The 277,977-nt window shown below is 40.9% G+C and overlaps 6 protein-coding genes and 1 long non-coding RNA gene across 14 annotated transcripts; 3 read left to right on the top strand and 4 right to left on the bottom strand.

The window, feature by feature from the left end:
- Positions 1-4,250: 4,250 nt before the first annotated feature.
- Positions 4,251-84,841, top strand: CRYBG3 (crystallin beta-gamma domain containing 3). The gene is made up of 22 exons (XM_053969838.1): positions 4,251-4,351; positions 18,064-18,142; positions 29,897-30,324; positions 41,421-45,882; positions 46,886-46,933; positions 47,282-47,397; positions 48,362-48,509; positions 54,847-54,986; positions 56,199-56,313; positions 57,113-57,148; positions 57,860-57,993; positions 59,709-59,835; positions 63,621-63,763; positions 65,316-65,442; positions 66,433-66,465; positions 70,099-70,208; positions 70,741-70,867; positions 77,349-77,488; positions 80,698-80,821; positions 82,078-82,236; positions 82,514-82,673; positions 83,187-84,841. The coding sequence occupies exons 1-22, from the start codon at positions 4,251-4,253 to the stop codon at positions 83,273-83,275; spliced, it is 7,146 nt and encodes a 2,381-aa protein (XP_053825813.1). The 3' UTR covers positions 83,276-84,841.
- Positions 84,842-85,508: 667 nt separating this feature from the next.
- On the bottom strand, positions 85,509-96,583 carry RIOX2 (ribosomal oxygenase 2). 3 transcript variants are annotated; one of them, XM_053969931.1, is made up of 10 exons: positions 96,501-96,583; positions 93,735-94,170; positions 92,532-92,651; positions 91,816-91,944; positions 91,002-91,105; positions 89,126-89,228; positions 88,653-88,818; positions 88,178-88,266; positions 86,774-86,884; positions 85,509-85,750 (listed from the first exon to the last, which is right to left on the bottom strand). In XM_053969931.1, exons 2-10 carry the CDS (start codon positions 94,164-94,166, stop codon positions 85,589-85,591), a joined length of 1,416 nt encoding a protein of 471 aa, XP_053825906.1. In that variant the 5' UTR covers positions 94,167-94,170; positions 96,501-96,583; the 3' UTR covers positions 85,509-85,588. The 3 variants fall into 3 exon arrangements, with proteins under 3 accessions (XP_053825906.1, XP_053825908.1, XP_053825907.1); XM_053969933.1 differs by having other exon boundaries at positions 85,509-85,747; XM_053969932.1 differs by lacking the exon at positions 96,501-96,583 and adding an exon at positions 96,239-96,316.
- A 188-nt stretch (positions 96,584-96,771) lies between these two features.
- Positions 96,772-127,948, bottom strand: GABRR3 (gamma-aminobutyric acid type A receptor subunit rho3). Its single transcript, XM_053970273.1, has 9 exons — positions 127,821-127,948; positions 119,229-119,341; positions 110,948-111,015; positions 109,361-109,584; positions 107,154-107,236; positions 106,410-106,550; positions 103,676-103,828; positions 101,391-101,587; positions 96,772-100,471 (listed from the first exon to the last, which is right to left on the bottom strand). The coding sequence occupies exons 1-9, from the start codon at positions 127,946-127,948 to the stop codon at positions 100,169-100,171; spliced, it is 1,410 nt and encodes a 469-aa protein (XP_053826248.1). The 3' UTR covers positions 96,772-100,168.
- Positions 127,949-135,745: 7,797 nt separating this feature from the next.
- LOC128803798 (uncharacterized) lies at positions 135,746-138,635 on the top strand. Of its 2 annotated transcripts, none has more exons than XR_008435840.1 (3): positions 135,746-136,177; positions 137,596-137,731; positions 138,120-138,635. It is a non-coding gene; the product is annotated as an uncharacterized LOC128803798 (long non-coding RNA). The 2 variants fall into 2 exon arrangements; XR_008435839.1 differs by lacking the exon at positions 135,746-136,177 and adding an exon at positions 136,975-137,028.
- A 16,267-nt stretch (positions 138,636-154,902) lies between these two features.
- Positions 154,903-230,952, bottom strand: DCAF6 (DDB1 and CUL4 associated factor 6). 4 transcript variants are annotated; one of them, XM_053970747.1, is made up of 21 exons: positions 230,821-230,952; positions 214,651-214,712; positions 208,260-208,352; positions 205,507-205,692; positions 202,030-202,143; positions 200,836-200,971; positions 198,668-198,882; positions 196,737-196,830; positions 195,319-195,438; positions 194,857-195,102; positions 190,961-191,128; positions 183,961-184,020; positions 178,344-178,449; positions 175,874-175,989; positions 175,033-175,116; positions 174,561-174,882; positions 164,166-164,304; positions 161,039-161,195; positions 159,417-159,505; positions 156,830-156,935; positions 154,903-155,347 (listed from the first exon to the last, which is right to left on the bottom strand). In XM_053970747.1, exons 1-21 carry the CDS (start codon positions 230,912-230,914, stop codon positions 155,283-155,285), a joined length of 2,772 nt encoding a protein of 923 aa, XP_053826722.1. In that variant the 5' UTR covers positions 230,915-230,952; the 3' UTR covers positions 154,903-155,282. The 4 variants fall into 4 exon arrangements, with proteins under 4 accessions (XP_053826722.1, XP_053826719.1, XP_053826720.1 ...); XM_053970744.1 differs by lacking the exon at positions 190,961-191,128 and having other exon boundaries at positions 230,821-230,951; XM_053970745.1 differs by lacking the exon at positions 190,961-191,128 and having other exon boundaries at positions 174,561-174,879; positions 230,821-230,951.
- A 605-nt stretch (positions 230,953-231,557) lies between these two features.
- On the top strand, positions 231,558-238,688 carry MPC2 (mitochondrial pyruvate carrier 2). The gene is made up of 5 exons (XM_053970756.1): positions 231,558-231,778; positions 235,162-235,202; positions 236,680-236,764; positions 237,849-237,960; positions 238,457-238,688. The coding sequence occupies exons 1-5, from the start codon at positions 231,673-231,675 to the stop codon at positions 238,494-238,496; spliced, it is 384 nt and encodes a 127-aa protein (XP_053826731.1). The 5' UTR covers positions 231,558-231,672; the 3' UTR covers positions 238,497-238,688.
- A 4,773-nt stretch (positions 238,689-243,461) lies between these two features.
- On the bottom strand, positions 243,462-276,997 carry MPZL1 (myelin protein zero like 1). 2 transcript variants are annotated; one of them, XM_053970752.1, is made up of 6 exons: positions 276,473-276,809; positions 262,892-263,052; positions 259,549-259,762; positions 253,939-254,071; positions 250,526-250,631; positions 243,462-245,207 (listed from the first exon to the last, which is right to left on the bottom strand). In XM_053970752.1, the coding sequence occupies exons 1-6, from the start codon at positions 276,648-276,650 to the stop codon at positions 245,106-245,108; spliced, it is 894 nt and encodes a 297-aa protein (XP_053826727.1). In that variant the 5' UTR covers positions 276,651-276,809; the 3' UTR covers positions 243,462-245,105. The 2 variants fall into 2 exon arrangements, with proteins under 2 accessions (XP_053826727.1, XP_053826728.1); XM_053970753.1 differs by lacking the exons at positions 250,526-250,631; positions 276,473-276,809 and adding exons at positions 252,297-252,370; positions 276,889-276,997 and having other exon boundaries at positions 245,123-245,207.
- Positions 276,998-277,977: the final 980 nt, after the last annotated feature.

Genomic DNA, 277,977 nt, shown 5'->3' with positions numbered 1-277,977 from the left:
TTAACCCCATGAGTCATTTCCAGCTGTCTTCTGCAGACATGAAGGCATTTGAACAATAGCAGCTGACCATGTGGCTGTCTTTTAAACCATTTTCAGTAAATCAAATGGAGGGACCGTGTGTTTACAGTTAAAGGATGAGGATTGCTGGAAGTTACACAGCACATACTTTACAGCAGGAGGTCATGGCTAGATAGAAAATAATCCTAGAAATCCTTGCTAACATCCTTCATCTGTATAATAACATAGCCAAGACCAAACTCTTCCATGCTGTTGGTTGCCTTCATTTTAAAGTATAGATTAGAGACTTGAAAGTCATCTGTATTTGTTTCAACATCTGGACAACTAGCATTGTGAAAAATGGCTAGGAAATATTACACACCATGACTCCTTTATGTGTATTTATTAATTCATGGTCTCATGGCACCATTAAAAACCTTGCCATAATAGATTATAGACTGGAAAGGAAAAAGATAGGTAAGGGCCTGTTCATTTTAAAAATACTGTTGCTATTTATGCCACATCTACCTGCAGACATGTTCTGTAAGAGCCTGGAAAATGGGAGTGCTTATTAACAAGAAAAAGTAGCAGAGCTCTATAAAATATTTTGATAGATAAATGCATTAACATGTATGAAATGGAAAACTGAACTTTGCTTTTGCATAGCAGAGTTGCATCTCAAAACTTATTATTGTTACGGTCCACTTATTATTGTTGTGCTCCAACAATGGAAACAGTTTGAGGATATTGTTTTCATTTAATAGTTGTGTGAACTGTGCTTGCAGGCAAAATGTTCCATTTGGAGGTTTTAAGACTACATTTCTCTCCTAGTTATTACTTTAATGTATCAGGAAAGTTTTAAAAGAAGGGTGTGAAAGGAGGGCTCCTCCTAAACCAGCATGATGGAAATTTGCTTTCCTTTTTGGTACCCAAACAAAACAAAAGATTCGACTCAAGTTTTTAAGAACCCATAAAAAGGAGGAAATACAAAAAGGACAATTAAAATTTCACCATCTGCTCACTCTAAATCAGCAAGGAGAAGAGGGAGGTTTCCCTTCTGCACAACCATTATAATCAGAATTGGAGTAGAAGAATTAAGTGGATGTGGAATAGGCACAGCACCCTCCCCTCTCTTACTTGACATTCAAGTGACACTCTGGGCAGGATGAATTATGAAAAAAATTATTGAGAGCCCCTGCTTGACATTTTCCTCTTCTGTGCAATTCTGTCCCTCTGCAACTGTGTTTTAATGGTTTCTCCCTTCCTTTGGTGTTGCTGTATTACCTCATGTGGGCCACATGTGAGCACTTTAATCTGAGGCAGAAAGGAACCTGTTTGCCCCATCTGTTTTGGCTTGCACGTGTTGGTGCTGTTGTTAATGCTGGCAGCTGTGCTCATGTGTGAGGCCACCTGCCACATGGCAGATACTGCAGCTTTGGGTAAAAGCTTCCCTTTCCCCCCTTTGCTGGAAGTGTAGGTGGCTAAATTTGCCCTTTTATTATTTCAAATGTGTCAAAAGTATTTACTCTTAGGTCATGTGATACTCAATTACTCCAGAGGGAAAAAAAAAAAAAACAGAAAGGGATTCTCTAACTTGTGCCATGTTCATCTTTTATTTTGATATAGTTTTAGTATGTTGATTAATTTTTAATATTTTTGATATTTGCCTGCAATTGAACTGTCCTTTGGTCCATTCCTGTATTACCTGCTTTTAGATGCAGTGAAGAAAGGAGGAACAGATTTGAGCACAAAATGTTACTGCTTGGGATTAGCATTTCTGATTAGGTTGACTCTTTGTTCTTGGACAAGCAGAGCCCTGGTAATGCTTCATGCTGCCCTGTGGTGCCCCTCTGGGCACGTGTGGACAGCCTTTGGATGCAGCAAGGTGTTCTGATTGCCTCTGTGTCTGTGTGCAAAGCACTCACCATATTATACTTAACTACATCCTGAGGTGATTATGAGGATTAATTAATGCTTAAATCCTTTGAAGACACCGGATGCTTTATAAATGCTAATTATTATATTCAGGTTTGCTACCTTGCTATTCAGGGATTAAATCTTAGGCAATAGGTAGGGAAGCTGTGAGATGTATGTGGCAAAGAAGAATTAAAAGTAATAAACAGTCACCGAGAGCCTAAGCTTCCCTGCAGCCTGTTAGTGCAGTCCTAATAAATTGCCACTTTTCTAATTTGGTTTTGGAGCCTAATTACTTCTATTTTGAATGTCAGCAGGAGTGTCTCCTCTATAATGTCCCATTGGGAGCTGCTGTTAGATTTTGCAGTTTTAACCCCCACTGCCATTTCTGTGAGAATTGGCAACTATGTGTAGGTACTCCCAAAATGTGGATTCTTGTTTTCCTCTATACTGTTCTGGAATGAAACATTCCATGGCTTTGTGCAAAGCCTGGGGCATCTGTATCACTGAGAGAATTGTCTGCTTCTTGTCTGGACACTGAAAACTGGACAGAACCTTGTGTACTAAGTGCTGGTCTCCTGAATAAGGTTTGTGACTGGTTTCTATTCCATGAGAAAGCTGTTTTTTGTAACCTGTGATCCAACCAGCTAGCCCCAATTCTGACTGGTTAAAATTTTAAGTGCACGTCCAATATCCAGCTGTGTCTGTGTTTTTAAATTCCACATCAAAGCTGTATGAGACTTGGACTACACAAAGCAGAACTATTTGCACATTTCTTAAAGATTTGTTCATAGCTGAGGACAGAAAAGCAGACAGTAAGTTTTTTTTAGGCTGTTTTATTGCTGCTGCTCTGCAGATGGGCTTAGAATACCAGCTTCATATCTGCCTGTCACAATGACACAGTGGTTAAGAAAGAGGTTTGGATATGGATCAAGGTAAACAAATGGAAAACACTTTACAGAAGAAAGATCACTGGCACAGGTTACCAGAAGAAAGATCACTGGCACAGAGACTTTGGAGCTGGAGCTACTCAAAAGCCATCAGGCCAGAGTCCTGGGCAATCTGCTCCAGGTGGTCCTGGTTGAGTAGGGGCTGGACCAGGTGACTTCCTAAGGTCCCTTCCAACCTCAACCATTCCACAGTTCTGTGAGATGGCACAAAACAAAAAGGAGCTGATAGAAAGGTGTAAAGTGGAGGCAGTCATAAAGAACAGCAGAGATGCTCACAAAGATGATAAAGTGCGGTTCTGAATTTAAAATCCTTGCATCAAGGCTGGTCTATTTTACCAGTAGCTCACACTCAGTGAATCATTAAGGTTTTGTGCATCACCTCGATCTATAAAATGAGGATAGTATTTGTCACTGTGCTGTTGCAATGGCAAGGTCATCTGTAGGTATAGTTTGATGTCAAGTCAAGAATGGCCACAACTCTCGGAGAAAAATGGAGGGTTTGGTATTGAAAACCGCAAAACCAAACAAAAAAACTACCAAACTCCTTTCTAAGAAGTAAACTTTTTAAAAGACAGGAGAACCCCTTTCTTCCAAGCCACTTTTCGTCAGCAAGCATGGTCTGAACTTACCCTCAAGTGGCAGAGAGAGGGGAGAGCTGAAGCCGCAGCCGCTGCTGCCTGTACCTTTGTTCGATGCCAATGTTTACAGCGCTGGGCAGCGGGCACAGATGCTGCGGCAGCCACGCTGTGCCCAGGACAGCACGAAGCCAGCTCCTGACTTTGCATGGACAAACGAGTGCAGGATCTCCAAGCTGGCCCGACTTACAAAGCAGTAGGCTGGCGCTGGCATTTGCAGTCAGTCAGGACCGTAGAGTCTCAAGGCTGCCTAACCTTTTTCTTCAGAGGTTTGTTGTTGGTTTGTTTGGTTTTTTGCTTTTTTTTTTTTTGTTTTTTTTTTTTACCTCTGATCTTTTCTCTTTGTTCGCACTAATTATGACCCATTAACTTAAAATAAAAAAAAAAAAAAAAAGGCAATAAACCCGAACCAAAGACAACGCGCCACCATCCCGGCGCGGGGCCGGCGGGCCCTCCCCCTCCGCGACCATCGCCTCCCTCCGCGGCCCCGGGCCCCCCCGCCTGCCGGGGCGCGGACGGAGCTCCCCGCTCTCCTCCTGCCGCCTCCACAGCCACCCCCCGCCTCCGAGCGCGGCTCTCCCGGCCCGCCCCGCCCCGCCGGCAGCAGGGCAGGGGCGGGGGCGCGGAGCGGCGGCTCCTCCCCGGGGCGGAGGGACGCGCTCGCCGCCTCCCGCCCGCCGCCGCCGCGGGGACTCGGTGCCGGGCGGCTGCTGGCAGCGTCTCCGGTCCGGTCCGGTCCGCTCCCGTCCCGGGGATGTCCGGCGGGGGTAGCCGGCGGCGGGCCGGCCCCTCCTGGCACAGCACTTTCTCTCGCTTTTTCTCCAGGAGCCCACCCGGCGACGGGGCGGCGAACAGGTAACGCGGGGCACGGGGGCGGCGCGGTGCCACCTGCGCGGCCGGGGGACACCGGGGGGACACCGGGGGGGGGGGCGCGGGGCTGAGCGGGGCCCCGGGCCGCGTTGCGACACGGCTGGCTGGCGGGGCAGCGGGAGGAAGCGAGCGTTCCCCGCGGGGAGCCCGCGCGTCCCGGGGGCGGCTCCCGGGACAGCGGCGGGGCGGCGGCGAGTCCGGGGGAGCCGCGGAGCGGGCTGGCTGCGCGGCTGACAGCTGCTGCCGCGGCCGGGAAGGGCGGGCTGTCCTGGGGCAGCGCTGCCGTGCGGGAACGGCTGCTGCTGGGCGCTGGGGCGGGGGGACTCGGGGGCTCCCCGGGAGATGCATCGAGCACCCCCCGCCCCGCCAGGCTCGGCGGAGCCCCTGTGGAACCTGCTGGGAATAGCGCGCCCCGCGGCTGCTCCGCTCCGCCGCCGCGGTCAGCGTCCTGTGGCCCGGGTGGCAGCCCCTTCCTCGGAGACTGAAAGCAGGGCAGGGCGCTGAGGGCTTTGTTTGTTTGTTTTTCCTTTTCAGTTTTCACGCTGGAAGTTTTCTTTTGGACTGGTGTAAATCAGGCGTTAATGCAACATAAATATTACTGATGTGTTTTAAGTCTCAATGCAAAATTTGTGGTTTATGGAAACTTCGTTATTAATAATTTTTTTAGCGCAGGGAGACTTTACAAGATGAAAAGGTTTGGAAACTTCTTGTGTATTTGTTCCTCTTCCTTTTTTTTTTTTTTTTTTTTCATTCTGGTGGCTGATTTCTGTCTGTAACTAGGAAAGAAGCACAGATAAGTTTCCTTCAGTTTCTCAGGCAGCCTCATTGTCGGCCCAAGTTAATGAGCATATTTTTGTGTTGAAAAGGTGTTAACTGCCTAGTAACTTCCTCAGGTGTAGTATTTATCTTTTGCTTTTAACATGTTGGTTTTAATCTGAGTCATTCTCGATATAGGGCATAGGTTTGTGTTTAAACTGCTAGTAAATGCTGTTTAATCAGATAGACAGTGGCTATCGCAGTAGTTCTTTCAGTGAAAAGCTGTAGGATCTTGCGGTGATTATTCTCCGCAGTCATGGAAAATAGAAGAGCCTATTGCTCTTTTACACTGACCATCTTCAACAGTCTTGTAAATGCACCGTGAGGATTTTTAACTTTGCGGGGTTTGTTTCACTGTAAGCATTTGACATGCCAGTACACCACCAATGATCCACTGGTCTTTTATGAGCAGAAAACGTTGCTTTTTTTTATTTCGTGGAAAAAAAGAAATTAGGAGTAGGGCTGCTGAATCAAGGACATCATTACCATTGCTGGAATAGCCTGGCTGTTTTGTCTGGTGGGGGTGGTTAAGATATGGGATAAGGCGAAGGTTTGGATCTGGCCGAGAACCTGGAGAGGCAATGGGACGGGTTTCATTGGAGGACACCCTGCCAGTTCCCTACAGCTGTGGTTTGGGATAAACAAAAAAGCCTAGCGGTCAGCTTGGTAAGGAGGCGAGTGATGCCCCTTCAGTGGTTTGTGCACTGTATGGCCGATCTGTAGGTAGCACTCACGGCAGACCTTCTCCACTTAACTTGGGGCTGCAGTCTCATCTCTATCCCAACCTCAGTTTCATTTCCTGCAGCCAAGAGCCTTTTCTTTCTTCGGAAGCTGGGATATTCCGCGCAGATAGGAGAAGGCTCCGGCCCCTTGGCCTCGTTGTTGAGCTCCTCACGAGGCTGGCTGCAGGGTGGTGGCCGTGACTCCTTCCTGGAGCGGAGGCAAGCGAAAGCCCTCGCCATCCCAAGTCCCATTTGGTATGTTAAGGAGCTTTTCCTTGTTGTGCCGGGCTGCAGCGTGGCACGTTCGTCAGGAATGCTGACGTTCTCGTATTTGGTTTCCACTGGCAGCCTTGTTCGCAGATTAGCGTAATTGCATACATTACCCAGCGCCGGGCTGGGATGGGTGCCGCAGGTTCGCTCCTCGGGTTTATTGCAGCTGAATGGATCGCTGGACAAAGCCGGAGTGCGGGGAGGGGGGACCAGGGCTGCCCTGGGTGTTTGTTGTGAAGGTGTGGAGTGCGTGGGTGAGTTGGGGAATGCAGCTTTTGTGCAGGGCTAGGAGAATTGTATGCACCGGCACGGAATCCCCTTCAGGTTATTGGTAGGATATACGCTGGAACCAGACCAAGTTTGAGATATATATATGTGTGTATGTATGTAAACTTTTCTATGGAGGTATTTTACTTACTGATGGATTTCAGAAAAGTAGAAGTATTAAGCAGAGGGGGAGCAGTGTATCACATACACCCTGTGTGCCTGCACTGACCTCTGGAGACATGCATCACTCTTGATGCCTCTGCAGAGTATGATGGTTTCCTATGTTTTAAAAGCATGCAGAAATGAGCCTCTGTCCGTCCAAAAGTCGTTCTCCATCTGCTCCTGCAAATTAGGCAGTGGTGGGTGGCTGGAAGCTGCCAGCTTTCCTTCCCCCATGAGCAGAGCTCCCCTCTTGCTTCAGACCCTGTTCAGATTTACCTGTAAAAGCCACAAGAACCAAAACCCAAACCTACTGTGACCCTGGTTTAAAATGGGAGGAAGGGGATGGGGGAAGTTACATAGTTTGTTAATCAGTGTCTTAGACTCTTCTGAGAACCTCATTTGACAAAAAGCTTAGGTTAATAACTTGCCCTTACAGCAATTTGTAGCTCTGATGAACATGAGACTCGCTGGAGGCTGGCTTGCTTGCTTGTGGAAAAAATAAGCTGTGCAGGTTAGTTGCAAGTTTTGTGGCACAGCACATGCCTTCAGGGCTCACTTGGCTTTTACATAAAATGTAGCCAAATGGAAAGCATCTCCCACCCAGTGCTTGCCTGCTGCTTAGGTGTCTCTTCAGAGTTGGGGCTGCTTTGAATGGCTTCAGCACTCTTCATCTCAGGTCTTTATCATTGACTTCCTTCAAAGGCAGTCATTATGCTGTACTGGACTATTTGCTACTTTCAATAACACACAATTGGGTATTGGTTACCACAGTGTTTGTCCTGGAGCAATCTAAATCTCCAGGGTGACAAAACCCAATTGCATTTTCACTATTCTAATAGGAGTCTTACAATTTTAATTTTTTTTTTATTAATACATGTATCTTTAGTCCATCTGGAAGAAGACACAGCTTTTACACTGTAAGTCTACACTGTGGATTCTTTCAGAAATACGTGGCTTCTATGGCCGAGCAATTGTTCTTTTGTGAATAAATGTGACCTTTCAGGGAGGTGTGACACTTTTTACTGAGGTACCATCAAAATGTCCTTTAAACTATGGGTGCATTTTATTAGTTATTCTGTGCAGTGTTTTGCAGGCTCATTTCAGATTTCTCTTTTTCTCTCCATGCACTTTTGGCTGGTCACTACCAGTGCAAGTTTGGTTTGTCGGGATATTTTGTCTGCATTGCTGAAGTATACCAGAGATACCAAACAGGGAAGAGCAACCTTTTATCTGGTTTAGAAGGATTTCGTGGGGCTGATTTGTTTGTTGGGCTGAGATTGTTCCATTCATCCATTAGTATCTTACTGAGAGCTTTAAGAGATGAAGAACTTTGTTTATTCTGCCTGGGGAGAGATTAGAAAGTCTTTTTCTTCCTTTGGGACTGCCAGCCATTGTTCCTGTTTACAAAGAACATGTATTTTTGTATTTTTAAAAACTGTGCATTTAGGGGTCTGCTGGAAATTGATGGAAAAGGGAGTAATAAATTTCAAACCTAGCTCTTCTGAAATTGCTGCCTCCTGGCTGGGTTTGATTCAGATGCCATTGGCATCTTTGAAGAAATCCATTGTCTGCTGGAAAAATCAGTCTCTGCTTTCTAATAAAGAACCTTTTACTTTTGAAAGCCAGAGCAGGATTCTTTGTGTTGTTGTTAAAATTTAGCTTATTTATGAGTCTACATGAGGGATGGTGGTTTGTGGAACCAGCAAGGGCAATACTCCAATCATATAGAAGAATTCAAATTAGACTTGCCTAAGTAAGGTGCATTCTGAAAAATTTTTGTACATTTGTTAATTTGGGATTTCTTTCTTCCTTTTTGCTTCCTAGATTTTTCTATTATGGTTTCCATTGCAGGATAATTCCAAATAGTATGAAAGGCCCTGATTCAGCAGGGTACCAAAGTGGTTGCCTATAATTAAGCAGGTAAATAGTTCTGTGCACTCTAGTGCGACTCCCTGCTTGATCAGAACACGTACTTGGATGTCTCGTGGGACTGAGACCAGGAGGAGCAGGGCCAGCAGCTGGCCATGTGTGTGAGAGACATTTCCTGAAGGAAATGTTACTAGAGCCTTAATTATAATAGAAGTGCTCCTTGGAAGAAACAAAGCAACGTTTTTTCCACTATTTTAAATGTCAACAGCGTTCTCTCCTTTTCCAGTTATTGGTGTAAGTGCCAGAGTTAATGCAAAAGTATTTCCAAAACAGCTACTATCTGTGGTTTTAAGGAACAGTTTCGCAAAGATCAAAACTCCTTGGTCTTCTCCTCTGCTGAACAAAAGGCTCCCATGTGGAAAAAAATTAAGATTCCAAAGCATGTTGCTGTGGGGATTGTATTTCTAATTATTGCAACTTCTTGAAAGGGTGGAAACCCAGCTACTGCTTTTAATTTCTGAGGGGCTTTTGGATTTTACACAGTTCAGTTAGTATATGCTATTATACTTGCAGACAGTAGCGCAGCACTGGCTTGCTCAGGCTTTAACTCAATTCTTCTGGTATATTAATTTTCATTTCTAATATAATTTTTATCTGTTCTAACTGGCTTTGCAGTATTGCTTTTGAAGACTTAAGGTCAGAAATGTTGCCTTCCTTACTCATTTAACTTTCTCATGTCAGTTTCCAGATACAAGATATAGTCTCCAATAGTGTTGTTATTGTGATTTCATGACTTGCCTTATTTTGAAATAGAATGTTGTTTTTCTGACTGTTCCACTGCTTCTTAAGTTGATAAAATATTTTTCCAAAGGCACTAAATCTGTTTAAGGAGGTCTTGAGACCTAAGTGTATAAACACCTTGGGGATCTGCACTTCACCTATGGACTGTGTTGCATTGGGGAAAAAACGTAGCAAGAAGTTATTTCTTGTGAGCACACAATCAGGAAAGGCAGGAAGAATTGCAGTGATAATATACTTTTATTTTAATCATCAGTTACAGCCTTCAAATTTGGCCTTAGAACTTATTTTGGTACGAATGGAAAATGCATGCCTTCAGAAAAAAAAAGAGTGTCTTTCGTGTCTGTAGGATTCTTCTTGGTGTACATTTTGTGAGTAAAAGATGGGAGTTCTGGAGAGTAATTTCTTGGGTTGAAATAGTAGCCCTCTGTACCTCTACCAAAAGTTTTCTCCTCCAGCCTAACTAGGAGAGCTTGCTGCATTTTACTGGTGACACCAGTCTCTCTTGCTTGTTTTTTCTGGGGTACTTATCCTTAATGAATCTTTTTGAAATTCTGGCATGCTCTGTTTATCAGAGGAACAGTTGCTGCTCTTTAAAGCTGCCCTGGATTACTTTTTTTTAAAAAATATCTCCTATTTTTATGCCATTTTGTAATGGCATTACAAAATGTTGATCCCCCACCCTGCAGACATACCCCTTGCAAACAGTTCTATTCCCCATTAATTCGATAAATTTAACCTTAATAAATGGTTTTAAAATCTGTTTCTGATGTTCTACCAAGTGTTTGTGTTACCAGGAACACATCTATGTCGTAAGAATGCTGGACACTGTCTAACCAATCAGACTGGCAAATAGGGGGCAGATTCCACAGCGGTGTTGGTTACTATGCCTGACAGATGCCAGAAGGAAAACCTTGATGTAATCTGGTATAATCACACTGCCCAACACTGGAGTAAGCTCTGCTCAGAAACATTTATATTTCTTTCTCCAGCCTTTGTAGGGCTGTTCAGTTCCCTCACGTGTAAAATGGATTAAGTTATTTAGCAAGGGTTATCATAGTTAAAATTAAAGGTACATGTTCAGTGTAACAACATGGTTTGGTTCTTGAATTTTTTTTCTTGTGAACATTCACTGTAAAATGTTGCCCAACTGTGATTTTTCTGACGTATTTATTTTCCATTATCATTTTGGTTGCTTGTTTTAGTCTTCATTTAATACTAACACACTTTGTGTAGCTGACATAAACCATGCAACACAGCACTGCTATTGCAGAACATGATGCTGACCCAGCTTTGCTGCACAAGCAAAAAACAGTATGTAAATCAGCAGCAGAAACAGGTCTGAGAGGAAAAATTGTTTCAGTTAAAACAATCTAAATTGCTTATTGCTGTCTGTAATCAAACCAGTTTTGAAATGAGGGCATTTTAATTGAATATAATACATTTTGTGCTATTTCAACACTTAAATTAATCAGCAGTTGTAACACTTCTTCTGCCTAAGTCCCTGCTTTCTCCTCCTCCTGGCTCCATTTTCTCCTTCCTTATCTTTCTCTGCTTTCTCTTCCTTTTCCTCCATTTCCCTTCTGTATTTTTTTAAATAGCAGCTTTGCTTTCCTTTGACCCTCTAATTTCAAACTCAATAACTTGGTTTTATAATTTGTTTTCATGTCTTCAGTTCACCTCCTCTATGTGTGTGGCCTAAGCTGAAGCACAGAAGCAGCAGCCAGAAACTTCACATTGAAATTTCTGTGCAAAATTCTCCCTCTCTCTTTAAGACAAGCCCCAACAGCCTTGCCAGAGACTAGAGGCAGATTTTGTCACTGCTGCTGCTCTTTGGTTTCCCAAGAAGTGTGCTAGCCTGGGAATCTTGCTGAGAAGTTCACTGGAAATTTTTAATGTGTGAGCTTTTCAGAAAAGGGCTTCATTGTGGTTTTGGGGGAAAGGAAACAGAGGAAAGAGGTTTTAATGAATTTAATTCATTGGGGTGTTTTTCTTCTAAAATGTTAGCATTTTTAATTTCTGTTAAATACTAACATATTTTAGCTGTCACTTGATGCACAAGCCAATTTTTTGCATTCAGTTGATTTCCTCATATCTTGTTGCCAGCGAGCTTTACATTAATATTTTCCTTTCAGTTAATTTAACAAATATTACTGTACCCTTGCTCATATTCCTCAAGGAACATGCCAGAAGTTTGACTCTTAAAAAATTGATTTTTTGGATTAAGTTCTGATAGTTCTTCTGGCTACACAGCACAAAAATTGCTTCATAAGTGTGATGATGGTGCCTAGAGGAAAGTGTTTCCCTCTAAAGTCTATTTTATTTAGTTGGATTAAAGGGGAAGGATAGAAAAACTGATTTACTAAGTCTCCCAGGCAACCTGAGAAGTTAATAAACATGGGATTGATTGTAACATCACTTAAAGATGGGAATTGTCAAGCTCAGTTTTGTTTATGAGATTACAGCTTCACTTGACAAACTGCTGAAATTCCATTCTTAGATGCTTAAGACTTTGCACTGATGCCCCACTTAAAATATTACCAAGTGTAATAACAGCAGGCTAAAGCTCAACATACAGAGGAATATTTTTAAAAGACGTAATACATAATCTTCTACTTGGTCTGTTTGAAAAAAATGAAAAGGATGTATTTTTGAATCAATTTAATATCTTCACAGATAATTTAAAAGAGGACAAAAGTGTAGCATGTGAGGTTTGCAGATGATTTGAGTGAAAAGTATGGAAATCACCATGTAGATGACACTGGAAACAAACTTGAGTTGCCATGGTTGGCAGCCAGTTAAACATGAGCTGCCAAAGTGGTGGCTCAGAGAAGAAAATAGGATTGTTTGGTGTATAAACAACAAACCACGTGTATTCTGTGGATGCTTTGGTTACTGCAGTACCAAGTCCAGTTTTGGTGTCCATGATTTATCATGAAAAAGATGCTGGCACACTGAAAAGGGCTCTGAAGAGATCTCCAGAACAATTTGATGTCTGGAAAAACTCCCTCACAGACTGAAGTGAAGTAGCTCAGTGGCGTTTAGTTTAGAAATGACAATGTTCAAGTTTGAAGAATGGCTCTGCCTCAAGGAATATAACTGGAAGGGAAATCAGATTTAAGTGCTTTATGTTACAGACCTGTGGCTTCAAGAGGTTATTTGAATCCGAGACCTTTATAATCTGTCCCACATAGATGTAGATTGATTGAGATGAGACTTGAATAGTTAAGCCTAATAAGTAGTGAATTTAGTAGTAGTTTACATGGAAAGGTCTTATTTACAGATATGGTCGTTTTTCCATGGTTTGTTGTTTTTCAACCACAGCTCATAACTTCTTGTCACGTGTTAAAAGCTTGATGCAGGTCTCCCTTGGTGAAATTTCATAATCTAGATTATGCAGGAGGGCAGCTGCAGTAATCATAAGGGTCTGTATGGCAAGCAGGGTAACTGGTATATATATCTATATAAAAACTTTAATTAAAAGTCTGAATTTTTTTGCAGTCATCTTTTTAATTACCACTTGGAAACTGGGACAAAGAAGAAACCAATACTAAGCAACCTATGGCTCTTTGCAGTTTTATAATAAAAATTTCATTACTACTGCTGGTTTGTGGATATGGTGTGAGAATTCCTGAAATGTGCTGAAACTTCATTGAGGTCTTGTACATCTATATTTGATGGTATTATTAGACTTGTGGATTTCCACTCATTTACATTCTTCAGGGAGGCTCTTGCAGAAATGGATTTTAAAGTACTAGGTGATGAAATCCTTGTTTCAATGTTTCTCCATTGAAATATCTTTCTGGAAGGTCAGCACTGCACGTGTAACTGTTGGCACAAAGTAAAATTGGAAAGAAGTAATGACATCAGAACTACATGAGTGTATTTCTCAGAGAGGGCTGTTAGGTTTGTTCAGAGAGAAAGGAGAGGCAGGGGTCAGGAGCTGGCATTACACCCCAGAATGCTGAAATAAAGAAAGTAAACCTAAAATGCATCTTTGAGGTTGGGCATTGCTTATTCTCTTACCATTACGAGTCATCACATTAAATTCCTGAGTTAATCTGAGAACACCAGTAAAAAGCAAACAATGCCAACTTTATGTGGTAGCAGGGTGGGTTTGACTACTCAGGGAGTCACCTGGGAGTCATCGGGAGGAAGAAGTTTCGCTTTTGATGCTTCTGAAAAGATGAAGAAGAACTTGAAAACCCCTAAGAGAGAGAAGATGGCAAAATGCTGGAGCACTCACCTGGCTCGTTACATGTGGACTGCAGGAAAATTAAACGTTGGAGCTGCATTGGAAGAGATTTGATTCTGAGCCCTGGGAGAAGTATATCCACATGTCAGCATGCACAAGTGCTGTGGTGGTGCTGAACTGAAGTTCAGCTTTAGTCAGCTGTCCCTGTTTCCCTAAGGGAGTACCCATTAATTTCCCCCTTCCCAAACAGAACAGGCTGTCTGTGCCTTCTGCTCATAAAAGGAACCTAGAAGATCACAGCAATTGCTTTCAGTTTGAAGAACTCTACATGTGGTCAGTCTCATCCAAACTTGTGTGTTTGTGCTTGTATGTTTCCTGTAGCTTATTTTTTTTTTTTTATCTGTCACAACACATTCACAATCTGCTGCCTGCATAACATGGGTGGGGTGGATTAATAAAGGAAGAAGGGGATGGGCTTTTAATTTGCAAGTTCTGAGGGATTGTTATGAAGGACAAGGGTGGAGGAAGCAGGCTTCTCACACCATACAGAGATGCTGTGAGGGCCTTTTGAAGATGTGATTATTTGTAATTGTCTTGTTCTGTTTTTAGAGGCAGTTGCAAAAGACCTTGAAAGCCGTGTACTTAAATATGCTCAATTAAATTGCTTTTTGTTGTTGTTGTTGACTGTAATCCCTCATGTAATCTCTTTGTGTGAGCAGCAGTGCAGAATTTGAACATGTCTTGCTCATAAGAATCTCTAACCTCTCCAACCTCTCTTTCCAAAGTGTAATGATTAAAAACTTGGACCACAAACCTGCTTCTAGTTCAGACACCACCTGTCCAAGTAATACAGAAAGGTCAAAACAGAGGCAGCAGCAGAGGGACAAAAAGCAATAGAAAATGGCACAAAGAAAGGTTTGTTGAGAAGATACAAAAGATACCATTCTGTAACTTAAATTTAATCTTGATTAGTTAGAGAATAAGAGTGATGCTAATCAGGTTAGGCATGCTGGCAAGACAGTAGAAAGAGCAGCAAGACAGCTGAGGAGAAGAAATCCCTCTAACCTTCCTCTAAACCTTCGCTAAAGATTAATCCATCTCTGTTGGATGCACTAATATGTAAGAGAAAAAGGAATGTCGAGCAGAAATAGCAACAGAAGGGCCATAGATTACATGTCTGAGAGGCTTGGATTTCTAGAATTAATTGTGACAGTGTCTTTTTATTTAGTACTTCCATGCCTTTTTTTTTTTTTTTTCCTCCCTTTAAATCTATAAAATGAGAGTAGTATCTATCTAACTATGTAAACAAGTTGTGACAATTTGTAAGTTGTTGCCTGGATAGGTAAGAAGCCCATGGAAGCACGTTGGTAGAGATGTTTCCTTTCTTCAAAGTTCACACTTTGCTCTTCTACTTTGTAAAGGCAAAGATGAGTCAGTTCAAAACTTGGGTTAGTAGAGGGCTATTTCTGGGTGTATAATGTAACAACAGTAGTTTATGAAGCACAGAGTTGAAAATTAATTCATGTTCCTGACTGGACCAGTGTGAAATGCTCTCCTGAGAGGTGGCTGGCCTATCTGTGGGTGGTTAAGCACAAGCCAAAGTTTAGATGTGCTCAGCTGGAGATAACATTGGTGGTACCTGCTGTGGCAAAGTGCTCTGGAAAAGCTTAATACTCTGTGGAGCCAAACTTTATAAATACAGCTGTAGCCCTAGGTCACAGTGATGCCATGGATGCAATGATGAGAAGAGGAAAAGGCCTAAAATTTGTAGAGAGTCATTGTGGGGATTGCTAAGTTGCATTGTGTGAATGAAGTGAGCAGTAGCCAGCAGGTTCTCCAGTCCCAGGCACCCAGTGTGGCCCAGCCCCTGTGTCTGTGGTGTTTAGGCTGTAAAAGGTGACCTTGCCTCTTTGAGAGAAACAAAACCATTTTATCCTAAACAACCCACGAGGCCTTTGTGCAGCAAAGAAGCTTTTGTGCAGTAAAACTCAAACCATTTGCTTTCAAAGATCCATTTAGAACTGGGCCCTGGCCAAGGGGAGAAGAGGTTCACCCCCAAGCAGCCTCTGTGGTGATGTGAGGGGCAGTGGTTTGTCCTGCCTGGTCCTGCTGAGTGACATTTGTTGCCCCTTCATTGTGCTGTTGGAAATCATTGCACTTTAAACTGGATTACAGGCTGGATTTTTCCTCTAGCAAGCTTCTACCCACCTCTTGATTTTGTCGAAAAATGTCACCATACTGAGAGCCCTTCTTGGCTGAGTTAAGGATGTAGAGATAACTGAGGTTGAGGAGAAAGGAGTGGAGATTTCTAAAGCTGGTTCTGCTGACAAAGTCAGCATGTTTGAGGAACTACACCCTAAAGCAAAATGTCAAGGAATGTAGAAACGCTAGAATATAAACTGTGAAAGGGTGTGGGGAAATGCTTCCAGAGTTAGGGCTATTTTATGGTGGAAAGGAAAGTTTTGATACTTTTTTTTTACTTGTTGATTTTAAGATGCTTATCTGCTGAATTGCATTCTTTCAGTTTTGGTATGTATGCTATGGAATTTCTGTGGCTAGCTAGAAGAAAGTAATTCAGACATGTATTTCAAATATAAACAAGAAGTAGGAAATGAAATAAGTTTGGGGGGGAGGGAAACACATGATGTAAAGGGAAGAATATGAGCACAACAAAGTGATGCAATAATTCAACACTGGAGTATGCTGGCAGGACTTCATGAAAGCAAGGATCTCATTTGTGGTCTGCAGACCAGTTCCATAAAGAGTGATACATTGAACTTAGGAAGAATGTCTGGTAGATATCAATGTCATTATTCCACTCTTAAATTCAGGGAATTCTTGTTCATGTTAAATGTATCAACATCAGGAAAAGCCACGTAGATCTGAGAAGGGTGTTTTGATTTTTAGGGTTTTTTTTTTAAACCAACAGGAAAACAAAAACTAGGAGAGAGAAAATAAGTTGTGTACAGAAAAACACTTTGATTAGTGTGCCAGACTGCCCAGAGTGATTGTGACATCTCCTTCATGAAACACATTAGCAGCAGAAGAAATTAATAGGTCAGAATATTAATTCATCTGCTCTGTCTTCCAGGGAGGCAAAGAACAGCCAAGACTTTGTCTGATGCTCTCCCTGAAAAAGCATCTTTGTGTTTATGACTGCATTATGAGAGATTACCTAAGGTGATGTGGAAGTACACGGTTTTCGACTTGGAGATGATCTGTAAACGGGAGGAAGAAGTTTTGCTTTTGATGTTTCTGAAAAGTTGCAAAAAAACTTGAAAATCTTAATAGCAGGAGAGTTCTACTGTCATTTTTATTCAGGGAATAATATCTCTGAGCAGCTGAGAAGGAAACTTACATTTAGTCAGAGTGGCTTTTGTATTTTGTGTGTATATTACTGTATACTGAATGCAGATGTCTAATCTGCAACAGGAAGAAAACCTTTCATTTTGGGAGTCTTACTGAGATGTGCTTACCTGTGGTTTACAGTCAGAAGCAGTAGGAGTACAACAGCACCTTAATTCTTTCTTCAAATCCTGGCAGAATTTCACCAAACTACTAATAATTGTTTTTTTATTTAAAGAGCTTTCAGTTCATCTCTTCACATGAGTTCAGAAATAAGGGCTTATGCATTTTTCAATGGCAAAGTTAAATGTTTAAGACTGGTGAAGAAGGGTATTCAAAGTGATTATGAATAAATTGAAATACTTACTCATATGATGTATTAGCACAAAGTTATTTTTCTTCATGTAATGGTTCACAGTGCAGGAACTGATGTCTGTCATTAACATCACCTAATGTTTTCCTTGATAGTGTTTTAACTTTTAAATTGATTATAGCATAAAGGTTTTTATTAAACTGTTCTCTGCTGGACTGTGTGTAAGGATTGTTCTAAGAACTGGGGTTGAGGGCAGGGAGTTGGTTCCCTTCATTCCAAAGATGAACTCTCAAGAAAATTTGAATGAATTTGGTGAATTTCCCATAAAGACACACATGATTTTGGACTTTTGACTTTTAAAATGGAGCAGCAGGCATTGCCTTGGTAATAAACATGTGCCTCTTGTCCCCTTTCTAAAATTCCTTCTGCATTTGCATGGCCCATTGGGCATGTTCAGTGAAGAACTGTTCAATGTGGTGGCTGTGATTGGGGATGATTCCACCTGCCAGGAGTACATTCCTCTTGCTCACAGGCCTCAGAATGGGGTATGCCTTGTAGCTGCCAGCTGTGCCAGGTAGTCCTGTGGCAATGAATGCTGCTGTGGTACATCACTGTTCAGTTACAGTTGAAAAATAATACACAGGCATGGAAATCTTGTTATTTTTCAGCTGGAAGAGCTGAAATGCTGTGTGCAGTTTCTGAATGCTTGAGTTCCAAAACCTCTGTATAAGGTGAAACGGTCATTATGGTTCTGTCTTCAGCTTTTTGGGGCTTGTTTTTTTCAGTTACAATATCTGCAGAGTATGTAGTACAGTTTGGAAAATATGTTTTTCTGTCCTTCTAAGTTAAAGCTCTCTTGTGTTTAAATTGAATGTGTTGGCTCTTGAGAGGATTTGAATAATGCAAGTACTCAGCGTTACAAAATATTTTTGTTTTTCAGTTCTGAAAACAAAGGGAGCGAAGCCATAAATTCAAAGAGCAGCCAAAAGGAAAGTACAACTCTGCCTGCACTTTTGAAGGTAAGAATTTTATTGACTGATATTTATTTTAGGTAAAACCTGCCACCTCTGCTTGTGACTATTTGTTAGGGTTTTGATGTTGGATGCACTCCTCTACTGCAGCATGGCACCTGATTGCCACCTTCTGGGTTAGGGTCCACTATGCCAGGGTTCTAATGTACATGCTGAAGACACAAAAAACTATTTGTGCTTCACATTCTTTAAACAAAATCCACGTATTTACTTACAGGAAAGAACTGAGGCTTCAGTGTGTGTTTGCCAGTGAAGAAGAAAACTAATATTTTTATCAAACCATGTTTACAGGCATTGCTCTAAAGCACCATTTCTGTTTAATTTATGAATATCTAACCAGCAAGCCTGTGCTTGCCTGAAGGTCTGCTGGTTGCCAGCCAGAGCTCTGCAAGATCTTTGTGCTGAGATTTGTCTGTAAGTCGGGTGCTCCTCACCAGTTACCCGTGTTAATCATGCTTGTCTTGTCCTGTAAGTGTTGTGCTGCGAGAAAAGGACATGTTCCTCTGTGATCAGGGCTTTCTCCTGTGGCACTAGGCACACCTAAAATTGTGCTTAGATTCAGCCAAATATCATAAATAATTATGTACAAGACAGGTGATAACAGCTGTCACATCCTGCCCTGCACTGAGCTGTTCTAGTGATCCAGTCACTAAGCAGTTTTGCTTGAATTTTTGTTCCTTTTCTGAGTTGTCTCGATGCAGTGCAGATAATATGGTGGTGCTTCCCCAAAAGGGGCTTGGCTAGTCTGCCAGATTTATTTATAGGCTTCTTAACACACTTAATCTGAGATTTCTATCCCATGTTGCATTTATTGAGCATTCATGGTGTATGGAAAAGGAAGTGCTCGCCTTCTGTAGGGCCCACAGTCCCTGTGTAGTTGCATCCTCAGTATCTAGGGACCATTTATTTGGGCTTCACTAAAGTTGGAGACTTTTCAGTTGCCTCTACAAAGACCCCAGCAAGGTTATTTGCTCAATAAAAATCCATTTTGACTATGGTTTGTCTACAGCAAGGTGGGAAACAATGTTTGTTCAGAAGCCAGGTGGATTTAGGCCAACTCTGTCAGTTCAGAGCTCCTGGAAAATGCCACTGCATGGCTTCCTATTACCATAAATCATTGATGTTATGCCTTGGAATGCAGGCAGAAAGGTTTCTGATAAACCAGAGAAGACTCTTATCTATTATAATAGAAGATCATTTTCTCAGTTTTAAAAAAACCTCATTTTTCTGTGTCAGATCAGTGAAAAATTCCAAACCAGATTTTCCTTTGGAGGAGAGTCCAACTGAGGACAGGACTGAGGAAGGGGAAGCATTCAGGATTCAGCACTAGGAGTTGCCTAAAAGGAAGTATGGATAGGGCTAGGTCTCAGGGAAAAAGCAGGATGCGTAGGTGGAGCAAAGCAAGCATAGCAAGTTTAAGTTACCTAAGAGTATTTCTTTCTTGCCAAAAACTAAATCTGATTAATTTTTTTTTAATTTACAAAAGCCACGATTCAGAATCTTTTCCTGCTGAATCTGTTTCAGTAGTCTTTTACTCAAAACTTGTGTTTTTATAATACTGTACTAAAAGCTGCTGCCAAAATCAGTGCTGGTTTTTTCCAAGTATCTGATCTCCTCTTTGCCTTGCCATAACTTTTAACTTAATTGTATTGTTTTAGACCTATGTTAAAAAGCCTAAAACCATGACATTATCTTTGAAATAATACCTGGTGTTTGTATAGGCTTTAGGAAGAAGGTGTGGTTTTCATACTAGTAGAATGTGCTGGCTCTTGAGCTGTACTGAGAGCTTCCTGTCTAACTTTACTCTTTCTTAAGCTGATCAAAAACCTTGTGATACACTTGAACAGTTTCATATGCATAGCAGTGAGTACTTTGAGCAGTGTATCTTGTGGGCATTATCTACAACTAGATAGTAAAAACTTACTTAGAGGAAGTAGAGAAAGTATTGGTTTTCTGATGCTCCCCTTGCTACATTTTCTGTGGAAAATATTTTCTGTTTTTTCCTCTCACTGCTGTCTCCAGTACACACTTGAAATTTAGTAATTGGCCAAAATAAACTGTCTTCTGCAAAGATCACCAGATTGCACCTGAGCAGCTGGAGAGAAGTGACGCTGTCGTAATTGTGGTCTTGGGATAACTTAAGAGTCTTTTCCAGCCTAAATGATTTTATGAAAGGTATGATCTGTGTTATTTAAAGATGCTTCAGGTTTTTTCATCCATTCATCAAGGTTACTGTAGGCTGACAAAAAAAAATGTTATGGAAAGTGTGCTTTGTGAAGAATGTCTGAATCTATACATGGATCAGTTTTGAGCAGTTTTCCAAGCACGCCCATATCTCTGAGCTGTGCTTCTACCTCAGCGTTTCAGGTGGATGGTGACTTAAAGTGAAACCATGTTGTGTCTGTGTTAGCTGTCACCAAGTTAATGAGCCATCCTATTTTTGATAGACTTCCACACTGTGATTTTGTATATTCATTGGCCATCTTAGCAGGAGGCCAGGGGCGAAATAGCAGAGGAGCTGTAAGTCTCTGATTTAGCAGCAAAGGTCGAATGTCTAAATTATAACTGACTGGGTGAGTGGAGCTGGGAATTGTGCTGAGCTGTGGTAGTTCTTTGACTCTTCTGAGCATTTTAGACACAACTTCTGTACTTTGCCCCTGTTATTTTTTCCCTACAATGAAATATTTAGCTCATAAAGGGAGGAAAAGATATTTTAATGTGCACCTTTTGAAAATATTAAGCCTAATTTTTCTGTGCGCCCGGGGGGACTTTATCAGTCATCACTTGATCACTTTCAAGAAAATATTACTGAAATATATTTTCTGTATCTGTTAAGTGATTGCAGAAAGTACACCACCTCCTCCCAGTATTAATTTACAGATTTTGTTTTGCTTCTCTTTCTTTGAATTAGGGCTGTAAAGGGTGTCCTTTCTGAGTAAACGCTCCGTTTGAGCAGCGTGATTGTTGAGCAGATGGTTGTGTGGATGTAAACAGCTCTTGAACTTCATGTTTAGTGTGCTAAGTATCTGCACTACAGACTGTCCAGTACACATTAGTATATCATTAACCTCACTTTTAGTGCTGCAGGGATTTTGTTTTCTAAGGGAATAATGCAGCAGTGCTCCCTGAAAAAGGGTGTTTCATGGTCCCTGGATACCCTTCCTGTAGCAGTGTGTGGAGAAAATGGCCCATTCTTCCATAACCCATTAGGAAGGAATTCTTAAGCATCTCAGCACAGAAACTACCATGTGGGTTCTGTCAGGCAAACCCAAAAGTTCCAAAAAGTAAGTGCAAATTTGATACACCAAATGCATAATTTAGGTTACAGTATTTCAGTAGCATCAAGTATTCTATGATTTGGCCCATAGGCTCAAGTCTGAATTAACCTGAGACAGTCTCAACCTTCATAGAAAACTCAGGGGCAGAAAGTACAGCAGAGATTATCAAGTCTGCTCCTGTGCCTCAAGGTGAGATCTCTGTATCTCTGTCATACCTGATAAAAGTTTGTCTGACTTGTTCTCAAAGACCTCCAGGGATGGAGATCTCCTAAGATCTCTCCAACCTCATCAGACAACTGTTCTACCAATTTCATAGACCTTATAATTAAAAACCCTTTTTCTTAACATGACATCTAAAGCTTCTGTGCTACAAATTAAACCTGTAGCTAATTGTCCTCTGACAAGTACTCCTGTACACTGTGAACATGGAAAATAGAGATTATTCTGTAGCTCTGCTCTGTCACATGAATTTCATTTCAAGGTAACATAAAGATGGCTGTATTTAAGCAGGAGACATGGTATTAAATTTTGATTGCAAGGACTGCAATTATGTGATAAGATGGAGCCAGCTTCTTTTTGGAGTTGCAACGGGTACAAGTTGGAACATGGGAAATTCCAGTCACCTATGTGAATTTACCTTTTTTTTTTTTCTTTTGTCTTTAATATAAAAATGGTCTCATATTGGAACAGTTTGCCCAAGTGAGTTGGAGAATCTTTATGCTTGTAAATGCTCAAAGCTGGATTAACCAGAGCTGCTTTGTGCAGGAGCACAGACTGCATGACCTTCCCAGCCACATTCCTTTCAGCCTAATTTGTGCTGTAATTCTATGTCACAAAATTTTTCATCCAGTGTGCCAATTTACACAAGACTTTTTCAGAAGTCCCATGAACTTGCTGAATATAGATTGCTGTTCTTATGGAATGTGCCTTATTTTGACTATAGTTTTAAGTTTTACAAAAAACTTAGAAATCAAAATTAAACCTAGAGTCTTAGTTAACTACATACTGTTTTCCATATAGCATGGGGTGGGTATTTATATTGTCATGGTTTTATTTTATATTGATTTTATTTCAAAAAATCTCATCACTTAAAATTTCATCATTAATTATCTAAGTAGTGTCTGCTCAGGCTGTCTGTGAATTCTTGCTAAATTCCTGACTTAATGATTAGAAATCAGAGAGAGGGATGCTTTTCCTTTTGGGAGTCAAGGGAGATGGACTATTGCTGCCAACCATGAATTTTTGAAAAACCTAAGGGTTACTTGTAAAAACTGCTGCTGCCCACAGCAACAACTGAAAGATAAAACAAAAGTTGTTTTGGAGTTTGTACAATCAAGATTTCTCTTGTGAAAGCAGGTATTTTTCTCCTCAGCCATGATGTAGACTTTTGTTGAAATGGAATTTTATAGGCGGTACCTTTTGGCTTCCCAGGATACTTTGTTAAATTGATGGTTGATGTTAACAGCTATATGTGTTGAGGGAGATAATTCAAGATCATCCCATCTAAAGTTCTGGTAAATTCCCTTGCAATACTGAAGATTTTTAGAAAGAATGATCTTGAAATGTGCTTCCCTCTCTGCTACTTTTGTTCTTCAAAGAAGGGATCATGAGCAGGGAACTTTATTTCAGGATGGGTGGGGATAAAAAAAAAGGCTGAAACCTTGGTCTGTTTAGCTCAGAAAACCAGCAGACAGGTGAAGCAGAAGTGTGATGCCAGGTGCTATAATCTGCCCATAGAATGTAAGTGCAGGTGGAAATCACACTGTCTCATCCCATTCCCAGTGTGCTGTCACTTCTCAGTTGAAAAGGTAAATTTCACCTTTCTTTTTTTTTTTTTACCCAAGCTTCAAGAAATTGTCAAATAAAAGAGAACAGAAATTGTTTTATGTTTGTGGAAACATATTTATTAAAAGGCAATGAAAGTGTAATACTGGAAGACTTTGGGGGAAAGAACAGAAGTAAGGCAGACAATTTAATTCTGTTCTCTCTGGCTCCACAGTAGCCCACAGTAGTAATGAGGTGATGATTGCATACTCAGAAATGAGTACCAGTTTTTAATCTTCGATCAGAGCTTTAAAATAATTTAATGAGAAAATCCAGAAGGGAAAATTTTCAAGCAGCTTTGCAAATGGTGTGAAGAGAAACTTTTAAATTGAAAAGTTAATTTGGTTGTTCTAGAGCCTTTCACTGAGTTTAAAATTCTCTGTGAAAGTGACCCAGCAGAAATTTTATTTCAAATTGTACCTCCTTTTTTCTACCTTTCCATTTGAAATGTTCACCTCAACCACTTTATCTGTTGTTCTCGTCAGGGAATGTATTTCTGGATACTTCCTCACATTTTAGGAGAATACTATAAATTTCAGAGAATGCTTGTTTCATCTTTTCTTTCCTCATCTGACAGATTAAATATACATTAATGACTCTTTGCTGTTTCAAGAATTCAAATGGATAAACAAATTTTTAAAGTCCCAGTGCTGAACTTTGAGCAGATGCTGTTGTCTTTCCAAATGTTAAATAGTCATTGACTTTAAATAGGTTTAGTTTTTAAAATGCAAAGCTGATACAGTTTAACTAAAAGTCTCTTCCTGTTGTTTAACTTTTACCCCTGATTAAGAAGATGCCATGATTTCATTAGTTTTCTAGTTACTTTTGTCTTCCGGGGTTGCCATGACCTGATTTTTTTCATGTCAAACCAAGCAGAGAAATGAGGATGGGGAAGGAAAACTTCCCAGTATTAAAAAGTATTCAGGTTAACTGGGTATTTGTAGAGGTACTGAGTTCATCTTTATCTTAAATTCCCCTAAAACTCCAAGTCACTCTTTGTTTCTTTTGGGTTTTTTTTTGCTTTTTCTCATTAGTTAAAAGGTATGTTTTAGTAAAGACTAAATAGTTTTTTACAGTGATGGACCTCCCTTACATCTTCTACACCACCACTCTAATTACTGGCTTAAATAGGAAAAACCCACTTTAACCATGTATTTTTTCAATCCATTTGGTTCATGAACACTAGCAACAGTGGGCTTTTAGGGGCTCTTATTGTGTATTTCACAGTCTGATAGTACTTTTGCCTGATTTTTTCTCAATGCCATTCTAATTTCCTTAGACAAGCTTTGTTCTTAATCTTTGTCTCACTATGTCCAATAGTTTTTCATTAGGTTTCCATATGTATTGTCTCCTGTTGGTTGCAAAAGCCTAACAGATTTTCCTCACAGTACTTGAAAAAACAAAGGCGTATTTCACATTTGGATTTAAGGCACCTCAGTGTGTCTCACTCACTGAGAAAAGTGGGAGATTGCACCAAAGATGCTTTAACCTCCCAGAAAAAGAAAATCTGCTAAAAAACCTGCATTTATGACTCACTGTGGAGATGAACTAGCCTGTCACCAGCCCCAGCTATATCCCTGTGGATTTTGCTTAGCACACAGAATTTATATACTGTGTCAGTGTTCTAACTGAATGAGATGCTCATAATTGTTGAATGAAATGCAGCCATCTCAGTGGTGTTGGAAGGTCAAAGCTAAGGGCAGGAACAAGATTAATTTTCCTGTACTATATGTGGAAATGCCTACATGTGCTACTTTGTGCCCCCAGCACTTCAGCCTGAAGCTGTTAATTAATTTATAAATGCCAGCAAACAGAAACTCAGGAGTAGTGCCGTGACCCGTTCTCAGATCAGGATGTTGGGGTTAAATGACTTGTTGGAAGTCCCTGGGGTGAATCAGGATGATCCTAAATTTCAGATGGCAGGCCATCTCCTCCCACAGGTGCAGGAGGGATGAGGTGGGAGAAGGGTGTCTGTGCAGGAGGTGGGATGCTCTCCCAGTGCCATAGGACAGGCGGCCTGAGAGGTCCCTGTGCGGCTGTCTGGAGTTTCTGCTCCCTAATGAGCGTTCATTCCTGGGGAGGGAAATCCCAAATGTCTGGCAGCTGTGCTGGAAGCTGACGCTTTGTTCACGGAAATCTGTGTTTTAACGCTGGTAACGTTTTCATTTCCCTCGTTAGGGCAATAAAAGAGGTTGTATTTTTGGCAGATGGACGGAGCCCTTGCTGACTGAGAACCTCAATTCAAACTTCAGCCACCCAGCTGCTGAGAAGAGATGGCTTACAAGGGTGGTCACGAGGGTTCCCTGCTGGGCAGGAGGTGAGGAAAACTGAGGTGACCTGGCAGTTTACCCTCCTCAGGGTGCTGCTGTGCCCTGCAATCCCACCTCGGGGGATTGCTCACCTGGTGGCGAGCCCTGGGCCTGCCCACCGAGGCGCAGCGAGGCCGAGGGCGGCTGTCTGCGCTGCGGCCTGCAGTGGATGACAGCCTGGAGGGCACACTCGGCTGCCCCTGGATAAATCAGCTGGGATAACAATCCTGCCGCGGTGGGCTTGTCCCCTGAGCCCCAGCTGGCAGGCTTCAGTGCAGCAAAGTGGGAGCACAGGGCCCAGGCACAGCGTCACTTATCGCTGCGGTCTCCTGATTGAAGCCATAGTCTCGTTTCACACTCCGCCACACCAGGCTCCTTGCACGTGAGGGCACGGGCCCGTAGGATAATTCAGGTTGAAGGGAGCCCAGAGTGTCATCCAGTCCAGCCTCAGTTCAGCTACAAGGTCAGGCCAGGTTACCCAGGGCTTGCTCAGTGAAACTCGGAGCAGCGAGTTGCCAAAGGACTAAAAGCTAATTAAAGCTTCATGAAGCATGTCACAAGCAGGAAAGCTCACAGAGAGTGGGAAAGGGGAGGCCAGGAGAAGGCTGATGACAGTTCATTACAAGAGGAGCAGAAAGATAACGTTATAGCAGGAAAATTTTTTTCCTTGCATCAGCAAGGATCTCAAAGGGGATCTGGCAGGTAGGTTTCCATCCAGAGACCGCTGTTTTTGTGGTGAACCTGAGAAACTATTCAGACTGCTGTGATGCTGTAAGAGGACTTTTAAAATTTATTTTTCTTTGACTGATGACATGAAGTGTAAGTAAAACAAGAGTCACTGATGTTCCTATAGTGTTGTGAATATCAAACTGCTCAAGCTTAATTGTGACACAGAATCAAATGCTCTGTCAAGGTTGCTGGAGGCCCTGACTGTTGAAAACTGCTGGGATGTACCATGGAAAGGATTATTTTATATAAACCCTGTGCCCTTTTTTTTTTTTTTTTTTTCCTGAGTGCTCACTAGGGGCTTCTGTCAGAGACAGACTGGGAGAGAGGCACAGGGAATGATAAGTGAAAGTTTCTGTGATACTGGCTCGTGGAAGTGCCACGGTGCTGTGCGTTCATCAGGCATTCGTGCCTGAAGGCTCCTGCTGTGCTAGAGGCTTACTGGCTTTCGTATAGTAAAATCTTGTGCTTTCGTCTCAGTCATTTGAATATGGCACCATCTTAAAATACAAACTTCAAAATCTGCAGCAGGAACGGTGCTGTTTGCATAATGCTTCAGACTTTGAATTGAGATTTTGTGTGCAAATGATGAAATACCAATGGCTCAAGCTGTCTGTTATGGCAAAGTGGAGCAGGAGGGAGAATATATGGAGAATAGGATTGATTATATTGAAGGGAAGAAAGAAGGATTTGCATAGTTTCTGTGTTAAGACTTAATATCCACATATATCTTCAAATAAGCACAGTGTAAATGTTCTCTGTGGCTTTTTTTCATGCAAGACGCTATTTATGGTTAAAGGTATGGAAGGACCCTTTCATATTAGAGCTTCCTGTTCTTTTGATTTACCAAAAGTTAAGTAAAGAAAGGAAGATTAAAGAGGAAGGAAAGTCTAAATAGATTTCTGTTTCTGGAAGCAGAGACTACAAAACAGCTTTTCAAGCAGGGCATAAATTATGCTCACAAATAAGCAGCACAGTCTTTACAAGTGTTATGTCTCAGAGCTGCTCAGAGAAGACTTTCACATGTAAAGATTTAACTATATTTGATGTCTCAGCTCCTAATAGAAAAAAAAAAAAACAAACAAACTCTCCATTAGTTTCTGAATACAAATGGTTTTAAAAAATGGGCAAAACCACACCAAACAAAACAACAACAACAAACAAAAACACTTATAAGACTAAACTGTTGTCAAGTTTTTAATGTAACAATTTCTTTTATAGTTAATGCATCTAGCTGTTAATGTCATAGATATTTTAATAGTTAATATAAATGTTCGTGGCTTAAAAGGGTTGTGCAGAGAAAAGAATAAGATTTGTGTGCATTTCCTGCACTGAGGTACTCTTTTAGATTAGACAAATCTGTGTGAATGGTACAAATCACAAAACTATGGAAAAATGCCCTCCTTCACTTAAAGTTAATTAAAATCTGGCACTGAAGAATGCTGAGGTGTTAGTCAAAGTGAAGGAAGAAAATATGACAGTAGAACTTTGAAGCTGACATGGTGAATCATTCACTCATCAAATTTTGGAAATTATTTTGTTGTCTTGTTTCTGTTTTGTATTTCCTCATGCAAAGTACTCAGTTCCTCTGAGATAAAGACAATTATTCAAGAGGTTCATTCCAGGCTCGTGTGTTACTTGTCTAATACTGAAGATAGCAGCCAGAGCTGTGGCACCATCTCCAAGCTGCAATGTTGGCATCTTCATTTCCAGGGGTGGGTTTGGGTAGAGTTGACATGTGAAGTGGTAAATCTCTGATCCCACAGGGTTGACTGCACCCCTTTGTGATGCATCAGCTGTTGATCGGAGCAGTATGTAGGGGAGCAGGCGGGGTTTGTCACAGGTGGGATGAAAAAAGGCCAGAGTTTGACTTTGCCCACTTCTAAAAGTTTACTTAGAAGTTCAAGTTGTGGTTGTACAAGTGTCTTGCCTGTACAAAGAAAATGGATGTTGTGTGGATTTCTCAAGGACAAATTAGCTGTTCAATTTCTGTCCTCACAATTCCAATAAACAATTCAATTTTCAACACATGCATCTTTTAATATTAAAGCAGTTGCATCAGCTCTGTATTTAAAGGGCAAAAAAGAATTGCTTGAAGTTTAAAGACCACTGCTTCGGTATCACTAAATATATCTTGAAAGTTCTTAAGAAATTGCTGTTCCCCAAGGATGAAGCTGAGTTCATTAAAACACTTTTTTCACCATTAACATGATCCTAGGTGGCCTATAAACAAATAGGCCTGCTGGCTTATTTAAGATTACTTCAAGTAGAAATAGGATTGGTCACCTAGTGGAAATAGTAGCTTTCTGTGTAGGTGTTGCCCAATTTGAAACAATTACTCTTATCCAAATGTATTGTTGACACAACTAAAATTTGCATAGGACTTTTTGTTCATGTTCTTTCCCACTCCTGTTGAGCAGGATAGATTTCATCTGAGAAAAGCTTGGGGTAACTTTAATCTGTGTTAATGAACTGGGTTGAATCAGGAATTGAAATTACAGGGTTGTACTGTAAAGATAAAATAGGCAGCAATAGCCTATGGCACCCACTAGAAAGGGTGGGGATGGGGGAGGGAGGTGCTTCCCAGAAAACTTTAGTCCAGGGAAGGAAACACATTTGCAGATTGTGAAGCTGAAAATGTGGCTATGTGTGGTGTTTGTGAAGCCTTCCAGTGAAGTTGCATCACCTTTTTGGGCAGATGGTCTTGACAGAAGTAACATGAGCTTGGACAGCAGTCCCTGGATCTCTGAGAGGAGCTGACACGGAGGAAATTCAAGGGCATAAATTGGTGAGGAATAGAGCTTGCCTTGCCTCTGGGTGTAGATGCTCAGCTGAGTTGAGGGAAGAAATGAACATGTGGTTTGAATGAGGTGAAGCCCTGCCTCGGTGCCCATTCATTTCAGTTCTGATAGGGCCGATAGGCAGTTCAGAAGGTCAGAGGTGCAGGGCTGGTGCTCTGCAGGACTTTGGCTGTATGGAAAACCAGGCAAAGAGTGCTGGAGACTGTGGGAGACAGCAAATCCATTTGCAAACAGCTGTGCAGTTGAAGGAGAGCTGGCCAGAGGGTTGAACTAAGGTAGTTCAGCTCTGGGATGTGAGTGGAGTTTGTTTTATCCCAATTCTGTTCTTGACTCTCCTCAGTTTTTCAGAAGTGCAGAAGGCTGTGGGGTGTATGTATTTGGCTGTGGTGTTCTTGCCTAGATTTGCAAGCTGAAAACTGTTCTCACAAGCACATGGAGGTTTGTTTGTGAAGCTGTGCTTTCTGAGGGGATTAGTCTGAAGTGTGAAATAACTGTTCCTTGCTTCTTCCCCATGTTTTTGATGTCACTTGAAGCAATTGTTGCCATCTGTCCTGTATTTTTTTCCACTGCAGCTGCATTGGGAATATTCTAGCCTGCGTTAGTCCTTTTTACTTTTTGTGGAATAGGGACCTCTTTGGTACAAAAAGAGAAGACAACAAGCAGTGGGCTTTTAAATGACCTTTTTAAATGACAAATCTCTTGAAAAGAATACAATGTAAAGGTGCAAATTAAAATCAAGGAATTTGGGAATGTGTGAAAATTACAGGAACCATCATCTTTATGTGCTTTTTGTATTTATCTTAGGCTTGTCAAAATGAAGAGAAAAACCATTCCACAGAAGAACTTAGCAAGTCTGAAATCCAGGAGGAGCTGAAAAAGGCTAATAGCCTTCCTAGTTTGACTCCTGGAAGCAAAACATCCGATAAAGACAAGCAACCCCGAGAAGGCTTTTTTCATTTCCTTGGAAGCTTATTTAATATTGCAACAAAATCTTCTTTGGTAGAATCTAAACCCCCTACCTTTGAAGATGAACCCAACAGATGTGAAAAGGATTTAAAGAGCACAAATACCTTTCCAAAGGACATGCAACCAAAGCACCCGAAAATTGAAGAGCCTACAGCTAGAAAAAAAGAGGATTCTGTAAATAAAGGTGATGCCATCTTAAATAATATTGGGAAAGATATCACAGGGGATCTTCAAGGAGGCTGGAAACAATCCTCAGATACAGAAAAGTAAGTTTTGTAATTTATTATTAAATGTGTTGATGTTTGTGTGTGTGTGTTCAAAACTATGCTGACCAAGTTCTGATGACTGTGTGAGAAATGTCTGTCATTTCTAAGGATGGTTGGAGTGTCCTTGACTTGACTTTGTGCAAAACTCCAGTAGCAACTGCCTAAATAAATGAGAATAGGAGAAGTCAACTGCAACAAAATATAACTTTAAAGAAGTTGTTTAGAAGTCTCCTGACTAGATGTGGTATTTACACATATGGCATTACACATATTACATATGTTAAGGGGGGAAAGAAAGTGTGAAGAGCTTATTTCCATCCATATTATGGCCTATATAAATGTCTGGCTTGAATGGCTTGAATGTTTGTTCTTTTTGTATCTCAGCAGTTCAATAATTTTACCTGTGCAAGTAAGGTTTTCTCACTTTCAAATTATCATTCCTAGTTTGACTGGGTGATTTTTGCTTGTGTGATTTTTCCCCTAGTTCTTTGGGGTTTTCCTGTGATGTAAAGAAGGTTATGCAAAACACTCAATTTCAATTAGCCAAAACATGGAACAGTCTTTATACTTCTGTAACATTTTTAAAAGAAGATTAAAAAAAAAAAAAAAAAAAAGTGGTGGCAAAGGCACTGTTGTGTGTTTGAGAGTAGAAGAGTTAAAACACTGGCTGTGGTCAACACTGTGTGTTACAAAACCCTTTGTGACTGTCATAAACATAGATATTAGTTTTCCAAAATCATTTGTAGCTGTTACGTTGAAAATTTGGCTGCCTGTGGGTCAGCATAGCGTGGATTTGGAGTTAGGTGTGAATGTGTGCCTGTGGTACCTGTCCAGTTTCTGATGGGTGTGTAGAACATGGACTTGTTTGTGGACAGTGGATCTGCAAGTGATGATGACTCAGGCTTTCAGAATGGCCCAAAATATTTATTTCAAATTTAAGCAGAAAGTAGTGATTGGGAGTAGCCAATAAGTCTTATCACAGTGCTCCTGCTTGCATTGTGGAATGGGAGGATGGGCTCAGAAGAAACACCTTTTTTTTCTTTTAAATTTTTTTAATTAATTGAGCTGTGCTCAGTGTGTTTATTGGTGGCATGTGAAATGTTTCATCTCTGTGTAGGAGGTCAGAGACAGCCAAAACAGCTGCTTGTTGAATTCCATTTCCATACTGGGGATGTCTCCAGCACTCTGCCCTTACCTGTTATTTGGCAGAATAATTATTTGAAGCTTCATGTTATAAATGCAGTGCCTGATCAGGATATGAATAGGTGATGTGATACCTGTTTAAGTGAAGTTAAAACTGTATTTCCACCTTCAAAATACAGTAATTAATAGTAATACTGGTTGTGTTCTCATGAGTGCTCTGGTTTGGTCTGTGACGTCACCAACTGGTTTTTATCCCAAACTCTTATCATGGTATCACCCATCTGACTGTGCTTTTTCCAAACTGTAGCTCAGCACCACCTCTGCTTTGATCAATTCAGGAGAAAAGTTCTCCTCCCCTCAGTTGTTCCCAGGAGAGCCCAAGAGTGTGGTGTTATTTGGTCTGGTTCCTGAGCAAACTGTATTCCCTAAAACCTGTTGGACAGGCTGGGTTGCTGCATCAGTCTCTTGCTGCTATTTGCTGTTTCTGTAGTATATCCTTCACTGTCTATGCACAATTTACAGGGTAAGATGGATCTCATTCCCCTTTTTCTTCTTGTGAATTCTTCATAAAAATATCGATTAATAAAATAAGGCATTTATCAAAGTTTGCAGAGTTTGGAAAGTGTGGGTGTTAACTCACTGAAGTGACCTCTTTGCTCTCTGCAGAAATTTTTGAGTTATTTTTGTTTTCCTGAAGTCAAAGTTACAGTTGGATTTTTCAATTGACCATCCTTTGACATCCTGTATTGTTAGATAATCTTTGCAGACCAGTGTAGATTTTTTTCAGTATAGTTCACGTGTCTCATGGCTAAGCAAGCATGAAAGAATGTGTGTTGCTAGTTTGGAGGTAAGGGTGGGTTGGCCTATGTACAGAATGAAGCTTTTCCATGGAAAATACAATTTTTCTTCCATTTTAAAAAAGTTGGGTTTTTTATTCATTGTAGTTATTGTAAATTAGGGCAAACATTAAACCATTCTATGTCCTTTTAAGCTCATTCTCAAAAGTACAGTGTGCATTCTGCCCTTTTTGGCTTGGGATACTAACAAGTTAGACAATGTCTGTGTAACTTTAATTATGTTTTTCTCTGCCTGACCACACAATGTGAACTGCTTTTCTGGAGCAATTAGTAAAGAAAAATTGGAATGACTGAGGGAAGCAGAGGCTTGCATTGTTTACCTTTCTAAAAAGTTTGAATAACTGCTTTTTTAGCAAGGAAAATGTTTTTTTCTTTTATGGAAGTAGTTATGCTGGATTTGTTCTCTTTAAGTTTATAAAAGTTTAAAGGATGTACAGTAGCTTATTCTTTCCAGTACTAGCTGGGTTTTTTACTGAATATTAACTAGCTGGTATTCAATTAGCATAGCTAAACTGTAAAAATGCTCTTGCTTGCTGCCAGTTGGCTGAAGAGTCTTCTTGGGAGTGGGTGCTACGAGCACATGAGGAATGATGGGGAGAAGGGATAAAGACATAGCACAAAGCAGCAGGAAGGTGTGGAAACCATGAAGAGCAAAGGTGATGTGAACCTGTGAGTGACTGAGTCCTAAAAGTCATGTGAGGTGTGCTAGTGAGACATTTAAAGCCAAAGGGATTCGTTCCATTGATTGTTGCATTAAACTGCAATTCCAGCATTTCCTGTAGAGGCAGGATGTAGGAGAGATCTTTGCAAATCCTTGTGACCACCGCATTATTAATCTTGCAGCAGTTTCCTTTGTCATGAGGAAGATATAAATGAATTTGTTAATTCTAAACTGCAGTGAAGTACTGCGTTAGGGACTGTCTGTGGTTAGTGAGGAGGTTGCAATGATAAGTGGAAGAGGGATGGTTGTTAAATTGCATAATCCCCATTAGAGTTGCCTAAAAAAGAAAGCCTAAACCAAACAACCTTTCAGATTTCAAAAGCCTACCAGATGGTCTTGGATGCCTCTACTCAGACAACCTCATTCTCCTCTTATCCTTAAAGCAATATTTGGTGAAATACAAGGATATCAGAGCGCTGTGACCTGTAAACTGAGGTTAATTTTGCCCTTAGTGGGAGGTCTGGCACTTGGTAAAGACTTGAGTTTCCAGGCCTTGGGCCAAGGAAAGTGGAATTCATGAGCTCAGTCTGTGGAGTACATGTTTTTGAGGGACAAAATGTGTAAGTCACATTATTTATTCCTCCATCACCCTGGCTGGTTGGCTCAGAGGTAATTTGTACCTCAAAGGCTTTTGCTCCTTTAATCCCAACAGTGGCAAGTGGTAAAGGAGGAGCACAAAAGACAAAACCATGACACATCTGGCAAGGTCTCTAGACAGCAATTGTGGACAGTAATTGCAGCACAGAAGGTGGGTGACAAGAGTTGGGCTAAGTCTCCAGTTATTTCATCCCTTAGTCTTCCATTTCTCTGGGATGGTTGAAGGTTTCTTTGCCTTGAAGAAGTAAAAAGGAGCAAGCAATTGCAAAGTAGGGTATTTGCTACTTAAGAGTAGAAAAACCCTCTTACTTAGGTAGGATGGCAGCTTCTGGGTGGAATAGTCCCCTGTGGCAGACTGGTAGGTGTAAAAGTGAAAACTTTGTGTTTATTCTTGGCCTTTGCACACCTTAATGATGTTAAAAGCCAACCTTTAACTGATTAAATAAGCCCTAAAAATAAAACCATGGAACAGTGGGGGTGCACTTCCCCTCATTTCTCATTGCTGAAAGTCTACATGAGAGAGATGACAGTTTCATAAAGTACATGACAAATATAAAACACAGATTTGCCCCATTATCTTTCTTTCCTATAATGTAAAATTCTTTCACTTTTATATATATTGCCTGTCACTAAAAAGCAATGATTTGGCTTCAAAATTGAGAATGGACTTCCTGCCATCTTCTCAAGAATCCCAGTGGTGATAATGGGTGGTACCTTGTGCAGGTGACTGAGGACAAAACTTCAGTGTTTTCCTTTGCTCCTGCCCCAAAGACTGATGACCCAGATCTGTTCTATTGACTGCTTGCCATTTGTCTATTTTCCAGTAGATTTTTTTAATATCCAGTAACAATAAGTGGATGTTACAAACAGTGGTGTGCAGAACAATAGTGCTTGTGAAACTGCACAGCTTGTTCTGGAGTTCAGCAAGGAGGAGCATTATTGCATTGCTGAACATGGCTGAAGAGAAAAAAATCCAAATTTTACTGACTCTAAATGTTTTGATTAAATAGTCCTGCTTAAGATAGTAAGACCTCAATTCAACAAAGTATTTTAAGATCCCATCTTCTTCCTTCTGTTATGAACCTTGTAGATATGGATGTGAGAAAAAACCCTGAACTCCACAGCTGCAAGGATTTTCTTACTGTAGGTAGAAAAGGGGGTGAGGGTGATTTCCAAAGCAGATGCTCAAAACGTGCGTTTAAATTTCACACCCTACTAAGAGCCAGGTACCAGGAATCACTTAGTGAGAGCATTGCAAGCAATTTCATTCAGAAGGCAGGTAGCCCTAAGGAGAATGAAATTTTAGTTTGTTTACAGTTCTACTTGTTACACTTTGCTGGGTTCTGTGAGGGATTTTTTTAAATTATTATTTATTTTATCTTTAGTCTAGTAAACCTGTTGCTATACATCTAATTGATGTATTTTAGTATTACCAATTAGTATTTCCCACCTTCCTACTGTCAGCAAATCCTGCTCTTTTATTTTGATAGAAATACATCTGATAAAATCCTTCAGGTTTACATAATTCTGGTTAATAGGTTTGTTCCAGAGCTTGTAATTCTCCTTTGTGTTGCTTGTCAGAGGCAGGCTTGTGGTGATAACAAAACACAGCATTAATTTGTCTGATGGATTGTTGTGTATTGTGGTTTTCATTTCAGTCAGAAGCAGCAACATTCATCTTTCCCTATAGATGCCTTTGGCAGAAAATCAAGAGTGAATGAACGGAAATTCATATCTTAATTCCAAGCAGTGGTCTCATCAGCTAATTCCTGAGGAAAAGTGGGAAAGCTGCTGCTCCTGCATGTCTTGATTTGTTGATCTTTTCATGGCTTTCTGGCCATGGAAATGCAGTGGTGTTCAGTTGCTGGTGCTCAGGTGGACAGGGAGTCATTGCTGAGAGTGACCTGCTGCCACTTTAGGAGAAGCATAAACTACTGGGCAGCCAAATACCACCCAAAATTAGAAGGCTGTCCCAGGGAAGGAGCAGGATCATCCTGTCCCTGATTTTCTGGGTGAACTGTGGAGAGTGGTCACTCTCAGGGCTGTGCTGTGGGGAGAAATGCAGACCTCAAAGCATTTCTCTACCTGCCAGAGAGGGGTGCCTACCCAGAGATGGGATGTGGTCCAAAGGAAAGGTTCTTGTTGGTGCCAAAGCAAAGATTTTTGTGTTTCTGAAGAATGAAATTTTCTAGTTTAAGAGTAATTCTTAACAGATGTGTGATGCAAAATTGAGCTAAATAAATTAAGTCAAAAACTAATTCACTGGATTGTTTTCTCTGCTGAAGCTTTTTTTTTTTTTTTTTGGTAGGGTTGTTCAGCTGTGTGGTGTATTCAACTGAGTCAAACCCTTTGCTTTTCTGACCACACCTGAAGCTGCACTCTTGCTTAAAGAGTGTAAAAGAATGTCCTGGCTTTGATTCTTCATTACATCTCAGAAGAGGCCAAGAGCAGTGATTTTCTTCAGCCTTAAGATGAGAAACTAGGGGGGGAGACCTCACTGCTGTCCCCAGCTCTTGCACGTCAGTGAGAAGCAGCAGTGGCTCTGCTTGTCCCTGATCCCTGGGAGGGGCAGGTCCTGGGCACCTGAATCTCTGAGTGGGGGCAGCAGGTGAGGACAGTTCCCACAGGTATGGGGTAGGAAGGCTGGCTGCTGCCAGGTACTGTGGAAATAGGGCAAGGAAAGGCTGGGAGTGATCCCAGGCCCATTGTGCTGGTCTTGGTCTCGCAGCCTCTGGTGTGTTGGGTCAGCCTTGATGTGTGCTCTCTTCCTTCAGACTCAAAGAATAGGTTTTCCCAGATGTGGGAGATAATCAAGAAGTACTACCCTAAAGGGCAAGGGGAAGGAAAAACATTCCTTCCAAGTTCACAGAGACTGCGTTTACTTTTATTCAAATTGTTGTTTACCCTTAATTGCCCTTATGGAACATTAGCTTTGAAATTTCCTGCAGAGTCAACTGTGTGTAAATCACTTTGTTCAATCAAACTTTTGACCTTTTCAAACATAAATTGTGGCGTCCCAGGACACTAAGTATTTCAGACTGCAGATTTAAATCATGAAGCTATCCCCTCTGGCTAAAAGATTTTCTTTCATCTAAGTTGTGTATGGCAACTATTCAGTTAGCCCACAGAATCTTTTTTCCAGCAAGTCTTTCATTTTTCCCATTTATTAATACCTTACATGAGCATAGAAACCAGCTGGCTGAGTAAGCTGGATTCCACCAGAAGGTGTTTCAAAGTGACGTTAAGATAGTTGTTTGCAGATGAAGTACCTTAACATAATTTTTTTAAAAGCTGACAGTTAACTGTACAATGAAATAAAAGCTAAGTGAAAAAAAATTAAAATAAACAACAGTGTAATTTTAAGATGGTCATAGAGGCCAGGAGTCACAAGTACCAAATCTAGATCAGTGATTTTCAGCCTGTAGCCTACAGATCCCTCTGGTAGCTCCCTCTGTGGGGTCTATGAGAAGAGATTGGAGGAATTATGCATTGATATGCTTGTAAAAGCAGTAGACTGCTGCACTGGGGAGAAAATATCTGGAAGAGTGAGGTAAGAGGGGAAAATTTGCCATGGCATGTTTTGGGAGAAGCAGGCTAGGCAGCAGTGCCCTGCTGTACGGATGAACTGTGCTGCTGGGGGCCTGAGATGCTCTATCAGTCTGTGTGGTCTGCCTCCACCTTTTGGAAAATGTATAGGGCTCTCTGCTTTCTGCATCACTGTGTGGTACAAACAGGGTTGGAGGGATTGCCACCTCGATAGCAAACACATGAAAAAATGCAGACAATGTGTTCTTTACGGGTGCACTGGAATGAGGCATTTAAGGTAGCAGGTTTCCTCCTGCTTCTGGCCTTCCAAATCAACAGAACTGTTTTATAACCACTGCCACTTGGGCAAGTTACACAAGATGTCTGTCACAAAAGATGTCAGACCAGGTTCCCCTCTCCTCCTTGAGTTAGTCTCCCTTTAACTTTTTGTATCTTTTTCACAATAGAAGAAATATCTACAAGCACCTACTTTTTACAAATTTAACGTAACTCATGTTGACATCCTCTCTTGTTGCTGTCAAAGTCTTTTGTGAAACTGATTTAAGGCTTTATAGGGAATTGAATAACTTCCTGTGAGGACAGGAAAGAAGGAATCTCCTACTATTTGAAATATGTGACAGAATGCACACTGGGTTGTTTGTATAATCAGGCTTTCATCTGCATCCTCACATGAGCTGAAAAAAATTTTTGCGAGGAGTTTTTAAGGTAAATTCTGAACTGACATTCTTTTGGTGATCAGAAATGAAACGAGTCTCCAGTGACACTTTCAGAAGGCTTTTTTTTTTTTTTGTGGCACAGCCTGCTTCTAAATTTGTTTCATAAGACTTACAGCTGAGTTGCTGGTGCTGCACAGGAACATGGGTTTTCATTTTTTTAATGTCTTCTTGTTGCATGGGAGCATTCAGAGTGAATATGCTTCTGTGTGCTCTGAAAGGAAATGCATTAGGACTAAAAGGTCTGCTGATAAATTTTTTTATAATATGCTGAGGAGCAAATTATCAAAGGTCAGGCACCCTGAAGTTGCCTTGTCTGTGGAGGGTAGGTTGGTTCTGGTTGAAAATAGAGCTCACTGGCAAAAGTCTTGGTAGAGTGAAGCCTGCAGGAAAGCAGAGCTGCATGTTGGGAGACTGGCACAGGCTGGGGCTCTGTCACTGAAGAGGAGCTGGAGCCAGTGCTCCTCAGATTTGGGTTTGTGCACAATTGTCTAAGGGGCAAAAGGCTTGGAGTCTTCTGACTTCAAATTGGTCAATTGGAGCATAAAATTCCTTCAGAAGACAAACAGAGAGCAAAAAGAATTGGGAGAAATTATAAAGGTTGCCACATAGGCAAAAAAAGCTTCGGAGTACTTTTTTTTGTCTGACCATTTGTAATAAATATTGGTTTAGGGTGAAAGGTAGCTCCAGTCAGTGTGGATACAGAACCCAATCATGCTGGCTTCTCATTGGCATCCCTTCTATAAAATTTACCTATTCATCCCATATCTGGATGCTTTGGGTTTTGGAATTTCTGAGTTTACATGAAGAATTCAAAGGCAAAGTTTGACAACTGGAAAGGCATGTTCCAGGCTTCTTCTGGAGTACTGATTCTCCCCACTGCATATCATACAAAAATATCAACCATGAAATAAAAAACACTCAGTAAAAGCTAATTCTTGTCAAGCTAATTATTCATTGTCTTGCCTTGGTTTTGGTGGAAATGAGTATTTGGCATCTTGCAATACCATTTATATGCTGACTTCAAACATGTCATTACAGTTGATCTCTACAAGAATCCATAAAACTTCTTTTTCTTTTTGAGAAATGGTGCCAGTATGTGTTCTGCTTGTTCTCTTAAAAGAAATTTCATCTGGATTCAGGGCACTTGTAGGCCAACTTTTATTTTTGAGGTTGGCCAAAGTATAGAGGAGCTGCTGGAGTTTGTAAAAGCCTAATAGTGTTTATTTAAAGTAGGAAAGGTTACTCAGTGAGGTTAATTCTGAATAAGAGCATGATCAGGTCTTACATTCTTAAGATTTATTTTTAGTATGACTGTGACTGATGCTGAGTAAATATACTGCGCTGCAGAACTCAACAGATCCTTCCACTCACATTTTTAGGATCTCTGGAGTTCTAGAAAATATTAGAATAACATTTTCTGTGGAAAATAATGATGATGCAGGGTTTTTTACTACATTTTTTTCCACCGTGTTTTGTTTTTTTTCACTCAGAAATGTTTATGTTTCTTTGGAGAGCTGTGAATCCTCAAGGCAGCCATTTTAACAAATGGAGTGTGTGATGTTTAGCAGCTACCACTGCTGGTATCTCTGGAAACCAAACTGGTGCTATAGAAGACCAAATGTAGGCATCTAACTTGGCAAGCTGGGAGATGTGCTATTTATACAGGACTTCCCTGTTTCCTCTGTGACTTAATATACCTGGCCAACAAACTCTATATTGAGATTTTGCTCCATCAGAGATGACAGTGAATTTAATCCCAATACAAACTGAATTTTAAGTTCTCACAAAGTCTACATGCCCATATTAATGTATTTTGGCATTAGCCTAAAGGTACCTGACAATGTAAAACATGCATATAAATGGCTGTTTATATCTCTCTTTTAATGTTTATGGATTTGAATAATTCCACATTTAGTTCACTTGTACTCTGTGTGTATTCTTTCCTTGTGATTTGAAACAGCATTAAGTTCTCTCTTCAAAATAAAATTAATACTGAAGTAAGAATCTTGGCCTCTAAAATCTTGCCAGAAAATAGATTCTATTTTTAGATTGGTGAATCCATTCCATTTTTATATTCTTATGTATCTTTTGAGAGAATATATACTCAAAATCCATACAGATGAGAATTGAAGTTACAGTTACTCAATGATACTCAGATGTTTCACTTTCCTTAGTAAATTTATTTTTTATTTCTCACTTAAATTATTTCTTCTCAATAAATTCTCAAAGCTGCAACAACTTCTAAACAAATTGAACTAATGAGGGAAGGTGCAAAGAGCTTTTAGAAGCTATTAAGCTATTTTTGTATATTGCAATGCTTTTATATTAGAAATCAAAATCTTAGTCAACACCTTTTTATGTTGTTGTTATTTTTGCCCAAGAGAGTCTCCTGAAATGAGTAGGACAATTTTCCAGACAGCTGAATGGCTGATTCCAGCATTCACTGTGTTGGCAGATATAGGGCAGACTTTGAAAGGGTTTCTTCTTAGTTTAAGTGGAGGCTGAGGCAGAAGGGAGTTCAAGTCTAGTCTGAACATCTACTTTGTCTTAAAGTGAAGAATGGAAAAGCTGACAGTGACTGATTTTTGCAAGAATTCTTTAACGGGTGGAAAAATGGGGGGGAAAGAGAGAAGTATTTGAAAGAAAGGTGAGTATTTGTGATGTCTCAGTTTTAAGAAAGGAGAAAAACTGCTTGTTCAGAAAATTGAAAGTGACAGGCTCTGAACTTAGTATTATGAGACAGAGCAGTGAAGGAGCAGGATCACAGTTCTTCTGTGGTGACTCTTTAATTTCTTACTTTTTGCATTCACTGTTTTTTGCTGCTAAATTTTAGACTAATGAACTGCTAGATCTACCAACTCCTTGTAACATTTTTAGTTTTCTTATTTTGGTATTCTCTCCAGCATTCCAAGAGTCTTCTTTCTTATCCATTCTCCATTCAATCTGTTTCCTTACTCTACCCTGTGGTTCAAAAAAGCATCCTCTGTTATATACTTCCTTTTTTTCCCCCAGATGTTTTGTTTCTCCTCATCCTGTTTTTTGACAATATGTTGAGAGCTTGGGTAAAAGTTTAAATTTCAACTCAATATTTTAATGAACATTAGTACAGTAAATTTTCTTCAGTTTTAATGTGCAGGCCAGCTTTAGAAGGATCAAACATCTTCAAAACAGGATGATTATTTATGTCTCTGCAAATGTTGCCTTGCAGTGACACTTGTCAGTAGGAATTCCCTTGTCTGGTAGAAAATAAATGATAGAAGTTGGTTAAGCCAGCATCTACTTTTTAACTTATAGTTTAAGTTGGCTTTTTTGGTAAAAGGTGGTGTCCATATAATTTGTCACATAAACCTCTATATAGCAGAAGAAGGAGGAAAATAGTGTTGAGTGCAATCTACAGTTTGTGCTAACCTGTGGAGTAAAACAGAATTTTACATCATCTACAGCTAGTGCTAAACTTTATTATTGTGCCAGCAATTTATTGTCTGTCCCTGCTGATATTGATGATCCTTGTTCCAGGCAAACACGACGGAAGCCAGAAGCACCCACAGTCACGTACGCGACGTATCAGGGTTCTGCAAGGATCAGGCAGCTCCTGAGGAACCAATCAGAAACTGGAAAAGGAGAAAAAAGTCCTGAAAACAGAAATGCTTCAACAGTCAAAGAAAATGGAGGAGTCCAGACAACGCTGTCTGTGAAATCAGGATGCCTAATAGAAGAAAATGGAAGAGAGGGGGGTAAAGATCACCAAGATGATGCCATGTTAAATTCTTCTGCAGTTAGAGTGGGAAGCAAACAGTCTGGTAAAGCTCAGCATTGCTTGGGTAGAAGTAAACATGAAAGAACTGCAAAGGCCACCAGTTCATCCGCTGATTCATGTCACGAGTTACACTTAAGAACAACGGCTGCTTTAGCTGCAACAAAAGTTAAAAGGACGTGTTCACTAGATTCATTATTGCCATTTAGTAGTAGAAACAGTGGGATCCTAACCAATTCCACTTCCCAGAGTACTCATTCCCTTCAAGTCAGTTCTGCAAATGATTTGGTTGGAAAAGATGGACTGCCAGGAGAAGCAGAAACTCTCTTTCAGACAGACAAAAATGCCACTTCTAACTTTGATAAAGAAAAATATTGTAGTAAAGCAGGTAATAAAGAATCCCCAAAAGAAATACAGGATAATTGTTTACATTCACCCAAGTCAAAAAGCAAGACTGTTAATGAAGAACTGCAGGTGGGGAAGGGAGAATTTTGCTGCACTCATCAAGTGAATAATCACTCAGAGCGAACATTGGATGTCCAGAAGCTTCATTTCAGTACCACTACATTTCAGCAGAAAACAGATCAGCACCCCAGGAATGACAGTAAAGATGGTGATCCAAGAAATGGAGATGCACAGAAAGTTGTGACAGCTGTGGAAAGAGGGCAAAATCCAGAGAACTTTGCTGCTACTGTTCTTTTTCCTTTTAATGAACAAATACCTACTTCACTCAGCATGGAATCCAAAGGAGGAAAGTGCTTGGCCACAGGCAATCTAACTGCTTCAGTGCCATTTATTGGACATGATGACGATACAGTCATGGGCAGGGAGACTTGTAATGAAGAACTGAGTGGGTCAGGAAAAGCAGTGCATGTACAAAATGGTCACAGGTTAATAATCCATGTGGAGAATCCTAAGGATACTGCCATGCAGCAGACTGGTTTTCCTTGTCCAGGAATGGAGAGTGAGGAAGCAATGAAGGTTTTGTCTGAGACTGCAGTGGAAAACCTTACCAATGTGTCACCATGTGCCCATGGGTGTCAAAGTGTGAAAACAAATTTTGATGAGCTGGCAGTGCTTCCAACCCACGAGTCTACCTCTGTGATGGTTCCTCATTCTGCCTTGAGACCTGAAGGAAAGCCTTTGACAAACCATTCTGCTTTCACCCATGAAAAAGACTTAATTTCTGAATCTCCACCTGTTTCTGAAAGCAGGTGTATTCATTTTTCTTCCAAGAAGGAAAACAGCAATAAACTTAGGCTATCACCCACAGTAATTGAGTCTTCATCTGACAAACAAGGAAAAATGCTGCCTTCTGCCACTAACTCTGAAAATGGCCTGATCGCTGCTTCTGAAAAGGATGGCTTTATTTTTCCAGCTGCAGAGTCTGGGAGAATAATCCCTGTGAACAGGGTGACTGAGGGGCCACCTTGCTCAGGAGACCTGAGAACTTTGTGCCCATCAGATTCTCTGGAACCTGAGATTACTCCTGATAGCTGTGCTGATGAAGTAGATGCAGAGGTTATTAGCATCTCCAGGCCCACTTCTCCTCCTCTGGTATCCAGAGAAGCCTCCAACCTTCCTGTTTCTGGCTTGGAGATGTCCAGCACTGCTCAGGGGAGCAGTAATTCTTCCAGTCACAGAGCTAGTGATGGGGCAGATGAGGCCTTCTCCACACAACAGGCTGACAGCAGTGTCCTGGCAGAGGCAGTGCCATCACCCATCTGTCCCTTGATATCTTTGGAAACTGCATCCGAGTCGGCCTCTTCTAAGACCATGTGCAGGGATGCTGTGGGACAGGTGATTCTTGGTGCTTCTGCTCCTTTGGAAGCCCCTTCTGGCCAAAAAGCTGCTGCACTTGCCCAGGCAAATGATCTTTGTTCTGGGAAAGGACAAGAATGTTCTTCTTTCCCAGATGCTGCTGTTTTGCTGAAGAAAGCTGAAGAAATAGTGGACTTGGTTTTACACTTGGCTACAGAAGAAATAATAGCAAAAGAAGGCTTTGGTGGCTGCCAGCTTTGTGGGAGCAAGGATGGCTTAATAAATATGGATTTTGCAAATTATCAGAAGGCTGAAAGTGTACAGCTGGCAGCAGGAGGAATCCAGTCAGCTGTGCAGTCATTAAAAGCTTTTAATGAGACCGGCGGAGGAGGCTCATCTTCATTTACAGGAAATGAAAGAGTGGATACAAATAATCAACATGAAAAGATACTCTCTTGCCTCCCTGATAAAATTGACCTACATAGGGCACTAGAATTAAAAGCAAAAGAAACAGTTGATGGGGTCATTAACTCAGCCATACAAAAGCTGGCATCCAATCAGCAGCAAGGCACTGAGAGGAAAAGACTTTCTGGAAATGTTCCGCCTAAACCTGAGGCTGAAATGCCAAAGGCTTTAAGTTCGGATATGAGGTGTCCTGCCAACACTCAGGAACCAACAGAGATGGTTGAAACTCAGACTGTAGCTGTGAAGTGTGAAAAGGCAGATTGCTCAGGTCCTCCTTTGCTTCCAAATTGTATGGAAAATGGCATAGGTTGGCTCCAAAGAGATGAAAAGGTAGCACATAATGCAATTACTTGTCAAACAAATGGATTTCTTTCCTCTGGCAGTTTAGCAAGGCCAGAATCAGATCTTCTGACACTAGCAAAAGAGAGGCACAATGGAAAGGTGTGTGACCATCTGGCTGCAGCAGAAATGCTTGGCAAAGTATCAGCAATAAGTAGAAAATCTGATGGAACTTTACATTTTATAGATAGAGATGTTGCTGTGGCTGAAGAAACGCTTTTGCCATTGCAGTTAAAAGGTTCATGCAATAATACAAATATGCCAGAGTGCACACTGCTGCCAGCTGTAAATGTTAATTTGTTATCTTTTATGTGTGGTGAAGAATGTATTGGCCTGCAGAGTGACTGCAAAGATAAAAGCAGCCCTCAGATGTCTCTGGAAAGCAATGCAGAGGACAGTCTGTACGAACACTGTGGGAAAGAGGCTGCAGAGGAAGTACCTGTACAAGTAAAAGCAAACTTACAAAATTCAAAGGCAGTGGAGAGCAAAGAGGAACGAGCAGAAGGGGCAAATGAGGGAGCAGAGATTAATACTGGATTAGATACACAGTCCATGGTACCTGAACTGTCTGTTCCTGGAGAGGGCAGTGAAGGGAAACACAGCTTTGAGACAGTCTTTGCCCAAAATAATGAGAATCTAAAGCTGGCACAGATCAAGGGTCAAGACATGGAGAGAAATTATCAGCTTGAAGAAAATGGCCTGGAGTGCAGCAATAACATGAAGGAACCAGCAGAACTTTTGGCCTCTTCTCCACTAATTGAGCAGTGGGAAAACAGCTCTTTTACCATCATTTACGAAGGTGCTCTTCAAACTGAGAACAAATCTGTTTCAACTGATGAGATGCAACCTGGTTCTCTTTCTCCTTCTGATATGCCTTCAGATAATACAGATCATCTAAGGCATGCTAGAGCAAGGAATAAGCAGGAGTCAGTCTGTCTTTATGGGCAGGACAGCAAGGTGAGCGAAGCAGCAGAGAGCCGAGGCTCAGAGTCCTTCCTGAGTGTGGAGGCCAAGCGCTACAGAGTTTATCCTTTCTCTCTGTCTCCCATCTACGAGGACGACAGCTCCCAGGAAGATCTGCTGTCCACGGATGTGTCTCCAGAAAGCCGTCCTGGGGGAGTCTCCAAAGACAGCTCTGACCACACTTCTGTGCTCTCCCTCCTCCAGTCGGTGTCCGAGCGCTTGCAGTTCACTGCTCGCTTCAGCAAAGAGGAGGAGGACGAGGAGGACGTGGTGCAGGAAGAGGAGGAAGAACCTTCATATGAGGAAAATATTCTTGATGTTGAGAGAGAAGACAACTGCCTTTCCAGTCAGTGCAGAGGGAATTTTAAGGGAACCCCTCCATCAAATGACCAAAGTAGATCATTTCTTGAACAATCATTTGTTCTTTCAAAAGAGCAGCTTGATGCACAGGAGCAACCAGAGCAGTTTCCAGGTGTGTCTTCTCCCAGTCAGACACCTTGTAAACCAGTTCCAGAGAAAGCTGATGCTGCTGTAACACAGCCTCCTACAAGTGTGTACTACCAGTACTTGAAATCTGCCAGAAAAGGCTCTTCTGAAAAGGGGACCAGGTCTGGAAGCATTCTCCAGGATATGCTGCAGCCAAAGATTCATTGGTTTCAAGACAACACCGTGCCAAAACTGGGAGAACTGTCAGCGGTAAGATGTCATGTCACATGATATTTATAATCAAAGTGATTAGCCCAAATTCAAAGTTGCCTCTTTCCTATCCTCCTTTCTTCCTTTTAATTAAGTTTTTATCATAAAAGTACTCAGAAGTTTTTATCAGAAGTTATTAGGATTTTTTATTTCTTAGTTTTAAAAAAGAGTCTTCTGTTAAAATAAATTTTAAAAGATAAAAGTGTTCCTCAATTCAAGTCTTGGTTCAGCACACAGGTGAAAGTAATTTAACTGTAAAACAGGACATGTGAACAGAAGGTAAAATAGGGAAATATGCATAATAAAAAGTCTCTAATAGCACAAGAAAGACTTCTCCATGGTAAGGACATTTCAGCCTGAAGATGATGGAATTGCCTTTTATATGAAAATTATTCTTTTATTTCTTTCACTTCTGAGATTAACAGAGTTGTCTTGTCCAAAAAATATATAAATACCAGCTTACTGGGCTCTTTGATTGTTTCATCACAGTCTTCTACAAACTATAGCTCAGTCAGCAAATAGAAAACATAGCTGCTTCCATAGATTAGGATTTCTTTTTTTAGTTTGCTTAAAGCAATGGCAAATGAGGGTATGGAAAGAGTTCTTCCCATGTTTAGAATCTGAAAGTGCCACACAGACCAAGTGTGTAATTGAAGAAGTCTTTCCGCAATGTTTGGAATACTCCAGTCTGTGTTAGATGTATCTTTTGTTCTTTCTTTTGTTAAGAAATGCAGTTTATTGTTTGCTGGGAAGGGGTAGTACACATTTGTAAAGGTTATAACTTCCATAACAGTTCTTCCTTTCTAGCACATGCTGCTTTCTCCTGATTTACCCTGTTAAATGATTTACACCAGCTCTGAATGGCAGTGAAACAAATATTGGTTTTATCTACTAAAGACTGTTGTGTACATGTACAGGAATAGTGCACCCGGAATAATCTTGCTGTGCTTTGTGCCATTGTTGTAGTTCTTAATAGTTGTTTGCCATGTCCTTTTATTTTCAGAACCTCATTGATAGGGCAAGTCTCAAATACAACCCAAGACCAGGGAAGGTAAGCAGAGTTTGTGTCACATAAATCAATATGATACATGGAATAATTTGTCATACTGTAATTTTTGAATGGAAAGCATCTGAAGATGTTAGTCTAATTTTCTCTATTTTTATGTATTAATAGCATGTGCTTCCCCATGCTAATAGTGAGAATATGTTATTTAAAATTCTGCCACTAGTAATTTTGCTGTCTTTCTCAGCAGTTGTTTTCATTAAGTAGAGTGTTTCATAAAGGAAGAAACTGTGTAGCCTCTCAATTGAGTGGGCACAAATTGCAAGCAAAAAAAATAACTGTCTGTGCTCTGTGTTGAAAGGGGCCCTCATTTGCATGCATTGTGTATTGTTTCAGATTATTATTTATGATACTTGTGGCAACAAAAGTAAACAAGAAGTTCATTCTGATGTGCTAGATGCCTCATCGTGGATCTTTCCCATTGGAACAGTACTTAGGATAATTAGAGGATGGTAAGAAAGCCAGGTCATATTTAAATAGAGTCTTTCCAAAAGACTGCCTGTGTGTTCCTCTTGTGTTTTTATTTCTTTTATTTATGACACATGTCCCATCTGCGGTAGTGTCTTTTTCTTGCTTCATAATTAGACTGATACCAGTGAAAAAACATAAAACAAGGCTTTAAATACTGCACTAAAAAAATATATTGTTTCTCCTGGGAGCTAGCTTCAAGCAGAAAGTTTCTAATAGAGCCACAAGTGACTTTAGAGCTCTTGCCTGAAGTACTGAGCCAGTGCAGCCATAATCATGACTAGAAAAATGTGTATTAAAAAAATAAAAAGGTGGATTTTTACAGTTCAGTTTCATTATACAGTAGCTGTTGCAAAAGGACCATCAAATGAACATTCTCAGCTGCTGGTTTTCATGTGGCATTGAAAGGAATGTGGATACAGAAGGATATCTACAAGGACCTTTAAGTTTGCAAGTGTTCCTCAATTTGCTTTGGGAAGCTGGGGCCAGGTCTGTGGCAGTTGTTGCATTGGAATTTAATTGGTGAGGCTTACAGGGAGTGTTTCTGACTCTCAGCCATGCATGTCACAATTATGCAGTTTTGAGGCAGCCTTGTATGGTTTTGCATATATTTCTTTCACATCCTAAGAAATGCTGAATGCCATTATTAGTATGTTTTGTGCCTTTTATAGTGTCTGCCTGAACAGGACACATTTTGATGTGGCAGTTAATATATTTGTCCTGGTAAAATAAGGCTGTTCATTCACATTGTAGTTTAGCTGCATTTTTATTTTATATTTCGTCCTGGAGAAGAACTGTGTATTTTACTTTTTAATACCAAAGTGAATGTGACTACTGAGAGGGAGCATAAGAAAGATGTGATATTTGTATTGGTAAGAACTTTTTCCTGGGCTTTCCATCAGATGTGCTCTACCAGCAACGACTCAGTTCATTTTATCATTATTGCAGTTGGATTTTTTATGAGAAACCAAAGTTCCAGGGTCAAAAACATGTACTAGAAGAAGGAGAAACTGTGCTGGATCACCTTTGGGATCTCCCAGGCATAAAACATCATCGAAGAAACCTCACAGTTGGTTCCATCAGACACGTAACAAAGGTACAGACTTTCTCCACAATATTCTCAGATGCATAATTGATTTCTTGGTCACAGTGGTGTATTACCAGCAATGGACAATGTGTGTGTAGTGTTCCTAACTTTATTCAAATTTGCTGTGACTCAGTTTTTTCACTTTCTGGGTGATAAACTCCAGGACTTTCGTTGTGCTAAATTTCCCTCTCTTCCTGAGTTATTGAGCAGGTAGATTATCTTTCTTTGTCACCACCCTCACATGAGACAGGCTCCCCTGCTTTTAGATGTTTACCTGTCCAGTTATTTGAAATTAAATGGAATCAATTCATATTTTTGAAGCAGTTTTTATCTTAAGCTGTCTGCTGTGTCTGTATGGCTTCTGCTTCACTAGTGGCTGGGTTTCCAATCCTGTTTGTACAGTGTAGCCTCCAAAAACTGTTGCCATTTCCTCTACAGCTTTTGTGCCATCTGTAGGATCTCCACTTGGACCAGTGGTACACCTACAGCACATATCTCTGCCTATAGCTATCAGTTTAGAAGGCTTTTTGTTGAAAAGATAAGAATCAAATGCCTAAAATGAAATATAATGCATCCATTGTTATTCAGTGAATGAGGAATATATTTTCCAGATCTTGTGATTTAAGAAGACTTAGTGGCCTCATTGTTCAGTGTAACATTCCAGTTACTCACAGGGCAGTGGCCCTTGCTGTGAGTGAATTATCATTTGTATCACAACGTGAAAGATTTTCAGTAAAGTGGTTTTTCTGTTTTCTGCTGGTATAGAGGTCATTTTAGAATTGATAACCTTTTTGTCATCAGTACAGGGGCATAATGTCATAACAATTAGAAATACTTCTTCATTCTCTTAAAAAACTTAGAAATTCATTAATTCAAAAGAGGCTGACTGAAGGCAAGAATAATGAAGTTAACATTTATTTGAGCTAAACATATTAAAAGCCTTTGACCATTATGCAGTATGAATGTTGATCAGTAATGTGGAAGACAACTAAATAAATGAAGGTATTCCACAATAACAGCCAGGGGAAGCTGGATGTGTCTTGGCTATGAAAGAAGACTCTTGGACAGGAAAGATATTTGTTTAACTTCATCATGCTTGATAAAAACCTTTGCAGTACAGCTAAATAGGTTTGACTTTTGTTCTTCTTCCAGTCTGTGGTTCATTTATATAGAACACAGATGGAAAGCTTTGTTACTGTACACTAGTTCAGTAATCAACACTTTCCTCTTGTAAATTAAACCTCTAGCAGGTGTGGTTGGTGAGTTTAGTGCCCTCACCAGGCCAGGTTTTGTCCTCTACACCTTGATTCATGAAGGCATCCCTACTTTTTTTGGTTGTTTTTTTAGCTGTGTTGGAACTGCTTTTGGAAGGTAGTTTCCTAAAGTGCTGTTTTATTTATTTATTTTTGTGAAAAATACAGGCTTCGTTTTTATTTGACAAATAGTGGATTCTTTTTCAGGCAGCTTGTGTGTGTGTGTTTTACTGCCATTTTCTTTTTCACAGGCTGTCAGTGTCTTTTCTCCAGGGTAGTTTGTTCATACTGGCTCTGTGTCCAGGTTGTCTGGCTTGTCTTCCAGTTTTTCAAGTAGTTTTTTTAATGGTCTTTGTTTAATGGCTGCTTGAGTTAGCAGATTTGAACATTGGCTAAATATTTGAGAAGAAAACAGTTTGCCAAGAAGAGGAGAAACATTTTTTTACTAAGGAAACTGTAGGAGGTACATTTAATATTATTTTTTTTACTAGCATATTGACTGAAGAACAGTCTGCCAGTAGCTTTGTGTTCTTGATTTGGCTTCCAGCTTCCCCAAAAAGCAGAGATTTTGTTAACTTTTTGGTTAGCTTGTGGCCTGGCTAATCATGGATATGTATTAGGTGTATCCAAGTGTATTTAATTTCAAGAAAACTGTGGGGAGGAGATTCCAAAGAAACAGATTGTGTAATCAGTAAAATGAAGACCTGTCTGAAATGATGTGGAGACTGATTTCCTCTAAGACACAAGCCAAGACTTGCAAGGTCTGCCTGCACACCCAGGTTCAGTGCAGCTCAATCTGTTTAGCCAGGTCATTTCTCTGGCCTACTGTAAATACATATTTTGACCCACACATTGGGCTTTTTTCTATCTGTTTCTGGAAGCCCAAAGAGAGTGCTAAATGTTATATTCCCAAAAATAAGAGCCAAGAAGAGTTCCTGATGCCTCCATTTTGGAATAACCTTATGAACCACTGTTTTGCAAGGTGACAAGGGATCTAAAACAGCAGTTTATAATCTCTGTCTGCAAGATGGTTAGGCAGGGAATACCTGGACTCTTTGTGGAGTCTTCTTAAGCAAAGCTCTTTGTAATGGGATTGTTCAAAGCATTACATGAAGGGTGTATTTCTTTTGTTTGTGTGGTTTGCCAGGTGAAAAGAAGCTAAATAATTTAAGCATGGACTACTTTGTCAGATGCCATAGGAAGACACCCAGCAGCTTCAGATGGTCTCATTTGCTGGCTGGTTTTTACAGGACAGTAATCATTTATTTCCTTTATATTATTTTATTTACCAGCCCTGTTGAGTTCTGTAGCTGGGTTTGGTGGTGGTGGGTGGTAGCAAGAGTAGTACAGTGCTGGAGCACTGGGAGCAAGAATTATGAATGGGCGAAAAAGCCTGGAGGACCAACAGGTCCAATTAAAAAAAAAGCTCCAGAAGCAGATAGCATCCTAAAGACAAAATGTGTATCTAAAGTAAAATGGTGTCTAGACTGTATTACAAAGCAATCATGTTAATACCAGAACTAATTAGGCCTGGTTTTCAACAGACTCTTCTCTCATCCTTGTTTTGGCATTTCCCTTAAGAAGCCAGACTTTAGTCATTCTTTGTCCTGTTGTTGACACTAAACTACCCCAGTTAAACAAGCTAATTTGATCACTTCAGTCACCACAGCGGACAGGTCCAAGGAGAAGACCTAACAGTGCTGTGTTTATTTAGCCCTGCTGGAGCTGTTAGAGCTGTGATCCTAGATCCAGAAGAAGGATTAAACAACAAAGACCACTTGAGGGGGTCGAAAGCTTTAGGTCTGTCGCTTCTGCTGGACCTCTTGGTCAGGCTAGAAAAATGTCAGAGATGCCACTAAAGAGGAATATTTAGTGCTAAAGGCTTAAGGGTTGTGTAAATCCTCTTCAGAAGGAGCTTTCAGCTTTCTGCTGAGGGCCATGTCACTCTTTTGGAGGTGTCTGTAAGTGTTCCATGTGCTTTGTAAACATCCCAGCTCCCTAAAGACCATGAGGGAAGCACAGGCATTCCAGGATGACTGCGTGGATGTGGGAGGAGAATGCCACAGAGTAAGGGAGGCAGAGAGGGATGCCTGGAGGCTGTGATCTACCTAAGCATTTGGTGGTTGTGTATTATCACTGGAAATGAGCACAGCTGCCTAATCTGTTTGCCCTGCTTTTTATTTTGTTTTTGCCTGATGTGTCTGTAGGACAATGTATGCCATGAGTTTGGACTGCTTGTGATGGGGGGTGGCACAGTTTGAGGGGTGGGTTTAGGGAGGAAACCTTCCCATTTGGGATCTGGGCTGAACCACTGTGCTAGCAGTTCTGTATGATAAGAGTTGTGCATGTGTGTATCTTATTTCCAAATCTTGACGCCTTGCAGTTGGCAGGGCTTTGGACTGAAGGATCTCCACCTGACTGCTGTCATATTTGTGTGGTTTTCATTTTGTTTCTAAAGATGGTGGCTTCATTGGGAATATTAAAGGACCCTCTGAAAGTAATGGGGGCTGCTAAATATGCTCAGGCAAATATGAACATGCTGGGGCCAATATTTACCAGGCTATGTTTGCATGCTTGAATTGTATAAATTAATGGCATGGCACAGAGTGTACATCTGCAAATATATATATATATATATATATATATATATATATATATATATATATATATTCATCTCATACAGTAATAATAAACATTACCATTTTCTGCAGTCTGTGCATCAGTAGAGGTAAATTGAACTCCATATTTAAGTCAAAATGTGTATTTGTGACTTTAAAAGAATGTGCTTAGAAAATATGATGTACTTGTTGCTCGACCATGTTGCCACCTTTAAAAATAAATATTTGAATTGGTTTTGATGAAAACCTCAGTTTATTGTGTGGCACTTTATGAAAGAAATTTGTGGACTTAATCTAGAACACACACAAAAATACAATCACTAGGAGTAGAGGCTTTTTATTGCTTTCAAAATCTGGCTGGAGAGAGACAGTGATAAATAGGAGAGACTTTATTATGAGTGTTTGTGCTTTACCTACCCTGGTACATTTGTCATCTCTTGAGCTGGTGACTGCCTCATGAGCTTCAGAGGCAGGAGAGCAGACTTGAAAATAGCTTACAGACTGGTTTTTTTCCAATCTAAAATGAAAAACAAAAGCAAAAGCCTTGTACTGAATTAAAATTAGGCATACTCCATCTCATATTCTGTCTGAGCCCTCAGGCAGATACTTTTATTTTGTACTTGTCTAGTCTTGTAGATACTTAGTTTTAGAATTTATCTGAAGCCATTAAGAGTCTGGCATCATTGTTTGTGGAATTCCTCTAGGTGCAACTTCCAATTTTCTGGATCAAGTTTTATTGTTGTATTTATGAATTTCAGCCTTCTTACATATCAGATATTTTTAGGGAAAAAAACCACAGACTTCAAATATTTCTCAGCTTTGATTTAATAAGATACATATACATGTAAAAACTATGAGGAGATTTTATTTTTTTTTTTAATCTTGACTAGCAATATGCTTAGAATTGAGAAATGGAGTTCCTTAGCATTTTCCCATAAAGCAACATTGTACTAGGAAGTCTTTTTTCCTGGTTTTCTGGGTTTGTTAATCTGAAAATAAAAACTCTGGTATTGCAGTTTCTGTTCTAAAAACAAAGAGTGAGCATTGTTTGCAAGGTACAATACAGAGGAAACGTGATTGTGCAGGAGGGAGAGTTGCCAAAGCAGTATTGCTGTGTTACCTCAGGTCTCAGGAGGAAAGTGAAACAATATCCTGAAGTGCATCCATTCTAATTGCCACACTTAGTGCTGACAGTTCAGTAGCTAAAGAAAAAGTTGTGCTAACCTAGAAGTGAGATGTTACCCCATGAAAACCCCACTAAAAACCCACGTGCAAAACAAGAGCACTGCAGGTGCTGTCACGAGATGAGGTGCTGTAGCTTCCAGGGCTTTTGTGCCCTGTTGCTGGGCTTCTCTGCAAGCTCTTGTGTTCTTCCTTTCAGAAGCCACAGTCCATGCAGGATCTCTGTCATGGTGTGCCCCTCCTGGGTCCTCCCCAAATCCAGAAATCAGGTGCTTCCCTGGGGGCACCCTCAGAGACCGCTCCTCATCCCTCTTCTCTAGCACATATGCAGGGGGCACCTTGCTCCAGCCACCTTTAGGATTTTGGGAATCTCTGTATGCTGTCCAAGCCCTCTGTCCTAAAGCAAATGGGCCTGTGGGACAGGAGGAGAAGGGGAAGTGTTCTGGGAGGTTATGGCTGAGAAGTGAAGTTTTCCAGCTGCACGCGTGAGCTGCTTTCCGCTGGTCCGGAACACCCTGCTGAAGCAGGGACTTGCAGAAGATCCTCGTTGGTTCACGATGTGTTTGAGTGCTGGGGAAGAAAGTGTTGGCAATGCATGTTATATAAATACTGCAAAATGAGGGTGGCTCAATAAAATCCCTGCAAATGCCAGAGAGGAGCGTGTGGTCAACAAGTTTGTTCTCCAACGTGGTATCTCTCACTAGTAAACCTCCAGTAAAGAAACAGAGGTTGTTGCTTTTTGGTAAGAGGAAAATTGCTAAAGTGTCTACTTAACAGAGTAAATGTTTTCTAATACTGATCTTTTTTCCTTTCTTCATCTAAAATGCTGTAAATTTATTTAGCACAACAAAAATATTGAACTCATATGGCTCGTATGGATATTGTGATTGGATTCTGCATTACAGAACTTAATTGTCATGGAGGGGTGGAGGTGTGAATGTAATAGATATTTCTGGAAAGTTTTAGTTAATGGATGCATCATGTGTGTGATGGAAGCATTGCCTTTTAAAAAAGAAGAAGTCAGTCTTATAAATGCTGTTCAGTCCTTTGGTTGGACAATATTTAAACTGGCCTTTTTGCAAGTAGCCTTACAGGTGTAAATTTCTTCTTTGAAAATTGGTGGGAGCTGGAAATTTACCTCCCTTAGCTTTTCTAAAAATTCTTTTAAAAAGAATAAAACCCTTCCACCATATGAAGGCCGGAGAGGGGTGAGAAGATGGGGCAAAAAAGGAAATGTTTAGGGGCTGAGTGTGCAAGTGTGGATAAACATTACCCTTTGATTTGTTTCCACAGTTCTGTGGCATTCCAGAGGTGGAATTCGGCCTGGCAGCTGGTAATACAGAGGGACTTCCCATCTGCATACAAGGTGCAGTTGCCAATTTAGAAGAGCTGGATGTTGAGGAAAACCCTTATATAAGAGTCAGATCAGGAGTGTAAGTACTGAACCTTTTTAACAGCATTTTGCCAGCAAGTAGAAGAGTAATATCAGGTGATGAAATCCACTAAGCAACATGAACAATATTTGAGGGATTTTGCCAGAAATCAGTAAACATACATTTAATATGTCAGCATTGTGCTCTGTAAGCTCCTAGTGTGAAGGCATTTTTTCCTAGTTGCTGGCAGAAGTCTTCAGTAATTCCATATTTGAGTAGCTTTATAAATAGAGGAAGCAACTCAGCTATAATTAGCTTTTATTGCATTGGAGAATAGATACTGTCTCCCAAGTCACCCACCCTGTTATAACTATAATGCTGTGGCTGCACACCAGAAAATGAGTGTTGCATCACCCAAGCATTTCTCAAGCTACAGCCAGGTCCTGACATTCTAGAGGGAGGTGATGCTGTGTGACACAGATCCCTGGCTAACCCAGAACTTCCTGTATCGAGCAGAAAGGGCTGTTGTTCCCTGGGCCAAAGCCTCACGTTTCCTGAAGTTTAGGAGTTGTGTGGCTCTTCCTATAGATAATTGCAGAATGACAGTAGCTCTGCTATCACAAGAGTCTTGCCTTTCCATGTGAACCAAGTCTTCCTTCCCATTATCTCACTATATGTGAGAGGGAGTTAAAAATCATTTTCCATATGGCTCCATGTGTCTTCCTTCATTCATTTTGTGTTTTCCCAAACCTGTGTTCAGCTTCTACAATTCAGCTCTTTTTTTTTTTTTATTTAGAACAGTCTCCCAGCATTTTTAATCCTCATGTCAGAACTACGATAGCTTTCCAAAGGATTGTTGTAAATAATCATACTTTAATAACTTCCACTGAAAAAAAAAAAATATGGGACTGATGTAAGAAACCTTTTAATTCAAAGGTGATAATCTTAGATAAAATTCAATGCAAATGTCTCATCCTCAGTACTGGATTTTTTTTGTATACTCATAAAGTAGCAAGCTGGCTTTTTAAAGTGAGTGAACAAATTGGTGATTTTCTTCTCTTTCATTTATATTTAGCTTGGACTAAGAAGAAGTGTCTGAGATCTTCCTAGCAGTGATGTTGCCAGCATATTTAAATACAGCTTTGTTTTGATGTGCTGTCTCAAACATTATCTAGCTCTTATGAGTACAAAAAGGAAAATAATTTTAATAAGATCTTTGTATTTGGAATCTAGTTGATGAACTTATGGAGTCATTTATCCTTACTGTTCTAGATGGCTTGCCTATTCAGACTTGAATTACAAAGGAGAGATGACAGTTTTGGAAGAATGTGATTCACCACCTGAAATTCTTTCAGCAGATGTAAAATCTCTGCGTCCCCTAAGAATGGTGAGGACTTCACAATTCCCTAATAAGTTGTGTGCCTTCTTTTTTTTTCAGCTAGGGTCTACTGGGGATGGAAGGCCAGGTAAAGACTTTATTAGCCAGTAGTATTTCTCTGCAGACAAATCTGGGGAGGTGCAGCTGTTTTTTTGTGTTGACAGGCAGCACTTGGGTCTGCATGTGAGAGAGATGGGAAGGGGTACAACACAAATTTTGCTGTGTACACAGCAGGCCTACAGAAAGACAGTTGAAAAGCCATAAAGGAGTAAGACCTAATAGCTGTCTCTTTAGTCACTCAAGTGAGGTCAGTGTCTCTTATTCCCTCACAGAGCATCATTCACTCACATTTCCAGAGAAGATGCATTTGTTGTATTTGCTCTTTGACCATAAACATGAATATGTCAGACTCTATTTTCTGTCTCTCTCCTGCTGTTTTCTCTCTCTTCTAGAGTTGCACCATTTGTGCTTTAGAAATTTGAAATGCATACAATAAAGCTTTAAAAATTAATTTAAAATACTGTTCACTATCAATTAGTTTAAAAATATGCAGTAAGTATTTACTTTAGAATTCTAGACTATGAAGAAATACTTCTAAATTGCTTGCAGTCTTAAAGGTTTGTCAGTGCACTGATTTGTTTGTAGGTCAGGTTTATAGTGTGCCTGGCCTTTTGAAATCTATAGCCAGCACTGAAAGTGGTGAATAAAATTGCAAAGACTTCATGCTCTCATAGTACTGTAAAACACATGTCAGAGGGGGGCTTCAAGTTTAATATAAATAACTATTTTCCCCCTCATCTGTTTTTAGGGTGGACTAAAGGTGCAAATGCCAATGAATGTCAAGGTAAGCACAGAGGGCACTGAGAGTAAAATATAAGCACATTGAGAATATGAAATCTTTATGGAAGCTGCTTTCCTTTTTTTTGGTGTGTGATCTTTGATAACTGTTCAATGCTTGCTGCTGCAGAAAAATTCCTAATGCAGTCAAGATCACTTAGTGTTTGATGAGGTGTAAAAGTACCAGTAGTTTGTCTTTCACATATTAGGAAAGTGTGAATTTTCTATAAAATTAGTTTTTCTGACTTGACATATTAATCACTGTAATGATAAATGGATTGGGGGAGATTTTCCCATTTAACATACCAAATTTAAAAAGAAAAGGAGAGGGAAGGGAGGAAGAGGACAGGAATAGAACCCTTCCATCCTAGCCCCTGTTCCAGTACAAGAGCTGTGAGTGAGACCATGATCCTTCTGTGATCTGAGGAGCTGAAAGCTGATCCAGAGCTATTGCTCCTTTTTCCTCCTTTTTCCACAAAAACGCTAATGCTTTAGGTAGCTTTTAATTATACAAATACTTGCATGACTTAATAAATAATATAATAAATAATAAATGCTGCAACAGATACAAATATTGGTAATAGCTGATCTGTGTTATTCACCAGACAGGGAACTTGAAGGGGCTGTTAATTGCAGTCATAGAAATAACTTTAGCAAAGTACAGGGAGAGGCTTCTTGTCTACTTTTGAAGGATTAAGCTCAACATCATGTTTTCTAGATAATAATATATGAGAAAACCCACTTTAGAGGATGGTCCAAAGAGTTTTCAGAAAACATCACTTCTGTCCCAGCACTGTTTGGTAGTGAAGAGGAGTTTCAGGGAATTGGATCACTACGTGTAATTGGTGGAGTGTGAGTATATTTCACTTTTATATTTATTTATTTTAAAACAGGGAAGCATAACTAAATGCTTAGAAGTGCTAACTAAGGGATGATTGGAGTCTTCCACAGGTGAAATGTTTTGAGAAGAAGGGAGTGTATATTTCTTTTATTGTCAGCTCTTCAATTATCAGCCTACCAAGCTAAATGTGTGAAAGGTGTGAAGTCAGTATTTGCCATGTGGATGCCAATAAATTAGGCCACTTTGTTCACACAGAGTTTTAATTTGTATTGATTATACTTCTGATAGTCTCTACTTAATTTGCTGAAATGACCTCGGGTAGGTGTGGTCAGTCTTCAGTTTGACATTTTAATACCTCTGAAACCTACAAACTGTTTTATTATCTTGATGGTTTTCCTGTGCCAGTTGTTGCATTTTATCTGGCATTGGGAATGTGCTGCTATCTTCATTAATTGAGGCACTGGATAGATTCTGTGTTGCCCTGCCCCTCCCTGTGTCACACACACACACACAGGATTGTGTCACACCTGTGTGTGGATGCTCTGAGGTAAACTCAGCACCAGCCACCAACCCCTCACGTTGTTCTTTCACCCTCTCCCAACAGGACAGGATTGTCTGAGAGCACGCAGGGTGGTTGCTTCTGCCAAAGACTTCAGTAATAAAACAGTTTTCAGAAAATCTTGCTTTTGTTTCCTAAGGGATTTTCCACTTCAGCATAAAGATGGAATAACATACATCCTTTCAGGCTGTTGTCAGAATTTTATGAGCACTAAATTCAAAACAAACTTAATTGTTAATACTCAGATAATCTCTTCATAAGTGCATTGTGTGTTTGCTATCTGGGAAGCCTCAGATTATTAAAAATCATGGTTCTGTCTGTTGTGGCAGCTTTTATTTTTAGTGCTGTGGTAACCTAAACAGCTGAATTAATGTAAACCAAATGGTACTAAAAGTAAAGCTATCCCTGCCTGCCAAATTTCACTGCCAACAGAATTTGTACAGCAGTTCTAATATTTACAAGGGAGTTTTAATGAAAGAAACGCTTACAAGAAAAAAGGAGGGGGAAGAACTTTTTAAAATTGACATCCATTAGAGATTTGAAGTTGATATGGAAACACCTTCTTTTAACTGAGCCTTATCTATTTATTCAAAATACTTTGAAAATTGATATTTGTTTACTGCTAAAATATATTCCATATACAATATGGTTTATATCTTCAATTTGCTTGTCTGTTTGTATGTATACATTTTTATTTTAAAGCAAAAAGAAAAAAAAAAAGGCAGGGAAAATCTTGTTCTGCTGAAATCTGTTAATTTTGTCACCATCTCCAGCAAGGATATGGTCTCATCATTTATTAGCACACTGAAGAGATCCACTGCTTGTTTTTTTATAACTGAAAGTTTTGGCATCTAGCTGCATCCTGGGCTCTGTGGTACCAAATATTGCTGTTGGGAATGTGGCTGGCTGAGAGGAGGTACATGGAGAAGCATTCCATAAATCAACTGTTGTTGGACAAAGAATCACATGGCAGGATCTTGATCCACAAAGAACACTTCATGGGTGCCTGTTGTGATTCCAAACAAGCATTGCTTTGTTCATTGGCTGGGTTTGTGATACTCATTTTAGTGCTTTTGGGGGGTTCTCTTCTCCCTTTATTTGTTAGAGAAAATCATGCATGCAGTTGTTTTGCCTTTACTGACTTCTCTTTTTTTGTTGATGCCACAGATGGGTTGCCTATGATAAGGAACGTTACAAAGGCCATCAGTTCTTGCTGGAGGAGGGAGATTATGAGGACAGATGCTCCTGGGGGGGAAGTGACAGTGCCCTGCTCTCCTTCCGCTTCCTTCAGGCTGTAAGTACTCACATGGATTTCTCACAAATTATGCACAGCCCTGTCCATAAAGAGCAAGCTGATTCTTTGTAATGGTACAGCTGCCTTGGGTTGGGGCATTCCATCTTTTGCCTGTGCTCATCCTCATTATTTTCCTGAAATATAGACTGCACTAAGAAAGAAGCAGGTTCTACACAGTCTTTGTGAAGTTTATGCAAAAATTTTATCATGCAGAATTCCTTGTCTACCTGCCAGATTTTCCAAGTACCTCAGTCCTGCACCTCAAGCTATTTGAATCTCTCAAATGGAATTTTCTTAAAAGCATAACGTGCCTGAGTGTACAGAGTAGTTCTTGATTAAAACAAAAATAGCTTTTCAATGCAGCAGCTGTTGCAGGCCTTAAAACAGCATTACCCTCTCTCTGTGATTTTTCTGCCAGAAAATTTTGGCAGCAAAAATAATCATGGTAAAAAAAATCCCTGCTACTAAAATGTGTTTAGTGGAGTCAAGGGTGAAAGAATAACAAAAACTATTTGTAAGAGTCCACTATTGGAAGGAAAGTTAGACATTTTAGCAATGGAGAAACATGGGGTTAGAACTTCTTTATAATTTCCTGTTTTGGTTTGGGTTTTTTGTTTGTTTGTGTAAGTGTTTGAAGGATTTTTTTATTATAATGGCAACTCTGTGAGCATTAAATAGAGCTGCAAAGAGTAAATTCTTCTGAGACTAAGATTGTTCACTCATATTACCCAGTTTTGTAAACTCAGATTACTCATCTCCTCATCTGAGGAGATGTGATATTCCTGAGCGAGGAATTTTGTGGAAATTGAAGATGGGGATTTAAAGCAAACTCACTCTCTCAACAGTCTTTTCTTTTTTTTTAATAAAAAGTTAATGTGAGCCCCAGAAGGCTATACTTAAATTCACAATTTGCAGGTTTGTTTTTCATGATAGGCACCTAGCAAAAGCTGTATTTATAATCAGAATCTATCAAAATAAAGATAGGAGAATTAATTGAACTCAAGAAAAATATCCTGCACTAAATAACTTTTTAATCTGCTGAGAAAAAAATGGGTAGGAAATTTCTTCAGATTCTTCATATAAGAAGAATCTGTATATAAGATACTTGAGCAACTTAAATTGATCTTTTTAAATTGATCTTTTTAGATTTTTCTCTTGTCAAAGGACATAAATACAAGTTAAAATCATGCATGTGGGTAGCAAGAATGATCTTCCATGTCATGTATTTAATTTAACTTGCACCTAAAAGAGTCAGAAGGCTCAAGTCATTAATGTTTTAAAAACATGCATCATTCACAGTTAAATATCAACATATATAATTCCACTTGGCTTATCAATATGTATAAAGATTTACCTATTGATAATAGACGTGAAAAGGAATAATTCCCCTCAATTTGTTGCATAACCAGCTGCTTGCCAATGGAATGAGTAATGGCCCTGGCATTGTGTTGTTTGGCTTGACCAGCAGATTGCCTCCCTCTGGGCAATGTGCAGCGCACAGGGCAGTGCCCAGGCTGGCCATATGCTCCCTTTGTGACTTTGTATACCATACTTAAGGTCAGGATTTTAAAAATATTTCAGTACCAAACGTTCCGTTTCAAGGGGACCCGGGCAAAAATCCAAACTCTGTGTGCTTGAGGCCCCTCACTGCCCAGCAAATGTCCTGGTTCTTCTCCCTGAGCTCAGGAATTCTGTCAGGGGAAGGTAAAGGTTGCCATGGTCTCAGAATCCACAGGGATATTGTTGCACATCCCCTCTCCCCAGGCACTGGTGAAGAGGTGCACACATGTGGGCACGCTGCAAGGACTCTCAGCTTTTGGCTGGCTTGACTATTCCTGCAGGAAACAGTCACAAGGGCACATGGGGCGTTCAGGGGGTGTTTGGGAAGCAGAGATAAAAAGGTCTTGTGGGATTGTTTTTTCCAGCTGCTGCCAGCTCCCTGTCAGCATCTGTACTGAACACACCTGAGTCAAATGCAGAGCTCATTCCTGGGGGCAGGCAGCAGTCTGGACTCTGAGCTGCTCTGGGGGGCAGTGGCATTTGCTTCTGTTCTGCAGTGTCAAATGCATTTCAAGCTGGGTTTTGCCCATGGCTCAGTGAAAGAGCAAAGTTTCTGAGTATGTTTCCTTCAGAGCTTCCCCACTAATGTTTTCAAAGTCTAGAATGATCTGCCTTGGTCTGAAAGTCTTTTCTTAAAAGGTATTTTTCCTGTTGCTTGTTGTAAGAGAAGTTGTAGTACAAGTTCAGGCAGAAAAGAATGATGGCTGAATTTGAAAGATGTTTTTACAACTGTGGATATATTTCAGTATTTTATACTTAGTTAAGGAAATTATGTGTTGATTTGATCTAAATGACTTTCTGGGTACTCTCTTGCTTTAGAACTGTTAAGAGTAGCTGGTTTTCATTTGCACTAATACTGCACTGGTTTGGTTGTCCTTTTTTTTTTTTTTTTTTTTTTTTTTCACTAAAAAATAGTCTGAAGCTGCAGTTGTTCATGATGATTTCTCCAGACCTGGCACTTTAATTTCTAGTGGATACCTGAAATAGTTGCAGCAGTTTAACAGTTTAAATAAATGAAGGAAGGAAGTGGTCAACACAGTAAGAGAACCAGTTTTACTAGAGAATTTGTTCCATCACCTCTTACTGTCGTGTAAACAGTGCAGAGAAATTGAGCCACATCAAGTTCTAAAATTGGTTTTCATTATTCATTGTGATTGTGTCCTGTAGAAAGACATCGTGTCCTCCAGAGAGCTTGTTTGATCAGGTTCACCTGGCCAAATTAATCTGACTGCATGCTTGCTTTGGCCTTCATATCTAGGTGTTTTCTGATAGTTATAAATCTCTGTTTTCTCAGTGTTTAGTGTAATAATACCCATGATGGAGTCCTCATATGTTTGTGAGCCTCTGTCAACCACATTATTTGCTTGACAGCAATTGTTTCTTGTTTGCAAGACTTACTTAGTTTCAATTTATAACTTCAATTTATAACTGCTGAATGATTGAGAAATACTGAAATTGAGTTCCTGCTTTCTGTTAGAAGTTAAAGGAGTAAAGTAAACGCATAGTTGTTTTCTGTTTTCCCAAGCAGCAGCTGAACTGTGTGCCTTAAAATTGCTAAGTGGTTAAAAAGCTGAAGATTTGAAACCCAAATTCAAATAATCTGAAGCTGTGCAAGTAATCTGGCCAAGAAACTAAGCTGGCTGAAAGCACAAAGCAGTGTCACACAGCTATGTAAGAGAGAATGTGACAGTGTTGAGCAGGATTTATTTATAGCTATAGTGGATGTATCCAAAAAGTACAAACCCCTTGTGCTGGAAAGGTGATCTTGCCCAGGCTTTTCCTTTCCATAATTACTGCCATGTTGCTGGAAAGGGATGAAGAAGGAGAAGTTTAGTAAAAAATTATAGTCGTGGTCATGCTTGCAGTAGTATTTGTGAGGCTTTTGGAAGATCAGAGCTAAACTCTTTCCTTCTTAACCCTTCTCCTTCCCACACAGGCATCTTTGCACTCTGAGACATCCTCAAAGAGGAAAGGATGGTGCTCAGGGGCAACAGGCTATTCCTCTCTTCAGTGCAAACCCATGAAAGCCATATCAGATTGCCAGGCTTCCAGTTATTCCAGAACTTCAATGCCAAAATAGCCCATAAAGATCCACACCAGGGAGCCAAGCCCCTTCAAGCTCTATAAAATGCTGTCTTTCTGGCTACAACTCTTTCCCAAAATGTTTTATGTTGTGAAGAGTCATTGAGCTGTGACAGTCTTCTAACTCCTGTGCTACCTCTTAGGATTTCATAGAGTCTTCAGTGGCACTTTTCCAGTCTGATGATGAAGATGGGAAAGCATTTGACATCATCAATGAAGAAATCCCTGATTTGGAGCAGGCTGGATTTGGCCCTGAGACGAGCTCGATTCTTGTGAAAAGTGGAGTGTAAGTCCACTCAAATGCATGGAACTCTTCAACATTTCTGTGCACATTTGGGTGCATCACTTGACAGACTATATTCCACATGGTACACGTGGTAAATATTTGGAGGAAAAAAGCGTTTCTTTAAATTTCCTTGGGGAGTGGAAGGGAAATAGTCATTTTAGTTTTCTGTAGCTCTCACGCCTACACCTTGATTTCGATCTGAGCGTTCTTGTTCATAGAAAAAGTTTGTGATGTCACCTCAAAGGAGTCACATAGTTCCATGGCAGTAAGACTGAAAAGATATTTTAGATATATTAAGAACTGGTATAATTTCTGAGACAGGTAAAGCCTGTCCAGAAAGGATGAGATGTGCTGTGTAATAAATTTAGACTGATGACACTGAAAATTAAAAAACTTTTATAGAACTATAAAAATTAAAACATAAAAGACATTAAGGGCAAAGAGCACTGTGGAATCATGTGGGTTTCAGACATTTAGCAGTAATTTTTAAAATGCAGTATTAATATTGTCATAACTACCCTAATGATGATGGGGATCAGGAACTGTGAAGTGAGGGGCCTGAACTACTTATGTAGGGATTGGTGATTAGTGTCTCATGAGGATTAGGTGCAAGAATGAAAGGCTGAGACTCAGTTTGGAGAGGAGGGATACAAATGAGAGCTGCAAAATCCTGAAGGTGGTAAGACAAGATGAATGCAATTCACAGAATCTTGCATGACAGCAGTTGGGGAAATGCTTTACGGAACTGGAGATTGCTTTAAAGCAGATTTTGATGTGAGAAGGAAAAAAGATTTTCCTACACCAGAGTCAGTGAGTTTCTGGAACTTGCTGCTGAAGGGGCTGTGGTAGCAGAGAGCACCAGGAGGTTAAAAAAAAGCACTGGATAAATTAATAGCAGAGTCATCAATGGGTGACGGAAGTGAAATGGGTGAGGACATGCCCTGTTATATCCCTAATACAGCAGTCTCAGTGCTGGGTGAGTAAGAGAGGAATGCACCACCAAAAGTGGGTGATTTAGAGGTGTCTTTTGAACCAGCCCCCATCTGCTTCTGCTACTGTGCAGGGATAGAAGGACCCTCTAGTTGGAGGTTTCTTTCTTCTTAAATTGCAGGAGAGAAAGCAGGGTGGGAGAAGCTTGAACCACCAGCTAATCTCATCAAGCCTTCCTCAGTTACTTCTCTTTCTTCTTGCACCATTTTTCTTAAATCCAACTGGAAAAGCTGTAAGAAAGCCCTGTCTGGGGGATGCCAAATGGGCAAATATTCAGTTAAGAGAGATTCAAAAAGTTATCAGTTAAATGTCTTTTCTCTGAATTTCTGAGCAGGGCATCATCTCACAATGCATTTCCTGGGAAGGCAGACACCCAAAATCTCGTGTTTGTCGAAGTAGAGAAAAGCAGAAAATCAAGTGTGTGACAGTTTTGTGCCTCTCACGAGGTTTCATGTTGCACTGTCTGCCAGTGGACATTCTATTGTGCTTGACTTGCTGTTATTGTTATCAAACTACTCAGAAAAATGTGATTTTTCAGTTTAATTTTTGTGTCCTTCTCCAGGTGGGTGGCATACCAGCAGAAGTATTTCTGTGGAGAGCAATATGTATTGGAGAAAGGAAAATACAAATGCTTCTTGGACTGGGGAGGATCTAGTAAAACCATCATGTCAATTCGACCTGTTAAGCTGGTGAGTTACCAGAATTTAAGGGAAAACCTTAAAGGAAATGAGACCTTTGGAGTTCAGAGTTTACCATAATAATTAAACAGGAGAGCCCACATTATAACAACCTGTTTGTTTGCTTGGAAATAATTTAAAGACCCTTATGAAAGGCATAATGAGTCTGTTCGGGATGAACACCTAAATGGACAGATCTTTCTTGTCTTTTGAGAAAATTGTCAGGGAAACTTCATAAGAAGAATTTCTCTTTGGAAGACTGCATACATGGAGAAAATAGCCTGGCCTGGAAAGATTAATTTGCCTTAAAACATAGTAATTGATAATGTATTTTTAAATACCTGAGAATTTATCTGGACTGTGTTGTTACGTAATAGAATTCTGTTGGATTTTTTCCCTTACTTTTATGCTAAAATATTTGTACTAGATACAGTGAATAAAGAGAGGAAATATTTTTAATCCATTATTCAATCCAAGGTAGTGCCAACTCACCCAAGCAGATTAGTGCCAGCATTGTCAAAACCCTAATGCAAAACAAAGACAATCTACAGCTATAAGTATTAAATGATAATAAGTAATAAATTATTAATAAGTAATAAATTAGAAGCATGCAAAAGGAATACTTAACCTTATTTTGAAGAGCACATGTTGAGAGAGGTGTCTTCTGTTGGTTTCAGTTCTGTTTTTTTTCAAGAAGCAGCCTCAAAAGTAAATGCAGAGACATTTACATGGACTCTAACGCACATTATGGGAACTAATTAATGCTGATGCAAGTTCTCTGTGTGAAAGGCATTGAACAATCAGGCAGGTAATTGTGAGCTTACAGGCAGCTCATGGCAGAAATTGGGGAAGAGAATTGTGCCAAGAGCCTGGGAAGTTTTTTTTCCTCTGCTCCTGAGTTCATACTTTACAAATTTCAGGCAACTTGGCATGTCTCCTAGGGAGTTAATTGTAATTAATGTTGGGGTTTTCTAATGTGTGTATATGTATTTATTGTTGCAGGAGCCCCTTGGGACAAATGAGCCTCCACATTTGGTAAGTTGGCATTACATAACAGTCTCTAGTGCTAAACTGCACTTAACAATTAATGTTGAATGCCTTGCTTCAGATGATATCTCAGTAATTTCAGGTGATACTTCAATATTGTCACCTTGCTACAGCAGATCAGTGATGCAGGAAACTGGTATGTGGATAAAAGTAAAGTCTGCTAAGTGTTCTTCTCTTTGCTTTATTCTGTATCATACCCTTTAGATTTCTATCCCAAAAAATGCAAGCAGTCCCTGTAGGTTTTGAGTGACTTTGGATCTCTATAGCTATTGATTTTCCTGTTCTTTCCCTCTTGTTTCTGGAATCTCACCATCCCATCCATTCATCCTTCTCTGTATGGCAGATTCTCTTTCCATTTTTTTCCATGGCATCCAGTTTGTCACTCCTGTGTTTATTTGTGAGGTGAAGATGAAAATATAAACTGCAGAAAACAGAACTGCACATTCAAACCTGCAAATGCATCAACACCTGGAAGTTGGCTTTTTTAGTCTTGGATGCTGGTAGTTCTGCTTTCCAAAGTCTTCCATGCAGGTAGAGCAGCTCCTTAAGGTTCCCATTTGGTTACAGTAACATCAGAGCTTAACTGGACACATCCTGATCATGATAAATCTGTGATAAATCTATGATACAATCTTCTAGTTTCCCTAAAAGTTCTGTCTAACTTGGTGATAACTTATTAAGAGAAAGCAGTCCCTATAAGTCACTCTGAGTCTCAAAAATTAGTTAGTTTAGGGTCTTACACTCTGGTCCTTACCTTACAAGGTTATATTCCATTAATGGACCTTTGAGTTATCTTTCTGAAACACAAACCTGCTCTGTGTTCATCACCATGTGTGCTCTGTGTTCCCTGCAGTGTTCTGTCTCAGCAAGGCTCTTCCCTTGTCCAGCATGAGTTGTTAGATTGATCTTTTTCTGTCCTTCTGGCATGGGTGATGATCTGAGTGATTTTATTGCTCTCTCTGGCATGCTTTTAATTAAGCAAATTTGGGAAAGTTTATTTTGAGAAACGTGACTTATTTCCAGACAAAAGATATTTTAGAGCTCTGTGGGTCTATTTCAGCACACTTAAGTATTTTGTCATCTGGACACAATTTCTCTCTTTCTTGCTTGGATGGGAAATGTTGTGCATTGTGTTACTTAGCAGGTGGACCACACCCTCTTTTTTTCTCCAATTCTACCATTTTATGATTAACCCAGGACTACAGGAAATGTTTCCTGTCTGAAGACATAATTGGTGTATTATTTTAAACTTAAACACTGACTTCCTGCCCAGCCTGTTCACATGGCACTTTGCAGCCAAATCCAAAGACTTGCAAGTATGTTCACCAGCGTGCCTTGGTAAATGACACCAGATAAAATAACTGACTCAGATAAAACTGGTGGGGTCTAAACTGTTGAAGATAATTTTATTTTCATCTCAAATTCTTATATTCTTTTCAGGATCTCCCAAAATCTATTCTTTGAGTGTATTATTCCTGTGTTGCAGACCTTTAAGACCAGTTCAAACCTTTGAAGTTTCAATAAGTTGTGCTTTACAGGCTTTTTTATTTCCAGAAACATGAAAAAACCTATGTGTGTATATGCACAGACACCTTTAAATATTGACATGTACTGGATTGTATTTTGCCTCATGTGGTCTTTAATAGCAGTCTTAACACCATTTGTGAAAAAATTATTATCCTGACTTACCACAATCCTGGTTTTCATAGGATTATGCCGTGAGGCTAGGGAGGAAATAACATATTTCATATCGCTACAGCTCTTATAGGAGTGGAAATATTTTGAGTAATTTTTAATGGGAAAACATTTATTCACTTAGGGTAAGTAAAAGACAGGCCTTTAGATAAATATCAAGATTTTCACGTTCAGAATAAAAGTTTTCTACATGAAAACCAGTCTCCTAGTTTGGAACTTCTTAAGCATGGTGCACATGAGCTGACAAATCCTTAAACATCCTGACCCTTGAGTAAGTCATATACTGGTTATTTTAAATGATCATACATCCTCCCACCTTTAATAAGCATATGTCTGAACTAAGGGAGCTGTTTGCTCTGTCTATAAGAGTGTGTCTTTTTTTTATTTGTGTTCTTATCAGAAATTGAAAAACAGCAAAATTTTCTTAAATCTCTCAAAACTCCCCTGACCTTTTCTGACTGCCAAGCTTCCTAATAAACCAAGTACACAGTGTGTGAGAAATCTCTGCAAAGAGAAACCAACCCTGCAAAGCCATTCATTTCATTTATTAAAATAAAGCTTTGCCCAGCAAGAACAAAGCCTCTTTCAACAGCAGGTGACTTGTAGAGATGATGTAGAAAACAGAGATAATTGCTGTGCAACCCTGCGTTTGTACTTTAATATTCTGTCCTTTGGATTTTTGGGAAGCGAAACCTCACACATTAATGTCAGACCCTGACAAAGTGGAGGTGGCTGCAGTTGGAGACTAATTGCAGTGTTTGCACTGAGGAACCACTGCTCCACCCCAGATTCTGTCAAATTAAGACCCTCATTCATTACCAGATAAATTCTGTGTTAAAATGAGTTTGTGAATCTCTTTTGAAAGCCTTGCATAGCACGTGGCCTGTGAAAGAGAGGCAGTGTATATGTATATATATTCCCTTTTGTAAAGAGCTTGGAGATGAGTGGGTAGAAAATACAGTGTAATTACAGCTTAAATAGGTGCTTTGTGACATAGCAGTGCAGTTGTATTTACAAAAAAGTCAGTTACACTTTATTCTTTTTATTGTAGCTGATCCCTGCTCTCCAATTAGCGCCCATAGCCTGCAAGGCCAGCTTAAGCCTTTCTTGTTCTTTCTAACAGGAAACATTCATTTCTTTTAAAGACATAGACTGAACTTTTCCATAAAATCATTTACTGACACTTGTGTTTGGCCTTCTCACTCTGTGCTGGCAAAAACACTTGATTTCTTTTCTTTGGCAGGAAGCTTGGCCAATTTGGGGCATGAAGGGGGAAGTAGCTCTTGCAACAGCCATCGTGTTTTTCTTCCATTACAGAATCTGAGCTGTTCTTTTGATACATTTAGATTTTTTCATTCTTTTCCAGCCTGTCTTTCAGGCTTTCAGAGGTCCCCAGTGGTACATTTCTGATTTCCCTCAGAAATCCTGCTAGTTCTGAAATGAAAAGCCACCTGCAACCACTGTGATCACAGAAGATTTCAGGGCACTTTGTCAATAGCAGCTCTGTATCTTTTGACCAGCATTTCCCCATCCTGCTTTGAGCACTGGATTGCTGAGCTGCAGTGAGAGTTAAGCTGCAGTTCAGGGGGACTTTGGGTGGATGGTAACAACCTTGAGTCCTACTCTTCTCATTTTTGCCTGGACCCCCTCCTGCTGCAGTTGAACTTATACTTGATAAATCTGCCTGTCTTAGCATCACTGGGAAGCCTCCTGTGCCAGCTCAGAGATGACAAAATACTTGATACGTGTCTAAAAATAAAGCAACTGTAGAAAATGTAAAAGATTCTTTGAATGACAATTCATTCAATTAATTGTATCTTTGTGAATGGATACTTCTCTGAGAGTAACAGCTTTCTCTGTTTACATTAATGATAATGCATTCATTTTCCTTCTAGTCATTGTTTTTGTTTTGTTTTGTTCTTATAGCTCAAAGCTTTCAGTAATACACATTTCCAAGGAGCATGTGTAGATTTCACAGCAGAAGTTTCTGATTTTACATCATTCATACCATGTTCTTTTAAGGTTCTCCGGGGATGGTAAGTGTCTGTTGTTTTACATGCCATCATTTTCAGTGGTATGATTTTTTTTTTTTTTTTTTTGATGTTACAAAATTTCAGACAGCAGAAAGCACATAACACATGCCCATCAACTTCCATCATGTCTTAGACCCTTTGTCCTGCAAGGCATCTCAGTAGCTCTCATCATGTCCTTGGTTTGGGTACTGTGGATTTTGCTCTCCCTGGGGAAGGTTTGCACAGTTACCATGACTCTTTTTTTGAACTCCAGTTAGAATTTATTCCAGATTTTGAGAACTTTGGTACAGTGAAAGTGTCTGAATTCCACTTAACGTCATTTGACTCTGGAACTGAGGTTTCTGTACCACACAATTTGATTTTGCTGCTTTGGTTGCTTTGCTGCATAGCCTTTCAAGTCGCCTTACTTAAAGCGTGACAAGAACAAAGAGAATTTTTTATTCCTTTTGTCCTTAGCAAGTATTAATCTTGAAAAAAACACACTGTAAATAAGCAGCTAGAGCAGCTTATCTTTTTTGTTCCATTATTCTTGCAGTTGGCTGCTGTGTTACAAAGGGGAAACCACTGACAATCACTGTGTGCTGGAAGAAGGCCTCTATGTTGACCTCAGTTCCTGTGGCTGCCCAACTGCTACAATCAAATCCCTCAAGCCTATTCAATATGTAAGACCTTATTGGGGGAAAAAAAAAACATTTCGGATCTCTTTTCCCTGTCAGATGTCTGAAGTGAATACTTGCCCTAAACAAACTCCCAGTTAGGGAAAAGAGTGAGGTTTGTTTTCTTGGCTCACGGGATTTTTTGGGTTGGGAACAGGTCAGACTGCATGCACACTTGCACGAGGTCACTTCTAGCTGCTCTTGGGTGTTCTGGGTTTCAAGTTGTTCTCTTCTTTACAAGTGAGACACGAGATCCTCCATGGCCAGGGGGTTGGACAGGAATGCATTTTGCCCTCCAGAACAAGAGAGATACAACCTTTTATACATCCCATTGCAATCCTGCACAGAGGACATAAAAATATGCAGTCTTGGTGTGATGTTTCTGCCTGTCTTCCACATCTTGGTGTGCCTTTATGCAGGAGGATCAAAGATGAGCTGTAACACTGTTGGTAAAAGAGAAGCAAGTGGCTTCTCTGCCCCCTCCTCTCTAGCACTGGCCACCAGCTTCTCCAGAACTCTTGCTCCTTCCCAGATCACAGGACACAAACTCAGCCTATGTGGCATGTGTCCTTCAATGCAGCTCCTATGGAGCTAGACTTCTGGGATTACTCAGTTCAGCTTTTTCACATAATGAAGTCCTTTTTACTATTTGTGAACAGTTTTTAAAAAGAAAAGCAAAAAAACCCAACCAACCAAATTAAAAAAAGCCCAAAAAAAAGACCCCAAACCCCAAGCAAATGCAAACACCAAACCCAAGGGCGTGGTGGGAAGGATGTACAACTCAAATTTGAGAGCTGGACTTTTCACTAGACTATACAAATGCAGTGACTTCCCACCTGCTGAGAGCCTGGGTTTGAGATTAAAGTTCTCCTTTTCAAGTCAGGCTTTTGGAATCTGCTGTGCCAAATCCAAGGGAAGTTTTGACATCAAATAATAGTAGGCCTCATCCAAATCCCGCTGCCTGTAATCTCACAGGGAAGGAAATATGAAGTTTGGCATGGTAGGAGACTGCTGGCAGCCTTTGGTTCCCAAGGGCCAGGCCCTGGAAGAAGTGTTTTTGGCAGGCTGTGCGTGGGGAGCTCGCACACATCTTCCTCTGCTTTTGCACCTCTTAGTTTGGTTCTTCTCTTGCCAATAGTAGCCCTTGGATTTCACAAATTCAAAGCACTAAACAGCATAAAATACCACTGATCTCTACCTGTTTGCCCTCAGAGCCCCCAGGGCAGTGCTGGGGACCCTGGTGTGGCACAGATGTGACCCAGAGCACGCAGCAGGTCACAGCCAGGAGCAGCCACAGTTAATTCTGAGCATTGTCCACAGTTCTTGGAACAGAGCCCCTTCTATTACAGCATATTTCTGTTAGCTCATTCCAGAGAGGAGCAAGCCTGTTCCCAAGTGGAATTGTTGTGTAGCTGTATTGAATTCATTTGTGGTGTTGGGAACCCCTTCCATTATTCAGCTTTGAATACCAGCCTCATTTCAGAGCTAAGGTGTGTCCCCTAGTAGCTTACTTGTGAGAAGGAGAACTTTTAACCCTGACACCAAGCCCTGCCTGTGCATTGTCTCCTGCTCTCCTTTCAGTGAGATGTAATTGCTTCAAGTGGAACTGTGGAGTCCCACGTTGGGAACATTGCATTTGTTCTATAGAAAATGCAGCTTTGGTGAAAACAAACTCTTTCCAAACAGATATAACAACTGCACTAAATGAAAAAAAAAAAAAGATAGTTTTTTCTATTTAAAAAAGTAAACTTTTGATTTTTAGTTTGAAAACTCCCAGAAATGTAATTTGTTTGTCTGAGAGCTTAATTACATAACAAAATGAAAACTTTTGTTCTAAATCGCTGTCTTGATCCAACTAAAATATAAAAAAAAAGACCCAAAACTTTCAGAGCAACACAAAATTATTTGGATAAGAAAATAGGCTCACACTAGTGATAGTTAGATGATTTCACTGTAGCGACAGTATTTTAGGTTGGCTAATTTTTATTCTAGTTCTTAGCCCTTGAAGGGATGTTTTATGTGTTCTCTGGTGAAAGGTGAAGTTGTCAGCATTTAAGTATGGTTTTTAAGTATGGCATGCTGTTCCCACACCCTCTGCACACACACCCTCTTCCATTTCGCAAGAAAATTAAATTAATATGCTTCCACTTTCGTTATTTCCCCATATATTTTGCACTGGCATCATGGAGGAATTCAGCACATCTTTGCAACCAATTTCCTCTGTTCCTGATGAAGTTTCCTCTCTCCCATCACACCTTATTCTCCAAAGTGTGTAATACTCAAACTAAATCTTTAGGAGGCCCTAGCTCTGCTTTTTTTCCTGCTGTTCCATTTTGCTCAAATACAGGTTGGACTGTTCCATAATTCTCAGAACATTTAGGAAAAGCTGTGGAGTAACAGGAGGGTACAAAGCAGGAACAATTGACACTGATGCCATTTGCCTCTCATCGTCTCCTTTCATCTAAAAATCCCAAAGCACTCTTCCAGAAAGGCTGGTTGATGAAATGTGCTGTTGTATTGTTGTTAACAGCCCTCCTGCAGACAGGTGAAAGCCTAGCACAGGTTCAGAGTTGCTGCAGAGGTGCAGGTTTCTGTGCCTGCATCAGCGAGGATTTGCCTTTTGCTCTGCCGTGGATTCATGGAAAGGAAATGTGGGCCCTTGTTCAGCTGGGCCATTTATAGGGCCACGGTTTCTTACTGGGGCACTTGTCCAGTGTTTGCTGCTTGAGGAGGTTAATCTTTGTGACAGATAATCTTCCAGTGGGGAGTTCAACTCTGGTGCTGCCTTTTCTCAGGTGTGTTGTTTTGACAAACTCCCTGTCATATTTGGTGTGATTTACATGGACAAGAATACCCAGGATTCTTGGAAATGAGCAATTAGCTTTCCTTCTAAAGTGTTACCTTCAACCTGTAATTTAAACCAGTCTCCTAGTTTCAGTGAGATCCAGGTTGTAGGTTGTGCAATGCTTTTTTTTATTTGATTGGGTTTTTTTTCTCTTTTCTTCTGAGGCATTCTTTATTCTTGCTCTGATCAATCGTGATAATCCTTGTATTTCTATATTATCTTCTCTAGGTTAAATACAGGTGTTAACTAATCTCCCCAGCATTCCTGTGAGGCAAATAAGGAAATCAGATACAAAAACTACCTGCAGTTTCCCAGGGCCAGGCAGGAGCAGCTCCAGCAAAGGCAGTTGTAAGTGATGAGCTGGCCAAGCCTGGAGAGCAAAGATTTTGCCAAGGATGGTGTAACACAGCTGTGGAGGCTCCCCCACTTCAGACTCTGTTAAATGCTGCTTGCAAAGCAGCAGCTCAGCAGCAATGGCCACTGCACCATCCCTTGCCAGGGCTGGGTTACACTCAGCCTTTGGTCTGGCCCTTTGCATTCCTCCCTTTGCCTTTCTTAGGCTTTCCCATCAAAGTCTGCAAAACCTAAGTTGCCCAAAAAAAAAAAATGTTTTGGGATGGGCCCTTTTCAAAAAGGCTTTATTAGGAAAAATTCTCACAACTTTCATAATGAAAAATTATCCATAGCTAAAATTATGCTTTTTGCTCTAAGCATGTGTGCAAATTCACCTGTGCACTTGGCTTTCAGTTCTAGTGCCCTCTGGTCATCTTCTTTGTGTTTGAGGAAGCCCATCCTTGCACTGATCCTTGTTTCATCTCAAACACTTCATGCTTGCATTGTGGGTTTTTTTCCTGAACCAGTGAAGCATAAAAACCTGTTCTGAGTTGTGAAAAATTGTGTTGCACAGCTTCACTAAAAGCAAAGCAAAAATCATTGAGGGAGAAGTCTGAGCTGAGTTGAACTGTGCAAGTGATTTTTAGTGTGTTGATTTTTAGTGTTGATTTTCCATGGTTTACCTGTGTCATTTCATTGCCCCATGTGCTGTGTTAGCCACAGAACACCACACCTGTTAAGTAAAGTTTAGCAGTGTATTTAACAGTTCACAAGGCTGCTCATATCTTGAAATGCTATATAAATATAGCTTTCCTTAATCACTGGCCTCTTGAATATAATAAATCCCTTCAAGTTTCTCTCTGGATTGTTGCATGAAAAAAACAGGATTAGCAAAACCTCTTAAAATGTTATTGGTGCTGGTTTAAGCAAAGGCAATCAGTTCCTTCACACATAAAAACTGTTAAGAAATTTCATATTCAGAAATCCTGTAGTGCTTTGTTATTCTCAAAATTGGCCAGCTTTTCCCAAAGCATGGCATTTCAAGTATTTTCCTTGAAATAACTGTGAAAAGAAGCTAAAGTAATGCTGACCTAGACATGGGAATGGGTAAATATAGATGTCTTTGGCACACCTTTCAGGTGAAAATGCTCCTCAGCATTCTGCAAGAGAGGCTGGGAACAAGATGCCTCCCAGCCTAACTGCATAGCCCCAAACCTTGTTTTTCACTGTTCCTAGTTTCCATGGAGCTGTGAAAACAAAGTCAGAGAAAAAAGCCAGGCCACAGTCACTGCTGCCAGCTGTTGGCCTAGAAGAGAATACAGAAGGTGAGGAATCAGTGCATTGCTCTATATATGGCTGTGGAACAGGAGAGCTCAGGGCTTGGCACAGCAGCCTGGTTTCTTTCTGGACTGCATCTCTGCTGAAGTCTCCCTGGGACAGAGGGATCAGGGCCATCAGTGGTGTGTGTGTCAGGGACTCTGAGCAGCTGGACAGGGAGTTCTCAGAGCTCTCAGTCCAAACAGTCACAACCACAGCAGAGCTGGAATCATTTTAATTGACTCCAGCAGTTTGCTGCTCTGGTTCCTGGTGCATAAATGGATGTGCTGGGTCAGGTGACTTGTCCATCTGGTACAGCAGCCCTGTCTCTTAACAGCCTCAGTGTTGCAACAACAGGATCAATATTTAGGATTGGGTAGTAGTGTCCAGCACCACAGATGCCAAATGGTGTTTCTCATGGTTAGCAATGCACTTGGGAAAATTGTTGGGCCTGTTCTGGACATGACTTCTGGTGTCCACTCAGGTGAAAGGCAGTGCCAGGGCTCTTGCAGAGTGTGATGATTCTGCCTGGCTGAGCAAAGCAACCTCAGGAGTAGCTGCCTGCACTAGGCCTGCTGGTCTGGCTTTCAAAGTGAGCCTTTAGCCACCCACTGTAAATCTGATCCACCCCATCCAGCAGAAGCCACTTGGGAAGAGCTGACGTTCCAAAATAAAAATGTTACAGATTTTAATTCCTTTCTAGTGTGTAACATTAGATTCTGGGAGTACAGTAGGCTTTAAAAATCTCTCTGAGTGGATGATCCCTAGCATTTCTTCAAAATGTCTCAGTGAGCTCTCTGTCCCTGCAGTGTTGCATGACTTGGGCTGTCCCTGCATGGCTGGCAGAGGAAGGCAATCTCTGAGGCAGACTCTGACCAACCAGCTGCATACCAACTGCACTGAGTCAGTGTCAGGCAAATTCATATGTCCTGACACACCCCTGAGCTTTCCAGAGACACTTCCCTACACTATATGTGCCTCTTCAAACATGAAAATTAATTTCCCTTAATTACTCAGTGCCTGTGTCAACTTTAATTCAAGATTTTGTTTCATTTATTTCACCTGAGGCCATGTCTTTGCTGCAGGAGAAATCCCAGATTTTGCCTGAGCCAGCTATCTCAGGGTAACATCTCCTAAAAGAAGGTGCCTTTCCTGGAGAGGCAGCTCATTGAGTTAGTCAGAGCTGTTCCCTCTTCCTTTCCAGGTGTAAACTGCAAGTACTTTTGCTTCTGGTTTTAGGTTAAAAATGCTGGAGCATTGTACAAGTGTTCCTTGTACTAGGGCACAGAATTTGTGTATTTAAATCTGCTTCCTCTGTTTTTCTGCTGGCCTTATAGCTGCACCACATTTTCATGCAAACTGATCATTTTATTTGCTTTCACAGGCAGTCAGCTGTAGAAAAGGAAATTAAGTGAAAAATGTTTCAATTCTACATGAGATTATAGAATTTACTTATTATGCTCTTCCTTCAAGATTGACAGAAAAAAAAATAGGAATGTCTGTTAAAAACATTGAGAACTTTTTAATTGACCTTTCTGACCTTTTACAATTTGTAGCTCCTTAAAATGTTTGCAGTGAACTACAGCTAATTGAAGTCTGTGGACAATAGACTTTGATTTGGCTCACTATTTTAGGTGCATGTTCCATCAATAAGTAAGTAAATAAAGTGGATTTTTGAAAAGCAATCAAGGCCCTGATGATGCAAATCAGATCAAAATGAGTTTTTCCAAACAGAGGCCTCTGCATCACTTGGTGACTCTGTGCCTGGCCTGTGTCACTGGGGCACTACACTGATGACAAAGCCACTGATAAATGCACTTGTTTCAGCTCTGTGTGCTTTGGGGTTTTCCCTTGTTGTTACATTTGATGAGGGAGCATAAGTTAACCCAAAAGCATTGTAGTGGGCCAATGTGTGCATCATATCTAACAACTGAAGTTGGACTATTCCTACTAAAACTTTGTGCTTTTTTTTCTTCCTTCTTCCTCCCCCAGGTTTTTGCTGAGCCTTCCATCAGTCTGTTCAGCCTGGAATGCTGCAGGGGCAGAGAGCTGCACTTCAGTGAACCAGCCAATTCTGTTTTGAACGAGGACCTTCATTTTTACACCCAGTCTGTGTGGGTGAGAAGTGGATTGTAAGTATGGAAGAAATACCCCTGTCAGTTTTGCACTGCAGGAGCTAACATTGTCTCATGATTATTGCCTTGTTCATGGGATGGTTTACATTCCTCTGTTCTGAGGCACAGACTTTACAAGGCAGGTCGTGTAAACTCGGAGTGCCTTTATTAACAGGCTGTAAAATGCCAGCTGTAAACTGCAGTGATTTAAACTACTGCAGTGGCTCAGGGAAGCTTGATGTGCTGACTGGCTGCCAGAGAAGCAGCAGCTTCTGAGAGGAGCTCAGGGTGGATCTGTCAGCTGGAACAGTAATTTGCTTCTGTTATTAGTTTAACCTTCTCCAGGAGTGTGAGTGTACACCTAGATTCTTCTGTGAAAACCTTTTACATCTGCAGAAGTGACCTTCTAACCTCTTCCACATCTCTCCCTTTCACCTTTTGGAGGAGCTCCCAAGTGTTCTGTTTGCAGCCAGGTTTTCAGCCTCCACACCCACAGCAGCAACAAATAACTTGCAGAGTCTCATCCTGCAACTGAGAGTGGCTGGAAACTGCTGTTCTCCTAATGGGACACACATTTCCTATGTTTATGTTTGACCTTTCCCCAAATTTCCACATGGGCAAGCCTTTATTTTTCTTGAGAGAATAGAGAACATAAGCTTCCCCACAGAGCTTTCCCAGTTCACAACAATTCCCAACATTTGTGCCACTTCCATCCTGAACTTTTGCTGAAAATACAGAAGTGTGTGTTGTCTGGAAATTCAATTCCTTTGCCCCAGCAGTTGACTGAAGGAAGGTTGATGGCTTTGGGGCAAGAAAGCACAGGAGAGTGAGTGCAACAGGCCAGCCCCTCCTGCATCTTTCTGCTCCTTTTTGGGTGTCCAAGCCGGGATGGGTGCCTCCCTGTCCCTGGGATGTTCAGGGCAGAAAGGCTGGGTTTCCTCTGAGCTCTTTTCGATGCTTCCTAGGAAAGAGAGTAAAGATTTTGCCAAGGATGGTGTAACACAGCTGTGGAGGCTCCCCCACTTCAGACTCTGCTAAATGCTGCTTGCAAAGCAGCAGCTCAGCAGCAATGGCCACTGCACCATCCCTTGCCATGGCTGGGTTACACTCAGCCTTTGGTCTGGCCCTTTGCATTCCTCCCTTTGCCTTTCTTAGGCTTTCCCATCAAAGTCTGCAAAACCTAAGTTGCCCAAAAAAATAAATATGTCTTGGGATGGACCCTTTTCAAAAGGGCTTTATTAGGAAAAATTCTCACAACTTTCATAATGAAAAATTATCCATAGCTAAAATTATGCTTTTTGCTCTAAGCATGTGTGCAAATTCACTTGTGCATTTGGCTTTCAGTTCTAGTGCCCTCTGGTCATCTTTGTGTTTGAGGAAGCCCATCCTTGCACTGATCCTTGTTTCGTCTCAAACACTTCATGCTTGCAATTTGGGTTTTTTCCTGAACCAGTGAAGCATAAAAACCTGTTCTGAGTTGTGAAAAATTGTGTTGCACAGCTTCACTAAAAGCAAAGCAAAAATCATTGAGGGAGAAGTCTGAGCTGAGTTGAACGGTGCAAGTGATTTTTAGTGTGTGGATTTTTAGTGTTGATTTTCCATGGTTTACCTGTGTCATTTCATTGCCCCATGTGCTGTGTTAGCCACAGAACACCACACCTGTTAAGTAAAGTTTAGCAGTGTATTTAACAGTTCACAAGAGACTTCCACAGCCTGTCCCCCTCCCACACAGCAACAGGTAGCATAAAGGCTGAGGGTGTCAGGTGATTGTGGGATGTCTTGGAGGGTTTGTTTGCCTTATCTGGGATTCAGAGTTCAGGAAGGCAGATTTAGAGGGTTTTTTGGCTCCTGGTCCCAAAGCCTGCTGTCAGCTTTAGGCAAACAGCAAAGATTTATGTAAAAGGCTTCTTCCTGAGCCAACTGGCCAGCTCAGTAAGGCACAAACCTGGAATCTGCCTTGGCAAAGGTTGCTGGGGTTCTCAGAGGTGTGGGAGAGGTGGCACAGCCTGTGTGGGAGCAGAGATGGCTTTTGCCTGTGTCACTGAATGCCAGGAGCCCAACCTGGCTTCAGATGGTGCTCACTGTAAGTCGTTCCCTATAAATGTCTGCTTTGAAACTGCATTACATGTGAGACTTTTCGTGCTCCAAGAGCAGTGTTAACAGTGAATTCTCAGCGATTTGACAGGAACCATTGCAAGGGAAAAAAAGGCAGGAATGTGTTCAAAGTATTAGGAAGACACAGGGGCACTCAGGCTGCCCTGAACACCTGTTAGTCAGGAGGTGTGGACTTTGTTTGAAGAAACAGAGACCCAGCCTCATTGCCAGGCAGCTCACAGCTGGCACAGCTGAGCCTCCATGGAGCCCTGAGCAGGGCTGGCTCTCAGTTTCTCTGAGTTGTGGGCACTGGGCAAAAGCAATTCCAGGTGCTGTGGAGCTGTGGGTGTTTCCTCACTGACTCAGAGCACAGCCATCCCTCATGTTCTTGGCAACTGACCTCTACAACAGGTAACCTGGGAAACCAGCTCTTCCTCTGTGCTCACAGTTAATGAGTCAGGCATTTAGGAGTCACTGTCCACACAGCAATGTGCTATTGATACAAACAGAAGGGATCTGTGCTCCTGAGGCTGCCTTTGTGAGCAGCATTTACTGAGCAGATGCCCAGATAACAAGGGGTCTGTATGAGCCAGTGCTTTAACTGGGTGTTACAGGACTCAGCCACGTCCATGGTGTATTCATGACAGGAAAATCTGCTGCAGCAGGGTGTGGGGTTTGGAGAGAATGCCTGTAGTGTGTTTTCAGATAAGTGGAATTGTATAAAAAGCTTTAACTGTAACAAGAACATCAGAAGAGATCCTCTCATAATTAATGTGCACAACCAGGCAAAGCTGGAAGTGTGGCTCCCTAGTTTCCTAACACAGGCCTGGCTGAAACCAGCATTATTCCCATCTGGGCTCATGCAGAGGTTCTCCTTTTTGTGGGGAAAAAATGGAGGGGGAGAAGGGAGATGGGAAGTGTAGTCTGCAAATTTTAGGCAGACAGACAGAAAACGGGTCTGAATTTCAACAGAAGGCAGTCATCCCACTGAAATGGATGGCGTTTTGCAGCACAGAAAGAGAGAAACATCACTGTGGAGAGCTTTGGGGGCTTCCCAGAGCACAGCTCTGATCTGCAGTTCAGTTTTGCTGTGGATAACAAATGCCCTTTCACGTTCTGTTTTGTGTATCCAGGTGGATTGCCTACGAGGGATGCAATTTTTTAGGCAAGCAGATTCTGCTGGAGCCCAGGGAGATTTCAAACTGGAGTGAACACAGTGGCTGGAAAGTGATTGGCTCCCTTCGTCCTGTGAAGCAGGTACTGGAAAACTGAGTGAGGAAAAGGGGTTTTTATGGACAGGGGTTTGTGCACAGGTATCAGTTCTACCACCAAGCACATTGGGGTGTGTTGTACTCCTTAAATCAGGCCTAATGATGACAGCCAGAAGGACCCACTGGAAGATTGCTGAAGCAGAAAATGCCTCTTGTGGCAGTTATTGAGATCTGTGTTATGTTCCTAAAGGGAAATAATTCCCAGTTTCTTGGTGCCAAGTTTTGTTTTTCTGAATTGCTCATTAGCATGTTCTGTGGATGCTCTATTTTTACATTTTTGCCATATAACAATATAATGAGGAAATCAATTCCACACTGACTTGTTTCATAATTAACATAAATGGAAGCAAGAGCGAATTTTATTGTGCTGTAGCCTGGATTTCCAAAAGAGGCGAAGCTCATGCAGTTCCCATCAGGTTTTCCCTCTCTGTCTCACCCCAGGTAATTCCAATTTCAGTCTCATTCAAAGGTTCAGGTCTCTAAGCCACAAAGAGTAACTAAACACTGTACTGAAACAGGTTTTGTTTATGGATGCTTAGTGAGAGAGAGGCCTTATTGTCTGCAGCTCAGAGTTGGTTTTAATATGGAAAAAAAGGAGATTTAAAGCTCCCAGAAAAAAAAGCTGTGCTGGGGTTGGACTTCCAACAGAGCTGCCCTTTATAACTCCCTGCTCTTTATTTGCACTGAAATCAGTGAATAACAGAGCAAAAGCTCAAACCCTGCAGTAGCCCTGCAAAATCCTCTTTATTTTTTGAGTAAACCAATAAACAGGGATACCAGGTCAGTGCCCTGTTTTAACATGTATGTTCAAAAATAGTGGTGCATTTCTCTGCCATATTTTCCAGTTAGTGAGGGCTGAAGTTGCTGGATATGTAGCTCAGTAAGTTTTATGTCCCAGGAATTAAAAGCTTGTGGAGTACAGCCCCTTTGCTGCCCTTGGAACGAGCGAAATGTGCTGAACTAGGCATATTTGCAGATCACAGGAATTAGTTCTATAGCCATAATTACATTCTTTGAAAAAAGACCTATCTACCATTGCTGTTTATAGCTGCCCACCTGCATGTGAAAAACCACTCACTGTGCTTCACATGCACGTCGGTTTCCAGCCAAAAAATTACTGCACATCCTCAACTGAGAACAAAAATTGAGCATAGGTGGAGGGGAGGATGGTGGAGGGGAGGCCCTCTCACATCGATTGGCTTGATCTCTGTGTTGTAAATCTCTCCTCTCACCCCTTTGCAGCCAGCAGTGTACCTGAGGGTGAGGAACAGGGCCCAGGGCAAGTACCTGACCGTGGCTGGGAGCCTGGCAGACATCCGGGCGACCTCGGTGTGCGCGGCCCCGCGCAGCCGCAGCGACTCCCAGCTCTGGCACTACTGCCGGGGGCTCCTCAAGTCCAAGGTGAGTTTCAGAGTGGTTTTCTATTAATGCTGCCCTTGATGCTCTGTTATTAATATTTTTAAAAAAGCTCATGGTTTCACATTAAAAAAACGAAGTAGCATAGACCAGCACATTTGATCAAGCAGCTAGTTGGGTGTTGAACAGTCTGTTCCTCGCTTGCTTCCCAGGGTTTTACCAACTACAGCAGGATTTACTGCCATATGCTCAGTGCTTGAGACAAGTCAGGCACAAAACTGAGTTCTGTGGCCTGGATCTCACTGCTCTCCCTGTTTCTTAGGCCAACAATACCTGTCTGGATGTCATTGGGGGCAGAGACGTGCCTGGCGCCAAAGTCGCCCTCTGGACAGAACATGGGAGGGACAGGCAAAAGTGGAGACTCGACGAGGATGGAACCATCAGTTCATACCTCAGTGAGCAACTGGTGCTTGATATTAAAGGTATTTAAAAACAAAAACTCTCAAGCTCACAGGTTAAGTGTGTTTTTTGATTAAGGTTAACTTCCAAAGTGCAGCTTTTTTTTTTTTTTTTGCCTTTGTACTTAAGGTCAGAAACTGAATCCTGCCTTTCCTGTCCAGTTGCTTGACAGTGGGACAAGAAACAGCAGGGCAGGGAGGAACCTTTCCCTTTTGATTCCAGAGGTTTATTTTGATCAGATGAACTGTTGTGCTTTGGGGAGTTAAATAGTGCAGATGGCAAGGAGTGCAAGTTACAGAAGACAAAGTGGTGAAGGAAAATCAACCACAGATTAGCTCATAAAAAGAAAAGGAGTTTAAAAAAGAAGGCTGGTTAAAATTGTCACTGCTCAGTTGCAGACACCAGCCCCTTACCTCATGGAATTCCTCTTTTTCAGCTGATTTTCCTACTTAGTCACGCTTCTCAAAGACTGTGTATAATTTTTATGAGTATTTCTTTCAAAAGCTTTTCCTTCATTACTTCCTTTTGTTTTTAAGGAGGAAATTACTATGACAAGAATCACATCATTATGAATCAGCCAATAGAAAACAAACCTTCACAGAAATGGGATATTGAAATATTGTGAGTAAAATCCACCCCACTGATGGACTTCTTGTGGGCTACCAACATGTAGAGGGGAAAAAAGAACCCAACTACTGAAGTCACACACCACTGGAACCATAAGCAGCAACTCCTCTCTATTTTCCTTCATGCCAAGCGCCAGCTCCTGAAAGAACTGAGTTTTGCACAAATCTGGGAGATGGGAGGTTGATCCAATGTCTCTCTGTAGGGAAGCAGATTCTGCAGAGGCTGCTCCTGTGAAAGTCACCATTACTCTTCTTATGAAGTATGAAAGGTAACTGCAAAAGAGCAGGCAGAGGTTCTGCAGCACGGGAAATGCAAGAATTAAGAGTGGAAAGGCTCTTCAGAAAGCTGTCTTTACCTTCCTCTAACACTGCTGAAAGCTCATTGAGGAGTGAATGCACAGATGAGCTTCAAGGAACTTGAGCTGGGCTTTTACGTCCCAAGTGAAACTGTTTAGGTTCCAAGCGATCCTGAATCATGTCTCTCATTAAAATGAAATTTGTTTTGTTCATAAAGACACCTTTGAACTGAACCAAGGAACAGCTTGGAATTCCAGCTCAGTGTGTGAAAAGAGGCAATACAGGGGCCTTTCACCCCCTAAATGATACTGGTAAGCCTTTGTCTTCTTTGCTTTTAACAGCACCAAAACCAACTGACCTTGGCATGTATTTCCAAAGGTGCCAGCAGCCTGCATTCCAGGGCTGGCTTCATGTTCCCAGAGCAGCGTGGCTGCACAGCAGGGTCACCGTGGCACCAAGGACAACTGATGGTCCAGAGCTTGGAGCGCCAGGGCTCTCCTCAATTCCCACACGATGCAACCACAGCTATTGCTCCAACAGAGCCAAAGCTTTTTCCTGGCTCAGCCACAGCCCCTTGGAAGACTGTGAACACCTGATGTGGAAGAGAAGGCCCTCAGCTCCCTGGCTTCAGCAGCACTAAATTAATCTTCATTGAAAATATTTTTTTCCAGCATTTGTACAGTCAGGGTATGTATTTCTAGGACTATTTAAAGAGTTCAGGTTAGCTGAAGACAGATATTTGCAATTGCAAAAGCTATGCCAGCTGTGCACTCAAACAGGATCATCCCCAAACAAAGACATAACTCTAAGTTTGCCATAGAAATAAAATATATGGATGTCTATTTTTGTATGAAATGGAGTTCTATCTAGTACTATTTAAAAAAAATCTACTTGCACTTACTATTTTACATTCTAAAATTATCATAAATCTGCTGTTTGAGTAAGATCCTCAAAGGTATGTATATATTTTTTCAACTAAGGCACTTGTTAAGCTTTTTTCCATATAAGTCAGTACATCAAGTGTTCTGCATGTGACTTTCCATATGAAATTTTAAAAGTCTGTGTAAAAAATTGTAGTTTTTTAAATGAAGAATGACTAGATCATACTTGGTGTCTCAGTGTTACATAACAAAATAAAGGAGGCTTTTGTACTTAAGAGACCTTGAATGTAAAATGCTAAAGCATGTATATTTTAACTGTATAAAACTTTTTAGGAGAAACATTTTGCTGGTTGGTTTCTTTTTAAATAAACTAAATAATAGTTTTCAGCACATGTTGAACACATTCCTATAAAATATTTCTTTTCCAATGGCCAAAAAAGGGGGATAAGTATATTGAATGTGTTGTTACATGAGATTGCACATTAAAAATCAATGAAGTATAAAAGCAACTGCACCAGACTCATCAAAACCCACTCAAGTGAATATTGAAGATATAGATTCCAGCTACAGGCTTTTGGCTTACTTGAAATTGGTGCTAGGAGAGGTAGAGGATAAATATTATTGTTTGTTTATTCCAAGGATGGCAGCATCTGAGGGAAAAGGGGTTTTCTTGGGCAAAGTCTTCCCTGTGGGAACAGCACACACAGCTTTTACCAGGAAGCTTTTGTTCTGTCAGGGCAATCAAACAGCTTTTCCTGCTGATGAACTTCACAAATGAAAAAAAAAACCAAGTTAATATTTTATGCCCAAGGTTTTGGAGCCTGTTCCATGTATAACTTTAGATGTCCTCCACAGCCCAGCAGCTCTCCAGAGGGAAGGGGACACCACAGCACTGGGGGCACTTAGGAGTGACTTCATCCAGCCACAAACCTGGAGCTGTGGCTCACTTACGTGTTTTTCCCCGTGCCCAGTTTCCCAGAAGTGTGGAAGGACAGCAAAGCAGCAAAGTACAGATACTGCAATGCTTTGTTAGCACTACAAGCCAGAGGCTGGATGGATTTAAAAACACTTAATTTAATAAACCTTGGTCTCAAGAGATGCTTAGTAGCCAGGAGCAGCTCATTCACAAAAGCATCAAAGAACTTCAATCAGACATTCAGTCCAGAGTGACAAGGCAAGGTTTTCTTTCTCTGCATCTGAGGTAAGGTTAAGCTCTTTAACATTAACAGTGCTGCTACTCCAGATCTGCTTCAGTGCATCCAAGTATGACAAAGGGAAGCGCAGCCCGTGAGTCTGCTGGGAAAGAAGAGACAGAAAAAGCCCCTCAGCAAAGTGCAGTGACTTTATCACACACCAGTGTGTGAGGCTGTGGGGAGGGAGCAGCAGGAATGTGCTCCATTCCCACAGCACACTCCTGTTGGTGAGAGCATGCCTCAAAAGATAGTTTTATCTGGATCTATTTTACTTAGAAGTAACTCTTCCATGCTATAGCACACTTTACAAGGTAGGGATGTTATGGCACATGTGACATCTTCCTGTGGTTTCCAAACAGAAGAAAAAAAAATAATTTTAAATTTACCCTCTTACTAAACCTTGCCATTATTTTAGCAAGGTCACAGAGCTTTATTTCTAGCTGACACATGCTGTCTTTGGGCACAGAAGCACAGAGGTCCTTCATTCCCAAACTCTTTTTTCAGGGCAGGAAGGAAGATCCTGGGGAATATGTGTGTGCAGTTCAGGTACCAGTGTCCAGCCTCAGCTCTAGAGGAGCAGTGGGATTTACCTCAAAAGGAAAATAACAGCCTTGCAGCAATGGCCAAGCCATGCTCTGTTCTGCCACCGTGGTGGAGTTGTGCAGACCTGAATTACATTTTAGAAGAGTGAGGGCTTTAGTGCCAGTGCTGACCTGCCCCAGGCTGAAGTGAGCAGCCCTACACAGGCTGCTGCAGTGCATACAGGAGCTAACACAGGTTTAACATGACAGAAATGAGGCACAGTGATCCCCATGGAATGAATGTGTGCTACATCTCCAGCAGCCTCAGACAGGACCTGCTGAAGGATACACAAGTAAGAGAAGCTTTTAGTTGCTCCAGCAGCTTTGCTAACTGGGCCACGGGGCATGCACAGGACATCCCATTAGCATCTCAAATGGTTAATTAAGCATGAGATCACATCACTTAGTTCTACTGTTCACTGCCTGTGTTGCAGCTTCAGCTCATCCTGGTACTCTGGGAATGGGCTGAAAAACGCTGGGTGCTGAAGAACACAGCCAAACCCACAGTGGTAAGATAAATTTTAGGTGTGTTTGCAGGAACAAACCTGTGCCAGGCCATCCTCACTGGCAGTGTCATCCTCTGTCCCCATCATGTGAGTTTCTCTCCTGTTCTTTAAGGAATGATACACATAAACCATCTCCCTCCGAATTTCATCCTAAAAGACAGCAGGAAGAAAATGGTCACAGGTGATCCACACCCTCACACTCCCCTCACTCCAGTGCCAGCTCCTTAATTCCACAGGCCACTGTTAGAGCAAGGAAAGCGAGTCACCTCAATGGACTGACCCAAGAGCCACCTCCCACAGCAAGAAAGGACTCCCCAAAACACTTCTGAAAATCTATTTGCAACTTTCTGCCTTAAAACTGACCCTGCTGAAGTCACAGGACTGATGCTGTGTAGAAAACAGGCCATTTAAGGCACCTCTCCTGAAGAGTCTTAATGAACAGGTGTGCATCAATAAATCTCAGAGATTGATCTGTCTCTTAAAAATCACATGCCCATTATCAATCCTTGGTCAAGGCTGTGCAATAAAATTGGGAAAAAAAGTTTCCAAACCCTACACAGTCTCACATTAATATGGACACAAGTAAAATGGAGGAGAAAAATCAGAAAGTTCTGGTATGTTTTTCTTGGAGGGACACATTCCACTCATAAAGAAGAGAAAAAAAAAAAAAAAAACACCAAAAAAAAAAAACAAACCACACAAAAAAACTTTTACACAATAATCCATCCTGTTTATGTGTTTCCCCTTGATTGCTTAAAAAGCAATCAAGCTTGCTGCATCAAAACCTGGCAAAGAGGCTGCTTCAAACAACAAAGGTCTCCCTCCCCTCCTTCCCCCAAACCCCAAAACTTCAATTACTGCTACCTCAACACTTAGATTCTGTCCCTAACAGCATTTTTTTTTAAAGTAAGATAACAAAAAAGTACTTCTGTAATTTCATACTAATAAACCCTCACAGCTAAGCAGCAGAGTAAACACAGAATGATGCAAGGTGCCAGTATCTATCTATGTTGTGGAACCATTAGTAAGTTCCACTGTCACCCACTAGGTATAGAGATAACTGAGTAGTGAAGACTAAATGCAACCAAGAGAATTCCCTCTCTTCAGGAACCCTAATTTTATCATTTCTTCATGTTCTTAAATACAAAGAATTTAAAGAAAAATGTATTATCAAGAGCTAGAGAGGCCATTTTAGCTGCTGTAATGACTTACCCCATGTGATTCAGATAAAAGCCATGCAGAATCACAGACAATATAATTCTGTACCTCCCTCCAGAAGGCTGGAATGTGCTCAGCAAACAGCCCCAGGATCTCTTAACAGCAATAATGGGATGCAGGACCCAACCAAGCAGAACTGCACGACCCTTTTAGCACAACAGAGCAACAATTCACATGCCTCCCACTCCGCACCCCAGGCATACAAGGGGGGCTTCTTATACTTACAGCATTCTCTTGATCTGGTTCCACAGTGATGATAGCATGGTCTCTAAACTGCAGTCTGATTTTGCTATCTATTTTTGGCAATTTCCCACCTAGGAAGAATAAATTCTCCCTTAGGAAAGGAAGAAAACCAGACATGATACAAGTTGAGCCCCCTGTGCACTGCCCATTCTCTCGTAGCCAGATTTTTTGTTAACCTGTGTTTCCACAGCCACAAGTTCTCAAACTTTGGGTGGAAGGAGCAATGAGAAAGACTTTTTAATTCTAGGATAACCTTTATTTCAGTCTAAGGGAAACGGGTCATCTCTCCTACCAGACACAGGGAATTGACCAAGAGAGGTGTGCAAACACAAGTCAGGCACCACACAGAGCTGGGCCTAGACTGTGATCTTGGCCTGCCATGAAATGCTACAAGGTTTAAGAGGCAGACTTGGCCATTACCATCACATCAGCCAGTTTTGGGAAGTTCAAACTCTACCTGGAGTCAAAGGATCAGAGTCACATCCCAAGCACGGCGGCAATCGGTGCATGATGAAATCCTTCTTCATGTCGGATGATCTCAGCTCCCTGGAGTTCTCCAGACTGTCTGCAAGCCTTCTCAGAAGGCTGCTCAGCTTTTTGGAGCAGTCAGCTGTGTTCACCTGCTAAACATCCACAGAGAATTCAAGCTGAACAGACCAGGCCTAAAGCAGTGCAGCAAAGCAGTGAAAAATCTGGACACTCCTCTTTTATCTCGGCTAAGTCCCAAACCAAGCTTTGTTTCCTTCACACGTTCCCCATGAGCTGTTCACATATCAAAGCTAAAGCAGCAGGACAGGACCACCATAAGGAGGTCCCACAACAATTCACAGCTTCACTGACTTAAAGATTCAGAAGCTTGGCCTGACAGAACTTTTTCTGTCTGACAGATCACCTGGATGCACCATTATTCCCTGAGTCCCACCTACTAACCATGAGCAGTTGCCTGGGAATGCTTGTCCTCAGTGCCATGTCCTCTTTTGCTGTATCAAACACCAGGCCAGGAATTGCATCCAGTAAAAAATCTCCCCAAGAGCTGAAGGACAGGAAGAAGAAAAAATATTACTGAAATAGTTCCACTGAAATAAAATACACATCCTACTTTTTTTTTTCTTCTAACTAGTGTTAAGATATAAAACAATTATTATAGTCCCTTTTTTTTCTTTCCACGTCTACCCAAATGTTTCACTGTCTGCTACCCAGTGGGAAGAAAACTCTGGCCAGTAAAAGGAATTGGACATTTACTTCTTAGTGCTCCTCTTGCCCCCAGTTTCCATCTGCCAGCAAATGCCTTCAGCTACTCACTGCTTTTCCAAACTCTCCTGCTCATCCCACACGTGCACGCCTCTCTGCCTGCTGTGATCTGGTCCAGACAAACTCTGCTTCAACAGAGATGTCCCTTTTGTCTTGGTGCCTAAAAATACCTGCAAGTGCCACCTCCACAGCTATTTTCAAATTCTCTTCAATTTTCCAGGGAAATGTTTCCACATCATACTTCCATCTACAAGCCCAATCAAAACACCAGGACTGCTGCTTACTTTACCTACACTTGCTGACAGCAGGGGCAGGGGAAGGTTCTTACACTTCATTGCCAATAACCTTAATGGATGAAGATTCCACTTTTTCACCTTGGAAGAAGAGCAGCCTTGAAGATTTTCCTGCTCCTCTGCTCAGCCATGACAGACATCCCCGAGGAATGTGCTCCTGACGAGTCACGCACTGGACTGGCCCTGGGCTGGTGCAGCCATGGAGAAACTGCACTGACTCCCCACAAGGCTGCAAATCTCCAGCAATCCCATTAGAAGGAGCTGAACCCTTGGCTTCCCAGCACTGCCTGGCCAATAAATCCATACAGATCCAGCTGGACAAACCCTGCTGTGCACACTGGCCACAGGAAGAGCGACCAGCAGCACTGCCTGGGCTTCCACAGTGGCACAGCTGGTGGTTAGAGATTTATCTCAGTTATCTAAAATATGCCCAGACTTGTTCTGCCCTGTTTTGCAGCTAACAGAAATCCTTCCCAATTCCTAAGTCAGGCCCATAACTCCAAGCCCAGCACCTGAGAGCTGGCTGGCAGCAGCAGCATTTTTCCCTGTGTGACAACAATGGACAAGGACCCGACTTGTGTCAAAAGAAATCTGACTCTCGTGCATAGGGTAGAAAATGAAGAACACAGATTAGCAGAGAATATTTTGCATGGAAGAATTTGTCTGAAGAGGTGTGGGTGACCATCAAATACAGGAGGAAACCTGATGAAAGGAATAACTCATGGCTCTTTATCTGGATTATGAAATGAACAGCAACTCCAGCCAGTGGTGAGGGGTTTTTTTTTAAAGACAGCAATGAGTTTGCAGTAGTAACATTATCTTCCACATTGAAGTCTCCAGCTGGTAAATAATATATAAAGCAATTAAAAAGCAATCAAGCTTGCTGCATGAAAACCTGGCAAAGAGGCTGCTTCAAACAACAAAGGTCTCCCTCCCCTCCTTCCCCCAAAACTTCAATTACTGCTACCTCAACACTTAGATTCTGTCCCTAACAGCAGGGCACCTATGTAATAGGGGGGTATCTACCTATATTCCATGTCACCACATCTCTGCCCTATCCCTGTGATACCCACAGGAAAACAAACCAGACAAGGGCTGAACAGGATGAACACAGGAAAGACCCAAGCAGAGCTCATTACAAGGTTATTTTTTTTAAGAAATAGGACATCACTTCTTTGAAGCACCAGCTTCAGGTCTGTACAACTCACAAACATCATCTGGCAAAGGAAAGCCATCCAAAACAAGAAATAAAGAGGAATTACTTGTTTTGGTAGGTGCTGATGGTCACGTGTGTTGAATAGGAGGTCCCATGAGGAGTGTCAGCCTGGTGAATAGTCCCTCTTGGGAAGTACAATAAGTCACCTGGCTGCAGGAAAATGAAAGAGAATTGATACATTTAGGCCTCTTGGTCAAACCTCACTGTAGTCCAGAGAAAATAACTCTGAGCAGACAGACTGACAATAAATATTCTTTAAAAATCACAAAACTGAGCAATTCTCCAGTGTACACTTTAACAACATAAAGCAACCTACTGTCAATATTTGCTCTGCACCTGTCTGCAAACACGAGCTTTTAACATGCTAGAACATGCACAGTCCTGCTGAGCTGCAGGAAGGGGACAAAGCAGCTGAGATGAATCTGCTGGTAATTCAGTGCCCTGGGAATTTCCTCAGATCATATCGAAAGAAAAGGCCAGTGTTTCACAAGAAAAGTCAAATAGTCTGAAAATTTTAGTTAAAACACTTAAAAAAACAAGTAAAACCTTCCTCCTCCCCTATCTTCTCACCTATGTAAATTAAGTATCTCCACAGAAAATAATATAGATCTGGGAAGTTGAAACAAGAAAGAAATGCAAATCACATGAAACTACCTCCACAAAGGGAAAAAAAATCAGTTTACTCATGCCTTTTCCTATAAACACCAGCACAAAGAGAAAGTTCATAGAGCAATACTGATCTAATTCCATTTTAACCTTATGGTCCTTAAACTTGGTCACATCAGCTAGTTTTAAGAGCCTACCAAGCATGATTCTTGCTACCACAGCCCAGACCACCCAAAGCAATTAAATTACAATACCTTTAATATGAATTCATGTGTGGGACTCCCAATCCTATCTTCTGGCTCAACGTTGTACTCCCGAGCCAAAGGCACCGTTGGTTTGTAGAGCCGCCAGTGCTTCTCTCCTTCCAGCTGGAGGATGAACACCTGCAAAAAAACATGAATCCTAATTTTCTGGGGGGCCTAAGGAAGCCCTGCTGCCCCTCACACATCCAGCTCATCAGGTATTTTAATTTATCTTCTGACTCACAAAGTCTGTGGAACCAAGCCAGAACCAGGGACAGAAATACTGGCAGAGGTTGCTTTTCTGACAAATACAGGTTTTCCCCTTCTCTGCTCCCAGCTACTCCCCAGCACAGCAAATACAATTCCTTTCACATTACCTTTTAGATATCTAAATGCAGAAATTAACATTCTAAATTCTTGTACTTGAACTAAAGTCTTGTACTCTAAATAGAGACAACAGAGAGAAGAGTTGTGAAGTATGATCTGTTTTATCCTGAATTTGGAAATCCCTGTTCCTCTCCAGTCACTTAAACTTAGCCATTACTATTAGTACAATTTCAGCAAAAATACATAAGGAAACACTTGCAAATAATTACCCTAAGTTTTCAGTGGAAAAACAGAACTCTTTCTAGAATGTTTATTGTGGGGAAGAGGTGGAAGCACACACAGAGGCAATCCACTGCCAGGAGCCCACAAAGGGTCCCACAGCCAAGGTGGTGTTGTCCTACCTCGACATCATCGTAGTGAGGGGGAAGGCCCTGAGACCCCTGGGGAGTGATGTAAACATTGGAGCCCACCAGAGACCCAAAGTAACACTCCAGCTTCTCCTGAATCTTCCACAGCTCCTCCTATTAAAAAAAAAAAAAAAAAAAAGAAAAAAAGAGATGCTGTTACTACTGAAGAGCTCAGCCAAGCCTGGCTGCCACCAGCCCATCACTGAGGAAGAACGGTGACATCCCCACAGGAATACACAACCTGGGAAGCAGCTTCTCCTCAAGGCAAGCATTGCACTAGCAAAGAAGATCTGCCATGAAAGTAATGGGTAAGCCAAAAACTCTGGTGCCCCAAGAGAACACTGATGTTTGCTCTCTACCCTGTACTTCAGTATACAAAACCAGGCAAAAATGAGGCTAAATAGAGCAGAACAAACCACCCATCATCCCATCTGCATCAAAGAGAGAATAACACAAAGGTTAGACACCTTTTATAAGTGACTCAAATTGCTTGGGAATATTCGAGTACAAGACACGTGACAGGGAAACATCAGGAGATGCCAACAACTGAGATCAGTCAGTGACATTACATGTGGGACTCAGCTGTGTATTTGGGTCCTTATTTGGGCCCCCCTGACAATTAGACTGCCTAAAAAGGGACAAAAAAGGACTGCTTAAATCAAAGTACCTACAAGTATCCAAGTCCTTTACAACAGTGCAGCACCACTGTCTCCTTCCCATACACAATGACTGAGGACACTCAGCTAAAATGGGGTGGTCACTTCCATGGTGCAGTTCAATGTTAATCCATTGGCAAGAATGGTGGAGTGTTCTAGAAGTACTTGACATGTAGTCAAGTACTACTTGATTAAAGGGAAGTGGTACAAAATGCCCTGTTTGCACAAGGAAAAAGTGGGGCAGAAGAGATAATTTAAGCACAGATGTCTAGTCATCAATCACATGCATTTAAAAAGCATACTTAATATTACAGAAAAGCATTATAGCATGAATCACACTTTGTTCTTACTGCAGAGCACTGAAACATGATGGGCAGTGCAGAAGTATAAACTGTGTTTTAATACAGTTCATGTAAAGATTCCAGCAGGTCAGCAATGCCAACCTCCCCTGGGGGGCAGATATAAAGCCATGTCTAGTGCCACTCAGCAAAAGCCACACCACATTACAAAGCAGGCATTAATTACAATGAAACAATCCCACCTTAAATCTCTGAGGTTGATGAAACTGTATTGTTGCCTTTTTCTGGTCAAAATCCTTCTTCAGCTGCATGTAATTCACTCTACCTTCTTTATTTAAAACCTTCTTTTTCCCATTGACACACCTGCAGACATTGACATCTCGCCCGTAGGACAGGCCCTGGCTGCACAGCTCCTTCAAGTGTGACAGCTGGAACAGGGACTGGTAGTAAGCAGCCACCAGGACATCATTCCTCTGAACAAGCAGTGGCTTCTGCTCCCAGTAGTCCCTGAAAAATTCCTCTTCTTCGATGGGAGAGATCAGGCTCCTGAAGAGGCTGTCTGGGCTCTCAAAACTCAGGACTGATGGAGAACCAGCTGTGTCCAACCTGGGCCGTTTGCACTGAGCCTGTGTTTCCTTTCCCAGGTCTGCAATCTTCCCTCCCTTCTTGGGCATCTTCCTGTCCAAGGGGAGAGAAACCCAGAACAATCAGTAAAACACAACCTGAAGAGGTCACAGGCCCAGGGCAGCAGCTCTTGCCTTATCCTGGGGGATATCACAGTACATTGGGAACAGCTGTGGCTGCAGGGGCTCACTAATTGCTCCCAGCTTCGATGGAACCCAATGGATCATTACCAATGCAGGAACCCACCCACACAAAGAACCTGTGGAAAAGTGGACATGTAGCAAGAGCTTCCAAATTATTAAAAAAAAAAAAAAATTAACTCAGCTTTAAGAGATTGAGTGGCAACATGCAGAGGGAGGTGGAGAGAGGGAGCAGGATCAGAAACTTGTAATCTTATTACATTTCCTTCAACAGAAACAGTTTACAAAAGAGGGAACATTGTTAGGCCTTTCTGTTGATGCTATATAATTACTAAATCTACAAGCTTAAAACTTGTAAAATGTACCAGTTTAAAAACCAAAATGTCAAGATTCTGCTTTGATTTCTGCCAAGCTGTCAAACTTTGGTTTATGTAGAATAAAAATAATTCCTTCATACAAGTACAGACATTTAATTTTAAAGCTGAAAGTCATTTACTTTGTTTTTCCACAGTATGTCGTGTAGAATTATGCAAGAATAAAAAAGTCAATTCACAAATGGTTTAGCTGCCAAGTTCTCAGGAATGTTAAGGCATAAATTGAGTTACCAGTAGGTCTAAACCATGTGCAGACAGACTTGCCTTGAGTCTGCTCCAGCATTTCCTCCCCCAGAGCAGCAGTAGAAGCCTGCCTGGGGAGCTGAGCTAAGCATCCTGAGGATGAGCCAGCCCCAACCCTGGAGCAGCACAGCCTGGCAGCCAGCTCTGGGCTGGCCAACCCAAACTGACTCTGGGCACGTCTGAGCCAGTCTGAGAAGCCAACCCATGAGGAGTCAGAACATGCTGATGCTTTCACTTCCGAGTAAAAATGGCACCTTTACTCCCAAAAGCAAATGCTATCAATGTATTGAGTTGCTTTTACTTGCAGTTCCTGGAGCAGCCTGTCCCTCAATAGTAACCTGTGGTCACCCCAGTCCTGCAGCAGGGAACTCACATCACCACCTTCCCAGCAGGATGGACATTCCCAGCAGCAGGAAGCCACTGTTCTACATGAGGCAAGGGAATGCTTAAAAAAATTAAAGACCAAAAATTAGTCCCTGGTTGACAGCAAGATCTGAAGATGCTGCTGGCACTAGGATCTAAAACTGGAGTTCCCCAAATGTCTGGAACACAAATGCAACCAACCCTGAACTGATGGTTTTGAATTCCAGACCTAAAGCCACCATTTCAAACTCTCAGCTCGCTCAGATTCATCTAATGAAGTTAAATTCACACAGGTACTGTTCACAGAACTCTGCTTCATTTACACCACGTGCTTCTCTGTAGTGTTTTGTTATTTATCACAACTGCAAACCAACGACTGGTTTGGGCTGGAAGAGATCACCTGGCACAAACCCGCTGCCATGGGCAGGGACATCTCCCACTCCATCTATTTAGTCAAAGCCTTATTCAACCTGGCCTTGAACACCTCCAGAAGACGGAGCAGCCACAACTTCTCTGGGCAAGCTGTCAGGGCCTCACTACCCTCACTGGAAAAAAATCCTCCCTTATATCTAATCTAAACCTACCCCCTTACAATGCAAAACCATTCATCCTTGTCCCGTTGCTACAGGCCCTGGTAAAAAGTCTTTGTCTCTCTTACAGCAGTTAAGTACTGAAAGGCTGAAAAAATATCCCTGGAGAACCTTCTCTTCTCCGTGCTGAAGCAGCCCAGCCCTCTCAGCCTGTGCTCACAGCAGAGGTGCTGCAGCTCTCTGATCATTTTGGTGGCATCCTCTGGATTCGCTCCAACAGCTCCCGGTCCTTCCCGTGCTGGGGACCCCAGAGCTGGGTGCAGCTCTCCAGGCGGGGTCTCACGGGGCAGGATCCCCTCCCTGCCTCCCTCCCTCAGGCCCCGCTGCTTTGGGTGCAGCCCAGGGCGCCCCCGGCTCCCTGCGCTGCGAGCGAGCTCGGCCGGCTCCGATCCCATTTTTCCCCTCCCCACACCCGCAGCTCCTTCTCGGCAGGGCTGGAGCAAGAGCCGAGCAGCAGAAGGGGCCCGCTCCCGCCTCGCTCGGGGGCAGCTGCTGCCGCCAGTGTCACTCGCACAGGGACACAGCGCGCGTCCCCGCCCGGCCCGGCGGCCGCCGGGACTCGCTCCGCGGGAAGCCGCGGGAATACAGGCGGGCACACGGCGGCTCCGGGGACACGCAGCCCCGCCGCCACCCCTCCCGTTCCTTCCCCTCCCCTTCCCGCAGCCCGCACTCACCCTGCGGGAGGCAGGGAGGAGGGGATGGATCGGGTCGGGCCGGGATGTGCCCGGTGGAAGCGGGGGGCGGTCGCTGCCGCGCTGGGTGTCACGGGAGGAGACGCTTCCGGGCGGCCAGGAGGAAATACGGCGCTGTTCCAGTGTTATTCCCGTGTGTATTTCATCAGGAACGCAACAGTGTCTCCGCTGAAGTTATTCAGAGGATTAAATTTTGCTTCGTACGCACAACAGTGTCTGGGCTTTAGCTGCGCGATCTTTTCCTGGACCAAAATCCTGTTCCAGAGTCCCTCTGAAGCTGCCTCAAAGAAATCTTCAGAATCCTTACCGAGCGCATGAAAATTTCCAGAAGTATTTTTAATTACCTTTACTAAAGAGGCCTGCTAATGGTTTAGTTTGCATTGGCTAATGACATCAGAAAAAGAGGTTAGGTAGGCGTTACTAAAGCTTTATTCTTATGTACTGACAGTTTGGAGAATTATAAAACCTTTAAGAATGAAGTTGTCCGGACTTAGAAGTTTGAATCACCTAAGCTAACTCCCACAGGATGTTTTCTTATTACAGATGGGTGTAGCAGCAGATGTTAAAAATAGCGAGACCACATCCTGCACCTCAGCTGGTCACAGAAATCATGACAAGCTGTTATTTCAGCTCCAAAAATCCACAAAGTACCCTCAGCATAACTGCCTGAGTGCCATCAGGATGAACACTCACCAAGTACGTATTTACATCACGCCTGTGGTGCTTTAACTCGCAGTAAATGCTGTGGGATATAAACCCCACGCATGGGACTGGCTGCAAAACCAGCAGGAATGGGAAATACTCGTGAATACCTTTTTAAAGACTTCCGTGCCGGTCTGCAGAGACAAATTGATTGCAAGTATTTATTACCATACCTGTCAGGAAGTTAACACACACTTCAGAGGGTCATGGGAGCTTAGCCGGCCCTCTAGCACCCCCTCTAGACAAGAAATAATTCGTTAAAATACTGTTTGTTATCTTTTACTATTTATACAAGCAATAGATTTTTTAATGCATAATTTATCCTGATATAATCCCTGTCACTGCACTTAATGCAGATAAAAATTAAAAGATTTGCTGTAAAAGTTAAATGTCATCATAATTTACAAGACCATGTAGTGATAGGACAAGGGGGAATGGCTTCAAACTGAAAGAAGGGAGGATTAGATTGGATATTAGAAAAAAAATTCTTTACTGTGAGTTGGTGAGGCCCTGGCATAGGTTGCCCAGAGAAGGTGTGAATATCCCATCCCTGGAAGTGTTCAGGGTCAGGTCTGAGCATCCTGGTTTAATGAAAGGCATCCCTGCCCAGGGCAGGAGGGTAGAACTGGAAGATCTGCTGTACTCTGGGTGGGGAGAACCCCTGGCCAATGGTTTCATTCACAGCTGAAAGTAACAACAGCTTTCTCCACCAAAAGCAGGCTCTGCAGCTCTCTGGCACCTGTACAGATGTGCCTGGAAGGTAAATGCAGGCAGGAATCTTTTCCTCCACACCTCCACGTGAGGACCAGTTTGTTTCAGCCTACACAGGGCTTGGACATGCTGTGCTGCAGGGCTTCTGCTGCTGCAAATCCTGCAAGGAATTTAGAAAAGGGAACTGATTTTGAGTATTTTCTCCATTGGAGGCTGAGGCTTCACTGTTGGCTACACAACAAATACTTCCTCTTGTAGGGCAGATAAATATGTGAAAACAATGATGTTATACTAGTTCATGTGAAAACTTTAGAAGACACAGTACACATCTGGAGCAACTAGATGGGATCTTCTCAGGCAATCTGGAACATCTGTGCAGGATGCCTCATAATGGCAGTGCAGGAGCAAGGCTGTGATGGTGTATTTTTATATACAGCTACACTATACATCTGCTCAGCTTGACGCCTGGTGTGCTGTTACTCTTGCCTGTGTGTCCTTTGGCTTTGCATTCCCAGCATTGTCATTCCTGGTATGGTTCTGCTTTCCATGACAGGATTTCCTGGAAAAGCATCAAAAGCTGTCTCAGCTCTGATACATTTGTTTGGCAGCGATCTGTCCCGCTCACTCAGTGAGATTTCAGTCACTCAGCAGGCACCGTGTCACCACTTCTCCAGCTCTGGAACTGGGAGCTTGACAAATGCAGCTCTTTGAAAAAGTTAAGAGATGTCACCATGCTCTGAACAAACAAGATGGGAGCAAGAAAATAAGTAAATTGAACAAGAAAAAAAAAAAAGGTAAGTAAATAAAGAAACCAGAGAGTGACTCAGGCTTCCAAATTTATTCCACTTACTTGACCAATAAACTTGACCAAGTATTTACCTTGTGACACTTTTTGTCACCAAATGATCCTTTTGAACTTCAAAAGTTTCATTTTGATCTGACTCTGTAAATATAAACTCAGCTCATTAAATGGCAGACAAACCCAAGGAATTTAGTGGAAAACGCTCCTTATTTGGGAAAGTTACAAAAGTAATCAATTGAAAGTTACAAAAGTAATCAATTGATTCTTTTCTGAAGCTGTGAAAATTTTCTGTATTTATCCTTGAACATCCTTAATTCAGCCTCCTTAGCCTGAACCTAAGGATATTTCCATGCAGGATTCATCTGAGATGGACAGGTTTCCTGTATGTGTCTCTGTTTTGGCACAGCCGTTTCCTTTTATTTCCTGGAACTGTGCTGGGGATCACTGCTGCAAGGGGCAGATGCAGCTTCTCCTCACTGGAACATTCAATCTCAAAAGCCAGAGCGAGAGGGAGGCAGGCAAAACCCCAAGTTCACATGCAACAGAAAGCGGAAGAACCAAAGGCGTGGTTGGTTTGTTCTCTTGACAAAGTTGTCTAAAATCTTTGTCTCAAAGCCTGTGTTTCTAAGCCAAAGAGTTCTGCAGGAAGCAGGGGATTTCAGCAGGTCGAGGTGAGGCAGAGGTGAACTCGTGAAGGACATGGCTCGTGCTGGAGCTGCTGCTCATCCAGCTGGGAAGTGGCTGCAAGTGCACAGGGTCTGGGATATTGTTCCTGTGCTGCCTCAGGGACTGGTGAGCCAGATTCTTCAAACCATGGAGAGTCATGGAGAGCTGACAAGGGTGAAGGGTTTCCTTGAAGTGTTGCTGATGCACAGTCTACAAAGCCCCATCAACCTGGACTCCTGCTGGTTCCTACTGCACTGCTAAGCCATAATTTTTCCCCTGGTTCCCATCCGAGGGCAGAGGCTGCTGAGGTGCACAGGGGTTGCCCATGAAAATTGGAATGCAGAAAGTGAGACTAGGACAGGAGCTATCCCAAAGTGGTTGGTGCCGACTGCCGACCAAAATGGAGCATGGGTCAAGAACAGAGAGGCTGATTCGAGAGGAAGGGTTGGAGTGCAGACAGAAACAGGACAATACCTCAGGTGGGAGCTGCTGTCTGTTCAGGGGGGTGAGCACACAGCTCCTGTGCTACTGCAGTGGAACCTGTGCGTGGGATCACCCCAGTGAAGCTCTGCATAGTCCAGTTGGAAAAGAACCCAGACATGTGAGAGTTTTTCATGAAGAATTTTGCTGCTAACCAGACCAGCCCAGGTTTGATGCAAAAGTCTCTTTTGTAAAATTGTAATCTTTTCTTCTACTGCTGTTGCATTATTTTTGAAGTATGATGCAACCCTCATACACAAAATAAAGTCTAGCTTATAAGCATTTTTGTTCATATGTACAAACCCCAGTAAAAAAAGTTGAACACAATATATATGCTGGGAAATATAACCCTGGAATATGTGTCAATAACATGATTGTTCTGTAAAATAATCCTGCCCACATTTCCCTTCAGAGATCTCTTCCTCTTCAAGCGAGGTGTGTCAGCATTGGAGATGTTGGTTTGACTTGCCCTGGTCTCATTCTCCTCACAGGGCTCTGGGAAGGGACTCAGGTCCATTTCCTCATCTGTGTCATGGTAGCAGCCGTCGAAAGCCATGGCTTGCACTGCGTCCATGCTGTACATTCCTGAAGCCTGGCAACAAAGGAGAGTTACTGTGCATCAGGCAGGAGGCATTGTGGCAAATCATAAATGAATAAAACAAAGATAAAGAAAGCTTTCCCCTCAGTGTTCTCTCTGTGGAGAGCATGTGGAGAACAGGGCTATCCCACAGTATGGCTCTCTGTGGGGCCTGCCCCCTTGAGCGGGACATGAGCAAGGAAATGTCATCAAATACCATCAAACACACTTGTCTGCCTGATTATTGCCAGCTGCTGGCTGGCAATTCGTGCCTCAGCTGCTGAAATAGAAGAATCTAACTCTCTCCTGTAGGTCTGTGTTGGAGTTGTGGGAAATTACTTCAAACATTTGTGGGAGTAAGTTTTTGATGGGGTTATCCAATCATGTGAGCAACATATGCATTCTTTCTGTGCTCTTCCCCTCATGGTATTCCAGCAAATGAGTTTACAGAGGGATATTCTTCAAGCAAAGGTTTTAAGTGAGAGTTTCACAGAAAGCAGATGTTTAACTTGTGACTATTTCTGCTTCAGGCACACTTGTCTAAAAATGACCTTGTCATTCATCTGGTCTTGGGATGAAAAAAGAAATAGGAAACAGGGTGGAATATCATATGAGGGCATGCTGAAGTCTATTTTACAGACAGGAGAAATACCTTGATTGATAGGTATTTGAAAATAGAAGGAAGGTTATATTCCTCTGAGGGGGAAAAAAGGGGGCACTAACCTCTGCCACAAGAAAAGAGAGAGAAAGCACAAATCTTTCAGGATCTCAGAGAGGAGGACACTTTGTCTCCCTTCACCCAGGTGAAAAAAAAAAAGTGAGATACAGAGTGGAGTCAGAGATTATTACTGTTCTGTTATCACAGTGGTGTATCAGGACTACTCTGTGGCTTGTGTGATGCTTTCAGAAGGCAACAAAACACAGAGGGTTGTACCTTGCCCCTTTTTTTGAGTTGTTTTCTCTCTTCAATTGTGGTGAGATAGTTCACTGCTGCATACTCGATGACTGACAGGAAGACAAAAAGGAAGCTGATCCATAAATACACATCCACAGCCTTTATGTAAGACACTTGAGGCATTGAGGCACTTACTCCTGTCATGATGGTGGACATTGTCAGCACTGTAGTTATACCTGCCAGAGAGAAAAGAGAGGTTATCACAGTTCTGGCCAGCTGGTTCTGTTTAGCTCATCACCACTGCTTGGACAGCAGAGCTTTGTGAGGGCATGTGATTGACACCCCCTTTAACTCCCTCACACAGGCTCTGAGAAGTGGAGTGAACCATGAAGGACCCATCACACACAATACTGAGAGCACTAAATCATTTCTCTGCTCAGAATGGTCATTGAGCAGCATAAGGAACGTGTTTCTGTGACAGCTTTGGGCACTGCCACACACAGGTGAAAGCTGTGGTCATTCTTCACTTCCCAGAGCCAGGGCTGCCACTGCGTATTTTCTTGTCCAGGAAAATCACTAGAGAATCACCATTTTCCCTCCCAACCCTTTCTCAAATTGTACTTCTTGAGAAAAAATATCAGCCTCTATGTCTCTGTCATAACTCCACAGCTCTCTAAAAACAAACTAGCATAAAAATGCTACAGCCACTGAAACTAAGAAAAAATTATCGTTTGCCTCAGTGTGACCAAAATTTCACCCTCATCTTTTCAATCCCTGCTCTTACATCAGCTATTCATCTCATTTTGGTTTGCTCCAGCTCAGGAAAAAAAAAAAAAACACCCAACACAGGCTCTGCTTTTAAAGAAATCAGTGTAACTCTGGAAGTGAAAACATCTTGATAGCTGTGAGACAGCACTGTCAGCTGCAGCCCTTCCTCAGTTCTACTCCAGTTCAAGTCCACTGGAATATACAAGAATTTTCCCCCTACGTCTTTAGGTTGAAGGATGAGCTTGAAATACACCATATAAGAGGAAATCAATTTACTTAATGTACATATACTCTAGGCCAAGGAGCTAGGCTTATGTAAACTTTGTTGTTAAGGTTTCCTATAAATTATGTATGATTATGCTAATGAAATGTGCTTTATTCATGGAACTCCTGATGCATAACCTTCATAAAGAACATGATCAGCAAAATCATCTTGACAACATTAAAAATTGCCTGCTAAGAATTAAAAAGTTATTTTTAAAGATGAAGTTAAATTTCTTCTAAATAAAAGGAATTCATAGATGCATTAATAAAAGTAGGTAGGAGGTACCATAATTTGTTTACAGATTAACAAAGAGATTTATATCTCATGTATTAATAGCTTTAGACTGTGCCGATAGGAAGGGACTGAGTGGCTACCATCCTATTTTTTCTAGATTGATACAGTTACAGAGAAAAATGAGGGCTTTTTCTCTTGTCTAAGAAATATGGCAACATACAGTTGGCTTCTGGGACCAGCATCAGTGAGAAGAAAGAACAGGAGCTTCTTTATTTCAACCTGACAGTTGCGGGACTCAGGTGCATTATGGCTGCATTTGATGTCTTAACAAATTCCCATCAGATCTTCAGAGATCCTAATTTTTGAAAAAAATGTACTCACTCCAAGGCCACCAGCATTACATTCACAACAAGGACAGCCTTGGAGTGGCCTCCACTGATTCACCAGTGAGGGAAAAAAAATAAAAACCACTTCTATAAAAACCACTGTAATAGGTCCTCTTCTCCTGAGCAGAGGTGTTCAGAACTTACTTTTTGGCTTCCACAGAAGACTGTGTGCCTTGCACAGCAAAGACACCACAGCAAACATTTCTAAGGTGTCCCACAATGAAAGGCTTTGCCACACAGGCAACTGTTTCCAAGTTGGTAGGAAGATAACGAATGTTTCCTGAGAAAAAGAAGAGCTGCAGAGCTTTTCCATAGATTGGGCTACACCTAATGACCCATGGATTTGGGGAGGGATCTGACTGCCTGTTCCTACCTGTTACTTTGCTAGGAAGAAGGAAGGAAAACCCAGGTTTTGCAATTAAGTAAAAATCTATCAGGAAATCTGCAGAATCATCCCTTTTTGCTTTTGTGGTGTGCGAGCTGTTTCCAAAAATAGCAAAGCCAGTCTGAACAAACATCCCCTTTCCAAATGTAGGTAATGACAACAGAGGCAATAACAGTGTTGTTCAGGCAATTATTTTTGCTCATGTACTGTGTAAATAAGCTAAGGTAACTGCAAATCCTCCCCTCTCGATTCTATCTTTCCCAAAGAATATACAGCAAAGATTTACCTAATGACACCCTGGCAGGAACAGCTCTTCTGTCAATCCAAAAGGAAACCCAAGACAGCATCACCATCAGCATGGCTGGGAAATAGGATTGTAGCACAAAAAAGAAAATATGTCTGCGGAGTGCGAAGTTGATAAAAAGTCGGTTGTACCAACCTATTGGGGAAAAAAAGGGAGAGGAACAGGTTGGGGGGAGAAGAGAGCTGTGTTACTTGAGAGCTCAGTTTGCTGGCCTCTCCTTCTGGCAGGAGTGGTGTATCCACAGCAGGAGCAGTAAATGCCTCAGAAACCTTGCCAGCACCTTAGTTTTACACAGTGTTTTACAAACTGCCCATCCTCCCTCATTTATGGGAGCATGTCAAAAATACTCTGTTATAACTGACGTTGGGAAATTGAAAAAAATCAAATAGACTTGAAGTCAAACTGCCAGGAGAATGCAGACAGGATACAATTGTCCAGTGATGCCAACAACCTGCCTTCCCTGAATTACCCGATAAGAAGCAGCCCTTCCTTCCTGGCTTTTTTTTTGGTGGGAGCCACCTGCCTGCCGGCCCAGCGCTCACTTTAGAGGACAGGGTGCCATCTAGTGAATTCTGGGGCGTGCTCTGCCTGTGCAGCACTGCATTCGTGCTGTACCTCCTGCCACGGCAGGGAAACCAGGTTACAGGGAGGTAAAAAGGCAGAAGTGGGTGGCTGCACAGCATCTGCCTGTCCAGGACAGACAGAGGCATCCGTGAGCCTGTGCTGGAGCAGTCCTGCCATCACATCGAGTGACTCTATAAAGAAGAACATATCAAAATGAACCTCAAATAATATTAAATGTTCTATTGTGTTTTCAGTTGTGGATAAGGTTTTTTGCTTTAAAGATTATTGTCTTTAAAATGGATTTAAATGGTTGCTCCTCTGGAGGTCTGGGAACTCCAAAAGCCTAAACACCACAGGTGTTGTTCACTGAGATTCACAGGAAAGGACATGCAGAACCTGAAATGCAGAAAGCTGCTTTGTGGGAATGATGACTCTCAGAGTGGTGCTGTTTGTTCTCCACTATCATTTACTTGGAGGGTAAATTTGCTTCCAACAAGAAACAAGAAAACAAGAGAAAGTAGAACCTCCTGAACAAAACAAAACCTCAAAGCCAAGTGTAAGCTCACAAAGGACAACATTCTGATTAGCAGATATGCTACAAGCATTATTCAGGTACTTCCCAGTGGTCCCTGGGACTTAAAAAAAAGTCTTTGCTTTCACCTTTATGTTGCTGTATAAGCTCACCATCAGAACCTCTGCATGTTAAGTGTAAAGTTACACTCTGCAAAGTCAAAGGTGCTGTGAGGTGCTGCAAAGCCCGGGGTGCAGGGGCTTTGTGAGGGTGCCCCGCTGTGCACAAGGCTCTATTTTCTTGCCTTGAGTGTTTTTTGATGAGAATAACAAGGCAGAAAGAAGCCAGCTGAGCTCCTGGAACCCAGTCTGGTGGAAAATATCCCAGTCTCCTTCTGGCAACAAGGACAAATTTGATGTAGCTCTCAGCAAGGCACAGTTACCATAGCAGGTATCCACATGACAGTAGCTCTTGAAAGATGGAGCTCTGTTCTTAGCTCATACAGGAGCAGGAGATAAGGGTGAAGAACCTTATCAAGCTGTGAATTCCTCACTGCTCTGCATCATAAGTTAAACTGGGATTCCTGCATTCAGTAGCAGCCACCACAAATTTGAAGGGCCCTCTTTTGAAAGCGAAAATAACCTGTAAATAAAATACACCAAATAATTCTGTCTGCTGCTTTCCTTAAATGTCTTTTTTCCAAAGAGTTGTGCACTTCATCATAATAAATGGAGTCATTTCTCTCTTATTCATCTGTTTTGATATAAAGGGCAATAACCAAACTGAAATGAATTTACTCAGACTGTAAAGTACAATAGCAAGAGTGCTATTTCCTTTGGTTAAAAACATATGGTTAGACTACTTACATAGAGAAGTGTTTCAAAATTTATAATTTCATGTAGAATACAAGGAAAATAAACTCCACCCTCCATGAAATCAAGACTACAATTAACTCCTAAAGCCTTGTGCAATTTGCCAGAAAGTATAGAGCAATATCTACAGGGAGAAATAAAAACCTGTCTGGGGAAGATCAACCTGAATTTAAACTACATTGCACTGACATAAAGGGATTTTTTCCCTGCAACTTTATGTATAAAAAAGGAAAATTAAGCAAATCATGAATTAGACCTGAATAGGTAAGAAATAGTCTCATTTGAAAATCCTCCTGCTAGCAGACTTTTAGTGATGTTACACAGCTTCAAAAGTGAGGATATTTTAGCCAATAAATCACACTTGAATTCCCCTTGTCTGCTTTCTACTATCTGACCCTTTAGGATTTCCATTTTCAAGCTTTTCTGTATAGCCAGGACATAAGGATTCCTGTAATTTCAATACTCCAATGGCTTTCAGGGAAGCACCATGATTTTGCAAGAGCTCATAACAGCACATTTTTGGTGGTTGTGCATTTTTTCCAGGTTCTTAATGCCAGATATGAAGTTACAAGTATTATTATGGCCTTTTTTTTCCCTAAAATGAAGTTTTATATTGGTAGTGCAAAGAGAACCAAGGCCCCAGACTAACAAGACCTCATTTTAACTGATCTCTCAGCAGCCACTGTCACTTATTAGCAAAGAATTTGAAAGACATTCTGCATTATTTTATCCTGTGCTTCTCTCTTTGGAGGAGAGGGGCTTACTATACCAGTACTGCTGTAAAAAGCAAGTCCACTGGAAGCACTGAATTCCTCAATGAAGAACTGGGAGAGGGAGATGTGCTCATCTGTGCTCAAGGATTTGTTGCCATGTTTCCAGTACAACATCAGATCATCTTCATTGTATGCATCTGTGAGAGAGCAGAAACTGAAGTTATAAAGTTGCTGAAGTTAATCACTTCCTCTTTCCTTTCTTAGGGAGAGGAGACCACTCAACCAATCTGGGAAAACACCAAAGAGACATTTTTTCACACCAATTTGTCAGTTGGCATGGAAGAAGTTTGCAAAGACCATGTTCCATCTTGTTCCAAGTGCAGCCCAGCCTTGTGCCCTGACAGCAACTTACAACTGAGGCAGGGGTGAAAAAGCAGATGCTTCATAGTGACACAAGCACTCATTTTCATTCTTCCAACAAGTCAAATATTGACATTTTATTTTACTTTTAATCTGCACTTTTTTTTTTTCCTCTGAGAAAAAAACCTCGTGCTTTTTGAGGGATTTTTAGATTTAGGCCTTGGAATAAATACCCAGTGGGAATAAAGCAGAGTGCATAATGGTTTTTCCATCTTCCCAAAGCTCACTGAGGTCTGGAAAGATCCCAAATTGTTTACAGTTCAATATGTACACGCTGAAGGGTTCAGGTCACACATCAAAGTAAGTGAAAGAGGTATTATGCACAAGATGGGGTGCTGATAAGAATGCACATGTGAAGAACAATTAGGAATTAAACTTACAGCTTTCCAGTTCTAAAGAACAGTTCTGTGTGTCCAGAGGAAACCTACTGAAATCCATGAAGCACATAGCAGAAACTGTTATTCTGCAGAAAAGAAGAGAAAAACAGAAATAAAATGAAAAATTTCATACTTCCTTAGCTGCGCACACATCTTAGTACTAATCTGCTGTTTAGAACCCTATTGATTGAGGTTTTCTGCCCTTTTAAAAGCTTGTAAAATGGCTTCAAGGTGGTGAAATAAAGTTAAATTGGTAAGAGATCATCTTTAAAAAAAAAAAAAACATAAATAGTCTTTATTATTAAATACATTACCTTTGATTTTTAAACCCTATATTTGGCCTGATCCTTCTTTAGCCTTTCACACATTTTAGTCTGAAGGTTTACACTTACAAAGATTAACAAAGGGAATTCACATTTCTTGACTTGATTTCTCATAGACTGAAGTAGATAATATTACAGATTAGAGCAAATAGTATTCCAAGTGTTGTTTTCCCAGCTGGAATGATTATAATATCTAATTGTAAAAAGAGATTAGCTGCAATTTCTGGAAGCTTACTCTCCTCTTAAATGAAATGTTTTATATTGTAAAAAGCTTAAGGAAATCTAGGCAAAGCCTGTTGACATTCCACCTGTTTTTTCCCATATATTTAGAGGACAATTATCCCTTTGTATTTAATAAAGAACAAAAAAAAATTGAACTTGCTAGGGCCAGCAACTTAAATATGGTAAACATTGCCAAATTTTCCTTTCCTATCACAGCTTGCATGTCATTTGATGTTCATTAGTTCAATTTTTTCAGTTTTGCCCAAATGGAATCCTACAGGAATTTCAGTGAAGGTTATATATGTGCCCTTTGAAAACCTGTGCCCAGAAACCACACTGTAGCTGAATCTTTACAAATATAAGACTTTACTGGCTTGAAATTAGATCCTAAGAGTGGGACATGCATAGGACTTCCAACTATGGATGTTGTTTCCATCCTTCAGCTATTGACTAAAGGACCAGGGGAACAAGGAGAAAAGAAAGACTATTTTAGCAACAGATGTGGATTTTGGTTTCACTTTGCTTCATTAAAATCCTGGATGCCAGGCACTAAAGAAAAACTGTGACATATGCAGATTTATTGCATGCAAGTATTTGGAATATAATTTACTTACTACATGTAAAACTGGCAATACAAAAAAAGGGTGTTTTAAGGCACATCTAAGGAACATTTCCTGCTTCTCACTTGGAGAATCACTGATATAAGCCTTAGTGGAGGGGTATAGTTCCTCTGATCCCTCCTTCTCAAGAATTATGGAAATTAATACAGCAATAAAAAGCACACTTCACCTCATTGTTCCTTACTGTCAGTGTGACTCTTGAACATACACTACTTTAAAGTGGTGCACAGTTGTTGTTGTGAGGATTTCTGCACGTCCTCATGACAGAGAAGATAAATTCATTAATTGTTGCAACAATTATTACACAGCCACCATCTCAAATGCTTCCATAAATCTTCAAACTGTCCAGATTGGATGAAATATCACTTCTGTGCTCAAAGCTAATTAGTACCAAACTGAATTTCTGCAACACACAGGCCTCAGGCTCCTTACCCTAGGGGGAAAATTGCTCCATTAAAACTATTTCTGCCACATCATGCAAATCTCCTTCATAAAGCAAAGCAATAACAGGAAAGGGAGACACATTAATGACCTTGCTATTCCAGTTCTGGAATTGCTGTTTCACTTTCCAGTTCCTTTTAGTCCCACAACACTGGTGGTATCAGCACCAAAAATCTGCTCTCTGTGCCTATCTAGAGCCCTGGTTTGTATCACTGGCATGTTAACTGGTAAGCCAGGGTGAAAATAGCTGAGACAGTTTTAAAAGACTCAAGAAAAAGAATAAAACAACCAAACCCATGTTTTTTTCTTTGTTAATAATTTTGGGTTTTACTGTATTCAGTAGTAATACTGCTAGAGCAAGGCAAGGAACTAACTCTTGATAACTCACTCAACAGGAAACAATATCTGAATGATAGAAAAAATACGTTTTCAATCTTCAATTTATTTTCCCCACTGGCACACCAGTTTGCCACTATGTGCTGCCAGGGGACTAATGGCAGCCCAGTATGAGAATGTTACCTGCAAGTATTTCCAGTCAACTCAATTACAGCCAATACATGACAATTGCAGTCATGGATTTTCTTAGGGAAGGGTATTTCCTCACCTCAGACTGAAGAGGACGTTGCCATCGGGGTACACTCGGAGCATGATGTTTTCCACAGTTGTATCGTGGATGAAAGATCTTTTGGAGTGCACAAAAAACACATCAGGCACCCAGATCTTTTTTATCAGCCGTCCATCAAAAGTCATGCTTTTGTTTTTGTTGCTACGGAATGAGAGTCTCTCATCCTTCCAGTAGTGTCTGAGGTATAAAGTCATTGTGAAGTCCTTTTTTCATTAAAAATAAAAGAAGACAATACTTGTTTTAGACATGTGCAGTAGAAAACACTACAAATTAATCAATTCAATGCAAAGGATCAATTTCTTCTCTGCACATTATCTGAAAGATCCTTAATGAGAGGAACCAAGCACCACTCAATGAGTTTGAATTTGAATATTGGTGAGATTCTGGTTGTTAGTCTTGTCCCTGGTATCGGAGGCTAAAGTTTTATCCTTAGATAAAACTTCTACATATTTCAGTGGTCTTCTGGATTGGGCCAGCTGTGCAGTGATAAAGAAGCTTTAAAACCAGACAAGGGTAAATGGAAAAAATGTTTCCTCTGGAAATCTTCACAACCTTTTCCAAGAATGGACTGTGGTTCCTTTAAGGTTCCTTTACAAAGAGATCAATTGGAGCATGGGCACTAAGTCAATTTTTTAAATCCACAAATCTGTTCATTTTGTACAAATATTGTACAGGGGATAAATTAATGCATTTATTACTTAAATGCATCATAAAGAAACAAATCAATGAATATCATAAGAGTAAGCAGTTAGATTTTACAATAATTACAATAACTACACTATTCGTTTAACATAAAACGTTATTACAAGTATTTTATGATCCTATTTAGAGAAACATCACGACTGCACATGTGGGAAGAGATGGAGAGGATGCTGCAAAGCCAGTGTGAGCTTCTGCACAGCCTGACTGCTCTGTGTTCACCTATACAAATTTTGTATTATTAGGCAGACACCATTTATCTCAGTAGAACAATTGCTTCTGGTAAGCATACTGTGAAAAGAGTTAGATCTTCCCCTGTAATATGATTTTATGGCCCTGTAATACGATTTTATTATTTGAGTAGGTTTGTAAAGGAGTGCAGGAGTTCATACTGACAATATTAGTGACAATTTGGGCTGAAGAATGAACAGCCTGCATTCCAGTACCACAGGCCCTAATTGCAGTGTCTCCTTCCCAGGACCATTTCTGGAACTGGTGTTTCTCTTTCCATTTGTTATGATCACAGCTCCACCCATGCCACAATTATGGAATATTCAGATTTGCATAGGCAAAAGAAGCAAAGGACATGAAGCCTCATCATGCAATGTGCGGAGTACTGAGAATTCCTGTGGAAGCCCAGGGTGTTTACTGAATAGTTGGAGTTTTCAAACCAGAGCACTGCTCACTCTGAGCTGTTCCTCTGGCCCAGGGAGAAATTCAACACTTACTAGTTTAAATACATGCTTCAAGGCAAGGATGTGCTCTTCAGGGCTTGCTTTCTTTAACTACATTATTCTGTGTCATCCATCTGGATGTTTCTGAACCCCCTGTATTTTTACTGAAACCCTTTATTCCAGTTCTACTCACCATGTCAACCTCAGATATGCTGTCAATGCTCTCCACCTGCACATCAATGCCCACAGGTATTGGTGACCCTGCATGGGAACAGAAAGAGGCATGAGGAGCAACAATCCCAATTTTTAAAGGGAAGACTGCAACACTAGCAGGATACAGAGAGTGCTCTATCCCAGCATTTACTGCAGTCTCTCCACCTTAAAACACTGAATGGCAACTACTATGAAAACATGTTGGTGGTAACAATGAATAGCATAAAAGAAAACGAAACCTATGACCAGGAGAAATACAGTGAACAATTCTAAAGTGAATTGAATAAAAAGGGAACTGTTACAATTAAATTTGTTCCTGATTAGGTAGAAATGTAAGAACTGTGAAGGCAACAAAGTATAAAACCTGATGCTAAGCAGTTGTGAAAATAAGCACAAGGTGTTCAGTGCTCTTTTTGCAGGCAGACCAGCTGGTTTTGGCACAGCAGTTTGGCCAGCAGTGGCAGTGTCCTTGTGATGCCACAGCTAATGAACCCCTTGGAGTGTAATTCAGAACCACCACAGGAAAAAGCTGAGTAAATACACAGAATACATCGAATATTGCAAAGCTTTCTTACCACTTCCAATGCTTATTCACAAACAGCATACTTATTATGACTCTTATTATCTTTAGTTAGTGAATTGTTTAAGGTTTGGTATAGATGTTCATGAAAAAGCATTGCTTGCTCACTGCCTCACAAGGGAGAAGCTGTACACACACACATCATGTTCTGTCACTGTGTTGTGTAGTTACTGAGTGCATTTTTAGGATGAAGTTACTCCAAATCAATTAAAAATTACAGCCAAATATGAAATTTCCACTCTTTTCAGTGTGAAATATCTAGAATGAAGGATCTAGTTCTACATGGGTTATGTCATTCCTCTAACTGATTAATCACTTCCTTACAGGGGAGGAAGAGAGGAGCATGCATATATGCATATACACACCAGGACCTCAAGAATATTCTGCTTTTGGCATGAAAATCAGTAGTAATTATTGTACGTGGGATTCCAATCATTTTTGTAAAAAGTCAGCTAAAATATTTTTAAAGTACACATTCCAAATAACCAGTTAAAAATATGAATACAAGGAAGTCTGAACAGCAATAGCTTTTCTAACTTGTTTTTTTCTTTTCCTTTTAGCCCTGTCAAGTCAAAATAGTCCAGAAATATCACTCTTGTAATAACCAGCCACAATATTGTGTCCCTTTTTGGAATTATCCTTAAAATAGCAGCCTTCAAGGATTACACAGCTGCCTCCAGTTCTTACCAGTAAAGATCTTGAACTATTTTAGAGGTATTTTTAAATCTGGCTCTGTAATCTCTTGATTTTACTTGTCTTTTTTTTAATGGGGAGTCTGTCCCTGCACAGAACAGATGAAGATGCATTGTGCATGAGAAAGCAAGGTGAGATGTGCTCAGACTTAGCAGGGCACACCAGAAGATATTTAGGCACTGACAAGAACTGGGCTCTTTGGCTCAGAAAACGTGTCTCTCTCTGAGAGGAATGCCTCCCTCAGCCTCTTGGCCAAAGCCCAAAATAAGATTCAGGACTCTGGAGAGCAAAGTTTGTTAGTAAAACACCAGGCAGCACTTGGGAAAATGCTGCTTCTTCTGGAGAATAGAGCCAGCAAAAGACAGCTGCTCCAGAGGCTGATGCACAAGAGTACCAATGAATATATTCAGCCAGACTCCATACAAAACAACAGAAGCTTTTATACCTCTCCTAAACTAGTTTTGCCCACTTCTTGCTTTGTCCTGATCACAATACACAGTTTACTTACACTACATACCAACTCGTAGCAAACACTGGTACAAAAGTGCCTGCTTGTAATCTGAGTCATCTTTTCTGTATTCCACAGAAATCTTGTGAACTAAAAACAGGTTTAGCCAAAGTAGAGGTCATTGTGGAACTTATACCTGATGTGAGCATCGTTCACAAAAGGCAATCACGCATCATTTAAATGCAAACAACAATTTATGTTTAATTATGTGGGTGGGACAGGAGGAGAGGGGGAGCAGCTCTCAATGTCAAGAAAGGTTTTACCAGTTCCTGAGTCAAGGACAAGTTTAAAGCAAATAAAGTTAAATGTCTCCCATCAGCATTCTTCAGGCAAACAAGGAGCTACACACAAATCATATCCCAGAATCACACATCTGATTTTCTAAGCCATGTCTCATGTGTAATGAGCAAAAGGCTTTTCGTAGTGACTGCTGCTCCAAGTGTGATGATAGCAGTTCTAGTATTTTTTGGAATTTCAAAAATTACAGACAATTTCTTACCCAAACAAACATTATTCCAGTGTGGGCAAAATTTTCATCAACAATTCAGCTCCTCTGGGCAGATACAAAGGAACTGATCACAGAACTAGAAATCAGTGGCAGCTTATGATTATGTTGGTTGCATGAACCAAACCAAAGTGCCACTTAACCATAAATACACACAGGGACACTTAATTCTTTGAAAGGACAGCTTGTACTGCACTAGGAACTACTGTGAAAACATGTTGGTGGTGACAATGAATAGCATAAAAGAAATCAAAACATATGACCAGGAGAAATACAGTGAACAATTCTAAAGTGAATTGAATAAAAAGGGAACTGTTACAATTAAATTTGTTCCTGATTAGGTAGAAATGTAAGAACTGTGAAACAGACTGCTTGAGAAGTGATTCCTCTTCTCTGTCTGAAGAAAGACAAAGACCTTACTCATGATGCTTAGTGAGGAAACACTGTCCAGTCTAGCATTCACCATAAAGAATTATAAAAGCACATCCCCTACCCCAGCCCTGATCCGTTACTAACAGATCAGAGCAGCTGCAAATATTTCCTTCCTATTCTGACTCTACTTTGGCAACAAATGTAAATAGATAATAAAGGCAGTAAACACTGCACATATATGCAGCCCTGATCACTGTGCTGTTCACTTTTCTAATCTGGAGCACTTCTATATCGTTGTCACTAACACAACCAACAAGAGACCTATTGGCCTCAGTCTGGTCTAATCCTTCATGGTTTTTGGGAACGTTTCTCTGTGTGATTAAAAATCAACTCCACTAGAAACAAGAAAAATTAGCTATTGGGAACAGGCTGCTAGGAACTTTAATTTCTTCATCCCTTAGATTTGTTTTGTCACAAGAGGATGTTTTTATAAAAAAACATAATTACAGTAAGATTTGAAAAGGTTCCTAAACCAGCCAAAATAGGAAAGCAATTCATCTACCTCTGTGTCTGCACCACAGCTTTCTCCCTGCTAGATTGAGAATTTCAATCTCTGGCTGACCACCAGACAACAGCATCAAATTCACTTTAAAAAAAAAAGCAACCAGAGCAAAGCTGTGGTTTTTATTTCCCAGTTTGACAAAACTGGGGATGGCAGAGAGGATTTTGTTATTAAATTGAGCAGCTTCAGTTGCTTCTGAAGGGTCACTACAAATCATTATTTTAGAGGGATTAGTGATTTTCACAATGGAGGCTCCACAGATTTTCAGGATAATTACTCCTCAGCAGAAAAAAAGAGCATTGTTTTCAGACAGGTTTAACTTCATGCAAGCCATTTCCAGTCTTTCATTTTAAAGGTTTAAGCACAGCAAAAGAATTCCTTGATGAGCATGGAATTTTATTAATAGACAGTACATCAGGCAAATTCTGTAATACCCTTTCTAGAATGGATATTATGTAAAAAGGCTATCCTTTTAGCATTTTTAGGATCAATTTCCACAGTAATAATGACTGGTTTAGTGAATGCTATAATATCTTTATAATAGCCAGACCTTTGGGCATGAAACAGATTGCACCTGAAGATCTTTGGGATAAATGTTGAATTTAGAAACAACTGTACCCAGTTGGCTTTGTAAGAGTATATGCTGGAAAAAAAAGGAAGATCTAGAGAAAACTGTCAGTAGGAGTTAGAGACCAGGGGAAAATTAAGATCTGTAGGTGGACTTTGTTCTAAAAAAGAGGAAGAAAAGTGGATAGAAATGTAAACAAGCTCAAGGGAGGTGAAGCTTTGTGGATTTATTTACTTTCTCTTGGCAATGACAGGAACAGGAGAATTACTGGCAACAGTATTTTATTTTTGTTACTACTGCGTTTCTTTCTCATTTATGTAAGAAACAAAGGTGGTCTGGTATGAGCAGTAACCAGCTCTTGGAATGGAAGATTTAGCAATACAAAAGAAAAAAATCCAGAGGAAGACTATTAGAAGTCTTGCAAATAATCAATATATTTCCCCTCCCCTCCTGTCCTGGACCCTCAGCTACTCCTTCCAGTAAGAGGTGATAAAAAGCCATTCCATTTTCACCCATGTGAGTCTTCACCACAGGGAGAAGACATTTCTCATCTTTCAGGGAGAGCTGTGGTGCAAAAAAAGAAAAAAATTTGATGGCAAAGAGCTGTTAGAATTGCAGCAATTTTGAAGATACACTGGGCCATATTTTCCTTCCTTCCCTCCCCCAACTTTTACCTTCATATGAATGAAAATGTTACTAATTTATTTTGAAGAGGGAGGAAGCATAAAGAGGGAGTGATAGAATGGGATTTCCGATCCTCTGAAAATTCAGAATGAAGATTATGTTTAATTGCAGATTGAGATGCAAATTTTCAGGAAAGACTGCTACCTCTTCACCAGCTAAATGCTGCTAAATTATTTTCATCATTTCTAATACTTGCTTATCATCTTCTATATTGGTTGAAAAAGAAGAGAGCATCAATTTTAAAACTTTAACTAACACACTTGTAGTGTGGGAAACTACAGGTCCTTAAGACACAATGTAAAAGAAAAACCAGTATATAAACATATACATACACACACATGCATACACCACCATGTGTTATTTCAACCAGTACTTTGAAATAAGATAGTTCAGGAAATACAAGGATATAGATAAATAGATGTATAATAGGGGAAAAAAATAGATTTAAAGCATTTCTAAGGATTTGCTCTAAGACCTCTCTCAACATGGAATTTTGGCTGCTATGGCAGCCTGCATTGTGGCACTCAGATCTGAGCTTTACAAGTCAGGATATGCTGAGAAGAGTTGTTCATTGTCTTTGCTCACCCTTTCTTGCTGAGCTGGGGATAATCATTCCAAGAAGTGCTGGCAGCATAATTTCATTTCTTACTTTTTCTCCACTCCCAGTTTAAGCTGCCTTCTCACTTCCAAACCAAACAGGACCATGACATTACACAGAAGGCAACAATCAAACAACAACCACAACAAAAAATTTAAGAAAGGAAAAAAAACCACTACCAACTTCCATCAACAACTCAAGAGCCTGGCTTAGGGAGTAAATACTATACAACAATGTCAAGTTTAGATTTTTAAAGTTTGGGTGTACTGAAATGTTGGTTTGCCTCACTTAATCTCACTGTATAATGAACTGCAAAGTAACATTTTTAAAGAGTAGGATCAGCTTGCCAGCAGTGGTTGGTTTGCTTCATCTCAGTGCCCTATGTTTCTCTGGCTTTGATCTCAAATCTGCTAATAAACAGACAATGTCAGGACTAAATTTTAAAATTTAGAGTCAGAGAGTCAAATTCTGATTGTGCAGCTGCAATGGCACTGCAAGCAACAGAAGAATGCCAAAATACACTCATGAATGGCAGCAGAGTTGTGTTCATTTGGTCAAAAATGGATCTCTCAGCTCCACAATTATTTCCAGTAACACTGCAGCCAGTAGCATCAGTGTCCAACAGTTCTACATTTATTTCCCCCACGTTTTTCCCTGTGCATGTTTGCTCAGTTTACAAATCAAATTCAGCATGTGCTCCCTCTCTTTTTCCTTTGTATAGCTTAACTGTAGGTACTAAAAATTCTGGGTCCTGTGGTCTGCTCATTTACCTTGCATGTGTGGGGCTAAGTGAAATCAAACAAGGCAGACTTAGATTTGAGTTCCCTGAACTGAGGACTCTCCAACAGCATGAATTTTCCTGCAAACTTTTCTCCTAAAATGGCGCAAAGGGTGATTGTCCTTCTCAGGCAAAGGGGCACAGTGGAGCCAGATTAACAAAATCTGTCATTCCAACTCCCTGACATACCCAGAAAATCACAATGGTGTATAGGAGAGGGGAAAAAACCCATCCCTCTTCTACAGGTAAAGAATAAATACTTGTTTTTCATCCAGCTCTCCTGATCTTTTTTTTTTTTTTTTTGGATTGTTGCAAAGTGATGCATTGTGCTGAGCTGAATAAATCATGTGATGTGGCCTGTGACAGGTACAAGCCCTTCATGAGTCACAGTACAGAGCTGCTTCATTAAATTTGATGGAAACAAACCCAACATTTCACCTCACCTGAGGTAACTGCACAAAGCCACAGTGCTGTAAGTCTCAGTGCAGTTCAGGGTTATGTTGTAACTGCTGTGGCAATGACTGCAGCAATGATATCTCTAATTTCTCCCTCTCCTCTAGGTAAGTTTCCTCCTGCTGCTCACTTAATCATCACTGTTCTTCAGAGAAAGTCACACCACATGTCTGCTATCATAAAATAATCCTAAGGATGTTATTAAAATTCATGTTTCAGTAGAGAAATTTGTCCACTGATGAGGTCAAAATTGTGTGTTAAACCTCTGCTACTGCCTTATGAATGCCAAACCACTCCTTACTACTGCAACACCACTGAAATCAATGGTAAAACAGGAACTCTGGAGTATAAATTTGGTATTGACACTCATTTCACTGTGAATATTTTCACTCTGTGCTATAGAAATGTCAGTGGATCTGTTTTTGAGAGAGATTCACATTCCACGTATTAAGAGAGTTCTGAATATTTGGAAGTGTGTGAAGAAAAAGGTGCTTCCCATGCCACTGTGGCATGTGGGTGACAGAGGAGAAGCAGAGCTGAGGCACTCATCAGCTGAAAGCTATTTCTGAAAGACAGGAGTGCAGCTGAAATCACAGCCAGGGCAACGTGATGAGTGAGAGGCCTGTGCAGTGAAGTCAGGGGAAAAACTACAGCTGGCTTCAAGAGGAACTGAATGGGCTCTGTGATGAATCATCTACAAAAAAAAAAGGACAAGGAGAAAAATCCTGGGTGTGAAAAATCCTCACTGCCTGTGGAAAATTAACAACTGCCAGATCACAGGGTATGTTCTCAATGCTGCTTTTATGTACATCACCAATACTCTTTTCTGGCAGGATCCAGTGATAAAGGACATCCCAAAGCACTGTTTGCTTTCATGGAAATGCTACCTCCTTTCTGAAGTGACATTCTCAAAAATTTAAATTCCCTGTGAGGTAACAAGAAGATGTCCAGATTAATAGATACTAGACAAGACAGGTATTAGGCAGGAGGAGGTAATCTGAATTTCTGTTGCCAAGAAACAGACTGTATCTCAACTATTGCTCAAAAACAGGCAAGGTTTTTGCTGTCTGACATGACATCATTTCTATGGTAACAAGAAACCCTTTCCCATTCTCCCATTGCATCCAAGGATGCTTTCCTTACCCATTCTCCCTCTTGGCACGATCAGCAGGCCCCAGATCCCAGCAGCTGGTGTCAACAAGAGCAGCTCCCCAGACCTCAGCTTGCCTCCCAAATCTGTGTTTGTCTACACAACTGATTATTGGTCCTCATAGATTTTATTTTGGCCTCATAATCCAGAGCAGTTCAGTCTAATTTTCATGAATCATGACAAGGGAACTGGTGACGCAAAGGCTCAGACAAAGCTTATTAGTGGGGCAGCTTTCTCATTTTCCCTTCCATGAAGGAGAGTCAAAATTGAATCCAAATTGTGAACATCCCATTGAATACTCTCTTGATCCAGATGCAATTTAGTTAAATGAACAAATAATCATCATAGTGCCCAACAAGACAGAAACAACATCATAATAACCTGTGGGTAGTTTTTTGTTGGCTTTTTTTTTTTTTAATTTTGTACACAGCAACAGATTTAGGAACTGATGGATCATTTCAATCTCTCAAAACAAATCTGATGACTAAGTAATTTGCTAATTGCTACTACTAGACTGTGCAGTTTACAGGGATACCTTAATCACTGCTCTCAAAGAACCTTATTCTAATACTATTTTTTACTTAGTTCTGTAAAGCAGACAATTTGAACAGTTTCTCCTATTGATACACTAAACACAGAGAAGCCCCTTGTCTTTGATTATTTCTGTATTTCTTCTTTATTTCCTGAAGTACAACAACTGAGCTGTGCTGCCATTAAGTCTGCCATTCCATTTGAAATGACAAAGTTCAAGTAAACTTCCAGAGAGAGGATAAAGTCTTACCCAGTACAGTGCAGGCATGTGCTGCTTACCTCCAAATCCAGGTCTCAGTGCAAAGTCATGGTCCTCTATGTGAAGAAGCTGCTCAGATTTGAGTGGTCGAACCTTTGTGCTGTCAAGTTTCCTCATTTTAATTTCTCGTTTGCTATGTTAAAAAAAAAAAAAAAAAAAAAGTGAGAAATTTAATTTATTTCTTCTGCCCTGACATTCACAGTGCTAGTCAAATGAAATAGGGACCTGGGAATACTGGACAGTTGAATCTGGAATGTTAAGGGTAACAACTGTGCTAATAAAGCTGGAGAAAGATATATTGGGAAGGGTTGGGAAATGAGGTATGAGGGTGCCCAGGTCCATGAAGAACACCAATTATTTATAAGAAGTCCCAGGAAGAACTACTAGATCCTCTTCTCCTCAGAGATTGTAGTTATCATAACACAAGAGAATAAAGCTGTTTGAAGTTATTATTCACATAAACACTTGCAAATCAAACTTGGAAATAAAATATCCATGGTTTAGCTACTTCATATATTATCCATATGATGATTATTCCTTTTATTATAAATGTGACTTTTTTCCTAGGAGCTCAAATAAGTCAACAATTTTTTTAGAAGGACTGAGAAAGGATGATCCTGGATCTAGGGACTTGCAGGGAGACTGGCTTTAAGTGGAAAGAGAGTAGGTTTAGATTGGGTATTAGGAAGAAACTTTTTTCTGTGAGGGTGGTGAGGCACTGGCACAGGTTGCCCAGAGAAGCTGTGGATGCCCATCCCTGAAGCTGTTCAAGGCCAGGTTGGATGGGGTTTTGAGACACATGGTCTAGTAGAAAGTGTCCCTGCCCGTGGCAGGGGGGTTGGAATGAGATGATCTCATGATTTTATGTTCTACTGTACACATTAGGAACACCTTTCTCACAGAAGTGTTCTCCTGGTGAGAACAGTGAAACATGGGAACCTATTGCTTGGGCAGCTTTGGAGACTCCTTTCACTCAGGCTATTTTAGAATAGGTTAGACATTTATTTGCAGGAATGACTTGAATACAGCTGCTTTGCCACAGGCAAGGGACTCTCCCTAGACACTATTTCTTTCATGCCTTCTGTGATTCTCTGGGACTTTGCTGCAAGCAACTCTAATTATTACTTTTGACTGAACGATAGAAATGTGTTCTGAAGATTGTAGTCAAACACTGCTTAAGGCAAGGTATGGAATATATTAGGATAAGGTGTATGCCTCTATTTACTTATTTTTGTCCTCCCTCTCACTTTTTTCTTAATCAAGAAGCCCAAGAAATTACTTTTACATTACAGGAATGATGAGGTGGCTGCTGGGCTACCCAGAATGGTTGGGCTTGAACAAATTCATTTACCTTAGTATTCCTGAATGTCTCTGGCAGTGCTGTCTGAATCAAATTACCAGGGCAATCAGAAGGTCCATGAGGCATTTCAAATACAGACTTCAGTTTTCTGAGTATGAAAATCATGTGGATGGTGAAATGAAAGCCCGCGCTTCAGAGAGTTAAAATCACCACAGATCAAGCCTGCATCAGGGTAGAATGGGCAGCAGAACTGAACAGCTGCAATGTTCTACATGAGGAAATTCTGCTGCTTGGGATCCAGGAGAGGAGAAAATGATGAATTACGTTCAGAATGCCATGGCACAGCTAATACAGTTGGGAAGCACGAGGTTATTTGTCATTTGATGTGCCAAGGAAAATGCCTATTTGATGTTCCGAGAACTTCAGTGGAAGAAGCAGGCTGGAAATGGTTCATCTATTACAACTTCTCGCTAGAACGAAGTCTGTGCCTGAGGAAGACTTTCTCTGGACAAGAGAGGCAAAACATAAGGCCAGGAATTCTCTACTTAATAAGCCACTGGGAAGAGATCTTATGAGATTTTAAACCACAAAGCTATTTGGAAGGAGCCTGGCCTGCTAACTGCTCAAGGTAATGAGCTTAAGCATGCTGAAGAGATTCTTACACTCCTGCAAAGTATTTGGAAGCCTATGGAAGCAGCTATCATGCATTGCAGAGGTCATCAAAAGGGGAAAACAGCCCCCAAACTGGGAAATCACTTTGCTGATAAAGCAGCAAGAGAGGTTGCAGAAAAAGGCATTCTTGCAGTGGTACCACAGAAATAGATTTGTCAGAGTTTACCCCAAAATATGATCAGAAATTAATTAAGCTTCTTAAGGCTGAGATCAAAGAAAGTGGGTGAGCTGTTACCCTGGCAGGACAGGTTGTAGTTCCACCCCTGCTCCTTTGAGAAACAGCCCAGCAGGAGCATGAGAGTACCCACTGGGGAGCACAAAATCTTTTAAAACATCTGAAGAAAGTAGTAATAGGGAGAAGAATGGTTGATAATGTACAATGTATACCAAGCAAGTGTGAAAACCTGTTGTAAAAAGAACCCTGACATGAGCAGAAGAGTTGTGGTAGGGGTAACGAAGGCAGGAGATTGCCTGGGAAATTACTGGCAAATAAATTTTGCTGAGATGCCACGCAAGGAGGGATGCAAATATACACTGGTACTGGTGGATGCCCTGAAGCTTATCCCTGTTGCACCAAACCAGCAAGGGAAGTAGTGAAATCTTTGCTCAAGGGTGTAATTCCAAAGTTTGGGGTTCCTTTGGGAGTGTCATCAGATAAAAGACCACATTTTGTTGTGACAGTAGTTGGGGAAGCTATCAGGATCCTGGGACTTGCCTGGGACCTTGTAAGGTCCCAGGCAAGCAGCAAAGTTGAATGTATGAATGGGACCCTCAAACCCCAGATTTCTAAGATTTGTCAAGAGACATCCATGACATGGGTTCAAGCCTTGCCTACAACCTTGCTGAGAGTCTGCATAGAGCCAAGGTGGAGGGACAACACAAGTCCCTATGAGATATTATATGGCAGGCCGTATCAGGTTCCACGTGTCCCAGGGGAAATTCATAGGAAAGCTAAAACTGATTTGCAGAAGTACTTAATGGCTCTGAGCTCCATTTTGCAGAAGCTCCAGAGATTTGTCGTGTTATCCAAGCCAATAGGATTGGTTACACCTGCTCATCCATTCCAGCCCAAAGATTGGGTCTATACTAAGTGGTGGGACAGTGACCCTTTGCAAGCCAAGTGACAGGGACCATTCTAAGTTTTACTGACCACCCTCACTGTGGTCAAGGTTGCTAGCAAAGGACTGTGGATCCACTACTCCAGTGTGAAAAAAGCTTCTGCTCCCAAAACCATTAAGACAGAGACTGGTACAAATCAGGAGGATGTGGCTTAAACTGTTTTTCACATGTCCGTTGTCTGCCCAACTGGTAACCATGATTCAGGATTCACCCCATGATTTGCACAGGACTGTAGCCCAAAATGTGTCCAAAGTTCTTAATAAGAACAGTTGCTGGATCTGTACCCAGTTACCACCTCTAAATGGGGGTGGTCACTGGCCATTGATTGACATTTGAATGGAAGAGAAACGTAATGAAAGGTGGGAACCAATTATGGGGCAGAAGGAAACCCTTCTGCCCCCTAAACCCCTGAGCCTGATAGAACATGGGAATTACACAGTTCCCTGTGCAGTTGAAAATGCCACAGGAAAGGCCATTCTTCCTTCACATTGTCATAAAATCAATTTCAGAGAAATAATCAACCCAAAAGTTGTGGCAAAGATGAAACTGACAGGGTGGAGACTGGCTCTACCATTTGAGACAGGGTTGTACTGGATATGTGATGATAAGGCCTGGAAAATCCTGCCTGTGAATAAAGATCAGGCTTGTGCCCTTGGGACTGTGGTCCCGAATATAACAATATTTGATCATCTTGAAAAACCAAATGGGAGGAAGAAAAGATCTCTTAATCCTCTCATTGAACATCCCACACTTTTCCATAACATAGTCAGAGCTCTCCTTCCCTCTTACAGAGTGGTTGAACTGGAGAGAATGACCATAAACATCTCAGCTGTCATTGAACGTATTGGGCAGCATACTGCAGATGCAGTTTCAGCCTTACAGGAGGAAGCTGACAGTCTGTCCCATTTTACATGAAGTAGCTTCCAGAAATGACACCTTGAAATTTGGCCATATCTTCCACACCCTCACCTCATGGTTACCAAACTGGGCCTAGATAAAAGAAACATTTATTATAGCTGTAATTATAGTTATCATCTGTGTAATAGCCTTGGGTCAGCCAATTGTGTAAACCAGTACTGTGGGTAATATAGAGACTAGACAAAGTAGAGCCTTGTTAGTCTCTAAAATGAAAAAAATTACACCAAGATTATTTTTCGCCTTTTCTCTTATATACTTTTTATATATCCTCAGTATTCTTAGCATGCATGCTAAGAATAAGCTTAAGTATGATATCTCAGCATAGCCCTAGTATTTTGTTAGGCCAGGACACCAAACATCCTAAAGGACTCGTAGAAGGCGCCAGGAAAACCTGATGCTATCTTGAGAGACCAAGGCTTCCTCTAGAACATATCCTGTAAACTGGAGATTTGGCCCATCCAGGGGGGAGCTCCTCAGATGGGTATGTGATCCCACCTCGGTGAAATGGTGCACCATAAGGATCCTTATTAAAATACAGAGGTAAAAACCCCTTATCCCTTAACCATGTCTGACTCTCAGTTTTCTAAGACCAGAAAAACGCATCAACAGAAGCACAGAAAAAAACAGATTATATTTCAGTGGCCTATTGATTGTGCAGCTTTCAGCAGCACACCATGGTCTAGAGGTCTGAATAGAGCCATGGATTCTGCACATTCATGGTATGGCAGATGTCAGGCTGTGTTTGAGAGGAAAAGCCCACACAGAATCCCAGAACCATTTAGGTTGGAAAAGACCTTTAAGATCATTGAGTCCAGCCATTAACCCAGCCCTGCCAAGTTCACTGCTAAACCATGTCCCTAAGTGCCACATCTACACATCTTTTAAACACCTCTAGGAATGGTGGGTGAACCAATCCTTCCATGGACAGCCTGTTCCAGGACTTGATGGCCCTTCTGGTGAAGAAATTTTTGTGAAACCATTAGAAAACAGATGCACCTAAGGACAGGAAATCTCTTTACCTAGCTGTGGTAGTAGTAACAAAGAGAACACTGGTATTGGTGTAGATCTGGGCAATGATAAAATTTTATTGGTCTCAGTGAGGTACATGCTCAAGAAATTACTGCTTCCACTCATAACTGGGGTTCCCACAGCTGTATTTCAGGGAAGGGTTTATATTATGTAAAATAAATGGCAATCTATAATTACATTCCAAAAGAGGTCATAAAAAGCACTTGAACTGTTTCAGATCACATGGGGAATTCACTCTTGTCAGTACTTCTATATTAAATAACTGGGAGCACTAACTTTTTGGCTGAAAAAGAGTGAGGCATACTGTTTTGACACTTCACTACCCAACACTATTGCATGGTATTTGCCAGAGATCTCAAAGAGCAGTCACTGCCTATAAAACCAAAGCAGCTAATTAAGAATCAATTAACAATGGACAAAGATGTGTCAGGCTTTTAAAGACAAATTTAGCTGCTCCTACCTAGCCTTGAAAACCATTAGCGAATGAAAAGTCAAAGGTCTGCTCAAGGGTACTTAGATAATTTTTGGTTAAAGCATTTAATCACTTAATGCCATCAGTGTAGCTCCAAAAACCAATGGCATGAGTGGCTCATGTCCCATCTGGCTGTCTTTAACCTACCAGGCTATCAAAAGTTTATGCTGGTTCAAGGAGGAATTGGACAAGTTCATGGGAAAAAAATCCACTGAAGATCACTATATCTGCAGAAATTACATCCAACACAGGATGTCGCTGGAGGAAATTTGGTGGCTTGGTACAGCTGCGAATATTAGGGGAAAATATCTTATTTGCCCTGTCCTTATTCATGCTCTGTGCTTGCAAGCCCTTGTTATAAACTCAGTATAGTACAGGGATCCTGGGAAGATCCTGCCTGGCTGTTCTTCTATTTTAGAGCTCTGCTAATAACATGGTAAAAGTTCTTGTAGGAAAGTAGAAAAAGGGTTTTTTCCCCTACCATCCTTTCATAATTAAACTAGGTAAGTTTATGAGAAGAATACTATTAAGGTGCCCTTTGTGAAAAGAATACACTGGATGTCATGGCCATAAGTCTCTTTCCAGTGTTATATCCCCAAGATACTCTGGCTACTACTAAATCAAAAGTATCCAAAAGGTAGAAGTTACAGAAATCTCATTCCAAAGGGAGTCTGTGGGGTAATTCAGCAGTGTGACCTCTTAAATGTTTAAATACATTCATGAAACCTTGAAGCCCAGATAAATGAAATCATCAAAATGCACAGTTCTCTCTCATACACATGAAAATGGATTTCTAATTTTTCAGTAATATCAGCAATATGTACTAAGAAAAAACCTAATATTTTGGCCATCAAATGTTTTGTTCTTTGCTGTAGGAAATGGACCATGAGAATAATCACTTTCTCATGTACTTTTGGTTAATGCTTTAAAATCTTCTTTACAGGAGAATGCAGACAAACAGCTTTGGAGGGAGAATTGGGTTACTCTATTAAAACAGTGGAACTTGTAGGTTAAGTAACATTTTCACATGGGATTCTTTTTAAAAGGCCACCCATTTAACCAAGGCCATCTGTCAGCTGTGTCCCTAATAACTCCAGTGCTGGCTGAAAGATTGTTCCCCAGAAAGAAAAAGATGCTGGTGGAAAGTCAGACCCTGATGCAATGTACTGGAGGATAATGCAGCCTTTAGAACAAAAGCAGAGAATGAAACAAAGAGAAATTAAACACACTTGGATCCTTTGCAGAGAAAAGCTGATTTGCTGCTGTTAAGCTTTGAGATCCTCTGTGGCTCAGATTTTGCAGTCTTCTTCCCAGCTCAAAATCACCAGGACCTTGGAAATGAGGGTGTGGGATGCCAAAGCTTGCCTTGTACAAAGAAAACTGCCACACCAGGCAGCAGCAGATGAATTCCTCCTTGTTCCTATTCTCTCTTTCTGATAACACACTTGTGCCTGTCTCACAGGATTGTCACATGGATTCATTTGCATGTGCCAGTAAAGATCTGTGACGATGCAGAGGACACTGTGCTAACACTGGTGTTGCAAGAGGATTGTCATCAGGATGCCACAAAATTTCCTATCTCCTACCACCAGGTTTCCCTCCTGCTTTGTGATTTTTTTATGTCAACGATGGAGCAACTGCTCTCAGCTAAGGCAGAACAGGATAAATACAAACAACAGCAGCATATGCTCCCCTCTTACCACAGACAAACGTGTAGCAGCTGAGCTTAAAAGAGACCTTCCTTGCCACTGCCACTAACAAGGTATTTGACTCTGTTTCCATTTGATTCCTAACTGCTTCCTGAGACTGGCAAAGCACCAGATGAAATCTTATGTTGACACTGTTGATAATCAATCTTACGTTTATTCTGTTTATTTTCCTTTGTTATTACAAATAATTGTGCACCAGCACTCAGACTGTTTGAAACAGCCTGCTGAATAGCCATTCTTTTCATGAGCTTTTGCCTTGCACCAGACTTGGACCCATAACTTTGAACAGAAACCCAGAAGTCCTGAGTGACACAGCACCTCTGTTGTGCCATCTGTTACTTTGCATTGCTAAACAGGATTTTATCAAGACTTGAAGGGTTCCAGAGATATTTCACTGCTGGATGATTGCATGAGGAGTGATACAGGAGGTTAACAGATGTACACCTGCTGCAAAGCATGCAACTTGAGGGGAAAAAGCAGCTTAAACACATCAGAGGAGTCCAGTTATGTTACTTTTCTTCAAAATGTGATATTGTGCAAATAAACTATGAGCTCCCCTGCTCATTTTAGTAGGGGGTCAAGCACATTTTAAAATCTAACACTTGTATCCCTTCTCCTTCCTTAAATAGACGTAGTTATCCCCAAGAAAGAGGAATTCTTCTTGGATTATCACTGGCAGCCATTGGTCTGTTCACATAGTATCAGATTAATCTAGAAACAGGTTGAAAGACTCACTTGGCAGATGTGAGCTGCCTTCCTGGGGGAAAGCACTGACACTTTGCCCAGAAGTATACAGGTAAAAACCTCTCAATCATTATTCATTTTCAACCAGCTACTTGATTGAAAGGCCAAGAACGAAGACAACTTCCAATGTCTAAAAGCATTAAATATATTCCAGGAAGGGAACAGGCTGTGTCATCACTACAAATAAGATGTCATTCACCTCATTTAGTGCCATTAAAAAAAGTATTCTGTAGCTTTATAGTGTAGCTACTCTGCTGTTTAGGTAATGGAAGTCACTTTGTAATACTGGCATAGAACTTGGAAGGCATTTCTGCTTATTGTGATGGGAGTTAGAGGAACATACTTGGAACATCACAAAAATAATCTGGCATCCTTGTATCACACCAGGTAAAAGAGCTATGCGTAGGTGTGGGTGGATACATAACTCCATATTTATGAGACATTCATAAAATCACAATGTGAAAGGTCTGGTTCTGAAAAATTAATTAATACTTCACCATTTCTGTTTTGGGAACATCCTACCAATACTATGCAAACTATAAACCTAGAAACTGGAAAAACAGGACAGTAAACCAAAGGGGTGTGCTGAAAGGTGGCTGACAGCATGAAGTTTACCAGATGAAAGAAACAGATCAAGTCTATTTCTTACCTGTTATGTTTTCTTGAGAATGACATTTGCTGCCGACGATGAAGACGGTGATGCTGACTGTGAGAACTGTGGAGCACTGCTGTTGGCCATAGGCAGGTGAGGAACAGAAGTTTCATGACCAGGACCATCTCTTCCAAAAGAGAAATGTGCCTAATCATCCAATCCACCTTGCTGACTTCTTATTTGTTAGTGTTTTTACCCTTTAGAAACAGCATAGCAGACAAAAGATGCACGTGAAGCAAGGCATCCCTGAAGAGAGAAGACAGGGGCATCCCACTTCTGATGTCCTCACCGAGTTCCCCTCGTATTTTGGCAAATCATAAATATTCCTTCAGCTCTACATCCCTGCAGCATCTGCTGTCCAACCAGAAGCACCTTGTTTTCAGCACTGTGGTAGGCAGGGCAGTTTGCTTGGCCAGGCTGCTTTCCTCTGATCCATTGCTGCCTCTCTTTCAGCAAAGGCGCGGTTTTAAATTCTCCATCACCCGCTCAGTAACCTCTTCAACATAGCCTGTGCAGGCAAAGTGATGTCAAACATTTAATCCCCCTTAAATCCCACACAAAACCATACAAAAATCTGCCTTAATGACAAAGGTCTCTAAATTAATCTTGCTTTCTATATACGTGTGTATCTGCTCAAAATCATCTTCTGCACAGATCAAGCTCTTTTGTTAACTGGCTACATTGCCCTGTCTTCCCAACCATTAACATCAATTCTGACTCCGTCAGCTGCCAGCATTTTGTCACTACACACACACTTCTTTCTGGACAGAACAATATCATAGTACAAGCCCAAAGTAAAAATGAACTCCTGTTTTGATATTCCCCAATACCAGAAAATACAATTTCCCTCCCTCTCCTTTTTCTTATTCTTTTTACTAAGCTCTGCAGCTATTTATTCACCCTAAATTTAACAAGGTATGTGCATGTCTAAGATCCAGTATCCTTCCACCAACCCTAATTTTATCTTTATTTCATTTAGCCTGCCCTACCTGCTCAACAGAAGGTTGAATTGCAAAATATCTTATTAATAAAATGTTGCTTAAGCACTAACTTGTACCTGGCAGCTAGAAATGATGGTAAGATTTCTGAGAGGCTTAAAACTGGACAATACTGGGGACACATCTTCTTAGCTGACACGGTCAAATTTATCCTCCTCAAGCCACCAGCAAGTTCAGTTGTTATTAAAAGAGATGGCATACATTTCTTTTGCTTTATCTAAAAATCAGAGATTTGAGACTGAAGTTTAGGAAATGGAAATACCCCACCCTATCTAACAGCTGGAGGAGTAATTTGGGCCTCCTAGTAGGAGACATCTTCCTAGGTAAGACAAACCCAGGAATAAAACCAAGCCCAACACCTTATCTGCTGAGACTGTGAGCACCCACACACCCTGAGACACTAATCCTGTCATGTGGGCATCTGCCTCCTCAGAAGCTCCCTGAGATTTCCAATTGACTTCACCTGGGCCAAAAAATAATTCTCAGATGTGGGTGATTTCCAGGTGGAGGTTACCAGTGGACAGCTAATTCCCACTGTTAGATTGAATTTGGTCTGAGATCAAAGGCTCCCAACCCTACTACCCACCTCATTCAGCTGGTTTATAGTTTAATCCTTTCCTCTTCAGCAAACTTAGGGAGGACCATTTGCAGCCTGGCCCAGGGACAGTCAGAGAGTGCTTCTGGTGTATTCCCAGGGTGGAGTTTCCAGACATGGTAAATGTGAGCTGCAGTTAATAAAACCTATAACAGGTTCCATTAATTTGCACTAACATTTGGATGGGAAAAGGAAAATAAAATAAAACAATAACTCTAATGAGAATTTATTCCAGGTGGACATAAATACGAGTTCCTGAGCCAGTCTGGTCAAGTTCCTTACTGTCACCCAGCCTACATATATCAAAGTATTAGCCCACTGATTAAATTACATGTAAGAAAAAATTCAAGAGCCTTTGGCTCCTCTGCTTTCCCCACCCAAGCACAGGCCCAAGAGTAGCAGCAAATGAAATAAAAAGCAAATGACACTGCAGGCTGTGTGATAAATATGTTACCAAATTTCTGCATGTCTGGCTACCTGCACATCCATCAGAATTAACTCATTTCCAACCATTTTCCTCAGCTATAAAAGAATACAACATTTATACCCCTGCTAATTCTAGCTCCCATTGTTTCCAGATACTGTGGAGAAAGCTGTGTTTTCGATGTTAATATAATCCCTAGCTGAAACCACTGGCTGTTATCCCCACTAAGCAGGAGACACGGAATGGGGAGAGAGAGGATGGTCTGGGTGCTGAGGTTTATCCCCCAAGAGCTCTCTTGGGGACCTGTGGTTACACCATCCTGCTAATGTAGAAACGTGATGATTTTGTGTGCTGACCTCAAGGAACTCAAAGGAGTCCATTAGAAATAAATAAGTAAAAATTGCTTTGTGGATTTATTTTCCAGCTGGAAAAGGGAACTCTTAGAAGAGCTGCTCCAGAGATCTGGCTTTGCAGAATGACTGGCATGTCCCTGGCCAAGCTGCACATGGATGTCCCTCCCCCAGGAGAGGGGAGTCTTTAACAGAGACACAAGAAATTAGAGCTGTTTTCATCGAGCTATCAGCACCCTGCTGCTTTATTACTCCTGGCTGTAGCAGCAACTTTACCACGAAGCTGTGCTGCTGAAAAGACTGCTCCATGGGAGATTTCTAAAACATGCTGAATGCTCCTTTGACTATCCCTGCTAAAATCAGTTTTAATTCAACAAATTAACTAACTAACTAAATAAATAAGAGGAGAAAGGCTGCATGCATTAACGTATTCCACCACCTTCACCCATCTAATGTCATAAATATACCTCGGGAAGCCTTGCCTATGCACACTGAAAATCTAAGCACTATCCCTCTGTCCCACTGTGTATTTCCAGGAACAGTCTAGCCCACAGACATGGAGGGGTGCCTCTCCTGCAGAGAGGAATCAGAAACACTTCCACTGATGGGCATAAATATCAGCAAGGGCAAACCCACAGCAACAGGGTTTCTTCATGCTGGACCTGTTTTCATTTCCTCTGGGGAAGGGAGTATTATATACAGCAGATTATACCACCACTATAAATTACCATTAAGAAAACAGGTTAATCTCCTAAGCATTTGTCAGTAATAAATTCCAGAAAGATCCCTCTTTGGAGAAGAATAAAAACAAGATAATACACTTTGCTTATATTGGGCAAGTTGCTGATCAGTTCTTGTCTTTAAACACAGAACACTGTCTCTTTGCTATCAGTAAAATTATTTATTTAAAATAATCTATAAACTATTAAAAGTTTGCCATGCTTATCTTCCTGGGACAAAACCTGGCACATGGTAACAGTGCATCAGCTCATTGAACAGTTTGCAAACAAGCAAGCAAGGAAAAGAAGCAAAGGTGAACACACCACCTGGTTTCAGAAAATTAAATGCCTTCTTTTAGTCAGCAAAATAAAACATTCCTTCTGGTAACTGCAATCTGGAGCTACAGACCCCTCTCCACCACAGATCACAGAGCAAAGCAGATTGACAACAGCTACTGTAAAAACAAGAACAGAAGAATACAAGGGATGAAGAAATGCTTCAGAGGCTCGAATTTTGCAGAAAATCTGATCTCACCTAAAGGCCATTTTAAACATATGGAGATGAAAGACCACAGCACACTAGCACTTTTCAATCTGTAAATTAGCTGCAGTGAGAAGAGATGCAATGTGGAATGGGGAGTGTAGGTTGACATGGCAAATATTTTTTTTACTCTCCTAATCAGAGAATGAAACACAAGGAAGAAAACATTAATAAGTCTCCTAAGAGGCACTCACTTCTTACAAACAACCAGCAAATCACAGAAAGCAGATTAACCACATCCATGACTGAGAGTGTGAATGCAATACAGCAGCACAGGAATAGGCAGCAGTTTGCTTTTCTATGGTAACAGACTCAGTGCAGAACACTCACCATTTATATCATGGTGACTTACAAAATTAATGTTAGAATTAAGGACAGTTTTTCCTGCTTATATTAACAGAAATGACAAACCATGTTTCAGGAATGAAGATATCCATTCACATTTCCCAACAGGATGAAGTAGGAGGAAAGCAGAGAGCAGGTATTATGATTCCAGTTTGCAGATCTCAGAACAGAGCCTTTTCTTCTCATTACAGAACAACCAGCAGTTATTTTTCACTCAGGTAAATGGCAGTTCATTGAAAAGTAAAGGTCATCTAAACAACTTCCTGAACACAGCTGTCATGTGATACAAGGTCTCTCTGGGTGTCCAAGAATCTCGTCACAAACAGGGCATGGGACCTGTACAAAGTCTGCAGCTGTGAGAGCAGAGCTCGACAGTTTCCACTAAAATGGCCAAAGACTGGAGATTGAATTCCATTCCTGAGATTTGTCCAGTTTCTTATTGTCTCTGTCCACTGCCTATTCATCCAAAGGAGTGTTTTAAAACTGTAGTGTGGGATCCTCACACGACCATAATCCACCAAGGCATGTATATATTTTCCCATATAAAACAGCCTCTAAATACCAGGTTTGAACAGGTATTGACTCTGTTTGGCACAAGGGTCTTTTCTGCTTTTCCTTCCATTTACAAAACTCAGGTTTCTCTTTGCTCTGGAGCTGTGTTGGCTACACACTTTTTTTTGTACAATCAGACATTTGGTTTGAAAGAGTAACAAGAAAAACAAAGAAAAACCACACACTTCCCCTGACTCTTTGCATTCCCCATTTCCAGAGTCTCTAAATCAGGCATTCTCTCCCTTTCCTCATTCTGCCCTGGACAGAACAATCACTGAATTAATTTCATCCCTAAATCCCTTTACTTAGCTTCTACAGCAACAACCTTGAAAGTAGAACAATCAGTTTTGCTGCCTCTGGTTAAGGAACATCTGCATATTGAGGGTGATCTCTGACAAAACAAACAGCCATATTTTTCCCAGATTTACACTTTTCACAGCCTCAGTGGCAGAAAACCTTCCCTTTCTGCCACCTCATGCTGACCACAGGCATGGGATACAGCTACCCTACTCCTGCATGCATGTCCATTTTTTTCCAGGAGCAGTTTCTAGAGTTTGTTTCTTTGTTTCTGTAGGATTTTTTTTTTTAAATCTTTTAGCCTCTTTCCCAAGTCAGAGAGGATCAAGAGGCTGACCCTTAAGCCTGAGCAATTCTCAGAAAGCAAGTGTTTGCAGCAGCACAGTGTATCCCCAAGAAGAAGGCTACTTTGCCATATGTATGGCCTCAACACTGTCCTTCAATCCCAAAAGCAATGTACACTGCATGAGATTATTTTTTTTCCCCTGATTTCCTTGGCAGTCTGGTCAACAGCACAGTCTCTCATCAGTGCTTACCAGGCAGATCCTAAATGCTACCTGAAGTTCTTTTGGCTCATTTCCCCCCCACAGACCGAAACAAAACAATTCAGTGTGTTTACTCTTTTCTTGCTGCCAAGCTGTTGTGTATTAAGCATTTTCTCCAGCATTGCCTGTTTGTTGTCCAGGAATCAGCAACACATCTCTGATGGGAACTAATTTATGAAATGTACTGCATCTCTACAAAGCTCCTTTTCTGTCACCAATGAACATGAGGAGAAAAAAAATTGTTGAATAGTGGGAAAAAAAAATGTGCCTTTCAGCTTTGGCACTGCAAACATTTTTCACCTTACAGTGAAAATAGAGACAGATTTATTGATTAAAGTCTGATCTCTACAGGTCGCAAAACAGCTTCAAAAGCCATCAGGCACAGCTCTTAGTGGTTGTTTTCCAGGCTTTTCTTTCCCATTGATATCTTCCAGAGAAACATATGTTAACATCACAGAGCAGGTGCTCATTTCAAACTGGGAAGCCAATTCTTACTGCGTGAATTGTAGTCTTAAGTAAATATATCTTTAAGTTTACATATATTTGAGATTTAAGAGGAGGTAAGTGCATCTGGGTTTTCTAAGGCTTCTTTACAACTTCTGCTTTCCTACTGGCTGACAAAATAATGTAGTTCTGAATCAATAAACATCTGAACAATTCATGTTAAAATCTTGAAGGAGAGAGAGAAGCTAAGTGATGGGACAGCAGCAGAGAAGGTTGGTTGGAAATCTGCTTATAGAATCACTGAATGATTTGGGTTGAAAGTGACCTTAAAGATAATCTCGTTCCAACCCCCCTGCCATGGGCAGGGACTCCTCCCACTAGAACATGTTTTCAAAACCCCATCCAACCTGGCCTTGAGCACTTCCAGGGATGGGGTATCAGCCCAGCATCTCTGGGGACCCTGTTCTGGTGTGGTGCCCATACCAGGGAAGAATTTCTTCCTGAAGCTCTAACACTTGGCCAAATTCTTGTGCTCCTGTTCATCATTTCCCTGTTAAGATAATTCCCTACAAACGTCTGGGCTGGGAGATATGATACAGGTATGCTGGCTATGCCATGTTCCATCCTTAAAAGATACGTAAAGTACAGCTGAGATCCCCAACAAAATGGAGCACCTGCACTGCAAGGTCACCCTTTTGTGACGCCTTCAGTGCAGAAATCCTCATTTGGTAATTGCCTTCAGATACAGGAAAAGCTGAGGGGGATTCTGGAATGTGTCAACATGGATTTCTGTAAGACAAAAAAAAGTCAACCAGAGAAATCCAAAGCGACAGGTCTTCTAGCTCTGCCTCATCAGCCATGGGTGCTGACAAAGGACTCAAGACAGAGTAACTCTCCTTTTGTCCTCCTTTTATTTTTGTGGGGAAAAAGCCCCAGGACTGCCCACTGTTTCACAAACCTCTTTGTTGTCCACAAAAATCAAGTTCACTACCCGGTGTGCAACACACCAATGATTACTGAGAGAGACTGGTGGTTACCTCAGGGCTATACAAGCCTGGCTGCTCCAAGGTATTCCACAAATCAAGCACCCAGACTATCAAAACTTTTCAGTACTTATGCATATTAGCAAACAAAGGAATTAGTGTTCACTGGCTACAAGTTACATAGTTCTCTTATTAATTAGCATTCTATCTTCTTTTGGTTAATGATCCTCTCGCCTCCAATGCTCATTAGTCCATATACTCAGTCTTTCCTTTCTTTTGGGTCGGTGGTCCCAGAGTCAGTGGTCACGGTCTGCCCCTGCTGGGATTACCTTTTACCCAGACTGAGCTGATTCCAGCACAATTGCTGAGTTGGCTTTATTGGTTTCTTCCTTATCTTGTGGGTTCTGCCAAGTGTCCATGTGGCCTGTAAATTCTGCATTCTCTGCATCCGCTATCAGCAGCACATCCTTCTTCCCGAGCTGTGTTAACCTCCCCCTACATCTCAGAGCATTAAAACACGCCGAGCCCTAAACCCAAACAAGGCAATTCTACCGACAATTCATCTGTCTTTCTAACACCTGCGCATCACTCGGCGCTTGTTGGCTGCTCTGTTTCACGGATTAAATCTCATTTCTTGTTGAGTACGCTTGAAAGCATACAAAGATCAAACATCAACGAGCATCCCTTCGTAAAAACAAAAAAACAAAAAAAAAAACAAAAAAAAAAACAGAAAAAAAAAAAATTTACGCTTTCCGCATTTCGCAACGCTTTTCCACTAAACCGCGGGCGTCTCCACACGGACGGCCCCAGCAGCGCCCTGAGGCAGCGCGTCCCCTCCCGCGCCGACATGGCGGCCGTTCCCTGCGAGCGGCCGCGAGATGGCAGCGCCCGCCGCCCCAGCCGCAGCCCCGCCGGCAGCCGCGGCCCGGGGCTCCCTCCGGGAGGGGAGGATGAGGGCGGAGGGGAGGCCCTGTCCCGCCCGCGGCTCCGGTGCGGAGGGTGGTGAGGGGCGAGAAGGGCTGGGGAAGGGGAGAAGGTGAGAAAATGGCCGCTGGTGGTGGCAGCGCGGGGAGAGGCCGCTGGAGGGGAGGGCGGCCCCGCAGCGCACCTGAGGGAGCGCGGCCGCGGGTGGAGGACGGTGTGGGGCGAAAGGCCAGCCAGCAGCAAGTATAAGATTATAAAAAGCGAAGGGGACAGCAGCAGGGGGCGAAAAAATGTGATTGTGAGGCTGGCCAAATACCCAAGATGATCCAAGAGGTTCCCACTTCACGAGTCCATGTCCAGCAGCCTGCTGTTCTTCACAGTAGCTTCACTGATGTTCCTTACAGAGACTGACTTCCAGCCCCTTAGCACAAGAACAAAACGGGCTCTGGTGGCTGTGATCTTAATTCCTTAAGTAATTCTCGCTGTATTTTCTGGTGTGAGAGACCACTGGAAGTCATTTAAAATTGAAATAAAGATAGCAGCTTCATAAAGTATGACGAGAAGGTAGGGAAACCAATGGATTTTAGTTGGACTTACTAGAAATGAGACCACTAGAAGAAGGTGGAGGCATTCATTAGTAAGAAATGAGCACAGGCCCACACACCCTCTCCCCACATAATTCAGTACTGGAAATAGCCTATTTACTTTATGTACATTAAGAATGTTTTAGTTCATAGCACACAGGAGGAGTCTTTTGAGGAATGGTGCTCCTGGCCACAGCCTGAAGCAGCAGCATCCATAGGAGCCTGCAGCTGGAGCTCCACAGCCTCCTTACCCAGGGCAGGGATCAACACCTCCCTCCTTGTACTTGTCCTGAACACACTGCTGCCACCACCTCTTACTGCCATTCTTTGTGCCTTGTTTTCATCCTTACTTACTTGAGGTTGCTTTTATTGGAGACCTAACATATTTTAATCTGTTGACTGCAAGAGGTCCCAGTTTCTCTGAGTCCTTGTAATTCACGTTGCACCAAGGGTGACCGAGGCCCCAGCCCAGATGCTGGGTTGTGCCATCAGGCTCAAACACATCCTCCACAATTGTATAACCTGACCCAGACACAGTGTCCTAGTACCATATGGCCCCTGCCAGGTTACATAAGGTGACACACCATCTGCAATGACATCTGTGACCTGCTGCAGGTGGCATCACTCTGCAGCACGTGTTAAGAAGGGGAGGAGGCTCCTTACAGCCCAAGTTTGTTTTTTTTCCACTTTTAATCTGATTACTTTAGCACAAGGCATTCCTAGCAACTCAGCAATGGCCTTTGTCTGTCACCAATACTAGGAGGAGTGATATATATATATATGTAAGATATATATAGTGGAAATAAACACTAGAGATTTGCAGATGTAGAAATAATTTGAGGACCAACAAAGTAGGCATTTTGCCCCCGAATTTCAGAAGTTGTCAAGTGTGAAAATTCTTGAGGTAAGAAATGCTATTTTGCTTGCCTCCTGCTTTGTTAGTCTTGAGTGGTCATGTTTAAGATTTTCCACTAGAGTGGAAAAGTAGGAGTAAAAAAACAAGAGTAAACAAAGTTTTGTTTTACAGGGAGTGTGGGTCTGCCAAGTATTACATTACATCCTGTTCTAGACCCACAGTGTTCAGAAAGGAAGGTGGTAAACTTGCTAGGTATTCCTGTGGCAGTCACCACAGTGTGTGGACTTGGAGAATATGAAGAGAAGGAAAAAGAAATGTTTGGGAAATGCAGAGGTACTCCAGCACCCTGAGATGGCAGGAGTGTGAGTAGTCCTGTTCTGATGGAGGAATGTGCATGCAAACTCTGGCTGAGACATTTCCAGAAGTATGAGCTAATGGAGACTTGACCTCGAGTCCTAGTGAAAAATAAGGCTAATTTTTAAAGGCTCTTTTTGAATAAACACTGAGTTGATTAAAACCTGTAGCAAAGCCCTGGGTTTTACAGGCTCAGGGATTCGGCACCTGAGAAACCTCTCCAGTATTTCTGAAGTGAATTTTTTTCTCCCTGTTACAAAGGAGCTTCTCTCAGCACACGGAGGACAACGTGCAGCTGTTATCAATGCACACCGCTGTGTACCTCACTTGATCAGCCCCAGGCAGCAGGAGATATCTCCCAGCCACAGGGCACACAGAATCTCCAACACGCCCAGAGGTAAAAATCAGCAGCCTCAACCCACACCCCGCGCCTCCCAGCCCCGCCCAAGCACACTCCTTGCACTGATGGATTACTGGGGTGTGGGTGCCTCCCACCAGTGGTGACAACGGGGGTTTTTATTCCTAGGTGTTTGTAAGACAAAAAAAAAAAAAAAAAAACACACTGAAAATGCGTGTGGTGAGAGCATCCCCGTCTGCATCATGTGAGTCTCTCTCCGCTGCACCCCGAGAGCTCTGAGCAGGAGGCAAGAAGCTCAGGGCTCCGTTTTGCAATTTGTGAAATGTCAGGGCAAACAGAAATTGATTCTGATTGTCTCACTGAAAAAAAAAAAAAATTCTCTCTTTTCTACCTTTCACAATGCTGTTTCTACCTCTTCGTTTTTCAGGCTGCAGATGAAGGTGTTCAGCAGTAGAGAGAAGGGCAGTGTGGAGAGTCCAGCATATCACAATTCAATGCAAGAGAGAGACAGGGTCAATTATTAAACCCTGGGCAGCCTGCAGGGCTTTCAGCACTGGCTAAGGAAAGCTGTTTGAAAAGCTACTTTCTCTCCTGGAGCATTAAGTGAAAATGCATAATTTGTGGGTTTTTAGGGTATTTGTCATTGAGAGCATTGGGCAAACATTCACTGCGTGGTGTCCATAGAGTTTCCAGCCCTTCTGTTGTCAGCTCACTGATCCTGCAGGAGCTTAACTCCAGCTTGTATAAAACCAGTGTTAAAAAGACATATATTAACACAGATATTACTACTACAGAGGGAGTGAGGAAGGCAGCTGTATCTCTACTGCTAAATACTTTTCCTTACTAAACTTTAGATCAGTTATGCTTTGATATGAATCCTTATCCACAGGAGGAAAATACAGGGTTTAGAAAGACTGTACATCACCTAAAGTCAGCCTGAAAGTGCAGCTATGCAAATTGTCTCTGGGACAATCCTGTGACCAGACTTGCTGATACAAAGCTGCCTTTCAGCTCTTGCTTGAATGCTTGAATCTTTGCAGTTCCCTCTCCTAGTCCCATGTAAGACCATTACTAACCATAAAAATAAATGCTGTAATCAACCCAGCAAGGCTGAGAAAAGCCAGGATGCTTGGACAAAACTCCCAGAAGGGAGATGACAGGAATACTCTGCATCTGGACACCAGGCAGTCAGAAATGATGAGCCAACACCACAGAATGGTGGAAGAGGAATCACCAGCTCAAATGCAAGGTACAAGAGGATGGAGAGATTGACTCCATGTCTGCTTGTACCTGCAATAATTAGACTGAGTGGGGCTAGGAGAGAGAGAATTTGAGAGGGAAAGAAATATTGTAGTCAAACAGTTGGAATTGGCAGCTAATTTTATGTGTTTTAAGAACACTTGAATTCCCTAGTTTGATGAAAGAAATTTAATTCCTCTTCCTCCCTTCCTTTCTTCTGTGCATTCACCACCCCTGCCATCTCCCATGTGAGCGAGCATGGGGGGGCTGTTGCTCATTGCTGGCCATGTGCAGTGTGTTTATTTGCACTAAATAAATACATAAAATTGGGCTACCAATCCTTCTGAGCATTTGAAAATCCATGGGAGGCATGGCTGCTCCTCACTCCTACCTCATTCCTGGAGCCGTGGGCTGCCCTGCAGCTGAGGAGCAGGCGGCTCCCAGGCAGGCAGGGAGAAGGGACAAGACTCACAGGCCAGGCAGGTGTGGGACATGGAGCAGCAGCCTTAAGCTCTGAAGGATGACACCCTGGAAGTAACATAACCCCTCAGCTGCTGCAGAAGCACCACTCACTCTAGAGAGGAAGATGTTCCTTTCAGTGATGAAAAGCTGGTGAGAGGAAGGAGAACAGCCAAAGTCTGGCATCTCTGCCACTGCCCCTCTCTGTTAAACTATCACAGGACTTCTAAACCTCAGCTTGTATCCTCTTAGTACCATTATTCTTAGCCACAGTGAGGCAAATGAAGCCTAAAGGCAATGCTTCAGTTTTATCTCGATCCTTCTTTTAGATGTAGTTTTAATGTCCACGTTACTTACTGGCAAGTTTGGATGTCCACAAGACCTTAACACAAAGAAATTCTGTGTCACAAGCGAAAGAGTTAAAGTGCTCCTCAGAGAAAAGCTGATGAAAGGGACAGCTCTAACATAAAAATCTGGAGGATATCAGAGAATAAGATGTTCACTTTGGAGTGTATCCTTGGTACAAGCTCTGTTAGTGATAGTGTTTGTTTTTTAAGGTGGGCTTAACTCCTGAAAGGAGTCTTGTTAGCTCTTATTTAATCAATGACTGGTCTTTATGCCACAGCATCATCATGAAAAGGAGGCAGAATTTCTACTCCTGAGAAAAAACACACGGCTTTGTTTTGTGTTGTGAAGAGCAGAGGAGGTTCCAGTATCTCACAGTCTGGCCATCCCGGTGTCTATGCATGAGAGGATTGTTTGCTATTCTTGAAACCCCATAAAGCGGTTATTTTCTAGTAATTTGTGATCTGGTAGATGTTGTTCCCAGCTTTCAGGAGATTCAGTTTTCTACGAAGATGTCAGTTGTGCTGAGAGCTTGGTCTTTTCAACAGCTATGGGGAAGGTAATCCATTTTACACTTAAACTGTTCCTCTACCTTTCCATGTCCTCATGTGCCCTCCATGATTTTAAATGGCTTCATTTTCTTTGCTTACAAGTGCTCTACTTCTCTAATCTTGGAAAAATTGCCCTTCCTTACACTCTACCTTTCTGACTTGCAATAAATTAGCTGGTGACTCCATGACAACAAAATTGATCACATATCCTCAAGCTGTCTCCATATGTCTCAGGCAAATTCGTGGGACCTTGTCCTCTCTGACAGCTCATGTCCTGGTTTTCCTGCAGCACCCTCCAATAGTGACTGCTAAGTGAGACAGTTCTGGTGCTGCTTTACCTGATTGTTCTGCCAGTTTTATGAGCATTTGCTTCCCTGGCTGTCAGTGATGGCTTTTTATCCTATTCACTTCACAACTTGACAATTTTAAACTTTTGCAACTTCCTGATTGTTTTTTCAGTCAGTATCAGTGCTCCTACTTGCTTCTCATATTTCCCAAGAGCGTTTATAGCCATTAACTGTTCCATAACAGAGGTGAGTGTCTGGCTGCAAACCTGCAGTAAGGGTAGAAGAGCAGCCATTCCTAAAGTTCAGCTCTTCAGCCAAAACTGTATTTTAAGAGGGTTTTAAAAAGTATTATCATAGCCTGGATACTCTTACCTAGTAGGATCTAGAAAATACAAAGGTGAGCAGACTACCAAAATTACTGCTAATTAGCCCAAGCTGCCTGCAGTATGAATGGAATACAGTCTGAAATCATTTGGCTTTGGGAGGCCTGTAAAACTTAATCAACTGTTTCATTAATTGCCTTGTCACTTTTTGACCCACAGGGATGGAGTTGCTATTTCTGCAGATAGCAGGAATCCAGTACTTATGTCAAGTCAGTAGCTTGGACTAAAATGAGGGATACTTGGGTAGAGACAAGGAGAACAAAGTTTGTACTGTCTGCATGTAGACCAGAGAACAATTGGGTTTTCTCAGAGGTAATAGGCTAAACTCCTGCAAATTCAGGTGGAAAAAGTCTTTTGATTAGAGTTAGAAAAGGAGCCATGCCCAGCAAGGTTCAGTCTCCTCACCCCCTAAGGAGCAATAAATCCTCTAATCCCACAGAGGTAAAAAAACCCCAACTTTACCAGTGGTTTTAATATGTCCTTTCTTCTGAAAGGACTGTAACTTGTTCAAAATTCTGTTTGCAATCAGCTTAGCAATAGTCTGCTTGCTCCACACACATGGGAATTCTCACCTACAGCCACCCTGTGAATTCCTTGCCACTCGCTGTGCAGCTATCAGCTTCTTCATGCTTGAAATAGCTCCCCTGCTCCCAGCTGACACTCCCAGCCCACAGAAATCTCAGTATTCCTGTGCAGCTCCTTGGTTTGGGAAATCTAGAAATAGCACAATTTTACTATTATCTTTGCAAGTTTAGGTGAATCTTCTGGAGACAGTAAAATCAAGGGAAAACTCCTGCATGTGCACCACTGAAATTCAACAATACACGACTGAACTTTTTAGCTGGGCTCATTTGTCACCATGGGGTTAAGTCCCCAGGATAGTTGCTGCCTCACGTAAGAGGAGCCTGGATAATTTGGCCATAGACTTAGAAAGGGGGCTCTAATTTCAACTAAAAATACATTTGCATTCCTTCTGCCTTATTCTTAACCACACAGTTTCACTCTCACAAAGGCACAACCCTTGTGCACTCCTTTCTCTCCTGCCCAGACTTTCTTTACACAACCCTGTATGCCTCTTTCCCAGCTCCCACTCTCAAGCCCCAAATTGCTCCCAGATTTAAGTCCCTAAAATCATCAAGAACTCAATTGATTTCTCCTTGTTTAAGCAAAGACTTCTTTCTGAGAAGATTTCAGAATCTGAGGGCTGTATTATATGAAGTACCTTGGTGGGTAAGATGTTATATTAAAATAAAGCCACAGAAAGACAATTTTATTCCATTTGTGCTAATGTTTACAAATTTTTTGCAATTCTTGTTTAACCACGACAGGTTTCTTTCTCAAAAGTACTTAATTACATGAAATACTAAAGTACATTGTATTGAATCACACTAAATACAATGAAGTAAACCTTATTTATTTCTAAGTTAATCACAAAGTGTTACTTTTACCCAGATTTAATCTGGACAGAATATTTTCAGATTCACTGTATCAGAAGCTCAGTATAACACAGAATTTGCTAACTTCTTAACAAACAACCAAGAGTAAAAGGCTAGATAATCATGACCTTCTTGACATTCCATTGTGTTTTACATCTTCTAGGCAGAGATGTTTGGGATCAGTTCTTTCCTTTAAATTAAAAATCAAAACAAACTAAACAACCACTTCCAGTGTTTGGTTTGGAAGGACTAACATAATTTGAAAAAACTGCCTTAATATATTGTTTTGTTGTTTTTTGTTTTTTTTAAATGCTCTTGCCCTGTCAGTAATTAACAGATCCAAGTAATTTTAACTGGATAAGTTTTTCTTTCTATTCTGTTTATTTTCTTCTATTGTACAACAAACCTCATAGTTGGTTGCCAGTTCATTCAGAGCTGTTCAGCATCTTTGTAAGCCTCTAACAAGAATATGTTTTCTTCCCTAATTATTCTTGAAGAAGTTAATTTATATTATTAAATGTTCTTCAGGTCTGCTTTCCTGTGGTTTATGAGCTCTTGCTAGCTTCAGTCATCTGGAGAGAAATAAGACAATAAGTCTCCAGAAAATAATATTAGGATTTACAACAAGCCACACAAGGGATAGCATTTTGAAACCAACAATTATAAAAGTTTTATGTTAAAATATTTCTGTAAATTGTAAGTAAAGTCCATTGGGATTTTTTAAGAATGAAAATATTTTTCCTGGAGAAAACATTAGTGACACTGAAAGAGCTGTGCATTGCCTCTGGGACCCATTTTACTGAAAGCAAAGATGGGGAGGTGACCAGCTGGCTCAGAATCATTGAACAGGCTTAGAAAATCCTGCTCTTGATGTAGCTGATTTTGGCAGTAGCTTGAAAAGTCTTGGTGTGATCTGGTACCTTGTCTCATGGGGCCAGCCATGACCACAGCATTTCCATTTCTCAACTTTTTTGGCAGCATTTGTAAAACTCTTGATATCTGAGAGTGCAGTTGCTGAAAGCTTGAATCAAATGCTGCAGGCACTGAAGAGTCTCCCAAGAGCACCGTGTATAAAATGCAAAGTCATTATGTGTACATATCTATAAATCCAACGTGTGCTTCATCTCGCTTTTCTCCTTGGTGTTCATCTGCATCCTTCAGTACATAATTATCATTTTTGAGTGTACATTTCCTTACCTATCAGGGTGTACCAGCTTTGGCTCTCACAATACATTTCATATTAGCTGTCCTCTATGTTTGATACATCGTTTTAGGAATACAATTATTTTTTGCTGATATCTCCACCACTTTGATTCATAAAATGAATTAAGACCATTGCAACAGAAGGTAATTTATGAAACATTAAATAAGAAGCCCTCCCCCCACCCAAGAGCTGACTAAGACAAGAACAAAAGGAGCAATCATGGGTGATAATTGCATTGTCTCATTCCATTTTCTTCTGAAACCTTATTATAGCTGTCCAAGAAAACATGCATTATCCAATCCAAATAATGAAAGAGCAATTCTAAAAGCTAATTGTCTATAAAAATCTAGAGTTGATCCTTTACTCCTTGGAAATAGGAAGGTAATTGCATTGGTGTGCCAATTCATGACCATCATCACTGGGTATCACATCCAGCCTCAGAGTATCAACTTCTCCCTTTCGTAAGGTGCTGGAAGAAAAAAACCCATTCAAATATTGCAATGAGACCATTCCAGCACAGATGTGATTTTCATTCATCATGGGTCTATATCGGAGAGAAAAATGCATGCAAGATCCAGTGGCTAAAAACTGAAGAGAAATTCTGTGGCCTGGAGCAGGAGGATTATCCTGGCACCTTCGAGCTTTAAAATCCTTTAAACCACTACCCAAGTTAGGAAAACACTAACATCTCTTCAAGTATTTCTTCCAAGCCACGGGAGAATAGAATGAGAAGAGGAAACAAATCACAAGTGGTTCCATACATGTAATTTTTTGGTGCTCCACTGACCCCATCTCATGGCACAGGAGTTACCTCAGATGGCAGTAAGGGTCTGATCAAAGACCAGACCTGGAAACTGTCTTCACTCAGCAAGCCTTGGCTTTGCAGCTGCTGCAAAGACAGCAAAAGCAAGTGAGAAGAAACATTACTGTTCACCAAGGGGAATGAGGATACCAAAGATAAGGGCTGAAATGCTTTCTGACTGAAATGTAACCCTGGGAAAGAAAATGTATCAATTTTGCTTGGGAGTGGATGATGAAAGTCCTTTGTTATTTTCACAAGCTTTGTTGGGGGTTTTATTGGTTTTTTTTCTTCAAGAAGAAATCATTAGGAGACTAAATTTGGACACCATTCTGCCACTTACTGCTGCTTCTGCTACTACCATAGCCCCAAGCTGATGGTACAACACCAAGAGGCCAACAGCCAAAATGCATTAGGAACTCAGCTGACACCATCATATCTCTGCTGAATGTCTTGTATCACATGAATGTCTTGGTGCAGATCAGCAGTACAGATATTTAACAGTGACTTTTCTGTGCAGACAATGTTTAACAGGCCAGAAACAATACACAGGCATGCAGTACCATAAACATGCATTTTACAGCATGAGAAAAAGAACCAACCAGGCTCATCTCATGAACAAGAGGAAAAACAACCCTGAATTCAGCTGTTGTAAATATCCTAGTAGAAAAAGGCCATAATTACTCATCTTTACAAATAAAAATATGGACTGGTAAGTATAATCTCCCCTTTGGATTCAAAGCAAACTCAAGTTTGCTTGTTGCTGAGGTAGAAGAGTTTCAATAAATGTAGAAGTGTGTGAGAATTGTGTCTAGGAATTTCTGTTCCTTGATGATAGATCATTATGTATATGCAAATCATTGTACAGCAAATAGAAGTTAGAGATCATTAAAAATAAAAATAAACATGCAGTTTCTCAGAGATTTAGTGAAATTCTGTACTCTGAGCATAAGGGCAAGTGATCCTTTTATGCAAGAGAGTAGCACATCTACTAGGCCCAAGAAACGAACAAGTCTTACTCACAAAAATTACCAAAAACTGGGGATCCAAACTTGTTTTGATTACGTGTGGGTTTTTGATCCTGTGCCTTTAAAAGCTGGCAGTTTAGCAACCCCATCAAGCTGCATAATTTCCCACTGGCTAGAAAAATACTGCTGATGATCTCTCAAGTGGAACTGAGCAAAAAACCTTATCTCATGCAAACAGTGAGATGTGTATTTTTGGGGATTTTTTTTTTTTCTCTGTGTTATATAAGAAGAAATCAGGTGTGTTCTTCACTTTCCATGGAAATACTGATTCCTCATTTCAACTGCTGTTTTTTTTAAGAGCTCCCTTCAATGCATATACTGGTTATAGGATTGAACATTAATCTATAAAAAAGGCCTAGAATTTGATAACTACACACTCAATGCAGATTAATGAATCTGCAGATTCAGCTACACAAGATCCCTGTGCTCATCCCTCAAGCAAGGATGTTGATAAATGAAAAAAACCTGGCACATTTATCCTGGACTTTTCAGGTTGTACTGCAGAAACAGATCAAATGGAGCCCAGAACAAATGGAAGCATCCTAAACCTACCACCCCTTACAGCTCAAACCCACAGCCTTTAAAAGCAGTGTAGCTCTCAGCTGATAACTGCATTTTTTTGGCCATAACAAGACCATGTGTTGTTCACAGTGGCAGAGCCCAAAGTGATGCACAGTGAATTATGTAGAGAACTGAGAAGCCTCCCTGTGCTGCTGCTATTATGGGGTCATTTTTGTCCACTCACCGGGAGGAAGAGCTGCTTTTCACTCTTCGCTTCTCTGCCCTCTCCTGTGTTCTCTCCTCTTTGTCCATTAGCAAAGGGATCTTCCTGGTTGTGCCATTTTGGAGCTGGCATTCTTAAAACACCAGTTTGGAGATAAGAAATTCCAGGTAACACTTGGCAAATCCAGAGGACGCTGCAGGAATCTGCTGATACAATTCCAGTGTTCATCCATCTACTGGATATGAAATATAAGGAAAAGGAGCCAACTCAAAGTTTTCTGAAGTTCTTTATGGTTTTTTCCAAGTAAACAAAAAAGGTATTTTTTTTTCCCTGAAGAGTGAATTAATTTCTTCATAGTCTAAATTTTTCAGCAAGTGAATTGAATCTGATGGGTTTTTAATGTTCTTGTAAAGCCAGGAAAATGTATTAGAAATTGCTAACATTTATCATGTTCCTTGGTAGGATAGTTAGATACTTTGGTTAAAAAGAAACCCCACACTGATTGTGTCTCTTGAATAAATACTTTTAAGTAAATAACTGGGGCTGCTGAACAAATTAAAAATAAACAAAAGACAAAATAATATTTCTGCAAGAAAATAGTGTCCAAATTTAGCCCATTCAATTTTTGTCAGAAGAGAGAGGCTAAAATTATCTCCAGCTAAACCAAGGCTCTCATATACTTGTCATTTAGGAACTCTTTCAGTGACATGCAGGCAAAGACTAGAACTGACAATTATTTCAACAGAAAAAAAGAACAACAAAACGGAGGTTAGAGGACACGTTGTTTATTGTGCTCATCTGACAGCCCAAATGCAATGAGATGAGGCAGAAGTGCCCAGGCACTGTTTACAGGAAGAATCATCTCTTGAAATAGATTTTCATTTCCCTTTGCTCTGTCATAATTAGAAATGTCAATTTCTTTGGGGAGAAAAAAAATAAAAAGGCATGGGAAAAGTTTTCGCTTCTTCTTCTTCCTTAGGAAATGAAAATATGAGTGAGAATTGAAATATCTGTCTGCAATAAATGTTAGTTTGCTCAGCCTAAAATGTATTTACATTTTTGGAAGTGTGGAGTGCATTGTTCATAATCTAGTTAGTTCATCAAAAGTATATTCAGATATGAATTCTTTACCTTTGAATGATGATGAATCTGTAATCCAATGAATTTAATCTGAGATACCAACAAATTAGGAAAAGTTTAGGAAGTGCTGCATGTAGAAAGCAACAGGGTACCTGAGAAGTGCAGGAAAACGTGGGACACACAAGCTGTTCATAGGTTTCAGATACCAAGGCATATTGTGCTTCTGGAAACAATCTTGGAAAATTAATTTATATAACAACATATCTATTACAGTGGACTTAATTGCACACAGGATAAAGGAACCACAATAAATGTGGTTCACAAAATCCCCCAACCCATTAGTTTTTAATTGTTAAAAACTAAGCTGACTTTTGCTGCATCCGTGGTGCTGGTTATTTTGGTTTGGTTGGTTGGTTTGTTTTTCTCTTCATTTCTGCTCCTAAATCCAGGAGGTTCCCAGATCCTCAGGTCCTGTGCACTCCAGCTGGCTGACAAACCCTTACAAGAAATGTTCTTGTTAAAACGTGGTCCTGTGCCATGTTGGAACAGGATGTTTCTTCTCTCCTGTCTTCATTTCAAATTGTTTTGTGAACTGAAAATTCTAAGGACATTTCGTTTTCAAAACATTTCTGTAAGGAAATACGCTGCCTGTGTTTTGAGAGGGGTGCAGTGACTCCAACAACATCAATTCCAGCTTGCAGCTGCGTTTGGATCTCAAGTCCTTGGCTCTGGGCATGTGTCAGGCTGCCAAACAGCTCAACTTCCCAGCAAAATGGGAATTCCTCCCTGTCTCTGCTGGCTGCTCATGAGAAAGGGCTGTGGCTTCATCGAGTCCCTTGCTCAGGGCAGCCCATGAGGCTTTCAGGCAGGCTTGGATTACACAGGAATTCAGCTAGCTCTGCATGTTTCACAGCTCAGTGAGCAAACCTGGGAACAAATTGATGGTTTAAATTGAATTTTGCTTCTGATGTGCCAAATGGACCACCTGGGTAGACTCCTAAATCTGAATGTCTGGCTGTGGAGTACCACCCTCTGAGGCAGCTGAATCCCATCCATCTGCCACCCTCCAGCCCACAGTTTAGCCCAGAAGTTGTGTTTTTCTGAAGTGCACCCCATCCTCGGGGGTTACCATGGCAACTGAGGGACGACTGGCAGATGCTGATCCTGCTGCAACTCCACTTCTGTCAGGAGACAGCTAAATCACTAAAGCTCTATTTTATGGTCTTTATTGTAAGACCTAAGGTGATTAAAGAGCACAGGGCACACCTGCACAAACCCACCCCATTCAGGGCTGTTACTCCCCTATCAGTGACAAGTAATTCCATTTTTTGTACCAGCCTGTTTACTATTTTGAGAAAGCCCATGAAGCACTCAGCTTTGCCGTCACACAGCTCACCAAGCAGTGCAGCAGCACTAATGGTTTACCAAGAAACACACATGCTCCCTCTCCTCAAGAGGTTAATGTGAAGCTGCCAGTGTGGAGGAACTTGTTAGAAACTGAGTCACCTCCTATTTTTAAAAGGCTGGTGCAAGGGGACTCACCTCAGAAATGTTAAGGCTCCAAAGCCTGCTTTTATTATTAGGCTGATAAGGAATGAAAGGCAAATTGTTTTCTCATTCATGCCAAATTTCTCAATCTTTTGAAGAGGACTTTTGATGTTGTCCCTCTCTGTAAACTGGCTCTAACAACATCTTAAAGCCAAGCTGTGTAAAATGTGTAAATATGATCACCACTTACATCAGCACTGAGGCAATCACCAAGCACTGTCAGAGGAGGATGGCAACATTTGACTCAGAGCCTCATGTCTTGATGCTTGAGCATCTTCTCTTTGCTCTCTGGCTGCCAGAAGACCTGGTGATATGGCTCAAAACCCTGGTGGGCACAAATCTGGGGCTCTGTTGCCAGGCAGAAGAGATTCCCAGCCTCAATTTCCCATCAGGAATATATCCTGATGGATGTCCCTTATTTTTCAACCTGCAGTTTCACTCAGATGTCAGCTACTCTCTCATGGAAAGGAGAAGCCCATTTCTCTCCTGCAGCACAGCAGTTTGTTATCCTGCATAGATCTGCAACTTGGAAATACTTTGTTAGAGTGTGTCATGTGGCCACTACCCAGCAACACAGGAGGTCACATCCCTCTGACAGCTTTTAATGCAGGATACCCCCTGCCATATTGCAGGCACCTGGCATTGGAGCATTTCCCTGCAGCCCAGCTGCACTTCAGTCTTCTCTGTAACATCCCTCTGCTTTTAGACTGTCTCTCAGTGAACCAAAATATCATTGCTGCATTGAAAGTTCTTCCCCTTCCTTGTGTCTAACTCAACTTTTCATTTATCCTCACGTTGTTTGCTTTCAGCTGCTTTCTGCTTCCCAGGGAATGGAAGGGAAGTAGAGACCTTTCTTCTGCTCCTCCTGTCTGGTCTCTGCCTGTCCACTGATGGGCCAAAACTGCATCTTGGGTTCACTCCCTTAAATCTTTGAGTCACTTCTCCAAACTGCTTCATCGAATGCCAGAAAACAGAGGGAAAAGACAGCATGAGAAGCAGGATGAGAGAAATTAAACGATGAAGCTCATTCCGTTTCTCATTTCTGCATCTCTTGCCCAGCTCGCCTCTACAAGAGTATGTAACAGTCCAAATTTAGAGCCTCCAGACTGCAATCAAATCCATTCAGCGCAGCAATGTGGCATTCAAGTGCTGTGAATGAAGCTGAGTTTCTGAGCCATCACGTGGATTTTCAGTGTGGTGGGGGAAGCGTGTGACTGTCACCCTCGGTGGCACCCATGGCCCCAGAGCAGGCACACGCAGTGTGGTTGTGAAGGAGAGGGGCTGGGAATTGCTCCTGCCATGGGGAGGGGGTGCTGATGGAGGTGCTGACTGTAACTCTGGGGGTGTGCCAGTCTCCCTGCTCTTGGGGTGAGCAAGAGCTCCTGCCACAGAGAGAATCTCCTTCTCCAGTGTACTCATTGCACAACCTTTACATGCAATGGTAGCAGGTGCACAGTATGATTATATTTTAAAAGAAAAAAAAATGACGTGAGAAAAACTGGAAATAATTTTGAAGTAGGTCTTCTATGTTACATCCTTGTGCCTGGAAAGCTGCTGTAGTGCAACCAACATCCAAGCCAAACGGTTTTGTCACAGTGCCTAACACTATTTTTAAAGCCATGTTCATTTAAAGACTTAACAGAACTCTTGTTTGCTCTTTCTAATCTTGGGTAAAATAACCATAAATTATTTTAAAGCAGGTATTTCCCATTTGAGTGCTCAGGGAATTAGGTAACAGTCCCAAACACTTTTTCCCATGAACAAAGTGCTGAATGAGTGTCCTCAGAGCTGTCTGCTGACAGCTATGACAACAATAAGTCAGCAAGAATCAAACCCCAACTCACCTTGCACATCACACTCTCGAGGAATAGAAATCCCATCTTGCAACTTGACAAGTGTCACATTCAACCCACCATTAAAAGTACCTTGTGTTAATTATCATTCCTTTAGATGACTTAACTGTTAGAGGTTTGTTTTAAAGGTATGTGGTTTTTAACCAAATTTCTTAAGAAATGAAGTGAGGAAGGAGAAAATATTGGAAACAGGGTCTGAGCATGGAGTCATTCTGTAGAGGGGAAGGAGAAGAACTGCAGTGCTGTTTGAGAACAGCTGCAGATCCCCTGGGATTTGTTTTCCAATTAGTTACAAAGCCCATTTACAAACTCTATTTAGAGGGTTTTCCATTTAAGTGAGATTTTCCTAAATTAGTAGCCATCAGTTCTTACTTGGATAATGAATCTGTCAAATTCCATGGACTATGCTAGTGTACAGCCATTCTCCTGCAAAAAAAAGGGCAGCATGATAATATGGTAGAGTCATAATCAGAAAAAAAAGGAGCTTGCTTGAAGAGTAGCATATCCCTATTTTTCCTGTCAAAACACCTTGCTGTGGGTTGTAGTAGTAGTTGTTTTTTGAACTTCAGTTTCATCTGCCAGTAAAGGGAAATTAATCTAGAGGGAAGCATTGACAGAAAGTTCTTAAAAGGCACTAAGAAGGTGCCTTTTCATCAAAGAGAACAAAGCAAATGCAAATACTAAAAGGAACATTTAAACCTCTGGAAAATAAATTTCTATTACCTTAAATAACTCAGGCTCAGCAGTAGAGAATGTCACTGAGAAGACAAACTGGATGCTTACACAGATAAAGGTATTTGTGAATGTCATAATTCATGGAAAGAGCTTAAAACTGATTTCATCCCACATTTCAAAGACTAATTCAATCTCGGTTTAGGCAGGGCAGTGACCTCACAGATGTCTCCTGTGTCATTTTCTGTGCTTCAGCTGAGGCTTTTGGGGTTGGCCTCTTGTTGAGTGTGTGACTGGATCAGGAGGAATATGGGCTGGGATCCAACTGCTGCTAATTGCAGCTCCTTTCTTAACAGTGCTGCCAGCTCTGCCCATGAAACAGGACTATTCCCAAGGATTCTGAGTGATTGCCTGAGCCTGGCTCACTGGGATCTTTCCATAAAAAACTGGCTTTCCATAAAAGAATGGCTCAGCTCTTCCAGGCAGCCCCTCTGAGCGTATTCATCCCCTGCACACAACCACACACACACTCAGTGGTTATTTTGTTGATGCAAGGCCAGTGAAACCCCTATTGAACATTTACTTCTGGAAATTCTTCCTCAAAAACATAATCTGGGATATTCTCAAAGAGCTAAAGATGTACACAATAGCCTATAGTAACATTTATCTACTGCTCAGGTAAGAAAAATTGACAATCCAAGTGATGCAGGATGCCTTTAACAAACCTTGTCCTGCCTCTATCAGGTGAGGCACAAAGAGCAGAACTCAGAGTGGTTTGAAGAAGCTCAGCATCTTTGTCATTTAAAGAAGAGATTGTGTACTACAGGGACCATCTGCCCAGGCTTCAAGACACCAAATAATTTACCAGGAATTGTAGCAACATATCAGAGAAGTTGCTTTTGGTCTTTGCAATGGTGTTAAGGAATATCCTTCCTAGAAACGAGCAGTGACACCTGAACCCTTGCTCTTCCCAGCACACAAGCAATGACAGTGCTGGAGTGCATGTGCAATCCTCAGCCCACATAGCAGCAGGAGAAGGTGTTCCCTGTATCCTATCACCATCGTGTCCGTTCATGCTATTAGACAATAAACGTTTTGGGTATCTCAAGTGCAGCAGGAACAGGGCACTAGAGGGAGCTCCGGCAGCACCACCCACCTCTGAGCCCCAGCCTGAAACCAGACCCCGAGCCACGAGATTTCCTTCTCAAATTGTGAGGCTTTGGGATGGCTTATTGCTTTGATTAACTTCTCTGCACATTTGAATAATATTTTCCAATATTCTTTTGCAGCTGCAAACTCTGGAATTGCCAGCATTCCCCATTTGTGCCGACAGCTTCTATTATTGTATGGTTCTAGGAATTCAGATTTAGCCCATTACAATAAATGTTAATTTTAAAAAAAGCCAACCCAAACACTATAGATACCTTAGTTTTAGAAAAACTGCCTGAAAAGCTTCAGTGAAGTTTGAAAAACCCTCCAGATACTAATTGTTTCCCTTACTGAGATTAAATCCTCCTTTTAATCAGTAAACCCGCAGTTATGCATCAGGAATTAAAGCTACTATTTAGTCTTTGAATAAATAAGAGACATTTTGGGAATAATGTGCCTATTGGGGAACTGTGGGGAAAAAAAGACAAGATTATTGCTGTTGGTATGCTCTTTGCTGGCAATTGCTATAACTAAAGCAGAAGTGGCAGAAGCAGCTTTTTTATTTTTAGAAGGATATCCACAGTGATTTATTAAACCTCTCTGGGGAAGACAAAAGCTATGCTCTCCATATATTTACTTGGGGAGGAATTTATTTTCAAGGCAGAAAACTAATAATTTCTAAATAAGAAGAGTCAGGCTTCTGTAGAAATACCAGGGCTAATTTTGGAAGAAATCGCCTCAAAAATCAACTACAGAGAACCCAGCTGCATTAAACATTGTGTTACTCTATTTCATTCACAAAATTGTTCAGGAGCCCCAGCAGTGGAGCAGGCAATTCTATTTTATCTATACACTAAACACCTGATATATTTCCTGTATAGTTCTTTTAAATCTAATGAGAGCAGAACCTGTTATAAAAATTCAAGCTTAATTTAATTTACATGTGATAGAAAAACATTGCTCAGTGCAGTGCTATGAGCAGCAAGGTTTGAATAGTGCTAAACCCCTGTGTTCTCCCCTTTCCAAACAGATCCACCACAAAGTCATAAATTATTCTTTCATTTCTTACTGATCTAAACATGCTTGACCAAAGCGTTATCTCATGAGAAAAAAGTAGTTATGCTCCCTTCTCCCACAGAAGGGCCACTTACTCCACCAGAAAAGGCAGATATCCATTTTGGCTGTTCCTCTCACTCCATTTCCTTAACAAACAAGCATCTTACCTTGACATTTTCTCCTCTCTCTTGCTGATGTAAGATACTTTCTCAAACACTTAGCAGATCTCCATCCTCTGTTGCACCGACCCCCTTGGGATGTGAAGGTTCCTGGGTTTCACAGCACTCCAGTGTTTGAGGTGTCCATTCTCAGCACCCTCTGCCTCCAAAAACCTCTTTCCCCAACAGTTATTTTCTCCTTTGCCAAATTCTCTTCACTGCATCACTTTCAATGATTTCTTAACTTCTCCTTTAAAACAAACAAGGAAACCACCCAGCCACCCTTATCCATCTCCTCACACTTTTCCTCTCTCCTCATGTTATTCTTCCCTTGCCCAAGGGAATATCTTCACTGTTACTGCCAGCTGAGTTCCATATAATTCCCACTTCTCCTCCCTCTCAAATGTCTCTTTATCTCTCTCAGTTGTTTTAGTTTTCCCTTTTCCCTTTATATCCCTTCCCCACGTCCCTTCAGCCTGCCTGCACTATGAATCAGGACATCAGAATGTTGTGCTAATGTTCCTTTTTATTTAGTGTGAGGAATTCCTTTTGTTGATGTCAGGAAGGTTTGTGCAGCTCATGTGATGAATGTGTATTTTAATGCCAGCAGGGTAATGAAGCCTCCAGTACCTTCATCCCCCTGATTTAGAATTCTTTCCAGCATTCTGAATTCCCCAATGGAGCCTCTCAGCATCTGCCATCCTTGGCAAGAACTGCCACTGAGCAAACAGCTCCTTCCACTGCTCCATCTTCCTTCCTCCACTTTCTCTTCCCCATTGCCATCCAAAAAACTGTGGAGGAAGGGTAAAGTCCATAAAACAGACTGAGCAGCCTTCCCAAATAATTACTCCTAGGAAACAATGCACAGGAATTTTTAAATTCATGTTCCCCTAAATCCAGTGGAAATTAAGATGTACCTGCTGCTGTTGCAAAGAAGGCAAACTCAGATCTATCAGTGAAATACAACTATTTCACCAGCATTACAGACCCAGGCACAGAGAATGGGAAGTGACATTATACAACTGAGGGAGAGAGAATTTTTGCCTACGTAAGTGTGGGAAATGCAAGAATCAAGAGACACAGGGTCTTAAAAGTCCCCAGTGCTCACTGTAAGAAATAATTGTGTTTGTCACTTCACAAACACTGTAAGAAAGAATGCAAATCCTGCAAAAACAGCAATGGGGCTATAGTTACAAGGTGATAAACCCATTGCTGCACAAAGAAAAACCAGAAAACTACTTAAAACAACCAAATCTTTTAATTAGAAAGCAACAAACATGCAAACAGCAGGTATAGAAATTTATTTGAACCAACGTTTTTACTATCATGAAAGTTACTTTAAAACATTGATCCAAGCTCCCACATTTGCTGTTTAAGGAAAATATTGCACTTGGCATCTTCTAGCACCCCTCATACATGGCAAAACATTTTAAAAACATTTGTGTTTATTTTAACTTGCACACTCTCCCCAAGTCATGCACACAGTCATTCAAAAAAACAAAAGGTTAGGTTATCCAAAAGCAATACCTCAGAATTGCACTAAAGCTCTGTAAGGAAAAATATAATTAATGTCTTATACAAATTTCATTGACTTCCAGGTGCTCACACACAACTGTTGGTTACTCTTCATCTTCGTTTTCATTCTCCTGGCCAGAACCTTCTGATCTGTCGCCTTCCAATCGGTCTGCAAAACACAGATTTAGTAAACAGAACTTGTAAGATTTTCTTTTTTCTGGTAAATATTTATTCCATGCTGTCTCCCTGGGCTATTACACAATGGGATATGGCTGTGGGGTTTATGGTAGAAGAAAGTCTGTGTAGACTTACAGCAGAGAGTGGGGTAGAAATGTTACCACAAGAAAGGCGGAAAGGAGAAATGCCCTTAAGAATTTCCAAGCATGAAAGCAAAACCTGTGTACAAAAGGAAAAACCTTGTAGCTGCTGACTGGCTGTCAGCACAGAAAAGATGAATGCAAGTATAACATTAAAATGAGATGGTGACTACAAGGGACAAAAGTGCTGTGCTGGGGAGCTGAAACTACAATAGCTAGTGTTAGAAATGTGAATAGTCCAGAAAGTGGGGGATCACTGCCTGTCACTTCAATACAGAAAAAGTGCCTTTTCATGTAAATATTTAGAGAAGGGCAAATACAGAAATGTGTGAGGGAACATGACTGGCTCAAGAGCAATCACTCAAGCAGCATGCAGTCAGGTTTAGAAACACTCTGCCCAGCCATAACAGATTCTTTGCTGAAATTGTAAATGAAGTGTCGGGCAGTTCTTTTAGCATTTCACTCCAAAGAGATAATGACAACTGAAGGAAACACAGGAGCATGGAGGTGCAGCACTGGGCTGGACACATGGCACCCTCTGGGCTCCCAGAGCAGCCAGAGGTGAGAGAGGAGCAGCAGCTGCCACCAGGCACAGCTTCCTTCCCACCTCACCACTGCTCTGCTCAGCCAGAGTCCCCATATTCAGTATCTCCCATCACTTTCACCTTCATCTACAGGCCTGTTAGGTTTTTGCCCCATATGCCATGCCAGCCTCCCAAAACTTCATCTCCTTGCTTCCTACACAGCGTGTGATGTCTCTCTACTGTCCTCCATCTACAGGGTCAATCCACTGCACTCAGCTTCTCCAGCACCAACATCCAGTTCCCAGTGATGATTCCTCCATGCAACCCTCTTATCAGCAGTTTTTCCCATGGGAACTGGAGGGACATCCTGCTGCCCTGGGAACAGCTGCCAGCAGCCTCAGCAATGCCTCCCACAGTCCTGAATCTTCACACCCTCCTTCACCCCTAGACAGCTCCAAGCCCACAGTCTCAGCCAGTTTATCTTATAGTTCATTCCAGTCCTCCCCAATAGTTTTCCCATCACACAGCACTCGCTGAAAAGATCATTCCTGAAGAGACTATTTTTCAACATCTAAAAATATATTTTGCTCTTTGTTTTGAGATAAAAAAATAAAAGCTGCAAAGATGTTGCAAGTCTCACACCGAAGAAGCAATTCCTAAGTACTTCTATGAAGAGAACCTTGAACAACCCTTGAATCTTCTCACCAACCCCAAGTACAGCCACAGCCAGCTGCAGGTTTTGATGATTTCCCAATCAAGCTGCTATTTCACAGACCAGTGCTGTGGACAAGCTCTTCAGAAGTCTCTCACCTGCTCTTATGTGATTCAACGAAGCCAACATTCGGAGCATGAAGGAGGCTGGAACAGTGATGGTGTTTCTGGTCTCCTCCAGCATTAATTCATTACGAGTTATAACCTGGAGGTAGGGAAGGGATAAAAACAGCATCAGAAATAAACACAGAATTATACTGCATCCAGAGGGGCTTGAAAGTTTCTGTGCAAAAGCCATTTTCCAGAGTCCAAAATTACCCTAAGGGAGCAATATTTTAATAATTGCTATTGAATACTGTTGTCTGGGGTAAGAGAAGTCAAGACAGTGGACTCTGCCTGCAGGTGTTCAATTATCTGTCTAAAGAATATTCTAGTAAGATCCTGGTTCCACTGTCCACATGCATGGCAGATACTAAGATGAGTGACTAAGATAACTTTGGAAATCTTTCATGAAGTAAAGCAGACTGATGATAGAAAGTGCTGTTTCCAGATGGCAACTGTTGTAGAGAACAAAGTTCTAGCACCAGTGCTGGCCAAGAATGTGGGAAGGAAAGAGATGAGGTTACCCTCAACTCCCACCTTCATGCTGCTAGAAGCTTTTGGAGAAAATCCAAGGAACACAAGCCATTTTCTATCCCACTTCAGGAACATTCTTTAGCTCCATAATTCTTTGTAAACAGAGCTACAGCTTGCCTCAAAATGACTTGAAAGAGCCAGTTCCTACTGTCTCATTTTCAAGGGAAAAAAATCCACTAATGAATACTACTTTCTCTCTTCCCTCATTCCTTCCTCATGGTACTTCCTTGCCATCCTTCTTTCTTTCTCCATAAATTTTAATCCCACACTGTAGGTTGTCTCAGCTTTTAGACTGTAGTCTTTTGTTATCATGAAGCACAAAAATTTCTTTAGGCGGAGACAAGTTATGACCATTTTTCAGTCTTTGCTCCCAGATCAGCTGCTGTAAGACAGGAAAATAATGAAATTCTTGTTCTCTCTGAGACTCTTCTAGCCTGTTCCTCTTGTGAGGAACATGTTCTTGCAAATGTTTGCAGTTTCTTCTCCCTTCCCAATCAAAGCACCTCTTTTCTGTCATTCTCACCTGTTTGCCAGGCACTTGGCACAGCTGATCCCTCCCTAACAGAAGCAAACAGGCTGCTCTTTATTCCTCTTTCACCCCATATCTCTCCAGTGCATCATCAACAACCCCCCTGACAACCTGGTGCTGAGGTTTTTTCTCCATTCATAAGTTTATTCTCATCCCCACTGTCTTTTCCTATTCACTAAGGTCATAGCCTCTCTCAATTTTAAATACATTTCTGTATCTATATGGAACTTTCATCAAACACAGTTTTTTCTCCCCAGACCTTCTCCCTTCCATAGAAAATTCAGTTCAGGTATGTTGGACACTTATTCCAGCCAAACTTAACATGGTGAGAACTATTTTATTACTGTGAACATCTCCTGTCCCCTACATAGGTATGTCAATACAGGGAATAAATTAAAAAACAAAAAACACGTAAAACTGCAAACAGCACTGCAGTCAATTCTTCTGAAAGTTCTACATTTTTTCTTAAAGAAAACGCAACAAAATATCTAAAAAATTTGCAATTATTAGAAATACAGGGAGAGAACTAAAGTACAATAATTACTTTGAGCACACATTTATGTTTAGCAATACTTCTAAACCCCAAAGGCTCCAAAACATGTCACAACTAAAGCTGTCACACAATATGCAAGGAAGTGTCACTTCACTCCGTGCTAAAATAATGGGAAGGGTTCAAAACTCACAAGTGGATGGTTTGGGGTTTTTTCAAAGGATGTGGGGTGGTGGCTAAGGTGTTTGTTTAAAATATATTTAGCACTACTACAGAGAAATAATGATTAAAAACTCCCAGTCTACTCTATCCGTGCTGCCCAAGAGATTTCACAAAAAAAGCCCCCAACCTGACCACCCCATAACCAAATCTGTCCTATAATATTATTTACAGAAAGCCATATAACATTTTGATACATTGTGTTATGTAAATCACTCAAATATGATTATTCAGCAGTCAGCTGTATGGTCACCCCAGGCCACTTGCTATATCCAGTTATTGCTCTGAGGGCAACATGACAATACTGAGTTACACAGCTTCACATTGGACTTTTATAACAAATTGGGCTTGCAATGTTTGCTTTACTCCATGAAGTTCCTATGTGTAATCTTAACCTTTAAGTCCCTTTTATGCCACTGAACATTTAATAGGATTGATTTTTGTACTTTCTGTTGTTCTGTATATCCTGGTATTTCCTTCAGTTTATTTCCTTCATCTTCCATTCATTTATTTGTTTAGAGACATGCACTATGTTCATTTATTAATTCCTGCCAGTTTTCCTTCTATATCTCAGTGTTCACATTTCTTCCACCTCCTTTTATGTACATAATATCAGATCATGTTATATAATTTCTAGGAGAGCTGAGGAAATGCAAAGTGCCAAGGATGTGAAAGTCAGCTGTTCTGAAGGGCAGCTTTTTATTTGTAGCTCATTTGTTAACTCTGCTAATTCAATATCAATAATTTGTACCAAAGGCTTTTATAGAATTAAAGACACAACATTACCATGAAAAAGGAGGAAAGGTTCTTACCTCATCTGCAAGTTTCCTGTTAAAAATCTTGGATTCTTCCAGTGGTGACCAAATTTTTATGTCATAATCAATACCCGAAGAGGCCAGAACTAGAAGTAAGTAACAGTAATTATAAATTAAATGTGCTATGTTTATTGGTATTTTCTGCTCTTAAATGGAAGAAAAATATTTCACTTGAAGCATTTATTTGCAAATGTCAGATCTCACGCTGAACAGAGCTTGTAATTACCAAGTCTCCACATGAGATCTGCTCCACAGATTATTTGGTTTTGAATCTATCTATATAGATATGAAGAAAACAAGTGCAAACATCAAGAGCCCCCCATTTTAAATTTTAAAAAATCACCAAAATATACAAAAAATAGAAGCAAAAAGTAAGAGCAAACCCAGCCACTACTGATCTATTTCTGCTGATAAGTGTATGCATTAATAACAAAGCTTTAGGATTTGTAGACCCAGGTACAAAGGCAGAACCAAGATAATTTCAAATGCACCTTTGATAATTTCAGTGAATTGCATGTAAATTTATTTGATGTTTAAATATAAAGATGCAATGGATGCTGTTATAAATAAAGTATGAAAAATATGAAAAGTTGCAGAACATTCTCTAGATCATTGCACAAAAATCACTGCAGGAATTAAAATTCCATAGAAAACTCTCAGTAAATGGGAAACTGAACAAGATTAACTGTCCTAGGAGGATGAGCTCTCTTAATGACACCTTCAGAGTGTGACAGGGAGACAGTCACACTCCAACAAGACATCAGCAAAGCTACAGGGCACTTTGAAAGGTGCTTCCAAAGGGAGTACCCAACTCAGGACATTTACAAGAACTCAATTTCAATAAAAAAGTTAAAATTTTGAGGCTTAAACTATGTAGGACAGTATTCCATATTCCCCCAAACTGTTTGAAAAACCTCCAGCCTCTTCTAGTATTATTATAACAACTTTACTTGCTAATTTATTAATAGCTGACTCTTACTATACAGCCAGGTAAGCTGTGAAAAGAAACAGTAAAACAAATACTTTCTCTGAATGTGCCAGAGGCTGGAGGATGGTTCAGATTTTCCAGCTACGTGTGATTCCTTCTACTGCTTTGGTCCATCTTTTCTATGAAGGATTTCCTCTAAACAGAAATTATTAGAATTTCTATGAATTTTATTAATTCTCTGATCTCACAATACCAGTGAGAGGGAGACACCCACTTCCACTGCATTTTTTTGAATAGAGCCAAATAGAGACCAGATTTCAATATAATTTCTGAGTATTGCTGGCATTTCAGCAACCCCATACTTCCCTCATTAGTGTCATAGAAAATATTTTATGTGTTGAGGGCAGGAAAAAATTGAGATTGTTCTTATTACATCTGACAGTATTTCTATAAATTCTGTGCCAGGAGAAGTCTGATTTCAATAAACTTTTGAGTAAGGAGGGATTTAAGGGCCAAAGGTCATCAGTAAGAGGTAAAATTAAAAGCAGTATTATCTGAATTATATAGTGAACCATGAACAACAGTTCATTAATCATTGCATTGCTCTGTTGAGACAGAGTTTATGACTGAGCTTTAAAATGCTCTAGTGCAGATAAGCTGGACATGCAGAGTGGGAGAATGCTGCTCTTACTGGGGTCGAAGGGGTGAGGCTGCAGGCAGTTCACCACGTGGTTGTCAGCCTCCAGCAGCATGAGGTGCTCAGCAGTGTGGCGGTCCCAGATGAAAATGTGGCCACAGTCTGAGCCACTCATGACAAAGTTGGATCCCCAAAAGTTGGCTTCCTTTATCTGCAAGAAAAACAAAACTTTGTAAGACCCAGCCAGTGAAAAGCCCATCCTGAGCACACTCCTCTGTCTGCACTAACAGTGCTGCTGAAGGAAAGCTCAGCCCATGCAGAAATGAGATTTAAGAAATTTTAAAGGAAGCATTTAAAGAAGAGTGATTTAAAAAATGAAAGTTCAGAAACTTTTAGATTGCCAGAGCAAAGTAGCTGCTAACAGAAAAAAAAAAAAAAAAAAAAAAAAAAGAGAGAGAGAGGAGTTGGGGCAGACTGAACAGTTTGAAAATAAATGTCAGCAGATCTGTCACTTTCTGAAGTCACAGAAATGATACTGGAGACAGGAGTAAGCAAAGGAGTTTTTAGGAAAAGTTTGGCCAAGTTAAAGTTTGTGACAGGCTAATCCCTGGTGGGGATTTTCCATTATGGAGAAACAGGAGACAAGACAGAAGTTTGTGAAACCTTCCTCAGAAATCACTTCTGATTTTACTCAGCATGGGACCTCAAAATAACCATTGTTAAATGATATAAATTTGCTACCTCATGTCCTCTACAGGTGAGAGGTTTGATGGGATGGCAGAGAGAGAAGGGGCATTGCTTCAATGACAGAAAACTGAGTCACGAGATGTGAGCTGAGAGCTCCACAACACTCTGGTGTTTGTGCTGCAGGAACAAGCCTGGAAGGCTGCAGTGTAGCCTTGTGTGCAGAATTGTTATTTTGAGAGCCAGCAGTACCTCTTACAAACTCTTTTAATGGACATACAGGGGGCAAGAGAGGTACCTGTGCAAGCAGGAGCTTCCTGTGCAGCAGCTTGTGGAGTTCACACAGACCATTTCCAATGCTGGGAGTTCAGTTTGGCATTTAGGAGCAACTCCAGCATAAGGGACAGAATTTTGAGTTTGAGACTTTTTACACAGAATCCTGCTATGAATTATTTTCCAGGAAAGGCTCTAAAGAGGGCCATGCCTGGATCCTTATCTTTCTTTTGGCAGACTTCCCTCAGAAAATGCCCTGAAGAGAAGGGCAGAGATGTTGCCTTGCTCTGTGCTTTGCCTCAGCTACCTTGATACAGATTCACTGGTAAACTGAACTCTTATGCTTAGAAATATGTGGATTATTTCCAGCATAAATATGCCCAGTTTTACATTTCAGGCTTGGTAGATCTTGGTCTATAGAATATGTCCCAATGACTGCAGTCAGTGCAATAAAGTCATCCTGATATCTAAAAATAAAGCAGAGAAGCTGCATTCCTGTAATGAATTCTAATGTATTAATCTTTCAGCAGCTTTTGTCTTATAGCTCCTTTTAATACGTGTTTTCATTATCCTGTTACATCTAGATTATCTCTAATAATAAAAAATTTTAATTTTATATTTTAATTTTCAATCATGACCTCTTCTTGTGTCCTTTGTATTTTCTTACTCATACTTCTTAATACTTATAAAATCTAATTTTAGCACCACAAAAATGAACAGAACTGAAATTCACATTTAAAAATTTTGGTTTTCAAACATTTCTAAAAGTCACTATTTTAAAAGCAGGACTATAAGAAATGTAAGACTGCCAAATTAAGTTTTCAAAAGTAAGGAGGAATGAGAATTATTCCATTTTCCTACATAAACTTAATTCACTATATATATATATACACCCCCCCATATATATGTAAAAATTATTACATATATATAAATGGTTCATGTAAATGACAACTTTATCCCTGGGCTGCTCAGGTGTGTAGGAAACAAAGCTTTTTTAAGCTGTCTCCTTCATAAATTTGAAAGGGAAATATCATTAGCCCTGGCCTTGCAGGAGTGAGGGTATTACTCAAACCAGCAGATCAAAATGAAGTTTGCAACCATAGAGACCAACAGGGAAAATAAAATTACATTTTCTTTCATTCTGTGCATTCCTTGTCATAGGTGCTTGTGTGAAACAAAAGCAAGAAGTTCAACCCACATCCCCAAGAAACCAAACAACAAAATCTGTTAAATAATCTATATAGTAACAGCTATGCAGACAGAGACTGAATTAAGACTTATATGAACTCACTTTTAGTATCTTTTAACCACAAAGTGCCTGATGCCAAGACCTTTAAACTAATGGGAGTTTGAACAATTTAAATTGATTTCTGAAATACCATGCAAAACTTCTTGTCATTAATCAAAGTTTATTCTATACCCTGTTGCTTATGCAGACTGAAATATGTATTTACTCAAGCATTTTTCCCAGTGTAATCAAAGCTATTCACACAAACCCTAGAAAATGGCATTTTGGGGGTAAAGGGATGACTCCTCACATCAGCTGCAAAATAACACACCAGCTACTTCTGCAAAATATCACCTAGAACTCAGAACTTCACCTCTTCAAAATATTGCAAAAACCAAAAAGAAGAAATAGCAAGGAAAGCAGCATCTGTTTTTCATGCATCATTGCTTTGCAAACACAGTAACTGTGTTTTCTTAAAATACAGGATTTTGTGTGAAAAAGACGAGGCATCGAGTAGCTAAATTATAATTTAATAGCTAGCACTCGTTCCTTTTTTAATTCAGAGATGTCAAGGTTCTTCAAAACTCTGATTTAATCCTCACTTTCCCTTCCAAGATCTTCAAAGTTAAAGATTAAATAATAATTTTGAACAGCTTGGAAGGGAAAGTGAGGATTAAATCATCATTTGGAAGGGAGGCACATTGTATGCCACATAAGCTGAGAGAGAAAATGAAAAAGAAGAAGAATAGCCCAAATTTTAATGGATGTTATGGGGAGAGAGTCTTAAACTCAGGGGTATTGAAATGCCTTTCACAGTGACACGAGTCACGCTAATTTTAATGTTCATTTAGAGCAAATTCTGTGCCTTCCAAGTGATCACAGAAGCCAAAGTGCTCACAGTGCATCCCAAGATCCTTTTTGGCAAGCACAGCGGGGCAAGCAGCTGCCCTGAGTGAGCCCTGAAGCCCCAGCCCCCAAAGGCCCCAGAGGCTGTACCATGGTCCGGGAGTTGCGGTGACCTTTATAAACCATCTTTATCAAGGGGCGCCTGATGTTGAGCGTTTCCAGTTCCTCCATCTCCTTCCTCTCCTTCCTCCTCCTGAAGAGCTCCTGGATGCGGGCGACAGCGGATCGTCTGTGAATGCAGAGAGAGCAGCACTGAGAGCCCCTCCCCAGACACTGCCAGGGGCTCCCAAAAATCATCATTAGGCACTCCACCACATTCTCCATGAGTTTGACACAGACATCAGCATAATCCCAACTGTAAAATTACAGACGTGAATTTTTTTCCATCCTGGCTTACAACAAGAATAGCATGCAAGACAGTGGAATGTCAAGAGATGCCAGGTTTTATTCCCCCTCTGTAGAACAAACTTCAGCTGGCAAAATTCACATGCTATTTTATTTTCATTCTCCACCCATACTGAGGTAGCAAAATGCTGAAGTTTAAAAAAAAGAAAATCTATGCCAGAAGTTTTTAAATTTTAAAAAGCCATTAAGGATCTAATGTGTCTCTCAATGTGATTTGGTTTCTCATAAGATCGAAAAAAAACTATGCCAGAAAAGAAGTTTTTAACTTTTAAAAAGCCATTAAGGATCTAATGTGTCTCTCAGTGTGATTTGGTTTCTCATAAGATTTTGTCCAATGTATTTCTTGTCAGTATTTCTCTATGACAAGACTTAAGATTTAGACAGCTTTTAAGAAGTTCCTACTAAGGCAGAAGATGATTTGAGATCAATTATTGAAGCACCTATCCCATATGGGAGCAGTAAGGTTTACAGCTGGAGATTTTCTAAAATAACAGAGGAAAAAAAAAAAAAAGCCAAATTATGTAATTTGTTTTGTGAATGTTCAATTCCAGGAACTTATTTTTTATTAATCTGTGAAAAGACCTTGATGTCAAATTTTTCCTGTTTAGCTGTTCAGTTTGCAGATCCCCATAATTCCAGCTATGACCAGACGGTCACATCTCAGCTCTTTTTCTTCTGCCATTCCTTGTCATTATTAGCTTTGAGGTCCTGAACACAGTCCAAGGGGAATGTTACTCTCAAGAAGAAGCAGGTACAGATTTTTGCAGAATGCAAGGAGTGAAATTATTACAGCAGTTTGTATGATCCTAAAAATTAAACTGATCCAGGAACCTTACTACACTGCTGCCAGAAAGTAACCTGAATTTGGTTTTAAGTAATGTTTTCCAGTGTTTTAGTCACTGATCCTAGAGACTCCAGCAACAAGTCCTCTACTCCAGAAAAAAACCCCAGCAGATCTATCTCATAACTAATTCTCTCAGCCAATTTTTGTTCAATTTTTGCCACAGGAGAAAGTTGCACCAAAAAGTTAAGGTGAAATAAATGTTATGCTACAGCTAAGCAAAGAAGGAATGTAAGTCATTAATGCAAGCTTATTTACTATAAAAACAAATAAACAACATACCACACACTGTTTTATTAAGATCATCTAATACAGCTAAGCTTTCAAAATAAATTTTAATTTTTTTTATAGAAACCAGAAGAGTTTTGAAAGCACCAGCCAATGGATTCATTTAACAGTATGCTATCTATTATAATACACTTCTTAGATGCTTGCCTAGGAAACAGCACCAGAAAAAGTAGATGACTACTACTTCCTTGGTGAGAGTTTTCTATCCTTTCAATTCCTAGACAATTTTTTGGTTCATCTTTTTTATACTACAGTAAATAAATACACTGTATTTTTAGTTAGTTGTTATAATATGCCACGTTTCAACTTTAATCTTCAACAGATTTAAGAGGGTTCTTCACAACATCTTCATACAACAGAGGGGGAAAAAAAGAAGCCTATGTTCTTTATCTACTGTGCTTTAAAGATCATCGAGTTATTCTCCTCACCAGTTTGCTTCTACATAAAGGAAAAAGGGTGGCATGCACATGATATGCTGCATCAAACACTTACAGAAACTGTAAACCATTATTTGTGCAGATTTGGGTTTTACTTGCTTTTAAAAAAAGATGGGGTTTGTGTGAGAAAGTAAAAGCACCTATCATTTACTGTGATTCCTTTTTGTAATTTTGGTGCATTTATTCACATTAATTAGAGATGTGCAGTGAAGAGGGTGGGAAGTTAAACATCATTAGGACTGACAGAGCAGTAGACCTGTCCAGCTGTTTCAGAAGGGTTACTTGCTGGACAGCAGGAACAAGTCTTGGGATTAGAAGATGATATTAAAGTAGCTAATTGGTAAAGCAAAGTAGTTTCTTGCACAATTCTTCATCCAAACATCTCTATGAAAATTAATCTCCTCCTCTCCATTCTCCTAGGCTGAAATATGCAGACATTACAAAAAAACTTCAATACTACTCAGCAATCAGAATCATGCATTTTTAAATAAAAGCAGAAGCACAGAAACAACTTTTGGTTTAAACTGTCTTTCAACTAAATGGACCTCTGGATGTAACCTCCTCATATGGGGCCTCATTTTAAAAGGCAGGAGTGGATTTCTATTTAGTTCTTGTGAAGTCAATGATCACCTTCACCAGGGAGAGGGCAGCCAAGCACACACAACTGGGATTGAGCCTTGCAGAAAGCAAGAACATGGCAGAGGCAAGTCTGCTCCAGGAAATTTAAATATGAGCCCAATTTAGTGACATTTCAGAACAAAGAACATTACAGGAAAAAGCCTTCTCTCTGAGAGGTATTACTTGTTGATAACTACAGATTTTCTATACATTTTTTAAAGTCATACACGCACAAGAATTTAAAAATCTGACATAGCTGTTTTCATTTGTATTTGTGATGAGCAATTCCTGTCTTTGCCAACACAAACGCAGAAGCAGCCTCATCACTTGGAGCATCAGTGGGTACAGAAGTGTGCTGTGCAATTTGAACTGTTCTGAGGTCAGCTTGAGCTGAGCCTGGCTGAGAGCTGCTGCTTCCCTTCCAAACTGCTCTTCCAAGCACAAAATGTCAGACAATGGAATTTATGCACATTGTGTCAGTGCTCCTCAGGCAGCCCCATCAATGGGTACAGTTCTAGGAAGTATTCACAGAGCACAGCTTTTCCCCTATGATCAGCTAGGTTTGAAGACCTCAAAGTTAATTGCTGTAATTAATTATCAAAAGTCCATTTAAATTAAGCCTAAGATGAAAGGAATAGGGATTCAGAAGTGAAGCCATATTTTTTAGTTAAACATAGGTACAAGATAGGCAAACAAAAAAACAAACCTACAAAAATCCTGTGATGCAAACTGATCCACAGCTATTTATTATAAATGGAGAAAATGGAAACTATGTATACACATAAGTCTTAAAATACAAAGTTGTCACATTGGGTGTTTTCTGTATATTTAGAAGTTCTGAAGCACAATGAGGATTTTTTTAAAAACAAGAATCTGTACAATTTGCACAATACTTGGTTTGTTTGTTAAAGGACAATAATGTAGTGGCTGCCATAAAACTCATCTGGTACCTGAGATAACCCTGCTTCTTCCAAACACCAGCCTGATAATGGTCAGTCTCCTGAGCTCAGCTGGGTGCAGAGCTCACATCTCCCTTCTTCCTTGCTCCATCCTTCTTGTCTCAGCTCTGCACTGAGTATTGAGCTCAGTATTGATTCCTTCAGTACTGAGGGTTTTTGTCATTTCTCAAGTTCCCAAATGTACTCACACACAGACAAACATGGTCTCTTTTTCATAGTAGAGCTTTGGGCTGGAAGGAACCTTAAAGATCATCCCCCAAGCCCCTGCCAGGGGCAGAGACATCTTCCACTGGACTAGTGCTGAGGACCACAAATCCTGATTCCTTCTCTTGAGCTCTCTGATGTTAACATCTTAATTTTTTATCCGCTCTTGTTGCCATTTTCTCCTTTGAACTGTTTCCCTATCCAAAACAAGTGCAGAGAACCTAAGGCTTATAACCATTGACTCAGATCTTATTTCTCCAATGCCTTATGATCATTTGGACAATGCTCCCATGCACATGGTGGGATTCCTGGGGGTGTCCAATTGAGTTGGACTCAGTTTTGTGGGTCCCTTCCAACTCAGGGCATTCTGTGATTCTGATATTATTTGTGTCTGTATCTAAACCACTGCAGCAAACCTTGATCCAGGTCTGTCATTTCTTCATTCATCCTGTAAAGGAATCCACGTGCCAGCTACCACTGATCTGCCCAAGAATTCCAAAGGTTTGTCTTAACCATATTAAAATAGATTCCTTGACTAAATGCCAACATTTGATTATATTTCTGATATTGATTACTTCCTTTAGGAGCCTCTGGACCTGTGGAAGAGATTTACTGCTGCTGTCAAATTTCAAGCATTAAGACAGCTCAACACCAAAGGCAAAACCATCCTGTTAACAGCACACTGACACTACCCCTAAAGCCCAAGTTATTTCACTGTTGATCATACAAAACCAAATGTTTACTGTAATGCCCTCCTAGGTGATTTTCCAGCTTTCAAACACAGTCAATGTTTAAACTATTCTCAGTTAGAAAACATTTTTAAATTTTCACCTGATATGCTGATGAATGATGATGAAAAGCAGAGAAAAAAAGACTGATAAAACATTCTATGCTGAATGCATCATTTATTTTATATTAAATTTATAGCAATATGAAACTAATATTCCCCTGGGCTGCACTGAAGAGCTAAAGAATTCCTTGGTAAGCATGCTGAATACAGCTATTGTAAAATTTCAAGTACAAACAGCAAAGATTCCTGAACCTCTAAGAAAGCTGACAAGTTAAATCCAGGTATTCCAATTGCAGCTAAGATGAAAATATAAGACAAAGAAATACAGATCTGCACTATTTTCCTGGAGGCACTTAAAACACAGGACTCAGGCTAAGTCTTTTATGGAACCTCATCCTGCACCTTTGCCTTTTCAGCCACAGAAAGCCAAGATGTTCATTTTCATCACTGTAACACCTTTGGGCCATTTCCCCTCTAGATGGCCTCTGGCTGAAATCACAGCAGAGAGTTTCTTACAGCATGTGGCCAAACACAATTACCCAAATTGCCTTTTATGTTCTTACAACTGCTTCCTCAAGGATTTCAATGAAGAATATGAGATCAAGTGATTTTTTTCATTTAACTTCATTAAAAGCAATATTGTGTAAAATTTAGCATCTATCTTTCTAAACGTGTATTACCCAATATAGCTCTAATAATTATGCTTAGTTCCATAACCTTGTTCAGGCAAAAAATATAAATGGGTTTTGATCCATGTAGTCTTATATTTCTGTCCAGAACTGGATGTTCTCTACTACCAGACAAAGCAAGTCAGCAGTAGCCCATGCAAATAGAACTCGTTCCTCAGCAGCTCAATTAAAAAAAAAATATAAAAGGAATATTTCTTTTCACAAGCTACACACTTTTCAATTCAATTAATTTCTATGGCACACGATAAAAATGTTAATAGGTTGTAAAATGTATACACTGCCATTTCTTTTCAATTTCCATGCAACACATGCAGCTAAATATAACTCAAGCAATATGCTCTGTAATTCATAGCATTTGAAGTACAGCAATTCTTAAAATGCCAGTTAGATATGAAAAACAAGGACCTGATAAATCCAATATATGGCAATAAAAAGGAGGAGGGGAGGAATAAAATAATTAATTACCTCATTATTCTATCACCTATCGCTGTTCCTCTGATATTATATCTAGTAAAGGGAATAACAACTGAAGTCATTCACAAATGCTGGGTACCATGTTTTTCAAAGGTTAGCATCTCTTACAAAATGTGCTCTATGAATTCCAACTGAGAAGGCTCCTTCCCAGTGTATGAGTCAGTACATGAGACTACTTGCATTTCAGCAAAAATAGTATTCAGATTATGTAACAGTACACAAAGCAAAGTTATAAAATGCAGTAATTCCTCATAGATCACAGCACCTGTACCATCATTTCCATTTTACATTCTTATTTCTTTAGATTTTAACCTACTAGTTAAAGCTAGTTGTAGCTTTTTCCAGGCTTAGCCTCCACCCCCAGATCAACTTCAAAGTCCAAACAAAATTAATTCAGTCATTTAAGTAGGAAATCAGCCCTCAGAGAGCTGTTTTGACTAATTTGTGAAAATTAAGATCAATCCATTAAAAACTGCACTCTCTGTGTATGAAGAACATTTTGCATAGATTTTTTTTCTTCACCTCCCACAGATTACAAGGTACAATCCTCTGTTTGAACTAAACTTGCTGGACCCAGAAAGTTTTAAAGAAGAAATGCCCTTGCATATGTCCAGACTGAAAGACCTGCATATGTTGTCTTATTTGTCAGAGAAGGCACCTTTTCCTGGGGATTCCCTAAAATGCACAGAAGGTTATTTACTCTGGTGAGTATCTAGCTAAACTGCTCTGCTGTACAGAAGATATTTTAATTCCTTTTTTTTTTCATTTAAAAATATTCTGTGCACTTCCTTGTCCATTTTGTTAAAAAGAGCATGTATTGACCAGCCCAAAAACATGAAAAAATGAAATAACTCCTTAGCTTCTTTTAGTCACTTGTGAAGATCATTCCTACAGTGATACTCAGTGGCTACAGAAATGCTGCTGAAAAAAGTCAGATGTCACATTCTCAATTATTTCTTCTGAAGAAATGTCATTCTGTGTCAAAACTGTTCCTAGCTGACTCCTAGTCAACATGCACCTGACTTACCCAATCAAGCAAAGGATTGTGGTATTTCTCCACATTTTGCTGCTACTGTTTAAAGTCCTTTTCAAAATACTAAGGCAGGTGCAGACTTTGCCCAGTCCTTCCTGATAGGTCAGTTTTAGGTTAGGTGGTGAGAAACCACCTATCCTCATTATGATTTGAGATTTATAAGTATCCACAATATGAGATTATGTCCCTTGTGTCTATTCTTAGATTATTTGAGAAAAAGATCAAACCCTCAGCTTGAAAACATTACAATTTGGATCTGTACCCAAATAATATTCAAATAATGGAAGCCTTGTACAATTAGATTTGCAAAATAAACAATATTTATTCATAAATCTGAAATCTACATCCATCTTAGTAAAAATAAGGTGAGATGCAGGAGGAAGTTCTCAATTTATTTAGAACTCTGTTTAACAGAGCTATCAGAAGGGTAGCCACTTTTTTTCCTTAAGAGGAAGCTACAGATCATGCTTTTAGAGTACAGAATCAGAAATCTACCCTTCTTTTTCAGTGGAGAAAGCTGTACTTCACAGTGGGAAAATTACTCAGCTTCCTTTATCTGAATTTCTCCACCTGTATTCTGCTCAATGTAAACAGGAGCTATTTGGTTTATAAGAAAACACAGCCTAAAGAAAAAGAAATTGATTGTAGACAAAGCCAGTAATGCTACATATTGGAAAAGGCTTATTAGTCAAACAGTTTTTTGCCTTCTGTCTCAGAAGGCTACAACAGCCTTTTTAAAAATTTTTGTCCTATAGAAAAATGATACTTTTTTCTTCATTACATAAAACATGTTCACAAAAGGTAATTATTGCAGGCTAGTCTCTCTTCTTCAGAAAAAAAAAAAAAACACAACCAAACCAAACCCAGAAAAAAAAAAAAAAAAAAAAAAACACCAATGCAGGTCCCCTTAAGTATTTGACAGAGAAAAGAAATCTATTTTATTACTCAGTTATTAATGCCATTAATTATCTTATAAGATGACACCTTGGCAAGTGAAGTATTAGATAAACTCGAAAAAATGAGATTTAGTAAAGGAATTGTTAGGTAACACAATTTACTGAGTGAGGAAAGAGAAAAGAAGCCTACAGAAAGCATCCTGGAGGAGTGAAGCCCCAGACTTGCAGGCAATTTTGTGCCATGTATTGCTACTGGTCCTTGAGCAGGGTGTAGGAATGGAATCATGCAGCACATTGAGGGTGGGGAAATTTATTAATAGAGAGGACTGTAGGGCCTTGAGAAAAAGAAAATCAGCAGTATAAAATTGAGTTGCAGACCTCCTTCTGGTGAAAGGGAACACTCATTAATTAGGAATGACAAAGTAGGGAAGAGTGCAGGGTGCAGGGCTTGTGTCGGACCACGAGCCCCCACTGCAACAGCGACAGGCAAGAGAGGAGGAGGACTCAGCTCCAGCTCATTGTGCTCAGAGAATCCTCTCTAGACCAGGAGTAACAACCACAGAATTACTCCAGCAAAACCCAAACAGTGCAGGGGGCTGGGCTACCACATTCAGGCAAGAAGTGAAACATGAAGAGGAGACAGAAACCAGCATGATGGCAGGAAACCCATGAATTTTTACTGTTAAGAGTGAGAAAAACTTGGCACTCAGTCTAAGGAGACAAAACCTGAAAATGGACAGGATGGACATCATTCAATGATGAGCACTGGGCGTGAAAAATCATTTCAATCAAAACAGAATGTTAACACAGAACAAAGTGACCAATTTTAGTTCATGTATACTCAAGGTAGCAGCAATGCTTTCAGTTAGCTTCCTACTCGTTAAGGGACATGGGGGATTTTATATAAATGTGATCAGTTTGTGAAAGGGATTTTAGGCTATAACAACTGCCATGGTACTACTAGAGAGAACTTCCAGTTCCTTTCACTCTAATATGAGATATAAATACTAAGAGGGCTTAGAGCTATGGCTGTTAGAACCATCAGTGTCTGCTTCCTTTCTGGAAATCCAAATTCCTTTGAGCACACACAGGATGTCTTACTTTTCCTCAGTATCTCAGAGTCCATTTGGAAACTCCTGAAACCTGAATAATAGGAGGGAATATAATGCTCAGCAGCTAAACTGGAAAACTTCACTGCTTGCACACACACACAAAAGCAGAACAAAATGATCTGGTCAGGCATTAAACCTGAGCAATGAAAGCCTGCAGGAAATCCTAAACCGACACTGACTACCAAGAAACTTTTTTTCAGATTTTATTTGGAGGGAGAATAAGGGAGCAGGGGACTGCATAAAGGATTTTAATGGTATCATTCATTTAGCTGAATGATCTTTCCTAGGTGATAAATTTAAACTGTTACAGGAAGAAATCTCACTGCACAGAGAGGAAAGAAAGCATGTCAGATAAACTGTAACTTCATTTAGGATGTCCCCACTAGTGGGAAATGGTAACAGCTGTTTGATACCAGGAAGTGTAATTCTTATCACATTGCTACAGAAACTATTACATCCTAGAGACAACATGGTGCATGAAGAGAAGCTATGAATCCTGCTTGAAAATGGAGATGGAATTAAAATTGCAGGGCTTTTCACAGCTTGCTCTTCAATCACTGGATCATAATGAACATTGGCTCTCCAGGGGAAATATTTCTGCCATTCCATAAATGCCTGCAAATACTTAGTACTGCATGGAAAGTTAATGAGTTAAGACAGAATCTGTGTATATTGGCTTCTTCATAAAAACTGTCATTTAGTGAGCAGAATTACTTGTGCTTTGTAATAAACAACCACAGACTGTTCTTTTTGCCACTACTGACAATGTGCTGGCTTGTGATTTCTATTTTAACTGCAAATTACTCAAAACCTTCTCTAGAAACAACTATTAAATTCTTCCTGACTTCCTAATGAATACATATTGCAAATTCCTGTGAAGAATTTGCATTGCTAGCACAAGAAATTAATAGCACTGTCTCTGAACAGGAGTAAAGCAAAGGTATGTGACACAAGGTTAAATTACATCTAAAGCTAGTAAAAAAGGTATTATATGAAGTCTAACAACAGAAATGTTGCTTAAATAATTTAATGGTTTTGAAATTAGTGAACAAAGGTATTAAACTAACAATAGCAAATTGAGGGTTCAGTTTACTGAATGATCAAACGAATATGTACAGCTCTTCATATAAAAAAAACCACAAAGCTTACTAAATGCATCTTTTATTCATGGTAACAGCTAGCAGTCTACCTTTTTTTTACTGACATACATAGTAATATTTAATAACCAACAAAAGGAAAAGGATTACAGTTTCTCTTTCAGAGAAAAAGAAGAATGAAAAATTGAACATATCAATTTTAATATATGTACTACAAACACACCATTGCTGCACAAGAGCAGTTAAAAGCTCTTGCTTTGCCAGAATAAGAACACCTAAGGTACAGCTGAAAGAAAATGTAGGTCCCTGTACCCAAATTTATGAACTTTTTATACTTATGACTAGAGGAAGAATAATAAAAAATAAGCTGCAAATATTTAGCACCGAGGTAATCAGCAGGCAAGAGATCAGCATAAAGAGACATTGGATCTGCAAGAGCCTTCCTGGCTTGCAGGGAAAATGCAGCTGGACCTGTCTTACACACTGGCAAATTAGACTCAGCCATCAAGCTCAAAGAACAGCTTTAAGGATATGAGGCCTGAGTTTCTCCACCTTTCATTCAAAGAAATAAACAAGAAAAGAGAAAGGGGGGAAAAAAAAGCAGGAAGTGTTTTGCCAAGCAGAGACAGGTACTGCCCTCACCTGTGCCCAGGGCCTCCTCGATACCTGGCCCCCGGGATGAGGACGGGGTCGTCATCGCTGTCGTCGGTCTCCTGCAGGGCCGAGCTCCTGGTGGAGGCCTCCTCTGGGGCCACGAGCCTGAAGGATTCCAGCTGGGACTGAGGCTCCTTGCTGGCCAGCAGGGTGGTGGCAGTGGGCTCAGGGCTCTGACTGCAAATGTCTTGGTGCGCACCCTCTTCACAGGAGGCTTCTTCCTCTGCGCTCCCAGGGACAGCATCAGCACTGGGGCCATTTGTTTCTGCTTGAATTCCAGAGTGCTCAGGAGCAGGTTTATCAGATACTGCTAAAAAGCAAATATTGGGGAAAGTAAGTCACACCATTAATAATTATAGTCTATTTTAGAAATGGTCAGTGAAGTTAAATTATGCAAACTGAGTTAATATTTCATTCTCTACTTCTTCCTGTAACTATTTGAAAGAGTACTGACACGTACTTGCTTCTGTTGTCTCTACAGCTTCATCTGTATTTTTCAGCTCTTCAGCACTTGCATCTTCCTTGACAGATTCATCAGGAACCCCTAAATTAAGCAATTTAATGGTAAACCACATGATTTCAATTAGATGCACATCTATAATGTAAGCAAGTCTAAATGACACCAGCACTCCTAGAAGAAACCAATCTAAGCAATTGACTCCCAAGTCAATGTCTCTACTGAAATCTCAGCTATCAGTCACATAAACATCAGTATATATAAACCTATCTAGGTGACCAGGTCAGCACACTAAGAAAAAAGTAGTCATTTGTTGTTCTTTAATGTATTTAACAGACTATGCTATGAGAACTTTAGCAGCAAAAATAGCATTTGTACTCTTGATACAGACACTATTATTTCTGAAGACAAATGAAGTTATCAGTCTATTAAAAGTGATTTTAAAATTTTTTTAGAATTTCTCTGAAGCTAGTCATTTGACTTGACTGTCCTTTTGGCAATGAACTGAGCAAGACAAACACATTTAATAAAACATAGTGAAAGCTTGAAAGAAATGTAACAAAATTCCAAGCATTCATTTATGACTGCAAAGTGCACTTGTTCTACTTTTCTATACAAATCGGGGCAAAATATGCCTCTAAGAAGCGTAATATTTCTACAGCTAAAGACAAGGTAAGTTAATGTTTACATTTATTTGCAGATATCTCAGGTTGGTGTCTTCTTTGCTAAAAAAATTCATGCTTTATTATGGCTGTGTATGAGACTCCCAGTGTGTGCAATGGGAGCCAGGGACATAGGAGGGCAGAATTTTTGCCTTAGCATTAGAAATTCCAATGTTTCTTACTTGTTTCTTCCCCATCAGGCCCTGACTCATCCAAAGCTTTTGTTTTTACAGAGTCTTCTTGGCCTTCAGTTTTGCAATGACTTCCACTCCCTCTAGAGCTTGAATTTGTGCTGCTCCTGGCAATGTAACATGGAAAAAGAAAATCATTTAGGTTCATGTAAATACATAAATAAATAAGATCATTGCAACAGCACAACCTGACCAACATTGCCTACCTCACTGCAGTAAAGTGAGAGCTCCTGGCAGCAGCTACAATCAATTCACAGCAATTTCAAAATGCTCTTTTATTGCATCCATTGCCACTCATCCCACACAATTCCTCTGCATCACAGAACCCTGTTCTCTCCTTCTTATCTTTTTTGTTTGTGGTCATCATTGCTTTTCTAAATATTGTAAGAACTCCAAAGGACTTGCTTTATTTCACTATTTGCACACTTTTTAGATGTATAAATAATCAGAGATCATCTTATTAAAGGTATGACAAGCTAACAACTGAGCACTAATAAATAATGTTATCACATTCAATTAAAAAATTTGATTCAGATAAAAGTCTCCAGGTCCTTCACCACTAATTATCATTCCTATACCTTTTGAGGTATGGACTTTCAGTCCTCAAAGTTTTGTTATTTCTCAAGATTCATTATAAGCTGGTATTTGACATTTCTTCCCCATTCATGTTTAGATAATTATTGTGGGACACCAATTTCTCTTTACAATATGGAAAATGAGTCCTCTGGAAATATGTAAAATGCTGTCCTGAATGTCATTGAAATTCATGTGTTTAGACTCTCTAGCAAAGACTTTTAGTAAATGAGGTCTTGTTGCTGAGCTTTCTTATGTGATGTGGCCTAAAACTCAGGCAAATCATTGGACAAAAGCAGAAAAAAGGCAATTATAAGCATAATTCTCAATAATTTAGACTGTCTCTTTACAAATATCTTCTGATCTGTGTAAATTTTTAGCAAATATTTAATATGCTACATTGCTAGAAGCAGCAGAGATTATGCTTAGTTGAGATTTTTGAGAATCCAGTCTAGACTTCAGAAATTTTGTCTTATGTTAAATCAGAGCTTTTACTCTTCCTGATGAGCAATATTCTGTGTATTCATTGCTGTACTGGATTTGGAAGCTGTAGGGAAATTTTTGTTAACCCTTTCAGTATTTTTCCTAAATCCAGAATTTTCAGCATTGCTTCTGAATGGCCAGACAAGAAGGTTACTGCTGGACATCAGGTGGAGGATTTTTGCTATTTCTTGTGTCATCTCTCTATAAACCTAATCACAGCCTAAACAGTAAAATATTTTTTTGACTCTTAGGAATCTACTCTGTAGCTCAATGCTCAATTTACATGTCTTCCTCTATTTCATTTTCACAACTTCCAGTTCTCAGATTAGGGGGTTGCTGTTTGTTCTCAACTGCATCATTTTGTCAGATGGAATTGCATCCTGCTTGTGTTGCTCTACTCTTCAGCACAATGTTTTTAGTCAGCCTCTGAACTGACAATGATTTGCAACTTTGTCCTACCAGAAAACGCTTCTTCCTCTCACTACCCACACCACACTACCCACCACCAAACTCCATGGAATTGCTGACTAACTGCAGAATTAGGTAAAAGCATCATAGCCAAACTAATTTTTTTCAAAGTTTGCTGAATCTTGTAGGCAAGATCAGTGTTTCAAGTTTCCAAGCTGTGAGCAAGGTGCATGTGTTGTGTCTAAAGCCACAGCACTTAAGAGTGGCTCAACGTGGCTGGGTTTTGTGGGTTTTTTCCCCCCTCGGTAACAATGAGCAAGCATTTCTCCTCACTGCCTCCTCCAATAATTTTGAAAGCATAAGTAGATGAATAGAAATAAGATGAGCTAAAATAAGGATGATGGTTGTTCTGGGAGATCCCAAGATGCTCTACTGATAGACTTGAACACAAAGCCAAGTACACAAGACCATTAGGCAGTGTGTGTTCATTATTTGAAAAGGATGTCACCACTGCAACACCTGAGCAGTCCACAAAGTTGCTATCTCAGCCTTATGCATTCATCAACACTCCTCAGACACAGAAATATTAATTTCAGTGTTTACAACTCAGGAACTGAGTCACAGAAAGAATCACTTGCGGAAAACTGTTTGAGAAGTTTGTTAACCCCTGGACTACCATTCCATCCCTGTACTACCCTGCTTTATAACACCTTGATATCATGCCAGGGTTTGATGAAAATAGCATGTTTCAAACCATGTTTGCATTATAGAGATTCACAGTAAGTACACAAAAAAGAAGCCTCTTGTATAAATTTCACATTAAAGTACATCTATCTTATGTTCTGAATGCATTAAGACTACAGCCATTCCAAATTGTGTAGATACACCTAAAAATAGACATAAACCACAGGGAAAATAATTTAGAGCTATGCTAGACAAGTGTTATTGATATGTGCTACTCATGAACTAGACAAAACCAAAATTAACTTGTTCTTACCACTCATCAGTGAAGTCCAGTTTTATTGTGCTTGTAGTTGTTCCTTCTGTACTGTAGTGCAAACTTAAAACTGGTTCACCTGTTCCTGTTCGTGGCTTATCACTCTCTGTAAATATGGGGTTGATAAAGTTTGAACAGGCATTAGAAATGTACATAAAAGTTGCTATAATTCTGAAGATTAAATTAATTTTCAAATGTGGTAGTAACATATATAATGTCGGTTTAAGATCTCTTACAGCCCAAGCAAAAAGTTAAAATGTTCCAGAGTAAACACACCAATTTTGCAATGCTTGAAAAATGGTCTAAAATTATATGTAATTATAAGAGCAAACAAAGGAGATGCTGTCCTTCAACATGCATGTAAATAAAATTTCAGATAGATATGTGTACACAATATAATCATTAATAAGCAGATCCATTTTATAGTAAATATATTAATAGGATTATTTTTTAAGTGGTATTCAGTCTTTTTGCCTTAGCAAATACACATGAAAAAAGATTATGAGATCCAGACATAATCAGCCTAGAAAAATCACCATCCTCTACTTTGTTGTCTACTTAGAACCCAGACAACTACCAGTACCCTTAGGCCTGCTGTAAATTGTCAGTCAGTTGTCATAAAAATACTCTAAATTCACGTTTCGAGAGTTTTATGCTTAAAACCCTATTTTAAATGATGATAACTGCAAACAGAAGGGAGCACTTGTAAAATGGGCTCACTCACAATGTCCAAAAGCAACAGAAGTGAATGGAACTGAAAACCACAGCATACTGCTCACTCCTCTGCTGCAGAGATGGTTCTAAGGATGTTAATGGGCTCCTTCAGAACAGAACTGCTCAATGACATCCATCCATCCATCCATCCATCCATCCATCCATCCATCCATCCATCCATCCATCCCCTTTGAGTAAAGTTCATGGTCACCATCTATCCACAATGGCAAGTTTGCCATCAGTCCTGAAGTTGGGCAATACTAAAAAGTTCACGGAAAGCAGCATCAGATGGAGCCTCGCTACAGAGGTGCCATTCTCTCAGAACTCAGAGGGAAGGTTTATTTAGTATATTCAAATGCATTCAAATGGCCACTAAAAGCCTCTGCAGTCTTCCTTTTTCTGACTACTGAGCCTTTTATCTCAGGATTATTTGGACAAAACCTTCTGTCCTTTCTTTAGTTTCTAGAATACAGAAATGGGACTATAAATATCCTTGCAGTATTGGCAGCACACTGACAAATGTAATAAAGGAAAAGCTGCAGATCATCTTTGTGGAAGTCAGTTAAAACCTAAGGTTCCATTCAAACACAAGCCTATAAATTTCCCCACTGAAAAGGCTGTTGTCATAACAGTAAAGGCTACAATACTGGCACAGGATATTTAATTTTAAAGATACAATTAAATTATAGCAACTATGAGATAGCACATCAGAATTTAACCTAACAATCAATGCTTATATTTTTAAACTGCTGACAGGCAGAAGCCCACTCACAGGATCATTTGTGCCAAAGAACTTTAAATATGCACTGCTACATGTTCTGAAGAGAAATTTTAAAACCCAAAACATACCACAAAATCCCTGAAAGAACAAACTAGAATACTTTTATGAGAAAGGGAATTAACCAATTACAACCATGACCCTAATAATGCACAAGGTATGGACCCCATTCTATGGAAAGAAAAGCTTATAGCCCCTTTAAATTAAAAGTTCCAGCTACACTTTTGTTAGAGTGGAGCAAGGATAAAACTGATTAGAAGAAAGTTTATTTAAGGAACTGGAAACCTAAGAAATGTAAGGAAATATTTTGTAGTGCTATATAGACAGTTTGAACAAAAGTGACATTCTTTCTTAACTAAATGGATACTTCCTCTATTTTTTACAATCTATAATTTATAAAATTTCTTTTTATAAATGTCTATTCTGACTTCAAACATCCCTTCCTCGGCAAGTAGAAATATTGATTGATCCCACATACTGCACAAGTCACCAGGAACTGACACTGAAAGCCAAAAGTGAGTTTTGGAGAATTCTTCAGCTTCCTTGTAACAGCTACAGACAAGACAGATCTTTGTGTTGGGAACCCAGCAAAAGACAGACAATTTCCTGCTGTGAATAATCCAAGACAACCCCCAAATAATGACTTTACTCATGGACTTCCTACTGCTGTGCAAGGTTGGCTTCAGCACAAAACCACTTAATGCTGCTAATCAAAGTAACCAAACATTGCTATCTACAACAAGCCTAAATGAATACCAGGATTCTATTTCTTGTCTTAAAATCTCAGTGTCTGAAAATCTAGCCAAGATGCATAAGGACTGGCTACACTTGCTCTGGAAGCAATGCTCATATATGCCCACACCCAAAGAGTTGGGAAGAATTGCTGTAGACTTCACTAAAGAGAGCACTGACTGAGAAATTATTTCTACAAGTTCCTGGGAACAGATAGCTGTTAAACCCTACTGAATAACAGCATTTTCCTAAATCTACAATAACACCAACTACCATTTGGATGGGGTAAGTTTCTTCTTTCAAGTAACTTTAGGGCATAACATAGACACTAATAAGAACAAGAAGCTTTTTAAAAGACAGATAAGAGAAGAATCTGATAATAAACTGCAGAGAATTAGTTGTGTGGTTCAATATTTGATATTGAATTTACACTGATAATGAAAGTTGACAGGGAACCTCTGTGAAGAAAATGCTTTGCCTCCTACATAACTGAACATGCTTTCAGTTATGAAAAAATAACAAACCCTACAAATCTTGAACTCTGTTTTCTGGGAGAAATGTGATGGCTAAAGACTGCCCAGATTAGAATGAAGCTCTGTTCTCTTCCTCTCCTATCCCATCAGGGCAGATCTACTTCACATTGATAATGAAGGGTAGGAAAGGAAAATGGTCCAAATTCTGTGATCTAGGTGATTCAGTTTATTAATCTGGTTGCCAATTCTAGCAGAGTAATCACTGCTACAAGAGAAAGCTGTAGCTTGTCAACACCTTACTAAATTTTATTCTAAATTCCTCAAAAATACCTTGAAATTTTACTTATTTTTACAGCCAAACACAAGCTATTTTGAAGATACTATCAACAACTTACAGTTACTTCATAAACCCTGTCTAAAGCACACTCCCATGAAATGGTCCATTCTCCAGGTGCCTGAAGGAAGAAGGCACTTTTAAACTACCACTCTTAAAACTGAAGACAAAATTTCATTCATAACCTGACATGAAGAACAAATCCACAAACAAAACTGCATAACTGACAGCTACAACCTTCAGACCCACTTTTTCCCTTAGAAAATGAACCTGTGCAAGTTTAACTTCACAGACACTGGGGCTCTCAACCACAAAGAGGTAAGTGCAGAAGGACAAGTTCACAGATTGCATTTCCTAATTAAACTAACACTGTAAGGAACTTCAAGCCAGTTTGCCACATCTCAAATGCTGCCCTGTTCACTCACCTATTGGCAACCTCATGAGAAGAGAACAGAAAACCTCTTATTAAAAAAACCCAAAATAATTCCTATCCAGCACTACATTCTGTGTGAATACCTAAGAGAGATATTTCTGGAAGGGAGAAAAATTGATTCAAAAGAGGAGAAAATAAGTTGTGTATTTCAGAAAAACAGGAATGCTGTGAGAAGGCTTAACACACGAAATTTAATCGGGCCTCAGGTTCTCTCTTTACTCATTCCAACTCAGGCAGTACCTTAAAATCCCAACACTACAATAGATCTAAAGGCCAACCCTCCACTATTACAATCACAGTCCAAAACATTTTTTGAAAGTTAAGTGTAGATGACTGTGATCCATTTGAAACTATTTTGTACACACAGCAATGACTTCTGGGTTCTGCTGGACCGGCAGACTGCTGGCACTATAAATGTATGTGATTGCAATAAGAACCAAAAGATCTTTAAACCCAAAACCAGCCTTAAAACATGAATGCCAACAAGAGAGACTGGTCCAACAGAAGAGAGCTGACTCAGTACTAAATTAAGAGAAGGCAGGAATAAGAAGGAAAGGTAATTCTATATGAAAAGAACTGTTATGACTTCCTTCATTAACTACTTACATTATTTTGAGACTTCAAATGGAATTTAAACTAATGCAGGTAAACTTCAGAAATTCAACTGGATCTCAGCAAACTATTCTTACTGGTTATCATTTGAACAAAAGATTTCCTAATAAATTTCCTCCTTTTTTGAATTCCTAGTTTTACAAATTAGAAGTAACATCGTCTGCTAACAAAGCAGAAAAACATTGCCTTAAAACAATTGGACAACTGGTGTACTGAAGAGCAAATGTATTTTGGATTGTTTTTTTTCCACATATTAAAAAACCTGAAGTGCTTCTATAAGAGGGAATCTCTCAGTTCAAGTAACTTAATGTAGGAAAAAAAAACAGGTTTACTACATTTTTAGTTGTAAGAATCTTAGGAAACTTACAGACTTTCTATGTTAGTTCTAAGTTATTCCATTCTGATCAAATAAGGTTTTATTCTGAGTTCAGTACAGACTGCATAACTTGGCCACTTCTTATAAGCAAGGTTTCCAGCTAAACCTGATTGTTGGAATGATGTAGACTACTAAACCATGAATAATTAGCAAATTTACATATCAAGGTTTAAGGCTATTTCATCACAAAAAGAATTTATTTTGTCAAGGTGCAGCTTGATTTTTTTCCCAACATTCTGGCATCCTAAAGTAAGCCATAATCTCAATCGTTGCCAAACAGAGTATTTTTCAGAAGTGGGATTTCAAAATGGCTTTCTAGTTCGGAATGTGAAAGAAGACAAAGCTGTTTTGTGGGATTTCAGCTATTAAATCTCTATAGACACTTTGATATGGAAGCATAATGCAGAGTGTATGGCAATCTATTTTTAAATTAGCATCTATCACTCCTTAATTATTCAGCTATAAATATTCCCTACAGATGACATTGATGAAGCTGGAATAGGGTCACCTCTAGCCCACTTCAGTGCTCACAGTTTGGAGACTAATGCATAATGGGCACAGAGAAAGCTCCCAAGCATTCTGTCCACCCCCAGCCCACGGGGATCCTACAAGAAACACCAGTACTTGTTCAGCAGGAGGGGTGAAGGACAAGGGGATACAGAGGGAAGATGCACCTCAGTGCAATGGGTGCTCTGGAGTTACTCAAAGTGTGCAGGAATCACAAAGCTGCAACCATCACTCATGGATAAGAGAAGTTAATGTGGCATTATGAAATTAAAGGTTATTTCAATCTTGATATTTGCCCTTTGATCCAAAAAGAACCATTCAAAAAAACCCAACCCGTTTAAAAAATTAATTTTACTTTGCATTTTACAAAAATATTCCAACTGTCTGTAGAATACATGAGACATTTACTGTACCTACACTGAACCGTAGTAATTGCATGAAGAATCGAGCTTAGGATGGCTTTCAAAAACAACAATTAACCTCACTCTGTTAATCATATTGACCATTAAATAATGAGTTTCCAGCAGATCTGCTTACAGAATTCTACTATATGTGGATGAACAGCATTTTTAGACTGTTTCTCATCATGAAAAGCAACTTTAAAAGAAGCATTGCAATCAGCTATGGCTGGGTATAGCGCATTTCCTGTCACACGCACCCTGTGGCTCATCAAGTGACATGGATCCAAGCTGTTTGTTAACCACTGAAGAAGGAGAATCTGAAACAAAAACGAGATTTCAACTTAAAACATAAGCAGCAGAGAACTGCACAGCAATGTCACGATCATATGTTAGTTTAAAATAAAAAAAGCAGCAACATAAGGAAGCTTTGGGTTTGTTTAATGAGCAGCCAGCCATATTGCATTTTCTAGGCATGACAGAAGCAAAGCCACTTGTTTCAAACCATTATTTATTCACTGAACAGCCTGAAGCTTGCTGACATGTTGATAATGAAAATGCCTGTCCATTACCAAATATTTTACTGTGTTCTTCACACTTCTGACATGTCAGGAAAAACACTGCAAGTCACGACTCCTAAAGCCTTTGCTCCAGCTACCAAATGACACCAGTATTTCACAGCATGTGCAAAATGTAAATTTCAGAATATTTATACTTCAGCATAAAATATTCCATGACGTACCAGTACCTGCAGTATTTAAATACTGTTTTAATAATAATGTTTTAGAACATCAAGCACCAAAATACATCCCACTTATATGACGGTTTGGTAATTCTGCATTCTTAGATGCTGCACCTCTGATGACTGGGAACAAGTCTTGATGAGTTTATCACAGTACCACACCCATCAGTCTTACAAGCATTCCATCAATCACATAAACCAACAAATAGAATAATCACCCCCTTTCAGCAGATAAGTGCCTTTTTTTCCCCTGGACACTACCAGTTAATAACTATCACCAGCATTCATTCATTGCACAGACACAACAGATGCAATATTCAGTATTTTCTGTGAGTCTATTTCCCTTGTCACCTCTGAAGACCAAACCTTACTTCTGTATTATCTGAAGATGAGCTGGATGTGCAGCTCTGGTTTTCCAAAGGAATAGATTAATGTACATAAATTAATGCAGTATTCCAATGATATTGGCTAGAGTATCATATCTTGGTTCCACTTGATAATCATCTATTATGAACAAATTCATCCTAAACGAAAAGGATTTCATATCCTGTATTACAAACTGAGTCACAGCCGGCCAACATCACAGCATGTTAAGTGAATTTTAACACACATGTACATCCTATATGAGGAAAGCGATGCAATAATACCCTCTCCTACAGGAAGCTCCCCTCCAGCTTTGAGCCAGAATCACCAGTGAGAATTATTTTGCAGTACAGCCATAAAACCTACTAAATTGACCAAGCTGCTTTAAATACTTATATTCTCAAGCAGTCATTCACTCCCAGCCATTGGTGAAAGCCTGGCAGTGTGCTCCTTTGCCACACTGATATCCAGGTGCAGGGAAGGGGAGGAGGAGCAAAGGAGAGAGACCAGGAAAGTCTGAGGCAGTGTGTTCTGGAGGCTGCTTTGTTTTGGGAACTGGGCTTGCACAGCTTATTTCTGTAACTGAGGAACATTAAATTGGTTCTGGTTTGTCTTCCTTGCTCAACCATGCCCATGCCTTGCACCAAGCACACGTAAGTCAGACCACAGAATTTATCATCTAGATTTACGACATGTAGCTATTAGGTAGAAGATTTGTAACATTAATATATTTTACTTTTCAAAAGTGAAGTGTGCTTTATATATAATATCTAAATCAGAAGAGAAGGATTTACAGGGGAGTTTTTTCAATGGACTAATAAGCCACTTTTTAGAAGGTAAGTCAGAGCAAAAAGCTGGTGTACAGATGCTCCACATCATGAGATGATCTCCTTGTGTTCCATCTGACTTGGCACAGGAATCTGTGCCTCTTTCAAATTCCTTTCAAGGAATTTGTGCCTCTTTGATCTTGGACTCACAAAGTCCATGGCTGGGATTAACTTGTATCAGAAGTGCTAAAGGGAGGGCAGGTCCTGGACTGCAAGCTGAGAAACCTAATGCATGACAGTGATCCCAGCCATGCTCTGCTCCTGCACTCCAATCCTTTCCAAAAGCTCACATGCCCTTGCTTGAAAGGTGTTTTGTGCTGCCAAATATTTCACTTGGCTGGAAAAGCTCACCTCATCAACTCTGTAATTCAGACCTGTATGATCAGAAGACTGAACTAACATATATTAATTAGAAACATTAAGAAATTACATCTACTACCCTTACCAGCACTTCTAATTTTATTGAGACCTCACACTTTACAGCAGTAAGTAAAAAAGTAGGTATGTTTTGCCATTCAACCACAGTGAGTAAAAATGAAAAGGTTTCTAGGTAGAAGTCCATGGCAATGGAGGCTTAAACCTCCCACATCTCACTGTTACATCCAAGTCTCCATACAACATTGTGAATGAATTTCACTTTAATAAATGTATATTTAACCAACACACAGGAAACATCCTAAATACCTCAATTAGCATGGTTAAGAATAGAGTTGTTTGTAGTAATTTGAAACCTCCTTGTTTCCTTTTCCAAGTCCCCTGAAGCCACAGATCACCAGCACCCCCTGAAGTGGCTCTGCAGTCTGGAACCCCCACCTCAGGCAGGGGAATCAGCATGACCATGAAACCAGCCTAGAGAAGTTCAGGTAAATGCCTCTTTTTTTAATATATGGCTTTGTTTTGTAAAAAAATCTGAAAAATATACTTTCATAATTTCTTATAAAGCTTTTGAAAAAAGTATTACCAAAACTGTGCCATATAGTTAAAAAAACAAACAAAAATCCAAACTCTTACCTGAGCCTTCACAGGCTGGGTCTGCATCCCAATGCAGTTCACCACTGGTTGTAATGTCACCAGTACATTCTAAACTGGAGCACCACTTAAAGAGGGAACTGGAGATTCATAAATTTGGGAAACCTCAAACAGAAAATAGAAGATAATTTTAAGGTCAGTTATATGCTGAAGGATCTTCCACTAGTTTGGGCAATCAGCACCTGACTTCACCAAAATATTAGCATGCCACCTTAGTTTTGGTCAAAAAAAAAAATCTTCCTTGCATCACCAGCTTCAGGGCGAGATCTAAAGCAGTGAGAACTGTTTTAAAAGTCCTAAACTTGATACATGTAGAGGAATCTAAGAAATTAAATACTTGATTTAATAACTATGAATAACTGCTTTCCACAGTGAATAAGCTCTCACATATTGTGCACTTCAAATATTATTTCTATATCTTCCAATAAAATTTCTACATCTGGATGTTAGTAAAGAAACTAATGATAAAAACTGCTGCCATTCCCTCATTCTTCTCCAAAAGCTTTAAGGCAGAAATGAAGGTCCAGTTTGCTCTGCTTTAAAGATTGACAGTATAGAGCAACCAAAAGTTTTAAAAAAAAACCCAATTTGCAGCACAGGTTCTGCAATATGCCAGCATGCACATGTATATATCTGCATTCCACAGCAAATGCAGTCTAAAGCAATCTTTTTTCCCTCAAGAAAAAAAAAGGCTAATATTGATTCATGTTTTTGTAGGTAAGATAAGGTACAATAACCACAGCAGGAACCCTTAATCTATAATAGGTTTTTTCTTTTTCACTTCATGATCAGCTGGTTCATGTTCTCTTCTGGAATTCTGTTGAATTCCATCTCCTTAAAATTCTCAGAATGAGAAGTGATGTAGTAATGGTGATGCATATGTGGCATAGCAGCAATAACAACAGGTTAAAAAGGTTTACTTTCTTTGTTGTTTGCATATAGCACATAAATGCAGTTGTTTAAATACTGTACAGGATCTAAATGTTATGAAATGCCACAAAAATGCAAGTAAAAACTAGGCTTTGAGGGAGAAAACATACAATAAATAAAAATCCAAACTAAACTGAAATATTTACCATAGTTTCCCTAATTAACCAAAGTGGCTGCCAAAAAAAATCTGAATCTATTCAATACCTAAGCAAAGGCCTGAAGACAAAATAGACCTGATCCATGCAGCATACACTGCTTCTAAAATTTAGCCAAATTCCAATTTAGACAATACTTAAGAGGGGTATCCACTAAAACAAAATCTCTGTCATCTGAGACCTTTTGTCTCAAGAGTCAAATAGTGAATCATTATTCCTCTCCCTTTCACATTCAAAAATATAAACTTTTGACCATATTTTTCTAAATAGTGAAGGTTAACTACTACAGATTGATCTTACAAATCCTCATGTATCAGGGAAACAGAATAACTACCATACAGTCTAATTTTCTATTAATCCTGTAAAAGCTTTCAGCTCTTGACATTTTCTACTTGTAATTTCTTACATGGCTAGGATATTTTTCTTCTGTGCCTGCAAAGATAAGGATTAATAATGAAGTACAAATCAGAAGAAGTGGCCTTAGTCTCACACTGAATTTCCTCCAAAATTGCAACTGCAAATTATACAGGTTTTATCAAAGCAGGGACTGAGAACTTGCAGGCACATTTTGCAGTGTAATTTTTTTGTTTGAAAATGTACAACTAGTATGTGCCTGAAAATGGAATACCTGCCTCATGACAGGGCAGCAAAGACAACATTTCAGGGAAAAAAAAAAATAGACATTGTCTCTGTATAGGAATTTATTACTTTTAAAAGACTCCAAACAACTCAGAACTACTGATTTTTCTCCTACCATGTTTCTGAACAGCCATTTAAGCACAGGATTAGAAAACAACTGTGTCTATGGAGAAGCAAGAGACCACAAAAATGTACAGCTTTGGTTTTCCAAACAAATAGATTTTGAATAAGCAACTTGCAAAAATAACAAAAGGAAAACAAAACAAAGTAACTTTCAAAAAAAGAAATGAGCAAGTACAGAGAATCTCTCCATGCCCAGAGTGCAGAAATCTTATGAAGGAAATAAAAAATGCAAAGGTGATCCCCAGTCAAAAGAAATGATCTTCATTTGTTCCCTCCCAGAGCAGGGGAAGGAAGAATGCAATGAAAGAAGCTGATGAAGAACAACAGGAATATATTATTTTTACACATGAAATAGAAAGGAAAAGACAATGTAATCTTTTATCAAATTTCTCTAGAACTAATTGATCAAGCATATTAAATATTTTCAAATTTAAATTTCTCCTTTTATAACTTCCACTGCCTATACTGCTGAAGGCAACAATTCCACCCACCAGATCAGACCTCAAGAAGTTACATCCTAATGAGCTGGAGGTCAGCAAGAAAAATGGTTCCCCTTTTGTCTCCCCAGAAATAAATGTTTCCATAGCACTGAGTAAATCTGTCTTTCAAAGCAATTATTTAGTAAGTAAAATGGTTAAATTTGCAAATTCATTGTCATTACATGCAGAAAGAGATAAATATTTGAATATTAGTTTCCTCCAAGGCTGTGTATGTGGCTCCTGGTGATCCCAAACAAAAGGACTGGACATTTCCAATAGTTCCCTTAGTTTTAATCATTTGAGAACTCAAAAAACTCCATCAGGCAGTGTTGGGGGTGGTCCAAACTATGTACAAGACCCTCTGCCTCCCAGTCAAAGCAACTACTCAGCTTAAACCTTTCCATTTGTGGCACTATGGATCCTACAGTGTGCTGTAGGAACCCCACAGGCAACGGGGAGTAAAAAAATTACACTGCATTCTTGAAGGAGCACTAAGGAAGAGACGGGAGAGATGTATCAAGTGAAACCCAGACCAACACAACTTTCAGAGGTAGTAAAATCTCCACAGATAAACCTCCAGACATGGCTGCAAACAAGCTTTATTCCCTACTTCAATTCAGTAGGAAGCAATTTAGCAAAAAAAAAATTAAAAATGAAGCCGTTCTGAAAAGGAAATGCAAGATCAAGATTTATTGTCTGTGTTACAATTTTTCCTCTATCAATACTTATAAATAAATTCTGGTGTTCAGTTTGCTGGGGAAAAAAAAAAAAAAAAACCCAAAAAAAAAACACCACCAAAATTGATGGATTTTGGTTGGTGTTTTTTTTTTTTTTTTTTTCCCTTGTCCTGGCAGGAAATAGCAGTCCCCTACAAGGCCACCACTGCCACTGCTGTTCCTGCTCTCCTCCTACAGTTAACAGGCACCCATGGTTGCCATCCCTAAGACAGGCACACACCCTCCCAGGATGTACTGGTTTCCAAAACACTCTAAAACCTCACTGCAGTATTTTCTAGTGTAGAAGGTTATTCAAAATTCAGTAACTGCATATTGTGACTAGAGCATCAGCCACTGTTACATCAAATTGCTCTGTAGGGCTCCAGATTAAGGAACAGACTGAACCATGGCAAGACAGCTGTAAATGTGCGACACAATCCTTAAAAGCAATTTAGCCACATCTCAACTGCCACAGGATTTATCCACAGAAGAGACACTGCTAGGCATGACTTTGCAACACAAAATACACTGAATTCTCACACAGCATGCAGCTCACTCATTTTTACATGGTGCCACGACAAAGTTTGCTTCAAGTTTATGCTTTAGGGTTTGCCTCTTTATTCATATGCATGCTTCTGCCTTAACTTTCTCAAATATGTTATTGCAAACATATTTGAGGCTTTCTTGTAATAATTTTTAATTTCAGTAAGACAAGAGAGAAAGAAGATGGTGAAATGAAAAGTTGCTCTGTTCAAAAAAATGGAGAGCATATCTGGAGACTTTGGCTAGGTACAAGTATTTTCACTACACTTATTGTAAAACCATAAAGAGTGCCAAAACTCTGTTTTACTGAGTTGTTAACTCTGATTTAGAACACATGCTAACCCAAAGCCAAGTTGTAAATGTTACTGTTGGATACAAGTAGCACCAAAATGCAATATCAGTGTGCAATTCTCCTTCTACTCAGAACACAGCAATTTCTTGCTCAGCTGCTCTAATGACCATTGCACAAGCCTGATACCATGCACCTAGAAAACCATTTCCACATAGTGCCACTCAACCCAAACATGTTAGATCAATAAACCTGTCCATCCAACTGTTTCCCTGACCATGTGATGATAAACACCACCACATGCAAGGCCAGACAAGCAGCAAATGCAGGAAATGCCTTGTTCTGGAGGAGAAGCATCTCAGCAAACAACAGCAGCACAAACTACAGCTACATCATCTGCTGGAGAAACCTTGGCAAGTGACAACCTGCTGCCTGAGGGTCCTGTGAGGAGCCCTTAGGGGTGGCCTGCTCAGAAGAGGAGGGCTGTGGTGCAGAACCCTCAGCCAGCTCTCGCTGTCTCTGCTGCTCTGCCTTCTTAAGCCTCAGTCGCTGCAGGCCCCTACGGATTATTGCTAACTCGGGTCCCATTAACTCTGACAAACAGGGAGGGGAGACAGAGAAAGGGGAGAGAGAAGCATTGAGCAATCAATGTCTACAACAGAGAGGAGGGGTGGGGGGACTGACCAAAGAGACAAGCAACAGGTACTAAGTGTCATTACAGTGAAAAAAAAAAATTACTAACAGCCAGAAATCATAAAATAGAAATATTGAAATTGGTTTTCTCTTCCTAAAGGCATGAATCACAGGACTTAAATGTCCAGGATTAGTGCCATACAATACAGCCCCCTCCCCATCTCCAGCAATGAAACCATTAAACTATTATTTAAGGAAAATAGATACAGCCTGGTTAAATCAAAGCAAAGCACACAACAGATGTATTCATTTTGATGTTCCTAACACACAGAACAAATGAGAATATTTGGTGTAAAACTATGCAACTGTGGTCTACAGGTAAGGTTTCAAAATGAATGTAATAGCTTCCTGATGGTTCCAAAAAAAGGTACATTTTGATCAAACCAAACCAGTGCAAAAAGTAACCTGGAACTATGGAAAGAGGTGGCAGAACAACAGCTAAACCAAAAAATAGACTTCTCTATGAACTCATTTTTAATTTCAGACATTCCCTGCAGTTCAGGATTCATAGTCTGAAATCACTGTTAAGTGGTCCTACAGACAAAGTAAGTTATAGGATCATAAGCAATTCTTAGTAGTATCCTCTTAATAGATTATTCTTTTAGTCCCATCTTTAGAGGCTTCACTGTTTTCATCATTTTGTCTTTATTCATTTGCCAGTTAAACTATTTTTGCATGTTTAGTTCATTGCCTCATTCCCAGTACTTTTGCAAACTGTTATAAAATGAGGTGTCCAAGCAATTTTTTATTCTTTCCATGCTCTTTGCAGATTTCCTCCACTTACACAAGTGCTGTGTGGCAAGTGCTCCTCTTTAAATAACACAGATTGTGTCTTTAGCAGTGCCTGAATCACAATGAAATGTTAAAATAGTAGAGAGCATTACATTGGCATGGGGCCTTTCAGCCAGGCAAAGGCTTAACAAATATTCTGTAACCCTTATCCACACAGTGAAACAAACAAATCTTAAATTTTCTTTTATAAAGAGAAACAAACCCAAAACCAAAATCCAGTAATTGGAAAGTTAGTGACAAGCACCAGTTAACACTGAATGGTCATGAGGTTTAATGTACTTAGTTTAATATCATTTCTGGGAAAAACATATTCTCAGTTTATGGTTGATAAGGTGTAAGAAAAATAAAGATATAGTTCCTAAAAGGAATATAGCATCAAGGAGATTTGCTATGAATTGTTTTCATGTCCCAAAACAATTTATGGAAAGGAAAACTCCAAATAGCCTAGGGAATACTTTTATGGGAATTTCAATGATGCCTAAAATTGCAGTTTTCAGTACTTGCTGCTGATTCAGTTCCACTGAGATAAGAGACAGCCACAATTTAAGATGTAAAAAGAACTACAATACCAAATTTAAAAGCTGCTATCCTGGATATGCTCAGTGACAACACATTTTAATATATTCCAGAATGTCTAAGCAAATGTTTATTTTGCCAGCAAATGGAGTGAAGAAATAGAAATAAATAAAAACCCCTCAGTTATTGTCACATTCCCATTCAAAATTTAAAAGCAGTTACCTTATATCAGAACACATATTAGGGTTAAGCTTTGTACTAATTAGCCAACTGGCCCCCTGCATCTCCTCCCAGTGCTACCAATGAGTATCTGGAATTTTATTTATTTAAAAAAAAAGGTGTTATATTTCACTGTTTGTTGTACCTGATGTTACTAGTGGCTTAAAACATCATCATTTTATAACTAATATACAGTTTTACGCTAAATGGCCCAAGCAGGGCAAGAAAATAAATTTGTTGTATTTTTCCTTAGTGACAAGCATGACAATCTCCACCAATTTTTCTCACTGTAAACATATATAAAAAATTATTCAAATGGTCTGGCAGTAACAGGCTACTGAGATTTTGCACTGATTTTCTTGTTTAATTGTAACTTAAATGTTTAAACTTCTAGAATACACATTCTGCTAAAGAAGTCTGTGCAACCAAGATCCAGCACTAAACCATTTCTGTACTGACTATTTTGAACAGGTACTTAATCTCTTAATACTTTAAAAAGTAATTCAGATATAGAAGCTCAAATGCTCACCACACGACACATTTTCTGGAACACCAAACCAACAATAAATTTGAATGCAAAGGTATTGTGATTTCAAACACAGGATTACCATGAATGCCTATGTTGAGTGTAAAAATTATTTATGGAAAGCTGTTTACAGGCCTGGGTTAGGAATTCATGCTCTGATTCTAAAGATGTCATTTCCTGAAAACGCATCCTTCATTTGCTGACTCTGCTACAATATTTAAATTTGTATCTGCCATGACTTTACACAAAACTGTGGTTGAAAACCTCATTTTTCCTTCTTCCACCTTCCAAAATGCCTCCCCAGTCACCCACTTCTTACAACACACTTCTGTCTGGACTTCCTACTAAGCCCCACTGTATTTAAACTACTCCTATTAGCACTTTCCCTCTCCTGTCACCTTTAAGTGCAGGTGAACAAGCTCAGGGAATCTTGATGCAGAGGGCAGTGTTTGCAGATAGATTTACAGACTACAGACTGTGAGTAAATAAAATCTCACAACTGAGCAGAGCCACGGGTTATCAGGGTACATAAACATTGCAAAATGGACATTCCCAATGCAGCCTGCTCATTCACAGCTCCTCTGCCCAGGAGCTTCCCCTCTTCCTGAACTCACACATGTTACCCAAAAACTTGTTCTACAGTCACTCCAGTGTCTCTTTTGCATTGCTTCTGAACCAGGATGCTTCTTAGGTGTGCAAATGCCTTGCACTACATTTATGCCTGCATGAGTCCTGTAGACAATTTTAAGCTGCCAATCTGACACCCTGCTTAGATATAGCCAAAGAATCTATCAAATATTATACAGCAAATTAGAAAGTATCCATTGTCTGTCAACCAACCATCACTACCCCTTTCAAAACTAAATATATTCTGAAGTCCAAAGTAACACTGAGAAAGAAGAACTCTTAGGAAAGAGCTGGATTAAGAAATAACTTCAGCTTCATGCTAGCAGAATAAACTTTTGCTTAGAAATTCAAGTAGATTCAGAGAAAAATATTTTTCTGGTCAGCACAGATTGCTTAAAATGCAGCCTAGAAAATGCATCACAATTCCAGAAATTCTCTCTGGTGCATTATCTTTTTGACACCAACAAAGTTCCAGTGCCATAGCTTGAAGCAATTATGTTTAATATGATAGATACTGACTCTGAAATGTTGAGGATGGAGGTTCCTCCTGAAGGAGACATCCCCTACCTCCCCTGATTTTAACAGGCAGAGGTTCTGCTATTCATTGCACTGATGCTGCTACAGCCAAATCCCAGTGCAAGAGGGCAAGATGTCACTACACTCCATGAAGACAACAGTAAGTTCAGAAAAAATAAGCAAAAGGTTTTTATTTCTACTTCAAAATACTGGTGATCCCCTTGCAAATTTCTTTTTCAGACAAAGGTATAGAGTTGATGATTTTACTCTTTCTTTAAACCACAGCTGCCAGCACTAGGTAACTATAAAACACCTAAGTCTCATTAAAGATGCACAAAGAAGAAAACAAATGGAGATCAATTACCCAAAATATCCTAAAAGAGAATTGTTTCTTATTTTTCACAAACAATGACAAGATGGATTTCTTCTCACCAGACTGATGCAGCACAGGCTGAGTTGAGGCCCCAAAAGAAGGCCTTTGCTCATTATCAGGAGAGGACAGCAATGAAGTTGAAGGGGGACTTTCTGTCGAAGATGATGTTGAAGGAGCTTGAGCTGACATGGTAGAAGAGGAAGATGATGGAAGCTGTTCAGAACCATCCACTTCCATTGCAGTTTCTGATTCTCTACTAGGTGCCATGTTATTAGCAGCAGGAGCATCAGTCCGATTAGTCCCACCTTTGATTAAAAATAGAAAAAAAAAGCAAGAAAAAGAGCTCAAAAGTAAACTTACTCTGCCTCTAAAGATCCCTTTGCACTATCATTCCTATGGCAAACAAATGTGCTCAGTTCTTCAGTGCACTAAAATTTTATTTACACCTAGGAAAGGCTGATATTCCAAGCCTGCACATCCACTATAAACACAATTTCTGTTGTTGAAAAGAAGGAAATCACCTCTGGACCGTGATCTTCCTCGTCCTCGATTGCTCTGTGCAACTTCACTGGCTTCTTCAAACCACCTTGACAGCATGTCTGACATCCTCTGCATCAAAGAGACATTGGGACTCTGCTCCCCTGTAGAACAAGTGGTGCTGAAGTTTTATCTACAAGTTTACCAAAAAGTTCCTTTCCCCTCCCTCATTTCTTCCAGGAATGGAGACCTCACCCCCCTTCTCCCACAAGAAACATTTCCTTCAGCCTGTTCCCAATGCCCCTGTCTATCCCCATTTCCACAGTACAGGTCTCTGACCCTCTGCTGGGATCCCTCATTCCCCTCCTGTAGGCTCAAGCAGAGCAGCTCTGACCTTGAAAAATGGAATTGCAACACAGACTAAAGGTGGTTAAGGATGCCATAGGGAGGGAATATTATCATCATATTCAAAAAAAGGATTTCAGAAGCCCACAGGCAACAGAACCACATGCAGATTGTAAAGGAGCAGATGGGATCACACCCCCCCAGTGTTTCTAATCCAGTAATTCCAAATACTGGAGGAGCAAAAAGACAGACTAAGGTAAGAGGGCAGGCTCATGTTCCCTCCCAAAACAATATCTCCTACTGCCTGTGTCAGGTGCAGAATCCTAGACACTTCTATTCTAGCCTGGGGAAAGAACAACAGCACAGAAAATCTGGAAACTGTAGGCAGAAAAGGGAGGAAGATTAAAGGGAACTGGAGTCAAATACATGGAACCCCACAACTTGTCAGATTTAAACAGAAACACATTATTAGCTGAAAATTAAGATGAGTGACAAAAAAGGCTCTGCCCCGCTTTGGTATCCCAATTTTTGATTCACAAACATAGCTTTGGAAATTATTTTTTTACTAAAATCTCAAGCAATTGAGATTTTAAAATTATTATAAACATGAAAATATAAGCATAAAAATTAGCCACCCTGTGTTACTAAATGACATAAAAATGAAAAGTATAATATTAGAACCCTATTGCTTTGAATTCCAGTCCCCTAATGTAACCATTAAAGAACACTTCATTTGTAATTGTGATTGCATATAAGGTGTGACTGGGAAAAAAATAAGTGCTGGTGTTAGTCCCTGAGCAATTACAATGAAAAAAAAGCTCTCCTTTACTTACATCAGTATAAATGAAACAATATAATTTTCCTGGTAAGAATATTTTCAATATTTTCAATTTTAAAAATCCTTTTACAAGAGCAGCTCTGTGCTAAACTCTAAGAAAACCATCTTAAAGCTTGGCTGATTGTTAAAACAAGGACAATCTGAAGCATGTATTTTGGGAATACTTCAGAAAAACTGGAAAATGAAACCCAAACCAAAGCAAGATAAGAACCCAAACTGAAACAAAAACCCAACAAAACACAGCAGCAAAGACAACAACCCCCCATCAAATGCTTTTACCATCTCTCTCTCTCTCACTCTCAGGCCTTGCTCTTGGCCCAGTGTCTGACCAATCCCCTCTGAGCCGCAGACGTTTAACGGGAGGCTGACGTAACTGGGGGAGAGAAAAAAAGAGAAAAGCATCACACAGTTATTCATGTTCTACAGTACAGGATTCTAAGCCTAAATATAAATCTCTATTTTCTTAAGTCACCTAAATTCTTATCTGTCACCAAAACACAGAATGCCAGCCTTATGTTCAGACTAACCATGAATAAGCACATTTACCAACAAAATGCACGAGTTTTAGTTTTAACAGCCTGAATAAATGATTCCCAGAACTAATGCAGCTTTTATTTTAAACTAACTTCATGTTAATTGAATCTTTCTATAGTGGCCAAAAATGATTATGGTTTTCTTAAATTCACCCTGAATTCTGCAGAAATATTCACCTCTTCACATTAAAAACTATGAGTTTCAGTTTAATGAAATGTGGATTTGTAATTGAGGAAAAGGAAAAAAAATCAGACATGAAAAAAAAAACATTTTACGCAAATAAACTTCGGTTTATTTTTTAACCTATTTTCTTTTTAGTTTTTATAGCACTTTTTTTACAGCAGGAAGTATAAAACAATCACTAAATGGGTGGTATTATTTTCAGCAACTTCAAGAGAAATAGAGAGTGCTTTGCTCATTTAGAAAGGCAGGTCAGAGTTTGAAGTCAAGTGTATTGGCTGGATATTTCTGACCTTAACAAAAATAAAGAAACCAACCAACCAAAAAAAAAAAAAAAAAAAAAAAAAAAAAAAAAAAAAAAAAAAAAAAACCCACCAAGCCAAAAAACCCCAACCAACCAACCCAGAAACTGCTGACAATTTTAAACTAAATGCCCCGTGGTGAAAGCGTATCAAAGTTTTGACTTTCATGACTCCACCAGCAGATTTCAGAAGAAGTCTTTACATTTCTTCTACTCTATACAGCTTAAAGCCAGGGTGAAATAAAAATACTCAAGCAATAACATTTTTAGGGATAACAAGGACAAAGAATAAGCATTTAAAAGCAAAATTCCTGACTGTATTCCTGACTAAGAAAACACATAACGTAAAATGTGTTGGAGAACTTTTAAAAATGGTTCCAAACAGATTCTAAGAAAAAGGAGGAAGGAAATGTCAACATCACACTTCTCACAGCAAAAAGGAAAGGAAAGAGAAATCATCATTATGATCATCACATTGATCCTGCAGGTGAGGACAGCGGGATGCTGACAACTCATTGAGAACTCCCTTGTGGCCTCAGACTAAAGATGAGGATCTCAAGATTCAGAGTTTGTGAAAGGGCGAGCAAAACACCAGAGGAAAAAGCAGTGGATGGTTGGGAGAGTGCAGGGAGAGACAGCAACAACTTCACTGCAATTAAAGGCATTTTTAAAATATTGATCAGAAAATTTAGATTGGAAGGGTCAACATCATTGTAATTGAGCTGATAATTAACAACTGCTTGAGTTTTGAAAATTTTAATCCTGCTCAGTAATAGTGGCTCACCTCCTTGATCTAAACATCTTGTACTCTCTCATGTCTGCCAGGAAATGATAACTTTTACCAATGAGCATTAACATTTGATTTCAGGAATATGCTTGTCATGGCATGAAAAATAACAGAACACAGAGTGACTGCCACCCTTGCTGGTCTGATGCCCCAGGGTTCAGGCAGATGCCTTCTCATCCCCAAGAGAGGGAAATCAGATGAGAAAGAAAACCCGAGTGGCAAAATATTAAAAATAAATACATAAATAAATATTAAAAATACACATTTTTTGCGACAATCTACTTGTCACACCTCAGTCTATGACCAGCAACGTTATTTTTACATTAAAGGGGAACACAACTGATAGTATTTCTTGTGTGCTGCAAGTTATAAAACATAAAATATTAAAGGAGGGCATCAATCACTTGCCTCTTCCCTTCTCTCTTCTGCAGAAGGGACTTTAAGTTCTCGTGCTGTGTCATCCTTAGGATCAAACAAGTAAATGTAATCTGAGGAGTAGCTCACAAGGATCTCTTGGCCATCTTCACTGTAACACAGGGATGTTACCCTGCAGGATTTGTTGTTGAGATGAGGAGGGACAAAACGTGCCACCATTCCAACAGTGCCCCTGCCAGCATAATTCCCTTGATTTAAAAAAAAAAAAAAAAAAAAAAGAGTGGGGAAAGAGAAGAGGAAGAAAAGAATTACCCACTTACTATTGCAAATTTTCAACAGCTTCAATAAACCCCTTATTTGGCATCCAACAAAAGATAATCAGGGAAAAACTACGTATCCTGTAGTTTCTGCAATAATTTTGATCTGGAGAATGACATATATCAGATTTTACAAGTCTTTATTATTTTTGTTTACAAATTCTATGTACATTACAAAAAACAAAAGTTGAAAACGCACACAGAGATATCTAAATGTCTCACATACCCACCACATGGTGTTGTATGGAAGCTATCTGTCAAATGTGGCACAAATGGAATTTTTAGAAGCAAAAACCACAAAACAAAATAACCACAAAATAATGCAAATATATATCTACACACAAATGAGAAAGAAATTCCTTACATGAAACTTTGAAAATTTAGATCAGACATCTCTTTTCTACACAATTTGTTAAAAAAATACTAATTTTTCTTTAAAACAGAATAACACTCACTTCAAAAATGCAGAAACAGAATAACACTGTCACTTTGAAACTGAAGAACTATACACTACATTGGATTTATCATGCTTTCCTGATCACTCACCTCCAATCCAAACACTAAAACAATCTTAAATTCTATAATTACAAGTTTGTGAGCAGATAAAAGTTACCTATAAGAAGCTCTAACACTGAGAAAACCAGACTGTTCCAAAACCTCTTCATTTGGCATGTTAACTGTCAGCTACATGGCAGAAATGACTGAATGAAAATCAAGTTTGCTTACTGGACACAGAATAATTAACCTCTTAAAAAAAACAAAAAAAAAACAAAACAAAAAAAAAAAAAAAAAACAAAACAAAACAAAAAAAAACACACAAAAAAAAAAAAAAAACAAAAAAAAAACAAAAAAAAACAACAAAAAAAAAAAACCACAAAACAAAAAAAAAAAAACTCCACACAACCCCAAACAAGCAACAGAACACCATACCACTATTTTTAAAAAAACAGTCTTCAAAATCTTTATTTTTCTCTCTTTTGCTCTCCAGGCCAAATTCATGTTATTCCTGTACTCTACAATACTAAAACACACACAGAGGACATTTTAGTCAGAATCTGTTCCCAGGCACTTCTCACAGAATTTTGCTAACCACTGTGATGAAAGGGAGAACTCCTATAGAATGTCAACCTGATGAGAGGGATATTTTTATGTTTAGTGATCTTTACTGCTCCCTTTCTTTTCCACCGCAGTCCTCAACAGGAAAATGCTGCCCAGATGACAGATTTTGTGCCACTGCTTATTGACATGAATGTCACAGCTGTATTATAAATTCCTATGTGCCCAAACACTTACCATACATTATAACCAAGAGCTATGCTAAGGTGACATAACACATTTTTGTGCACATGAAATTTTTCAATAAAATCCTTAGGTAAGCATGCCAGCTCTCACATGAGGAATCTGCAGCTTTTCAGTGAAATTGTGTTAGGTACAGCAGTAACTACTGCAAAGGCAAGCACAGTGCAGGATATTATGGAGTTCATAAGATCTCCTCCCATAAGAAGTATCAAGTTCCAGCACAGTAGAGTACAAGACAAGAAGTTAATTAAAATTCAGGTGGAGCACTGGAGGCTGCAATTCCTGGCTTTTTGGAATCCTGGAATCACACGATTCAAGACAAAACAAGAGACATTACAAAATGTCCTTTTCTGCATTCAGTACACAATGCATTCTGAGATGCATGAAGAGATTAGGTTTACTTTGAAGATTTCTGCATTGGCAAATATTAGAGTAAAATGACTATAATTACAAACCATAGTTCCCAGAGAAGGAAGCTGTATTTCTGCAGTGTTACACTTTAGTCATTCACCACCTATTTTGAAAATAACCTGAATTTGGCACTGCCAGTGGGTAGAAATGCTCACTGCACAGCGTGGCTCCTACCTGTTGCCCTTGTGCCAAGCATTCTCCTGTCATAGATCCTCACTGAGCTGTCAGAACAGCCTACAGCCAGGTAGTAGGGGATGGGTGGACAGATAGCAACAGAGGTGGCAGCACGACGGCAGTTTATTAAAATATCCTGGAACACACAAAAATGCAGCATTGAAATAATAGCTCTGAACATTTGAAGTACAATTCTTTTTTGTTTTGCTTTGTTTCACTACACAGGCCACTCCCTTAGTCAAGGAGATTTTGAGAAAATAGGTCTGGCCTGTAAAGACAGATCATAGTGTTATCAGAAAAGCCACTGCAAAGAAGGAAAACTACCAGAGAAAGAAAACTGGTACCAGTACAACTGAAAAAGAAACCTAACCAAAACAAAAACACAGGAACATTTAAAAATAGATAAGCTAAAAATTACAGACTTATAAACTACCTTGCACCTTGGATTTTCTTGGAAATACAGTAACTGTGGAGGTGGAAGAGTACTAAATATGCAGAAACAATTTAAATCAATTAAAGGATCAGAAGAGGTTCCATCTACAGGCAGATAACTGGGCAAAGGGGGGAAAAACGAAAGAAACCCCTAGAACTGGTACACGTGCACAAGGCTGAACAAAATCAATCAAGACTAGCAATACATACTTCAGTAGTTTTGTTCCAATTCAATATGAATATTGTTGCTAAAATTCAAACACTGGGAATACCAGTAATCTAATATAATTCATTACCAAATCTTTTCTTACAGAGGGACAAAGGATGCTCAAGAATACAAGGCTGTAGGTGATTCTCAAGGCTCATTTTTTGCTTCCAGTTTTGCACTCTCTATTATTAATGTAAACCAGATTAAAAGATTCAATTTTAACAATTTTTTCTACTATATCTGAAGCTTCACACCACAGCATTTTTATAAAATAACTTTTAACAAAATAAAAAAATGCCAAAGGAGATATTAAAATTAAAAAAGAAAAGTGAAAAAAGACTGCCCAAACTTTGTTTCTTGGGAAACATACTGCCATTTCTACCAAAGACCTTGAAATCTATTATTTCTAAAAGCTTGACCAGAATTCATATCATGTGTTTGTGTGATGCACAGCTCTACATTTAGGTAATCTTTATTAAAATATTTTTATTCCTATTTTACTTATTATAATTACCATTAATAAAATAATCTTTAATAAAAGGTTTCATTCTTACGTCTTTACAATCTTCCTTTGTGCAACTTGTTTTGATGCGAGTATCAAACCATCTCACGGTGCCATCCTCACCACAAGAGAGGAAAGTGTAGGGATCATTTGGTACTGTCATAACCTGCTCAAAAGACAAAAAAAAAAAAAAAAAGGTTATTAATACCTCCAGAAATAAATAGCACTAGTTTAAAAAGAAAAGCATCAATACTTGGAGCAGCAGTAAGGCAGTTAGGACTCAAGTCAAGCTTTCCAGTGAAGTAATGCGAAAAATTGAAAAACTGATGATGTTTCCTCATTTTCTAGAAAAGTTTTGAACTCTTGAAGTCAAAGGAAACTTTTAAATGTCACGTAAGATTAAATATCCATAGGTCAAGGCTTACAGTTGTTCCTATTATCTTTTAATGCACAACATACATTTACTGCAATCATTTTTCAGATAACTTATCAATTTGCTGCAACAACAAAAGCTCTGTTTACTCTCTACCAAGTAATAGGAGACAATTACAAAGTCCTTAGAAGTCTGAATGCCTTGAAAATACTAAATGCCTTTTATTCCCATTGGGCTATTCCTTTACATCCTAGGTAGTTCCCTGCAGCAGGTCTGCATTAAAGGCTGTTACCAAGCTACCTCCTCACTGCAATTTTTTAATTTTGAGAGAGCACTGTACTGAGTCATTTTTCTAAGCTCAGGCCTTCTCCAGCTATAGGGACAACTCAGATGGAGTCTCAAATAAATGGCTTCACTCAAAGCCTCCTCAAGACAAAATAAAAAAGCAAGTGACCATAATGTTAAATATGACCTGAATTCCACAGGCCAGTGAATGCACAGGAAATGCCAGTTTACTTACACTCTGTCTCTTAGAACAGAAAACAGAGAATGTTGTGGCAGTATTTTTCTTTTCCTACACTCCTGCTACTGTCAATAGAAATTTATAAAGCAACAACAATGGTTAATAGTGTAACACATTCATGGAACACAGAGCATGAGTGATTCTTTAACATTTTAAATGAGATGAGTTCTCACCTCCACTTCCCCAAATTCTTAATAAAAGTAACTTATGCAAATCTCTCTACCTGCAATGGGGTCACAAAGGTAACAGCTGAAGGCTTCAGCCTCTCTTGTAAGGCTCAGCACAGTAACTGAGACAATGCTTGCTGTGCCAAATAAGAAATCTAACTTGCAGAACAAAGCCATGGTTTGAATACCAATAGAACAATAAACTTCTGAGCTATGACCACTATTCCTCAATATATCAGTGTAATATATTGAAGACTGTTTTTCACTACCTATTTCATTCAAATTAACTTTATTTGAATAGTTATAGAAGTTAGCAATTGTTCTTCAATCCACTAAATTCTTCCAGCATTTAGCAGAGCTTTCAGTGAAAATATTTTGCTCAAATAATGTTGCTGAACATGACAAGCTCTTATTTCTAGAAGCTGTGTTTTATTTTTGTTCACACTGATGCTATTTCACCCTATACATGTAATATAACTTGCACATGGCAACTTTTATGTCCAGTGTTCAAAGACATCCCAAGTACTTCATAAGCACTAAACCAGAGAAATGGAGAAGTGCAAGCTCCAATAATTGAGTCAATATTACTACATTTAAGTTCAACAAGTACACATTATAAATATATATATATAATTGGTTTTACTAACTAAAATTTTGTTTGCTACTTAACTTTAAAAGTGTATAGCTATATGATCACTTCACTGTATTTAAAACAAGAAAGTAAGATGTGTTTATAAAAGTACATTCTCCTTCTGAAATGCAATTCACATGAAGGGCAATAAAGAAAAGATTTGGCTGAGGAAAAACAAACTTGTCAAGGTCTTGTACAAACAAAAAATTCTTCAGAAACATGTCTCAAGAGCCTCTCCCTCTACTTACTCTATTCTCACTCAGAAGTAAAAACAATTGTACAACTATCTCACAGTTTACAATGATCTACACCAATTCCCACATTCCTCTGTTTCATGTTTTTGCAATGCCTTGAACTGCCACAACCTCCAAGAGCTGTATAAATCCAAACCACATTCAAATTTAGAATTGGTACCTCAGGGGCAGCTTTTAGCTTTTGTTATTTAGAGAATCCAGTGAGTCAAAGTTCTATATTTAACATGATGATGTGGTTACATGCAGCTGGGCAGTACCATAAAAATTTTTAGAAATTATCTCCTCACTCCAGGAACCTCTCAACCTCAGTGCAAAACAGGATAAGAAAATTAACTTCATAAAGAGACAGAGTTGTTAAAACAGCCAGTGTCATATAGAGGTTTTGATATTCCTTCCATTAACAGTGTTTAAAAGCAGCAAAACTGTATCACACTCCTGTCATTCAAAACAACTATAATGCCCTCTTTGTTAACATTATTGTTGAATAAAAATCATCCCAAGTAAGACCATTTTGATGGTGCAGTATAGCAGGGAAATGTAATTGGTGTAATTACAACCATAAGGACACCTTTACTACAGGAACAAAAATTAACTCTGGCAGTACTTCAGCCACTTTCTTTTTTCACACACTCCAATTCTTTTTATGAGGAGTATTTAAATATTTTGTTCATTTAACATGCAATGAAAGAGATCTAAAAGCTTGCTATGAAATCTGAGCTGAATGCATAAAAAAACCAATGGATTTGGGATTTTTTTCCCCTGTGCGTGTACTGCGGTAGTATTAAAAAAGCCCCAACAAATAAACAGTGAAAGAAACAGGAACATTTATAACCTACCAAAAAATTACAATTCTTTCTATTTTAAGCACAGTAAGTTTTGCAAGCAGCAGCTTCTGCTGTTATTTAAAAGAAGCAGATAAAACAATAAATCTTTCTATTTTCCTAATTTAAGTAACACTTGCTTCCTCACTTGCCTAATTTATATGAACAAAACTTCTAATGGAGGACTGAAAAGACTGTGGCTGAATTTACACCTAAAGAGTTAACTAGAATACACAATAGAAAAATTACCTACAACTGTAAACCCATTTTTCAGCTTAAGTTGTTCACACATGCTGAACTAAGCATTTCTTAGAAGGATCTAAATTGTGAAAAAGTCACAAAACTGCTGAAAAGTTCAGGGAAGAGGTAAGGGGCAGGAGGGGAAGAATAAAAATAAAAATGCAAAACAGTCACTTCCCCCTCCCCCCAACCTACTTCAGGAAGAAATTCAGATCTCAATTTAAATCTGTTTTGCTCTGCAGAACGTTCATTCAGTGAAGGTGAATTCATATTTGCAAAGTGGTCTTAACAGCACCACTTTTTGCAAAGTTCTCAATTTAATTTAGACAGCACATTTCTCTGCTCAAGCCTACTTTTTAAAAGGAAAAAAAAAAGCAACTCAAAAAAGACAGAAGAAAAGTTCTGTAACTCTCACTGCACTAAAAAAAAGTTTTCAGCAGTCTGGTTAAAATCTCGGGACACGACACAATAAGACATGTATTTTACCCATCTTAAAATTATCATTTACTTGACGAGGTACCTCGTAGGTAGTCCCATAGTGGCAGGTGTACTGGCATTGCCTGTTGGTCTCTGCATCCTGTTCAACATTCGTGTAGAAAATGACTCCGTCTCCGGAACAAGAAACAATCTGTTTGTCATTGGTGCATGGCAGGAACTTTGCGCTGAAAATATTGGCCCTGTGTCCTGAGCGAATCGTTGTGAGAACCTGAAGAACAAAGGAAAAAAGGAGGCTGCAGCAGGTCAGTGTTTCCCAAGAAACTAAAAATGGAAAAAACTCAAGACTGTGAAATACCAGTTATGAACAGGCTGCCAGGGACCTACAGTTCAGCACAACAGAACGGAGAAGCTGTCTTTACACCAAATTTATTCTAAGAACAACGTGGTTCTACAAGAGAGATTTGGTCAGGCATTTGCATGAAGTACTCTGCAAAATACAAGGGCTGGAATGCAGCTGCAGCTTTGTTTTTGCAATGCTGGTTCCAGAGCACGTCAGGTTTCTCAAAGTGAAACATTAGTCAGGGTGATGGTGCAGCCACTCAGCATGTCAGTGAGGAGAGACTTAGAAGATCTGGGATATTGTAAGCCAAGAAGAATAAGGCACTGCAATCCAAGCCTTTAAAATTGATGTTACTCTTAAATTCACTAAAAAAGGAGAAGTGATGTTTATAAGGAAGAATGTTTTGAAACTAGCCAAAAATAAATAAACACTTAAGAACTTGATTATACAGGGCAATAAACCAGGACTTGACTTAGACTCTCATTCATATACATTAAAGCAGAGAGACATATGATTTACTTCACCATCGCAGCTGATTTTAAACACTTTGTGGTGATTCTTTAGCCTTCCTCACATACTTAGTTCACCAAAACTGAAAAAACCTCCACATGCTTTCCTGTGAACAAGTAAACATTATATTCTTATCTCCCCCATCTGCAGCATTTGAATCAAATTGCATTTTCACCATTCCCATTAGGAAAGAAATACTCACCAAGTTGTTTACAGTATGAAAATTACTTCCAAATTTCCACTCAATTAACTTAATCAAAGAAAGTGTTTTGCAAATGAAGTTTCTCTGTCAGTAGCAGCTCATGACTAACAGTTCAGATATGCTATTTCACACCTTTTAAATAATTCCCACTAAAGTTTAACAGTGTATCTGCATATTCTGAAAGATACAAAATATTGATGGCTGAAGTCTATTTTTGCTACTCTACCTAGATAATAACAGAAAATATGGTAATAAGGATATTTGCCAAGATGACAGAATTACAACACAGTTCTGATACCAATTTGCTGCCTTTTCCTGTATAGATCCTCTTACACAAGCCAGAAAAAATCAAGCTAACATAATTTTAACACTCATTAAAAATCACATCTCTAGTACATTTCAGGAATAACACTGATTATTGAGTCTTCTTGCTGGTACCTGCTGTTTTATAATTACATTTGCATTGGGGAAAAAATAATTTAAAAAATCATCTTCTCCTCTGCTGTTACAAAAAATAAAAAACTCAGCTAACTGTGAAAAATAAAAAAAGAAAACAAAACATTGCCCATATTCCTCATTAGGCTTAAGTAGAGAAGTGGTACACAATAGGTGTGAAAAACCATCCCATGAAAGCATAAAGCAGCACCTTTTAAAATATTACAATATTTTAATTTAAAAATTGTATAATGAGCAACTGTCCCATAACAGGATATTAAGATGAACTCTGCACAACAAATAACATTGAACATCCTTTATGTGCACAAAAAATTCTTCCTCTGCAAGTCACTCCACCAACACTCACTTTGGAATATATCCATCATCCACTTCACAGCTGTCTTGGATACCACTTTTCCAGCAGAACTCCCAGTCCAAGAGAAACCCTATCTAGTGATACTGATCTGAACTTTCTGGCTGACACCATAATTGAAAGGAAGAGATGAAGTTTGGAAGCTCTGGCTTATTTGGAGAGGTGAGCAAAAGGGCCTTACCTATAGGCACAGGCAACACTCCAAAACACCACAACCCTTCAGGAAAGCAAACTATTATTTTCTGCTCCAACTCTCTTCCACCATATCTTCTGTTTCTCCTGCACATTTAATTTTTGAGCATATCCTCGGGGTTTGGTTGTCAACCTCTGAGAGGACACAGCTCAGAGCATCTGTTCTAGCAAACTATCAGCAGTTCCTTCAAGAGAAAGGTGTGGGACAGTGCCACTACCTGATGGATGCCAGCTGGCACTACTGGGAGTCTTTCAGCTGCGTTGCAATCCTTATTTCAGTACAAATTATTCTCCATCCACTTGCAGGCACACGCAAGGCAACGTAATTTTACATTGGAGTGAACTATTTTAATCAAGATTGGCACCCCAACAACATTACACAGAAAGACATTACATACAGTACATTACACAGAGCAAAAAATACAGTATTTTAAAACTGAAGTGAGAGGGAAACAGTTTATCTGACTACAAGATTTCATGAGAATTACTGAATCCTATTGCTGGTCCTGACACTAATCTGTGGTGAGACCATGTTCCCTTTGTGCCTGGCCATGTACCGTAAAATAGGATAATACCAGTGTCACAAAGGATTAGAACTTTCAAGTTTTAAAGCACTGTGAAATTTTATTCCCATTTATATACACTAGGAAGTGCATGATATTATTTTTTTCACATAATAATGAATATCTGAAAACTGATATTTTGAAAAAACCTTTTAATGCCTTGGAAAATACTAACTTGCATCCTATTTGAAAATTAACAAGCAGCAAGAAACAAACCTACCTTTCTGCTGTAGGGGTTAGTAATGACCAGGTTAGTGTCATCTGAACCAGATAAGATATATTCTCCTGTATCATTCCAGCAAATTGTATTCACCTGCATGAATAAAAAAAAAAAAATTGTTTAGACTTACATTAATTCAATTTTAACCACCAATACTCATCCAACACAACAGAAATAGGAGTTAACAAATTCAACTGAAACGATGTAATTTCTAAGCAGCTAGCATAAAAAAAAATTGTGTTTTTAAAACAAATTGATAAGGGAATCACCTGCTTCACCTACGGCATCTCAATTACTCCCTCTGCTCCTCAAGAGTTCATCAGGTAAATTAAGCTTCCCACAGTAGCCACAATTTTACACACTCAGGTGCTTTAATGTACCAAATCTACTCCACAGAGAGTTCTCTGAATTTGAACTGGAGGGCATCACAGTGCTCTCGTTTTTGTATCTTCACCATATCCAAATTCTGACCATCCATTCATTTCTTTGCAAGCTTTTCAGTGACCACACCTTCTCAGGGAAAAGCACTGCAGAATCCATCCCAGATCCCTTTTGAAAAGTGTGAGTATGCTGGGAAAGAAGAATCCTACAGCGAGGTACAGAATTGTACTGGGAGAGCTTTACAATACATTTCCTTATCAATTCTCCTTTTTACAAGACTGTGCTTAATAATGTGTCAGTGAAACAAAGCTGTGAAAGCACTCAAAATCCAGGAAGCTCAAAAGGTATCCTCCAAGCAGCAGCTCATGCACAAGCACCAAAGACTGCATGCAAGACCATTATTATTTCAAGTAAGCCTCTAAAATACCTTCAAGTGTCAAACTGCAGCCATCACCATTTTCTGCTGGCTAGATTCTGTTGGCAGAACAGCTGCCTTAGTATGATGTACCAGACTGGATTACAGAGTTGGTAGAAAACCCACTTTGTTCTGAATTATTTTCGTATGTCTTTTTTTTTAAATTCAAATGTTTCACTCTGAACCCCACCCAATAAAAATATTTTTTTTTAAATAAATACACTCATTCTAGTTGCTTTTTTAATGGCAAGTTTAGATGGGGTTAGTTGGAAAATCAGAGTTAGCAGTTTCAGGTGGATCACAGGGACAACATCACCTTGATATTCTCAGGTGGAGGAACTTGAGGAGAGATCTTGGTGTTAAACAAACATGCCTATGCCAGGGCTAGGTCAGTGCTCAGCAGCAGTCAGATATTGTTAAAATTTATTAGGAAATGCACAGAAGAGCAGGGTATACACCCATGCATGGCAATCCCACATGTTCCACGCTACGCAGTTTGGGTTCGTATCCCGCTCCCATATTCTCCATTTCTACTACTGCCCACTTGGAAAGAGAAATTATGACAAGGAATTACTGGGGTGCTCACAGATATCTAACACTTTTTATTGTAAGAAGCAAATAACTTGTACTGCTCTAGGGAAGGGAAGTGATAGAAGCTTATGAGAACATGAACGACATGGAAAAAGTAAAAAATAATTTTTCGTGGATCTTGACAGTACAGGAAATGGGAGGCCTTAAATGAAACAATCCAATGACACATGGCTTTTTCATTAAACTGGAAATCTTTGTTATGGAACACACTAAACACGAGAAGTGGAAGGATATACATATTCATCAAAGAGAAATGAAAAATGATCAGAAACAAAGGTGCAGCTTCCACCTCCATCTACCCATTAAAGCATGATACGTTATCCAGAACACCCATTAAATACCATCTGCTTGCCCTGTCTCAACTTCCTTCAAAAATATGTGCTGGCCACTTTCAGGGCCAAGTTATCAGGCTCCACTGAGCTTTGGTATGACCTTGCATGGCTACTCTTATGATTTTATAACTCTGGCTGTCAATCACCAAGAACCACAATTTCAACTAGCCCCCAGAACCATCTATCATTGAAATAACCTGTCCTGACAATGGCTGTACTCTAAAATGTTGTCAAACATTGCACAGCACTACAGTGAGGGCAAACACACAATTCAACAATGTTTATTTTCATCTACATTTCCTCTCAGGCAGAAAAGTATTATTATCATTGCCCTAAAGAAACTAAAATGCTAATGTAAGAACACAGGAATAGAAATAAGAACAAAACACTGAAGAAACAAGGAAGCTACTGAAAATTTTAAAGTCATGATATGAGAAAGAAAAGTTAGCAGAAAAAATTAAACAAATTGAGGGGGTGGATATGTGTATTTATGTACAAACCCAAAATCTGAAGGGCAGCAAAGCAGAGAAACATTGAAGATGCAAAGGGGAGACGAGATTATCTAAATTGCAGCATCACAAGTCTACTAAGACATCAATCATTCTCCTCCAAAATTCCAATTTCATTGCAATAATTGCCTCAGTTGAGCAATTTCAATATACCCTGCCCAGACCAAAGTTGGTTCAAAAATAATCCTGAATGACATAATCAAATTACTAGAGGTCTGTAACTAAGCAGGCTTTTTTATTCTGTACCCAGTCAGCTTCTCAGCATTGCTGGCAACAAATAACTCGAAGCATAACAAAGTCTTTCAGTGAAATAAGCTTGTTTTGGGTTTTCTTCAGAGACTTTCCAGGCAATATACACAGTGTTCAGTACAACCTACTACCAACACTGAATAACCCAAATAAATTTGCATATGGATCACTAAAAACAGATGCTCAAAAAATACAGATTTAAAAAAGGTTCTCTTCTCATTCCATGGTAGTAAACTACTAAAATATAGTGTAAAACAAGGACAGGTTCAAAAATTGCTTTTTATTTTGAAAAAGCTACATATTGTACTACCTGCACTGCCACTCAAGAGCCAACTAAAAGTATAATGTAAGTTACTATTCTGAGGGTTTGGAAACCTTGTGAAAGGGTGTTGGAGCCAGAAGAAAGGATCCATCAAACACAAATGACAGACAATTACTAACAAGGTAAGAAAAGCCGAAGGGTGTGAAATTAGCTTGTTTCTATTAAGTACTCCACATTATTAATTGCATCTAATTTTATTTGTCACTCATCTAGCCTTGCAAGGAGTCAGTGGGCACTTTTGATTCAGTAGTCAATTAGTCACATATAAATTTACTATCTCTGTGTTTTCCTTAACGACAATGCAGGAGGCAGTGCAGCCAATCCTCAAAAAAACAAAAAAAGCAAAGTCCTCACTTCCATGCAAAATGACATCAGAATCAACTCTTTTGTGAGCAGAAAAGATTAACAGAATACAAAAATAGAAGAAAATAAATAAAAATGGCTGTAGATATCCAGAATATCAGGAATATCCCCCAAACAAAGAAGGGGGTAAAAAGGGCAGTGCTTTTCATCCGTGGAGTACAAGGTGGAAACTGTTTCTAACAAAACACAAACTGCCTGTACTGGTTTAAGCCTGGCTTTGAGGAGGACATCTGAAAAGGACTTGTTCCCAAGTGCCATCCTGAAGGAGATGAATGCCATGAAGGATGCTGGTTTGTTATTGATCTGAAAGCCTGTACATAGAAATGAGAAGTTACTCTTTCAGTTAATTATTTCAAAATACAGTATTTACTCATGTCAAATGCTTCATCTACACCCTGCATTTCAACCTTCCTCAGCTTTCACATGACCAAACCAGGAAGAAAATAAGCTGTATTTTTACTGTAATTCAATATGTTTTAGAGTTTCTTTATCCTCTACTTTCCTCACACTTCATCGCTGCTGGTCCAAATTGCTTCTCTTTCAACATTTCTCCTTTGGATTTAATTACTTCATACAGAACAGCTCACCTAATTCTGTATATTTCCTCATCTTCTTAAGCTCCCTTTACAGCTAACAGAGAAAATGGCAAGTTCTGGCATACAAATGATCTTACTGAATTTGACCATGTGAACCTTGTTGAAAGAGGCAAATCCTGCCCTGGAAGGATGATAATGCTACTGGCAGACATCAATAATTCTTTAGAACCAATTCAATTACTTCTCACACTACTGCTAGAAACTGTGTCTTCAAACCAAGGGGAAAATGGGGCTGTTTCAAAGAGAATTGCCCCTGAACTCTGAGGTGAAATTACTCAGATTTTAAACAAAAAGGTGTTGTGGTAAAATTACTGTTACAAGAGTGTGCATATGTGAAATAATTCATGGAATATTCCCTTCTTCACAGATATCCTGCCTGGGTATGATTATACACACAGCTGTATCTCCCACAGGATCTCTCCTCTGTGTACCAGGTAGGAACTTGGACTTTACTTTTATCCTCAATTAGTAAAAAAATTTCTTGCCTTAAATAAGTTGTCCACCGTGTCCAATTACACAGCATGCTTTATATAGAAAATATAAGTCACAACTTATTCAACAGAACAATGAAAAAGTTCTTAAAAACACCAATCAACCAAACAGCACCCAAAGAAAAGCCCACACTCCTGCCATCCATCTTCATTAAAAAACCCAAAAACCAAACCCAGAAACACCTTTTAATAGGACAATGGGGCATTCATTCCCTACATTTGACATGCATGCTGAGTCAGCAGCTGTGGAAAGAAGAAAAAAAAAATAAAAGAGCCTAATTACCACTGATGGTAATAAGGAGTTTAATCAGTACAAGCATTGTAATTTCATTGATTTCTATGTCACAGATTTTTAAAAAACAAATAGTAAGAAATTATACTGAGTGGTTGTTAGCCTTAAAAGATTATTCCTTGCAAAAGACCACAGAGTAAAAGAGGTAAGATCTCCCAATAGCCCATTCCTTAAAGGTGGAGAGTTCTGAGCAAATTTAACTTCTAAAGACATATTTTCAAATTTAGTATTTAAATACTGAAGTATTTTAAACACCTGAAAATAATGCTGTAAGTTTACAATTAAAGCATTTCCCACCCTCTAAAACAGTTAGACCATATGTTAAAGCATACTTTTAAAGCTAACACAATCAAATCAATATTAGTTTTCAAATAAATATCCACCAGGTAGATTCAACCAACATCAACATCAAGCAACAGCCAACACCCAATCTGCTATTTCTATTATGTGACACAGAGACAGATGATTGAAATAGAGATTAGTCACTTAATTTTTAACAAGTAGTGAAGAAATATTTTGTTTTCTTGTATTCTAATTTAATAGGAAAAATTACTTTTTTTACAAGGAAATAAAGAAATAAAGAAAAAATAAGTAAAAATCCCTAATCAACTTCAGGAAAAGAAACTTGAAAATTTTAATCTTAAGTATTTGAGATGAAAAATTATTTAGAGAAGAAATTTGGAAGCAAAGTATCACTGTTACAATCTTGAATATAAAAATTAATAAATACACATAGAATCACAGAATTGTTTGGGTTGAAAGAGACCTTACATCATCATTCTTGTAACAAAAAAAAGGAGAAATGTATATATTTGTGTCATTACACCAACACCATCTGTACCAGAACATTAAATTTATAATGTAGTCAGCACAGGAAAAGTAGCTCACATTTTATATACAGTAATTCTAATCCTGGCCTTTCCCAGACTTTCCCAATTCACAAAAACACAGGCACATCAAAATCATACTTCTGATCTCAAGAAGGCTGGATGTTAACAACATTTGTTCCTTAAAACTACTACTGTGTTAGTTAATTATATTGCTCCTCAATTAATTAAAAGTTTAAGCAACTCAAGCTAGAATAATCTTTATGTTTGAGCAGATTTAGAAATACACAAGTTAAAGTATGAAACCTGCACTTACATTTAAATTTTTTTATAGAATACTTTAATTTTTCAGATATCTTGTGCAACAAATACTTTAACAACCATGAATTTCTGCTCTAATCCTCAAAGGTAACATGGCAGCCTCTTTGTCCTGAACTTAGTTTAGGTAAAAGCTTTTATTTAAAAGGATATGTTTTAAAATATTTGGACCCCTTTCAAAATTAGTATTAATACTAATATTTAAATAAGCCTTTCAGGAAGACTTATTTTTTATTTCATTGTCTATAAATCAGCATGTAGCACCTGATTATTTGCTTTTTGAAATTGGAAAATAAATCACTCAAAACATTAATACATTTTTAATTCAACACAGTATTAACAACAAAAAAAAAAAAAAAAAAAAAAGACTTAATTTCAAGGCTTAAGATGAGTCCTAACTGAAAGGTAGGAATGTGTTTAAATGGCAGGAGAGATTAATTAGAGATTAATTCAATTAGCAGTAGGCACAACATTAAGATAGAGGATTGGGATTTTGTTTTGCCTCAAAGGTAAAAGCGTCAGATGTTCAAGAATAAACAAATAGCAAGAGAATTCAGATGTAGATCTCAACAAGCAGAGTGGTCCTGCTCAGCTTTAGTATAAAAATATAAGATATTTGCCTTTTTAAGTTGAGGGACTATTACCATGGCAACAAAATCATAATTTAACAATTTTTAACAAACAAAAAAGCAACAAGTGACTTACACATCCATCATGCACATTCAAGGTTGCTTCAAGTTTTAATCTTTGGATAAATTCTCTTCTCCCTGTGAAGAAAAATACCAATTACATAACTTTTAAAAAATGAAGTAATTAAGAGCCTGCTAATGACCATTCACAGGTAAAAACCTAAATGGTAAAGAACCAAAACATAAATTTACATCTGGAAACAATTCATATGGTTCTCATTTTACAAATCCTAAGACAAGCAAGACACTTGCTGGTTCTTCCACCACCTTTAATAAGAGTGCAGAAATGGCAAAATGAGTATTTCACAGGTTCACAGGCTGATGCTCCCTCTAAAACTAATAGCAAGGAATCAGAAATTAATCCTATGGTTATTTGGTTCACTTAGCTGAGAGGGAGCAAGTGTAACATAGTTCAAGCACTACAACTCTTGCATTTGGAAAATCAACATTTAAGACCAGTAACATTCTATTTTACAAAAATTATGTGAAAAGAAGAGATGAAGGATAAAGATGAAATCTATAAATGTATATGAAGACAAAGCCACAGGAACTCTCATGTCCTTATACTCTATATAGAAACTGATTTTACCACTGCACTCAAAAACATTACTGTATTAAACACATGAAGAGGAAAAACCAAAGTATATTGACAAAAATGTGGTCTTTTCCTGAACTAGGTGCTTAAACACATGGCTCCAACTCTCAGGTTATACTGAACCTAATATTCCCCAGAAAGCATTCTCAGAAAAGAAAAATACTGATAAACCTAATATTTTTAACTTCAATCCCAAACTCTTAAACTCAGGACCATTACCCTTTTGGTTTTTTTTCTGTGTTAGCACACAGAAAAAGATCTCCTAGAACAAAATTCCAAGTAAGAGCATCAGACTGTAGGCCCATGCCAGGCTGCACTGTTTCCAAATATGTAACTGTGAAATTCACTCAAAATTAACCTTAAAAACCTAGAATCAGGAAAAAAACAGCAAGAGAATCCACATCTGAAAAATCCTACATTTCTGAACTGGCTTTGGTTCAGCTCAAGGCAGAACCATGTCAAAGCTCAGTGTTGTCTCTGGCAGTGTAGCACATATTTGGAAAAGTAGTTTCTCCTCTCTCCACTTGCTTCCTCTGAATGATTTTATTTCCCCCATATAATCTCCAGCCCTGCAAAAGAACACCTGATATCCACACCTGGTCCCTCACAACCACCTGTGCCAGCAGGCACTGAGCATCCCTGCCCCACTCCCTCCTCCAAGGCCAGGACACCCTTCCAGCAGCAGCAACACCTGCACCCCATCCAATGTTCATACAGCTTTCCCTCCATCAAAAGGTGTGGGCTAGATACCTCAGTTTTGCTGGAACTAGAAGCCGCCTCCAAAATTCAAAAAATTGCTCATAGCACTGCTTAAGTACCACATTAGATGAAGATCATACTTAGGCAAAATATTTTTTTCTGTCTCAAGAGGAAGTACTTAGTGGGTGAAATGGTTATGAAGTGCTTGCACTTAAAGCACGCCTGAGCCAGCTTTAAAAAGATAAAAGCCAGACTTCCCTCATGCCCCATTTTGTAAGCACTGAAGTTGTGACATCTCATGCTACGATTTCTGTTAACCAGGAATAACCTATATTATTTATATATATAAATATATATATTAGATAATATATATCTAATTATATTAGATATATATTAATATATAGATATTTATATATATATAAATTAGAGAAAGATCAAAAAAATGACATCTTAAGCACCATGCTCTACCAGGAAGAATGTATGCATCCTTTGATTAGGAATACACATCTACCTGACTCACTATGCTTTCTTCACCACTTCTGATCCATTCTTCCCCCCTTCCAGGAACACACTTTGACTGTAGATTCTTAATGGTTGGTTTATTGTACCTTTCATTGAAATTCTATTATTTTTTCAAATCAAATGATTTCTGTGTTTTCAATGAATATTCCTACTTTGAGGTTAATTTGATTTCTTCAATTGCTTATAAGTAAATGTGAATGCTGAGGTAAGAAATATCACCTGCTGCATGTTTGGGTATCACTTTGCAAAACAGAAACTTTAAAATTTGCTTCTGGGGTGCTCCTGTAATGCAAAATACAGAGCAGTAATACACGATCCTCCAATAGGATAACTTCATTAAGAACTGTACAGTCCACAGACCAACACAAAAACAGAGTTGTTGCCAGACCCATCACACATTCATTGAAGAACAGAAAAAATCTGATAGCAGTGGATGATTGTTGGGCGTTGCACCACGTGCACAAAACACATTGGGAACGAGGTGATGTCTGCAGAGCAACAGACAGGTGCTTGCTGAGAATCCTCTGTACACACAAACACCAAAGATGATTCAAACTGCTTCTGAAAAACAAACAGAGCAACAGATTTTTCTCCTTCCTGTGTGCTCTGGTTTTAATCCAAATCATTTAAACCAGCAAGTAAGAAACAATAACTGTGTTCTAATCACATTTTCAGTTTCAATTTTTATCTCCTTACAGAAATTTGCTGACAAAATAAGAGATTAACATTTTGTTGCTGCTATATTAGGATTTTTTGTTCTTAGTAAGAACACAGTATCCATACAAGTTTCAGTAAACCTGAGATGCAGACATAAGGTGTCTCATATACTCAACACTTGGCCATTTAAAACATTTTAAAAAATTGCTAGGATTGCATATATGATTTGTTATATATGTGTTTAGTTATTTATCCTTTGATCATTTTTTATCTAACTATTTGAGAAAGGAATTAAATGCAAACAAAATTACAACTTAAATAGTTTCTAAATTTCCTAAAGGAAAAAGGGGCAAGGGAGAAAGCAGTTAAAATGTTTTGCCTCCAAACCCCCTCTTATTTGATTAAGTACTAAATGCAGTACGACAACTGAATGGATTGTTTGTAGTTTATCTGATCATTCAAAGCTAGGACCACTAGATCCTAAATGGTGCTTTTACTCTAAAATAAAAACCTAAACTACATTAATAAATTGATCTGAAGAAAATACTGCCTCTGTTTTTGCTGTTGTTAAAAGCTGAGCAAAGTCAGTGAATCTGTGTTCCTTGTACTTCACCAATGACTCCCACAGGTTCACTTGGTTTGATAAAAAATGCTCAGCAGCAAGTATTAGAATTTGTCACTCGAATATTTTTGTCACTGATCCACTTTTATGATGTTGAAAAAAATTAAGAAGCAATACCTCTCGGTTTGTTTGTATTTACTCTTCAGCATCTCAGCTCTTATTGCTGGACTTCCTAACAGTCAGATTCTCCACATCAGGGGCTCTGCTCTCCCAAGTGACAAGAATCTTCACAATCCTTAACTCCCATTCACCTAATCCAAAGGCTGCCTGTTCCCTCCACTTCCTACAAAGGCAGCCCTCCTGGCTCCCCTTTCAGCTACAATGATGGATGAAACCCAACCTTTGAATAAAACCCCAAAAGTACTTTCCTCTTACAACATCAGCATCAAGACCTCTGTCATGTTTAGAGTCTTCCCACCCCAATACTGAGAACAGGCTCTCAAGCCATAAACTATTTCATTTTCCTCTTAACTATGTAGTACCCCTAGAAAGGCAATAATTTAATTCTGTGAAGGTGCTTCAATATATTGTTTCCTATATTCAAATAAGGCCTAGGACATGGACCAAGTGATCAAGCTGTCATCACCCAGATTATCTCACTGGACACATGGGGTTTGTTTCAAAATTGCTAAGGTGAATTTATCAACAAGAACCCGATAAAGCAAAACAAAACAAAACAAAACAAAAAAAAAAACACAAAAAAAAAAAAAAAAAAAAAAAAAAAAAAAAAAAAAAGCAAAGCCCTGTTAAATTTCAAGTGGCTGTGATGACCTCCTTGAGTTTACATAGCTGAAATTTGGAAAGCTGTCAAGCTAATGCTCCACCCACCCATTTTCACTAGTTATGCACCAAGTGAATCCTCAAGGTTCAGTGCTGCTCTCAGTACAATGATCAATAATATTCTCAGTTTTTAGCCATCCACCTATTCTCACCAAACATTATGCACTACTGAAGCCTCAAGGTGCAGTGAAACTCTCAGTGCAGTGATCAATAATTTTTTATGTTTATATTAAGCTGGAGACCTAGGGACCATTCTGTGTATGAAAGAAGCCCCACCTTGAGTTGTTCATGATACAAATTTAAATATGGGAAATCAGGTGAAAAGGAAGCTGCAGCTGTTTCTTTGTAACTTTATTTCTTCAAAACATCCACTGTGCGCAAGGTCAAACCAAAAGCTGCCCTGCAACTCCCACCTGGAGAATTACCCAACCTGGGTGTCTGGGCAGAGCTCTAATCTCACTTCAGGGAGCAATACCAAAATAAAACAGCATTCCTTGTACTCCCCACTCACAGTCCTTACGACACCATTTAGGTCACAATCCTCAGTTTAAAAACTGCTGATCAGGTGCTTGCTACGTGCCTGTTTTGGCAGAGACACACATACCTTTCTTTTGTAAGTAACTTAGTCAAAGCTGCTTCAGAACTGATGACGGCAGACAAGTTAAATGCTTCGAGCATGCAAAACCTTCATATATTTAAAACTGGGCTCCAAAATTTCCCATTGAAGAAGCACAAATCAATTCATGAGGAAGGTTTAGCTTTAAAGCACACTTGTGCTCCACAGAAATTTAACTAAACTTTGAGCCAAAGCAGCACCAACATAGTATAAGATGTTAAAAGACAACCCTTATTCAGTAATAGACCCCATTTATCAAATGAACACTCATTTATATCAAGCTGTCTCTTTGCAAGGCCAAGTCCCTCAGCTGGCTCGCTGTGACATTTGGAATGCCCTAGTTTAAAGCTGAAATGCAGCCAGCTTCTGTTCCCAATGCAGAGCACATGTTATCCTGCACTCTGAGTGCATTTCAAAACTTCTCTTGGTTTTCCAGGGTACAGTTTAGGCATTTCTGAAGTAACTCTATTTGTATGTAGCTTATTTTGCTCGATTAACTACATCAAACTCTTCTGATCCACATCTAAAGACAGTTTTTCCAGCAACCAGAATTCTCCATATACCGTAGAGTAAACAGGACTATACATAATAAGCACTGAATTAACTTCCATCAAGGTAAGTTAAAATTCTTGAAGATTAATTACAACCTTAAAAATCACTTGTTAGCTATGTAGGCCAACACTGGCCCCACCTTATAGTCATTGTGACATAAGCTCAAGCAATTTATCAAAGGAAAGAGTGAACCAGCAGTACAGCCAGAAACCAAATCCATGGGTGTGACCTCCAATCCTTTGAACAAGGCTGTGTGTTAATATTTCTTCACTCTTCTGCACTACTGTAAAACTGCCAAAAAATTGTAACTCTTGGTTCTGTCAATGTTTAAAAGACTACCTTTCAAGAGACTATGATCAATTATTTCATTATGGTTTAAATTCAAAGCAGATAACTCAAATTATTCTTTGTTCTCAATGATACATCACAAAGCCTGAAAGCATGAACACTAAAAAGAAAACACAAAATATTTTTTATTGTCTACGAAGAGACTTCTTTGCCATTTTAATATGCCAGAGCTTTGCTACTAACCAGCCAGCATCAAACAACTTGGTGCTAATCAAGCCTGTACTCAAATCCTAAGATAGGCTTAAGTAATGAGCTTTAGGTATTAAGAAACACAAAACTTTCAGATATTATAACACCAAGACAGAAACTACAGAAGACAGGACACTACACCCTAAAATATAAATCAGCAAGCCTATAACATCTCATGGTGATTATATTAATACAAATCTGATCTCAAAAAACTCACAAACAACAACAAACAAACAAAAAAAAACCAAACAAAAACAAAAAAAAAAAAAACAAAAACAAAACAAAACAAAACAAAAAAAAAAAACCAAAAAAAACCAAAAAAAAAAAAACCATACCAAAAAACCAAAAAAAAAAGATCTGCTGAAGTTTTGGGTAAAAAAAAATGTAGTTCAGCAATGTTATACATTTTAGGGTAATAAATAAGCATTTTGGAAAATACTTCTCTTTAGGGTTGCTTCTACAGAATCTGCAAAAATAAGTTACTGTAGGCAAGAGCACAGATAAGATGTGTTTGGTTAGTACCAATGGCTGTAATTAACTTTAAAACATCTTTTGGATACTGGAAGTATCAACTCCCAAATAGAAGCCTCTACTGGGCTCCATAACTGGTAAAGTTACAAGCATCTGGGCTTTAAACCAATGTCTTTAATTTCTGTTTGAAAGAATGGTTTTTACCGTGGTTTATACCAGAAAGATTACATAAAATTCAGCTGCATTAAGATAAAGTGTTTAAGGTGTTCTCAGTGACAAAAAATGTGGGCTAACGTACAAGTACCTTGCTCAGAGAAGGCACTTTATCTGTGCTGTACTGACTGGTGCTAAGTGGATTTCATTCACAAGTACACCACATTCTGACAGATATCCTTACACCTCCCCTTACACTGCCCATACTTAAGTCTTCTGTATTGTACTTGCACAGACTGCAAGTGAAGTTTTGCGATGGGAGGAAAAATATTTTCAGCAATTTTGATATTTATTCAATCCTTTAAAGTAGCCTGATGATCAAATACAAACTACTCCTTAAGACAAAAGGCACTTGAAATTTTTCTATTATGCCACAAATATTTCTAATTTCTATAGAGCATAGGACAAAATTCATGTGACAAAACTAAGAGAAGCTCTATCTATGTAGAAGATAACACATACCACCTTACTCCTTTCAACAGAAAACTATCTGGCATAGCTTAAGTGATTAACTGGATGTAGGATTAACTACATCCAAAAGCCTTTGCTGTTATCTCCACCAGCACTAAAATAAGACTCCCAAAGAAACACCTCGAAATTCTAAAACAGATACCAACACAAAAACAATAGTTACCAGATCAAGAAAAATACACTTGTGCCTTGCTTTCCTCTACAAAGAAAAGTCAAAGGAAGCTTCTGTTAACTGAAGGCAAAAAGAAATATTATGCAGATTGCTGCAAGTTGGAGTAAGCAGCATTACTGTAGGTTTCAATATGTCTTTGGAAATATTTCTGCTTTCCTTTCTGCTTCCCAGAATACTGCTTTCCTTTGACTTTGAAAAGTCTTCATCTGAAACTGCTATGTGGGCAACAATGTTGAATATTTTCTTATAAAAAATGACATCAACACAATAACCCAGAGAATCCTTAACAACACTTGGGGAAATACGCATCAGGAACTCTGCTTTATGTTCTCAGGTACTACTGACCACTGTGACACCCAAGGCTCACTAGGAGCTCCACCTCCCAGCAAGAAAAGATGGTGTCTAGGAAGCTGAAATGCAGTGTTGCTCCACCCCAGAGCAGAAGTTAAAATTGCTCATAGCAGAACCAGGGTCTCTCACCTCCAAGCACTCAGGCAAAATGAACACTGGAGCATGCAGAACAGCCAGGAGAAGGAAAGAAAAAGTGGAATCTGCTTTTAAGAGAGCATTCCTAGAGGAATGTCCTCTTTCCTGCTAGGAGGTGTGTGTCCCCACTGTCACCAGTCCTGCCATCACCTTCCAGTGCCTGCCAGGGGCTGCTGCATCTCCCACTCTGCCAGCAGGACTAACCCCAGCAATTCCAGACAAAGGCTCCGGACAAAATCAAAGCCTACTATTTAAAGTTATTTAAGCTAACTCAATACTCATCTTTAAACAGATTAAGAAGAGATTATACAGAAGCTTACCAGTATATCTATAGCCACGTCTTCTAGCAAAAAACACCCCAGGGCCTGCCTTTCCCACAAGTGAAATTGAGAACTTGGACTTGAATTAAGGCATTAAACATTCTGCACACTTGCCTAATTTGACATACCATTAAATCCTGGGTAGTGTAGGAATTGTATACTGCTGGGTTTGTTTGGGGGGACTCGGGAAATGATATATAGATACCATAACAGATATGGGTCATAACCCCATAAGATTACAAATGTAAACACCAGGAAACTGCCCAGGATTAAAGACAGATTACATCAAAAATTGAGCTCAAGTAGAAAGCTGAATCTTGATGGTAGATGACTGTTAACAGTGTACTGACAAAATTATCACTGGGTATTTAAAAACAAATGGGGAAAAAAAACCCTTACTTTTAAAAACTACATTGCCTGATGCATTTAACTATAGGTATATTCATCTTGGGTAACGAAAACAACCTGTTTAACTCTAAAGACTCTTTTTTTACTGAAGAGAATTCTCAGGACATAACAGTGTTTTTAAAATAAAACCAAATCAAAAAGGAACCAGATTTTTTCCTAATTTCCTAGAAAGGTAAATACCAGGAACACACTACAATAACTGTAACAAAGCGATGCAACTTAAATACAGAGGTGGGTTGGGTTTAACAGTTTAATTTTAACAATTTTTTATTTTGGTTAAGTTTCAATAGTTCAAAAAGATTCTGATGATTCAGAATCTGATGGCTCAAACACTGATGGTTCAGAACACAGATCACAGGGAAGAGAAGGGACAGGTTCTCATCTTCCCCATGGTATCTGTTAGAGAGCAGTCAGCATTAATGACACATTCAATCTTCCCGGAGGAAAGCCTACAAATCCTTGAAGAACAAGATGAGGAAAATAAGAGGTTATTAAAATTCACTGATGTGACTCAGATTCCATCTCACGATATTCGCATTCAATATTTAATGATTCAACACACACTAGAGCACTTGGGACACATCTGAGTCAGCAGCTCACTAAGCTCCAAAGACACAAAAAAGCACTCAAACAGTGAAAAATCCAGCTTTGTTCGAAGGCTGGCATAGTTTGTGTCTGAACTGATCCTTTTCCTTAGTGCCAGGGCAGGACTGGTCTCAAGTGTCAACAGGTTCTTGATACATGATCAGTTATATCCCACTAGACTATTCTGGGGACACTCAAGGATAGAAGATCAGGAATCACATGCAAAGTCACAAGAACTCACAGAGTTGCAGTGCAACATCTTGGAAGTGACTGAACACAGGCAGGTTTAATGGTCTGCCCTAATGCAGTTAATGGAAGCAATCCAACTGGAAGAAAGCTACGGGGGGAAAAAAGATAAAGGAAAGAGATCTAAAGGATCTCTCACATCACTGCCTCATCCTGAAATACAAATCCAGTACATGCTGTACACGACTTGTTTTTGCAGCGAGAGACAGCTTTCATGTAGCCAAAGCTCATTATTAGAAGATCAAGGTACAACTTAACTACGAAGCTGTCTGAAATACTCAGCATCAAGGCACAGGCAGTTATTTACAAAGCAAACACATTTCCTGTACAAAGGCAGTCTTTAAAAGCACACAATGTAAATGCAATGAAATATTGCGATAAAAAATGAAAATATATTACAAGTGCACACAAATGTCTGCAGAACAACACTGAGCCACCAAAGGATAAAAGCAAATACATTTGCATCCTAAGACTGAGTATATTTCAAATATTATAATACCTGCAAAGCCTTGGGACTACAACCCACTTACACACACTCCTACTTCCTGGCAGCCATTAACACACATGATTAATGTTCTGTTAATCACAGATATTACACATAAGGTTAATCCCTTAAAATCAAAAAGTACGTCTGTATAGTTCTGTCCATTTGAAAAAATTATGACAAATCTGCAGACAACTGGAAAGGCCTCCTGAATTTCTGAAGGACAGAAAATCAACCATCAATTTTAATTCATGTGTCAAAATACAATAGCAGCAAAACAGTTGGTGGTTTAGAAAATTAAAACATCAAAACTCAGTAAGTTCATTGGTAAGTTGTGATCTAGGCAGTAGTATAAACATTTTTCAAAAAAGAAAAAACAAAACCCAAAAAACAGCTTTCTGCAAGGTAATCCAATCAAAGAACATAATAACATGATCCATAAGGGTCTACAGTTTTACACAAACTGGTGTTTGTACATAAAAAATCAGAAGCTGTGCTACTACGAATCCCCAGCATCCTAAAAACAGCCACTGGAAATAATTCTCTTATTTCAGGACAGAGTGACAGAAGGCACCAAGTAATCCCAAACCCTGCATGTAATTTTTCCTTTTTCTTTTTTTAAGAAAACACACAAAAATGACCAACATGTTCTCACTGAATAGAAGCAAAATGGGACAACATTGTGGAGAAAGAACAAACCATAACAATTAAACCACAAAGCACACAGCAAGATGTAGCTGAAAAAAGGTCAATGATATCAACCACATGCAAAGATCTCTAAGATAACAGCAAAACAAGCTATCGAATTTACCTAGATTAATGCTACATGGCTGTACCACTTGCAGGTCCAAGTGGCTCCTGTCCTCCACTCCCACAGCTTAGTCAGTCTATGCTTGAAATAAGCCCAAAGATAACAGAAGGCTGATTAGACTGAAATTAAAACTAAGCATTCAGCACTCAGGCCACAGAAATACTCATCTAACCTTAATCCTTCCTCCCAGCTCACATCTCTTTCTGGTTTTCTGATATGTATCAAATGATTACCAGCCCGTATTTTTTTTATTTGTTGTTTTGTCCAGATGATTCTGTTACACTGTGCTTTTATTATCCTTTACTGACATTAAAGGCTTTAAAATGGGTGTCTTTATCATTTGAGCTGATTTACTTTGAAGTAGGGGAAAAAAATCATTAATCCTGTATGCTAGGATCACCCCTCATATCTTTTCCTACAAGCTGTTTTAGACATACATATAGTGCCTTTCTGCTATTTGGTACCAATTTAAATGAGATAGTATCAGGGAATTCACACTCTCTTTATTAAACTCCTCCAAATTCAATTTGTTATCAACAGGTCTCTATGCCACATTGTTCTTTCAATAGCCCATCTGTAATTTTTTAAGGACTGTAGTCACTAAGCCTTGATTTTATTAACAAGGCGAAAAACTCCAAAGATATCCAGTTTAAGACAATACCTGATCACTGTTCTCTCTTGTGAATTTTTCCATTAAAAAGTTACATCCCTTTTCTGCAATGCTCTTAGGCATCTTAAGATTTTTTACACAACCAGTGAAGATCCAATGACTACACCAAATTTCCTGCCTTCATAAGGCTTCCTGCCTCCTTCCAATATTAGACTGAGCATGTAAAAACTGTTCCACAGATGTGTTTTCCTCCAACTCATTCATTACACAATGAACTTCAATTCTGCCTCTGCCTATTTCTGTTATTCAGAAAACGTTTCTAATTAAAAAAAAAAAAAAAATCTGGGGAGTTCACTTACATCTTTCTAAACACTTCAGTTAGTCGAGTTAGTTTCACAAAGTATTTGACATGTGATAGATTATATCACTACAGAACTGTGCTCTCACAATCAGACCATCAAGTACATTTATAATGATTCTTTTTCAAGCAGCAAGTTAATCTGTTCGACTTGAAGAAAAAAATAACATAAAACACCTCTACCAGATCTGGAGTTTAGCTGTGACAGATGAGTGTTTTTAACGCATAGTGAAAAAGAAAATTAATTCCAGAGGTTTAGGACATGAAATATAACAGTGTACCAGAAAACACAGTAACATCAAAAGTATAATGCAAAGAATTTCAGAAGAAAGGCTGGTTAAGTACTCTGCCCATCTCCAAGTTTGCAAGAGCACCAGCTACACAGCTGATCATGTTAAAACTGTCTGACCCTTCTTGCTCTGCATTATTTTCAAAGATCAAGATACCACATGTAGAAACATAGCTGGAGCAAAAACTGGGGAAAATAATGCCTTTATTTTTGGTTGTTCTCCCCAGCATTCAAGTTTCCATTCTGCTGGGTTTGGCTGGCTTGTTTGTCCAAGGCTAGCAAAAGAGAGAATGAAAGTTTACAGTATTTTAAGGAAGTATTTTAATTTCACTCTTGCACTCTGGGCAATGTATTTTAGGAAGTACCAAATGTTCAACAGCAACACCCAATTCTATCTTCATTCAACCAGCCACTACTAGTTTTATAAAGTGATATGAATGGAAGGCAGTCAATATCAAAACTAATCAGTTATAATAGCTATTTTTGCCTGTTTTTCAACCCTACTTATGAGCAGGGCAATCAACTAACTTCAAAACTGTAATTAGCTCTGGGTTACTGTGGTTCATCCCTATAAAGAGGGAACCATTGAAACCTAAGTAATTCAGTAAGTTCTCCCTACACACAAATATTCACAGATCTCTTTTTAGTAAGAACTGCTGAAGCTTTACAAAATTCGATCACAATGAACCTAACTACTGTTTCCTTACAGTGAGTTTTTTTACAGACTTCAGACTTTCCCCAAATCTTAAAAACCAGGATGATAAAAACTTAGTAAGATACAAAACAATCTTTAAAGGAGGAGGAGTGAAAGCTCATGGGAAAGCACCACAATGCTATCTCTAAGATATATGCTAAGCTTAAAACAAAAAGAACGAACGAAGACTTTAGAAAACAGTATCTGCATAAAAATATCAGAGACTGGGGAGAGCTGATTATTTTGATATTTGCTTCCACTGTATCAAGCACCACAGCTTCCAACAACCACTCTGAGCTAAAATGCAGCATCAGTTCCTCTCCTTTTAAACTGAGAGACTTTCTCTGGCTAACCTGCTATGTCAGACAGCAAAAATAAAATAAACCAATCAAACAAAAACCCCAAAACAAATAAAAATGAAAAGGAAAAGTCTTCATTCTTCCTGCTGTCTAAACAGAGCCATTCTCGGCAGCAGGACCCTTCACAGAAAAGCTAATAAACCCATCACATTAAATACTTCAGAGGAATTATGGATCACTCTTTCAAGAAACCCATGCTGCCATTTCTCTAGCCAAATCATTATATGCTGTATTTAATGCACACAGAGGCCTTTATTGTGCTGGCACAGAGCACTTACCTGCCACCAGAACAGGTTCGTTCACTGGTGGCTGAAACATTGTCACAATGATAATAAAGTGCAAGATGTGGAGATTCCTGTGAAAATATCCTGAGTAATTACACTTGCCAGCTTCAGGGCAGAATTTAACTTGGATACTACAGTTTGCACCAATGTTTTTCAGGGTAAAAGCACCACGATGTGCTACTGAAAGTGGTCTGAAATTCAGGTTCCATCTGTGATCCAGCAGCAGGGCTCCTCCCACCAGCACCAGGCTAAGAGGACTGAATTAAACTGAACTAAAGAAAAGAGAGTTACTGACAGCTTCCCCCGGGCCTGCCTTCCTCTGGAGACCTCAAATACAAGAATTGTCTGAAATTGAGACTAATTAGCCTACAAATGCTGAAGGAAATGTAGCTAACAAATACATTGCTGAGACCCACATCTTCCCTCTCTCATCACAGCAGGAGCTCTCACCAAAGGGTAACATCTGAAGGACACATCCCACGGATGCACCTACGGCCCCATCTTCATGAGCTGTTTCTCTGGAACTCTGTCCAGAACTGACTGGGCTTCAAAGCAATTATTTAGAGATCTTGCAAAATCAGACAGAGTTTTTCAAGGCCATAAATTCCAGGGGTGAGCTATCTGCATGGAAAGGTACATTACACAGATCCTTCCGGGAGCAGCTGTTTTCAGAAGCTGAGAGAGGCTATTTATAGAGTGCCACTTGATTGCCAGTTCACATGAAACTAAAACACTGAGTAAATAGGAAACAGCAATTAGTTCTTAGATGTCTTGCTTCAAAACATGGTCACTGTCGATATTTCTGATTTTTTACACTGCAGCACAACACAACCATCCCAGTGAAGGGCTCATTAAGTACCATCCACACAGACACATCTTCCTCCCAGTTGCATTGTTAGTCGTGGACTTGCTGTAATGCTTTTCCTTTGATTTGGTGGCTGAAAAAGTGCAGCAAGCAAATAAGAGACATATAAATTACTTCATTTTGTACCCAAATCCGTAACTGTTTAGACAAATTTCCAAAAAGAAATTGCCCAAACAAAAAAGAAATCCCAAAAAATTGCACATGGACAATGCCTCGTGTCTCCCACTACTCCTAAGTTACAATGAAATTCCTGCCCTCCATTTGATCTGTCTGCCAGACTGTTGAAACACTACTGAAAAAAAGAAATTGTAAATAGGAAGCAGCCTTACTTCCCATGCAGATCAGACCAGCAGTGACCAACAAGCAGTGGCACCCAGCTGACCAGTGGGCCAGCAAACAAAGCTCCTACGCAGAGCTGCTGAAGTCTGAAAGAGAAAAGACCCACACCTACACTGCTCTGCACACGAAAAGGCACAACAAGAGGCCTCTTCTCTGGGAAATCTGCACTTGAACAACCACACCTGACTAGCAGTCAAGTCAGTGGGTTTATTAAGGCCATAAACGCCGTTTGGGGTAAAAGTGCAGTGGTTCCACAAGACAAGCACACCCTGTACCAACCCCCTGGTGAAAAGCAGGAGTCAGTAAGGACTGAGCAAGTCTTGCCACCATCAATGCACATCTCAACATCAATTCCGTGGGAAGGCTCTCCCAGGTCCTATTTTTTCAAGGCTCTCAAGCAACTGAACTTGTTTAGGCGAAAGGAAGAACAGTAAATATGAGACGTTAAGCAAGTTTTGTTTTTAACTAAAGTTATGTGCATTTTATTGGAGCAGCATCCAGAAAAGACATCTTGGTAAGTCTGGGAAGATGATTTCTACTGTTCAAATCTTACTACTTCAACTCTCAGAGACACAACCACGTAAAAGCAGAAGAAAAAAACCAAAAAAGGTCTTCTTCCAAAAAAAAAAACCACTTCTTCAGAATCTGCATGCTACAGTCCTAATGTTAACATTGAGCTTTTCTGCTCCAACTGGAGCAGACAAAAAGGAAAAAAAAAATCCAGTCAGAAGGATTGATCACTAAAAGTTAGAACAATCCTCAGCTAAGGCTTAGCCAAGCACAGCTTAAGACTAACCAAAATCAAAAGCAGTTAGATCGTTAGTTCTTAATATTATTTTTTAATTTTAGGACTCAGCATTTCTTTCCAAGGGACTTGTGCACTGCACACACACCCACCCCTCTCTGTAATCGGTAGAAAACTACCAGAAATAACCTTGATTTCCTCGATTAACCTTTTGTGGATTACTGAGCGCTCAGGGACTACAGACAGAAAACTCCTGAGTTAGGCTCAGTAACGTGATATCCCACCTTAAATTCCACCAGGAAAAAAACCAAACGACAGACCATTACCACCGAGCACAGCCGGGAAAGCCTGGGAGGCACAGATCGACACTCGTTTTACAACGCTGTAAATCAAGCTCCATCTCGAGTACTCGAGGCTTTCACTCCCCAGGCAGGAATTGTTTTGCCACACGAGCCCGCACAAAAGAACGCGTTCCCGACCCACCGAGCCCTCTACCCCGGAGAGACACCCCCCAAACCCCCAGTGCCACTACGATGGATCGCCACACGTGAATGAACACCGGTGTTTAAAAAATATTTTTGGGCAACCTTTTTCCACAGAACCTGCGCCATGACAAAAAAATATCCACAGCTCCTTCACGCCACGGAAACCTCCCCCGCGGCCTCGGGGAGGAAAAGTGGCGCTGGCTTTAACTTGGAAAGTGAAAACACCGGGCTCGGCCGTGGGGGCGAGGGCAGCCCGGGGCTGGGGCGCCGGCGGGGACCCCGCGGTGGCCGCGGAGCACTCGGGGACACAAAGGGCGGGCGGATCGGCCCGCACCGAGCGCGTTCCAGCTTCTCCCAGAGCCCCGGCTCGGCTTCTCCCAGAGCCCCGGCAGCACCTCGAGGGCGCCGGGACAGCGGCCGCGCCATCATCCCGGAGGCGTTCGTTTACGCGCTTTGTTCCCAGCCTCCGGCAGCTCAGCGCCGGTAAACGCGGACCCTGCCCGGCCCCGGGCACGGAACGCCGACAGCGGAGCTGTTTTGAGCCGCCGCCCAACTTCCCGGCTGGATCTCCGCGTGCAACAGTTCCTTCGGGAAACAAGGGCGGCGGGCGAGCGGAGCCGCGCACCGAGGGACCGGGGGGTCCTGGCGGGCCCGGGGCCACCCCGGCAGCGCGGAGGGATGGGGCCGGGGTGTCCCGGACCACCCCTGAGGCCGCGGAGGGTGGATTTGGAGAAGGTGTCGCCGCCCCACACGGGGCACGGGAAACTTGGGAGCTGCGGGACAGCGCGGCCGAGCGGGGGAGCGGCGGCGCCTGGAAGAGGCTCCGGGCCCCCCCCCCGCTCGCTCCGTGGGGCGCCGAGGACGGCCGGAGCTCGCCCGCACCGCCCGCCCCGCAGAGCGCCGGTCCTTACCGAGGTAGTGCCTGCGCAGCAATCCGGGCTCCTCCAGCCCCAGGGTCCGCTTCCGCACGTCCCAGAGCAGGTGCGGGCAGCGCCCGCGGGACATGGCCCCGCGCGGGCGGGAAGGGCGCGCGCACCGGGGGGGGGACGCGCCGGGACCGGCCGGGCGCGCGCGATCACCATGGGAACCGCCGAGCGGGCCCCGCGCGCGCGCCCCGCGCCCGCCTCGCGCCGAGGCACCGACCGCGAGCCAGAGGCGCGGCGGGTCCCGGGCCACGCCCACCGCGCGCGCGGGGGGGTGCCACGCCCACCCCGGCCGCGGGGGGAGGCCACGCCCACCGTGGGGGTGGGGGCACGGGGACCCGAGACTAATGGGCGTCTCGCGCGAGCCCGTGACGTCGCCCCGCCCCGACTGAGGGGAGGGCGCGTCGTGGGCGTGGGGAGTGACGCCAGCGCGCTCGGCTCCGCCGGGAACAAACCCGCCCTGTCCAGTGAAGCGGTTTGAAGCCGCAAAGCGGCCATCTTGGCTTTGGGCGCATTACTCGCGGCGCGGGGTTCCCCCGCGGCGGCCATCTTGAGGGGAGAGCGAAGCGGCGGCCGCCATCTCTGAGCCGGGCGCCCGTGCCCTTCCCGAGGGCGGCGGGCGCGCCAGCTCTCCCCAGGTGCCCGGGCCAGCGCGCTCAGCCAATAGCACCGCGCGTAGCTCTCCGCCCCGCCCCGCCCCCTGCGGCGGTGACCAATCAGAGCGCGGCTGCCGGTGGGCAGGCCCGGGGGCGGGGCCTGGGCGGAGGACGGACGGACGGACGGACGGGACGCGGCCCCCGCTCAGTCCCCGCTCGCCCCTCGCTCGCCCCGTGCCTCGCCATGGCGGCCGGCGTCGCGGGGCTCCGCGCCTCCTACCACCGCATGCTCGACCGCATCGAGCTCATGCTGCCGCCGCGGTTCCGGCCCTTCTACAACCACCCGGCGGGTAATGGGCGCGGGTCACCTTGGCCCCCGGTTGGACCCGCGGGGGATGCGTTCCGTACGGGTGGGGGGCGGGATCGGGGCCGCAGTAACGCGCTTAGGGCGCTTCTGGCACGGGAAAGAGGCCCTGGAGCGGAATCCTGCTCCGTAACGGGGGTTGGTTGTGTTCGTGAAGGGGGGAGTAGGATGATCGGGCACGGCACGGGTGGTTCCGGGATGGATGCGCTGCTGTCACTGTCGCGGTACCGCGGGCTGGATCCGGCCTGAGCTGCCAGAGCCTGGCCCAGGGGATGTCGTGGGTCTAAAGGGGCCTGGAGGCCTCGGCAACCGCTTCTTTCAAGAGGATGTGCTGGAAAAATCACAGAATCGTGGAATGGTTTGGGATGGAAGGGATATTAAAGATCGTCCAGTTCCACCCGCTGCTAGGGGCAGGGACACCTTCCACCAGAGCAGGCTACTCAGAGCCCCATCCAGCCTGGCCTCGGGCACTTCCAGGGACGGGGAGAGCGCTGCCAGGGTTTCTGATCTTGAAATGTGCCCTGGTCAAGTCAGGCAGCCTTTGGGTTTATTTCCTTTTTGCTGAATCCCACACTCTTCTACCAAAGGCAGCTCCTGCCCTTGGTGAATTCGCTGGAGGACTCCTGTGGGTAAAGAACGAGCTCCCCTCACCTGACCTGCAGTTTACCCCTCCGTGGGCAAGCGTGGGGGGTTGTGTTATTAGGGAGAAACCTCCTGTAAAATGATCTCATTCAGCGCCATCTACGTGGTGTTTGTCATGTAAACAAATTGCGTCGGTTGTTAAAACGAGCGCCCGATAAAATCCTGGCATTCCATAGGCTCTGTCCCCACTGTTTCCTGTCCGTGGCACAGGCATCCTTGACTCTTCACCTACCCGGAATATGCACTGTGAAAATGGACTTTGGTTTGCAGTCACTTGTTCTACCCTCTTACAATGGCCCTCTCTTGGAAGGAAAATCATTGCTCTAAAGAAATCACAAAGTGCAGTTCTCAAAATGTTTGATTTGTACCGAATTCACTAGACCAATATATTAAACATTAACATATTGTTTTTATATATAAAGAGACAGTATGTCCAACACCGAGAGACACATTCCACTGGTGTGAAATGTGGCAGCTTCCAGAAGCTCTTAGTGGATGCAAGGCACAGCAAGTACTGGGAACATCCATGTTCCTTCTTCAGCAGAGCTGTAGTGGGAATTGGAGAAGGTTTTGGAGGTTCTCTTGCAGTGCTTTTCACTTCACAAAACTGCCTGTGGGCCACTCTTGGTCATCACCATAATGTTGTCATTAATAAATCCATTTTTAGGGATTCTGTGTATATATATATGTTATATACACACGCACACATCTACCTGTCATAATCCATACTGATGGTACAAGTGAGAAAAGTCACAGCACAAGCAAGTATAGAAACTGAACCCCTGCAACTTCTATTTTAGCCTTGAAGGTGTGTCTGCAGGAAAGTTATGCAATAGATGTCACTCTGCAGGGAAAAAAAAAGTGGGTTAAAAATGAAAGACTTTCTTTTATCTCCAGTGACATGTAAATCTCTAGTCTAATTCAGGAATATAAGCGTCATTGTCATGAAATTATAAATCACTTGAGAGGCGTGAAGCACTTTCTGGCATAAAGAAAGCTTCCAGCTAAATAATTGGTGCCTGTTAAAAACTGTTAAAAACTGTTAAAAACTGTTTCTTTGGCTGGCATTGCTGGAGGACAGTGGAGGGCCTGGCACACCAACTCCCCAGGCGGCCATGGGAAAGCAAGGGCTGAGCTTGTGCTCCCTCCCCTTTGGCCTCTCTGGTTCACTTTGCCTGACTAAACTCATGTTTTCAGCACAAAGATTTCTTATATTTAATAGAAGTCATAAATTCTATAAACTGCTCACACACGTGGTATCTAAATTAGCCTCTGGTGTCTCCCTGCTCTCATGTGCTGCTGTCATATTCATCCTTGAAAAATTCTGGATGTCAGGAGCTGGGAAGAACTCATCCAGGCTGGGTGCCTGCTGGAGTGCTCCAAGGAGAGGTGTTTGACAGTCTTACCTAATTACAAACTTGGCTTGGTACCTTCCCTGTCTCCAGTTGTTTCTTAGTTCTGCAGTCAGCAGTTTGAAACGGTCGAGTTTTCTATTATTAATAAAAATTAATGTCAGTCTTCTTGAAAACTCTACTAGCTGTTTAGGGAATGTCAGTTTAATAATTTATACTCATCCCACATCCTCTAGTACTTCAAATCTGAATTTGTGTTTTAGAATAAGATAAATGTTAGCAATTAAAGCTACTCTGTAAGACTGATTTATTTATAACAAGCTGTATTTGGAGCCTGATACTGACACACCAAGGAAGTGCCTAAGAGAACAGCAGCTGAAGTTTGTATCTTTAAAGGATGAGCATTAAGCTGCTGTTATCTAATAGTCAACAATATTAGACAAAAGGTACTGTGCTTGTAGTGATTAAATGCAGTTTGAAACTTGATCACAAGCAGGGTGGGTTAAAAAGGACTTTATGCAAGGCTGCCGAGCCAGTTTTTGTTTCCCAAGTCATAGTTTTAAACTTGAGGGTGGTTAAAACTGGAAGTACAAGTAGTCAGTGCAAGGTCTTTTTAAGGCTGAATTATTAGTGAAGAAGTTGCTCTCATAAAAAGCAGGCAACCAAAGTCCTGCTGGTTACTCCTATATAATATATTACGGTGAAAACTTGGCCTCATTTTGCATGTTATCAGTGTGCTGAGAAGTGACCTAAACGTTAATTTCTGACTGTTTCACAGGGGGTTGGTACTTTGGATTGTGGTCTCTCATTTAAGACTTGAAGTCCCAGATTAATTATTTCTGGCATAGTTGTCGGCGTGGCTTTACAGGACTTTGTTTTAACCAACCAGTTGCTGTTTTAGCACTGCTGAAAATTATACGTATTCGTAAGAGAGTTGTTATTTCCCCAGGCCCCATGCCATTGGATTTTTCTCCCTTCCTTCTTGAGATTTCCTCCTCTTCCCCCATAATCCTCCTTTGCCTACTGGTAGATTTTTGGGGTGTTTTCCCTATTCCTAGGGCTTTTCCTAAGTCTTTCAATTAAAAATGCATTTTGCCTGCTCCGGTGTCCTCATTTGCTTTAACATGGACATACAAATCCTATCCAGCTGTTGCAGAAATGTGTGGAGTGATTACACAACTGAAGGTTGATGCACTGAGTTGATGAATTCTGAGTATTAGGTGCTAGAACTTGTACAGCAGTAGAAACTGCTAATATAAACTATTCATTATTAAAAAAAAAAGAAAACAACTAAAATAAAACAAACTTACTGTGGATATTAAAACAGCCACACCTTACCATACAATTTAACTTCTTTTCTCCCATCCTCCCTCAGGTCCCAAAACAGTGTTTTTCTGGGCACCTGTTATGAAATGGGTAAGTACAAGATGCCAGCTGGTGTCTGGGTGTCAAGCCCAGGGCAATCTGCAGCAACACACTGAGCAAGCAAGAGATTCCCAGCAGATACTTGAGCCTGCAGAAAGATTAGAGGCTCTAATTCTTAATATATGGGGAGGAACAAAATTAGCCTTAATAACAGCACAAAATGAAGGGGATACAGCATAGGGAAAATGCTTTGTGGAAGAATTGTGCTTTTCACTGGGTTTCACCAAGGCTTTCTCTTGTGAAACACCACCTGTTGCTCAAGTTAGGCATGATGCAAAACTCATAAAGCATGTGTCTCTTCTGAGTTCGAGGAATTTGAGAAGTATCTTATATGGATAAGTATCTTATAAGGAAGCCAATTCCTAAGCCTCATGCTGAAGCATGTCAGAGTGCAAGGTGGTCTTGACCTAAAAGACAAAGCTGCCATTGTGGCTGTCAGTGGTGCTCTGCCTCCTGTGAGGTTCTGCTTCCCACTGGCTACAGCCCTGGGCTGTGTTTGTGCCCAGGTGATGCAAATGCCACCTCCTAAATCATTGTGCTCCTCCGAGGTGTTGCACTGATACAGATAAAACAAGAGATCTCCAAACCTACGAGGGTTTGGATGTAACCTGCTTTTACCATTGCCAGCTGCTTTGTAACTTTGCCATTGTGAACCCCAACGTTTTACAGGCCACAGGAAACACTGTGCTCTAAGCTATAGCTTGGTTTCTTTGTCAGTTTCTGGACTGACAGGAACCATGGTTAACCTTCTCCCTGGAAACACCCTCCTGAGCCTGAGCACACAGGCAGCTCTTCTGTGCCCAAGAAGTTCTGGATGAAAGTGCTAGGACTGTCTTACTTAGGAGTTTTGTTTGGGTTTTTTTGTGAACTGGTGTAACAGGAACATCAAAATGTATTTCCAGTAGAGGGCAATAACACAACAAACAAAGCAAGCAGAGTGTTTGCTGCTAATGTCAAGTAGATCAGCCAAGCTATTCCTCAGTTTGGTTGCAAGTTTTCTACTATTACTGAAATTATATTAAAAAAAACACTTTTCCCCCTCAGACAAAGCTGAGTGAAGACTATATGGGATGAAGTTTACCAGCAGTATCTTAGCCTGACCCATAGGAAGAAGGCCCTTATTTAGATAAGCCTCTACTTGTTGCATGAAAACAAGGGTGGATTTTTTTTCAGCTGCTTTCTTAAGCAGCTGTGTTCAAATTAACTTTGTTCTTGAATTAATACAAAACTGCCAGTGCCTGGGATTTTATTGCCACCCAGTTGTAGCTGCTGTAACTGTGTTCTTTTTCCTACCACAAGGGACTGGAAATGGATAGTGTTCCCCAGAGTCTAATTGCTCATAGAATGCATCCCATCTCCTCCATAATGCAGTAGGACAAGCACTGAGCTGTGAAGCAGCTTGCCCTTGTAAAGCTCTTGATCTGTTACAGGAGTCCCAGACTGGTGCTCACTGAATTTCTCTTTGCAGGGCTTGGTGTGTGCTGGACTGGCTGACATGGCCAGACCAGCAGAAAAGCTCAGCACAGCACAGTCTGCAGTACTCATGGCCACAGGTAAAGCCACACTTACTCCGTGTTTTCACACAGAATCCTCCATCAGTACTGACCCACTTCTACAGAAAGCCATAATTTTAACAGGCTAGCTGTCACTATTGCTGTTGGATGCTGATTCTAGGACAGACCTCTACTTGTTATTAAATCAGTTAGCATTCTGTAATTATGTAACAGTTTTCTACATCTGCCTTAATTTGGAATTGGTTCAGCACAAGTTGCTACAAGTTAGGCATGAGTGTCATCCCTTAAGTTACCATGGTATCATTCATTGCAGTAAGTGACCTCTTTTCCTTCAGATCAAGTAATTTTGAACTCAGTCCAGGATACAGTGACTTTTTTTAGAACAGACTTTAAGGGATTTAAGAATGGTAGGGTAATTACACTAACATAACTGGAAAGAATTTCCAAGTGTTACAAGAAATTTGAAGCGGTGGCACATGGACTACTGCACTCCTGTCTGCCAAGAATTCTCACACTGGCAGAAACAATATTCTGTAATCCTAGAATCATTTAGGTTGGAAAAGACTTTTAAGATCATAGAGTCCAACCATTAACCCAGCACTTCCAAGTCCACCACTAAAATGTGTCTCTAAGTGACACAACTACACTTCTTATAAACACATTCAGTGATGGTTCTGCACCACTTCCCTGGGCAGCTTTTTCCAATGCTTTTCCTGTCTGAAAGGGTTCTCCAGACTTTATTTTGATATCTGATGCAGTCCTGTGCATTTTCCATAAGTTTTGCATAATCTCCAGTGTAGTGCAGCAAGCTGGATATGCAGCAAAATACCACTACACTGCAATGTTGCTGGAGAATTAAGGTCTAGGCTGCTGTAGACTACAGAGGATCTTTGATATTCAGACTATGAGTGACCTTACTGTAGCTACTTTAGAAAAATGCAGTACATACCTGTAGGTGTCCCACTGGCACTTTTCACTGAGAAGAAGGTAGTTATAAGCAAAGCAGTTGTCTAACATGAAGTTGTGAGATTTGTTTACTTCAACTGGCCCATGAATCTGCCTCCAAAATATCTGAATATTTAATTTGAAATATCTTGACACTTTCCATTTTTTTTTTCAACAGGCCTTATTTGGTCAAGGTACTCTCTGGTGATTATCCCTAAAAACTGGAGTCTGTTTGCTGTGAACTTCTTTGTTGGCTGTGCTGGTGGTTCCCAGCTTTTCCGAATATGGAGGTATGCATTAATAAGGGTACAAGTACAGCTAAGCATTAACCAGGAATTTATAAATGCTGCCAGCCTCTCTGTCAGTGCAAGAGGCAAGAGGAACTGAACCATTCATGAAACATTACAGAATGTTTTTGCTACGTTGTTAGTTTTACAGTTAAGTCGAGTGAAGCTGTAAATATTTTCAGTCCAGCTAGAGCAGCGTTGAATCGTGTCAGTTCCAGCTGGATCAAAGGGCTTTTAAGCAGAACAGCATTTTTCAAAAAATTGTTTCTTGAAGGAAACTCTGGGAGTTTTCTGGCTTCAGTACTGGCCAGGAATGTAGCAACCTTAGCTACTTTGGAACTTCCTACAAGAATTAAGATATCCTATCCCAAGTTTCCACCCTCAAGTCCATTGTAATTTTAAACCTCCTCTGGTGAGCAGATTGCTAGGAAAACACTGTTACTGTAACTGGTGTTCTATTCTATTCTTAGCCTGTGCTCTTTCTTTTTTATTCCTATAGGTATAATCAGGAGCTAAAAGCACAAAAGCAGGTGCAATAAAGAGATGCTTAACCCAACAGGTCAAATCCAGCAACGCACAAACCCATCCCCATGGGACCTAGCTTCACTAATTTTAATGTTTTTTTTCTCTGAGAAAATAAAAGAGAAAAATAAAGGAGATCAAATGTTTTCTAAGTGCAAATAACCAAGTATCTCCACACATTTAAATAAAGGGCAACCTTTTAAAACGAAGGCGGAATTGTCTTGTATTGTCTCTTTAAAGAAACTGGCTGGATTTTGCCTAAAAAGAGTTGTTGAGCTTCACCTTATCTGATTCCACTGAACAGTGCTGGGAGTGATAAAGTACTGGTGACAACCAGAGCCTGAGACTGAAGTGATCTTTCCTGTCACAATCAGAAAACCACCTGGGTGGGGGTTTGGCATATTTCAGTAATCAACAGTAGCATTTGCATTTCATTTCCTGATGCTCTTCCTTCCCCCATAGCATGAGGATATTTGTTCCAGCTTCAGCTGTGTGTGTCTTCATTTGTTCCCCAACCACCACTGTCCTGAAAAAAAAGACAGCAAACAAATGTGCCACTGGTGTTTTAGCTTCCTTCACAACTCCAGGCAGAAGAGGGGGGTGTTGAAGCACCAGACTTAGACTCAGGAATTCACATGCAGGGGAAAAGATAACTGAGGCAAGGTAGGTTCTGATGAGTCTGTCAGCTCTCCTTTTTCAAAGGCTGTCCCACCATGAAGTCAGTTCTCTGTTCTGCCATAGTTCCACTTGCGTGGCTTGGTCCTCGTGGCTTGGTCCTTGGTCCCGGGGTTTCAAGTGGAGAGTTCTCCAGCTGTGTTGGTCACCAAGTGGACACAGTGACTGAAGAAGAACACTGCTAGGAAGAGAGGTGGTGTATTCCAGTCCCCCTCCCTTCCCAGTCCCCAACCAGGTAAGACTCATCCAGCAAACCAGTAATGGGAAAAAAAAAGTGTATTAAAATATTCACAAGATTACAATAGAAAACATTAAAGTCCATTCAAGAAAAAATATCCAAGATAACTGTTTCCAGATGAGTCTGTAAAAGCAAAAGCACTAACAGCTGGTACACTGGCTCTTCATGTAATCAGGCCATGCAATGCATATCTAGCTCCCTCACACAGATTATACACCTGTCTTACAGGTGTTTGTTGTCTTGCACACCTCCAGGACAGAGGTTTATAAAAGAAAAGTACCCAGTCTATGTTTTCAATTACATTTACCACATAAGAACAGTTGGCATTGCAGGGAGACAGAAAACATTGCACAGCACACTGATCTCCAAAGGCATTGAACTTACATTTTAGAGTGCAAAAATACCTGTAAATGAAAGGGCTTATTAGCTTTAGGGCAGTGAAGAGAAGGGAAAGAGAAACCTAAAGAAGAGAATAATTGCTGAGCCTTGTTAATATGATTTTGTAGTTTCCCATATAAAAATGTTACACTGCAGAGGTGTGGCCATAGCCCAGAAATCCCACTCACCTTCTCTCTTGTAGTTTTATTGAGGAAATATTTCCATCACCTATGATACAATAAGAACTTTTTGTATTTGAGGTCCTTGGCAGATACACTAATAATGTAGAATTCCAAGACAAGATTCCAATACAGAGTGAAGGTGTTCTGGTCACAAATCAAAAACTCCATACCTGACCTCAGTGAATCCACTCTAAGGCAATGCAGCTTTTAAGTTGCATGCACACCTTTACTGCAGTTACAAGACAGATGGTTACCTAGACAGTTCTCACAGGTTGAAAAACCTAATTACAGCTCTTCTAGTCATAAACTGAAGTACCACTAAAGCTTTGAGAGAAAACAAAACCCTACAGGTCTCCAGTTATAAATGACATATCAGGAAATGAGTTGCAGGGACATACCTGCCCCCTGTAAAGGCTCTTAATATTTTGTGAACATGGTGAGCATCTTCCTCACAAAACTGCTGAAGTCAAAAGGGGTCACAGACACCTGATGGACTGAGTACAGCTACCAATTTATTTAGCTTGATACATTATTTGTAATTCTCTTGAAATTCATTTATGGTAATCAAAAATAAGGAAGATTTCAGATTGATCCCAGTTTTGTTTGCATGATGAATAAGAGAGAATTTATTACAAGTCTTTCATCACACAGGCCCTCTCAGGTCCACTATCCAGGAGCAATGACCCTCCGAACTGTTTTAGTCACTGGCTACTGCCTCAAGAGAGGTGCCTGCTCCTCCTCTGGGCTGCTGCAAGCCTGGCATGCAGCGCTTGTTTTGAAAATAGATGATCCTAAAAAGATCTGGCAGCAGTGCTACAACAGGACAAGGACAACACCCTTCATGTTCCTCAAAGTCCAAGCTGTTATTTTCTTCCAGCAAGGAACAGCATCAGAGAATTAAGAGAACAGTAGCTGCAGAGCAAACAGATTTAAACTTCTGGTCACCAGAACATCAGGATATGATGACCTTGTCTGACTTAAATCTCTGCTTGCTCTACACATCAAGGAAGATAAGTCCTCTGTCTCCTGAGACTTTACTAAGTAAGCCAACTCAGTATCAGTCCCTTTCATCAGCACAGGTTAACATATCAAACCATCTCAGATAACCTGAGGAACAGAAAGTTCACAAGTGTTGTCTCACAATGCCTGAAGTTCTTTTGACTTCAGCATGATTACTTAATAATTATATTGCTCACTTTTCCATGACCAAAAAAAAAAAAAAAAACCACAAAAAAAAAAAAACCCACAAACAAACAAAAAAACACAAAAAAAACCCCCTAAAAATTCAACAGCCTTGGCACTGGAGTGGGATTCAGACAGATTTCTGCCATTCCTAGGGGAAGACTTTTGTTTCTTTCTAAGAAGATATTTATTGTTTTTAAAAAATACTTCCACGTTCATTCTGCCTTCATAAAGAGGACCCAAGAAGCCTTGCAGGGAGCCTCCTCAGTCTAGGCAATATGAACATACCTGTAGCTAGACAAAAGCCATGCAAGGAGATGTCTCCTTAAGTCAGTTAAAATCAGCCAAATCAGTGTGTCTCCTAAAGTTAGCACCAGATCAGTCCTAAAGTTAGCACCAGATTCATGTGCTTCCTGAAGTTAGCACCACATCAGAATTGTGCTCAGATTCTCCAGTACATTCCAGCAGGAAAAGAAGCAAACATTAGTAGCAGACTTCAGAGGCAAGGCCAGCCCCATCTTTTCATAGCAGCAAGTTTCTGATGCCACATTCATCACAATTCTCCCTCTTACTCAAAAATGTTGGGGGAGAAAGATGGTGATGTGTAGGGATGAACATAGGCAGATCAAAATCAAGTTTCTCCATCAACCACATCCAAAGCATTAGTGCTTTATTAAGTGTAAAATAAATGTTGGGAAGTAACAGCCTGATAGATAAGGAAAGCAGCAGCAGGATTCCTCCTGATCTTAATCATAATTTATACTGGGTTGGAAGGGACCCATCAGGATCATCAAGTCCAGTTCTTGGCCCTGGGCAGGACACCCCAGGAGTGACACCACGTGCCTGAGAGAAGTGTCCAAACACTTCTTGAACTCTGTCAGGCCTGGTGCTGTGACCGCTTCCCTGGGGAGCCTGTTCAGTGCCCAACCACCCTCTGGGCAAAAAACATTTTCCTGACATCCCACCTAAACCTCCCCTGATTCATCTTCATGCCATTCCCTTGGGTCACAGAGTGAAGAGAGTGGTGCCTGCCCCTCTGCTTCCCCTTCATGAGGGTGTTGAAGACCACAGTGAGGTCTCCTCTCAGTCTCCTCCAGGCTGAACAAACCAAGTGACCTCAGCCATTTGTCAGAAGGCTTCCCCTCCAGTCCCTTCACCATCCTCGTGGCCTCCTTTGGACACTCTCCAACAGCTTCATGTCTTTTTTATATTGTGGCACCCAAAGCTGTCCCCAGGACTGGAGGTGAGGCCGCCCCAGCCCCGAGCAGAGCGGGACAATCCCCTCCCTTGCCTGGCTGGCCATGCTGGGCCTGGTGCCCCCAGGACAGGGATGTCCCTCCTGGCTGCCAGGTGCAGAGTTCACAGCATTTGAGAAGATCCTATAGAACCACAGAATCACAGACTGGACTGGGTTGGGAAGGACCTTAAAGATCATCCAGTTCCAACCCCCCCCGCCATGGGCAAGGACAGCTTCCATCAGACCAGGTTGCTCAGAGCCGCATCCAACCTGGCCTTGAACACTTCCAGGGATGGGGCATCCACAGCTTCTCTGGGCAACCTGTGCCAGTGCCTCACCATCTTCTAAGTGAAGAATTTCCTGACTGAGGACTGCAGTGGATCTTATCAACAGATGGAAGCTTGAGTGGACAAACTACCCCTGAGTGTTTCTGGGTGAGTAGGTCCTGCTCCATCAGCTTCCAGCACTGCCTACAAGCACCATGGCCTTTCATGTGGAGTCTTGCTAAAAAAAACCTGCTTAATCCATGAAGTAGAAGTAGAAGAACACATTTAAAGGTGAAGAAGAAATTTGTCCATTTTTCATCTTGTATGTGTTATTGCCAAAAAATAAAATGCTAAAATATTTACAGAGCTGTTAGTTAGCCACAGCTCCGTGTCTCAGGTCCCTACAAGACTTGGCAAATACCTGAAAACTGATGCTTTGAAACTGAAACATGCCCTTTTTTTGATACCAGCCAAGTCTGAGAAGAAGAATTACACAAATTCAGATATTGCAGGATTAGCAACTGACATATGGCAGAATAAATTAATCCATGGTTTCCTTCTGAGCCCCAGTTTTAAGAAGCTGGTTCTGGCTTTGAGGACAATGTCCTAGGATCTACCCAGTGCATGCATACAAAAATAAAGCTGTTGATTTCTAATAAAGGCAGCTCTTGTCAGGAAACCAGTGAAGTCTGATCCTGATGAAAGACTATAGTGTTGGCATACCTAACTTTGTTGGGGACAAAACTCCCACTGTACACAAAATAGTTATTTAAAATTGCACTGTCATAATTAAAGGATTATCTAATGTGGTTGTGAAAGGGTCTGCAACTATTTTTCATGTGAGTCAAAGAGTCAAATGTGGGCTTGAGTTTGTTTGGAACAGGTTGCCTAGAGATGCTGTAGAGGTCCCACCTGAACTGGGCACAGTGCTGGGCAGCCTCCTCTGGCTGACCCTGCTGGAGGAAGACTGGATGATCCCCAGAGTTGATCCCTCCAACCTCAACCATTCTGGGACTGATTCTGTGAAACAGACAGAACTAGGAAATGGGTAAGAATCAGAGAAAAAGAGTTACCACAGAACAAACTAAAAATTATTTGCTGCCAAAAAAAAAAAACCAACCCAAAACAAAACCACCACATTGGGATGTACAAAACAGAAATCCTTCTTCTATATGCCACCTTGAGAAGATCTCTGCTGGAAGGCCACTTTTAGTTTTGAGCACCAGATTTCAGGATACAGTGGGTCAGCAAAATAAATCCTCATCAGCAGAGATCCTTAACAATCTAGGAGGAGTTTAACCTAGAAACAAGAGGCTGGAGAATTGTATTCAAGCACTAGACTTGCAGAGATGAAGGCAATAAACTGCCCATCCGCATCCTCTGTACAAATATTAGTCACACACACAAAAAAAAAAAAACCAAAAAAAAACCACACATCAAAAAATACAAAGTGCCCTAGATTTCCTCCAGAAGTTGTTCAGCCTCCACTACAGGCTTTTGAGAACATATAAAGCACCTCCAAGGAGGTGGCATAATGGAGCCATGGGAGAGAGGTATGGGAGTACTACAGCTTCCAGATCCCCTGGAGCCCTATTTAATGCTTGCATGAAATGACAGAGCTTTGAGGAAGAAATATTTCACTGGAAGGTTCAACAGAGTCTGAGGTAACCACCTACAGCTACAGTTTCCTATGCCTTTAACTCACTATATCCTTTGTTTTCACAGGTAAACTACCATTTCACAAAATTCATTAGATCAACACTATCCCTGCCCCTTAAAGGACTAAGCTTGAATAGCTGGGCTCATCGAGAAGTAAACAGTTTTGTGACCCACGTTACACAGGTCAGGTAGGCCTAAAGGTTTCCTTCACTCACACTGCTAAGACATACATTTCTGATAGCTAGAAGTCACAATTTGGCTTACAAGACCATCTGAGAGGTTGGTTGAGTTTACATGAGAAGGCAGCCTGTACTGAGAATCTGACCAAGGAAAGATAAATACCCTGTATACATAAAGAATTCTGAATATAAAGAAAATGTCTTCTTCATAGTCACCTCCTCAACAAAAGAAATTAGGCCCTATAAGCAAAGAAAAAAGAATCTCCAGGTCAATCTAGAATCTTCAGGCATCTTCCAGTTTCTCCATTAATAATCAAGATAAAAATATTTTTAAATTGTGATGCGAGTTTTCACTTTCTCTCTCGTCACACAAGATACAAAAAAAAAAAAAAAAAAGAATATTGGCAATTTATAAGCAAAATTCTTACCGCATTTCAACATGCAACATTGGTCTCACTTCTGTACGATTAAATAGACTATTTACACACAATACATATATATCTCTCCCTCTGTATGCACATGCATTGGTCCTAGCCTAGGCATCAAAGGCCACATGTGAGTTCTCTGGGTCAAATCTTGCTCAAGCAATTCCAGTCTGAATGTGTGTTGTCCTTTGGATAGCTGAGGATCTCAGTTCTTCCGAATGTCGGCGTAGACCACAGACTCTGACTTGTTGATCTTGTCGCTGTGCTGTCCCCCGGAGTGATCTAACTGCGCGTAAATGACTGGGCCCTGGGGACACAAGGAACAGGCACAGTCAGGCTTTTTCAGAACTGCCCCTCGCTTCCATGGGGGCTGCAGCAAGATGAAAGCTAAAGCAAGACCACAGAGCTTTTATGACTGCGAACGGCACTTGAAGCAGGTGGAATGAACCCTCAGCTGCACGTGAGCTCCAGTCTGCCACCTTTCTCCTCTCAGGAGCATGCCAAACAGCACCCTTGCCTCCCTCCAAAACTGCCTGCTGTCACACAAAGCAACATCTAGGATCCCTTGCTCTGAAAAGCAGCAATTCTTGTGTGCTATGTAGCAAAGACACCTGGCTTAGTCAGATGCGTGCCAGATTTAATATTGTTCAAGAGGAACCCTACTAGAGGTTTACCAGTCCACAGCAGAGTGTACTTCCCAAACTGCTACTCAGGTCCTGCAAATCCCACCATGGCTGTGCCACTTGGATAACAAAGCTGACTCAAGTCACTGCCCAAGCCAGAGATGGGGCTGAGACTTACACAGCAGTGAGACAGAAGTGCTAAAATGGTGCAGCAATACAGAATTCTTACCTGACCTCCAAGCCAGCCCAGGCAGCAGCAGCTCACAGACACCTTGGGCAGGCACGGCCTCACACCTTCGTGACATTTGCTGGGGTGCAGGGGAAGACATTACAGCCTTGTCTTCCAGCTGAACGTGTGAACACTCCCTAAAACACCACATCCTCTAAAACATAGCCCAGGGAAAGCCAACTGCAGCTAGTGAGGACAGGACTGCAGCCTCCACAGAGCAGAGGTCCAGCAAGACAGGCGGGACCTTGATGGCAAGAGAGCTGCAGCTCCCATGCTGAACCCCCCAAGTGAGACAAGCACAGGGCTGCCACCACACCCCCCATGCAAGAGGCAAAGGAACTGTGCTATCTCAGGATGTCTGGTGGGGGGGGAATAAAAAATAGCTTTTTGTTTGTTTGTGGCTTTTTCAGCAGCTTTTCCTTTAAAACTTTTCATCTATTTAACTGGTCTGGTGTCCCTGACATCCCAGGAAGAGGTAGCCTTCACTGGCACTTCTCTACCCCCTTTTTGCCAGTACTTTTGGAATGCTGACAAATTAGGAAACATTTGTATAGACCTGACACAGAAATTTTTCCATCTATTTTCCAAAGCAATTATGAGCCAGAGATGAAAACAGACCTTCTGTACAGAAAATTAAGCCCTTGAAGGACCACAGATACCTTCCTGCACAACTGTTTTTCCCCCAGCACAGTGGCACAGCTCACACCTGATAAATACCTTGTTCTCTTTGAGAAGTGATTTAAATCCACATTTTATTCCTTCTGGGTAAAGTATTTCCAAAGTAATAAAGAATAGAGGAAGAAGATGGACTGAAGGGTGAAAACCTGCAAGTAAGTTTAAAACCCTGAATATAAACAACACACTGAGAAACTGGGGAAAAAAAGGACACTGATGTCCTAGAAAACTCTGGATTTCAAATCTCATTATAGCCACTTCTAAAAAAAAAAAAAAAAAAATCTCTTCTATTTGCTTTCATGTTGTTCTGGTCTCCAACACTGTATTGAGATTTCTAATTCCAATCAGATCACAGTGTCTATATAAACTTCAAGGCGAAGTAACCCTAAAGTTTAATTGCAAGCAATTTTGGAAATCTCATCTGCCTGAGGCCAGAGGTCAGGATATGATAAATTCAGCCTGAGAGCACTATCTGTTAAAAAAAAATATGTAAAAATAATAAATCTAACTGCAGAAAGTACTCACTGTGACATTCCAAATTTTGTTCAAGTACTTCTGATGGGTCAATTGTCTACCAGTGGAGTTCACTCAGTATCAGTTACCACTGTAGTGGATTTTTGCCAGTTTAAATACAGTCACTGTGCTGCGAGCAGCATGTTAGTGGTGTGGGGAGACTGACTGCTGTGATCAGCTGATCCAAACACAGCTATCATTGTCTCAATGTGTTCACTGCCAGCCACCTAAAAAAGGTGGTAGATAGCCAACACAGAGAAAAGGAGGGACCAAGGATTTACTGCAGTGTTCATCTATTTGATTTGCTGCCAACTGATTCTCTAGCTGACCATAAGCATCCCCTGGGCCATTTTAAAAACTGTCTAAACAATTCAGAACTTTCATCTAATCCCAAGTAAGCTCATCCTGACTCTTCAGAACCAGAAGACAGACCAGCACTGCTATATAAAACCAGCATTTCCTGAAGTCTTGCAATTTTTCCATTCAGAATTGAAGGGAAAAGAGCAGCAGGTGTACCTGCTCAGGGTTTGTCAGCAGAGTCATGAACTGCAAGTTACAGAAAAGGAAAGGAATTATGAAGTTAGACCATGGTCCAACAGTAGTCTGCAGAATTTTCAAATTTCTCAGATTCTGAATGATGTTGCAACTACCACAGATTCAGGCTCTGGGAATGTTATCTGAAATTTCAATCAAGATTCTTGGCATTGCAAACTGCTCCTTCTCAGGGTCCTGGGATCCAGACAAGAACATCCACGTGGGAAATCCATGTAGTTCCTGCCTGCACTGTAAATTGTTTCTTACCCACACAAATAACAGTCCTGGTAGAACAGCAGTCACTAGAGAATGATGGCATGGACAAGAACCACCACAGACAAATCTGACAGGACAGAACATACCTGCTGAGAAGGAGGGCACAGTGAAAACAAGCAGAGCTGATTCAAGCTGCTGAACACTCACAGAATCAGATATGCAAACTCCAGAAAGCAAGGTCCACACCTGAGTAACTTGCACTCAAAACAAAGGAAGTGCAGTCTCAGTGCACTTTCAGCTGTGATGCAGACAAATACTCCATTACTGATTCTTGAACTGATACATAAATGTAAAAATGAATAAACTTCATTTAATTAATTTAAATGCCACTTTAAGAGTGAACACCTCTATTACTGTTTCTAACTTGCAGAGGCAGTTTTGTTTGTATTCACAGTTCTTTGCCACCAGTGAAGTACAAAGCATTCATTCACTTCCTACACACCCTACCTTGGAAAAAAGCTACAAGGAAGACCACAGGCCTCTGCTGTTTGACCACAGCACTGACTGTGGGAGCCACTGGTCTAAAACTGCCAGGCATTCCAAGAGACAAGAGTGTGCCTGAATCAGCAAACAGCCTGCAACAACCCTGGGAACTGCTAGGAATGAGTATCTGCCTTTCACCTGCACAACACCTCAAAAGCTTGAGTACTGTAACTCATTTCTTGATTACCAATAAACACCAGATTTTACTTGTATGTGATGAAAGATTTCAAATATGTTGATTTGCATGCTGATATGACCCTTAAAGAAATAACCAAACAATGGCTAGAAGTTAACAATGTACGTGTAATCAACTGAAATTTAGCTTCCTCACTTGTTTAAATATTCTGTTTAAAATCTGATCTACCCTGCTTTCACTGTGGATCTTTGTAAAGAAAAGTAAATATGTTTAGTTGTTCTGTAAAGATGGGGCAAATGCTCAACAGGAGGTAGAGGAACTACTTGCTGCTACAAATGTCTGCCACAAAAAGAAACTTTGTTTGTCTGACAAAAGAGATTAAAAATCTAAAAACTAAACTAAAACTGAATGACACAAAAGCCATTTGCAGTAATTTTCGGTTGAGGTCAGCAGAGTTCATCTTGGTGTTTTCCTTTAGGAACTTACCTGCAGGGAGAGCTCTGTCAATGAAGAAACAGACTGGAGTGACTACAGAAGGGCAAAAGAACCCTGATTCTGAGTTAATAGCACAAAGTTTAGATTTACTCTGCTGCTCCTTCCAGCACACTGAGACTCAGAACCCTGGGGACATCAAAAGGCGAGGACACCACAAGTTTTCACACCAAAACATTGGAGCATTTTTTCTTTCAAGACACAAGCACAGAACAGCACCTGTGTGTAGCTCTCAGGGCACTTGCAAGTACTCCTTCATGCCATGACAATAATTAGATAGAACTTTTTGGGTTTTTCACCTATGGATGTTGACTCCAACAACTACCATATCATAAATTTCACCATGTTGGTTTTGCAAAATCTTTTGTTGTTGTTTAATTTTTGGTGTTTTTTTGTTGTTGTTGTTTGTTTTTTCTTTTTTGAAGGGAGGATGGTAGGAATCATCTGTCTCATTCACCCATTCCAGAAGCATCTCCTATGATCTAGAAAAGACAAGTTTTATCCAGGCCTTACAGGCAGCCTGCTGCTACAAGACCTATTCCAGTCAAAATCTATTTTTAAATCCTGACTATATAGCCTCTGTGAATAACTGATCTCTGAAGGCAGAAGGCAGCTTTGTGGGCCTGTGTGCTAAAACTTTGGAAATACTGCATGGCCCAGAACAAAATGCATTTCAAAACCAAACCAGAAGCCCAGGAGAGTAGGAGCTTTGACTTTACTGAGCTGACTGTTAGCACATTTGGTTTTTTCCCTGTATTGTTAATACATTAACACACATCTCCATTATTTTGTCAGGAGAAATTAAGAAACCAGGTATTGACTTGCACACACTACACGGCAGCCACTTGCTAAAAGGTGGGTCATTAAGAAGAACTCCATTTTGAACTTTTAACTCTCTCAGTTCCTGTATCTTCACAGGAAAATTGCTAGGAATACTCAAATCAAGAGGGAAGAAACTTCCAAATAAGGAAATCCTGTACTACTAACAGGTAATGATCCGCTGCATAGAATCCCTGTCTGACTCCTGCTTTGTCCCTTCCCATGGGATGCTAAGTCTGGATAAAAGCCACTTTTCCCCTTCAAAGTCAGCAGAACTTACCAGCTGCAGCAAGCACAAAGACTGGCACTTTCAAGCCCACAAAAATTAGGAGGCTCAGCAGAAGAGAGCTCTTAGCAGCACAAATCATTTGCAAACTGGTCAGCACCTGCCTCCTCCCCTTGTGAAGGAAGTACCATGGAGCATGAGAGTGCAAGGCAAATTCCTCCCCATTACCATCCCAGGACAGACCTTATGGGGTGATCCATGTCTGACAGACACTGTATTGTGTCTGTGTTAAACAGACACTCCTTGCATTTCACTACCACCTCTGTATGTTAATGCACAAGATCACAACCATGTTTTTTTATAATTTAGTATGAAAAGGGCATAAAACTCCACCTCAGCCAATACAAAGGGCATAAAACTCCATCTCAGCTTTGAATTGCACCAAGCCTTCTACAGCAGAGCTCACCGGTCCCAGCTTCCTGCGCACCCCTTGAGCAGCGCACGCACTTTCACCAGCGACAGCCCCTAATGCACAAATCCCACCCTGCCTGGATGTTTTCCACAGCAGCTGCCCCAGGCTGGGGGGAATCCTGCCTCGGGAGCAGCAGGAGCAGTTTACCTGGTGTGATCTGGCGGGCACGCTGTTTACCAGGCCCTCTGTGTCGGAGGGCGCCTTCTGCGGAGCTTGCTTAACCGGAGACATCAAGCTCTCAGAGGTACTGCAGCTGACGAGGTGGCAGAGCAGAGTTTGCACGACAATGTTCAAGAGGCACACGAAAAACAAAACAAAACAAAAAAGAACAAAACAAAAAGAAAAAAAGGAAAAAAAGAAACAAAAACAAAAGACGAATGATGGCGAGATGAAATGTGGCAGGTTACGCCAAAGTAAAAAAATGAACATAATGGACTCTGAAATAAGCACACACAATTCTCCATCTCTCCCGAGACATTTCTCTGTCATTCCTCTGAGTTTCACTGGTAAGCAACAGGAAGGAGCAGCTATTATCATAGGACAGCAGCTCCTCCACAACCCCTGGTCCTTAGATACTCCCATTCAACTCAGCCTCTCTAAAATCATGTGTTTTCTTCTCAGTTAACAGTGGTAAACAGCAATTATCTTCTAACTAGAAGCTAAGCAATGCCAGTCACTGAGGCAAGTGTTGTACCAGTGCTACAGTTAGAGCCAACGCTTGCAAGAGCCACCAGCTCTCTCTATACCAGCAAGGTACTTCCTACCCAACACTGCATTAGCTCCATTGCTTTTACAGTTAGGCTGTGAGCCCAAAAGAATTCTCCCAGCAGACACCAGTCTGTGGAGCAATTACCTCAAGAGTCACACAGGACATTTGTGCTTTGTGCCCTCATATAGCTACTTGAATACCTAATCAGGCAAATCTTGGTTTTCAAACAAAAGAACAGTCTTGTGGTGAGAACCAACACCCCTAAAAGAAGGCTCCTGGTTCTCACCCTCTGATTGCTTCTTTTCATCTGCTTAAAGCAGGACTGAAAAGAAAACGAGCCTGTGACAGAAAAATGAATACCACAGAGCAAATGCCCTTAAAGTTGGTAACTTCTGGGCAATGCAGTGATGGGTCTCTCACTGCTAGGTCTACCTTCTTGCACCAAAGCACCCAGGAGAGTTAAGTAGCCACCTCCTTGGCAGCAGTGCCCTCTGCTACAACCCTGTGACCACTGGGCATTCTCTTCCCTCAGTCTTTGTAGACAGTGTATAAATTGAGTACAGAAACAGAAGAAGACAGTGACATTAAGCAGACTACCTCCTTGCAGGGCAAGCATTTTTCACCCTTTGGTAGGTCTTACCATAGCAAATTTAGCTCCTCATACATGCAGCAGTTAGAACTAGAACAAAAATACTACCCCAGCCATCATGGCAAGGGGTCATAACTGTCTCAAAAACAATGCATCCCTTCTGTTACCAAAATTATGTAATCATTAATTGTTTTATTCACAAAACTCCTCAGATCTACACTATCTAAATGTAATCATTCAGGTTTAAGCACTAATGTACTTAGGTCCCTGCAAATTTTCCAATACCCAAGCTGTCTGAGCCAGAGGAACGCTTACAGGGAATTTACTTTTATTTTGACACAGAAAGAGCTCTGAATTTCCTGTGCTTTAGTCAATGCACTGGCAAGTTCACTGTTTGAAGAGATGGAGGGACATCATCTGGGATAAACAACAACTCCACCCCAGTCAGACACGAGACAATGAAACCCAAGCACCCAGTGAAATGCATCATTCCTTTGCCAACAGATTCCAGCACAAATTACAGTGATGTTAGTAGAGAGCTAGCTGGTTAGTCAGCAAAGGAAGAGGAAATGTGTACACACGCACAGGTATTAACAGCAACCACCAACTTGATTAGTTACCATGGTGTCTAGTGGGACTGGAAGAGAAGACCCAGCCCTGTTACATTCCCAATCTGGCGTCTATATCAGGATCTCTGTAAGGAGAGGAAGGTAAGCAGGATCCGATCCCAGCACACCAAGGCAGAAAAAAAAAAAAACAAAAAAACCACTAAACAAAAAACCACCAAAGTCAGAGCATGAATGGAAACTGTGGCCATGCAGGGGTTCTAGATGCTACACAGGGCCCCAGCCCACCTCAGTTCAAGGCAGAATGGTTATCTAGGAGTAAGTACTTCTCTCCATCACCACACACTGGGTTAGCATCATGTAGAAGACAGTCCGTAAGTTTGGAGGGGGTCACAGCACACGTGGTTTCTTTCTACACATCATGCAGAGCTGACATGGTCAGTGAAAGCAGGATTTCAACCTCAGAGATTACTTTCCCAAGAGAGTAGTTAAATCTGCTACAGGAAATCACAGTGCATGAACTACTGCTCCAGGCTCAGCACCAACGTGTGTCCTCCATCAGGAAGACACTGGAGAGCAGGTCAGTGGGAAGCAGGGCAAGCAGGCCACCTCAGGCACTCTGCTGGTGCATGACACTGCAGGGTTCTTTTCAGTTCTTAGGGGAAGGACACATGCAGAAAGGGAAAACCAGGCTTTCCACACAATTCTGAGCACACACAGCCACCCTTGCTGTATTTAGCCTTACCATTGGGCAATAGCCAACTCACTTTGTCTAAGCTCTCCAACTGGGAAAAGGACAGGGCAAAGTTTAATTTGGAAATCCCCACAAGCTTATTTTTGGAGTTATTTTCTTTTATCCCACAGGCAACCCAAAGAACCTGCAATAAGCAGGAGTATTTGTTGGGCAAAGAACAGAAGAAACTTGTTCTGTTTTGGGGTTGTTTCTAAGATTACATACATAATTTTCATTCTTTCTTAGAGAAGCAAATTACCAGCTAATTAGAGAGGAGAAAAAAGGAAGCATCTCCTCCACCAGCAAGTTTCATCACCACAGGACTCTCATCTGGCTTTGTCAGTTCTTGTTGCTTTTTCATATGCCCACTCAAAGAACTGTGCTTCACTTTGGAGTTATCCTCCTAACACTAAAAACCCTGCAGGGATGGTAACAGTTAACAAAAAACAGACAGTGAATGAGAATGGATGCAGAGTGGCTATTCCTTCCTTACTTTCAAGTGTGGTGATGAAGGGTTTTTTGGCAAATATTTTGGTCCAGGCTTAGGAGGCAGACACTGGTAACAGAAAAATCCAGTCCTGATCTCAACACACAGCATTCCTTAAAAGTGCATGTGGTGCTTTTCCTTTGGAGGTGGTAAAGAAAGGAGAGATAGAGGGAAGGGGAACAGACTAAAGCTAGGGGGTCTTGGATTAAATGCTCTCAGGGCATATATCCTTGTGTCTGGGGATCAACTTCAACACCTAGTGATTTTCAGGTGCAACTCATGGTCAGTAGGTCTCTTCAAGCACAGTACAGAGGTAACCACTAAAGGCAGATGATCACAGTTCCACATGACCACACCTATCTCTAGCTGTGATTGCCAAGGCTTGGCTGAAACAACTCCTACCCCCCTTTAAGCCCTCCCTCTGATCCTGCTGCTGTTCCTCACATCAGCCACGGGTGAGGAGGGAGATCTCTTACCCAGAGTATCGTTTTTTAGAGTTGTTCTTTCTGATGACAAGACACACGACAATAGAGATGAGCGATGAGAGACCTGTAACCGTACCGATGGCTATCCCTGCCACGGTGGCAATGGGGAACGCAGGCAGGCTGTCTGCGGAGAGAAGGGAGAAAACATTCAACTCTTCTGCTTTCCCTGCTCCACAGAAGTGCAAACCACAAATGCCCTTGAGCCTGGATTCGTTTAGAGCAGGAGGCACTAGGGTAATACCCAGAAATTACAGCATGCAGCCTAAGTGGCAGTGGCAGCAGGCAGCCAGCAGAGTAACATGAACAGAGCACACACCAGGAGTGTTCTTAGTGTCACCGTCCTTCAGGAGAGAGTTCACGTTGAACCAAAAATTTTTACATATCAGGAAATACAAGTGACAATGAGGACAACCCTGTCTCATATTGTATCTGAAGGGAAAAAAAAAAACCAGGTTACAGCCATCTGGGAATTCCCAGGGAGGTCAACAGGAGAAGGCAGGCACGCTTGAAAGCAAATCTGGACACAGCACATCGCTAACCCACTAGGAGTGCTGAATGCTGGGTGTTCTCCAGGGAGCATGCAGCACACAGCAGAGCTCCTACCCAGGATCACTCTTAGCAGTGTTTATACATGACTCTGGTGTCTCAAAACACAACCCTGTACGTTTTTATAGACTCATTTTTTCCCTTAAGTCAGGATCATTGTACAATACCAGGAAAACACGTAGAACACAGTATTGCTTTACTCACGTTTTCCCTAATATTATTTTGGGGGAGAGTAGGCCAAAAAAGAGCAGCCAGAAACAAAAGCCAATCTGAGAATGAGTACAAAATACCTACAAGTCAAAGAATACACAGACTACCATTACAAATGAGAAACAAAGTTTGTTTCCTTCCCCCCACATCATGGTTAACACAAGGAACACGTCAGGCCAGAGGGTTTCTTACAAGACTCCATGCTACTCCAGTTATACCAAATGCAAGTGAATCAGCAAAAGATCCAACAGGTAAAACCTACACCTATATAAAAAAATCTGTCCCAGACACCTGCATCTGATCATCACAGAATTGTTGAGGTTGGAAGAGATTGTCTAGTCCAAACCTCCTGCTTAAATTAAGCAGGGCCAAGTAGCACAGTTTGCTCAATACTCTGTCCACTTTGGATTTGACTATCTCCAAGGATGGAAGACTCTTCAGGCAACCTAGCTGACATGGTTTGACAGTGGCCCAACGCCAGGCACCCACGAGAGTCACACCCTCCCCTGCTGGGGGAAAGGAGGGAAAAGGAAAAAAATGTTAACAAAGGCTTCATGAGTGAGATAAGGACTGGAAGAAGTATTTCAAGAGCAAAACAGGCTCAACTTTAGTTGCAAAGTGAAATGTATTATTAAGAGAACCAAAGAAGGATAAAAGAGAAGTAAAAGAAGCCCTTAACACACCTTCTCCTCCCCAGCCCCTCCCTCCTTCCCACCAACAGCGCAGGAAGACTGGGTGTGGGGGTTTTGGTCAGTTCATCACCAAGATCTTCTTCTGCTGCTCTGGGAGAGGAGTCCTTCCCCCATGAGGTTGTGGGGTCCCTCCCATGGGAGACAGTTCTCCATGAACTTCTCCAGAGCGGGTCCACTCTCACGAGCAGCAGCCAAACCGCACCTGCTACAACGTGAACTCCCCCCACGGGCAGACAGTTCTCCCAAAACTGCTGAGACATGGATCTCTCTTTCCACGGGGTGCAGTCCTCCAAGGACAGGCTGCTCCAGCTGGGAAGCAGGGCCCTCTCTCTGCACTGGGTCTTCCATTGGATCACAGCTGTCTCCAGACATCCACATGCTCTGGCATGGGCACCTCCCACGGGGGCTGTGGGTGGATCTCTGCACCCCCTGTGGATCTCCATGGGCTGCAGGGGTACAGATGCTTCACCACGGCCTGCACAGGAATCTCGGCTCCGGCGTCTGGAGCACATCCTTCCCCTCCTCCACTGACCTCGGTGTCTCCATGTTGCTCTCCCTCACAAATTCTCACCTCCTCCTCTTCTCTGACTAGGAGCAAAACCCCCTGTGACCTTGTTTTGATTTTCTTCTTAAATATGTCATCACAGAGGTGTTACCAGCCTCTGTCATTGGCCCAGTTTTGGCCAGCAGCATGTCCATCTTCAGAGCCATCAGCCACTGGCTCTGCCGGACATGGTGGGAAGCTTCCAGCACCTTCTCAAAGGAGGTATCTTCGTGGTCCCCTGCTATATAAAAGCAGGCTGTGCCAAACCAATACACTAGTCCAGTGTTCAACCACAATAAAAATGTGGGGGTTTAAGTGCAGATAGAATTTCCTGTGTTTGAACTTATGCTGATTGTCTCTTGTCCTGTCACTAGGCACCACTGAAGAGCCTGGCTCAGTCTTCTTTAGGTGCTAGCAATGTACATGAAGACCTGGTGAGAGGATTCTCCAGAATCTTTCTTCTCTTTTGCAGGCTAGATCACACCTCCTTCTTCTGCAGGCCAGACAATCCCAGCTGCCTCCATTTCTCCTCATATGAAAGGTGGAACACTCTCTTAACCATCTTTGTTGCCCTTTGCTGGACTCATTCCAGCAGGGACAACAGACCAGCAGCACCCTGAAGGAGAAGCATCATAATGAGAAAACAGGGCTTACATTTAGTCCTGTTCCTTTGGAATTCAGTGACTTTCAGCAGAAGGGCTACCTGACTTCTGGCTGTTTCACTGACCATAACATCATTCAGCCAAACATCACAGCAGCAGCTTTCCTGGCTCTCCACTGTGATATGCCAGTTCACAGCAATATGGTAATTCAGAGTTCTAGTAAGAAATTAAAAATTAAGATATGAGCACCACAACATAGAGGAAGACATTCTTTCCAGAACCTTTCAACAGCCCAGGGATCCATCTGCTATTAAGGAAGAGAGTCCTACAAGTGGTAATATTCAGATATGTAAGATATGATTGCATTTGAGGCCCATGCAAAAATGAAGTCATTTATTTTGAGGCATATAAGAGTTCCCTAGTTTCTTTTTCACCTTTCCAGAAGTGCAGGAATAACTGTCTGCAAAAATATCAAAACAGATATGCATTTCTGCATTAGCAGACCTGTTGCTGCCTTGTACACCAGAAAACACAGACATTTTATCAGAACAAGGAAGCAAGTGACAATCCAAAACCATAGTGCAGAGTATCTGCTGAAAAATCATGTTAGAACTGATCATTTTGTCACTTCTTTGACTCATGAGGGTTTTTTTTGGTTGGCTGAATCTGAGTGATGGACAGCAGTTAGATCCTGTTAGCAAACATTTTTAAGACTGTATAACAAAATGCTAGTGTTTGCTTGAGAAACTAAGAGTCTGGCTTTATTGCTTTTCAGAAAATGGTTCCTATATTTTCCAGCATTTCACAGTTACACAAATTCCTCATAAGCACTTCCAGAGCAGCCAATGACTTAATTAGGAAAGACAGTCCCAGTTAAATAACTGAACATCAGCTCTGAAAGCCAATATTTAAGTTAACAGCTCAACACAAAACAAAAATCCAGCCATTCAAAGAATACTTTTCACTGAAATTCAGAGCAATTTCCATTTCACTGAGAGCACGTGAGTATCAATCTTATAAAAGAGGCAGGAAAATGAAGTTTCCATTGTTCCTAAGTGTAAAGATTTTCATACCATTCTAATTTTTCCCCCATGTGTGTTCAGATCCAAGATTGACCACCTCCAGGTAACACAAGCTGTCTTGAACACATTTGCTTTTCCTGTTACAAGCAGGGTCAGCCTAATGTAAGAACTTGGAATTTCCTATGAATTTCTGTTGTTTAGGCTTTAAATGGTAGTCCTTTCCAGATTCAGATAGTCTATTGAAAAAAACAGCCTCGCTTTTCATCCCTGCCAGTCGAATTGTTCCAACACACTTGATAGAGCTGTTTGTGCAAACACCACGTAGGTACTGCAGTGAAAATCAGCTCGGTTAGTTTGGCAATTTTTAAAAATTAGGCCACCATGGAACTTATTAAATGTTTAATCCAAAACCTAAAGCTAACCTATCATCTATCAGATGATTTAAATGTGCAAAGAATGAACATGGCTTTGAACAGTTTATACCACCAGACGTACAATTCAGAACCATTAGATGCATACATAGTAAAAAACCAATATGCACAAGTGTCATCATGTATTTATTCCAACTGAAAAAATTGCTCCAGCTCAGGATGAGTTACAACCTATTACAAGAATTTTCACAGTCTTTCTAAGAATGTGGAGAGAATTCTTGCAGCATTTTTTCTGATGGTGAGAAGTGTTTCAAATACAGGGCTCCATTCAGAATCAGATTCTCTTCCAGATGCCCCACCTATGGGGAAGCCAGCATGCAAGTCTGTTGAAAAATATCAGCTAAATTAGTGTATTGAGGTCAGTCTTTAGTTGTTTAACCTGGGTTAAAAACTGAAAAGGCTTTTTCAAGACAGCCTGACTTTGCCAAATCAGCAGCTGCTTTACTGCTTCTTCATAGTGACTATCATTGTGATAAAATAAAGAGACTGTATTTTATATAGGCTTCAAACTTCCAAGAAACAGAAAGTTCTAAGTGATGGTTGGACCACCAGAGGTCCTGTTCAACCCAAACTGTTCCATGAAGAGAAAAATTAGATAGACCTTGCCTACATAAGAACATGGAATGACCTCCTGAGCAGGGGTACACACCTGCTCTAGCAGCAGATTCATTCCAATTAGGACACACAGATAGGTATCTCCCCTAACATATTAAAACTAATGGAATAGCTGCATCAGCACTGCCATTTATGAATTCAACATTTATTCTTGTCCTTCCTAAACTATAAATTTGGATATGCAATTACTGTAACAATCATTTCATTGTAGGAAAAACATCACGTTGTGGCTGACCTCCAGCTGAGGTAGAAGGACCAAATGTTTTGGATGATAAAGGCAGATAAAGAGCCAAACTGACAAACAGAATCTCAGCGCTCTTGACCTGCGACAAATGCTACCAAATGCTAACCAGAAGCCTCATGTGACTGCAAGTAGCCAGTTTGAAGTTTGTAAGAGCCACCATGGATTCTTTAAGAACACCTGAGTCAAAGAGACTGAATGCACATTCCACAGAACCACCGTCACACGGAACACAGTAGCATTTCACTTTCTGTATGTTTGGACCAGATTTATAGTTTTGCATTCCATTAAATATACCAGAAGGGTTTCAAAAAGAACAGTCTGCTACTTTTTTTCTCCTTGCTCACCAGATTTCATAAGTCACCCTAACTTTGATGCAGCATAATGCAGGAAATATATTCACAGGACTTCAAAATGAGAAGATGTGTTTTCAAGCCTTCCATCAGCTTTTCCTAATAATTGTTTAAACCACAGGAATTAGTGGGCACAGAGGAAAAGGGTATGACATACAGTTTTTAAACAGCTGACAGATACTGGAAGAAGAGGATTATTAGGACCTGGAAGAAGAAAATTTAAAAAAAAACAGTTGTTCCCTCCAGGCCACTCCCCCACCCCCAACAAAAGTGATTTAGACAAGGAATGGAGGAGAAAAAAAAAACAAGTGAGAAGGAAAAAAATCATATAGGGTGAATGAATACCTTTCTCCACAACTCTAACTCGGATTTCTCCTGGTTTGACAACAATGTCAGGTGGGTTCTTGACATCGCAAATGTACGTGCCGTTGTCCCGGAACTGCATGTTTGATATAGTGATAGAAGCATCTTTCTTGTTAAGATCTCCAGCCCAAGTGATCCTGTCTTTAAATGGTATGTCCTTTCCAGGGTATGACTTCCCATTAGAGTAATAGAAAAACTGCAGCCAAGGAAAAGAGGATATAAGAACAATCCAATTAGCAAGTACGGAGCCACCGTGCTTCTCCCACTATTACAGCACTCTCCCAGAGCCAGCTGTGTTACAAACAGCCAGTAGCTGAGGCTTGTCTCCTCCTGCCTCACCACTTCAGTCTGCCTTGTTGCCTCTTGATAACATAACCATGCTTCTATCTCAACCATACCAGAACGAGAGACTGCAAGTTTCAGTTTTCCGTTGGTTTTGATTTGCTTTTTTGGTGGATTGGCTGGGTTTTTTTTTTTTTTCTGTTTTGCAGGGGACAGAGTTTTACAGACATGGAGGTAGGGGAAAGAAAAAAAAAACTGGTAACCTGGTAATAATTAAAGGACAGAACAGTCCTTCAACACAGCCATCTGTCTTTCAGGTACAGGAAGCCGCCTGCATCCTAGCAGAAAAAGGATACCAAGTTTCCCATCTTATGCTTTGCTGTGTGTTACTTGCAACTAAAGCACAGCTAAATTAACATGCAATACTCTCCCTTCCTTCCACCCCCTCAGAAAATCCCATGACCAATTTAGAGTATATCTAGCTGTTTTCCAGAAACCTTCAGGTAACTAAATATAACTGTTCCCCAGTTTTTAAGTGACTAAGCTGCACATTGGCTCTGCATTCCCTATACATGACCAAAAATCTTTGAAGAATAAACCTCCTTAGTACAGACTAAGGAAGAACTGAGTATTTCCTAACTACACCTGCCCAAAATTGGAATTTACAGCAGAAGAACTGCATAGACTTCTAGAGGACAACTCTGCTTTCAAACACATGGGATATCCTAAGAGAGGCATCAAGGCTGCAGGAGAATTGCAAGAGAACATTCTTTCTTAATTGGATATCCTGCAGGACAGCAAGATAAATCTAATCAGGAATCAACCTGAAGTCCCTTCAGTTCAGTCTCCAGAGAACAATGAAAGAAATTTAGGACAATATTCCAGCTTCCTCTTCCTCCTGCCTTATTTACAAAGCAGTGGCTCTGCCATAGAACAGACTGCCTACAAGAGAGTCATATTTCCATTCAAGTCACCTCCTATCCCTTTTCCTGCCCTTGATCTCAGATTTGCTGTTCCAACACCCTCTCTATCAGACCTGCACTCTGAATATCAGGCCTTATCACTTGGCAGCACAAATCTTGTCCAGATCAGGTATGTGCACATCATAGCTAACTGTCCTGCTGCAGTCAATCTTATTTGTTGTCTACAGATTAACATAAATTCAACAAAGTATTTCATGTGGTAGAAAGCTGGCAAGCACACAGCCAGCTGTCAACATTGGAGGGACTCTGCAACAGTCTGCAGCTTTTCCAGCTGGATTGTAACCTTTAACACAGCAGCACTGCATTACCACAGCCCTGTGCACAGGGGAAGTCATCCCACTGAAGTCTAGAAGGCCAGAGGCAGATTCCTCAGCTTTCTAGATGTCCTCACCTGGGGGAGGAGAAATCCCAAAGTAAAATATGTCCTGAAACACTAAGCTAAGTGACTCAGGCCATCCCTTGCCTATGGTGGAGTGAGATGAGACTTCTTTGGAACACGTGGTAAGGGAAGGAGACAAGCAGGGGAAGCTCCCAGTCGAGTCAGCCTCACCACACGGCCACAAGATTGCCAGTGTGATTCTAAAGGGAAACAGGTCCATCCTTGTCAAGAGAAGCATGGGCTTACCTCTGACATAAGCTGATCATGAGATCAGTCTTTCAAATTCACACCCACCAAGCTATGCAATGCCGTGACTTGGGCTCATAAACAAACATCCCCTCTACACCTTCCCCAGACTCCCAAAAGAAACAGGGAATTAACATCAAATTGTGCTGGGTCACTGCTGCTCAAAGATAATGTGCATTTCTTTCAGTTGTGCTGACAGCTACATCCAGGTGGAACATCTGAACTGACTTCAATTCCAAAAACAATGCTATGTGCTGAAGCTGTATTCCTACAACTGAACAGTGATGCAGAAAGGGAATGGCAAAACAGGATATAGGGGGAGCGGAAAACACACCAACAGATGGCTTCTCTTCACCCATCCTGTTCAGCACTGGCAGGAAATATGCCCTACTTCCCTAACTTCTCAACTCCTGCTTTGGATTCCCAATGGGAAGAGCTCTCTCTTCAAAAATAAATATTTATTTCACTGAGAATTCAGAAGCTTGTTCTTCAGAGCTCCATATACTGAGCAAGATGCTCACACACTGGTTTTGACCATCTCTGTTCTGAGCATTGAAGAGCTCCCAGAGTTTAACTGAGCTCATGTCTGCAGCAGAGGGAAGGAGACAAACACAAACAGGCTGAGCAACCTGCTGTCCCCACATTTTCAAAGGTGTCACAGAGTTCCTTGTTCTGCTTCCTCTAAATTCTCACTCAGGACAAGGAACAAGAAAGAAGCAGAAGTGTCTGAGGAATAAGAGGAAGAAGACCGCTATCAACCTACCAAAGCCATTTATTTGAAGATTTACATCCAAAGGATCTGAGCCCCCTTGGGCCCAACATACAGGAACTGAGCAATGACAACTATTATTTGCCTAAGTTCCTTGCTAGCCTGATTTTTCACTTGTCAAGTAACTATAATATGAGGATGTAACTGCTTATTTGAGCTATTCAATTGTGTTCTGAAACCAGGGAGACTGGTCTTACTTTAAACCCTTTCAAAGAGAGGCTATACAGTACACAAGCAAAATAAACAACATGCACAATACACAATGTAACACTGCAATTACAGTGGTAATTCAAATTCTGTGACTGCTATATTCAGTCAAATGCAAAAAGATAGAGGATTTACAAGATTCCTAGATGCTCATCTACTTCATACATACAGCTTCCATATCAACATCCCTCTTCTAAGACTAATAGAGTAATGTTACCAACTTATGTATTCTGTGGTCACTGACCACTCCAGTCTTGGCAGAGATCCAGCAGACTGCAGTATTTTCATACAAAAAATATTTTCATACTAAAAAAGCCCCTTAAAATCACAGTGATGGAGATAAGGCACTCGAATGAGGGTGCAATCCATATCTGCTTGCTCCTTAGAACCAACTGGAAGACCACAGCTCAACCATGCCAGCCTCCCTCCCAGGTCTGCTCCTCTCCAGCCATTGCTTACTGAGATACGAGTGGCTGCTCCCTCTGGCTGAAAGCTCCAGGAGACAGATGCTGCACTGCTGATCACTTCTACGGATGTGAATGTGCATGGGAGCTTTGCGTCCGTCCCGTTCTCCACAAACATCTCCTCCGGGGTGTTGACCTCTACTGCTGATACTTGGACTGCATGGGAAAGGCAGAGAGAAGAAAGGAGAACAAGACACATCAGTGCTGCTTTGAGAATGAGGAAGTTCACATTACACTGCCTAGAAGGGCAGAAGAGAAGAGGCATCAATAACTCCTGCACTGGGTGATTGCACAGACATTGCATTATACCTCCAATCAAACAACTACAGAGCAGGCCAAGTATATGCACTTCTCCTTCCTTGTATTATCTGTGACAGGATGTTTTCCACTCACAGATGTTTCCTCTACAGCACTTTGTGGAAGTCAATTCTATGGTGCAAAGGATGAGTTTAATACTTTTTCGTACCAGCTGATAGCAGGCATTGTAATAATTAAGCCTAATAACTTGGCCCAACTATTACTCAGTTTCCTCTCTGGTACACATCTTGTTTCATATCTCCAGATTTTCCTAGCTGTATGTAAAACAAAGGCTCACCTCCAGAAAGCTGAGGAGCAAACTTCTCTTGCTCTCAGCTATGCCATTTACTCCTGCTCTCTGCCATGGCTCCAAGGTCTGTATGTGCAAGGCCTCACAAACAATTACTCGGATATAGTTTAGAAGCATGAGAGTAATTTAATTTTTTTCTACCTTATGCATAGTGAAAACAGCAAGCAGACCACAACCACTCCCCAAATGTAAAGCAATCAAGGTTAATGTTGTGCTTTTACTGGTAGTTTTCCTAACAAGTAAGTAACAGTCATCATGATTCGGAAAATATGTTGAAGATATTCTTTATCTGGAACCTTCTAAACTACCAATGCACTATCCTTATCCAGATTTAAGCAGATACATCTCTACATTCATTCAGGTTTGTGTAGAAGAACAAAGCCTGATCTTGTGACATCACAAGAGAATGTCTGTTCAGCATTCATGTCACATGCACGTGAAAGTAAAAATCTTGTCAAGTCAGTGTGGGTGGGTGCACATGTAATTGTGTTCCTGGTACCTCAAATACAAGTTTTAGTTTTTATTAAACCATGATTTTCAGCATAGAGATGGTAACAGCAATCTACTTCTGTTCATAGGATTTTATGTTTCTAGGCTCCAGTACCTTAAATCCCGTTGTTAGAACAGGAGAACAAACCTTCCTGCTCCATCAGTACCTCAGCTGATTTGTTTCTCAGCTTTGAATAAAGTAGCTCGAAGTAGGTAGACAAAACAGAAAGATGCAAGTCGAAGACTGTTCAGATAAAAAGAAAGAAAAGAAAAACCCACCTGTACATTGGACCTGATTAGCATAAAAGCCTTGATAATCAGGATGCTTTGGCAAGAACAGAGCTTTGAAGACTACAAGAAGATTGAATCAAGACTGGCTGACAGGAAGATTGAATCAACTTCTGCAAGCAAGAGATGTTGCCAAACGTGTAAGTTCATTTATGCGATGATTAACCCAATCACTGTAATAAAAAGTTACTAGTCTTCCTAGATAGTGTATAAGCATATGTAGCCCACAGTAAATTTGGATTCTGACCACCAGTCAGTCTCCCCGTCTCTCTCATCATCACCTATACCCACCTACATTTGTCCTTAAATTGTGAGGTTTGAGTTTTCAGTCAGTGAGAGCAACCAGCTCAGCAGCCTTCAGAAGTTGGACAGCAAACATCTGACAGAATGGGCATGCAAGCAGGGGTGGGAGAAGTGAGCACATCACAGAAATTACAATAACCAAAAGCAGAAGAAACCACCATTCATTAATTCTGCTGTTCAGAGTCCACACTGATCACTTCCAAAATTCACAAACTCCTCAGTCCCATCAGGTTATGTCTTGATACCTCAGATTCTCCTGTCATCACTGTTCTCATTTCCAAGAGAAAAAGTGCCCCAAGGGGGGTTGGGAGTAGGGGTGGTGAATTTTCATCATGAGGTTCTATCAGAGCTTCCTTTCTCTTGTACATACTCTGACTATGGGCCAAAAACTATTCTTTTGTAAAACAACTACCAAATATTTATTTGGAACATACAAAGACTTCTAGCAATCAAATTAAATGAACTGAGAGCTGCTGTGCTTTATGTATTTTTTCCGGCTAATGGTGTAGAAAAGAAAAATAAAATCAAATCAAATCCATTGTAGTAAGCCCAAACCACAAAACAAACCTCCCTTTCAAGCATAAAATAAGCAAGATGCCCTCAGTATTCGTGTAGGAAGAAAAGAGTCTGCACAGACATTGTCTGATTGTACATGGTACAGAGAAGCCCTTGCCACACACAGGCAGTGGGTAGCACAGATCTGCCTAATCTAAAGAAGTCACTGTTCTAACTCACTAGAACTGTAGTGAAGCAAAAAATCAAAAGGAAAAAAAGGACTTCTCCCTGCTTCTTCCCTAGCCTGGGAAGGAAGGAACTACATAATCCTGTGCAGATATTTCTATCAAGTTATCAACTTTTAATTTTCATCTGTCCTATTTTTGGCTCAATTTAATGTTCTTCTTTGCTGATTTTCTCCCCTCTGCCTCTTTCACTGCTTCAAAAATATTTTTCCTGCTTCTGTTGCCTTACAGCATGAGACACAGGCTCCTTAAATCATAACCTGTTTGGTAGAGAGGCCACAAGATTTGTCAGTTGTTCACCCTCAGCCCTCTAATCCCATACTTTTACTCATACGGTGGCTGTTCCCACTACCTTGAACTCTTTGGCCTCCTCTGTCATAATAAAATCCACATGGATCATCTCCAGCTCTAGCTCTTTTCCTCCTCTTTCCACATTTACCAGGATTACATCCACCTTCCAGCTCCTACACCTATTTAAACATTCCAGTTGGAGAAAGCTGAATTTTGAGTCATTTCAGTCACACTTACACACTGCTCTATTCCTCAAGCTTACTCAGCCTTAGTTCCTCTCAAGAGGAAAAAATGATCACAGGAAACTGTCAGAGAGAAGAATGCTTTAGGAAGGGAAGGTCAGCAAGGTACAGAGGGCAAAATTAAACATTTGCTCTTCTCCCATGCATCCTCCTTGATCCTATCACCCTGTCCAACTGCCTGTAGCTGCAGTATTTCCTTCTGAACATCTCATCCAGCCTTCAACTGCTTTTATTCTTTTCTGCACAAAAATGGTTCTAATTTTCTCACCTATCATCCAAATAATTTGAAAAAAAAAACCCACCTGTGTCTCTTCAGCCATTTCTTTTAAATCTCTAGTGCTGTTTGAGCAGTTTTACTCCAACTACAGTAACTTTCTCCAGCTCCACTTTCAACCCCCACACTGCAATGAAAACTCTCCATCCACATGTTCCTTTCCAGACAATCCTCCTGCTCTTGAAATAGGATAAGACACTCATATTCTTACTAACTTACTAACCTTGCTTACTAATCTTTTCTTATTTTTCCATCATGGATCTTCATCATGGATTCTTCATCAACGCTCTCTCTATTCTCAGGTCTCTCTTTCCTCAGTATCTCACCTCAGAGATCTCATCTGCAAAACAAGTTCAAGCTCCATCACTGCACTGACTGCTCAGATCTGTGTCTCTGCTCAGGATCTGTCTCCTTATGTTCAAAGAACAGCCTCAGCATTGACAAAGATGTCAGATTAAGTTGTCAGCTCACACTAAATGGGACTAGAGCAGAGCTTAGAGCCCTCCACAACTGCTTTTGCCACCATGGACCTGCCACTTGTCTGTCCAACTCAACACCTGTGCAGCACCTCTGACTTTGAACTCTTCCCAGGTCAAGGCAGAGTATTTCAAATTTTCCAGTCACCAGTTCATATGACACCAGACTAAAACCTCCAGTTTGTACCTTGGCCTTCATCATTGTGATGTCCTTTTTGCTCTGGACAGATGGAAGTTATTCGTGATGATGAGAGATGGGGAAGACTGACTGGTGATGAAAATCTGAATTTACTGTGGACTACATATGCTTAGATACTATTTTAGGAAGGCTAGTAATTTTTTTACTACAATGATTGGGTTGATCATCACAAACAAACTTATATACTTTGCAACATCTCTTGCTTGCAGAAGTTGATTCAATCTTCTTTCCTGTCAGCCAGTCTCGATTCAGTCTTCAAAGCTCTGTTTGTTCTTGCCAAGTCATTCCCATTATCAGATCTCTTATGCTAATCAGGTCCAAAATATTCTCTGTCTCGTGTGCCCCAATAGACAGTAACAGACCAGTAAGTACTGCAGTTCCTGGTAACCAAGCTGCTCCAAGGGTGACACGAGGAAGAAGAGGGGGACACCGCATATGCAAGATCACTGCTTCCTTCCATGAAGTGGAAATGACACCAAGCACCCATCCCTGTTTCAGTATGAAGAGACTCTTGTCCCCAACCACACTGTAGTATTGGACTCGTCCAAAACTTTTCAAATCCAAACTGTAGCACCTCCTCCTAAATGCTGTCCCTCAGGCTTGGGAGGATCTGCTCAAAACCTGCAAAATCCTTTCACTTCCTTTGAGCCCTCCAAAGCATGTGGTAACTGCATCTGTATGAATCCAACAGTGCCTAAGCTGCCAGTGCTCAGAGATCAACACCTTTTAAAACTGAAGTCATCTTTTCCTACTTTTACTTGTACCCCCTGGTTGTTTACACTGGCCTCATAGTGATTTTTTTTAAAAATATTTTGGGCAAAATTGTTTTTATTCCACATTTTTTATGTAGAAATATGGCTGACCATTTGGTTTGGTAGCATACCACAAAGAAATTCTTCTGTGCACTGAAGTTTTACACTAATTAACACATAGATAATTAAAATTTCTTTGCAGACCACTGTTTCTACTGAGATCTTGGATCCAATGAAAACGTTCTGTTAATTAAGACTGTGAACACACCAAAATAAACTCAATTCCCCTGGATTCAGCTCAGTTTGATCACTAGAAGACCTAACAAACCAAGAACGCAAACAGCTAACGCTGTAATCACAGGCATCTTATTTCCACCAGCACAAACACAGCCCACATGGAAACTTTCATCACACTGCTAAATACTGGATGCTTATAGCTGCTACCGTTCCCATCTTACACCAGGAAGAGTGTTACTCCCCTCTTCTTGAAATGGCTAATCATCAGTTTATTAATTAACACAAGCAATTTGCTTTGCTTATCTTTAAGACACCTGGTAGTACAGGCGTGTATACAAGTTATAAATGAAGTCGCTTATGCGTGCAAGGTCTTGACAAAATGACAGAAAATTCAGTGTTTCATTATCTTCACTCTGGCCTCTCCAGCAGCCCAGAAGTTACATCAGAAAGGAGGATGTGGTTTTTTCTAATGACTAAAGGTCTAAAGTCGAAAAAACAATATACACTTGAGAACCCGTGCTTTCATTAACAAATACTCTTACTCAATGTCAAGTGCCTTGTGAAACATCTCCTGTTGACAGCATTCTCAACTAAGACTGCATGGCATGTAGCTCTTTCTCCCACAAAGCAGTTGCCCTGTACAATCAGCATGAAACAATAGCAGCCAGACCCCTACAAAACATCCCAGAAAACCAGAACAAAGTTATAGTCCCCAACTGCAACTAGAGGCACTTATGTCCCCACAGGCCATTTCTTCACTGTGGATAAAACAGCTGGTGGAGAAACCTTAGCTTTCCTGCCTTAATCGACAGCAGACATGCCAAAATCGTTCCTCTGAAACTGCACAAGATCTGGTAAAGCACCCAGATGCTGGATAGAATTTCCACACAGAGTTCCTTTGCATCATTTAGCCTAAACAGAAAAGTAGAACCCATGGCAGCAGTTCCACCCAGGAGCAAACCATGGTGTACTTCATTAGGAGAAAAACACACAGGTATTAAGAAGCCACATGTGTCCAGCCCCTCCTCCTGGAGACTGTCCCTGCAGCCCCCCTGTCACCACGACCTTTATGTCTGCACTCCACACATTTACACAGGACACAAAGCAACACCAGCTACAGAAATGATGACTAGACAGTCACATCAACCAATCTGGACATCTAAGTTTCAAAGCAACAAAAACTAAATTCCATTGCCTCGAAGGAGGACAGAAGAGTTAAATTTCACTCTCAAATGCCAATTCACCAGAACAGCCTTTTCACTGCTGCCACAGCATCTCCCCAGGCTGCCAATCTTGTCAAGTAACCCAGGCTGCTGCAGGAAAGAGAGCTTCCTGTCTCCAGTAACACAGCCAGTCCTGCAGCATCCTGCAGCTCCAGGAATCAGAAAGCACAGCTGTGACACCCAGCCCATGAACACCTACCACCTCCTGTCACCATGCTGCTGGAAACCTTCATCCCCCAAGCAGAGACAAGCATCTGCTAACACAACGTTCACTTTCTCCTGGCCTCTTTGCACGTTCAGCTAAGCTCTGCCTGACTCGACAATGAGGGAGAAAATAGCATCTCATCACCCCAAGTGAAAGGAAAGCAGTTTCACTGAGAAATCTTGAGCAAGTTATGGCTAAACTGTCAAACCAGACAATAACATCCATGTATCTCAGCCCTCCATACCTCCATGCAACTACTCTGCAAGGACTTAAAAGACACATCTCCAGAGTCCCCAGACTTTGTTATCTCTTTCTCCTCCCACACTTCAGGGTCAGCTTTTGGCATGTTCTCCTCCATATGATGCAGAGCTGCTCATTGTTCTGCCAAGGAGCAGCAAAAAGAACCTATGCTGAGATTTACTTTCAAAGCCCATGCTTTAACCAGAAATGAAGAACAAGCATGAGAAACAGCAAAAAATGCCTGAGCTCCCTTGCCAGACAGGTCACAGATGTGGCCTGAGGAAATAATTTCACTGCTGTATCACTCTCTCATCTCATAAAACAGAGATGCTTGTAAAGGTGTTGAGAACTATGAACAAGTAAGCAGTGTAGCTGCACAGCTTCATGCTCCTATTACAGCATCAGTCACATGTCAGGTTTGGGCAGATACTTAGTCTTGAGGCAAGTACCTTCTAGTACTTTTCCCTGGGGACCACAAAGCAATACTTCCCTGTCTATGCTGCAGGCTGGTACACCAACCAGCAGCTCAGGTACTTTCCAAACCACACATCACATTTTTCTGCTCAACAGCCCTGAAGTGGTTTTCCTCCCATGCCCAAGTACGTTTAAGAGTGCTCAAATCCAAGTAAACAGTTCATGTTGACAAAGCCAAACCAAAAGAGTGGAGAACCCAAAGGGGACAAGTTAAGTAAAGCTTTTCAAAGTGCAAAGGGTAACTGGAACAGCTGATGGCAGCTGCTCCACCTCTAATCTTGCAATACCAACAGGGTCACTAACAAACAGAGTACATTATTTTCTGGGCACAAGGAAAGATGCCAGAAAACAGGAACTGAGATTACAGAAAGACAGAAAAGTCTCCTTGAAATACACCAGTTTTTTTCCCCACAAATAGGGAATGAAGCTTACTTAACTAAAGATCTGAGAGAAGCTGGGTAAACATCTCAACACATGGCAGAGGGAATAAAAAAAGCATCCCACCATCACAAGCATTTCCTAAAATTGCCATAGCAATCCACTAAAACTGTCACAACTACTAAGGAAATGAGAGTATTAAGGATCAGAAGTTGTAGACTAAAAAGCCACAACCAAACAACAGCAAAACCCAAATCCATGGAGTGGATGGTAGAGACTGACATATTGCTGGCTGGAACAAAAGCTTCCCTCCAGGCTTTTTTCTTTTTTTGGTTATTAACACTATCTCGAGTGAAACTATGTTAAAAATACCAGTCATGTTGCCAACTGCTGATGGCATGCAGCATCTTTTTGACAAAATCCATCATTAGCAGCATGGGAACTACCAGTTTCCTAAACAAACTAGGCAGTAGAATTTAGGAGGTGGATACACAAATTTCATTAAGACATACAGTGCAAAGCCTACATATCAGACAAAGGAAGCTGCCCTTTTCCTGACCCTTTAACAGTAATCAATCCAGAAACCTGCAACCAACTCAGTCTATGCACACCAAGAAACATCTGCAAAAGCTGCACTTTGAACCACCCAAGGTATTAGTAGCATTCCATGAACAGTCACTCCCACCTGTCATCATTCCCGAACCAGAATCATGTCCAATACTCTTGCCAAGTATTGGTATTTCCACCAGCCTGAAAGGTGAGCACAGGATTTTTTCCTGTAGAGAGAGACTCAATTAAAGCCTTTTATTTAAAATCTTACCATTTAACTGAGCAAGAAGATACATGAAATTACACCATCTAAGTGATCACCCTTCTCAGCTGATAGGGTATTCATGCAGCCAATCTGTTCTGGTGTGACTAGAGACTTACTTCAGCAGTTCAAGCCAATCCAAAGCCCTTGGAGGACCAGATTCCTTACTGATCCATGGACTGCTGAACACCTGCAGCCAGCTCTGGCACCAAGCTTGCAGCAATCTCACACTGACTTGCTAACTGAACTGCTGAACAAAGTCGTAACCAGCTATAACCTGCAGCAGCACAACCACAAAACCAAAAGGAGAAGCCCAAGCTAAATATTTCAAAGCATTGTTCCACAAGAATTTGTCAGTGGTGGTGCCAATTTAAATAGCTCACATGCACACTCAACAAGATGAATTTGATCAGGAACTAATCTGTGTTCAAAACAGCCCTTTCCCCATTGTTTTCTTTCAAACCAGACCAACACCCTAGCCCAGTCCACTGTATACTGTTTTGTACAACTGAGGAGGGCTAGCAAGCACCAAGTAGGAGCTGATTCAGCTGGTTTTTCTCAGAACACTTCTTCTGTGACAAATTTATGGCCCTCCTTGTAGCACACTACATCACTTTCCCAGTTTACACATGTGCTGATTTCCAGAGCCATCCCTTGGCTTGGAGCAGTGCCTTCCATCAATGAAGATCCTGCCAGACCTTGATCTGAACACTTCAAGACATAGAAACCAGTCAGATTTCAAAACTCCTGCTGCACATCCAACTTTATGGAATTTATTACCAAGTGGGAGCCCTGTTCACCACCTTTCACTTGCACACATTACAAAAACAAGTTACTGAATAACAGGTGGCTTGCAGCCAACTGTAAACGCCTCCAGCAATGGCCATTTCACCCACCTGGAGATGACCTGCCCTGATTTAACTCCATCTCATGAACTGAAAGTGCCACCAACCACTGACAACTGCTACACTGCCCAGAGTTTAACCCTCCCTTAAGGATCAGAATCTCAATTTGCTTTGAGTGTTTCCAGGCAAGTTCCCTTCGTGCCCCTTAATACCATGTGTGTAAAGCATCAGTGAATGTACCACAAAGCATCTTCTTCTGCAGGGTTGGAGGAAAGAGAGCTCACAAGAACAACCACAGCATTCCAGTTTTCCTTATGCACTTTAAGCCAAAACCTAGCAGCAGCACCGAGTGGAAAGTGCCAACACCACAGATACATAAAAATGCAGGAGCTGAAATGCACAGCAGCCAAAGGGAACAATATACAAGGACTGTGGGCTAAGCCCAGCAGGCAGCTCAGCTCTGCACAGTGCAATCAGGGAGAGAAGTGGAAGTTAAAAAGTTAAAAAACTCAAGGGTTGAGATTAAAACAGTTTACAAGGGAAAGCACGAGCCATCACCCACTGCTTCCATCAGCAGGCAGGCGTTCACCATGTCCAGGAAAACAGGGCTCTGTTAGACATAACAGTGACTTGGAAGACAAATGCTGTAATTCCAAATGCTGTAATTCCCTTCTTTTCCCAGCTTTCATTGCTGACCATGACTTCTGTGGTGCCCTCCCAACTCCTCATGCACCCCCAGCCCATCTGCTGTCAGGGAGGGGTGACAAACAAAAAAGGCCTTGGGGTGTGTAAGCCAATGCAAAACAAGTAACCAGTGCAAAAAATGGTTATGTTAAATTAATTCTGTCCCAGATTAGTATCAATACATTTATTTGATATAAACTTTTTCAATTTTTTTTAAAAAAAAACCTTATTCAGGACAAGTAACAGAATGGCCCTTTAAAGATAAAAGAGATTGTAAGGAAAAACTTTCTTTCAACCTGCTCAGCAAAAAAATCCTGTTAACCCTGCCTTAGGATGCATTGCCACATCTTCTGTGCTATGGGTACTGCTTACTGCTAAACACTAATCTGAGTAAACACTTGCTTTTTCACGACTGCTGTTAGAGATAACGGTGAATCACTCCAGTTAGAGTTCCCCAAGTCTCTTTGCTGGCAGTAAAGCCAGTTCAAAAGTTCTTGTCCTCTCCTGGCACAGCCTTCTCTTACACAAGATATTCACATCCTCTCCATTGTGCTAATCACTTCTTGTGGGGTGCCACTAACCCAGACCACTAAAATAATACAGACGAGCAAACCACACACACCAACCAAAAAAAAAAAAAAAAAAAAAAGGATATATGCCATAAGGATGTTAATGTTTTCACACACAGAGCTTCCAGCTTTCTGATGTATTCCCAGGATATCCTGAGTTAGCAATCACTAGTTCAAAAAATGTATTTTCTTGCATACCAGGCTGTTTATTTTGTTAATTACATGCAGGCAGTAGAACAAGCAATGTATGCCATACATGATCAAACCAACATCACATCATATCACAGTTGGAGAACTCCCACTACAGGTGCTAATAATGAACTTTGGATAGATGACCTGATGATGATCTACATGGCACTTCTCCAGGAAAACAGTAAGTCTTTAGAAACTACTCAGACTAAAATCTTTCAAGACAAACAGTACAAGACAATACTAGCTTTCATTTTTTTGATCTTCCATCTCAACTCTGTATGGGAGACAATATATCCAGCACTAGTCAGGACAAGATGGGTCCACAGACAGGCAGTAGAATTGCTGTTTAATACAATTAATTTTAATTCAGATAACAAGCAACACAGCCATGCATGCTAGTACTTACACAAGTAATTGTCAGAGACTGAGACTGTTGGATGGCTGGGGCCAAGAAGCATCTGTCCATTTCACCTCATTTTATCACCAAAACATTAAGGTACAGACTTTTCAACATATTCAAGAACTTTTTGCTGCTGCTGCAAGCAAGGTGAGCTGAGAATTTATCCAGCTTTTGCCTTTGCAGAACCCACTGAGCAGTGCAGGCAAGGCAGTTTTCCTACCTGCAGCATCAGTGGGCTGAGCTTAAAAGGACTAACAGCTTCTGACAGGGGTGACTACAGGAATTCTGACTAAACCTGGCACAGGCACGAAGTGAGCATTGCAACCCTGACTTACACTGTTATTTTCAGGAAACATTTCAAGCAGCAACTGAAATGGGCTGGTGAGCTCCAAGCAGTAACAGGCACTCGAGCTATTTAACATCTCAATACTCTGCTTGTTACTGACCCACGTGTACGTGCCCACGTGCACTTGTACGAGTGTGTATAAAAGGGGTAGTAGGAGAAAATAAATTTCAAAAATGATCAAGCTTTGTTGGTATCAAAAAGAATAATAAAAACAAAAATCACCATTATTCTTTCCATTAATATCTAAACATTTTTTGAGACTATCAGGAGTAATCAGGCACCACCCTCATGTCAAACACAGGCAGGATACCACTTTAAGTCATAATTACATGGCTTACAAATGCACAATTGCAAAATACTCCATTTTCTTGATACCCTTGGCTGGTTTTTCCAGGCTCACTCATGCACAGAAGAGATTACATGTAGATTAACTACTTATGCTACAAAATGTCCCCAGAATCACAGATAGCACATTTGACAATTATCCTTCATTCTTACAAGCAAACGCAGCAACGGGGTTTTCAGATGACTGAGCATAAAGAAGCAAGATGAACTCCTAACCCACACATGCAGGGGCACATATGAAAATAAGCCTGGAACTGTTATCTGTGAAACATCCAGGCTTTGCAGAGCAGGCTGTGGTGTTTAATGGGGCCTGCACAGCACAGCACCCTAAGCAATATTTCTGTCTCACTGCAGGTTATTGGCCACAGGAGCAGACCTGCCACGGAGCATATGAGCAGGGAGAAGAGCAGGCACAAGGCACGGCAGCCACGTGTGCAGCACATCACCCAGCCCCACGCCACATCGGAGCCAGGGAGCAGCACAGCCCTCTGCAAACACCACTCCGGCCCCTGCCAAAAAAGGCAGGTTTTGCTTCCCAACCCTCTCACGAGGGGAAAATCCAGCATGGGGAAAGGGGATGGGAAGAGGGCCCTTGAAAAAACATCAGGAGCCTGAATGACACAGGCAAGAAGAAATGCACAGCCCTGATCACCCAGGACTCCTCAGCACCCCAAACTCAGGGAAAGGTCATCTTTTCCTTCCCATAATCAAATTCCTTTGGGTATGTGAAAGAGGTGAAGAGCCTGCACTCTGATCACTTATTCCCATGTAGAGATGTAAACCTTGCTTTTCACAGCAGACAGGAGGATTAATGATGTGCAAGGAGAGAAGAAGCCAACACAGGACTAAATTCAGACCTTCTACAATAATCTACTATTCCCACCTACCCACAGCATTACTGTAGCTGTACCTTTTGTTGTGGTCAGGGGAAATATGTTTCCTTCTTCTCTTGCCTCCATATGTATTTCCAAAGATCTCAGTTTTACTGTAATATATGCATATTTCACATCTACCTACTTAATCCCAAATACTAAGTCTGTCTCTGAAGATACACAGGAAGCCTTAGCAATCTCTACTTCTTTATTGCAAAATGCAGTCATCTTAAACAAATGCAAACAATGCTCTTTGGGAGTAGATTTAGGAAGAGGATTAATAGTAGGAATTAGATATTAGAAGGAAGTTCTTCGCTGTGAGGGTAGGGAAGCACTGGGATAGGTTGACCAGGGAACCTGTGGATGCTCCATCCCTGGAAGTGTTCAAGGTCAGGATGGATGGGGCTCTGAGCAATCTGGTCTAGTGGAAGATGTCCCTGCCCATGGCAATGGGATTGGAACAAGATTATCTTTAAGATTTGTTCCAACCCAAACCATTCTAAAATTATATGAAATAAATTTTGAGTTCCTTACCACTCAGCACAGTTTCTTAACAAACCTCTTCCCAGACAGACTTACGGTTTTACACAGTTTTCCAGACAAATGAACCGAGGAGGCATCAGGCTTCTAAAGGTCTCCTACTGAAATACTTCACAAAGTTTTACCCACTAAGCAAGTACTGCCAGCCCAAAGTATCCATCACTGGGTATGTGGGGTGTATAACACTGGATATTCCCTCACTGTCCATGCCCGGCATCTACACACAGTGAGCTGGTGTGGGAAATGCGTGTAACTTCTCGAGTCCAAGTGAGGTGTGGAACCCTCTGAGAACACAAGCCACAGCGGAGTGAAGCATCACTCCTGCCATTCCTACAGCTCCATAGCCTTGTACTTCTCGCTGGAAATATTCCAGAACCATCTGGATGCAATCCTGTGCCATGTGCTCTAAGATGACCCCACTGTGGTCCCTTCCAATTCAACCCATTCTGCCATTCTGCACTTACTCCACCTTACGAGTCGTAAGTGCATCATCTGACTGACACAATTCCCCCTCCACCCAAATACTTCACCACTGACCGAATCAAGCCATTTACCACAACCCCAGCGTTCCCATTCCTCGGTCACCCCGTGGCTCTCCCAACAAACGCCACCCGCGTCCCTGGAGCGAAGAACCCACGGCGGTGCTCGGTCCCAGCTTGGGCTCGATGATCTCGGGGATCTTTTCCAAGCTAATGGATTCTGAACCGGCGCTAACACGGGGCCGCCGCGCATCACTGCCCCGGCACCGCGGCACCCCTGCCCTGCCCACGCCGGCTCCCAGAGGCTTTGTCCCCGGCACACCGACCCTTCCCCCGGCGGGGACGGGGGTCCCCGGCCGCCGCCGACCCGGCTCCAAACCGGGTGGGCAGCGAGCGGCAGAGCCGTGCCCTGCCCGCGGAACCGCCCTCAGCCCCGGGAGCGGCGTTAAAGGGCACACCGGCGGCCGGCCCTCCCTCGGCCCCTGACTCACCGGCGCTGAGGGCGGCGGCGATCAGCAGCCACGCCGCGCAGGGCCGCCCCGCGCTGCCTCCGCCCGCCGCCATCTTCCAGCCGCCGCCGCCTCCCCGCGGCGCCCTCATTGTCCGCCCCCGGGCCCCGCGGGCCCGCCCCCCGCCCCCTGCCCCGCCCGCCCATTGGCTGCCGCTGCTGCCAATCACACACACCCCCCGCGCCCCGCTCGCCCCGCCCGCGCCCTGCCCCGCTGCTCCACGGCGATTGGACAAGAGAGCCATCAGTCAAGTTCAAATGACCTATGAACGCGGTGAACGTGCTGTCCCGCCCCCCAGCCGGGCGCGTAGCTGGCGCCCCCCCGCGGCTGGCTGGTGGTGCTGCGGAGGGCGCGGGCGCCGCGGGGCCGCTCCCGGCCGGTGCGTCCCGGGGGTCACAGAATCGCCCAGTCACTGAGGCCGGGTGGCCCATCCCAATGCTTGATCAACCCTTCTGTGCAGACATTCCCCCGAATGTCCAACCTCAACCTCCCCTGGTGAAGCTTGAGGCCATGTCCTCGTATCCTGTGGCTGGTTCCCTGGGAGAAGAGACCAGACCCCACCTGGCTCCTTTCAGATGGTTGTAGAGGGCAATAAGGTCATCCCTGAGCCTCCTTTTCTCCAGGCTGAACACCCCCTGCTCCCTCAGCCACTCCTCACAGGGCTGCCTCGAGCTCTGGCGCTGTCCAACAATTACCCTGCAGTGCGGGAAGCTTATCCAAGTGCCTTTGGAGGCATGCTACCAACCATTCCAGCTGGCACTGAACCTGTCTGGACAATCACTGACAGCCACAAAACTGACAGTCGCTCCAGTGGAGTTGTGCTTCCCGTAGCCAAGAACACCCAGGAGCTGTGGGGTGACTGTGGCCCGTAAGGACCACAGCGGTTTCATCACTGTGGTGTGGTGTGGTGTGGTGTGGTGTGGTGTGGTGTGGTGTGGTGTGGAAGTCTCCTGCTGTGCATCACTCGGCCCAGTTTCCAGCAGGGAAGTGACAGCAGGAGCAGATCCCGGTGCTCGCTGAGTGCCCCAACCCCTCTGCCAGCCTCGAGCTGCCCTGGGTGCACCTTGTGGT

The sequence above is a fragment of the Vidua macroura genome, chromosome 2 (genome assembly GCF_024509145.1).
Source record: "Vidua macroura isolate BioBank_ID:100142 chromosome 2, ASM2450914v1, whole genome shotgun sequence".
Lineage (NCBI taxonomy): Eukaryota > Metazoa > Chordata > Aves > Passeriformes > Viduidae > Vidua > Vidua macroura.
The sequence above is the reverse complement of the archived record's forward strand: the minus strand, read 5'-3'. Positions and strand labels throughout refer to the sequence as shown.

Coding starts and splice junctions, on each gene's coding strand:
- DCAF6 (XM_053970747.1), bottom strand. CDS start 230,914: ATGTCCCGCGGGCGCTGCCCGCACCTGCTCTGGGACGTGCGGAAGCGG. Junction 178,450..183,960: donor GTCACTTGATGAGCCACAGG/GTGCGTGTGACA, acceptor CCATATTTACAG/AGAGTGATAAGCCACGAACA. Junction 155,348..156,829: donor GTTGAATCACATAAGAGCAG/GTGAGAGACTTC, acceptor TGTGTTTTGCAG/ACCGATTGGAAGGCGACAGA.
- CRYBG3 (XM_053969838.1), top strand. CDS start 4,251: ATGTCCGGCGGGGGTAGCCGGCGGCGGGCCGGCCCCTCCTGGCACAGC. Junction 46,934..47,281: donor ACAACCCAAGACCAGGGAAG/GTAAGCAGAGTT, acceptor GTATTGTTTCAG/ATTATTATTTATGATACTTG. Junction 48,510..54,846: donor CCATCAGACACGTAACAAAG/GTACAGACTTTC, acceptor TTGTTTCCACAG/TTCTGTGGCATTCCAGAGGT.
- RIOX2 (XM_053969931.1), bottom strand. CDS start 94,166: ATGCCCAAGAAGGGAGGGAAGATTGCAGACCTGGGAAAGGAAACACAG. Junction 91,106..91,815: donor CACATGAATTCATATTAAAG/GTATTGTAATTT, acceptor ATTTTCCTGCAG/CCAGGTGACTTATTGTACTT. Junction 88,267..88,652: donor CTCTGATCCTTTGACTCCAG/GTAGAGTTTGAA, acceptor TATTCTTCCTAG/GTGGGAAATTGCCAAAAATA.
- MPC2 (XM_053970756.1), top strand. CDS start 231,673: ATGGCGGCCGGCGTCGCGGGGCTCCGCGCCTCCTACCACCGCATGCTC. Junction 231,779..235,161: donor CTTCTACAACCACCCGGCGG/GTAATGGGCGCG, acceptor ATCCTCCCTCAG/GTCCCAAAACAGTGTTTTTC. Junction 236,765..237,848: donor TGCAGTACTCATGGCCACAG/GTAAAGCCACAC, acceptor TTTTTTCAACAG/GCCTTATTTGGTCAAGGTAC.
- GABRR3 (XM_053970273.1), bottom strand. CDS start 127,948: ATGGTCCTGGTCATGAAACTTCTGTTCCTCACCTGCCTATGGCCAACA. Junction 106,551..107,153: donor TTCTTTAGAACTGGAAAGCT/GTAAGTTTAATT, acceptor GCTCTCTCACAG/ATGCATACAATGAAGATGAT. Junction 100,472..101,390: donor AACTCAAAAAAAGGGGCAAG/GTACAACCCTCT, acceptor CTTTGTTGCCAG/GCTTCAGGAATGTACAGCAT.
- MPZL1 (XM_053970752.1), bottom strand. CDS start 276,650: ATGCGCGGCGGCCCCGTGTTAGCGCCGGTTCAGAATCCATTAGCTTGG. Junction 254,072..259,548: donor AGTTAGAGTTGTGGAGAAAG/GTATTCATTCAC, acceptor TTCTCTCCGCAG/ACAGCCTGCCTGCGTTCCCC. Junction 250,632..253,938: donor TCTAAAAAACGATACTCTGG/GTAAGAGATCTC, acceptor CCACCTCGTCAG/CTGCAGTACCTCTGAGAGCT.